Source organism: Nesoenas mayeri, assembly GCF_963082525.1.
Source record: "Nesoenas mayeri genome assembly, chromosome: 11".
Classification (NCBI taxonomy): Eukaryota; Metazoa; Chordata; class Aves; order Columbiformes; family Columbidae; genus Nesoenas; species Nesoenas mayeri.
Genome location: NC_137563.1, coordinates 2,164,752 through 2,417,942, shown reverse-complemented (window position 1 = coordinate 2,417,942; position 253,191 = coordinate 2,164,752). Strand labels below are relative to the sequence as shown.

Here is a 253,191-nt window from a genome sequence, read left to right as displayed (position 1 = left end):
CTGCATGTACAAGGCATAGCATGTTCATTCTTTTTTCAAAGCTCCTATAAATCTCACTGAAGCACATTAGCACACGTATCTGTTCGCTTCCATCAATAAAGCTGTTACAAATGACCCAAATGCTTCTCTCCTGCTACAGCTTCCATTTTCTGCTGCTGGGGCAGGCAGGCAGCGTTATTACTGCTGCGGTGTCACCAGATGGAGCTCTTACATATCTTCCTCATCGCTGAACAAACGCTCATTGTTCAAAAAACCTGATTTTTTTTTTTTTATTTTTTTTTTATTTTTTGGATGCTTGCTACAGGCAACTTTGGATTATTTAAACAGATTAAAGCGAGCCCTTGAAGCACAGCGGCTCCCTGAGCACGGGGCACCCCGAGGAAAGCCGCGTGTGTGCGGGCTTGGCGTCCTCCTCTGCTGTTCACCACCCAAAGGCCCAGTTCCCCTGCAGGGTTTCCTTGTGTGCAGCCCAGCCCGGGGTCTCACCCATGGGCACAGCTCCGCCAGCACGGGAGAGGACGGGGGCACAGGCTGTGGGGCAGCTGCTCTGTGAGGCCATAACTCCTGCCAACCACCTCAACCACGTAGCTGCTCTAAATGAGAGATGCCCGTGCCGTCCTGCCAGCTTTCATCAGTGCAGAGTCTGGGCAGGAACAACCCCAGGTTCCAGTATAAGTTGGGGAATGACCTGTTAGTGAGCAGCATAGGGGAAAGGGACCTGGGGGTCCTGGGGACAGCAGGGTGACCATGAGCCAGCACTGGGCCCTTGTGGCCAGGAAGCCAATGGTACCTGGGGTGGGTTAGAAGGGGGTGGTCAGTAGGTCAGAGAGGTTCTCCTGCCCCTCTGCTCTGCCCTGGGGAGACCACACCTGGAATCTTGTGTCCAGTTGTAGCCCCTCAGTTCCAGCAGGACAGGGAACTGCTGGAGAGAGTCCAGCGCAGGGCAACAAAGATGCTGAAGGGAGTGGAGCATCTCCCGTGTGAGGAAAGGCTGAGGGAGCTGGGGCTCTGGAGCTGGACAAGAGGACACTGAGGGGTGACTCATTCATGTTGACAGATATCTAAAGGGTGAGTGTCAGGAGGATGGAGCCAGGCTCTTCTCGGTGACAACCAATGACAAGGGGTAATGGGTTCAAACTGGAATACAAGAGGTTCCACTTAAATTTGAGAAGAAACTTCTTCCCGGTGAGGGTGTCAGAGCCTGGCTCAGGCTGCCCAGGGGGGTTGTGGAGTCTCCTTCTGTGCAGACATTCCAACCCGCCTGGACACCTTCCTGTGTAACCTCATCCGGGTGTTCCTGCTCCATGGGGGGATTGCACTGGGTGAGCTTTCCAGGTCCCTTCCAACCCCTGACACTCCGTGATTCTGTGACCATGTCGCAGACCTGAGAGCCCGGCCGCATGACGTCATCCTGCCGGCTGTCAGCTCGCGAGGGGAGATCTCTCCGGCCACGCCTCACGCGTTGCCAGGCAACTGCCACGTTCGCTACAAGATGGCGCCTACGCCACCTGCGCCAAACGTCCCCCCCACCCTCCCTGCGCGCGCACTCTGAACGCCACAAGGAGATCCCGCCCCTCCAGAAAACGGCCACAGCCATTGGTCGGCCGTTTAGCCAATCAGCTAGCCAGGCATGTTCCCGCTGCCATGCGCGCCGGCTTTCAAACAGTCAGCGGGGGAGGGTTTGCAGCGTAACCAAGCGCGACTGGGGCGGAGCGAGTGCGTCCCGCCCTTCACCTGCCTGCGCGGAGAGGCCTTGCTGCGGCCGCCGGTTGGCAGCCGCTGCTGTCAGTCAAGGCGGCGGGCGCAGAGTTCGGTTGTCACGCGGAAGAGCCGCGGGCGCGCCTTTGTTGTGCCCGGGAGAGGCGGGCAGCCGCGGCGTCCGGCGGCTCAGGTGAGTCCCGGTGCTCGGGACCGCGCTCTGTCTCCTCCTGCCCCGCGGAGGCCGAGGCGGAGGCGGCTCCGGCTGGAGGGGCTTTTCCCGGGTGCTCTGGGTAGCGGCCGCGATTGCTCCGCCGGGTGCAGCCCCGCGCTGCCGCTCTGAAAGGGCCGAGGCGGCCGCTGGCGAGCTCGGCCCGGCCTGTTTCCGGCTGGCCCGGTGACTGCCCGCCGGGGAAACGCGGCTGGGCCCTTTCGTCCTGTTGCCGCAGCTCGGGGGGTTGGGGACGGCGTTGAGAGGACGGGTGGTCGTTTGCAGCTGCTGCGAATTTGGGGTGAGGTGGCTGAGCTGCCTCAGCACCATCCTGTGAGAGGTGCTGTGGGCAGTCGCACTGGAACCTGGTGTTTTAATGGGTGCATAGAGACAGGTAGAGGTTCTTGGTAACTGTATTAGAGAGTTTCCTTGAATATCAGTGGGCAAGCAGGTCCTTTAAACAGAATGTTTGTGCACCCTCTGCCAGCTTGCAGGCAACACCAAGCTGAGTGGTGCAACTGACACACCTGAGGGACGAGAACCCACCCAGAGGGACCTGGACAAGCTCGAAGGGGGCTCATGTGAACCTCGTGGGGTTCAACAAAGCCAAATGCAAGGTTCTGCACCTGGGTTGGGCAACCCTGGTATCAGCACCGTTTGGGAGATGGAGTGTTTGAGAGCAGCCCTGCAGAGGAGGACTTAGGGGTACTGGCAACAAAGCTGATTAAGGGAGTGGAGCACCTCCCTTATGAGGAAAGGCTGAGGGAGCTGGGTCTCTTTCGTTTGGAGAAGAGGAGACTGAGGGGTGACCTTATTAATGCTTATAAATATATAAAGGGTGAGTGCCATGAGGATGGAGCCAGGCTCTTCTCGGTGGCAAACAATGATAGGACAAGGGGTAATGGGATCAAGCTGGAACACAAGAGGTTCCACTTAAATTTGAGAAGAAACTTCTCAGTGAGGGTGACAGAGCCTGGAACAGGCTACCCAGGGATGTTGCGGAGTCTCCTTCTCTGGAGACATTCAAACTCGCCTGGACATGTTCCTGTGCGACCTCACCTGGGTGTTCCTGCTCCAGCAGGGGGATTGGATTAGATGATCTTTTGAGGTCCCTTCCAATCCCAAACATACTCTGATACTGTGATATTGGGGGATGAAAAACTGGACACGAGCTGGCAATAGTGTGCTTGCAGCCCAGAAGGGCTGCATCAGAAGAAATGTGACCACCAGGTTGAAGGAGATGATTCTGCCCCTCTGCTCTGCTCTAATGAGGCACCACCTGCAGTGCTGTGTCCAGCTCTGGGATCCTCAGCACAGTAGAGACCTGGACCCGTTGGACTGAGCCTGGAGGAGGTCATGAAAATGATCGGAGGCTGGAACAGCTCTGCTGTGAGGTCAGGCTGAGAGAGTTGTGAGTTCAGCCTGGAAAAGAGAAGGCTCCAAGGAGACCTTATAGCAGCCTTTCAGTACTTAGAAGAGGCCTATGAGAAAGATGGGGACAGGCTTTTTAGTAGGGCCTGTTGCAATAGGACAAGGGGTAATGATTTTAAACTAAAAGAGGGGAGATTCAGGCTGGACATAAGGGAGACATTTTTTTTACAACGAGGATGGTACAACACTGGCCCAGGTTGCCAAGAGAGGTGGTGGATGAACCATCCCTGGAGACATCCCAGGCCGGGCTGGACGGGGCTCTGAGCAACCTGAGCTGGTGAAGATGTCCCTGCTCATGGCCGGGCAGTTGGATTAGATGAACTTTAAAGGTCCCTTCCAAACCAAGCTATTCTATGACAACAAAGTAAATGACACATTATGTCTTTTAACTTGGGGATAATGCTCTTGTAAAGCTAACTTTATACTGAGTGAAGATCTCAGCATGTGCTACACCTGTATGCTCAAAGAATGTGCCGTTCTGTAAAATCTTCGTCAGCCATTCTGGTTCATATCTGCCTGTCAGGAATATCCCTTCATCAGGGAATAACTTACCTTGCAACCACATGTGGGCCAGCACTTCTATACTGTAGCTCACTGTGAACTCACTGCTCAGAGGAGACAAGTCCATGGGAGTCTGAGTCTCTTCGTTAAGCAGTTACATTTGGAACTGACGTGATACTTTTCCTAGTTCCATGATAGTTTTCTTACTTTTCCTATCAGAGCCATTACCCAAATACGTGAGCAGCAGCATACTTTGAGTATTTAGTACAAAATATAGTTATTTTCTAGAAATAAATTAACCAAGACTTGAAAGTGGACATAACTATCAAAGTATATTATGTATTACATACAGTATTAGAACTAGAAGAAACTAATGTCTGGTTTTAAGTGAACTTCAGTAATTTCGTAATGTCAGCATATGAAAAGCCCAAATAGTCTGTATTAAGTACTAACTTCTTAGAAACAAATAGCATTGGCTATAGTGAGAAACAAAAGATCAAGTGAATTATACTGATAATCTGGAATGTTTGTTTCAAGAAACGTATTTTTGTGTGTGTATTTGGCTACTTGACTCAGGAAGTGAGGGTGGTACTTCTTGATTTCCTCCCTCTTTTACTCATATGTGATGTTTTCCTGTCTTGTGATAGGTTTTGCTGAATGCTCAGAAACATTGTTAGACAACAATGTCCCTTGACTTTGATAGTGGAGCTCTACAAACTCAACATGAAGATGAAGACTATGACCAAGAGGATTATGCAAGAGAACAAGAGGTGAAAAAGAGCAAATTATTTCATCTGAAGGCTTGTGTATCTACTCTCTTTCACTTGAGAATTTGGTTAGCTTAGGAAAAAAAAGAGGAACAATTATAATAATAACTTTAAAATTCCAATTATAAGTTACCTATTTAAGTCTCTAGAAAAATACATTCAAACATTTTGGGGTTGGGTTTTTTTGAGTTGAAATACTTCAGATGTTTCTGTTCTTGTTGTTTCATAACGAAAATTGGTAAAATGTGCAGAAAAATAGTTGTTCAACTTGGAAATATGCTGTTGCAAACACTGTAGGAAATCTGATGTGTATTCCAAAACTTTCTACCCAGATGAAGAATGTTGTGCTTGTGTAGGATAACAAGTAATGAATTAACTGTGGGGTTATTACAGTGTGTGAGATAGCGCATAAATGACATTCAAAATTCAGAGTGTGAGGGGAACATCCTGTTAACCCAGAGAAGAGAAGGCTCAGGGGGAAATCTCCTAAATGTGTATGAACACCTGAAGGGAGGATGTAGCGACAATGGAGCCAAGTTCTTTTTAGTGGTGCCCAGTGACAGGACAAGAGGCAACAACCACGAGCAAAGAACAAAGCAGCCTCTTTGGAATAAATTAGTAGTAATCCTTGTAGGTCGTACATGTTTGAACTGGGGCAAGGTGGGATTCACAAAACTGTACGTGGTGTAGATATTTCAGTGGGATGTGACTTTTAGTTTGCATTCTTTTGAAAAGCATATAATGAATGTGGTTTGTTCTGTTTCAGTTGCAACAGCTATTGACAGACCTTCCCCATGATATGCTGGAGGACAGTGGAGACCAGCTCTCCAGCTCTTCGGACTGTAGCATTCAGGAGACTGAGGAGCAGTAAGGCATTTTGCATCATTTTTTATGTTGTGCTTTTGAGAAGAGAGCAAAATCCCAGCTGCTGAGATGTGTAAAAGCAATCTAAGTAAAAGGGGAGCTGTAGTGCAGTTTGCAGTATGGTTTGTGTTCTATTGGAAACAAACTAGATGTGGCTTTATTTAATTATGAGATCATTTGTTTTATTTACTGAAGTTGTAAGTACAGAGTTAAGCTGCTTGTCTTTCTCTAGATCACATGAGCCTGGAAAGCATGATGGAAGGTGGAACAATCATCCATTGATAAGTGATCCTCAAAATGTAAGCTTATATGAGTATCGATATAATTAGTAGGAACTGCTTATTCATAAGATCATGCTAAATATTACTGAAATTCCTGAGAGAAATACTTTTCATGTAGGTGACATGTTTTGCTATTTGTTTGAAGTGTTTCTAACTCAAGTAAACCCAGAAAAAAGTGGGAGGAAATCTGAGTTTTGAGAGATGACTTTTAAACCTTGTATCAATTCATAGGGCTATGAGCAAGGACAAAATCTGTACCTTGAACAATTCTTATGTGACCAGCAAAATGATCATGTTGAAAAACATGGAAAGAATTGGAATGGTCTACAAGCTGATGAAGAGAAGAAACATTTATATGATGATAAAGAAGATTACTGTGGCCAGAATGGTCAAGAGGCTCCTGATGATCTGTATCTTGGTAGAGATGGGTTTAATGCTCCAAGCTGCTACCAACAGAATGTGTATCATCTTCCTGAAAACTTCAGGCCCTACACAAATGGCCATAAACCAGAATTTAACAATCAGCAAAGTAAAATAATAAGTTTTCCAGATGCTCCAAAGGAACACCTTAAGGTATTTCAGAAGCTGATGCATTTTTCTGTCTCTTTTGGAAAATTTTCACAGGTTTTAACTATTGGTAGTTAATATTTCTAAATGCTTTCGGTCCCTGGAGAGTTTAAACAATGATGGGAGACCTCTGTAGTCTATTTTGTATGTTAAAGCAACAAAGTGTTAAATAACTGGATTTCCATATGTGCATGTTGATGGCGTTTGTGTGGGGGTTTGGTGGTGGTGTGTGGTCCCCTCTTTTCCCCTCTTCTCAGCTAGGTAGAATTCCATGAAATAGAATGAATGTGATTCACTTAAGCGTGTGCTTACTCTATTGAAATTGACATTTCACCGCTTTCCTAAAGTGGAAGCTTTCACGAAAATTTCTGTCACACATAAATGGTGTGCTGGGTTGGAGCCTGAAAGTGAAGAGCTACTAGAGCTTTTCTTAATGTCAGTCTGTAAAATGAAAAACATTTTAAGTGAGCAAGACTACAGTTGTAGTTCTAATTTATTTCCTCTTATGTATACGTTGTCACAACAGCAATTTGTTGCATCTGATGCTGTCGGTGGTCAATTACCAGAATCTTACAAAGTGACTTATAAACCATACCAAAATGGCATTCATCAAAAAATTCCAGTAATGCAAGAAGGAACCAGAAGAAATGAAGTATTTGAAGATGTGCAACATGAATTCTTGGGCAATGATGAAAGTAAGTGTTTACTGTTTAGACTTGCAATAAGCATGTGTGAAAAGTCTGATGGAAATCAGCAACAGAAAACCTGTTAATTTTGGTATATTTTCAATAAGAGGGCAACTAAAAGTAGATATATGATCAGGTAATCTGAATCAAACATGGATTAAAAAATGATGCAATTTTGTGAACCAACAGTGAATTTGGCACTGTATCAAAATAGTATCTTGGGGCAGGAATTGTTTATGGCCATGACTTCCTTGGTTAGTTGACCGCACTGACTTGTCTGTGTGCTATTTGAAATCTGACAGATTCTTCAGAAAATATGCAGATTCTTCAACTTCAAGTTTTAAATAAAGCAAGAGAGAGACAACTGGAAGAACTTAATGAAAAGCTGGAAAAGAGTGCACAGCAGATTAGGTATTTGAATCATCAGCTTTCAATGGTCCAAGGTAAGATGGTTTTGTACGGATCTCTAATTCTTCCATTTTTATTCACATATAGCAAATTTTATTCTGAAACTTTGGTTTAAGTAGTGTCTCTGCAGGTATTGATCATATTTCTAAGTTTGATTTGGGATTATGTGGACCTAACTCTGTCCCTCAATGTTGTTTTAAAGAAAATTCTCTGGATTGGTGCCTCACTGCATAATTGTCTTAACTTTTACTGCATTCTCAAGACCACTGTTGTATTCCAGAGTCCCTGTGTGCCAAGTATTAAAAATGTTCAGGAAAGTGAGAAATTTGCCCAAGTAGTGCATTAAAACTGAAAGAAAAACCAAAAAAACCCCAAACCAAACCTCAACAGGAGAAATGCACATCTATTAAACTTGGGGTTTTTTTGTGCTGTTTGGTTTAACATGCTATTTCATGGGCTGTATGTGAGAGAAGCTCTTCCAAAAAGATCAAAGCTGTAGTAGAGACTGGTGGTTGTTTGGGTCTCCCCTTTCTTCTTATAGGAACAGACAAAAAGAAGAGTCATGGGTTTAGAGAATTAGAGAATATAATTTTTAGAATTCAAAAGAAGCAAAGGAGAGAAAAAACTTCAGCTGTCTTTTGAGGTCCCTTCCAGTCCCAAACATACTGTGATTTTGCTGTGTCTTGGCTGTTCCTCCAGGGGAAATATTTTGTTTCTCCCTTTAAATGGTATAAGGAATAATGGTAGTTCCTAGTGCTGACAGAATGGGGCTTGTTTCCAGTGGAGTTCTGAAGGTACAATATCTCAGAGTGCTTCCAGCTACCGGAGGGAGAAAGTTGTTACTGAATAGAGACTGGTTTTGTTCTGGCTTCTGCTTGTTGTCCACAGTATAAGACAGAGGGCTCCTAGTAAATGGGTCTGTAGAGCAGAGATACTGAACAGTGGTGTACTGTGAAGTTGTTGGGTGGCTGGCCATGTTTCTCACACAAGTATTATGTCTCTCTCTGAAGATGAAAAGGATGGTTTGGCTGTTAGTCTTCGCGAGGCTCAAAAACTCTATCAGAATGGAAAGGAACGGGAAGTGCATCTTGAAGGCCAAATAAAGGCCCTGGAAACTCAAATACAGACTCTTACTGCCAATGAGGAGCAGGTACTATAAATATCTTCTTATTGTAGAAGATCTCTGCAGTTCTATTTGTGGTGCATTAGTGTTAAACATAAATGCTAGTGTCTTGAAACACTGTTTGTGATCATTGCAGAAGCTGGATATATGATGAATGAATAGGATGCATTGGTGGAAGGTAGTTTGTATTTAAATCCAGCCATTATCTGAGCACTTTCAGCAAGCCTTGCGTAACAAAAACAAACAAAAAACCCAAACAAACAAACCCAAACTGAACTGACATACAGAAAATGGGAGCAAAAGTCAAATATATGTAACTGGGACCTATTCTACTACTGTTCCTACAGATACTGAAGCAATCCAAAGTGGCAGAGGTTGCCATGGAAAGTATGCAGAAGCAGCTGTTAGAACTACAAAGATCAGATGCCCTTCAGCGAGCCAGGGAACAACACGAGGCCATTATTTCAGCACTCAAGCAGAAGTATGAAAAGCAAATATTATCATTAGAGCAGAAACTTGATACTACAAAATCTGCACTCCGAGAACAGGTGAGGAATTATTTTAGGATGCCGAGCATTGTACTGGAGAGGCTGTAGAGCTCCCCTTGTTTTCTAAACTGTGCTGCTTGACTAATAATTCTAATAACTCCTCCTGCAAGCTACAAAGCAAATGGAAAGGAAATCCTACAGAAGTCTCAGTATTATGAAGCCTATGTGGTATGTTTTTATAAACATCTCCAGGCAGTTGTGAGCTGAAACTGCGAGTTTGTATGTAGCAGATGCAGAGGAAGCAGGAAAGCATTGCCTTAGTTTCTCTCCTGAGCTTTCATTCTGTGCACACTCCTTTTGAAAGAGTACCAGCAAATAAATCTAAGAACTAATTAAGAAATTATGTGGTATTTTTTGATGCAGAAAGCCCCTGCTTACTAAAGTCTATAATGAAGCTTCAGTCATAAAACGATAAGGATTTCTAACCACTGAACAGTCACTTTATTTCAGAAGTATGGATTTGAAAGGAGGGAGGGAGGGGAAAAAAGGATGGCTTTAAGATGGGGTTTGATATGGGTTGTGTCATATGGTTATAAAGCTTATTAAGATTATTCTACCTGAATTGTCATAAGAGTCCATTACATGATAAGAAATATTCTCTAATAGTCTAGGCAGGCCTTAATAAATTGTCCTCTTTTTTCACATAAAGGAAATAGAATTAAATTTCTTTAATTCTAGATCTGTAATTATTTTCTCAAATAGAAAATAAATGGGTTTTATGTTTGAAAAGGTAACTAGCGCTTGCTTGTAAACAAGAGTGTGCTGCCTAATTTGTCTCTTAGTACCACAGCAAAACTTAAACAGCTTTATCTCTACTGCAAAAGAAGCTTTTGTGGTATTAAGTTTGGGGTATATAGAGAGAGCTCCTGTTTTTGAGAGAAAATAGAAAAGTCAAAAGGCATAAAGACAAAGTACTGTGCCTCCCAGGTCTGTGTAGGTAAGTGGAAGCAATGGCATATGAAGGTCTCCTTTGTATATCATGTAAAAATAAAAAGTACAGTTCCTCTTTTATGAAGCGTTGGAAGTTGCTAGCTTGGCTTAAGCTCAGTTAAAATAAACTAAACTGAGTTACACTCAGGCTTAATATAAATAATGTGGAGGCTTGATTTTTCTGCGGTGGACTACTAGATGAGGCTAATTACAGGGGTTAATCTGATGTACTGAAAACTAACTGCTCTAGGAAATACAGAACCGTTCACATCCATGTATGTTTATGTGTGAGCATACTTACTGTCTCCTAGTGCAAACGTGGCTTTGAGGCTGTAGGAGATGACTTGTCAGCCAAGGACAGCGTTTGATCCATGGTTCATCTAGCTGGCCTTTGCCCCTTTACACCTGATTCTTTTTCTCCTGTGACTTGTATGCATTGACTCTTTCTGTATCTGAAACTCTCCTAGATGGCTAGATGTTTATAACATGAATAATCTCTCTTCCTAGAAAGAACTTTGCAAAAATCTAGAAGAGCATGTTAAGCAACTTCAAAAGATGCTGGAAGAAACCAAATGTGAAAAAACTGAAATAATAAATCGGCTGACAAGAAGCCTAGAAGAAAGCCAAAAGCAATGTGCAAATCTACTGCAAACAGGTCAGCCTTATACTCAAAATTTATCTTGCCTTGCAGAAGTGGCTCAATTTTTTAGAGTGAAAAAACTGTACACCCTTGTTCCTGTTGAAATGGAATCGATATCAAGCTGAATGTGTACTAGACCATTTCCTGTGCTGTGCATTAGTCAGATTTAAGTGAAGTTTAGTCAAGTCTAGAGTGGAGTTTAAAAACTAATAAAAATAAAATAAACACACACCCCAAACCAACAAACCAACCAACCAAAAAAACCCACCAGAATCCTGAACAAAAAATGATTAAACTATTTTTGTATGCATTTTGTGCTGCGTATGTGTAAACTCAGTTTTGGATTAAATAATGGCCTTTTGGAGCAAGCTGCTTATTTTTGTGTTAGGCATTTGACTTGAATTGCCATTTCAAATTCAGATCTCAAAAAGAATAGTTCTTGGAGAGTTATATCAGCAGGCATCACATGTGAAATATTCTGCTCTTCGTCTATTTGATTTGTGCCTACCTTTACACATTGAAATCTTTTAATAGTAATGTACGTCTTTTCATAGAATCCAAACTTCTTAACTACACAAAATGTCTGTCTTCTTGGATCCTAAATTTAAGAGCATGTTCTGTCTGAGAACTGTGGTAGTCTGCAAGAAAAATCTCTTTAAGAGAGTGCTAAATGTTAGGATAGAGGAGAATTAAAACTTTATTGGATCTGTATTATGTGGTGAATAAATAACAATAAATGTGATAAGATATTTAAAGACTACAATTGTCAGCTGAAGAAATGCCATGATTTTTCTCAGCTGTATTCATCAAATGCCTTAAAGTGGTAATAAATTGGCAAACTGATAAACCTTTCACGTGGGCATAAGGGAAGGTGCCCTGGTTTCCAAGATGGTCCTGTTCCTGCTGAACATCTGGCACAATCACACAATGTCATTTTCTGCTTCTAATGAGCTACAAGGAAAGAGAACATCTGCACATCTTGCTCCCCGTGGTATTTATTTTATAGCTATCATTAAGAATTCTCAAAAAACTAAGCCACAGTAATTCCCAAACTTTAAAACATACTGCAGTTTAAATTGGAGACCTGTAGTAACCTCCACCTGCTCAATTCAGGCAGAAATATTCCTGCCTTTGTTATTTGTATCTTTTATTAGTGAGATCGAGGAAATATAGAGAGAGTAATGCCTATTACCAGAATCAACATGATGATTTTTAACAGTGATTTCTTTCAGATTGCTTAGTCTTTCTTGCATATTTATGACTTGGTCTTTCTCTCCCTTTTCTTCCCGCAATAGGCTCGATGCAGGAGACAAATCAGTTGCGGTTTCAATTGCAACAAGCTCAGTCTGCGCACATGATAAGCAATAACATGAACAAGGCTTTGCAGGTTAATTAATTTTATTAAATATTTTACCACTTTGATTTTTAGGGGAATGGGCATTATAGCTCAGATGTTAGTCGTTTAAACTCTTTGTTGGGGAAACGAGCATGTTTCCTCAGTAAAGGACTACTTGCTACTTCATCTAGTGTTGCGTGCTTCTTTTTTAATTAAAACAGAGTTGGGCGTATGTATGATATACACATGTCTAACCTGATAATGGAAAAAGAAGAATGTAAATTCTATGTGTTGGGAATCTCTTAACTTAATTAAGCTATAGGAACAGTTGAAGATATTATATTCTAAAATTTCCCTTTTGCTCACAAAAGGGAATGCTAGAGAGCTCTCTGCAAAATATGAATGGAAGTCAGTGTTTCCAGTTCAGTTCATATATTTGACTTAAATGATCCTGGAAATCATTAATTCTAATAAGTAGGACTGTCTTCCCAGCTATGTACGTCTGTTATCATCCATTTTACTACACAAGGGCAGCAGGAAAGAAGTAAGAGCAAAAGAAATAATGCTTAACTTCATTTATGAACTGTAATAAGAACAATAGAATATACTGAACAACAGAAAATATTCTTTAACTAATTTGGAGTTGTAAGATAAGCTTTGCTAGATGTATCAAAAATTATAGTATAAATAAATCGAATGCTACATGATTCAAGTAAGTACCGCTAAAAACAACTAAATTTAGAAAGGAGAGCTCTATATATTTGTGTTCTTTGGAAGAGTTATCATAGGCCTAATGTGCTTGCTTGGAGTTTCCCTGCTCAGTGTAATGTTTTTTTTCTGTCACTTAAGGAAGAAGTAATGGAACTGAAGGAAGAAATAGCTTTGTATGAATCTGCTGCCAAGCTTGGAGTGTTTCTGAATGATGCAGGTGGAGAGCTGCATACAAACCTGAGTGATTCCTATGTAGACTTGGGAATTAAAAATATGTCTGGGAAGAAACCAAGGTTCTGCAGGTATTGAGTGATTCTTGTTAAAAGAAAAATCTAAAATCCTCAAGAAATTTAACAAGTGATGTGTAAAACTTGGTCTTACTGGATCAACCTTTAGTTTGATAGATATTTGAAATACTGCTTGTATTGTGAGCTAATCTGGGAAACAGGAAGCTGGACTAATGCCATAAATTGGATGCCTAATTGCTGCTTAATAAATCTTCAGATTTTATAGGATCTCTGTTGCTGTTCCTTGAATTGTATGGATTGTATGCATGGATACCATTTTCCTTAAAGATTCCCTTAAAGCTGTCTTTTTAAAGCAACCAGTTGAGTTGTCTCAAAATACCTCACATGTGAGAGTGAAGTTCTGGGGGAAACAGCTGAATGGACGAGTTTTCTGTACATTAATTACAACATAATGAAAAAGCGTATGGCATTTGTATTCATGTTCTCTCATTCTTTTTACTCCTTAGACATGTGTATTTCTGGTAGCATTAGTTGCTCTTTGCTACTGCTGGCTTTCAGATAAATGTGGTTTGTTGTGTCTTCCTTACTAGTGCAATACAGAACAGAGACATGGAAAAAGAGCTCTCTAAAGATGAAATTATTGTAGAATTAAAAGCTGAGCTGGAACGTTTATTGAGCAGTAATAAAATGAAGAGAAACCAGATTACTCAATTACAACATGATCTTAAAGATTGCCAGAAGACATCAGAGGAATACAAGCAGTTGTTGAAAGCAGAAAAAGCATCGAAAGAGTCAGAGGTTTGTTCTTTTACGCTTTTTTAAAAGTCAAGTTGCACTGGATTTTAGTGAACCAAATCAACATTTAAACTTTATGCAAACGGATCAAAGTTTTACTCACAGCTGTGTGCTCATAGCAACTAAGTAAATCTGTCTTTTGGTCTTAAGGAAAGTATTGTCACTCGATGATACCTTGGTTTGTATCTTTGAAAAACAAACTAGCCGAACTTGGGCAGCATGTGCCTTACTAGGTGAGGTCCGACATGACGGCTCACTAAATTAAAAGCACTTAATGGCCACTATGCTTTTTTTCAGAACTAAATTTCATTGAAGAAAGTAGGTTTTCTTTAGCCAAAAAGATCTTGTAATTTCTCTAAGAAAGCTGATAGTATCATTAGGTTATACAAATGGAACACTAAACACATTGCCTTCAGAGGGCCTTCACTATGTAACTTGATCAACAAGGAATCTCTTTATTGCATCTCTCTTCACCCATTATTAACTTCCCTCTATAAACTGATCAGACTTGTACCATCTGCTCTTGTAATCTTGTGACCTGGTTGTGGGGTAGGAATATAATATCCTTGAGAAGCGTGCGCTCTGTTGGGTGATAGTAGTCACTCAGCTTGCAAACAAGACATTGAGTGTGTGCTGCTGTAAACCTTGATACTATGAGTTCCAAGAATTCATCTAGAATAACAGTGATACTGTTATACCTTGCACTGCAGCAATTTCCTTTTTTTTTTTTCTTTTTTTCATTTTTTCTAAGTAAAACTTTATATTTGATAGCTTTAACTGTTTTTTTAAAAAGAGTCAACCTCTAGGTCATGTATATCATGAAAGATATCATCTTGATTTTGTTTTTCAGCCTGTCACAAATCTGAAGGATACTTCGGTGGCCAGTTCTTCAGTTTCGGATAATCTTAAGGAAGAAGTTCTAAGGCTCAGAAAGGCTAATGAGACTTTGCTACACGAAGTTGAGGTGAGACAGAGATGCTGCTTATCCCTACAAAAAAACCCTGTGCTAAAACTTGCAACTAAAACCAGTTCTTTACAACCCGCTTACTATAATACTTGACTCATTTGCCCAGAACCATGCTTCCACTATTGAAGAACTGAAGGAAAATGAAGAAAAACTGAAAAGCTTAAATCAAGATCTCTGTTGTCAAATGAGAAAGATGGTTCAGGATTTTGATCAGGATAAACAAGAAGCCATTAACAGGTAAGTCTGTTAATTCCGTCTAGTTCCATTCGTGAACTTTGAGTCTGCATGTATGATCTTGTACCAGCTCTCTGGTACAAGGGGAGCTCAACATTAGAAAGCTAGTTTCTTATTTAAAGAAAAGTTGAACCCTGTTTAAAAGCGGGGGGGAAAAAAAAAACTAGCACGTTTTTTCCTTTCTTGAAATCATAGGTGGGAAAGAACTTATCAGCAACATCATGAGGATACAAAAGCACATTTTGAGAAAGACCTGATGGAGAGATACGCTGCAGAAAAACAGCAGCTTATTCAAACTTATGAAGAGGTGATCTCGCAGTTAAAGTAAGACTTACCTTCATTTTTTTCCACTTTTACTGAAACTTTCGCATTTCTCGTCTGGCCCTCAGTGCTGGTTACACTTTTCGTAAAACAGACTTGCTGTCCTGGGGGTGTAAAGACTAATTGATTATAAATAATCTGTCCTGTGAAGGGCAAACATAGAGGAGCTGAACAGAGAGATGACTTCAGTGAAGGAATGTTACATTGGAGTCTGTGAGGAGAAGGACACCTTGGAAGCTACTTTGAGGCAGAAATTTGAGCAAGAGCAGCAGCTGAAGGAAGAGAAGGTACTAGTAGAAATACCTATCAACCATATCATTTCGGACTGTTTAAGATATAATATCCGTAAGCGTATTTAACTTTGTAATTGTTTGGGAAAGATATTTGGAAGAGATGCAGCTGTATCAGACCTGATAATATACGTGACCTATTACACAGTATCACAGTATGTTTGGGATTGGAAGGGACCTCAAAAGATCATCTAGTCCAATCCCCCTGCTGGAGCAGGAACGCCTAGGTGAGGTTGTACAGGAATGTGTCCAGGTGGGTCTTGAATGTCTCCAGAGAAGGAGACTCCACAACCCCCCTGGGCAGCCTGTTCCAGTGTCTGTCACCCTTACTGAGAAGAAGTTTTTTCTCAAATTTAAGTGGAACCTCTTGTGTTCCAGCTTGATCCCATTGCCCCTTGTCCAATCATTGTTTGCCAACGAGAAGAGCCTGGCTCCATCCTCATGGCACTCACCCTATTGGTTGTTAAATCAATGTGCTGTTGTGTCCTGGGGTTTAAAATATTGTAGAAGTAACCCTTTCCAATAGCTATTAATTTTTACATAGTCTGCTTTCATTATTTTGACTCTCGAGGACTGCTTGGTCAGCAGTGTGACATTTTACATTCTTGAGAAATTTTCCAAAAACTGAATGACAATACAAGCTTTCTTCTCCCTATGTAAAACTGATCTGAAAACACTGTGTTTTTGTCAGGTCGTAATTAATTTAGCCTATGTTGCTTAGAATCTTTGCTCCTCTGAAGAAATCTATATGAAATGACTAAATTAGATGAACTGTCTTGCTAAGGAAGTACAGTAAAGAGGTGCAGCTCAAAGGATGGTCAGAATAAAGCTGCTGCTTGATAAGAAGACTTACTTTAGAGCGATAGCCTATAATAACCTCTGATATCACACCTTAAGATTCCACTCTCAAAAGGAGGTGTTTTATCAGTCAGATCAGTGCACAGGCCCTAGAGAGTTAATCATGCTTCTTATGCATTCTCAGCACTTTGTACCAGAGCAGTTCATTATGCCTTGGAGTATACTTTGTTTTTCTGTTATTCCTAGCTCAAGAAACAGCTACTAGAAGAAAAAGAAGATTCTCTGAACCTTCTGAGGGCTGAGCTTGAACAGAAACACAGCAGTTCTATGTTAGCAGCAAAGAAGAAGTGGCTGGAAGAAAAAGAACGGCAGGTTGAAGAGGAAGTTGCATTAGCCAAAGTTCACTGGGAAAAGGAGGAAAAAGAGGTGCGGAACTTAGATCGTGGGTTTCTTTTGTTGTTGTTGGTTTGTTTATATTCGGAAGGAGAACTTGTATGGAGATAGACTAATGTATTGTTAGTCTGCCATTTGAAGTGGCTTTTAAGGATCTATAATTTTAGCAGCCTCTGAAGAAGTCAGTAGGTATTAAACATGCTTAAGATTTCGGGGGAAAAAAACCCGCCAAAAAACAAACCCACAAACCTAAACCTTGCAAAGTAATGTGCAGAATGTCCTGTATGTCACAGCTGGTAATATGCTGGAGTTTTCCACCCTGATCCCTGGGTGAGTGGTTACATTTCATTGTTTAATTCAGTTATCATATAGAAGTACTTTGTGTATCTTATTCCACAGAAAAAAACTGTGGTGGGGAAGAAAAACTAGCTCATTCTTTACCAAACTATGCTCTCTGACCATGGTTTTGCTTTTCTACTATTAGGGACGATTATTAGTTTAAACAGCTCTATTTGTTAAATACCAATTAAATTCTAGCTATTTTGACACCGGGAAGATTGTCTTAAAAATATTTCGTTCCTTAGAATAAAGAACAAGTCTTTGCAAAAATAGAAAGAGAATGGCAAAGAAGGCTGGAAGAAAGGACAAGAACTGCAGTTGAGTGTAATGACTGCAGCAGCCAAACGGACCGGGTGACAGTTGTGGATGAAGCTTCAACTAAAGAGTTAGAAGGGGTTGTTGAAGACCAGAGGCTGCAGGTCCAGATGGCTCTGAAAGAAAATATGACCTCTGAAGAGGCCTTAAAAGAATTTGAAATAGAACTGGAAAATAAATACTGTAAAAATCTTTCTAGCCAGGTAACCAATAATTGTTCTGTCTGTCCAGAGCCTGTGAAACTGCTGTATGCAACTAAGTCACCTAAAAAAGTGCCCCTTCCACTTTCTATTAAACTCAGTAGTTGATATCTGTCATATTAGAAATATATTTAGAAAAAAAGGTTCTGCAGAAGCTGTAGCATGTAGTTTGATGATTTTTTTTTTTAGCTGTTTATTTTTTGCACAGTTGAACGAGTTCTGCAGGACTTTTGAAAATAACCGAGCAAAACTGACTTAAAGTTTATCTCATTTTATTAAGAAAAATAAATTGAATAGTCACCATTTTGGTAACATTTTTTTTTGCATCAAGAAATGCATGAGATGCTGCTGGTCTGATTCTTTCCATTTCTGTAAATATAGGTAATCCAAACTGAAGTCTATTCTTTCACTCTTGCATGGCAGTAAGAATAAAAATGCATTCAGTGGTGGTGACTGAAGTAGGTTGTTTTTATCTGCTTGTAGGTAGAGGCAGCTTTAACCCAAGCTCGTGCCAAGTGGCTCCAAGAATTAACAGACCTCAAAGAGTACAAAGTAAATCTAAAGATAGAACAAGAAAAATGGGAAAAAGAACACAAAGAGACTACAGCAAAGCAGGTAGCCCAAAATACTTGTATATCTGTATTGATAAGCAGTTCAGTCTTCCAAATCGCATATGTTACTGAGGAATGAATACAGATGTAGGTGGGGAATCATTAAGGAAAGGTGTTTCTAGTGTACTCTGGTTCTGATCCATTTTTTTTGCCTATATAGGATTCTATTTAAAATAATCTAAAAATCATCTCCAATAGACTGATAATGACCCAGGGTTATATTTTGTGTATGTATATATTTATAATGACTCTTATGTGTTCACCAGTTAGCTCTAGTTCTCTCAGCTGCTGAAGAGAAATGGAAAAGAGAATATGAGAATACAGAGAAATCCGGACCAAGAATGAAAGAACTTGAAGAAAAGGTAATTTCTCTCAAGAAGGAATTGGAGCTGAAGAACGAAGAATTCCCTGCAGCTATCAAAGCAGAACTAGCAAAAGCTCGTGCTCAGTGGAACAAAGAAAAGCAAGAAGAAATCCTGCAGATACAAGAGCAAAATGAGCGAGATTACCGATCGTTCTTAGATGAGCATAGAAACAGAATTAAAGAGGTACTTGCGATAGCAAAGGAGGATCTTGCAAAGCAGAAGAATGACCTCTCCGTTCAGAAAGAGGCAGAAATGAAGATGTTACTAGACCAAAAGCAGCGGGAATGGGAGGCTCAGGAAAGACAGAAACTGCAGGATGCAATTAATCAGTATGAGGAGAAGAGCCTGGTTGAGCTTGAGTATTTGTTGAGTGAAATCCATGAGGAACTAGTCAAGGGCACACATAATAAGCCTTCTTGCAAGGACAAGGGTCTTGATGCTCCTGCTCAATTGAATCGCCAATGCAAAGACAAACTGAAGGCTTACTTACAGAAGGCCTACAGAACCACAGTTCACGCTATTCTGGAAAAGGAAGAGCGAGAATGGAAAGAGGTAATATTTCTGTGAATTGTAACTGCCAACCAGAAAAGGGAACTGAGAAGTTGTATGCATACCTGTATTCTCTCAATATAAAATATCTATGTAATCCTGAAAATCAGAGAAGCCAATATGTGAGTTCATTGATAGGAACCGTGTTTTAAAACTGTAAAAGAGGACTAAGTGTAGCATTAGCAAGTGAAAAGGGGAAGGATGGGTGCAGCTTTGACACCTTTGGTCTTTAAAAAAGAGAGAACCAGGTTAGGAGTATCATTCTTTAATGCCAAGATTCATAAATTAAGGAGATGAATCCACCATCTGAAGTTTGGGAGCCTGTTGAAAGCTCCTTGTGCCCTCTGAGGTGGGTTCTGTCATTAAGGCTCATCTTAGTTATTTTTTGTAGCTGTTTTTTTTCTTTGGGAAATTTGGCAGTTTGCGTTGGTGATTGGACAGTGATTGTGGATCATGTTACTTTTTTTTCCCCACTTGTGATGCAAATAACGATGAAAACAGGAAACCCTTTTTGCACATTATCCGTAGTATTTTGTATTGCTTAACTCTATTGTGGCTCTAGGAAATCCTTTTCAACATGTCTGCCCAAGTGAGGAAAGAGATCCTTCCCTCTTCTAGAGGAGTTTGAGGCAAAGTAGAATTCTGCACAAAAGCTTCTGTTTCTCTTCTTCTGGCAGATTTGACTTTTGCAATGCTTATGCTTGTAAGTTTTTTATTAAGGGGAGCATCCCAATGGAAATGCCATTTCCAGCCGGCGTTTGGCAGCTGGGGAGTTAGCCAAGAACAGGACAGAGAAAGAAGCTGTCTTGCTTTCAAGAAAAAGCAGGATGTGGGGGGAAATGAGTATGAAGTGATTTCTCGTTACAATATTATCCAGTTTTTTAGTGCTAATATGTTTCTATTCAGAAGTGATTTTTTTTCTTATCGTGAGTTATTTTCATGCTGGTAAAGAAAATCTAGGTTTTTATCCTATGCCTGATGCATCTTCTGTAACAGATATGTATGCCTCTTGGTGAACCATTTTTAATATGCCTTTGAACTTCAAAACATAGATGGGCTTGCACTACCTTGTCTAGTGAAGTCTTTGAATCTCTTAGTAATATCTTATGCTACCATAATAACAATAAAGGAGCTACATCCTTCCAGCTGCCTTTCCCATCCCCTACAACCCACATTTGTGCAGAAACTCTAAAGGCATCTAGTCCCTTTTCTGCTGGGTATGCTTTTTAAAAACCAAGTGAGTTTCAACTATTCAAAGACACTTTATAGTTCTGCAATGTTATGGACTACTGATGTTTCCAAAATAAAACTCAAGATAATGCTGTTTCAGTGAATTATGCTAAGAAGAAACTTCTAAATGCTAGAATACACATTTTCTTCCCAATTTGATTGCTATCAGCAATTCTACTGCAGGTTTCAAGCACCTGTGTTACAATTACTAAAACTACTTGGTGGCCAGGGTTGCTTGTTTTTATGCATGAATACTGTTTATCTACATTAAGTGTGGAACACTTTTTATTGCTAGGTGTTGGGTTTTCAGGAAGTGTTTTTCATTTGCAGAAATATGAAGAACTACTGAGTAATGTAAATAAAGCAGCATACTCTTGCCTGCAATGTGGTGAAGGAGTTACTGGGGACGTGGCAAGGCCTCCTCTGTGCAGTGTTGGACTCCAAGTGGAAGCACAAAGCGGGCTAAGGAGATGGCCACCTTTGCAGGAAACTGGAACAGACCAAGGTATTGGGTTTGTTTTTAACCTGGAAAATTGTGTATCATTAATTTAAACTTGTTAGTAGCAGTCTTTAACAGTCTGTCATATTGATGACTCTAATGTATAGCTAGTTAACTAGTGAATCTTTGGGTGATAGAGGAAGATGCAGTTCTTCTGACCGTAAGGTTATTTAATGTTGCAGTAGCTTGTACTATGCTAAAGTCACAAACTGTGTAAAAAATGCTACAGGTCTGCAGCTTACTTATTTAGTTCTAGACTTTGAGGTTTAATTTTATTAAATGCTAGTAGTTCTCTGCTCTTTAAAGCTGTGCTTCAGGAGTAAAGAAATAGCTGCCATATCTGCTCTAGATGTAAATATTCTTGGGGGGTTGTGCACATATGAACATGAATACTTTAGGCATATAACAGCTCATAAGCAAGTCCATATTGATCGTGATGAGCAGAGTATGGTCTGAAGTATATATTGTAAAAGGATAATACTAAACCAGAGCTTTGAAGATGGAATTATACCACTTGCTCTTGACATTAGCTAAAGATGAGAAATTCTACATTCATGTAACAGATATTGTGTCAAGAATTATGCTTCATCTGGCATGGTAGTGTTTCTGATTCTTTAGATTAAGAATGCAGTTGAAAAAATGCAAATCCTCAGGTGATGTTTTGCTTTTTTTCTTTCCCATTCCTGCCTTCCTTCCCCCCCATATATAGTTTAGTCCTGTAGCTTGTCCCAAAGCTGTCACATGTGCTATGGCAAAGCTGGAGGCAGCGTAGCTGGGGGAAAAACTTTATGGGAGGCACAGAAACCTCTCTGGGATTTTCTGTTTAGTTTGAGTTCTTATGCAACCAAAAAATATAAAGGAAGAAAATGCAAGAGAGTTTGGCTTTATGCCTATAGAGTGGCTGGAATTCCTTCAACACCAAAATAACAAGCCATCTATTAAACACAAAACAATACAAGCAGCGCAGCTCTTGTGTCTCTAGAGCTCCCTGCCCTGGCTATAGAGAGGAGCCACTGCTCTCCTGGAAGTAGCCCAGTCTTTGTGAATCTCTTAACTTAACCAGACTCAGCCGCATGTGGAGCTTCCCAGCTGGGTGAGTCTCCTTCAGTGAACTCCAAAGACTCTGCTGCCATTTGGGCTTTTTAAAAATGATAATAAAAAATCAACCTCCAAGTCTCATATCACTGACTGAAGAATCAAATCATCACTGATGGAAGTGAATTGAGGCTGTGAGGACTCAACAGATGCTGCTGCACCTTCTGTATAAGGGTTCCAGCCTCTTGTGATTATTTTAGACTAATATCTTACACGCTTTCCTAAGTAGAACACTGGAAATAGTAAGGTTGGTTAATTCCTTTTTTTTAGTCCCATGGTCAATGTGTAACTTCTAGCAATTACCATTGCAGGTCAGAAATATACAAAAAGGACCCTTGGTTCTCAGGAAGATTTTTGCTGTGCACAGTGCCAGGAGCTTGAAAAAAGAGAGATTGTGTGCCAGAACTTGAAAAGAGAGGTGGAGATAGCCTATAAACACCTTCAGCTTACTGTGAGGGAACATGCAGCTAAGTCAGAGCAAATCCAAGGTTAGGATTGTTAGTCACCTAAAGAAGAGTTTGAATGACTCCGCCTTGCTGGCTGCCTGAGTCTCTTTCGTCTGTTGCATCATATAGTTTTCAGTGGATGGAGTGGGTGTGTGTGCACACTTAAAAGAACAAACCAACCCCCCCCAACAAAACAAACACAAACCAACCTCTCCCCCATGATCCTAAGAAACTCCCCTACCCTCTCGGCTTTAAACATTACATATTGCTTTAATACTCATTCATGTGTGTCAGGAAAAGAATAGAGGAAAACTGAATGTTACAGGTGCTCTTTGAATATATGTATATGTGGATCCTGTTGCCTATGAGGGTTACACAGATAATGCACGCGTGTGCATGTACACACACATAAACGTATATAAGTCAAGGAGGTCTTTAGCCCTCTCCTTTGGGGCTGTATTGCTACTTTGCACACACTCATATCTGCATAGTGGGAGTATAGAGACCAGATTGGCCCCAAATGTTACTTGTTTCCTCTTGGCACCAGTAGTAGCAAACCACTGACCAGTTTTCCTGTGCCTTCCTGCATTAATAGCAGTAAACCTTGAAGTAGGATGTAAGTAGGCTTTACTTAGCCTATGCCTTTTAAATCAAGATGTCTTTTTTCCTTTGTGTCACTTTCAAATGAGAAATACAGGACAGATGACTGAGAGAAGGTCTCTGGTTTTAAATCTTTCTTTCCTGTGTGGTGATGGTCTCTACCAATGACGGATATGAAATATCCACTTTGTTTTTGGAAGAATCACTGAAAGGAGGCTTCTGCCTGTAGTATGGAAATAAGACTTTTCCGAAGCTATTCCTAGCGGAAAAAAAGATGGTGCGAAGTAACTTGGTTGAGATTCTGTTGTTGTAAGAGACTGCTGCTGATTCAGTAGTGGTGTAATCCAGTATTCTTGTTTAATACACACCCTACTGGCTGTGTGGTAGTGTTTTGTGATTGCCTTCTTTTTGCTGCCCAACATCTTTATTTTTGGCATTCTTAATATCCTTATCACTTCCTGCGGACAGACTGATAGTGCCTGCTGGTAAAACCTTTCTGAGACTTGGCCATCCATTTCGTCAATTGCAATATCATCTGACTTGATATTGATACCTGCATTTATTGTGGAGGCTGTTTTATCATGTACATCTGTTGTTCTTTCAGAATAACGTACTCTGTCCTTTATTACATTATTGAACTTGGTAGAAGTCTCTGGATGTAGTACATAGTAAAATCTGGGCTAATGAGGATGAAAAATCTTTGGCATATCAAACCCCTTTGCTATACCTGTAACTATTCCTGCAGCTGGGTCTCCCTGTATGGGCCTTGCGTGTAGGCTGTTCACTCAGAGAAAGTTGCATTCATTCATCTGTCTTTGATAGCAACAAGAATTCCTTTTGTCTAGATTTATTTCTGAGAGCATTTGTAGGAGGGATACCTGATCTGCTTTGTTCCTGTGCTCAAGAACCTTTTCTTTCTTACTTGAGCATAATGTTCCATATGGAGCGCAGTTCCCATTCAGTTGTTATCTGAGGAGCTCTATCCCCTTATTCAGCTGTACTGAAGTCAGCAGATCTTTGTTTTAAGGAGCAGAACAAAGAGAATGACGTTTTCTCTGAAGGAAGACAGTGGTGATTTGAATAAGAGGATCGTTCTCCCTGCAGTGTTTTAATCAGTTGAAGCTGCACACAGTAGTGTTTATTATAGGGCATTTATTTTAGGCTTTCCTTAGAGCATGGCAGGAATTGGACTTGCTGAAGGCTCTGGCTAAGGAGAGGTCTCAGACTGCATCCTGAGGGTCAGGAACTCTGCAGGATGGTTTGAGCATGGCTCGGTGGAACGTCACTGTGGCTATCATAAGCAGGTTTGGCAAACGGTCAGCTTGGGGAGAGCAGATGTGGGGTGGTAGGTTGTATCCAGTGACTAAATAGTTTTACTTGCCAAAGACAGTGGTTTGTATGTGTTGTGGTGGGTTTTTCATGTGTGTGGTGTTTGGTTTTGTTTTGGTTTTGTGTTCTTTTTTTTAAATGAAGTCTCAATTGCCTGCTCAGTGAGGAGGAATAAAGTGCTGTATGTTTTTAAGGGAAAGGTTTTCGCCAGCTTGCACATACATGAGCAAGGCCAGATGGCTTACTTTGCATAATAGCTTTTCTGTGCTCATTTGTTGACAACCATATAGCATGTAAACTTAACTAATAAATAGATTTTAACGTTCTTTAACTTTCAGGAGATGGCCCACATGTGGACTATCTGTATGCCATGATCAACAGTCTTGGTTATCAGCTTGAAGTCCTTTGCTTTGGGCTTTTTCAGCTCCACTGTCTTCTCATTCTCTGTGGTGGCTTCTCAGTACCATTGAGCAGAGTTCAACGTGCAAGTCCAGCCTTTCTCTGTAATACTGGTTTTTGGTCATTAAAAAAACTTGCAAACCAAAAATAAAAAAAACCAAACCAAACAACAACCAACAAGTTTTATCTTTTATTTCTCTGCCCCAAAGAAGGCACAGTTGCTAGCCCAATGTTAATAATTCTTTTCCTGTGTTATAACCCTTGTTATTTATTCTCTGCCCCCCTGTCCTGAGATACCAGGTATACATATAGAAAAAGAAGTTTTGCCTCCAGCACAGTGTTAGTAATGGCATATGAAGGCTTTAAGCTTATTTAATTACTGTAGGACATGACTTTTATATTCAGGCTTCACTGAAGTGTAGTGTGGTCGATTCCTATGTGCCTGTTAGTGTGACAGCTCTACACTTGCTGATGACTCTTTGTGACATTGAGCTCTTATACCAGAGACAGCAGTTTATATGTAATAACTTCTGTTGAACCCAGCTTGAATTTAGAGAAGTGCACTGAATGGTTCATGCTTTTGGTTTTTTTTTAATAGGAAATGAGAAGGCTTCAGAAGCTCTAATTGCAGAAAGCTCTCAGATGAAGACTAAACTGAAAGACCTGGGAACACCACCAAGGTATTTACAAATTTTAAACAAGGCAATTCTTTTTTTTGTAAGATATAAGCTGCTTTTCTGGTTCAGTATGACTTATGTGCATTTCAGGTCACTGTCAAAGGGAGGCGTCTCAAAACCTTGTCCATCCTGTGACTCTGTGAAAGGGCTGGAAGAAATGCGTGCTCAGTACATAAAAGCTGTGAGCAAGATTAAGTGTAAGTACTAAAGTCTTAGCTAAAAAGTTAGGAGAGCAAAATAATTTACTTTGTCACTTCCTTCTCCTTCAGCCAATTTGCACAGGAATCTGACAGCTAAATTGCATGAGAAGTAGATTTTTTCCTTCTTACTAGAGTGAATGTGAGAAATGGAATTGTCACCGTAATCTTAGAGAAGATTAATTGCTTTGTTGCACTCTGTCTTTTAAAGTGGTAAAATGTATATTGAGAACTGTTCTTGTTTCTTCAGCAAACAATCCACCTACCCTGCAGCTTCTCCTGAGGGAGAACCTGCTTTTCTCTTGTGCTTTATCTTGCCTTCTGGCTTAATCAGCAACTTTCTGGCTGAGGAGAGAGGGTTAATTGTAGCACCAGGTTGTCTGGAGTGCAGCAGGTCCTCAAACGCCAGCTGCGCTGCCACAAAGGATTCTTAGACCTGCATTTTACCAGCTAACGTTCCTCCCAAATCCCTGTGCATAGTGTTTTCTATTGCTGAAGATGCAGAATTGGACAACTCAGTTCCTGTATGTTGCTTCATATCAACCTGCTCTGGTCTTGAGGGGCATTTATCCAGTAGGCAACACTTGGCACAAGGATTTGAGTGGAATGTTGACAGGTAAATCCAGGCTTTTGCTGACTTGCACCAGGTCCGTCAGACATTCCCAGTTTGTGGCGTTTGGCTTTTTTTTTCCTTCTGGGGGAAAAGTGATACTAATGAAGTGTGTTTGTAGGTGATATGCTGCGTTATATCCGTGAAAGTAAGGAACGAGCCGCTGAAATGATCAAAGCGGAGGTTTTAAAAGAGCGCCAAGAAACTGCACGGAAAATGCGCAAATACTATTTGACGTGCCTTCAACAGCTTCTTACTGATAATGGGAAACATGAAGGGTAAGTTCAAGTACGTTTGGAAATTGCTGTTGGTTTTGAAAGAGGCGTGTAGATGTTAAACTGGTGTTTCAGTGTTGGAGCAAATGGTGTATGACCTGAAGTCTTGCGAGTCATACTGTTCTCACTGACATTACCTTGGAGGAAAAGGCAGAGTTGAAAAGGAGCTGCTCTTTAACTGTTTTTTTTTTGTGTGTTCTGCAATTCTTGGCAGAGCTGAAAAGAAAATAATGAATGCTGCCAGTAAGCTTGCTACAATGGCTAAAGGACTAGAAACGCCTCTTCGACATGTTCCCCAAAGCAAATCTACCCACCCAGGTACGTTGGGTTCTATAGTTGTTCTCTTACTGATCATAACTGGTGTAATGCATGCAGTAATGAAAATGCCGATGGAAAGTGAGTTCTATTTATTTACAAGCTCATTAATGGAGATGTAAATATAAGGTGCTTATTTTGACAGTGCTTACAATTCCTTTTTAAAAAAGCAAATAAAACCCCACAACAAACCCACAAACAAAAAACATAAAACAACAAACCAAACCAAACAGAACAACAACAACAAAAAAACAAACGAAAACCCAAAACAACCCCCCAAAAAACCACAAAAGAACCTAGTTTTTCTTCCAGCATTAACATTTCTGTTAATTAATCTATTTCCTTCCCTTCTCTCCTAGCTCTGCTATTAGATTCTGATCTACCGTGTGGAGCTGTGTGCTCAAAAAGAGATGGCATGCTTCAGACTAGGTCAAACCATACGGAAGGCAAATCATATGGCAAAAGCGTTATTGAAAAAGCCAATGCTAAAGTTGTACAGAGGTGTGTACCACTTGACTTGAGACAGCAGTTTGATGCAGTGCGGACTGAAACACGCCATATGCTTCATGAAACACAGACTTCAAATATTCAAAATGGAAATAATTCTAAAAATCGGAATGGTGCTTCAAGAGATGCTCTGTCAGAGCTTTTTCCGAAGGAAGATAGAAGAGGAGAAAAATGTGGCCCCACTGTAAATGTAGACAAAGAACTCTTGTGTGCTGCTAGTAATATAGCACCTTCGTCTGCTTTTCAGGTAACATTAGAAAATGTGCATGCACCCAGCTTTACAAATGGCCATACCACCCCTGGGCCAACTCATCACGTGCTTAAGAGCAAGAATGAAAGCGTGGTCTTGAAAGAGGATAAATCTATCCAGTCGTGTAGAAAATGGAAAAGTAAATCTAAAAGAGCTCGAGAATTTGGTTTTCAAGAAGCTCCAGAGAAGGATGAAGGGAGCGGCAGTGAATGGAGTTCTGTGAGCGGCAGCCTGCACCTGCATGGCAGCGATAGGCTTCTCGTGTACCCTGAACGAAAGGGCAGCGCTCACGTGCAGGCACAGCCTGCGTGCTGTCAAGAGTTTCCTCACATCACGTTACTTTCCCCTGCGGATGAAGGTGCTGTTACTTCTTGGACAGATGTTAGTAACGACAAGATTCTCAGCACAAAGAGCAGCACTAAAACTTCCAGTCGAGGCCAGCTGATGACAAACCCAGAGGATGCTTCATTCCTGACCTCCAACAAATCAAACTCGGTCACACAACTTGGTGTAGCACCAGGTTCAAAGGGAGGAAAATGCTGCAACAAATGCTCGGAAAAAAACAACGCGGGAACCCCGCTCTCTTCAGCAAGATAGTGGTTTTGATAGGTTTTTCTAACTTGAACCAATACCAGCGATTCCTCATTTGAAGGAAAAAAAGACAACTTGATATTTAAATAAAAGCATGAGGATTAGGGAAAACCTGTTCTGCTATGGCCGTTTCATGATCAACGTGACACAATTTGAGTGTTACGTGAAGCAATCCCATAAAGTTACTTGAAATATATTAATAGAGACTTTTGTTTACCTTTGTAATAACTTTCATAATTGTTTATAGTGTATTATATACAAATCTATTAAATAGAACCTATTTTTATATTGTTTAGCTTGCAGTGTGGTGTTTATCTAAAACAAACCTACTGTAACTTGTCATCTTTTTAAATGATTATGAAAATTCCTTCAGAGCTCAATGAGAGATGTTTTAGGATTTGTTTGAAGTTTTTTAATAGACTTTTCCATTTTGAAGGACCCCATTTAAGCCTCTACGTGCAACTCCATAATAAAAGCAAAAATACGTGCCTTTTTCATTAAATTATTGTAACAAATCAGATTTCAGCTATTCTTCTCTTTGATACAGCAAAAAATAGCTTGTACTGGGCAGGAGAAAGGTATAAATTAGAATACGTGTGTTTTGCAGATGTTCTTTAGCATAGGTTACCAACATCAATTGAAGATGTAGTGATGTTCCTCCTGATGCTTAGCTGCTGTTTTAAAGTCCTGCTCCCATTTGGAAGAGAACTAGAAAACGTGGTGGTGTTTAGGTTTGTTTTTTTCCTCTTAACATTTTGCTTTCCATGGGGTTGCGATTAATTTCTAGTGGTACTGTGAGCAAAAGAGGCATTTTGTTGCTTGATTTATTGACTTCTCTGTTGCTTACACAAGATATCACTGAATCATACTTGTTGCCATTAGCAGTGTGGTTATGGGCCAGCAATTCACATCAACAGTAATATGGAAGGCATAAACAAAAAGGTTTTGCTTGCTGTTATTCTGTGATATGAGAGGAAAAAAGGCCGAATATTCTCTCAAGGATGATGTATGTTCCTTCCACATGTAACAACACTGAACTGCTATAAGGATGCTCATTCGTTCTTTCAGAGTCAAACAGCACAGTCTAGTCTCGGAACTTTCAGTTTTATGAGGAAAATAGCATAAGATTCAACACAAATCTTCTGATGAAAAATGTGTTTAACTTCCTTTACAAAAACATCCTGCCTGTTTACATTTCAGGCCAGCTGGCAAGGCAGAACACATTACAGCTATTGGTACGCAGTGCTGGTTTGGGACTCAAGACTCATGAGAGGCTTCTGGGTTTCTTGGTGGCCTTTAATATCGCCCATAAACCCAAGCCCAGTTCCGCTCGTGAAGGTGAGGTTTGCCGGCAGCACTGCGAGCGAACTGAGGCCACAAGAGCCTGCTTGTGCCTAAACAAACATGGGCAGTGGTTAAGTTCAAGGGCCGAATTCCGAGCTCTTAGCTGAGGAAATAGCTGTGGCCTTGTCTGCAGGGGAAGGTTTTTACTGGTTGTCCTATAAGCCCCATGTGGAGGCTTTTCTTTTTTTCAGTGATGAGTGGCTTGTTTTGGTTCGCTTAAACATGTTCCCAATGGCACCATGTAAAAAAGAAGCACATTTAATCCTGTGTGAGACATATTTGTGATTAAACTGATACATCAGATTAATTAATTCCTTGGGCTAGTCCAGAAACCTTCCCCAGAAGAAGAAAGGCTGCGTCTGTACAAGAAAACACTGCAGGACATCCCTGACCATTTGGAAAGCAGCTGAGGACCCATCATCTCATTGGTGTGAACCCAATATAATTTTCCAAGTAATCCTTCACCTAAAGTAGACTCAAGAGCTTCTGCGTAGCTGCTTCCCAAAACGACATGCTCAGTGCTGATGTGCAAACTGCTTTTAAAATTCTTCTAAAATGTACCTTTTTACAGTATACTTACTTTATTTATTGCCTTGTTCAATGTTGTTTGTATGCTTAACTCTTCCTTTCACTTCTCTGTAGCTTTTAACAAATCTCCTGTGTTTAAAAGCCCAGTGGTTTCAGCGCAGAACAAAGTACTTAATGATCCTAGTCTTGCTAAAGCAATGAATAGCTGATGATTTTCTCATATTTAATTTAGAAGCTGGGGTCCCACACTAATGAGGAGGGATCTTCTGCATCACTGACTGCTCTGGAGAAAGCCAAGGGTGAAGCAGGTCCTGCTACAATGAGAAAACCAAGGGAGTTTTCTTCAGCAGGCTCTGTAGCCTGAAGTGAGAAAAGGTTCTCTTGTGGCTCTTTCTTATGGAGTGGGAAGATGTTATGCTGATGGCACAAAAGAGGGGGGGAAAACACCTTTCTAATCTCAGCTTGTATAAGGGAGAGCATTTAAATATGTGGACGTTATGTGCCCAGCTAGATTTGGTTGCTGTTTCCATTGTGTCATATCACATCACAGTACTGGGCAACTCCAGCGACCAAAATTGCAATGCATGGGAGAAGGTGGGTGTAGGTGAAATCCTTGCTCACCTAATGTTTATTGCGTGTCTTGTAGCACTGACAGCTCCAGGGAGCTCCAGAGCTGAGGAGATTGGAAGTCTTCCCTAATGAGGATCAAATGCAGGGGCCTGGAGGGCAAGCGGCAATCATTCCTTGGTGAGTACATTTTGAGGAACAAGGAGATATTTAGCCCAAGAATCAATAACTCCTAGTCAAAAGCATTCCTCAGCCCTCCTCCTTCTAACGTCAGTAGGAAAGAATGAGGCAATAACAGGCTAGCATAGGGGGTGGCAACTCCTGAAACTAGACAGCTGACAGCAGGCGGAAAGGGGGATGTAATGTTGCAATACATGTGGTTGGACTTGTATAGCTGAGCCAAGATTGTAACAGAGCCACTAAATGAATTTCTTCAAAAAGGTTTGCCATGTATTTGCACCCACTGGGTTATACTGCTGAGAGAACTTGCCTCTTGGAATCAAGAATTAACTACCTTTTTGATTCAGGTGATTCTTTGTTTTAATACTGCGTTTATGCTATAGGAGCCAGATCTAGTTTTATTGTAGTGATGTTGCAGTTTGGCACTATTTAGCTTAAACATTTTTAAACCACATCCTACCCCCATCCCCAAAAGTACTGCTACATTCTGCTCCTTTTTCTTGCTGTGTTTTTATTCTTTGTATTTTCTTTAGCAGGTGTAGTATATCTGTGCATTCCTGCTTAGAACAACCTCTCTGTAAAAATGCATCACTTTTTCATACTCATATATCAATACGATAGAAGCTATTTCCAAGATGACTTTTTCATACTGTGTTTAAATAGTAGTTAAAATTTACATTTTGTGTACATCTTAAACACCTTTTATATAGTTAACTATGCATGAGATGCTTATAGGCATACAGAACAGGAATGCACAGGAATTGTCGGTAACTCATGCATGTTTTGAGTAGTTAATACATGAATTATTGGTCTCAGGTTCTAGTGTTTTAGCTTATTCCCTTAGTGGCCTCTTTCAGATGGAATGAGCAACACCTGTAGCTATTGATGAAAAAAAATAAGCATAGGTCTTTCATAAACTAGATTTAAATGCCCAAATTCTTTATTTTTGCTGGACATATATGCATATCTGAAACCTTGTCGCCTATATCACAGCAAGCTGCTGTTCACAAGGTTAGGTGAGTAGCAATTGAGGCCATGAGAGGTTAGGTAGCTCGTTCAGAAAGTTAGGAAACCTGAACAGGGAATTAAGAACAAGGTCTTTAAACTCTCAGGCTAGTGCTTTAACCACTAAATTACCTTTTCTTTCTCCTTGATGGCTTTACTGTTCTTTCACACTTCTTAGATTTATCTTTTCTTCTAGTCTGGTTTATCCCCTTGGACTTTTTTTTTTAAATTCCCTTTGTGTTTATACTGGTCAGTTTTCTGTTCTTTGCTTTTGCACTTGGCCTCTCTTTCTTTTTCCTTTACCTAATTTTAATCTCAGACTTTTCACTTGACTTTGCATGGACTCTCTTTTTTTCACTTGGTTTGAGCTTCATGTAGTTTCAAGAGCTGTGTGTGGCTCCCCCATCTTGTTGAGCATTTGCTAGTGGGAAATAGATTCTTCCTTATGAATTTCTTCTCCAGACTGACAGGTACCATTTTTATTGTGTTATCTGCTTCATGATATTAATTATAATTTGCATAATATCTCAGGTCTTCTCCACCTTTACCCTTCCAAAAAGGTCATGCAGTCCTTTTTCCTGCTGCGAGGTAGAATAAGCTGTGCTGATGTTGGTCCTAAGGGATGTTTGTCCGGTGTCTTCTGAAAGATCTCCAATAATGGAGTATCTACAACCATTCAGACAAATCCTTTCCAGTATTATCCTTACTGCTGGAAGGCTGCCTCCCCATTCCCTTTCTTTCCTACCTGAATGTTTTTGCTGCAGTTTAAGCTCATCACTGCTTCTCCAATGTACCAAGTACATGGAATACAGCCTTTTTTTAATGTCGTGCTTAAAAACTACTATTTTCCTCCTCAGTTTCCTTTCACTTAAGTAACACCACTTCTTTCAACCTTTTTTGCATACATCAGCTTTTAAGATGTATAGGTGTGTTGCATGCAAACGTGGAGAGAGTCAAAGGACAAAAAATGGTCAACAGAAAAGAAATTAAACCACAGTCTTGGTCCTGCCATGCTTGATGGTTTTCAGACTCGTTGTGCTGATTGTCTGCTCTTCTGCAGAATGAATACATTCTTTGCCAAAACACCCTGTCTGTGATTGAGAAAGCCTTTCAAGACTGCTGTGATTAAATCCAACTTCAGTAAGTGTAAGCTGTGGATATGCAAGCAAGGAGAGCTCTGGCTTGTTGGCATTCCCCAGCTTTCCTTAACACCTTTCGAATTTCATATCTTGTTACCCCATTACCTCTTATTTTACTTTGTAGTCGGTGCTTTCCACTGGAGTTAGGAGATCTACTTACTACTGTATAGTGTCACTTTTCCCATAAAATCTCAAGCTGGGTATACTTCCCAGAAGTATTGAGATACACAGTCACATATATATATTTCAGTCATTCATCCTTAAAATTTGCTGTCAAAGCCATTCTTCTGCTGTTGGAACTCCGTTCTCATGTTTCCCTTTGTTCTGTGGGAGTTGCTAAGATTTCCCATTGAAATTTATTTTAAACGTTTGCTCTTTTGTGCAGATTCACTGCACAGTCTTGTCTCCCACAGTGTAGATGGGTTACAATGGAGACGATGGCAACCTGGCAGTGATACAGGAGCACATTACTTGCAGCTGTAGTGAGATTTCACCCAGCATTCTGATGCTGAATACTTCGCACTTCCAAATTAATCATGCTTCTGTCTCTGTTCTTGTTGCTTGGGTAAATATTTCACTGTTGGTTAGATTTGGGCAGTGATCTATGTGAGAACCGAGGTTCTTGTTTTCCTGCCTGTTGTACATGCTCACCTATCAGGCAAGCTTTCAAGCCTGCTGCCTCTTTCACACTTGATAAAATGAGTCTGTTTCTATCATGTAGCGTTGCTGCTTTGTAAATCTGAATACAAGTAAAGAAATTCATGTCTATTGCCAAATGTTCTGGCTGAATGCCATCCCTGGTGTTCTGGCTTCATCCAGATGACGAATGTTCCCTGTCAGCCTGCAGCCTAGTGAGAGGGGACAATGGCACAGAAATACTGTAATTATTTAATCAACTTTGCTTAGAATGTTAAGCAAATGCAATTCTTTAATACTCTGGCTTTACTATAGCTGTTAATTCACGTGCAAACGCAATTTGTACAGCAAAACCAAGTAGAGGAAACATTCACTTTTAAGTTACTTTACTCCCCTCTAGTGGTCTTATGCCATATATACTTTATATAACGCTTTTCATCACGATAGATTTAAGGAGAGTGTTAATATTGGGTAAAAAAAGCAAACCAAACCAACAAAACCAACAAGTCTACTGGTAACTTCTCCTCCTTTCTGCTCATCTTCACTTTCTATAGAGAAACTAGTTGAGTGACTTGGATTCTTGCCAATGCAACTCTAAATGGAACTGTTCTTTATATGTTGACTTTAATGAAAAGTCAAACTGAACCCATAGTTTTAAAATCAGCATGTACAGAAAAATCTTGGAGTTGTGTGCGAAGCATTTATGTGCCCTCAAACCTGTTTACAAGGGATGTTTCTGTCAAGGTCCCGGTGACTCAGCCTGCAGCCAAGGCTGCAGAAACACCAGCAGAACCCGGTCACATCTGTGGAGCTGTGTGTTTGTTCTGTGCGACGTGCCAGTTTCGGTGCGTGTCTAAGGCTGTTTGGGCCTGTGCAAGTTGTGGGACATATGGAGACTGTCATATGACTGGGTTCCTCCTTTAAGCTTGCCAGTTGGCCATTTTGTGTAGGATGTGGCTTCCACTAGCTGGAAAACAGATGAGGACCTACAGGATCAGAATGGAAACTTCTACTTTTCCAGTAATCCCCTGGTTCTTTGCTCAAGTTACGGATGTTGTAATCAACACTATACAGGTGTGCTGCACAGGCTTAATTTAGCAGTAGTTAATGGGTAAGTTCTTGGCTAAATTTTGCTTTGCTTCCTGGAGTCTGTACTTTAACGGTTGTGAAATGTCCTTGGAGAAGATTGGGTACCTCATAAGACACTTGTCTCCTCTCAATTTTCTGCTCAGAGAGTATATTAAGAAAAACAGAGACAGAGGATTCACTTTTCAAACTACCCACTTGTAAATTTTCAGATTTCCTCTAGAATGCCTTGGACCGATATTTGGAATAAAATAACGGGGAATAAGACGGGTATAGAGACAATAACGAAAATGTTGACGATTTTCCATTTGAAAATACAGTCCTCTTGAAATACTTCACAACATTTTGTTTGTCTTCATATTTAGTTATGGAAGAAAAATGGAGACATTCCAAGAATCAAAGCAGTTTAACACTATTTTGAGTGGAACCTTTTGTTTTAAAATGAGCCTTCATTTGTAAACTTTTGCAACTCTAAAAAGTCAAAATTGAAATGAAACAGTTTAGGAGATCCAATCCTGGCCTTTTTGCTGCATGATTTTTCTTTTGTGGAAAACTTAAGTATCCCGGTTTCCTTCCAAGCTGGAAGGAAACCAAATGTGAAAAGTAAAATCCTTCATAAAACGTAACTCCTGTCTTCCTGCAGTGCTCTTACAAGGGATTATTTGCCTGTGTCAGCGATGCGTGTTATAATAACCAATAGCTGGGGAAACTATTTCCTACGTTTCTCAAGATTGTTCCCTTTAGGTCATTAGCAGATAGTTCTAATAAACATGAGCTGAGCCAGTGGAGGTTTTGACTCTATTTATCACTGCAGATGTCTGAGCAGTCCCTGTGGGAAGTTATGACCAATTCATCAGACAGGGAGTTTAACTTTTTCTTAACTCTTCTCTTAACAGCAGTGTCAGCGGTCAAACGACATCAAAATCATTCACGTGAACACGTGTGGGAAGCAGGTAAAGTATGCAATGTTGAAATAAAATGGTCTGTACAGCTGTAAAAAGCACACGAGCAGGCAGCGGGTATGGAAGTTTCTTTACTCAAAGGAGCTGGCCCTGGGCAGAGAAGGATCTGAGGGTGCTTGGGGTCTCCTGCCTGGCACCTGGCAGCTCTGCAGGTGGACCTGCCTGCTCCCCCTTATTATCATTCTCACCCCTTGTTGTAGTTTTGGAAGAATGAGACTGTTGACAATGAAAATGGATCTTAAAAATGACTGTGCAAGTGCTTATATCCAAAAGCTGTAAAATCTAGTTACTGTAAATGGAAGTTCTGGAGTCATGCTAGAGATGTACTTACTGCACATGTTTCTGCCTTGCTGTCAGAGTGTTTTCAGCACTGCCACAGTTTGCCTAGACCTGGTGCCGAATGGCAATCGTTAATTGTCTGGCGCTTGCGTTCTGTGCTCCTAATGTAGTGCAGCAGGGCCACAGTCTCAGTTGGGGGTTCTGAGAGCTTCTGGAGTATGAACAACCCTATAAATTAAATCACCACACTGTCTGCTGAATGCTTTCTTGCAGAAGTGCTGGCAACTGTGCAACATATTTTGCTGATCATCTGAAGAACAGCAACTTGTACACCTGGCAGCTGTCAGACTGTTTTCCTGAAACAAGGCGGTGAGCTATCGCTCAGGAGTAGGATTGAACAGTGCAGACTCGGGTTTATAGCTGGGATTTACAGATTAACACACAGTTGTACTTCCCAGCATCTTCCTGGGCTCAATCCCTCCTGCATTCTGCATGAGTGGAAGAAGTTCCCTTCAGTCACAGTTAACAGAACACACAATTTGCTTCCAAATGTGTTAGAAGAGGTTTCTTCTCCAGGCTAGGATTTGATTAAGCACAGGGCTAACCCTTCTCATATCATGGGGTTTAGCCAGTGGCATAAATTACAATGTTTTCTTAAGTATTTAATTTTAATTTTTCCATTTTTTTCCCCTTGCAACTGGTATCATACAGTTTTTGAGCACAGGAAGAACAGCTTGTGAAACAAACCCATCAAAGCAGAGTAAGTAGTTACCAGGGTTGCTTAAGTCAATTTAACCCTAAAACACAGTTTATGATACCATTGGAGGGAGGAGGGAGAGGCGAAAACCAAAACACCCCCACAGGAAACGCTGTAAGATTTCAACTGCTGGGATGCCCTAGTAAAATCAACTTTTTCCAGGATTCCATGGGGAACGACCATTGTCAACACGTGCATATCAGTGATTCACTGAATTGATACAATGGTGTAGTTGTTTTCATAACACATTTAGGTCTTAATTTGTCACTTTTTAACATGTGTATTAGAGCGTGATACACATGCGAATTCTAAAGACTTATTTTTTACAAGTTGGAGTACATTCAAAAGCATTAATTTCTTGTTTCAGACAACACTGCCAAGATTTCTCTTTGTATTTTCACTGTGCAGGACTCTGAATATTCAGCAAGACTGCACAGATTTGTTGCTGTTTGTGACAAAAACTCAGGTAAGCAGCGGGCCTTGTGCATGCAGCAAGGAATGCAGAGGACTGCGTATTTTGAAAAGGAGAAAAGATCTTGTAGCCAATTGTATGGAAGGAATTATTTCCATTTCTCCATAATGAATCAGAATCCATGTTACGTTCTGTTTGCAGAAACTCCACCGCTCTAGCTTAGCTTAACTGATGGGATGGCATTCATCACACTGAAGTCAGGCCATGCTCTGAAGTCCACTGCAATAAGTGGAGGAGGGAAAAGAATTCTCTCAGGCTTTGGACTAGGCTTGTAGTGCCAAAGGAAGTTTCTCCAGATCACTGCAGTGCAGGGAAACTCTGTTTTCCCAATAGTTTATCATAAAATGCGTCCAGACTGGAGCCTCTGAAAGATTTCCTTATCTTGAGAAGGCAGCATGAATCTGCTTATTTACATCACCCACTGTTTCATCCATAAAATTAGACTTCCTCCTTCTTACTGATGAACAGGAGTGGGAAAAGTCAGCCTTATTATATATCCATCTATCTATTGATAGCTATAGATGTCCTTTTTCCCAAGCATCTCCTGCCCATGAGTATTTTTCCTTGGCTCTCCTTGCGGGTGTCAGATGACATTTCCTCTGCTGTTCAACCTCTGTTCTTATTCATCTGAAGTTGGGGGGCTTTTCATTTGTTTGTTTGTCTTATTGAAAGGAGTTCACACAGCTAAAAACGTTTTTCAACATTCTTATTTAAAATGTGTAAAGTGTCAAAACCTGGCTCTCTAAAAAAGAAACGTAGCAGACCGATCTCTTCTGAACTCCACCCCGTAATAGAAATTTTGGGTGGATCTGGTGTTGATAATTTGCGAACCACTTGGGATGTTCTAGAAACAGTATTTTTTTAAGCTTTTTTTTTTTTTTTTAACGTTAGAATTGCTTCCCCCATTTAAATTGAGCCACAGTATTTGGAACCTATTGGAACTTCTTACTCAACGAGCTTCCTTAACTTCACTTGGTTACTTGTAAAATGAATATGTTTTTGAATTAGCTGCAATTATTATTTCCTGTTTCCTTATAAAGAAGGGCAACCTGATTATTTGCATTATTTATATGCTTTATAGCTGTTTGTTTTAGGACACAATCAGCTTGATGGGAGTTGAGCCAATACATAAATGAGAAGGGGTTAATAACAAAACAAAATAATCTTAAAGCTAATAGGAGTTTCCTGTTGACTTCTGGGGGCTGAATATACCCAAGTAACAATATTGGAAGTGCAAGATGCAATATATTAAAGATATATGCATTATGAAATGGATCATGTTCTGTCTAGTGTTGTGTATAGAAGACCTTGTATCTGAGGGGCATTTTGAGGTGATGAAGACTGGCTGCTGAAACTTATCAAGCTGATAAAACAACCCTCCAGTGATCCTCAGAAAGTCAATTTTAATACTTTCAGCAGACGAGGGGGAAGGAAAAGAAAAATCCCCAAATGAGGAGAGGGTTCATTCAGCCTTAAGAAGCAACAGTTAAGGAGGATCTTACTGTTCTCTTTGGGATATTGAGGCTATAGAGCCTGGCTCTTCAGGGTGAGCAGTGGCAGGGGGAGAGGCAACAGGCACGTGTTCCAACAAAAGAAATTCCTACTAAGTATGAAGAAAAACTGAATTGCAACGAGGGTTGTAAAAGCACTGAGTAGGTTACCCTGGAAACACGAGTGTCTGTCCTTGGGGATATTCACAACTCAGCTGGGTAGGACCTGAACAGGGTGCTGGGCAGGGTACTAGACCAAATGACCTCCACAAGTCCCTTCCGACCTAAATTCATCATTGATTCTATGAGAGATGTATGCAATGCTCTCATAATGTTATTTCTCAAAGGAAGGGCCTTGCGAATGGAATGTAGTGGGTTCAGAGTCTAATCCCCGGTCTCTTATTACCTATTTTATTATTTTAACTGCATCATGGGGCAACTCCCTATCAACCAGGACATCTCATCGCTAGAGGAATACTGGGATGGAAAACAGAGGCAGAGCCACCCAATCCCTTGCTGACACAAGGTTTGAAGGAATGTGGGGCCTGATTCAGCTGTCTTTGTTCGAGTCAGTAGGGAGTTCTGCATAAATGAGAGCTACAAGAAGAGGCTCCTAGTTACTGATTTCCACCCACTTGGAACACACTAATTCTAATAAAAAGTTGTATCCGTTTTGCTCAACGTCTCAGACTCAAAGTTCACCCAGCAGTTGGCATTTCAGGCTAAGCCATGAGATTTATTTTACTTTGCTACTGAGCTTACAGGTGGGATTTAAGAGGTCATTGGAGAGAAATGTAAGATTGATGAAATGAGGCTTGCAACTGTTAATCTGGCAAAGTTCCCATTAAATTTGACAGTATTATAGCTGCCAGAAAGTAGTGTATGTATTTCCTTTTCTTGCACGAGAGCTGGATATGTTTTTTTAATATTTAAATCAAATAAACAATTGCTATTGTTAAACTTCAGGTTTTCTACCTGTACACATAGAATTAAATGTCAATATGTGTATTATATTAGACTGGGACTTTATAAATTCTTATTTTCCATTCCACTGTATTTTATTGGTATTTCTATTCAACACTGGCCTTACAAAAGATGGGTTGTGCTTCCCCTTCCTGGAGGACAGAATAGAAGTCACAGGTTTTCTTATGCTTTAGTTATCTTTCATTTAGTACCCCCATAATTAACTGTGGTTAATGTAATCTCATATGTCTTCAGTTATTAGAGATGTAGTATAACAGTTTCACTCTTATTAGATAAGGATTGATTTAAAATGAGACCTGGTTTTAGAAAAGAAAATAGCTATGCATGCGGTACAGAACTTTCCTAAAGTTGTACTGAAAAGGGGTATCTGAATTAGGGCATCTCTTGAGTTTCCTTGTGCTTTCTCTGTCACTGATACTGAAGAATCCAGGTGTTTTAGAGGAGTAGGAACATCTGTTTCGTGCAGATCTTAGTAAGGACAAATCCAATTAGTGTTTGACTTCTACAATTTTTGGTGGGGTGATATAAAAATGTGCCTCGTTCTTGTGAATTAAAGGGATCGTTTGGTTTAAACCAACATAAATTCTGTGCTACAACTATTCTATAGAGGCATAAATAGGAGAGACGTGTTCTGAATCTGTATAAAATGTGATAGATTTATGGTCATTTGGATACAACTGAGATAAAATGCTGGAATTTCCCCAGAAGCCCATAGGCCCCTAATGTTTCAACCAAGAGAGACTCTCTTTTAATTCTTATAATATTACAGAATTCTTACTCCAACACTTGGCACAGTATCACAAATTATGGTGTTAAATGCTAATGCAGGTTGGATTTCCTCCTCTATCATTAGAAACTCAGCTGACAGATGAAAACTTCAAACAAAACCATTTGGAAAAATGAAGTAAAAATCTGAAGTGAAATTTGTTCCCCAAAAGCTATAATTAATGGATCTCATAGCTAATTATCATAGTTTGTCTGACCAAACAGCATGAAGAAAAATGAGTGATAGCTTGGTTTGTTTTGAGTTGCCTAATATTTTTTTCTTTAAAAGATTTAAACCAATTAATTGGTTGTCTGGATGTAATTACTGTTTGTGCTTGTAGTTTACTTAAAAAAAAAATACACACACTAAAACTTTCCCACACTATTTGTTTTCATTGGCATAATCAAGGCTTGCTTTATTAAGAAATATGTAAGACAGACATACTTATTTTAGCTCACTTGGGTTGGAGTAAATTCACAGATCAAAAAGTACAATGACTGTGAAAGTTCACATACATTGAATTGAAGAAAACCTGATTGAAACGAATTCCCTACTCTATCACGGTACTTCCATGTGGTAAGATGTTTGTGTTCTGTTTGCAGCTGTTCAAAACAATTTAACTGTCTAAAGTATGGAAATTCTGATAAACATCCTATAGGAGGAGAGGGAAGAATGTGTAAGATGAAGAGGACCAGCTTGGTAAAGGCCAGGAAGGAGGGAGACTGGTACTTGGCATCATTGCTGCTGAACATAAAGATCATCGGCACTGAAAACTTCAGTTCAATGTTTCTATGCAAATCAAATAGCAGGACAAACAGGTATTTCTCTGACAATCAGTTACATTTTAATAATCTAGTCACTGTATCAAATGCTCCATGTACAGGGTGTTGATAAGCACAGGGAGGTGCGCTAAGGCACGGCCAGCCAGGTGTCTTGGTTTAAAGTGTATGTGTGTGTTGTATTGTAAATATTTAGGATCATTGTTTCCAAGCTGATACCTAACTGCAAAAGCTCATCTATCTTCTCTATAATTCCTGATATAATTAATTTACCTGTAATTATCCTCCCCTGCTTTTGGGCCCTGCCACCACAATCCACACCATCTGCATTGACATCTATAAGATCCTCAAAATCACCTGGAAGGATCAACATTGTGGAAAAATAGTTGCTTATGTGTTCTGCCAAATCCCTCTATGCGTGTAGCATTGATATTTTATGTCTCTTTTTTTGGTGACTTTTATTTCTGGGTTTGATTCTGGAGTTTGATCAAGGAGCTTCACCACTGAGCTTCTGGATTTTGGTCAATGTAAGAGTTGAACTTCTCGTTTGCCATGGGAGAGGCGGTGATCAACTGGATCATTAGAATTGCTGCTTTATTTTCTTGTGAGTGAAACTTTTGAGTGGATGGCCAGTGTTCTGGAGGCTATACTGGAATCTGTTTGTCTAGGTGTTCTTCAGAGTCCAAATGTTTGCAAAGGCTCTAGTGGCTGTGGCAAAGTATGTGGATGAGCCTTATTCGAAGCTCTATTTAAGTCTTTTGCTTGTGACTGTGTATTTTTCTAGTGGTTTGAGAGCCCAGGTGGGCACTATTTTAAAGTTGTCAACAACTTAAGTACCTCTAATACACAAGCATATTCTTCAAAATGCCACACCAGAAGTTGATGATGTGCTACATATTTCACTAGATTAATTAATGGACAGCCCACATATCATGTAACATGACTTCATATAGTGTAATCCACATTTCTGCAGCCATGCGAGATACCAAATAATACATCATGAAATGTCCTAGAAGATATGAGAAAATAATCCTATTAGCCTGTGACACAGACTAGATATTTTTCTGGTAGCTCATCAGAAAATTAAAGCAGTTGAAACAGAAAGTGTTGAAACCGAAAGAATGTTTGAGTAAATAGTAACCCAGAATTCCTTTCATAACTCCCTTTTGTTTACTGGTAAATCCTATCTTTGCGTTATAAACATAATTAGTACATATCTGACAGCATTTTTGGTAGTGGTTTGGTTTAAACATATTTACCTTCTATATTCACTGCATAAATGTTTTAATTTTGCTGTACATCTAGATGAGAGTGAAGGAAGAGAATTGCACATCAATGCACTGCATGTCCTGGATTTCTTAATAGCAGGGATGGTTACTGGCACCTTTATCCTGGTCTCTTTTTCTGAGCAAATTTTAATTTGCCCCTCCAAAAGAAATGCAAAATCCGTTACACAATTCTGTGTTGTATTTCCAACAAGCATAGGCATTAAAAAGAAAATCTTTACCTGCTTATGTGGCTGACAAACAAGAAAAACTGAATCCAATTCCTGCAACCATCCAGATAGATCAATACAAAATGTTGGTTTTGTATTTCTCTCAAAACTCTTAATTTCTTTTGCATTTATCAAACCCCTTAATTTCTAATTTTTATTATCAAACCCCTAATTTCTGCAAATCTGTAATGGCCTGCATGCGGAATTGAAGCTGAATCCCTGGATTCATTTTGCACAAGTTACTAGTGGTATAAAGTTGGTGTTGCTACTATCTTGGGCCTTATTCAGATACTCTGAAGAGCCACACTCTGAATCCCTTATTTGTTTCTTGTGCCAATATATCATAGTATTTCACGGCACATCTACATTTTACCTGTATTTTAAGTGTCCATCTGAAAGCTTTAATGTTAAACTGCTCAACAGTGACCTTGGAATGGCCAAAATCAAATGACTGTTGGTAGGCTACTGATGCTTGCAGAATCCACCACTTTCTTTGGTGATAAAAACAACCAAAATGCTCAGAATGCTGTTATTGTGGTGAGCACACACAAACAGAGCATTTCCTGTAACAGTTCAGATACATCTATCTACATTTGTATCTTTGTTGCTGTTGAAATGGGATAAGCCTGGTACCCAGCTACTTGACTGGAGTGTATAATCTAGGCTTGAGCTCTGACTGTTAACTGTCATCTTCCGCCTCTAATTATTTCAGTATTTGAAAGACAAGAAGTTTTAAGGCTGGTAGTAGTTTGCTCTTCTGCAGGATTTCTAAATTAGCAGAGAAGGTAATGGAGAAAACCCCAAGGCATAAGTAAAAACGGCAGGGCTTTTCCTTTCCCTTTCCGGGGTAAGGACAAGACATGTATTTGTTCTGGAGTTGGCTGTAGAGATTGAGGAGTGTGTACAGTAGAGCTCGGTGCGGTTAATTGCTATAAAGTGCAGAACCCATTCTGCAGTAGCCTCTAAGGTAAAGCCACCATCCTTGCTCTTTTTCCTTATAAGGGAAACAGATACTATATTTTTTTTTCTTAAGCTACTACACAGATGTAAAATGCTGCACCTCTAGGACAGACGCCTTTTCAGAGGGAGGGATAGGTATCCACTTCCTTCAGTTCCCCCCGAGTCCTGTGTTCCACACTTACTGCGCTGCTCAGCATTAAGACCGGCCCAGCCTCTAACGCTTCTGCCTCCGTGCGAGCCCCGGACCCGCCGGGTAACCTGAGCAGGCAGCCGCGGGAGGCGGCGGAGCCCCGGCCGGCCGGGCAGTGCCGCACGCTGCCTGCGCTCCGGGAGCCCGGGGCCGAGCATCCCGGCAGCCCGGGCCGGCAGCCTGCGCAGGTGACCCGCCGGGCTCGCCCAGGGCCTCTCGCTTCGGCGGCCGCCCGGGCTGTGCTGGGCGCCCCCGGGGTGGCGGGTCGGGGGTGGGGGGACATTTTTATTCACCTCTCTCTCGCGAGAAAGTGCTGCGCGGGCGATACTTGAAGGAGGGGGAGAGAGGAGGGGAAAAAGGAGGAGGAGGGAGGGGGCAGCTGGAGCCGCAGCTGGAGCAGCGGTGGGTGCAGCGGTCGCAGCTGGAACAGCAGCGGGAACGGCAGCCGGCGGCGGCGGCTCCAGCGGGTGCGCGCCCCTCGCAGCGGGCTTCTCCCGGGGCGGGCGGGCTGGGCAGGGGGCTCCCTGCCCGCGGCGCTCCCCGGCCGGGCACCGCGCTCCAGCCGCCGCATTTCGCCGCGGTGCCCGGCTCGGGGAGCCGGGGAGGGTTCATGCCGGGGAGACGCTTCCAGTCCGGGAGCGGTGGCGTCGGCCACGGGCTGTCCGCGGCGGGAGCGGGAGCCCCCGCGGATGCTGTTGGAGGGAAGGTAGAGTCCGGGCAGCCTTTCGCCATCCCCTGCAGCCGCCGCCTCCCGCGGCCGGGCGAGCGGCCGGGCTGGCCGGGGGCCGACGCCGCCGGGGCGCGGGGGCAGGCGGTGGGGGGCGCGGGGCGGCCGCGCCAGCTTTTCCTCGGTCCCTAACTCCCCTGCCTTCTCTCTTCTCCTCTCGCAGCTCGCCTTGGAGAGGCTGGTCGGAGACCGGGTGGCGGCGACCGGCGGACTTCGGCGGCGGAGAGGAGGCGGCGGCCGCTCGCAGCCCGGGGGCTCGGGGGACGCGATGTGGCGGGGGCGGCTGCTGGGGATCGCCCTGGGAGTTGCCGTGCTGTGGGCGTCCCAGGCGGGCGCCGCCGCCGCCGGGCACGCCGGGGGGGTGAGCGCCAAGGAGAGCCGGGCCAGCCGGGCCAAGAGGCGAGGGCAGGGCGGCGGTGGGCACGACGCACTCAAAGGGTAGGTGCGGGGCCGCGGTCCTGCGGTGCGGGGAGCGGGCGTGGGTCTGTCTGTAGTTGTGTGTGTGCATCTATTGCTCCTTGGCAGTGGGAGCTGGCGGGGATGGGAGAGTTCCCCGAGTCCCCTTGGGGCTCCCCCTGCCGAGGGGCAGGTTGGGCTGGGGGCGCCGGTCACGGCCCGCAGCATCCCGGGCTGGCTCCGGGGCAGGGGACGTGGGGTCCCACCGCCCTCCCGGGACTCCCCCGGCTGCCCGTGGGGCAGGGAACTGGGTCCCTTGCGTGCTGCAGCCTTGCTGTGCTTTTGGGTGGATGATGCTTTGTGAGGATGAGCCTCTAGCTCGGAGGTTGCTAATTCAGGTTCTAGGAAGGATATAGATAAAGGTAGACTGAGGGCTTGTGCATTCCTGCTGCGTCCCGTACTGCTGCTTTGCATAAAACAGAACAGTGGTGGGATCCAGAGACCACAGCATGCACTTTCAATTAGTTGTCCTCTCTCATCTCCACCTTAAACCTTTTGCAATATGTATGTTCTCTTTCACTCAAACGGACTGTCTTTACTTATCTGGTGTTTCTTGGGACCTGGGGACAGCAGGGGGAGAAGAATAGGGACATTTTTTGGTATCAGGGCTGTCTGGTACTATTATGAGTAAGCCCAAACATACAAGAATTTACCGTCATTATGAAACATTGTGATACACGCTTAGGAGGGTGGTTTTTTAGAGTAAATCAGTGTCAGACGAACTATTTTCTCATTTCTCATGGAACACCTTTTCAGTGCAAAAATAGTTGTTAAGTCAGCTGAAAGGCATTGCACATGTGTGCCGTGGAAAATGTTGTTCCCTGGAAAGGCGAAAAGAAGAAGAAGAGGTTCGTTTTTCAGGTGTTCCAATGTACCTTTTCAGCCATAGCCAGATTTTTCATTTATCATGCAGAGGGCAAATATGGCACAAATTACATGGACATAGTTATCCTTCAGTAAGGGATGCAATGTATTTTCTTTCTTTTCCTGGTTTCCTTAACAAAGAGCTATTACTACTTAATTTTTAGAGGCCTTGATAAATATATTTAATTTCTTGCTAACTTTCTCATAATTATATAGTACTTTTTTTTTTTTAATATTCAGATTTGCAATCTTGGCCCTTTCTTGTGCTTGTGTGGTTGGAAAAAGGTTTACGTTTTCACATCCCTATGCTGCAGAAATGGATGCAAGCTATCAGCATTGCTTTTAAATGATCTGATTTTGTAGGGGCAGGCTATTATTTCATTTCCTGATACCTTGTCACAAGAGAAATAGTTGCACGAAGTAGACCCCTTCCTGTGACAAAAGCTATTCCAGGAGGTGCGGAGGACAGATAACCAAGTATGTAGTACTAATTGCAAGCAAGAAAAGAAGTTAAGGAAAGCTATTTATCAGAAATAGCCTTTATTCTTCAGGATGTTTTAATAAACTTTCTCATTGTAGAACTCTGAGTTAATATCAAACTGACAGAGTTTTCTGATCAGAATATGCCATCGAGCACACGTGTGCTGACTGGATGGACTTGGTGGGAGTTAGAGGCACTTTAGCTGAGGATTAGATTTATTTGGTGACCATAACTGTTGCCCTAAAATTGTGTTGTTTAGGCAGTAATAGTAGTGCATCATATTTCAAGCATTAATTATTTTTGGAATCTAAAATGGCTTAGGGTAAGTATTTAGTTTTATGAGTTGATTCTTATGTTTAACTGAAGCTTTCAATTTCTTTACGTGCTTTGCAATGACCGTGTATTACCTGTCAGTCACATATCTATTTAGTAATTTGCTAATCTAGAGATAATGACAATATCGATTTTAGGTATTTTATATCTTGGTCAGTCATTTGGTATATTGCAAATCTGAATGTGTGCCCTTGGGAAGCAGGTTCTTAGCAAGAATATAGTAACTTGCCAGATGATCTTAGATACAGTCAAGACAAAACAAATAATTAGTTTGGCTGCTTGTTAGACCTTTTTCTGTAACTCTCATTTGAGGCTGAGTGTCGAGTGCTCGGATCGCTTGGAGCAGATTGTTAACACACGCTCATCTTGATCACTGTTGGGTGAATCCTGCTGGCTATTTCCAGTTTAGGAGTTATGAGCACTTCCTTAGGTGTGGTACCGTGCAATATGAATCAAAAGAGTTGTCATTTTAACAGGCAAGGTTGGAACTAATTCTTTGGAAAGCCAGATGGAAAACATATTTTTAATGTACAGGAACTGTATATACATTAAACAAGGAGAATTCACTGTTACTGAAGGACTAAAACAGTAAAAATACGATTTTACAAGATGACATACTATTTTTTAGCTTGTTCCTTGGTACAAATACATTTGGGAATCTGAGAGTTGTAATACAAATCATAACAGATGCTGGGAAACTTTATTTTCATGTTATTGTAGTTGACTAAGACTCTTTTTTCCCTTCCTTTTGCAGTGAACTCCTGCTCTGATCGCAGGAGCATGGGGAGACATTTTTAGAGAAAACCCTTTTCTACTTTTTGTGTGTTTGATTATAATGACTATTGAGAGTGTTTTAGCATTTAAAAGTACTGAGGTTAGTCTCTGTGTGCATACTGGTCTCGTACGGTGAAATGAAGAAGCCCCAGATCTCTTTCAATTCTCATGATTTTTCCCATTTAACATTCTTTACTGCAAGCTGTTGATTGCAGATGTTTGCTTTTGTCCTCCTGCCCTTTGCCTCGTTGTTTATACCAGTGAGCTGTCTGAACATATACAGTGATTCTAGAAGTATATTTGAACTTTGCTAATTTTAAAGCATTTGGAAACGTCTCCTATGTGCTCATTTTAAGACTTTCAGCTTGCTGCTCGTGTAGTTTGAATTGATCCAGCTATGAAGGCATCAGCAATGAAGCCCTTGGAGTGCCATCTATGTTTAGTCTAAGGCAACGTGTGTTTATGTGCTGGTGTTTGGTGCCTCTAGGTGATCAGAAAGCAATCAAAATAAAGGCAGTAATGATCTCAAACATAACCAGCTTCTCCCTTCATGGAAGGGTTGCTGGAATCCATTATGATTTAGCAAGTTAAACTAATAAGCTACTACTGAGACACTTTTATCCTCTGGAACCCCTAAACTTGAACACAAATGTTAATGTATTGAATTATAAGGCATCAAGCCATTATCCTGCTACCCCTTAAACACTTAAGGATGCAGTGTCAACTTCTGAAGAAATAAAACCTACAAAACTGGCCACGCATGGGAAGTTCTTTGTAAACAATATATACTTGAAGTCAACAATTTATATATGTTTCGGTCATTTGAATATAAAGTTAAAAAAAATTGCTGTTGATTTGATTGGTGATTGAATACAAGAAGTGTTGTGCTTAAGGATCTTAGAATTAATCAGAATTTCCTATTTTGCGATGGTGCCAGACAAAGGCCTCAGACTCTACAGAGGATCAGTCAATCTCTTCACAGCATAATGGCCAAATTAAGCAATTATTTGCCTAACAAAAAACTCCACAGAAATTTTAAAAGAACTAAAATTTCTTCAAGATAGCTGACTTGTGACGTGACTCTAATTAACACACTGATTAATACATTTATGCAAGAATTTTTTTAATGTCTTTGTTTTTCTTAAATTGAAATGATAGTGAATATTGCAGGACAGGATAGTTGGCTCCAAAATTATGCATAAAACTTGGATCAAAGCTATTCAACAGGGGATTGAGGTTTTTTGGACTAATTTCCTTTGGTCATCCCAAATGAAGTCCACAGGTTTACTGATATGCTTACTTGAGTAAACTCAGTTGGATTTGACCCTTTTCATGCATCACTGCTCCCTGAACTAAAACCAGTCTTATAATCTATAACATAATTCCAGTATTCAACTATATAATTAAGGCTTCTGGTTTTCGTTTTAAACCAATATTTACCACTAAAAGCCTGCTGAAGAAAAGCAGACTTTCCATACTGGTAAATATTGGTTTATGCGGAAAAACCTCAAGGATTTTTCTGGGCACGTTTGGCGCGCGCGCCTCAGGCCGGCTGCCGCTGCCGCCGCGCGTCGTGCCGCTCTGAGCAGGAGGCAGCCTCGAGACTCGGGGATAAACATCGTAATTGAAAATGCGTGCAAGTGGCTGTGATACCTGATGTGCTGGAGCACTCGCCAGGCGTCCCGGCAGCCCGACCGACCTCCTGGCACCCTCTGCCCTTACAGGGTAGAGCCGGTATGGAGGGTAAAGAGCTTTTGTGCCAGTGCATCCTAATGCAAAACCTAAAGTGCTTGGCAACTACACGTAGTGTTATTCTGCACCTCTATGAAGTTGTTTGCCAATGGCTGTGATATTTTTTTTTGTTGTTGTTATGATATTATCCTTGGAAATCTAGTTCTAGAGTGAAATGAGTTCATAGGTCTTGGCACTGCGTCTCATGTACATGTTTCCTTTCAGTAGGGCTGTATGATGCGATTTGGTGTAGGTGTGACTTTCTCTGGGGAGCAGGATGTGTGGATGGGGAGCAGGGAAAGCAGACAGAACCAAGTGAGGAGCCAGCACAGAGTCTGTTCTTTGTCCAGCAATAGCTGTTATTAACACTTGCTGAAGCACTAATATTGAAAGAAGGAATAACATTATTTTCAGTTCTGGTCATATACATGTCTTTACCTGGCTACCACAATAGGTTTTAGTTACATTTTTGAATATACTAGTTTAGATACTACGTGTAACTTCTTAAATGCATGTAATGAAAGCTGTCTGACAATAGTCTGCACTGGATTACTTTACCCAGAGCCAGTAGCAATGCAAAGCTACGCTGTTTGAAATTTGAATTAGACCGCCACCCTCCCTAAAACACATCAGAGAAATACTCTTTTCCTATTTGATGGTAGTAAGTCACAAATAGAGGAAAAAGGCTGCAATAAGCAGTATAGCAGTATTCTTGGCGCACTGTATGAAACACGGTTGTGTTGGAAATACTGTAAAATTGGCTTGTCAGGTTTCCCGTCACCAAGTACCACTTTGCCAAGGTGACACCTTGAAGGTCAGGAGGGCAGAGTTGGATGTAGTTCTTTCTTTTTCTTCCTCTCTTTTATTTCTGTGTTTACGTTGGTGTGCATAGCCCAGAGCTGTATCAGGCTGGCCTGCAGTGCTCACCCAGATGCTGCAGGAGGGGTCACAGCTGGGCTGTGATGGGCTTGTGCTTCGCCTACAGACTGAGTGGAGAATTTCACACTGGGTTTGCCACTTTGTGTCCCATCATAGGAAGGTACGTTGCTGCCATCCACCCTGAGGGCTCCTGTATAAGGCTGACCGTGGTTATGAATGAATGTCATGGATGGCACTTTGTTTCTTTTCTGGTGTTCCAGGTAATCATTTTCTTCCATTGATACATGACGGAACTATCTAATATTTTGTGTGGTGTTTCTGGAGACTTTCTGATCTGTTAGTGTTTAGTTGAACTTCTATTGAGGGGGAACAGGTGGTGTTAAGTCTTTAGAAACTGGGGGCATGAAGCGTTGGGGGAAGAACAGCAACCTGCACCTGGTTGAGTAGCTTGCAGGTGACAGTGCAGGTTTCCAGAGGGAATGGTTTGAAGGACAGGAGGCGGCTCCGGCACGTGGCTGGGATGCTGCCCACAGCTGCGCTTGCCTCAACCAAGAGCCCACTTAAGGTTCATAAAAGCAGACCTCTCCCCTCTTGTTAGCCAGCACAGGATACATTTTGTGTTCAGTGGTGGTTCCCCAAGTTTTTCCCCAGATTCAGTCTGATCTTGGTATGTTTGCCTTGTTAACTGGATAAGCTGCTCTATGTGCAACTCCGCACTGCTGTGCCAGAACCTTGGGGGTTATGCTGGGCTTGAGGATACAGACTTGCAGTAAGCATAGGGCTGCTCTCGGTTTATTTGGTAGCAATGGGAGGATCAGTGGGTTAGGGTTTGGCAAGGCCAGTCCATCTGTCTGCTTCATTTACAGTGATCCTTATTGAATAAAATTGCAGCTTCTGTTTTCCCGCATGCTTATTTTCCTCTCCTGTGCTGTGTTGTTCAGCAGTGCTGCTCACTTTGGACTGTCTTTCCCATTGTTGTTCATCTTCCATCATGCAAACTGGATTGTTTTTTATATATGAACTTCAATACAGGTTTTGACAAGGGTCACTTGAAATGTGTCAACGGACCCAGCGGCTTGTGGTTGTTAGAACAGCACTACCTAAAACGCAAGACCCAAACTATTTGGTGACATGAATCACCAGGAAGGTTTCCTCTTGATAGAGGTGGCACACATTGGCTAAAAGGAGGCCATCTCTACTTAAACAAGTCTTTAGGAGCTAGGGATCTTTGCGTACGTATGGATATAGTAAGAAATGAATCATTAGCTTTGTTGGTTTGCAGTGAGATCACCTTCCATCTTGTTCCTCTTCTTCATCTCCCTGCTGAACCCTGAAGACGAAGAGGATCTAGATGCATCTGTATCACTTCGGTCTTACTCCCCAGCCTCAGTAAATATTTTGGTAGAACGGAACAATTGTGGCGTGGACTGTTTCTGATTAGCCATCGCACTGTGCCGGAAAATACATTTGCAGCTCTTCAGTGTTGTGTTGTGGATGTCTCCTTTGGTTGTTTTCTCATCCGTTCTGACTCTCCCGCTTCGGTTTTATTTATTTATTTGTTTATTTATTTTTTAAGGATTTCGGACGTACCGAACAGCCTCATTTATGCTGAGGTTGATGTGCAGATAGAGACATGAGAAGAATCATTTTACTTTTTGGTGGCAGTTCAGTAAAGTTGGGTTCTTCTTTGGGAGGTACCTTGGGAGGTAAAACATAGCCTGTTAAATTAAAACCTGTGCCTTCTGATTTTGCTTATAGATCTTCACTGAAGTATGAAGGACTTCTAGCTTTTATCTGGAAGAATATTTTGAATGTTGACTTGCTGGAGAATCTGTTGTTTTCCTTTCTGCTCATTCTATGAAATGATTCATGACCATTACAGCCTCAGAAATACCAAATGAAAGCCTCAGTTCTTTTGTCTACAGACTTAATCATTTTCATCCTCTTTTTCAAGCTTCCCCCTCTCTCGTGTTTTGCTGGAGGATATCAGAATATCCCGTGATGCTCAGCTGAGGTTTCAAACTAAAATTTGTTTCCTTTCAGGAAGATTTTTTTTCCTATCTCTTTTATTCTTCTTTGTTTTTTTCCCTCTGATATTTCACCTTTTTCTCTTCCCTGTACACAGAGTTTATTACCAGTGCCTGCTAGGGACAGGGTGAACTGCAACAGTGGGATCCGTAGCAGCCGAGTTTTCGTGTTGCCTTATGATGAACATGCAGTGAATTGGTCTTTGAAAACACAGTTTCGCTGTCCCAGCAAGGAGTGACAGAGGGTGGGACACGGTGTGTTGTGAAGGGAGGAGGAGAAATGCTGCTCTCTCACCTAAAATAAATCTTCCAACAGCCTAAGGGAGAACACTTTAAACACAAGTTAATGGCATTGCTTAACACATAGGGGCATTAACTGAAAACTGTTGATATAAGTGGCAGGTTTGTGGGACTCCCTAAGCTTGCGTTTGCTCCTGGGTGGGGATGGTGGGTGGCACCAGCCTCTGGGGTAGCCTCGCCAAGGGGCTGCCCAGCTGTGGGGCTGGGCTGGCCAGCTGTGGGGCTGGGCTGGCCAGCTGTGGGGTTTGGCTGGCCAGCTGTGCGGTTTGGCTGGCCAGCTGTGGGGCTGGGCTGGCCAGCTGTGGGGCTGGGCTGGCCAGCTGTGGGGTTTGGCTGCCCAGCTGTGGGGTTTGGCTGGCCAGCTGTGGGGCTGGACTGGCCATCATGCCCAAGCCAGTCCTTGCTCTGCTGCTGGCCCGGCACACAGCACACGCTGGCCAAGGGGCTGAACTTGCCTGTCTGCTTTCTTTTGGGACAGTGTCTCAGGCCTCTGCCCCCACTGATGGCAGGTATATGGTGCGTGTGGGCAGAGATGTGGGAGGTGTAACCTGGTCTTTTCCCATTCCCCTGTTGGAAGTGATGTCTGGACAGCTATGTGTTGCCCATGCCCACAGTTACACATCTGTTTAGGGCTGCCAGGATAGACAGGCTATGGGCTTTTGGCCCTTGAATGCACCTTTCCACTCTTTTTTAAATTATTTTAAAGAAAGTACCTGCTGGATCCCTCCTCTTTCCCAGCTGTGCTCGTCTGGCCCAGCAGATAGTTTTTGTGGTGGCTCACTTGTACTTTACGTGTCTTGTACAGCCAAGTAGACTGGGTGTCACACTGGACCCACTGACATTCTCAAGTGGAACAGTGAGCAGAATACATGCTAGAAATGCATCTGTCCCTGGCTGTAAGTGAGAACAATGCCTGGCTGTCAGGTTACATGAGTTTGTCCCTGCAAAAGACACAGTCAGATTTTCAGAGCGAGTGCGGAAGAATTCACTTAATGTCAAATGCTGTTCTTGGATTGCTGTATTTAGCTGTCACAGTGTGGTGGAGGTTAGGGTTAGAAAAGTGTTCAGTGTTGCTGCAGGAAACTTGCATGTCGTTTTGAACTCTTGACTTGCACACAGGCCGTAGCCAAAGACACCCGTAGAGCTGCTCGGCATGTTATTTTCTTAGTTGAACTGAGCCAGGATTCTGGGGCAGCGGTATCCTTACTGTCAGAGTGAGAAATAGTTATCATATTAGGCTCTCTGCATGGCACAGACATCCAGGCTCACTTATTGCGTCGTAGAAGTGACGACTTTGGATGCAGTCCTTTATACGTAACAAACATATTTTGCTTAAAAATGCATGCTTATCCATTGTACCATAATAAAAACTAAATTTTGTTCTTGCTCTTAGAGTCTAGCATTGCTTCCCAGATTTTCCTTTTATACCATTAAAATAAACAGCTTCAAGAGTCCTCTCCAGTGAAAGATGGAAAAGGGCGCAGTGACTAAAAGATCCAAATTTCTAATATTTAGCGAAACAACAATGAAGCAATCTCCATTTAAAATACTTGGAAATGAGGCTTATACATGTTAAATGCAGACTCGCCTGTGTTTTTTGCTCTATCCCATCCACGTAGTTAAGATAGTTTGTGGACATGCTCATTGGAAGTGGTGGGGTCGAAGGACAACCAGGCTGCTTCACTGGGCTCTGATGTGCGGGATGGTCCGTGTCCGGGTGGCTTGGGGCAGCTCATCATCACCTGCTGTAGCTCTTACCTGCTGTGTCCCACTGGGAACTGGATCTTCCCTTCATGGTTGTGCTTTGCTTGCTGCTCGTTGGAGGAGGGAGTAGGTGCCAGCGCAGGAGCTGCTTTCGGTATCCACCTGTAATTTGTGCACCAGGCACCTGCCTTCTGCTGTCTGTGTGGGGAGGGACCTTGGGAGGCCGTATGGTCCAACCTCTGCTCAGAGCAGGGGCAACTTAAATCAGGTTGCTCGTGGCCGTGTCCCCTCAGGTTTGGAGTATCTCTAACAATGGAAATTCTTGATTCAGTGGGAAATTGTTTGAAATCTTGATTCAGTGAAGCTCCAGTGCAGTCAGCAGAGCTGGGCTGCTCCATGCTTTTAGCATTTACTCTGAGATGCTGAGAATTTGAGAGAGGCACGTAAAGCTGTTTTACAGCGAAATGTATAGGTCTGATTATGTGTCTCTGGAAAATGACTAATAAAGGCTATTCCTCTTCAGGTTCTGGAGCCTTAGCTACTATTTCTTAGTATATTGGTTAGATTCAGACTTAGACAGCCACATTTTTTAAGACCAGCCTACCATTTTTTCAGATGCAGTTTATCATCCTTTTTAACTGCCAGTGCGAGCATGGCAGCACCTCTCCAATTCTATATGGAAATGATGAGCAAATAATTCTGGGTACAGTTTTAGCAGGTACCAGTGTTACCCAGGTAAGAAGAAAATAGGCAAAGGCTTCTCTAAAAATAACTGTTGGCTGATCACGCTGCTTTAAATTGTATCTCTTCTGCCAGACAATTGGGTCCCTACATTAGGTTAAACATATGCTAGTTGCTGCAACCAAATAGTTAAAAGAAGTCCTTCATTAAACATTCCCTTGCAAGGAAGAATCCCTTGTGTTTTCCTAGGGAGAGGAAAAGTGAGTTGCGGGAAGGATGACAAACCCTCCCCGGTATCCCTGCATCTCAGTCCAGCTGGTGCTGGTGCTCAGCTGTCTCTCTCAGCCGCTCTCTGCCCACTCTGTCTGCTCTCTCCGTCTAATTCATTCAAGACCCACGCTGTGGGTTTGGTTCAGCCTGGGTTACACTAGCACTGGCCGGTGCATGGCGATGCTGCTGACAAAATTTCCTCCCGAGGCCTTACTCACAGCAATGCCAGAAACTCTTCCTCCCGTGGGAGCTGCAGATGGGCAATACTTTCTTCGGGAGAGGGCTGTAATTTCCTCGAGGGGTCGCGGGCAGGGCAGAGCGGGGATGCACAGAACTAGCACACCCCTGAGCAGGCTGCAGCGTGGGGCTCCGGCTGTGTCGCTGCTGGGGTCCTGGAGAGATCAGCTGTGGAGGGGTTTTGATAGATTAAGATCTGTTGCTGAATTAGTCAGGCTCAAAGGTATCTCAAGGCCGCTTCGAGAAGCTGAGAACAGACTCTGCTGTGAGAAAGAGGGGCGTTCCACAATCACCGGGGTCCTGGTGTGGCATGAATCATTGGACATATCATCAGTGAGACTCCAGCGCACGGACAGCCCACGATACTCATTTAACGAATCCATGCTTGGAGCGTGGACGCGTGATTAGAATATAGTTACGTATATAAGGAGACTTGTTTCTGTAATAAATGGCTTAGCGTGATTCACATTGAATCGACTTGTTTTGCTGAGTCCTTATCTCGCTCTTACAATCAGCCACAATGCTGGAGGTCCCCCCATTCCTGGGCTGGGTGATGTTCCCCACTACCAGCTTCACAAAGGGCTTTTGAACACCTCGCTCGTGTCTCTGGCTGCCCTGTACCCTCGCTGCCTGGTTTTATCTGATAAGAAGGCACTACCAAGCTTAGCGTGATTTGCTTCCCATCATTTTACATTTGCATGCCTGCTCCACAGGTCTGTCCCCAGTTGCTGCGTAATTGCATGCAATTCGAGAGAGCCAGGCAGCCACTTCTTGCTGAGACGGGGCACTGAAAGCAAGAGTAGCAAAGGATGGATGGAGCCAGTTGGTCCTTTCCGTGAGGCGATGTGGTGCGGCCCCATGGAGGAAGGAGAGCTTTCCTTTGAGAACGTGCGCTGCAGCCACAGCCGAGGAGGCGCAGCACGGGGCCGGGGCAGGAGCACGTCTGCCCATCTGAAGGAGCTCTTGCTGCAGCCCTGCTCCGCTCCATCCCCACGTGCGTAGAAAGGACAGACAAAGCTTTACTTCACCATGAGGATGAAGGTTCCGCGTGGCTGTTCCTGAGGATTATCTTTAGTTTGGTACATGCAGGTGCTGTCAGCCAGACCTGTCGCTCTCGAGCGTTAGCTATCAGAATTTCCAGATGAACTTTTTTCTTTCTGCTGTTCTAAGACTTTTCTAGTTGATGAGTAACTTCTTTTGATGATTATTCAACTCATTTTGCTACTGAATTTGTACTTGCATATCATTAATCATGGACTTAATTTGTTTATTTTGGACATCTTTGATGAAACTCTGGGCATCAGTCATACTGTCTCTCAGCACCATACTATTACGGGAATACTTCTATACTTTACAGTTCATAAGTGACTCTAAAATGAAGTGAAAGGCTTGTGTTTGTTAAATGGCAATGGGAATAGCTTTGTTCCCGAGATGATGCTCTTTCCTTCCTCTGGGCACCACAACTTGCTTGGGCTGTACTGAGGCATTTTTGCTTATTTTACCGTTACAAATTAGGTTTTATAACTGAACTGTGTTTGTAATGCTGTTCAGGAAAACAGTTTTATAAGAATATAAAATGCTTCTTTAGTATTCATAGCCTATAATATCAGCAGGAAAATATGCTCTATTAAACATAACAGTGGGTAGCAGTTTTAAGTACCGCATTAGAGGCTTTACAATTTGATTGATGGTTTCCACGATTTTACATGAGGTAAATTGTTATTCCTTGAATACACTATTGATTTGTTTATTTGTCGGGATTTTTTGCTGTATCGTTAGATCACTTCCTAAATATCAATTAATTCAACCTTCAAAATTAATTATTTGAAGAGAAAGTTTACGAATAGGCACAGGAACACTGCCTCCCCCTCAAAGAAGTAGCATTCAGACTTTGTGATAGGTTTCTTTTATAAGCTAGACTGCAGCTTTCTGGTGACGAAGTGTTCCACTGGAATATGCACTTGTCAGGCTCAGACTGTTCCATAGAAGTACAGTTTGATGACTTTTTCTTTTTCTTTTTAAAAGGCTAAGCATGCTGCATCTGAGTTATTAATAGAACTTATTGGGTGTAGAGCTGAGCCTACCCTGTGCGCAGCCTCAAGGCTTCCAGGGTCTCTCTGACTTCATGCTTGCTGGCACATCTACATTTTCCAGAGCCCCATTTTGGAAACAGATTTTTAAAATCGGGTTTCCCCATGGCACAAAAATCTGCTCCTGACTCTTAACTTGGACCAGATGGTCCCCAAAGCTGTGTACTTGCTGAGACTGAAATTCATCAGAGCACCTAAACGTCGCTTTATCGTCAGCCATTTATAGATTCTGACCAGCTGGGATCGGAAATGGTTGGTTTATGCCTGTAGGTTGTAACAGGTAGCAACAAACTCCTTCTGTCTGTCTTAATAAGTTCCATTATTTCCTCTGACTGGAGAAGGTGAAAAGCAATCTCACTTGTCTGCTTGCCAGTCTTACTTGGCAGATGATCGCGGAGCAACATTTGGCATTGATGAACGGGGAACTCGAGGAAAGTTACATGGATATAGCCCTGCAGGGAAGTAGCTGACATTACTAAAACTGAATACGTTGGAATTATATGAATAAGACTTTGAGTCTGTAACAGCAGTTGCAGGAAGGGAAAAGGGCCCTGCAACAAGTCCAATTGTGTTGCTCACATTCACCTCAGTTCCTACTTTGTAATTATCCAGAACCAATGGAAGGCTGTGGCAGTGTTTGCTCTGACTTAACTAGTTTCTAGCCAAGCTTTTAATGAGAAGACGAGTTGTCGCTGAAGTTGGTGTTATCAGAATACTTGAAATTGCATTAACAATGCAGATCCCTACATATAGAAGTCTTGTTAGTTAGAAAATCTTCATAAAGAAATGTTTATGTGTATCAAGATTGTTGCCTCAGCATATGAGGTAACTGTTGTTTACTTAGACATTGCAATACTAGGGATTGAGAACTTCATGAAAGACCAAGGACAAAATAATAATAGAAAACCCTTCCTAAAACAATAAACACTTTAAATCTGTTTCTAATCTGTATACGGTATTTTAATAAAGCAGTTTCTAGGATGTACTAGTTTATAGATAGCTCTAGTTGCATTTATCTATTGAGTAATTGCTCACAATGCTAATAGAGGTTGTAAAATTTTCCTCTGAAAAAGTTATGAAACCTAAACCAAAAGGAGGCACATATTCCCGTTTTTGAAGCTATTCTTACTACCTTTCGTGCATGGATAGATGCATTAAATCAATAGGACAAGTTAGATTTAAAAAAAATATATCTGGGAGGGGCATAGAACCATTTCAACTTCACCAACAGAATCATGATAGGAAAAGCGTCATGTCCTGTCAGCTTTCGTTGTGAACTCTAATGATATAGTTATTTGAAAGGGTCAATATGGATGAGAGAAATTGGTTGGAATGAAAAATTCCCACAGATCCATCATTTTAAGAAGTGCAGCAGGGCCTTTCTAATCATTTCACAGGACCCCGTCTCTCTACATGCGCCCACATCCATGATTTCTTTCATAGTAAGTCATTTTTGCTAATGAAGCGTTCACTTTTTTGGCTCATGTATTTGGCTAATGTCCCGTTTGGCATGTTTCATACATACATGATTTTGCTCATGGACAATACAGGGGAGCAGTACTAGTGCTTTAGTGTAGAGAAGAGAAAGCAACACAAAGCTTAAACTGATGATATAAAGAGCACTGAATTTCTTCTGTGTTTGCTAGTGATGATGGGTGTGATTTTGTATTTAACTGGGAGTTTTGCTCCAAAACCCTGTATGCTACTTTTCCAGATATGAAGTGATATGGGACAAGGTTTGCTTATTCTGTTCCTGTTGTTCAGATCGCACTGATTTGATTTCATATTTATAATGTAATCTTCAGTTTCTAAAAGTGAATGTTACCTAAAAACCCCAACAACGGTTCTGCTAAAAACATATAACAATTCTAGGTTTAATTATCGAAATGTATATTGCAATGATTTACTTTTTCCGTTTTTATGCTTCTGCTTTTAAAACATATTTCTGAGTAAAAATAAGCATTCATCCTGTTTTTTTCCAGGCCAAATGTGTGTGGATCACGTTACAATGCTTACTGTTGCCCTGGATGGAAAACTTTACCTGGTGGAAACCAATGCATAGTCCGTAAGTTAATCCAGTTGTGTGTTATGACTGAGGTTTATCTATGTCAGGCTATTTTTAATTGTGTACAAGAACCGAAATATGTTTCTGTATGGTTTCAATAGCAGCTGTACATAATTTCTTTACCATTTTAAATACATTAAGCTAATATACAAAGTTTTGTGGGCTACAATACAGTGATGTGATACCAGCATTTAACAAAGGATTAATCCCATCCACATGTTGTGTTTAAGTCTGGTGTAAAGGGATCCAAGGGGTGTGTGGACTTTCAGGAGCGAGTAGCCGTGGAATATGTTCATCTATTTAAGTAAATGGAAGGAGGCAACAGCATCGGGCCAGCAAGTACATTTTCTCTGCTTGTTTGGACCACATCCCTGAAATATGTGTGTAGGGATATAAATATATACATATATACATCCTAGTGCTGTATGCATATTCATGTGTAATGGTACAATGTACCAGAAATAATTATTAAAGGCACTTTGCTTCAGTCTGGTAAGACCCTCTGCAGAGATGCTGAGGCAGAGCATGGTCAGATGGGAATTGTTAGGCTTGTGGAGAAATAAAGGGAGCATTGTCATGGTGCCTCAGTGCCATCCTTCCTCCAAGAGCGGGCTGGCAACAATGGACCACAGTTTCACTTTTGCAAGGAAATCTCCCTACATCTAGTGTGGCCTGTGCATCTTCCCAGACCTTTCCACAGCAGCTTCTGAAGGGTTTTAGCTGTCCCCTATAGAGGTGTGGATCAACAGGACGAACTGCTTTAGAATCTGTTGTGTGCTGTTGAAGGAGTTTGGAGGTATTTGTTATGGTATTAATATTCAGTACGAATGCATATTTTCTATCAGGTGTTTTTTATGCGTTTGAGGTTTTTGAAGCATTTTTAAAGGCATTTATGTTTTCTTTACAGCAATCTGCAGACATTCCTGTGGGGATGGATTTTGCTCTAGACCAAACATGTGCACGTGCCCAAATGGTCAGATAGCCCCCTCCTGTGGCTCAAAATCAAGTAAGTATTTCTTCTGTGTCTCTGATACTACTCTTTTGAGTCTGTGAAGCTACTAAGGTATGTAAGATTGTTCAGTGGTCAATATTTAAGACAAATAACCTCTGAGTCACCAGATGTACTTTTAGCACAGGAAAGAAAGCGCAGTGTCCTATGATGAAAGTGAAGAATGACTCAGAGACTAGCTATTGGGGACACTCTTTTTTTTTTGCCAAATTAAAAGCAAATTGGTTTTATTGGAAGCTATATTCACTTGCCAGTTTGTAAAACTAATTCCAGTCTTCCTTGCTTTCTGGAAAATGCCTTATCTCTATTCAATGCTAGACATGCACGCATATACAGCACAAAAGTTGCAATGAGAGAGAGACAACTGTTAACAATTGGCTGAATTTGACTTCCTTTGTAATTCTGCTCTCATTTTGGAGCCAGACACTGCTGTATTTTACATACATAGGCCTACAAGTATTAGGGCATTTCCTTGCCAGGCTCAGTACGTATCTTCTGAATTTAATATCTCTGACCTTATTCAAGTGATACTTCTGTAGGTGCGAGAGGTACAGAGCTGGTCCAGGTTTTTCAGTGGAGGAGCTTTTCATCAGAAAAAAACCCAGATGCTTTGGAAATGAAGCTTTACAGAGTTGACTTTTCCTAGAAATTTTGGATTTCAGGTTTTTGAGCAAGGTTCCCCAGATCCAGAAAAAAAATAAGTAAAATTAAATTCATTCAGTGAACCAGATAGCTCAATGGCTGATCATGGGCAGAGCATCTGAGAAGGAGTAGGATTTTTCTTTGGATAGTAGCTCAGTTCACATCTGAAATGCGAGCTGTCATTCCACTGTAGCCTCATTTGAGTATGGTGCTTGTCTCTTAGAATGTAGAAGGTTTTGATTTTTGTATAAAACGTGAAGTTTCTGGGAAGAATTTTGGGGGAGATTGGTTCCCACATATGCCCGTAACTATCTGAACAACATCTTAACTGAAGTCAGTGGGGGATGCGCTCAGCTGAGATCTGTAATATTGTGCATAATGGTCACCCTTTTGATCCTGAGTATCTTTTCAGGCTCAGTGTGTGGTCTGCTGTGCCCCTGTGTTTTTACCTTGCCATTTTTCTGCTTTCCTAGTTGATAACAGTGTTCCCACATAGCTGACAACTTCAGTTTGTGGCTTTAGCATCCTTTTTGTGCAATAACTGTGGAAAAACAATAACAACTCTGGAATGTAGTGGAATGGCATGTACTCAAATGGTAAATATTGTTCTTTGTAGTTCAACCCCCTTCTCAGGCTCCTGTGATGTCTGTTAAGGAGAGGTCAGTGTGAGGAGGGTATGGAGAGTGCTGGGAGGAGGAAGGGTACAAAATGCCGCACAAATGTGTGTGTTGTGTTCCTGCCTCGGTTTGCAGCTACTGTTTTACCAGGTGCATACGCCTTAATCCTGTAAGCCACTAAAAGGAAAGTATGACCTTCTCCCAAGTCCCCTTCAGGGTACAGAGGAGAGATATATCCCTCCATCTGTTAGAAGTTTTGGCACCTTTGTAAAAGGCAGGAACGAGTGGGCCTTAGTATTACCTCATTTTTTTTCTGAGGCCACACTGAAGTATTTTATGAGTCAAGACTTGAAAGAAAAACAGAGTATGAGTAACATTACAGTTCTTCTTGTGATTCTTTTTTTGAAACGTTCTGCCATTGATCTCTGTAGTTTTAGCTGTTATTGGAGCCGCACAGATAAATGGCAGCGGAAGGACTTTACTACAGTTTTTAATCAAGCCACTTCTAAAGCCTAAATGACATCACTATTTTGGTTGTTGACAATTAGTTCTTCTGGGCATGAATATTCTGCTAATCATAATCTTTAATTGGTGCTGACATTATTTTCCTTACATTACTACGTAGGTTTACCCACTATTAAATGTTGCTTTTCTATATACAGTATAAGTATTAACACTTTACAAATAGACTTAGCAGCTGCTTAAAGAAAGATATTGTTTATAGTTTGTTTAATCAGTGCAATAATTTAAGATACATTTTGTGTGAGCGGTCACATCACCTTTATTTATAGAAACAAACCAATTCTAAAAGCGAAAGTGTCTTGAGTTGTAGAGAGAAAGGACTCCATTGCCTCTGTGCGCTCTTGTGTAATAATGTTTATGACCCAGCACCTCATTAGGACTCACAGAACATACACTTTCTGTAAGTCATTTGCTCTGTTGGCACTGTAGACGAAATCCATGAATACATATTTACACAGCAGACCACAATGACTCAGATCTGCTATTTAGGAAACAAAGTAAACATAAACAATACTGTTTGACATCAAAGGGTTACTGTCATCTCCCATTGGTAACAGTTAATATTTTGTCAGAATACGCATTCATGAAACCTTATTTTAATTACAAGTTTTAACAAATGAGAAAAACTGTTATTAGAACAATTTAAAAAATCAAAAGTGGATGATGCAAGTTTGTCACGTGGGAAATACAAATAACAAATATGAGTGAAAATACCGTGATTTCTCAGGATTAAATATATGCCCTTTGATATATGAGAGTGTTGTCTTTTGGATATTTTAAGCTATGTGTGTCTTCGGTACTTACGGAGTCGGTAGCGGGCACAGGTTTTATAGCACATACAACCATAGGCAGGAACCAAATTCACGGTGGCTCTTATTTACTGGTTGTCTGCTGGAATTAAATAATTAATGCAAATTGGAAAGCACGTGGATCGGAAAGCAAAACAAAGCCTTCAAGTTTGATTCTTATGCAGGTCAGTTTGGGGGCGTTTCTGGTTACGAGTCAGCTTTAGGAATCTGATTTGTGGTTGAAAAGAGCAACCGGTGGTTTTCTCAGCAGGGATTTTCGTGACATCGGTGAACTTGCTGGTTATTTCTATGTAATCAGTGAATTTTTGGGTATGCTTACAGTAGTCTTGCAGATAAGATTGCCGCATATGGAGGCCTCCCCCCGCTGGCTGTGGTGTGTGAGTGGCTCTGACATTACAGGTGCATGTGTGGGGACATGTCCCACACCCCGTGCTGCGCCAGCGCTGCCATGGCTGCTCCACTGCTGCCTCCCAAACCCGCTGGGCCGTGGCTTGGCCCTTGTCTGGTGGTGGTGCAGCCGTGCCCGGTTTGTGCTGCAGCCGTACCCTGCGATCCTGTTGTGTTGGAGCTGCTGCTCTGCCCCTGTGGGAGCAGGGGGTGAGTGAGGAGGAGGAGGGTCCCTCCTTATGCATCGAGCACCCTGTGCTGCCCCGAGGGTTGTGGATCAGGTGTGTTTCTGAGCTCAGCCACTTGGCTTTGTGTCCAGCCTGTTTTAGTCAGAATGGCTTGGGCTGGCCTAAACAGGGAATCACAGAATCCCAGAATGTGAGGGGTTGAAGGGCCCTGGAAAGCGCATCCAGTGCAGTCCCCCCATGGAGCAGGAACACCCAGATGAGGTTACACAGGAAGATGTCCAGGCGGGTTGGAATGTCTGCAGAGAAGGAGACTCCACAACCCCCCTGGGCAGCCTGGGCCAGGCTCTGCCACCCTCACCACGAAGAACTTTCTTCTCAAATTTAAGTGGAACCTCCTGTGTTCCGGTTTGAACCCATTACCCCTTGTCCTATCACTGGTTGTCACCGAGAAGAGCCTGGCTCCATCTTCCTGACACTCATCCTTTATATGTCTGTAAACATGAATGATTCTCCCCTCAGTGTCCTCTTGTCCAGCTCCAGAGCCCCAGCTCCCTCAGCCTTTCCTCACACGGGAGATGCTCCACTCCCTCCAGCATCTTGGTGGCTGCGCTGGACTCTCTCCAGCAGTTCCCTGTCCTGCTGGAACTGAGGGGCCACAACTGGACACAAGATTCCAGGTGTGGTCTCCCCAGGGCAGAGAAGGCGTTTGCTGAGGGGCTGTCTCTGCAGGAACGGAGCTGCAGCAGAGGCAGCGAGAGGCGTGAGGGCGCTGGGGGCGGCAGCTGGCAGGGACGAGTGTCTGTGCCCCCGGCAGGCTGGTGGCACCGCCTGGGTGGACAGTGGGAGTGCTGCGCTCCGCTGTCAGCAGCCGAGGTCTGGACTGTTCCCCAGGGACCGCGGTGCTGGGGGGGAAGGCTGGAGCCTGCGCCTTTGGCTTTGTGCCCGGGATCCCGCTCCTCGGGCTGCTGTGGGAGGTGTCTGTTCAACGGCAGGAAAACCTGGAGCTCAGACCCTTCTCTTATGTTCTGCTGCTCGCAGAGGTGATAAAAGGTCTTGAATTTTAAATGCTTCCAGAGTTTTCAAGGCTGCTGTGGGATTTCTCAGCACCCCGTTCAGGGCTGCAGGCTGGCGTCCCATCCCAGCGCTAGCTGCCATCTCTCTCCTGAGTCAGTCACTCGACAGAGAAAGCACGCTGAGCATCTGGGACGTGATGAGCCCGTCATTCCTTGTTTACAGCTCCTGGCAGGCAAAGCCCTGCGTCATGCACGGCCGGGCTGGGAGCGTTTCCTCGGCAGTGGCAGAGACAGGCGAGAGGCCCCGGGTGCCCGCGCCGGCCCCGCGGAGCCCTCGGCTTGAGGCGCTGGGTGAGCGGCTCCCCAGCTTTCCCACCTGCGGGCTGCAGACTCTTGATGTTCTTTAGCTTGGGACTGCACGGTACATGGCACGCGTGTTACGTTTTGGCTGCTCAGTGAGGCCCTGAACGTTTTGTGAGTGGTTTTGGTGTGATTAGTGCTCGTGGTGTGAAGCCTTAGCTCAGTTTTGCTAAGAATTAAGAAAGCTGGGAACTGTTACGCTTAAGCTTGCAGCTCGTTGTTTCACTTTGATAAACAATGTGGACGTTGCCCACACACAAAGCGTGTGTGGATGTGTCTGGTCTCGCTGGCTCTTTTGCAGGTTTATAAAGCTATGCTCCTGGAGTTATTCCTGTTTTGACTTCAGAAGTTTCCAGTGCAGACTGTTTACAAATTGGACCCAAAAGAGAACAATAATTGATTGAAAGTAATGATTTATTAATGTTGTTAACATTTCCTGTGCATGCCGAGGTAAGGCAAAGCTGTATGCGTTGATTTACCAGCATTATGGTAATTCCCGTGCTTTTTCCTTGAGTCTCTGTCAGTGTCATACCTTGGAACAGGTTATTTCATTTACTGGAATATTCCTGCTAACATTAGTGGAATTGTTGATATAGCTGAGAAAAGAGACTCTGGACCTGCATTACTCTGCTACTTTTCAAAAATGCAGTTTCAAAACCATCATCTGAGCTCCAGACAGCCTTTGTATGTTTTTCTATAAACTTTTGGAAGACTAATATTTCAGAATAGTCTGTATGATTTTGGAAATAGTATTTTCAACATTCCCTCAAAAGAGGGGAGAAAATTAATAATTGGTTTACTGACTGTGTGTCACTGATTTTGTTGCATGGCAATAAGGGAGGAAGCTCACTGATTTGAATGGCTCATTTAATAAAGATGACTGGGTGTCCCAGCAGTCTTCCCTAATGTTTTTAGTTTAAAAAAGAGGAAGAAATATTTTACCTTGGAAAAGTTCCTTTAGGAAGCAATGAGACAAATTATGGAAACTTGGTGTGTGTTTTGTGTAAAACCACTCCTTTTCCCAAAATGGGGAAATATACGTTACTTTTACTTGAACAAATAATATGAGAATCATCATATAAGCTACTGTTAACCTTTTTATCTCAACTGTAGTTCAAACTATTTAAATGGCTTTGGTCTTCATGTGGGAATGGAAATTAGCTCTTGGCATAGCTTGCTCTAATTGAAATCAGTTTGTGGTTTTTAAGTTCCTTCCCTGCTTGACAGATGATATCATTTCCTATGCTTTTTGTAATCCCCTCTGTTTTTCTAAGATTGTATAAAGCGAAGTTGAGCTACACATTTTAAAGTAACTACACACCTTTTTCTGACCTACTTAGGACATGGTCCAAAAATCTTCACCAGATATTCACTCTGTATTTGCAGACAGTTTTACTTTTTGTTGAGGAACGTTAGTATATTCTTGTTGCCTGAAGTACATCCAGAGTAGAACAAAGATGTATCATAACCATTAGACACATTAGAAATGTAAGACACAAGTCTTTACTTGCCTAATTTAAGAATTAAGAGTACCAGTGCTTTCAATGCTAGATGTTTTTAAACCCTTTTTCTGACTGCATGTTTAACTTCTGTTCTGTGGATTCATGTTGCTATAGAAGGCAAGACAGTTGAAGTTAATATTTCTGCTTGAAAACAAAAGTAAAATTCCATTCACATACTTGTGAACAGTAAAAAGCCAAATGATGCCCAGGGGCTTTGTGCAACAGGAGGAATTCCCTGGTTGGCATGGCACCTGTTAGCAACAGGCTTTGGCGGGAGGTTTTTCAGTCCTGAGCATTTCAGGTGTTGTAGGTATCCAGTGCTCCCAATCTACTAAAATGCTGATCTGACCGTAATCATGTCTGGGGAGGAGCCTTTCATGTGGTTCTTAAGAGAGAAGCCGTTTCCCAGCTGCTCAGTGTCAGGCAGCAGGACCTGTAAGGGGGACTTCAGTTTGTTGGGAGTCCTGCCTGCTTCTCTGCAGCTTGATATACTTTAAGTTGTTCCTAATCTCTAGTTGAAAATATTTAATTATAAAAAAAAAAAAAGTTAAAAATATATAATTATAAAAAAAAAGTTAAAAATATATAACTATACTGATTACTAGACAAATACTTCGGATTTATGCTCATATGTAATGCTTTTGATTTCAGTGAATAAGGGTGGTATCAAATCCTTGCACCGTGTCCTATATTCCTTAAGAACCATCATATTGTTTTCCGTATTGCCATTTTAAGCATGTATCCTAACATATGCATCCTTGGTTTCTAATACTGCTTTCTAGTTCATAGAATCAATCCTTAAACAAAGGAAAAACAGTTAAATGTTTCTGCCTGGTTTGGTTTAACTGAGGAAAACCTTTTCTCCTTTGCAGTACAACACTGTAACATCCGGTGCATGAATGGAGGGAGCTGCAGTGATGACCATTGCCTCTGTCAAAAGGGATATACAGGAACACACTGTGGACAGCGTAAGTACACTTTTATTAATATAGATACCATAATTCTGGGCTGTGTGGATTGGGCAGCCTTCAGCACTAAATTTCAGCTGATGTTCAGATTGGTTTTGATCAGGTACAGTGGAATTTTACAGGAAAACACATGACTTTGTAATGAATGCCGAGTGAATTCTTTCTGATGAGGACTATTAAAATAAACATCATGTGAATTCATAATAATTGGGTATAACCTGATCCTGTAGTTCTCACACTACCATAATTCCCGTGGACCTCCAGGGCTTTCCACTCACCAGAGCAATAGGCCATACATTTAGAATTTACATGGGATTCAGTTTTCATCTTTATAGACAAAATTAAGCTTTTTAATACAAAGCCTTGTTTTAATTTCAGGGGTTTGCTTCAGCTAGTATGTTTTAGGAATTTTGGTCATTTTGATGTTGTCGGTCGGCATTTTTTTATTTCCTCAAGCAATTCTGAGCCAACAACATTCCTGGATCCACTGCTTGAAATCTCTCCCAAAGTGACTCTGGTGATCTCTTGCTCTTCTTGGCTGGGATGCTGTGAAGAAACTCAAATAAGGAAGTAGACGCTGCCTTTTAACCGAGGCTGTCATGTTGCTATCTAGTGAACTATTAGTCTGACAGAGAAAATGTGTTTAGCTCGTTTAATGAAAACCTTTTGTGCTCTGTCAAAATCAATGGCACACTTTACATGAACTTCAGTGGGACCAGGAATTTACCCTAATAATCTGGAAGAGGATCACATGGTGAAAGGATTAAGAATTGTACTTCTGCCTTCTCTGTGAAATATCAAGTGGATAAAAGAGGATAAATGGAAACCTCCTTTGTACTGAAGTGAATGTGAAATGGAGCAAAGAATAACATTACTCGACGAGCATCAGATTGTATTTAACAGCCCCCTTTTCATGTGAATGCTGTATTTTCTGATTAATTTTGAGCGCAACTGCTTTTGGAGTATATTATGAGGAAAACTGGGTTCTGAATCTAGTGACAGCATTGTACAGGGGAGGAATATCTTGGATTGACTTAAAATAGATATTGATTACGTTTTGCCATCCTAGTTGATAGCATGACGTATTTAATATCAGCATACAGCCTTTTAATACAGGATTGTTTTTCTATTATGGTAGGGAAGCCAAATACATTTTGAAATGTGCTTCTGAACAGGGAACAACTTTGAGGATTTTGAGGTGAAATTTTCTTCTGCACCTTCTACCTTCAGTCTCTAGTATTTCAGTGTTTCTTTGTTGACAGTTTGAAAGAGATGTTCTTTTGAAGCTATGGAATTGTCTAGCAATCCCAAAGAGAGAAGCTGAGATTGTTACTGCGTTTATCTTACGATCCCTTGAAAAGATGAAGTCGTGATACTAATGAGGCCAAGATGTAGGAGGTAGATTCTGGAAAACAAAGCATCCTGTTCTGTTATGTTTACTGTTTTTACCAATTTACCTGAGCTTGTCAAGTACATACCTTCATGCCTTTCTGGAAATAGCTCAATAAAGATTACTTTTCCTTCCCCCTGATACAGCTGTCTGTGAAAACGGATGTCTGAATGGAGGGAGATGCGTGGCTCCGAACCGGTGTGCTTGCACATACGGCTTTACTGGCCCCCAGTGTGAAAGAGGTATGTGCCCTGACACAGTGGGAAAAAGTGACGTGCCAATTTGCTTAATAGTAACTTTAAAATACTTAAACAGTAATATGAAAGAAAATATTTTAAAAGTAATATTGTATTGCTGTCTATGAATAAGGTAAAATAGAAATAACGTCCTTGTAGAATGCAATGGAAGGAAGCTTTACCGCAAGGAAAACTCCAGTCTAAGAAAATGGTGGAGTTACTAGTTATCAAATAACACAAATTAAAATGATAACTTCCTAAATGCCATTTTTAATGAGAAAGAAAACTTTGACATTGGATTTTTTTTTTTAATATATGCCAGGTGTTGATTGATATGATTTTAATGGTTAGTTCTTCAGTTCACAGTAGGTTTACCAAGTGTCGTTTTCTTCTGCTGGGGCAAGCCCCGCAATTCTTTTAATATAAGAGGAGAGTTGCTCTTACTTATTCTAATCTATAGTTGAATCAATTGGATTAGGTTTTGTTAGTCTGAAGACTGAAAATAAATGTTAAATAGCATTTTTAGCAGTATTTGAGGTTCATAGGGATAGAGGCCAGGATGAAACACACATGCAACTGATTAAGGCCTTTCTTTTGTTTCGTTTTTTGCTATGAAAACAATCCAGTGAAAGAGGTGGCAAATCAAAAATATTGATAAGTCTCTTAATTCAAACTTCGATTTGGTTTCTTAAGTCATCAGAAAAGCTCCTTTTATCTCCAATGCATTCACTTACCAATGATAAGCAGCATCTTGCTTCTGCCTTTGTTGTGTTTTGTTTTGCCAGAGTTTATTCAATTCTTCTTTCCATTTTGTACAGGTTTATTGTTATCAATTTTAGCTTTTTATTTGTGTATCCATAGAGATAATCAGAGCTGTTTCCAGATGAAAACACAGCTATACCAACTGTCTTATCTGATATATGGATTTTTTTTCAGGGTCATTAAACCAATTTTATGGTTCATTTGAGCGAGATATAGTGAACAATGATTAGGTATAATCCTTCTGTTGAATTTTGTAATTTTAAAAATAAAACATTGTCATTTGTTAGAGCTATCGATTGATCTGTTTAGTTGGACGTTCATACGTGCGACTCATACAATAGGTTGCATTATGTATCTCTGAACCTGGGACAGAATAGACATTAAAATCTGATTTGGGGCTTGCAGGTATGGGATGTGCTTAGCACATGCAATTTCTGTCTGTGAGTGTGTCGGGTGTTCTCTACTGATGGTGCTGCACCTGGATTGATGCTTGGTTGGTTGGTTTTTCATATGGGCAGCATAGGTGGGTGATGCAGAACAAAGCATCCTAGGGGACTAAAGCCAGAGAGGACAGTAGGATGAAGTGGGTATTTCCTGCACTTTGTACAGCAGAAAAAAGTTGCGGTGTTAGTGCTGTGTGAAGTCTTGCCAGTTGTCCACTCAGATGTTGTAGAAGTAGTTCAAACTGATGGTGAAGTTATTCTGAAGATTAAAAAGTAGCTTAGTTCTGAATCTTGGGATCTCACTGATGGAGGGGAGTGAGCGAAATGGAAAATTAGGTTAAAAATCACAAGTTTTAAGAGAATAAAGGCTTTACAAGTAAAGAATGTACTGAACATTACTGCAAAGGCTTTGAATTTCAAGCTATGACTGCTCGTTCTCCGTGGGTGAAGGATTTGGGTCTTCAGTCTGGTGAAGTGCAAGTTCAGAAGAAGGTTGTTCAATGCTGCTTTTATGTTGCCTAATCTGGGACCAGTTTGACTCCAGCTCATTAGGGCAAGTTTGAAGGCTGAAGGCTGCTAACGGCTTCAGTCCTGTCCCTCGGGGCTCCTGCCTTGTGTTGGGTGGAGTGAGAAACTGGTGACACAGAGCCATGTGAGCCAAATCCTGCTGTCATGAAACCCCGTGCATGTTGCCGAGCACAACTGAGGTGGAAATCTGCAACTTATATGCCTCGTCCATAGGCACTTTTTACTTAGAACATGCATTTGGTTCTGTGGTTATCAATAAAAGAGAAAATAGACATTAATGAGCTGTAGTATTTCTGGCTAATGCTCACTGCAGTATCAAGGCCAAAGGATAGTCATATCTTCCTAGAAAACCTCTGAAATTTGGCTTCTTTCACAGAGATTTCCTGTAGCCTCTCTACCTAGCTGAGCTAATATGTTCCCCTCCTCTAAAAAGGGTGTGGTAGTTTTTGGTCCCAGAATCGCATTATGCCATCAGAAAAACTTTTTCTGAAGATAATGTTTCAAGTCTAAGCTAATGTTGGTCTCAGGCAGAATAAATTGCATTGTTCAGCACATGCACCTGTGTGGTCATTAGGGAGTTGGCTGGCTGCGTACGATTTTACACATCTGTCAACTAAGTAAGAGGTCCATGTTTTGAATCTAGCTTTGGAAAGTTATGTGGATTTGTGACACTCCCTGGTGGGCTTCTGATGTATATGTGGATGGATATTATCCAGTAAATGGACAAGATTCATGCCTTGTAGAGTAAAGCTATGTCTTTATTAGAAAGAAAAGTGAACAAAACAAAACCAAAGCATCTCTATGCATGGAGAGGGAACAAAAGGAAATTACTGAAGAGAAATAGTCTGTATCCCATTTCTGGGGAAAGCAGGAGAGGCAGATTGTTTTGAAAACACCATTTCTGGGTATAAATGTAATGTGAAGTGATATGGTTTTGTGGCCTGCACATTCTCCATCTGTTTGGCTGTGGTTTGACTTCTAGGTTATGCCATGCCACAAGCTAACAGTCATGTCAGTAATTTACTGCTGCGTTTCACGCAGTGCTTTTCTCTGCAAGTGTCGAGTAATAGTGACAGTCACAGAGTGTTTGTGGCACGTATGTCACAGACCAAAGAATATTCCAGCTTTTGCTGCATATGTCATAGCTTAAAACTGTCTTGAGTAAAACAATGTTGAGGCAACAAAATTCATGGGGGTTATTCCAACAATCTGATAGGGAAGACAATTAAAATGTTGCAGGTGGTTGTAGCAAAGTTAGAGCCAGTTTCTTACGTCCAGAGGCAAGTTGTGTACTTCTGTTTCTACTGTTCTTCTATACAGTTGGTCCATATTTGTAATACACATTAGCCTGATCGCTATTACCTCAGTAAATGCTGACCATATGGTTGTTAATGAAGATCTACAAGACTTCGGTGTAGGTCATTAACTTCATATACATCCGCAATTGAAGGGCTTTATCTGGTGAAAGACCTGCTGCTTCCACAGTGCAGCAAACTCCATCAACTTAGTGGCATGTGTATTTTTATATATTTATTCAGTCATTCTTTGGGAGGGTAGCAGCCCTGGACTGTTTTGGCACACAAATTGCTTTTTGTGTGTCTTAGAAATGTTAATGGTAGTATAAAATGCTATGAACATGAGCGGAAGGCATTTTTAGGTTCATTATTATCAATGGAGTGCCTCTTCATCTTCTGGGAGTATGTGCCGTGTCACTGGTGAGATGCACTTTGTCAGAGCTGGGTTGGTAACTGCAGCATGGTCAGAAGTGGTGTCCATGTCTCGTTAGTCCCTAAGCCGTTGTGTATCGTGTTTGGCAGCTTCCCGGGGCAGTTGAAGCCTCCTGGGTGTACTGGGCAGTGCACGCAGGTGTATCCTAAGTACAACAGACCTGACTTTTTGGTGGGATAACGTTCATCAAAAAGGTGAACTTGACATAAGCTAAACAGTAAAAGTGTAGTGGAGTTGGAAATGCTTCCTACAGCAATTTTAGACACTTTAAAAATACATAGTCCAGAAAGGAAAATATTTCATGGATATTGGCTCGGTTAAAATTTGAACTTCAGGGATTCCTTCTGGAAGGTGCTGAGTGCTCTGGCTGCAGTCCAGTGATGGGCTTCGACATGCGTTTAAATTCAAAGCTGAGATGTCAATATGCTTAAAGTTATTCAAGTGCTTAAGGGCCTTCCTGGATTTTGGCCCAAGCTTTCAGAATCAGTTAAGATCTGAGAGGTGCACTCAGCTTTTAGCGTATCGTTTAGTCGTATTGTTAGTGAAAAGAAATTGCAAGTAACAGAAAAAGAAGATGCAAGCGAAGCCATGGATGCCATCTTTACACAGTCTGACTTTTAATACTGAATAACTTGAGTGGGTTACAGATTCTGCAGTTTCTTTTAGAGTTGCTGAAGAGACTGAGAGCAGAGATTTAGCTTATGTTCCCCTGGGGATGATTCAGAACATCGACAGCTCTTTTTATTGTCTGTAAAAGAGCCTAGAGGATTTAGCTGGCTATGTGAGATGTCCGTGTTTGACTCATGTGAAAACATCCCTATGTCATACACGTTAGGAGAGTTCAGCGGAAAAAGTGGTGTTAGAAGCTCAGAGAGATCAGACAGGCTGATCAGATTGGGTAGAACTGTGTCCTCCAAACTTGTGCACAAAAGCTTTCTTCACTCTTTGTTTCTCTTCGGACATTTGGATGATTATACTTTAAGAGGGTGAATTCTATAGAATATAAAATTGTACATTGTTGTTATCATTGTATTGCAAAAATGCTATGAAATGTGCTTTTCTTTTGCTGTCTGGATCCGTTTAGAGGAACACAGTGGAAGCTCAGAATGTGTTACAGCCCTGTTTGTTTATTTGAATGCTTGTGACAACATCAGGGGCTCAATTCTGCCGCATTTTGGAGCTTTGCCACTCGCTTCGCATAGGAGCAGAATCGGGCCTGATGTAGTTCAAATATTAAAAGCGTACCATGTGTGTTTTGGTTTTTTTTTTCTCCGCACTCAGAATATGAGCGAATGATTGCTTTTTCTTCAAACAGAGTCCTTTCTGTACTGCTCTCTCCATGGCAGGAATTTTTGCATGATTTTTAATTATATTTGGCCATTATTAAAAGTTCCCAGAATTAATGCCATATGTAAAAATATCTTTCCCAGAGCCTCCCTCTGAAAGTGCAGCCGCTCAAAGTGGTCTAGAGTAGCGTAGTGCTGTGGATATGTTTTTTCTTTCAAAATATTACAACGGGTAGAATATTTTCACAAAGAGGACAGTGCACCCCTTAGTGTGCCCCGTCTCTGGTATTTAGTCTAAATGGAAAGTAAATAACAAAGTGTAGATAGCAGTAAAAGTATGTTCCCAAAGCCTTATGTTGCATTTAAAGTAGTATTGCAGCATATGGTAGCTGGCAAACATTTGAATAAACTTGATTTCTGTAGCTGTCTTCCAAGAAACACATCTGTTGACATAGACATGTAGTTTCTGCAGCCCTGTAACATGAATGCATGTACAGTATTATAGCAGCAAACTGAATGATGGCTGAGCTTGAAGGCCTGGAGTAAGGATTCTTGCACACCATTTCTTCCCTGAAAAACTACCAAAAAATGGCTTTGGGCTGAAGATAAATATATACAGTCATAGCGTGACGTTTAAATTTAATACATATTGCTACCCTTGACATCTTTCAGTTAAAAAACATGAATTCAGTATTGGTGTCTTGGATTATCTTTTCTATAAGAGAGATTGAGATAAATGGATGGGGAGGTTTTTTTCATTTTTAAAAGTGAAGCTGCAGCTCAATGGTCAAGTCAGTCTCTGCAGCGTTACTGGATGTGATTTAGGGTAGTTTAGGATATTTAGCAATATAATCGGCGGATCTCTGTATCAGAACTCATTACTAAGCTCAATCTGTTATTTAATGCCAAAAAGCATTTTTAGGATCTTGTGTATGTGAAGGCTTTTATCCATTGTTCTGCTCCTTGCAAATACACCCCATAGCCGGTCCTATGTTGCTTGCTCTATGCTTTGTGCATCTCAAAATATCACATAGCAAGTTTTAAAATGTTTCTTCAGATATATGCTTAAAGCTTAGTCAAGATCCATAAATGATTCAGTACATATGGGCTTAGGTCTCTTGTGAGATGTGAGGGCTCCAACTTTTGTACATGAAGCTGAACATTTACATTTTGTTCCAAATTGAGTTTTGATTTCAGTCAAACAAATCCAAAGTTTTCATTCAACTACTTGGCAGCCCGTTCTGTATTTCCATGCCTTCTTGATTGGCTGCTAAGGGCACTGACCTTTAGATGTGCAGTAAGGTATTATTTGGACTTGTTTGGTATTGATTCGATTTTAGTTGTACCGGTGGAGATGCATCCAAATTTAATCACATATTGAGGAGCCCATATTTTGGTATAAATGATAATACAAACATTTGAATGGCGTGGCTGCCTTGTTCTAATCTGTAAGATTTGATTCTTGCATGTAGGACACTGAAGGGCCTCATGTGAGAATCCCGGAGGTCGGTGTCCTGGTACTGCAGGCAGGTTTGGTGTTGAACCCGGTGCCCGTGTCCAGGTGTGTTGGCAGCCTGGGCACGCGTTCGCCGGGCAGGAAATTCAGTCTGCTCCCATTGCAGATGGACTGAATTTGCGCCGGCTTTGCTTGCTCCTGGTGCTCGCCATCTGCCTTGTCGTGTCTAAGAAATGAAGGGTGGAGGCTTGTGCTTTCATCAAGAGGTTCTGTTGAAGTTATATACACAAAGAGATGTCTCTGTTTGTTTGGTTCTGTGATATTGCATTAATACAGATAGGACTTTTATATACACAGTACAGACAGTTGAAAGATCTAACTTCCCCGGATGGCCTGTACTGCCAGATCTGTGCTCTGTGGAGCTCCAGGGAGAACTGGGAAGAATCTGCCTGATGTGTTGTATCACGAAAGTCAGATTTTTTTATGTGCGGAAAGACTGAGTCAGCTTTCATAGATTTTGGTTGTCATTGCAGCACAGCGTTGCGTTTGAGGCGTTCAGAATGAGTCTGCAAGCCACTGTTGCTCTCCTAGTACCACTGTGACATACCAATTTTCCTAATTTCCGCCATCTCCCAGCTCCTGGGTCACCACAAAATGCACAGAACACAAAACACCTGAGCACGACTCATTTCTCATGGAACTTTCCATAGAAAAGGTGCTTTCAAAACGGTGAGTCCTGGAGCTGAACGTGATATAAGGAACGTGTAAATGCAGCTCAGAACTTACCCAGCAGTGCCCACTTAGTCATTTATGGAGAAAAATGTTCCTTCTTCTCTGGGCTGTGATATATTTTGATATATAAGCAAGCATAGCTACCTGAAATTCTTCCATTTGTTACAGTGGTAACGAATGTTTTCCATGTGAATCACCCTGAAATTTTACATGAATATTTTCCATTTAACCTTTTATTTTTTTTTCTTATTGAGCTGGTAAGCTGAAAAATTTTGTTACAACAGAAAAAATTAAACTACCAGTATGTATGATACCTCAGTCACATTTGTGTTAGGAGCTTCATGTCGTCTTTGTTTCTGTAAAGTCATCTAAGGCTTTCATGATGGTCAGTTCTGACAAAGAAAAGAGAACCCCTTTTAAAACATCATAGATCACACCTAACGCAAGGACAAACTGACACGCATTTCCAAGTACAACAATACTTTTATGTGGGTCAGATGCAAAACGCTGATGAAAATGCATCCTAAGCAGAGGTGCTCAAAATGGTCAGTGCAGCTGTGTTCTCACGTGTAAGTCTCCTTGTGGCGTATTTGTAATAGACTTGATGAAATTTCTGTCAAATTTAAAGCTTTCCTAAAGTAAGCTGTTACATTTAGAAAGATATCACATATGCTATCTCAGTATGAAAGTTAAAAAGAATTGTAGGAAACAACTACCTTGGAGGAGCTGTAAGGATGGTCACATTCACACTTCCAACTGGCCTGGAGAAGTTTGTGAATAATGGCTGAGTGGTTTGGTTTGGTGTTTGTGTTGCTTTGTTTGCTTTGTTTGGTTGGTGTGTGTTTGTTTGTTTGTTTTTGGTGACAGCTTGTACAGTTTGGCGCTCGGTAGGAAAAGGAAAGAGGCCTAATAAGGTCTGAAAGGAAAGGACCCTGAAGAGAAAGATAACTCTCCAAATTGTGCTGTGCTGTAAAGCAGCGCCTGGCTTTGTACTCCTTATCCAGAAAAATATCAAAGCTGTACTCAATCCCACCATCTGTGTCATTGATGAAGATATTAAACAGTACTGGTCCCAGTACGGACCCCTGAGGGACACACCACACTAGTCTCTATGCTGGCATAATATGTCCAGACATCTTAGTTCAGTTGAGCCGTACAGTGACAGAATACTACTTGAGCTTGAAATGTTTATAAGAGGTAATAGTAAAACCAGCGAGCACTGAATTCTAATTGTCCTGCTGGGACGTGATGAAACCTTTATGAGAATCTCCATGTCCCGGTGGGACAGCATGGGTGGTAACTTGGAGAGATACATCAAACGGTAGTATGACAGTTTTACAGTCACATTAATACGGGCTTCAAAAAAACCACAGGGTCAAAAATGACTGCCAGACTGCAGACTTTCAAGGCTAAAAGATCTACCATTGAAATGGACAGTTAAAGAAGAGGTAGGTGATATATGGCCATGAAAGGAGAGCCAGTGTTAGATTACTTGGGCTCTGATAACTTTTAAGATAAGGTATAATTTAATGATGCAGATACTATCTCTGGAACTCAATTGCACCACATAGTGTGAATTATTCCAGTTACTTGATTCTTGAGGTGAATAGTAAAGGAGTAATAGGAGGACAATTTGAAGAACTGAAATGAGGAGGGGGTCATGTTTTAGTACTCTGGAATTGGGTAGATGTTTAGGGGCTCATAAAGAAAAAGCAAAAGAAGCAGGTGAGAGGCGAAGATAGGCGAGAAGTTGGCAGAGGGAACTTGGCCAAATAGCTTTCACGCATCGCAGGGAGGGAGCGTTGAAGGTGGTTGAAGTTTAGACTGCTGCTTGGGCAGGGGAGACCCAGCGGAGATGTGCATTCCATTCATCTGAATGACTCTTCTAGTAAAAACATTGTTAGACACAAGTGCAGGCCAGGAATGGCAAATGATGAATGACTTAGCAAGCTATCTTGCCGGGTACTTAATCTGGGTGGTTATCTAAATAATTTGAAATGCTTCTCTTGGCCTGCGCCAGGCTGGGCAAAATGAAGTGCCATGCATTAAACCTTGTGCTATTTCAGCTCTCAGGTCCCAGCAGGAGCCCAACAAGATATGGCTCCGTGAAAGGTGATACTATGTTAAACTAACAGTACAAGTTGTATCAAACTCGGTTCCAAATTAAATAAAAGATGTCGTGTTTTTAGAAGGCATTTTAAATCTAGCACTAGCACTTCAGTCACTTGCTGATGTCAGTGCAAAAAAAATGCTTTGTACAGCTGCTGACTGCAAGGAAGATGAGAGGTTAAATTGGGTTAGCGGAAATGAACGACGTGCGGTGGAAGAAGTATTGGTATCATAATGTTTACAGAATTTGTCATTAAATAACAGAAGTGTTTGAATTGGAGGGGCAATTAAAGTGTTCCTTTTTATAATTTTTCCCCATTTATGTGAAATTCAAATTATTTACAAAGGTGTACAAGGAAATACTGATTTTTCCCCTCTGGAAAAAGAAATGATGATGTCAAATCCATCTTAGTCTCTTACTGTTCAAGCCTTCTTAAGCTAGGGCCTGAGCCACCAGCGTCTATTAGAATAATTCTGCTATTCTTACTACAGTTGATTACAGTGCTCTGTTATAAAGGGTGGAGGCATTTGGTTGTTCTCCAAAGAAAGTGAGTAATAATTGACCTAATGTACAGAGCACATGAATAACATATTCTTTTGGTAAGAAATTTATGTTTTACAGGGTGTGCTAGAGTTCACATCCCTTTTTCACATCTTCCAAAAGATTTTAAAATACTCAGCTGCTCTATTAAATTTGTAATTCAACAAATACTCAAATACAAAGTATGCATTAGATAAAGCTCTTGAGTTGAATCCAAACATTGAAAAATCTTTTAATCTGCCTTGAAAACAGCTGTTTAGAATTTTGAGTAGAAATAACAACTTCCTTCAGCCTATGTTGTTGGTGTCTGCCTCAGTCTCAAGCTGGGAGGAATTTCTCTTTGTTACTCTGATGCAAAGTCTTGCTGCTGTTGCAATGATTTGGCTATTCCCAAAATATACCAGGAGTGGTATCCTGGTCCTGGTTGAAATAAATGGTAACGCTTCATTCAAATTCAGTATAATGGAGGAGAGACTTACTCAGAAGACTTGAGACAGTTTTCACAGCTACAAGAGCTCTTCTTGACATCTCCCGTGACCGAACGACCGCCACAGTTCTTTCTGTTTGTCTGCTGAAGGAATTCTTGATGTGAGAATGGTGATTTTTAAACAAATTAGATGGGTTTTGTGCATATGCACATGCAACTTCTATACCTCGTTCATAAATACATGGGTGATCTCATGAAAGGTTATGTAGTGACTCTGCATTAAATGCCACAAATGAAATTTCTAGGCAACCGCCCATTGCATCCAAGGAAATGCCAAAAGGGTTCAAGATGGCTAACATACAACAAACATCAAAAGCAGTAACCATTTGCCGCTTATTGTCAACTATTGCCAAAACCCTGCAGGGCATGGCTTCCATTTATTCTACAACTCTTCGTTTTGCTGTGTCCAGAGGGGAGATTACACATGCATTGCACACACATGCATTGCACACACATGCACGCATATTGGTTGTGTATTCAGACATTTGGGCTGTGTTTTAAACTCAGAGGCAGAATTCTGACATTGTTAGAGAAGCGAAGCCAGAATGAAACTCCTCAGGAACTGTGGAATTGATCCCAAACCTACTCATGTCAAAGGGAGGGATGCCCAAAGACCTGAGTGGCCTTTAAAGCTGGAGTCAGAGTTGACATGGTCAGATGTTGTCAGCCAGGTTTCAAGGTGTGCAAGGTCACACAATGCTGTTGATCAGTAATTGTGGATAAAAGTAAGAAGTGCTCAGAGGCATAAGCTACAAATATGAACCTGTTTTAGTAAAGTTATCTGTGGGTGTAGGGTATGGAAAATACCATTATATGGAATTGTATGTATTTAACAGCAATTTGGGATTTTGAGGTGCTGAGTAGGAAATATGCTAGTAAAGTAAATAGCAAGCAACACACACACAAATTGTTTCAGTTGTGTGGTGTAATATGCTTTTTACTTTTGGGCTTGTGTGATGAGAATATTGCGTGAAAGACTGCACGTTCATTTCTGAAGTGTTTCTTGAGTGCAAATGTGTTAATGTACATCAGTTATCACATAGAGAAGTTTGTGTATATGTGTTCCAATAGCCTCTGATGAAATATAAGTAGCCCTTTTAAATCCAAAGGAGATCTTTGCATTCATTTCAGCGAGTTTAAGTTATGCTCAAATTTAACCAGATGTGGAGAAGCTTTGTGCCTTCCTTTTTCCATGATATGTTGTCTTTGTGCTGGATTTTTTTGGCTGTGGTTTTTGTTGTTTATTTGATTTTTGTTTTCAAGTCATCAGTATTGTGTGTGGTTTGGCGCGGTGTGATGCTGATGCAGAGGTACCCTGTGCACATGGAGTACCCGGGATGCCAGGGACTGTCTACATCTCCTTCCGAGCATCAGGATTGCGGCCTGATGCTCACATGAAGAATAAGAAAGATCACTTTTGTGAACAGGGCTTGTGATCAGCTGTTTAAAAGCTGCTGATCCAATTTCAAGCTCTTAATGAAATGGAATGGTGTAAAGAAAGAGATCGGCACGCTGCCAGGCATGAGTTCCAATCCAGCGGTTATCTCATTTCAAACGGGTGGGCTAAATTATATTATCTTTATAATTTAGGCTTATAATATATTCACACACTAATAAAAAGTTGGTATGTAAAGGAAGTTTAACCACTGCAAGATTGTTTTATAAGACTAAACTATTTGATGCTCTAAAAATATTTTTCTAATGTGAGTGTTATTTATCACGAGTATAGTTGAAACCTGAAGCTTAATTATTAAAATAGATGTTCAGGCACTTTCCTGTCAAGAGTGATGTGGATAAAAGACATTATTTCTGGGAGAAATCTTATTTACCTTTTGGATATAGCACAAAATGCCTCTGCTAATCAGGAGGAAGTGTTCTGTTCCACTGCTGTCTTAATCTGTGAGCTTTCTACTGTTCTATGAGAATTTTTTTAAAGCCACCTAGAAGTTTTCCCACAGTGCTGGTTTACAAGCCACCGAAACTTTAGACATCACCCAGAACAGTGTGTTGTTCCATTAGCATTGCTGAGTGTGCTGCTCGTGTGTGTGGGTGACCACCTAGATTCCTAAATGTACCCGTTCTGTTAAAATGAAAAGAAAATATTGCGCGAATGTTTAAGTAGGAGGTTAAATTGGCACTGTAATTGCCAAACCTTGCAGGTTAGACAGGTGTCGGAGCTCCCAAGGAGGAACTTTAAACTCTACACACTTACCCCTCTGAACTTTTGGCTGCTCCTCAGCAGTTGGTGGGAGCTCCTTCCTACGTCCCTTCCTCTCTCTTACCAGCTGCAGGAACCCAAAGTGCTACCTGTCTTGTACCATTCTCTTGCACTCAGTCCCAAGCAGATGTTGACTTTTAATACCTAAAGTATCCTCCGTCTCAGCTGCAAATCTGCTTTTGGCTTGAGGAGGCTGGGGGAGTTGAGTTGGATGAGTCGCTTCCAAACGCCTCAATACTTCATTCGAAACCCAGTGAAGTTAAAAGGAAAATATACTCAAAGGTTTCAGCGGCGTGGATCAGATCCTATATCCAGAGGGGTACGGTGAGTATTGAGACCTTGCTTACACATGGGTTACCTCACTCCTGTTCTTTCTGTGAGTCCTGATTCCCTGACAGGACCCCCTCTTAACCTCAGCACCTGCTTCTTATGATGCTGAGTCGCCCCAGGAAGTCTTGCTGGGGAGATAAAAATGAACAAGATGGGTTAACAATCCGGTGACTCGGGAGCTTGTTCTTCTCAGAAATAATTTAAATCTCCCCTTTTACTGGTCATTTATTTTGGGTTTTTTTTGAAAGATGAATTTCAAATCTAAAGATGGGAACACAGTTGTTCAATTGTTCTTGCAGCATAAAAATACTTCGGAAGACAGCAAAAGTATTTACTATCTATTAGAAATCCTTTAGCTACAGTTTAAAATTTTTCCTTATTCAATGCACTTAGTTTTATTTCTTTTAGATGGATAGACAGGAGCTTCCTCATTTAATAGACAAGCAATATGTTGTCAGAGTTGGATTAGGCCATTCTTCTTGTGGTTTGTAACCCCCTTTTATCTCATAGCCTCATTTATCACTGGCCTGGTATTTGTTTTTCCTGATTTAGGATTATGACGTTGAACTATACAAATAATATCAGGGTACATAACTTGTACTTAATAAGCTTGAAAATATCAAAGTAGAAAAAGAAATCACCTCTACAGATGGCAGGAAAATGCCTTTTGGGAAAAGTGATGGTTAATATATGCAATTTGTGTACTCATTGTTTATTCATACTTGGTCACTCAGTGCTAGCTAGTGGCTGATATTTCAGAGTGCATAGCCGGCTGGGATCCTGTGGTCTGCTGTCAGTGAGGTGCTCATCACATTGCTGTGACATTCTTGGGCACCTTCTTGCTTCTCGGCGCGTGAAGGTGAGCGCTGCTGACGGCCTTTGCCCCTGCAGAGCGTGGCACTTGCCGCAGGTCGCCCCGCTGCCGGCCGCAGCCGGGACTGCTCCCGCTCTGCTCCGAACGTGGATTCCGCTCCTGGATGGCTTGGCCTGTCTGGCTGCTCTCTACTAGTTGGCTCTCTGGACCTCCTTTGTAACTAGTGAGTTGGCTGGACTGTCCTGGCAACCCTCCCTCTCCTGGTTGGCTGGCGAAGCTCTCGGGCTGGCCGGCCTTTTCCTTTCCTTCCCTTCCTTTCCCTTCCCCTCCTTTTCTCCCCTTTTCACACGTGGTGTCTGCTGGCTCCCACTGTTTATCTCTCCATGTCTCTGGGCCTCCCACTCGTTTGTTAGATTTGCTTTGATCCATCCCGTCTTTGCTGCCTTCCTGTTTTTCTTCCCTCTGCTCTTTTGCTGTTTTGGTTCTTTGTATCGTTTCCTTCACACTTGTTCCCTGAAGGCTTTCTGCTCTGGCTTTCCCCTACCTACAGGCAGCATTGCATCTTTTCCAGAGCTTGCTGTCTCCCTTTTGTCCTTCATCTGATATAGCAACCACAATATTTGAAATAGCTCCTAACAGAACATGATTAGTGTTATAGGTTGGAGAAACGCTTATGTTTATCACTTTTTTATTTCCTATGGGCGTTTCGTAGCTCCTTTATAAATCTAGTCTGTGCTTACGTAGAAATGTCTGTGATAAAATCGCAACTGAAGGACTTTGTCACGCTTCTGTCTCATCTTTCCCATAATTGTGGATTATCAAGTGTCTGCGTATTCTCTATAACTCGCTGTCATCTCCCTTAGGACTCTTAGAAATGTCACAACTCGCTGTTTTAATCCAGACGTCGCAATTATAACTATAGTCTCACAAACACTTAATTACGTTACAGTGGAATAAGTACTTCTGGGTGATCACAATGATGGGAAAGGAAGCGCAGGGAAAATTCATGGCAGTTGAACATTTGCTGCTGAAGACCCTGTGAGAGAAGGCAGAACATTCTGTGGCCATTCTCCCGCTTGTTTCAGTGTTTGTTCCAGAGTCCTTATTCAGACACAGTTCCTGCTGATGGTAGTTGAAGTTTTGTCTCGGAAGTAGAGAAAGAGATCTCAGTCATTAGATGCTATAGTATACCTCATGTCATCTATAGTTAAAAACCCCATGAATATCTATACTTTCTGTCCCTTTTTTTGTTCAAACCTATTTTCTGAGCACTTCTTTTGCTCTTTCCACATGGCAAATCTTTTCATTCTCCCTATTTATGGGGTACTGACTTGTTAATCAGTATTTAGAATATTAGGTACCCCATATATTTAGGGAGACCTTATTGCGGCCCTTTCAGTACTTAAAGGGGCCTATTTGAAAGATGGGGAGAGACTTTTTAGCAGGACCTGTTGTGACAGGACAAGGGCTAATATTTTTAAACTCAAAGAGGATATATTTAGACTAGATATAAGGAAGAAGTTTTTTACAATGAGGATGGTACAACACTGGCCCAGGTTGGCCAGAGAGGTGGTGGATGAACCATCCCTGGAGACATCCCAGGCCGGGCTGGACGGGGTCTGAGCAACCTGAGCTGGTGAAGATGTCCCTGCTCATGGACAGGGGTTGGACTAGAAGAGCTTTGGGGGTCCCTTCAACCCAAACTATTCAATGATTCTGTAATCTGTCCTTCTCTTAAGATTTTAAAAGTTTTTGGATTGCTTTTATACATGTATCCAGCATAGATCCATTTCTGCATAAAAAATAGTTCATAGCATCTATTGAGTTGGAAAATTAATTAGGCAACCTAATTGATTGTGCATGAGTTCCTCTGTGGAATGTGCTCTGCTGCTGTTGTACTCGCCCAGCACAGAAAATCTCAGGAGATAATTCCTCTGGTCTTTTACTAGAAACTGACAGTTAATTGAACATTATGAGAAAGAAAAAACCAAACCAAACAACAACACCCCCTGGACAAAAAAAAACAACAAAACCAAACTACCACAACTTGAAGGGTTTTAACACAAAAAAACATTACATGAAAGGTCTTTTATAACTTATTACAGTAATGCCAAGAGGCCTGAACTCAGCTTGAGGCTCTCTTTATCATTTGCAAAACACACAGGTCTGTGTCCCAAAGGCTGTGCAGTCTGAGGAGGAAAAAACCCCAACAGCATCCAGAAGTATTGGCAGCCCCATGTTACATGTGGGGAGCTCATATACAGGGAGATTAAGTCACTTGTGTAAGGGCGTACAGGGAGTCTGTAGTGGAGTCTGAAACTGAACCCAGGTCATCTCAGTCCCAGCCAAGTGTCTCAACCACAAGACTATCCCTCCTCTTCAGTATGTCAGTGTAGAAAGTAGGCCAAAAAGCAGTTTCCATCCTTTTACACACAGCATTTTGTAAGACTATGAAGTATTATGTACTAGACAGGCATCTGGATCAACAGCAGTTCCTGCAGATACTTTTATCTGTAAACAGAGGCAAAGCCTGAGAAGGCTTTGTAAATTTTACATAAATTGCTATTTTATCTATAAGTAGCATAGTTAAATCTATAAATACTATACTTAATTACGAGGCATTTGAATTATTTTTAAGAATGGAAAAAGTATTTAAAGGATTTCTGTGTTCTGTGGCTCTCTAATATGTTTTAGGTTCTGGTACTACTGGTGTCTCATGGTGCATTAGCAGTGATGTGTAGCTATGCCAGGCTAGGTAGTGTGTTACACCAGGTGGTGTCAACTGAGTAAGGGACGCTCAGGTTGTGTGACAGGCTCATGCACCTGTGTTACTCAAAGGTGAAATACTCCTGGGGTGAGACTTAGTGAGGCTTGCAGTCTGCTGACCTACATCTCCGTGATTCCTAATATGCTGAGTATTTACTTATCTTTTGGAGAATCTCTGTATAGCCAGATCACAACAAAAATTCTGCTTTCATCTTTTGTGCCCCAAATGGAAGACCAAAAAAAAGTGCAAGTATGGGCAGATATATGTGCGTGTGCATCCATCATCCTCCTTCAGCTGAGATCTCCCATTTTTGTATGAAATCAGCATTGCTTGGTTAATGTATACAAAGAACAGGCCTGAGCTGTTTGCTCCCCTCAGTGCCCTAGTTAGCTGTGCACAGACACCTGACTCAGTTGCTGAACCCCTGATTCCTTTCTCCCACATCCCCCAAATAAAAATTACCTATCTGGTTCTCATTAACTTATGTTCTGGAGCATCACTTTTATGAACTCCATTAATTGAAACCATTAATTCCAGATGTTCTGGGCCTATACACAGATAGGTTTCAGTGATTCTCATGGCAAAAATAAACAACCCACCTTTGAAGGACCACTGGGATTTATGCAGCATGAAGGTGAGAGAAACCTTGTTTTTCAAGCCAGAATCTCTAAAATAAGTAGTGAGAAATCATTCAAAACTGTGCGGTGATCAGTGTAATGAACTGTTCGGTACAGACTACACTTTCCAAGACTCTGATGCTATCCCCTGTGAGTACACACTTAGTAAAATACGATTGGAGTGTGTCACTTTTGGTTGAGCCAGCATGGCCTTGCTTTTGGAAAGAGGCCTGTGAAGCTGGGGGGATCTCTTTCTTCCCCTCGCCCCCCCAGTGCTGGCTGGATTCTGCGTGTGGGTGTGTGCATGCAAAGTCACAGCAGTGGGATTCCCCCACTGAATTGTCATTTTCTCATCATAGTCAATGAGCCTTCACTTGTAACCGGGACCTGGACTTCATGCTGGATGTCCATGTCTGGCCACCTACAAAACCAAGTCCTGTCTAATAGGGAGGAAGTGGAGACCTGTTATGATTTCAGTCTTGGAGCTTGAATGTTCATGTGCAAAGCACTCAGGCTGCTGACTTTCCCAGGTTTTAATGATTTGCCCCATGTGTGGATGCAAATGACACCTTAGGACTTGACATCCCCATCAACAAGTAGAAGAGATGTCAGTTTCCAGTACTGAGGTAAAACCAGATCTGCAACACCTGTTGCACTAAAATAATGTATACACAGCGAGTGTGGTGAGTAAAAAAGGCCAAAGGCATCAGCACAGATCCAGCTGAAAACTCGAGAAATGTTAAACAATATGCAGAGAATCTGAAGTTGCTCACGTTTTTAGCAAAAGCACAAAAAGTTTCCTGTGTTTGCCTAGAGTATTCATAGTAATTCAAAGACTTTCAGAAAGACTTGCAATTGTGTCAACCAATATCTTAAGTTAAAAAATGAAATAAAATGTGCTCTGTATTGCATCACTAATGGGAGAGTCAATAAAGACCTTTCACTCTTGCCTGCAGCTTGGAAGTGAGAACTTGACCCTGTGTTTGATAACTGTCTCTGGTTTCATATATTTTTATTTTTCTGTTTTAAGATATTATAATTTAGTTCTGTAGTCTCGCACTACTTGGGAAAATGAGGCTTTTTATGTGGTTTTAACAAAGAGTATTGAATTGACCATTGTCCTAAATAGTTTCCATAATCCTTAAAGATATGATAGAGGCAGAGGGTTGAATTAAATACTGATGTGTCTGATATTCATTGGCTCTTTGTGATAAATATAGAAGTCTAGAATTTCTGTGAGCATCTTAGATTTTCTGAAGATGAGTCACAGTCAGGAACAGAGCAATGTAATGCTTTAGTGAACATTACAGGAAAGTGTTCAAGAGAGAACCCTAGACCTGCTAAAACTTGTAAAAACCAAAGATGACCAGAAGAATAATAACTGAGAGGTAGGGTCCATAGTAACATCTCCAGAACTGCACAAAAAAGTAAGAGTAATGAAACACACACGTGTTAGCATCTCCTGTGCTTCATATTGGGGGGTATAGTATATATATTTAATAAAATTATATTTGCTTAATTGGAAACATTTGTGAGTCATAGTTCATTTGCAAAGAGGTGATTCCTACTTGTAGCAATAGGTATTGAATACATGAGGCAATTCCAGAATTACAGCATGTATTCTGTGATAAGTCAACATGAGATACCACCAGACTTATTCAGAGTTAAGTAGTGCATGCTATTACCATGTTTGTTTTTGGACCACAGTCTTAATGTAAATCCCATATACGTGGTTATGCACACTGAGTCAGGTTCTGGTCATGATTACACTGGTGTACACACAGAGTGATGCCACAGATTCACTGAGGAAGGAATGTGATCCTGTAACACAGAGGGTTGCATGGTATTTCAATTAAGTAGTTGATGTTTTCCATTATGCAGTTAGGGGTGAGATATTAGGGTCTGAAGCAATTTTTGCACGTTATTGACTTAAATTTTTAACCCTTTTTGAGTTAGGTTGTTTTGTTTTTTTGGGGGGGGGAGGTTATTGTGCAATCACAAAATTAAATCATTGTTAAAATATTTATGTGAAAATCAAAATACCGTATGATGTCATTGTTTTTCAGGGTTTTTTGTGTGTCTTTTTAGCTGGCTATTTACAACATACAATTTTTACAACCTCGCTGAAAAGGAACAGTATTAATTATTACAAAGTCTTCAGGCCAGTAGAGAAAAACAATCAGTATGTACATCGTACCAAATCTGTCAACACTGAAATCATATCACTAAAAATACATGTCTATGCGAAGTATTGTTGATTACCCTAATTACCTTGTGAAAATCATATCGCTAAAAATACATGTCTATGCGAAGTATTGTTGATTGCCCTAATTACCTTGTTAAAGACCTGCCAGGACTTCAGAAGTTCTGCGTTCTGTTAGAACCACAAAAGTTCTTTGGCTGTGTGTCATTGATAAGGTAGACTTACCGACACCCAAAACATCATTACTACATTGACTGCCTTCCCTTTAAGTGATCCCCACTGGAGGCAAGTGGACATCTCCCCATTCCTGTTGGATGTTCACTCTTTGGATTTAGCTGGAGCGGTGGAACTGGCTCCCTTCCTCCCTCTCACCTCCCCTTTTTATTTATAACCCGGCTGAGTTTCGTTCCAGTGCTCTGCAGTTGTATTGTGTTTCATGACGCTGCACAGGAACATTTATATTTTCGAAAAGAGAAAAAAAAAAAAGAAGGTTATTTCTAATGTGTTGTACCATTCCCTCTCCTTTTCCAATGTGAGCGCTCTGTCTTTAAATCCTGTGCGTTGCCTTGTCTGAAAGCATTTTCCATTTCTTTGGATGTTGGTCTGTTTAATATAGTGTAAGTCATTGGGATCTATTTTGCTTACACAGTTTGCAGTGCTTTTGGATAGTCTCAGTTATTTTATAGTCAGTGTCTTCTGGAGCCAAAGAGTAGAAATATACAGTGCTCGTCTACTAGCTTTGTCTTTACCTTGCTGTTTAATAGTTAATACTTTGTGGTATGTTAAGAGAGTTTCTATAACGTGGCACTTCTTTAAAAGTAGTAATAAACTTCAGCCAACTTGTTCTTTTGGAGTGAAACTTCCAGAGTTCTTCAATTGAATCCATTCTCCTTAATAATCATCTGGTCTTGACAATAAATATGTCACCAAAGTTAGTTACTTTTTTGCAAAATGAGAGATGGAAATCACCCCAGAATTTGATTTCGTTGTTGCTAGCCTAGGAAAGAGATTGGAAAATTTAAAATCTGCAAAGAAATGTTCCTTTGTAGCTCATAGAGCAAAGTAGGGTGGGTTAGAGTTTGTCAGGTAACTGATTATTCGGAGATGATAAGTTATTCTGCACTTAGCTGCATTGCTTACTGTTTTCTTCATCATGGAAAAGAATAAAATGTGGTAACAATTTTCTGTATTTGGACTGCTGCCGCACATAATTGGGAACAACAGAGCTAAAGCATTGATTTTGGTGAAATGCTTAGTCTGCGTGTTGGATTAAAATGTGTGCAACAAATCACTCCAATTCTATAATAATTTTTGAACTTTTTTTTTTATTTTATTTTATTACTGTAATGTTATTACTTTTCAGTTACAGACTTCAAGAACTGGGTCAGTTGCAAGGACAAAATTGGCATGAAAATAGTTGTATATTTATTCTTGAAAATGGGTTGCCAAAATACTTTTGAAAATGGTCAGCCTGGATTGTTCTGTATGTTAAATGCAACTGATAATGTTAGTCTCACGTGGTTAGTAAGCTGTTATTTAAAAGTCCTGTTCTTTAACCAGTATCCTAGGAAGACTAGATAATATTTGCTATAGATAGACATGTTAAACAGATCATCTGTGCAGAAATGGGTTTGTGAAACAGCTTACGGAATGGAAAATAAATTTAGGCTGAAGCGTGCCAGCAAGTCAATATATGAGAACAATTTGCAACAAGCAAAGGTGAGGAAGACATGCAGAAATGGGGTCATCAGAATCGTGAATTAGAGGATAATATTCCTGGGGCTGGAATATATGAGGCAGTAACTCACTTTTGTGGCTGACTAATGCAGAATAAAGAGTTGTGATACCAGTGGAAGTTATTTATTGCGAGCGTTAGATATGCTTCCATGGATGTTTTTTACTCTTGTTAAAATAACGAGAGGCAACTTGGAGCTGTAACCTGTGCGCAGCACAGCTGTGGTATTTTGAAACCTTGCTGCTGCCAGGTTTATACCCCTGCCAGGAGCAGCGCCTGGATGGTTGCACTCAGTCCCGGCTTCCAGTGACATCTTAGCACCAGCCGGTGTTAAATCTCAGCAGCTGGAGCTCGCGACTGCACCGTGTGCTGAGGCAGCTGGGAAAGGCTCTTGTTAGTTCGTCCAGCCATCCCCAGCACTGGAAGGGAGCAGACAGAAGTGCCATGGTGATAATTTCTTCCCATACCACAGCTAAACCTACCAAACCTCATTAGTAAGAAGTGTTAGACATCGTAGGAAGCTTTAAAATATTTACAAGGTTTTGTTTTCTTTCCTCCTGAATACCCTCTGATATCTTTGCCATGTACTTTCCAATGATGACACACTGGGACCTGACTGGGCTGAGTAATGGTGTCTGGCTGGGGGGAGGAGAGGACAGCGAGTGCTTAACAGTGAGTAATTATTTAAGGAAATGGCCCATGTGGAAAAGAGTGTTGTGATTGGATGCATTTATCAACTGGTGTTTTAGTGTCACCTGTGCACGGAGAATTATTGTGTCTGACTTTCTAAATGGTTGGAAGTCAGTTCATTGAGCTAACACGGAAATGTTGTGTTGTGTGTCTGGTCTCGATTCAGTCCATGAAGTGAGATGTGTCGCAGGGCCGTTAGAAAAGATGGAGGTCAATAATAGTTATCCCATGGCTTCCTGAGCATGGGCATTCACTTTTCTGACTTAAAAGCCACAAAGTCATGTGTGCAAAACATGGGTTTGTGATGATAACGTACAAGCAACTAGAAGGGACATTTTGCAAGTGAAGATGGAGCTACAAGGACATTGCCCATCACTGTTACACTGGTACAGTGACACACACCAGTTTGCATTAGTCTTTTGGGAAGCATATGTGTGTAAAGCATTCTGTTTGTTCTTTCTGTCCTTTTCAGGAGATTTTAGTATGTCTGACAATACCTAGAATCACTTTGAAGGCCATTCGGAAGTTAAGCGTGAAATGCTAAACCTTTGTATTCCGTGGCTCTGTGTGCTATGGTGGTGCTTATGGCCATGGTCAACTTGGTCATGCTGTGCTCTTGCGTTCTGGGACTCTCTGTCGTTCATGGAATTTTACTGCAAAAATTCTCATTTCAGGTACAGCAGATCCTACCTCTTAAAATGAAGCACATGGTGTTTTTCTCCGCCGTCTTTAAATGTATTGCTACCTTCTCTGAAGAGAGTAAAATAATGGAAGTACAGTGAAACACATAGTGCTGGAAGCTGTGGTTTTCCAGTAACAGTGTAGTTGTTGGTATAGTGAGAGGTATTGCATAGTTTCCAATCCTGGCAAGAAACGTGGCTTTCTTGAAAGAACGAAGTGGTTTATGGCAGATCCATGCTGCCATTGGGTCACCATTTATGTCAGATTTTAGATCAGGATATCTGATATACATTTCTTCCATTCCCGGTTTTTAAAATTAGGAGGAGTGATAGGAGTTTTGTGTAAGCACACCTGAATCAGCTTAGGTAAATATTATTATATGTGAATATTTTTACAATTAATTTAATTGTAATTGTAATGCTGAGCCATTCATGGCTCAGCAAAAGCTCATTTTTAAAAACACTGTATTTATCTCTGTTCCAAACCCATAATTTGCTTGCTGTCATTCTCATATCATACTTACTGGTGACATTTGAGTTGATACATACAGAGTTCCCTTCTCCCCCATTAACTTTTCCCATATGTAAGTGTCCAGTCACTGGACATTTTTGGAAACTCCTTTGGAAATCCCATCATCTGTTTTTCTAATCCTGAGCCTACTTTTTCTAATGTGAAAGTTGTGTTTAAGGCAAATTTCCCCCTCTATAACAGAGATGTGATATCTTTTCTTACATATAGCATTCTCAGCTTCTGCTACTCCAGGCCTGGGAGAGCTGAAAGCTCCATTTCTTGTACCGTTCCTTCACCTGACTGCATTTTAATTAGCCAGCATTTTTTTTTCTGCTTGTAACTGCATAGTTACTAGTTATTTCATTTAAAATTCCAGTCTGTATATTAAGAATGCCACTGAAAAACAGAATTGCTTCAATTGTTTTGCCATTAGAAACACTCATTTTGAGAAAAAAGAGTTGAAATTTGCGTGAAGTCATGTACCATCTTAAAATGATTCTGCTAGTTGAAACTCAGACCACCAGCCTTTTAGCCAGCGTTGTTCTTTGGGTGTGTGAGAGCATCTACAACTGGTGGCGATTCTCTTTTCCAGGGCTGGTGGGTCACACGTGAGCAGCACTGAGTGAGCTTTGCAGAGACGAGACTTTCTGCCTCGTGCAGTCTCACTTCCAGTGTTCCTGCTGCGAACAAACAGCAATCAACCCATCAAACAGCACAAACAAAAATGCTGCTGAGCAGGAAATTAGGTTGTAATAAAGATCAACTTCAAGGTACTTCACTTGCCTTAGAGCCCTTTCTGACCTTTCTTTATTTCTTTGTATGATAACGGAACATTCCGTTCTTTCCCTTCTCCCCTGTGCTAAAGAAAGGGAGGGTTGGCAGTGTGTTGCGGAGGGTGTTTTGGTTGCCCAGCACTCTTGGCTGGCTATGGGGGTTCATGCAGGATTTCCCCTGCACGCTGCTGACAGGCGGGAGGAATTTTGCCCCCTTCCAACACCCTTTTGGGTTTGCAGCATGAGGCGCCGTGTGAGCTGTGCGTGCTGTGTACTGGACACTGGAAAAGCAGCGCTTGGTTTATCATTACCCATCTCTTTATGATGGCAAGAGATGGCATTTTCCTCTTGATCACGGTAAGAAAAATACTAAGGTCTTATCCTTTGACCTTTGCGCCCATTCAGTTTCCATTTATTTTAACAAGGGTGTAAAAGTCTGTGAACCTCCCTAACAGGTGCTTATCAGTTTGTATAATCATGCTGTTCATTTGAAAATTCAAGAACTCTTTACAGGAGATTTATAAGGAATGGATCTTGGAGGAAAAAGCGAGCAGAATTTCATTCCGCATTCTTGCACTAGTTCCATTAGTTCAAATTTATTTTAAAACTGTATTTTTACATTAAAAACAATATTGTGCTTGAAAACAAACGGAGGTTAACATGCACTGAGGGCTCAAGCTGTGTGCCTGGTGTCAAAAGTCTTGCACTACCCTGGTGCTCGGAGTCTTTTTGGTGCTGTCCAGCATTACTTGGAGCAATTGTCATTATTCTTTGCTGTGCTTGGTTTTGATCAAAACCCACCAGTCCTACATGTTTCAGCAGCCTCTCTTGTGCTTTTATGAACACAAAGGATCCTTTGAGAAGATAACTCAAATTATTTGTGGCTGAAATAGGAGCAAGTTCTAGAACAAAATGCAGCTTGGTTCCTCCCTGCAGACGTGATAAGCTGGATTCTTGCATGGCGTAAACCGGCCTCATTTTATTACCCAAGATATATGAGCTTAGTAAAGTTCTACCGGTTCTGCCATCTTCTCAGTTGGCTGATGCTCCCTGTGGAATTATTCCTTATTGAAATAGCTAAGAAGTAGATGAAGAAGCAGATGAAGTTGTTAGGTAACCGTGACAAATGCTTTATTGAAGGTTGCATGCACACACTGAAATTTGCATTAGAAGTGACTTAAAACATTTGAGTTAACATCTGCATATCTTAAAAAAATCATTTCACTAAACCAATTTCAACATTTTCAGTTCAAATCAAGTTACCTCTGGGGAAAACAAACAAACAAAACCCAACCAACCAAAAAATACCCCAAACTAACTGTGTAATAGCTTTTCTGGCTATATTTTTCCCCTTCTTCACTTTTCAGCTCCTGACTGATCACTTGAGACCTTGTATTTGAGCTTTACTCATTGAAGTAGGTAGAGTAATCACAAATGACACTAATGTGTAAGGAAACTTCATTGTTACAGGAGAAAGGTTGGAGTTTCAAGCTCGTATCCCAAGTCTGTGCCTTGTAGTGTTGACCTTAGGGTTTACCGCATCGTCTGAACTCAGCATAATTTGTAAAACCAAACACCTTCTGGGAAAACAGTGCAACTCAAGGACATCTCTCTACTTGTGATACCTTTCTGCTTTCGTTTTGCCATTGTGTTGGTGGAATCTCATTCCCTTTTCCTTCTTGTAGCCCTGCGTCTTGTGTCAAAAACTCTTAAACTCACTATTGAAATGCTTGAATTTTAGAGCTCTTTTTATTAAGCCTCTGTATTAAAAAAATGGACTTGAAGTGTGGAATTCTGTGTGGCCATAGTTGGGTGTGTGCACCCAAATGATCATTTTCTTAGGCATTTTCTGACCTTTAGAATTTTCCATTAAAAATGCGCAAGAAAATCTTACTCAAAGATGGTATTTGAGCAAATCAAAGGAAAACTGTACTCAGCAGAAAACTCAGTATTTAGAATAAAATTCATCAAGGCAAAGGATTAGGGGAAAATAAAGTCTATAGTTCTCCGTACTAAAGTGCTGTGGACTTGGATAATAACAAATAGGAGCTGGATTTTCTTGAGCTTGAGTGCCTAGTTAACCTACATCTTATTAGGGAAACCTTGTGGAAAGATTTGCGTGATTAGAAAGTTAACTTCGTTGGGTTCACCATATTTCTAGGTCATATTAGCCACTGCTCAGTCATTTATAGCTTGAAAGCAAACAATTGTAAATGCTGACCCATTCATTTTCTACCACAAAATACAAGATGGGTAATACGCTGCTGTCTGACGCCCGCGTCCCGCTGCGACATGGAACAAAATTAGTCCTTTTAAAACCATCTATATATAAACGCCATAGGGACATTCTACAATGAGGGATTTCATTCTGAGAGATTTCCTGTTGCTGACACAAAAATTGTGGTGTTTCTAAAGGAACTGTCATCCGTTGTTGTAATATTGGGAGTTTTGTATCCAGTAGACAGCTCTCTTAGACCTCACTTTGTTCAAGGATGAAAAATCAGTCTTGGAACTAGATTTTTTTAATCGATAGGTATAATTGATCATGGCTTACTCCTATTCATTTGTGTGCTGAAGGGATAAGATAAAGCTGGTAATATTTGGTTTTGTACTCTGTGCTTCCAAAGCAGCTTTTCTACAATGAGAAATGAGAAGGACAACATTACAAAAATGCTTTAAAATGGCAAAAGAAATTGATAGTAGCTGTAGTGTAGAAAATTAATGTGGGAAGTAAAGGGACACAATGAGGAAGAGCAAGCCAAAAAAAGTTACAATAATGAAAAGGAATTAAGTAACCAAGAGTAAGAGAGATGTTATCAGAGATTCTGACCCATTTCATGCTGGGGAAGAGGTGGGACAAGGGTTCAGTAAATGCAGCTATATTATGTGGAGGGGATAGAAGAAAATTATTGCATTTCTACTATTTTAAATGGAAAAGAGGTGGTCTGGGTGATTATAGGCCTGTTAAACAGGCAAAAGATAGAGCAGCAATTATAAGGTATAGTACATAGTTAATGAAGCTTCAATAGTATTGAGTGTCATTTATTACAAGTTTATGAGAAATAGGCTTTCAAATTAATTTGATATCCTTTCTGAGAAGATCACAATTGATGAAGATAATAGTAACAATATTGTACAGCTTACATTAATTCTGTGAGCCATTTTATTTATTATATCAACAGGTGACTTGATTAATCAGGATTATAGTATATGGACATAGCATCCCTAGATTGGAATGAAGATTAGTTAAATGGTAGATTTCAAGGTGCACCTGCTGTGGGGAAATGGGGCAGATTAGAACTGCATCTGTTCTTACTTCTGCCTTATTTAACACAATTTATCAATGATTTAGTGGAAATGTAATAGTTAACAAAGTTTGGAAATGGCTCGAAAATTGGAGGAGTTGATAGTGTCAGGACTCTAAGTGTGGGGTATGTAGTGACCTGGGCTGATGAACCTGGTAGCCTTTTCAGTACAGGCAAATATCAGGTTCATGATTTGCTGGCTCTTCTTACAGGACGCTGAACTCTGTCCTGCTGCACCGTAACACAAAAACACTTAGGGTTGCTTGTGGAGAATGAAGCGGAGTATGCACCCCCGATGTACAAGAGACAGCAGGAGTCGGCAGTACAGCTGTTTAGTTGTTGCCCTTGGAGAGTGGAACAAAATAACGCCTACTAGTGTTTAATTAACATCTTAGTTTAATTGTGTCTGTTGGCTAAGTGGCCTGTCCCACCATGAACAAGTCGAAGCAGATGTGCCACACATGCCCTGCATTCAGCCGTACCCACAGATCTGCTATAGCGTGTGCCTGAGTAACAGCAAAAACTGTCCTCAAAAAACTTCCTGCAGTCTCTATTCTTTTCCCTTGAGGCTCATTTGAGAACAACACTTGTGGGAATAAACATCCTAACTCTTTTATCAGGATTATTTTAATTAATGCACTGAATATTTAAAACAAACTGATGAAAAGACCTCCCAAGCAGCAAAGGGGTCCTGCAGAATCTTAAGTATATAATACTCGTGGTAAAATAGTCACAATGTATTTATAGAGCTGCTTATTTTCAGTGGATTTGAACAAGAAGAAAACTTGAGAAAAATGGCCTGCAGAACACGGCTGAGTAAAATTGTTGGGCTGCTGGGCGTTTCATTTGCAGCAGACTTGCCTAAATGTGCTGTTGTTTTGCTTTATTATGATTGTTGTGCATTTTTATTGTGGCGCTGATTAGGTTTCCTGTCTTTGGCGCAGATTACAGAACCGGCCCTTGCTTTGCTTTGATAACCAACCAGATGTGCCAGGGCCAGCTCAGTGGAATAGTCTGCACAAAAACCCTGTGCTGCGCAACAGTTGGGAGAGCGTGGGGCCACCCCTGCGAGATGTGTCCTGCCCAGCCGCATCCCTGCCGCCGAGGCTTCATTCCAAACCATCGAACGGGGGCCTGTCAAGGTAAGTTAGCAGCAAAGCTTCCCCGAAAGCTGCTGAAATTGTTACTGGATTATTCTTAATTGAGTTATGCTGCTGTGAATAACCTGTCCTAAGCCATTCTCAGCTATATGTGTGAAGAATGGAAAAACGTTGTCAGATGCATTACTTCATGATTCAGTGAGTGCCTGATGTTCGAGTGAGTACATTAGTAACTTAGGTCATGTGAGAGCAGTCAGCATCTTAATGAATTTCTCACTGCCAGAGCCCTTTCCCTTGGTTCTGCAACGGTGTTTTTCTGAGTGAACCGCTCGATCGCTCCATGGAGGAATTGATGATGTTTCAAAAAGCACTCAAAACACTCAAAAATCAGGCTGTGGCAATACTGTTCCATTTATCTGGTGTGGGACTTTTTAGCTAAAATTTGTTGACTTTGGGTTCAACTTGGGTGTCTTATCTCTTGAGCTACACTGCATCGACCTGGAGAAAACTGTATTGTGCCATTTGAAATGCCCTATTATTTATTTTATATAATTTTGGAAATGAATTTGCATTTGTTTCAAATCGTAAAATCCACCCAGATGTTGCTTACTTCTTTTTGAGCATGCCTTACCATAGAAAGTCCTTACACTGCTTTTGGCTTTTATTCTAATACTTCCAGCTGTATAAATTCTTTTATTGTCTGGATGTCTGGCAGGAAACAGGAGAAAGTTAACAGGGGCAGCTATGTATTAAACTGATGTGGATTATAAATTCCCAGGACCATATCTTTTGGGCTAGTTTATTTCAATCTGTCTAACGTTTTCTAATAAGTTACAATATTTTTGAAAATAGGGGAGATAAAGATTACAAATCTACGAGTAATTTTATTTAAACATGAAATTCCTACGAAGGACTTCAAGGCATTCCATTGCATTAAAACATGGAGATATCCTCTGTCGGAGGCCAGATCTTGGTTGGTGCCTGCAGACAGGCATGATGAACTTCGAGATGGGCATGTTTGTGTATGTTGCATAATATGCGCATATTTTGACCTCGAGCATTCTGTTCCCCCCCTTTCACTGTAAAGGTCAGAACTAAACTGTACAAAATCTGTGAATTGAGGGTTCAGGACATTTCTGAAACCTTATGTGCATAAATATGTGGCCCACACCCCTGAACTCATGCCCCACCTAGTTATATTGTTTATGGGACAGAAAAGCTGCAGCGACCTCTCCAATGGGTTTGTGCGCTTCGGATTAAAGCTGCTTCTGCTCACTGCACATTTCATAGCATGCAGCTACATTTTCACTGATCTGTATGTGGTGCCAGCACAGTTTTGGCCCTGTATGTTTGACTTGTACTTTCCAGTTTTCCCTTCTCTTGTAATGTGTTCATAATCTCAACAGATCTGCCATGGAACCGCATATTAGCTTTATTTTTTGTGCAATTGTACTGAATCCAGTCCTTTTGAAATCAGATAACATCCATTCAGACTGAAGACATTTCAGGGATTTCACATCCATATTCAATCTCAATAAAGGAAAGCAGGTTAAATAAAATCCAGGTTCTCTGAAGAGAAAAAGGAACCGTTATTATTGTATGGAGAAGTCAGAAAAAATAAAACACAGGGGAGGGCAAGTTTATTTTAAAAAGTAAATACAATATCGCTGCCCACAGTTTGACTTTGTCTGTCTGGCCGAAAGAGAAATTAATATCACAGCTGAAGTTTTTAAAGTTACAAAGTTGGAAAGTGGAAGCCAGAAGGTGGGATTGTGAAACAGACGTCGTGACCAGGAGAACCACTGCTATCTTTTTAATGGTTTTTAAAGTCAGTACAGTGCCGTGCAGCCTGGCTGGTGGCTGTTAGTACAGCACAGCATATTGCTGTAGCTCTGCTCCCAGCAGCGGTGCCGAGGGCGCTGGGGTTGGGGTGGTTCTCTGTGCCCCCCCAGCATTAGCTCAATCACAGCCCCGCTCTGCCTCTGCTGCTGCCCCCCGGCCCGGGGGTGCCATTCGCTCCAAAGCGCCGTGCGATGGGGTACACGTCTGCCCCTTGGCCTTGCTCAGACTTCCTACTTGTGGCTCCCAGGGAAATTGCCTCTTGGCCTTTTGTACAGACAGAATACTTTGCTTTTCAGACTCCAAGACACATTACAGCTGGCTCTCTGCAATTTATAAAGGGAGATTTGAAGGCGTCATCTCCTTCAGCTTGTGTCCGTCCCTGTGTTGAAACTGATCCTAGTGTGAAGCCCAAGAATTCAAGAAATGGGGTTTTACCAGCAGGAGCTGGTGCTCCTTGGGGAAACGGGGGAAGCGCAGGTGTTTGGGGTGGAGAGTGGCGAGTTCTCTGTTTGCTCCCAAAGGAGCGGGAGCAGCAGACACGGGGCAGCCCTGGGGATGGTGAGCCAGACCTCCACTGTCTCCTATTGCAGTGCCACTCCTCCTCCTTAAGTCTCTTTTCTCTAGCTGTTACTAAGCTGTAGCAACACTTCTGCAGCTAAGTGATGACACACATGTTGTGCTAAAATAGCTGTGAGGCCAAAAACTGGGGGCTCTTGAAAATGTTTGTCTTGAGCTTCCTACCTAGCCTGCGACATTGTCTTTCTTGGTTCATTTTCCTGAGCGAAAAAATCGAAAGCAAAGAGAGAAATAAAGGGGAAAAAAAGCTTTCCAAGTTTACCAGTGTCTAAGCAGGTCATTAATAATTCTTCCTGAGACATGGCTATGAAACTCCTTGAATCAAATCCTAAACACGGTTTACAATCATTGGTGCTGATCTGCCTGCCTCTCCGTGAGATCCTGCATCTCTTGCCAATGGGCTCTGCGCTGTATGGGCTTGTCAAGACTTTCAGAGAGGGAAGTGGTTCTGGGTGCCCAGCTCCAGATACTTCAGAGGAACCTGGGTTTTGGCAGGTTGTGTTCTCTGCACACCATTCCCCAGATGTTTTGGAAAAACAAAGCAATAGCAGTAGGATGTTTAATGTCTGTAACAATAATAACCATGTGATTTCTTGCAGAAAATATTTAGAGTAGTGTACTTAATCATACTTTGCACGGAGTAATTACAAAATTAGTGTCTGTCTTCGCAAGCGAGTATCATAATATTATGATGGGTGAAGAATGGTTTTAGGCATATTTACTTTAATTTCTGTGTAGACAAATTATTATGGCTGTTCTTGAGAAATGAATTAAAAGTGGCTGTTTTTTCCTTGTTGTATGATAGATGTGGATGAATGCCAAGGCATCCCTGGGATCTGTCAAGGGGGAAATTGCATTAATACTGTTGGATCTTTTGAGTGCAAATGCCCAGCTGGACACAAGTTTAATGAAGTGACACAAAAATGTGATGGTAAGAACTTTTAGAACTTTCTTCCGAAAACGAAGAGGGAAAAGTCTTCTTTTTGGGGCCAGCTTTGTTTAGAGCTTTGTAACAAACTTTCCAGTTTCTTTTGCCTTGCATATGCAAATAGCATTCTTCACAATAAATACAAATAATGGTCTTTCTTCTTCTAAACCAGAGATCCTTCAATATTGACCCTGCAGTTTTTTCCAGCCTTTTATTCATGTAACATTTTACAGACATAAAGGTACATCTGAAACAAATTAAACAGTAAAACTAAAAATATTTTTAACCAATATGTTGCTTTAGAAATGCTTGAGGCACATGTTTCTATGTGGATCTTTTAACGAAAACGTGTATATGACTGGGAGGTTCAGCACATTTCCACCTACTCAGGCAAACTGTATTGAACACTAATGGGAGTTCAGCACTCTGAATGAAGATTGCGGGACTATGCTCTAAACTCATCCTTACAGCTGCAGATGTTAGAGAAGGACAAACATTTTACCTTTCTGTATTGATCATCTGATTTTGGAAGTCAAACAGGTGCTAGATATTAGTGTGGAAGTTTGCAGTGCATGATGATGGAATCTTGCTATCTTTTAACTGCGATTTGCTAGTGTTTTTTCTCTATAGTGTAATATTCAGGCATAGATGTCTCCTTTGCTCTAAGAGAATTTTGAATACATGAGGAACATAGTACTAAAATGTGTCACTTCCACAGTTTTGCTTAATTTTCTTTACTGTGAAGTCCAGATAATTTTCAAACTCTGACAACTGATTCTCAGTCATTAGACAAAAATTAAATGAAGCATCAAAGTTGGATAAGTGGTTAGTGATTTGGGAGTGCAGCTTTCAATATCATAAAGGTGTGAGACTGCGAGAGTAAGATGTTCATGCACCACCCTGTTTTGCATCAGGTACCTTTAAGGAAGCACTCACATTTTTTTAGTCATTTTGAAAGAAATATGACTTATTCTTTCAAAAGAAAAATCCCTGTTTCAAGCAAGACTTGATAATTTAATCACAGGTTAGGGAAGGCAATTTCAGAAGAGTTTGTGCACATCCTGTTTTCATGTTGACTGACAATGGTTTTGGCAGAAAGTGACCCAGCTTTGGGGTAGAACAACATTGCAAGTGTTTCCTTGTGTGGCTGAAGGACCAAGAACATGGTGAATAGGAAAGACGGAACTTGTGCCTTGTTAAGAATTAGTGCTTGAAAGACTGAAAACTGTGGGCTTGCATAGGCTGCATTGTATAAACATTCCTGTGGTATTTTTGATTGCTGAATCATGTAAAAACAAACAAACCAAACACCAAAAAACCCCGCAAAGAACAAAAAAACCCAACCAACCACCACATTCAGAGCCTGCACTTGGTAATAGTTGAGGGACTGGACCCAAAAACCTGCGATAACTTGGTTCTTTCCCAAATCCTGCCACAAATTTCCTGCCCCATCTTGTGGAATCTCTTTGGAGTTATTGCCTGGCTGCAAGATAAGATGAAGTTTCCTTTCCTCCGTTCCATACCTATACCTTTTTGAACCTCAACAGACAGAGACTTACTTTCAGTACATCTTCGTATTGCCTGTACGAAGCAATTTTAGTTAAAGATGTGTAGGTGTGAACACAGTTCGAGGAATTAAAAGTAGCATGTTTATACCAGTGGCATGAAATAGGGTAGTGATTCAACTGTTAAGAGCATAGTCACATAACAACAGAAAATCCTTTCTGCTTTTTTAAATTATGCCTTCAGGTTTTAAGTTCAAATCTCCAGTATATGAGAATGTATTTGCCTTACAGTAATTAACTGGGATTAATTTTAATAGATAATAATTGACATCTGATGAAGTACTCGGTTTAACTTCCTATCGAGCTAGCAGAACTTCTGGCAGCTATAATGTGTCCATGGTCACTGATATAGTAGAACTGGGAGGTGCCTGCTGAACTCCCAGTACTGTTTGTTCAGTGGGTCCCCATTAAGGTAAGATTATGGTTGAAATAATCAGGTGCAATTAGACAATGCAACAAGATGGGAAATGAGGTGTGTTGGCCTAAGTTCTCTTTACATGAGCATAGCTGGTGGCAAACTGTATTTTAAGTGTTACATTATTACACTGCTTCATATGACCATTCCTCTTCCAGTTGCATTAATGCTGAGGTAAATAGTTTTTTGTGGTGATTGGGGGGAGTCATTTTTCCTGGAGTGACATTTACATCTGCGAGTATGGTTACCTTTATTAAACTCGCATACTTAACAATGACAATATTGCTTATACGAATGTCAACACTAATATAAATAGTGAAATACTGTTTGTGTTAAGCTCAACCCTAAAATAAAGTGATGATTTTGCTTTTAAAAAGGTCGCTCTCTATATAAACAGTGGCAATACTGACTTTAAGATAAACATTGGTGAATTTGAGTCAGAAAAATGTTTGAATCTGATCCATTTACAATTGCATTTTTCTCTGTTAATTAAGGGCTCTATTCAGACCAAAATTCAATTTCCACATTTTTTGTCACTGAGACTTTTGCGACTCCTGTGGAGTATAATCCTGGAGCAGAAGCCAGCAGTCTCTTAGCAGTGCTCCCAGGGCACTGGGACTGGAGGCTTTGGCAACACCCTTGAAGTAGCACTGCACAAAAAGTCACTCCCCTCTCCCACACCCAGGCGAGGAATGTGACCCACATCACGACAGCTGGCAGGATGCTGGGGAGGAATGTGTGCGCGGGGGCCCGGGGCCCCGTGCCACTTGGGGTGGGTTATCCATGAGGTCTGGTTATCTGTATGCCGTCCCGGTCCCGCCACTCCTTTCGCGCCAAGGCGAGGGGTCACAAAGGCGTCAGAGCACCCAGTGCTTTAGCTAGGGGGAGACGACTTGATAATTTTTATATTATTTAATTTTTATATTGCTGTCTTCACAGGAGAAGTAGAACAGAGATCCTCTCTACTTGCTAAAATGCTCATTAACAGTCCTGTGGGACTTTGGGTGTTCCCCCATCTGTTGGGGCCAAATTCCAGTTTAGGCGTTACATTTAAATTCCTCCAATCATTTTTAATGACTACGATATTATTCACTCCTTGCCTTGGCGTGTTGGGTGGTGTTGCAGTATTTTGTCTCAGAAATTTTTGTGGTTGGTGAAATCATTATTCCAGCCATGTGTCTAACTGTTTGTAGATCTCTAGAGGAGAGCTTGCATAGAGTCCTGTGCTGCCGTGATTTCTGGCTCCATTCTCCCTGTTGGGAGAGCAACTGGTTGATTGTAGGTGGATGCGACAGGCAGTTATCATTGATCACTCTAGAGCAGGGGTGTCAAACTCATGTTCACTGGGGGTCACATCGGGAGGAGTAATTACATTCATACAGTCCTAAAATTACATTTGGCCCTTTGAAGGCAACCGCGAGGCTGCCATGGGCCCCAGTGAACATGAGTTTGACTCCCTTGCTCTATAGCATAACCTCCCTTTGTGTTCTGCTTGGCTGATTCTTCTGGTAGGTACCATGGGAAAAAGCGAGCTGGTTTTAAGCTCCGGGTTCCTAGAAGGTGAGAGCAGTGCTAAGTTGATACATCTGCATTGTTAAGAGAGCCACTGGAAACCAGGGGAGAAGTAACGGCACATCTCAGGCGGGCTAGTGATGGTAATTAAGGAGCAGCTGGGGCTGGCATAGGTTGTTATTCACATGACTGCAGATAACACAAACTCCCAGCTGAGGAAGAAACCACTCGAGTTCCCCCTGTTCATGTATGCAGCTATGGTCAGGTACAAGAAGCTATTTGTTAGGGTTTTTTCTGCAGAATTTGAAAATTTTTCTCCATTGGATCTATGATGATGATTTAGTAGGTGGATTGAGATTCGTTATCAAGGAAAATAATGATATAGACTTTTATTTTAAAATCGCTGACAAAAATCTATGGGGAATTATGGACATTGCCTGACTCCTGCAGTAGATGTTTCAGTTTCTGTCTAGAAATCTGTTGAAACTTCAGAATGTTCACTTGGTGGAGAAAGCCAGGAAAGGTCATTTTTGTTCCCTGCAGTCATCCTGCTTTAGCTATAATCCTGTCAGATTGCATTAGTTCAACAGTGCCTATCTGCTCCGAGCTTTTTTGTGAGGGATTTCTAGAAAACCCCGAATGCAGCAAGAAGGATGGGCAATTCAGTAGGTGCTGCAATTCCCTTGCAGTCCGTATTGAACCCTTGCATCAGTATGGTGCCAGGAGATGCTGGAAGTACCACGAGATATAACAATTAAGCTCCTGATCACTATGGTCATTACAGGCCCTATGCCAGTTCTCTTAGCTCTAGTGTGCAGAATTCAAACTGGAGGGGTTATGGTTTACTTACGGTTAGTAAATCTCTGCATTTCAGGATTTGCATCTGTCATTATTAAGCAGTAAAACAAACTCTCTGGCTTTTTGCACTTTACAGATACAGTATTTTCTTAGGTTCTGTTTCCCTGGTGTTTATAAGATGCCTGACAAAAGGTCCTGATTCAAAACTGCTGATTATGGCCCTAGTACCTACGTTAGGAGGGGTCTCAGACCACACTGAATTTGATCATTAATACTAATTATAAAGCGCCTGTTCTCGTGTCAGAACTGAGCTAACCTGCCCCTGCTTCTCTTTTTGCCTTGAAGATATTGATGAATGCAGCACTGTTCCCGGAATTTGCGACGGAGGAGAGTGTTCAAACACAGTGAGCAGTTACTTCTGCAAGTGTCCTCCCGGGTTTTATACAGCTCCCGATGGCTTAAAGTGCATAGGTGAGTAGAATCCTGTGAATAATAGGACGGTAGGTGTCATGAATGTTCATGAACATCCAAAATGGGTAACAGTGTCCCAGGAATGTATTTCAGCTTGTTATCTTGAACTCCTTCTTTTATATAGAAGTACACCATGTGCCTATATATGTATGTATGTGTTTCCTCTTTCCCTCTTCATTGTGACTTTTCCTTTCATTTTTCTTATTACAGATTTACTGCTATGCCTTAAAATAGGCAGAGTTTTTTTAATAGATCTTGATAGTCTTGCTCTCATTTGTCTTTGATTTAGTCCTTGTTCTATTCAGCAGCCATTTAGGAAAGTAAATATCCTTGATAAAGAAGACAATCACCTCAAACAACGATTTCAAGGGTTATGACCCTTAATGCAGATATTTTTCATTAAAGGAAGTAGTGCGATAAGCCGTGTGACATTTGTATCCAGTTTCATCATGATGATGATTTGGCAGGGCTGTTCTTTCAGCCTTTCACTGTGCCAGTGCAGAACCTGCCTTCCAAAGGCCAGAACAGGCACCAAAGGACTGTGGTAATTAAATGACTGCAACTGCGGTGCGCAAGCCATGAAAAAGTGCTGTTATCACATATTGCCTCTGGGAAGCGCACAGCCTGCTCTGAGGCAGCTCAACTATTCCATTCATTTTTTTTTCTCCTAATTTTTTACAAGTAATTTCTTTTTCAACTTGCAGTGCTGAATTTTGAGCAATTATTGTCATCTGAGAATCAAGCGGAAGGTTTATTTGCTCGATCTTGGCTTGTTTATTTAAAAGCTCATACATAGTGCCAGGACTTGGGTTCAAGAGAGCACCTTGTGTTTAACACCTTCGGGAGAAAATCATTTGAGAAAAGAAAACCAACTTCACAACAAAAGTACCAAATAATATGAACTTCCCCAAGAGATCTGGAAGTAGTTTGGGTTAGGATTAATTTTGAGTGGTGCCATTCTATTTCTACAGGTTGTAAGAAATGAACTATATTTCTTCCATTGTCAAGAATAGCATTTTGGGAGATTTGATCCATACTGTACACTTAAAATGCCAGGGGGAGTTGCTTTTATAGCTTCAGATAAATAGGTCCTAAATGATTGTGGATCATGAAATAATTGGTGGCTGTACTTACTATTTATGAAGGAGATTCACCTTTCTGTTCACGAAAAAGTTCTAGAGATGCACAACATGCTTTAAACTTTCCATAGCCACTGCTCACTCAGGACCGCCCGACATTCACACCCAGCTTATATTCCTGTGCTTTTCCAGCCTTTTTTATCCACTGTATTTGTAGGCTGAAATAGTGCAGCTAAAGAATGGGGTATTTAAATGATGACAGGCAGTGTTAAGTAATACACCAGACTGTCCGCCATCATTAACATTTTGGCTTTGTGTCCAAAGCAGAATGTGCTAAATGGGAAGCGCTATGAATTATCAGCAGATATTTCAGATTCGTGTCTAATATGGAGACTACGTACTTGCTGTAGTACCCAGAACAGAGCCCAAATCTGTATTTGAGCTGGGCAAAACGTGTAATCTTGATTTAATCACAACATGCTTGTCTCAAGTGAAAAGTGTTAGCTGAACGTGTCTATTCTGTTAGACATGAGGAAGCGCTTCTGAGAAATGTATCCCCCGTGGGACGGGAACTGAGCAGCCCCGAGCCAAGCACCCAAAGAACCACGAGTTCCATTACTACAAACCTTGAAAACTGGAATAGGCAAAGCAAAGATAATATCTCCTAGAGCTAAAGAGCAGAAACAAGAGCAGGACATCTCAAGCCAACTATGTGAAGAGTGCTGTGAAGAAAGATGCTAGGCCGTAATGCCAGCTGACATCAATTTGTTAGATCCCTTCCTTTCGCTTCCCTTCCCTTCCCTTCCCTTCCCTTCCCTTCCCTTCCCTTCCCTTCCCTTCCCTTCCCTTCCCTTCCCTTCCCTTCCCTTCCCTTCCCTTCCCTTCCCTTCCCTTCCCTTCCCTTCCCTTCCCTTCCCTTCCCTTCCCTTCCCTTCCCTTCCCTTCCTTCCCTCTTTCTCAGCACATTTTTCTGGAAAGTTATTTTCATAGCGATTTTTCGCCCCTTTAAAATACTATATTTTTAACTGAAAAATATTAAAATCTTAAAACCTGAAGCCGTAAAAAAGTTGTTTCCTGCTGGTTCTGCTGCTTTGCTGTGTTTTACCGTTTGGAACAGAAAATGACAGAAGAAATAAAAAAGAAAAAAACATCAGTTCTGGTTAGGAATGAAACTTACAGAAACTTAGAGGCTTTCTCTGAAAATGATGTGGCTTTTGGGTAAGCTTTTACACCTTGAGGTAGACAAAGATGTTTGCTGTGTCTTTACCTCTTTATGGCCCATTGTGTGCCTGCATGGATCCCATGGAGATGCTTTTTCCACTTCTGCCCATTAGTGCTTTTAAGTGTTTCAAAATGTGATACTGACCAAAACGGAGAAGGATGAGTTACAGAGGATGAGCACAGGGTTGTTAGGGGACTTCCTTCCTCATCATCCTCCCACCATCACACCAGCCGTCTGAATATCTCTCCCCTTCACATGAGGACCAAAATTATAACAGATGCTGCAGGGAACAGTTTGTATCACAGCTTTATTTCATTTTTTAAATGGTAGATTAAGGACTGTATGTGTTTGGCAGTTTAGTTGGGTACCAGAAGAAAATGGAGCACCACTAATAGAATTGAATAGATTATTTTTTTCCCTGTTTCAGATTTCTATTATATGATAACACGAGTGAACTAACTCAATTTTGGAAGCAAAGGCCAACTGCTTCTTTTAGCTGTACTGCCAGTAATATCCGTGGTCAGGCTTCCAGCTAATAAAAGGCAGAACCATCACAGACTCTCCCAACATATCACTATATATCAATTTCCTCAAAATAATAAGAAACTTCCCTGCTTTATTTTATATCCACTAGAATAGCCAATAAACTCAGGAAAGCACTGTTACTGGACAGATGAGTCCACCATGCCCTGGATAACAGAGATACTGTTTCTTTAGGGAATGGTGTCTGCTGTTGTAAGGTTATATCTGCAACCTTTTCCTCTACATTTTGACAGCAGGCGTTTGTGTACTTTAGAAACAAACTTGGTCTGGTGTGTTGTGCAGCATCAAATTACACCGCAGCTTACGTTGAGTTTGCCGTGATGTGACATATTGTGAAACAATTGTTCAGATTGGTTTTTTTTTTGAATTTTTGCTCTCGTCCACATTTTCTCTCCCTTCTCTAAGCTGGGGGATCTCTGTGCGATGTTGTGAGAGCTGAGTGTATGAAATCTGGGTACAGGACGTTCTTTGTACGGCACGTGCTCGCCCTTTTGAGACAGGAGGCCAGCACATCTCCATAAACAACGCGACGGCACCAGTCAAAGCTGTGTTGCTATTTCTTGCCTGCAAGCCTATATCTTGTCAAATCACTACATGCTTCAGCTGGGGAAGCCGTGACTAATGAAAAATGAATGAATGCTTTGAGAGCTGCAGTGCTGTGAGTTTATTACTCTACATCAGTGGCTTCCAAATAAAAGGTTCAATAGAATTCATCTGGTACTGTCTTTAATAGTATGGCACCGCAATTTTTCTTTGGGGGCACAGAAGCATATTTTATTATATACTGAATACATGTTTCTGTTCTATTTTTGCCTTCATTAATTCATTGCTGTTCCATATTTCACTTCAGCTTTCTCACAGGAGCTGTTACACCTGAATCCAAAGCGGCTCAAATATTATCTAGATTATTCTGGTTTTGGGTACCAGGAGAAAATGGAGGACCACTAATAGAATGGAATAGATTATTTTTTTCCCTGTTTCAGATTTCTATTATTAGCCTTTTGTTTTCTGATTGTTGTAACGTTGCAAGTGCCGTGTCTTTGATGGTGTAGTCATCCAAGGAAAACGGGACCTTTCCCTTTTGTGAAAGTCACATTTCTCACTGGCCTGATGATGACATATCCATTTCTTTCTCTCGGTAGATGTACGTCCTGGATACTGCTTCTCTACTCTGACCAACGGGCGCTGTGGCAATCAGCTCCCCCAGCCTCTGTCCAAAATGCAGTGTTGCTGTGACAGCGGCCGATGCTGGTCTGCAGGTGCCGCCGCTGCTCCTGAAATGTGCCCCATCAGATCCACCGGTATGAACCCACCTGTATTCTTAAGAGTGTGATTGAGCACTGAGTTAGGCAGTGATTTTCTTTTATCAGTAATGTTTTCATTAGAGAACTACAGAGAATGCTTGAGGCTGGAGGGCACCTTGGGGTATCATTTAGTCCAACCCTCTTGCTGAAAGCAGAGCCTCCTATGGCAGGTTGCTCCGGACCCCCAGGAGGCTAGGGCATGCAGACATAAAGAAAGCATTTTATCTGTTGCTGATGAATGTTTAGTAGCGTGCTTATTCTGACCGTACCTGATTCAGGTTTGGTTTGCAACATCCTCTTCAGGCTCAAGTATCTTCCTCCAGAGCCTTCTAATGGATCCCTATTCCCTCTTCCAGTTTCATTCTCATTGCACCACTGGGGTTTCCTTCCCCATAGGTCTAGCTTTCTGAGGTGCCATTTATTTCCTAAATTTTGGCACAGAACGTGATATCTGCCTGCTACCAAAATGTGCTGTACTTTATCGCCTCCCTGTGTATTGAGACCCCAGATAATGTGAGACTTGAGTTTAGAGAGGATGGTGAGCAGATTGTGAAACTAAGAGTGAGGGAGTGGAGGGAAGATGGTTTTGAGATTCTTTAATACCGGAGACCTAATGAAATGCTTTAGAAAGAAAGAATAAAAGAAGCTTAAGGATTGATGGGAGGAGCTCAAGGGAGCAGAGGAGCTCAGGGGAGGTGCAGGGTTTAGGGAGGAATGGGGATTGTAGCACTATAGCAGTGAAACTCCAAAGAAATTGTCAGAGGTCATGGATGGGAGGGCTTTATTATTCTTGTTTTTAATCCTTTGAGTGAAACTGCGTAGTACTGGAGCAGAGATCTATGATCAGAATTCTTGGAAGACTCTTTCTGGTTCTGTCACTATCTCATTAATAATATTTAAAGATGTTACGTGTCCAAGACTGGCTCGAATAATGCTAACAAAGTAGTATAATCTGTTGGTGCTCATCTGAAATAGGAAGACAAGGAGAAAGCTTTCAATCTTAACACAGTCCCTGTGTTCTTTACATACTTTCTAATTATTCATATCTAACTGGTGAATAAACTGGGTGGAAAAGTGAAGTAATTTGGCCAAGGCCGCAGACTGAGACGTGGTAGAGAAGGAGCTAAAACCAGGACTTCCTGAATCATAAATCCATGCAAGGTCTTTCAGATCATGGTTACATGCCACTTTTTCTTTTCTTCTTTTTAGAATGAGTATATAAATTGTGACTATAAATTCTACTTTTCAAAAGTGCTTTGAAATTCTTTAAAAGGCCTTACATGTATGTGAGGTATTGCTGTTGTTATTTAATCGAGTTCAGTTATTCCTTAATGTATCCTGAGAAAGCAAGATGAGGAATTTAGAGCTGTCAGTGGCCCAAAGTCTCTCTAACTTTGAAATGGAAATTTACTGCAATATAAAGTGGAGCACTAGATGCATAATGTAAGTAAGCGCTTGCATTTTCAATGTGGGCAGCAGATCCAGATGTTTCTATAAAACAGGCTGTTTATTGCTAGAAATTATACATGGAGATTAAAGTTGCAATAAAAAAAAAAGAAAGACTTGCACTGTATTTCTTTTCATAACATGGCAATAATCATTTATGTGGAATGACAGGGTTTACCATTGACACTATAAATCCTTTAAAAGTGGTATCTCAGGCATCCAGCCATGTGTGCATTCAATTCTCACCTCAGCAGTCTCTTCATGCTGCTAATTCCATTCAACCCATGGGCAGCCCCAAGGCTGGGACTTCTTTTGGCTTTGAGTAATTGGGTATTGCCAATATAGAGTAAAGAAGAAATACTGTTTCTTTCACAAAGACTAATTGGTGGGTTGTAGAGAATGTGTGATTGGAGAATTGACTATTAAAACATTTGCATATTGGAATTTGTGTGTGTACGTACACAGACGCTGTTTCTTCCGGCTGTCCCTGTTTTCTCACAGGTAGAACACTGTTTGAGCGTAGATTCAGTTTACATAGGAACAGGCAAACCAGAAAGCTAGAGGAAAAAATACTAATAAGCAGAATACAAGATATAATACGATAAAATCTTCTTGGGAATGATTGAAAGGAACAATAGAGAGAAATGCGGTGGCGCATGAAACAAACAGATCACCTAAGAGCATTAAAATAAATGCAAATCTCATAATCAGGAAAAGCAGAACTTCAGGCTACCACATTTATTTAACAAATCCTCTGTCGTTTGGGAAGAGCTTCTAATGTGTTTTACAGGTGGAAATAGAAGTGAGATTAAAGTGTTGAAGGCTGAAATATCCAGCTTAGTTCTCCCAACACCGAATTTATTTTTCAGTTCTCATTTTTTATATTGTTTCAGGAATTCTAGCATTTTGTTTTCGTTATATAATTCCTCTTCCCCGTTGTGCCACGAAGTTTCAAATTTTAAAGTTCAAAGATATTGTCTGCACAAATAGTTATTTGTATATCCACCAATTGTGGACATGAATTAGGTCAGCTGGAAATGTGGTCTTTAATTGTGATACTCCGTGTGCATTCTTTGGATCGCAAGTTCCAAACCCGCACTTCCCAAAGACAAAAGATTCGGGGGCAGGAGGAAAAGTGGGGCAGTAGGGCAGATGCCACTAATAGAGATAAACAATAGGAGAATGCAAAATAGACCATTTTTCCATCGCCTCGGGGAGGATGTACTCGGTGTGGATCTGAGTGGGTTTCTCTTTGTCTATACTCTGCAGACTGCACCTCATTTGGTTTCTGCTTTTATTGGCTAACTTCATTTTCACAGGGAAACAGCGTTAGTGTATTCTTTCTCTAATTGGTTTTGCCTCATTGCTTATATTTATATTTCTTTGTTTTGGGAGGTTAACATTTAAGAAATCCAGTTGAAACTGGGCTTTTTTCCCTGTTCAGTATTTTTCTAACTCTGTGGCGAGCTTTGTATTAAATTAACTTGGGATCAAGTCCAAAGGTCCTTCTCTAGGTAAACTTCTCACTGTGTTCATTAAAGATTTTGACAGAAAGAACACTAAGTAGGTTAAGATCGGGTCCCGGCCTCACTGTTCAGTTTTGTATCCAGAATGTCAGTTATGTTGTCTTTTTACTAACAGTTTTCCGATAAGTAGTATTGATATCCTCCTATGGATTAATGACTCGATTCATAGAACAAAGCTTTTTACTATGAAGGAAATATATAGGCACAGATTTTCCGGATTATTTCGAGTTTGTTATTGCTAATCTGAAACACTGCAAAAATGAGGAGAGTTGGATTGAATGGGAAGTCTAAACTAGCATTTGTGTTCTCACGTTTCAGACGAGTATCGCAAATTGTGCACAGTGGCCGCTCTGCTGCCTGCAAGACCTGATCTTCCTCCCGGCCGTCCTGACCTTCCTCCGGGTCGCCCCGACGTCGTCCCTCCACCGCTCCTTCCTGGGGTTTACCCTCCTCAGCAGCCAGAAATCGTCTATCCATCTCGGGTTCCACCGCCTCATGGTAAAAACGAAATAAATAATAAACTTTCCCTGCACTATTTGTCTTTGGTTTCTTTCAAAACGTGATTCTCAGGAGCAGTGTGCTCACTTCAGCTCTTGGTAGCTTGTGCTGACTTTATGTTGACCTATAGTCTCTGGATACCCTTCTAATCACAGCCTGGTTACCATGTATCTTACAGCAAGCATACCTCGTTGGTAGTGTTTTCCCTGCTAAGACAGGATTAAACATTGACATCGTCACTGTCTGTACTGAGACCTGTGTATAGTAGCATGACACTACTGTTATTTTAAGGCTGTTGTGAGCTTTGCTGCGTGTCAACGTTGAGGAACGTGAATAGCTCTTTGACTAGGTTGTGATAGTGATTTGAAGAGCCTGGCTGGGAGAAAGCAGCTTCTTTCAGGTTGTTTCAGGTTGTAGGAATTGCCCCGATAAAAGTACGAGTCTGCTGGACACTGAGGCTGACCCAACGTGAAGAAAGAACTTTTCCAGTGAAGCACATGGATAGGTTAGGTTTCTCTAGAGCAAGGAGGCCGCCAGAGCACAATACCCATGTATTCCTTATTCTGTCGCTTGCTGAGGGAATTTATTACATGCTCATATAGCCTGCAGTAGTTAAGTGCCACCTGAAATCGTTTGGCACAGCCACATACTGTTCTGCAAGTAAACACAGGCTCATTTTGTCCACGCTGTGTGCAGATGCAAGCAGGCTCTGCTTGCACTGGCACCAGCTGAAACTATTTAGTCTTGATTCAGCACCAAGCTGAGCTAATAAGCCTAAGAGGCAAAGTATGTTAACTGGGGCCTGACACTGCACTGACGTAGCTGCACAGCTTCTGGTCAGCCGGGAGCACAGACAGAGCCAGCTCACGTCTGCCTGCCAAAGACCGTATAGGCATATACCTTCCAAGGGGATCCCTGCCCTCCTCTTGCTCTTTTATCTATGGAAACGTTGATAACAAGCGGGCTGCCCACTCTTTGCTGCTGTGGGCTTTTAGCAGAGTCCTTGCAGCACCACGTTCCCGGTTTACCACTCGCTATGAGCAGTCTCTGGCCTCCTTTGTCCTGCAAAAGACCAAAACAGGATCAAACTTGCCACAATGAAAAAAATCAGTGGTTGCTAACTGTTTTCCGACAAATCTCTAAGGGTCTAAGTGCTGTCTTGCTCTCCCAATTCTGATTTTACTATGTAATTTACATTGTGATGCAAGGTAAACATTTACTTCTAATGGAAAATGCTGTACAAGTTGCAGATCACCAAAAATGATGATGATGAGCTATTAAAACATTTTTCCAACTCTTTTATTTCAGTGATCTTGCCGGTGAACTTCACCGACTATTGCCAGCTGTTCCGACATCTCTGCCTCAATGGGCGCTGTATTCCCACTCCTGGGAGCTACCGCTGCGAGTGCAACAAAGGATTCCAACTGGATGTTAGGGGAGAATGCATTGGTATGTGGTTTTTCTGCTGTAAATCACAGAGGGGAATTTTGTTTTAAAGGAAAAAAAATTGTTTTCCACACAATGTAATAACTCGACGTTCTTAAGTAAAATAACTCCCCTCCAAAAAAAAATCACCCAGTAAACAGACTTCCAAGAACTAATTGCTTTCAACTGCAAACTTATTTTTATAGCAGCTTTGCCTTTAAGACAGTATTTAACAAAGCTTGTACTTACCACAAAAATTATACAGAAGTAAGCATTTCTTCTTTTACTAACCTGTGCCTATAATGTGTTTATTAGTGATTGAAAAGAACCTCTTTAAATGCTACCAGCTCTTTGAGTATGCAAAGGACCTATTGTAAAAAACAAAAAAGCCCAACACAAACTGCAAAACAACAACCAACCAAACCCAAACAACAAACGACACCAAAAACCCCACCAAAAAAACCCCAGACCACAAAAAACCCATCAGCAATCATGATCTCTGCCTTAGGAAGATTTACAAGTCCTCTTTCAGCTCATCAGGAGTATCTTGTTGTGCTCTTGAGCCCTTTAATATTAGAACTCAGCCAGAGCTTGATAGTAGGAGCAAGGATTAGGTGTCACTTACATGCGAGATTTTGCTTCTGTCAAAATCTATGAGCCCAGTAGGGCTGGGAATTAAGGCCTTTACCTCTCACATGTGCAACACCCTGTCTGATTGAGTACTCCTTTCTCCCAGCCCCTCCTTAGCCAAGAACATCCGATCCTTTAATTGGGAATTTAGTGAGGTCTCCTTTCAGACTGAAGCGCACTATTTCTCCAGCTACACAACAATAAATAACCCTATGGACCTGAATACCTTTCAACCCATGTCTTCATAAAAATATATTGTCTGTGTTTTGCAGATGTTGATGAATGTGAGAAGAATCCGTGCATCAGCGGAGACTGTGTGAACACTCAGGGATCCTACATATGCCAGTGTCGTGTAGGCTATCAGAGCACGCCAACTAGAACAGAGTGCCGAGGTAAATGACGGTTTTACAGCCATGTCTGTACTGTTGTATACATACCAGGAGGGAAAAGAGTTTTTAAGCAAAATTTAACAGATGTGTTAAATATGAGGGTTTTTTAAAAAAATAAATCAGCTATGGCAGTAAAAGTGATTAACCCTCCTGAGCGCTCTGTTCACAGACTGGGTGCTGAAGAAAGACATTTTGTCTCATGTTGAAAGTATCTTGGCACCATTTGTGGCTTGGAAGTGGAAGAGGCTTTTTCTTTTTTAATTATTGAGACACCTTTTCTTTTGCTTGTTGAAATTCTCAAGAACAATGAAATATCCCTTTTTTGGAGCAACTCTTTACCTATAAAAGACTGTTAAAAGACTAAGAGAGGTGGGAGGAAAGATAAGCCTTCCAGTGAGTAAATACCGAGTGCAGTGCCCCTGTGTTGGCCCTGCTGCCTGTCAGAGAAAAAAATCAACACAAATTACAGAAATGAAAACTTAAATAAGGCAAGGAAAAGTAGTGAAGCACTGGAAGAGTCCATGTGGAAGCTGTAGAATCCCCATCATTGGTATTTTGAAGACCAGACTCAACAATAGTCCTGATGGTCTTCATCCTTTCTTCCTATGGGAGCGGAGCACAGGTAGCTCCTCAATGGTTGGCCCTCTCTCAGAGTTCTGTGGCTCCCAGCCCAGGACACAGTCCTATACAGTTTAGCCATAATGAGAGAAGAATTAATGACTACTTTGATATTCCATAAGAAACGAAGCTTCTAAATGAAACAGGATGTTTGAATGCTGAGTCTCAGCTTGTCTTCATGTTTTCTGCACTAAGGCGAGGTTTTCTTAAGCATGCATTCATTCTGAAGCAGAATTTCTAAAAAGAAAAGGAAGAAAACTATATTAGTGTGTGAGGTTTTTTTATTTTGATGTTTTAATTTTATTTTTAACTTCCCTTTGAGAATCAGAAAGGTATTTGTGGTACAGAAGCTTACTCCAATCCAGGAGGACATGCAGAGCCAGCACTGCACTGCATGTTTCTGGGAGTGTTTGACCTAAGTGCTGCCAAACAGCCATGTTGTGGAAGCATCTTCATAGTTGAGCTGACTAGTGGTGAAGGAGTGCTGAAGTGGAGGCTCAGTGGTGATGAATTTACTCATGAGTCATTTTTGTCACACGCTTTTAATTTGACTGATTCATTACACAAACACATGGTTGTCAGAAGCCCAGTAGCTTAATGGCATTAAAGTGTGGTCACTTAGCAGTTCCCTTGCAGTCTATGGGAACTGTGCTGGCTTGATAGGCACTTGAGAAAATGCTACAATGTGCAGAATCTTTGTTTTCTGAAGGAATTTTTACGACCAGTTTAGGGAAAAGAAAAAGGCTAGTGGGGTGCATTTGGCAAAATATGCCTCTAGCACTGGTGCCTGCCAAAATCAGCATTTGCTGTAAAATTCCTTCGCATGACTACTTTGTATGTTGAGGTTTTATGTTTTACATACACGAATGTGCCTGTGCTGCTATGCTTTTGCAAATGTATTCCTTACATCCATTCTTGAAGAATGAAGTCTCTGTAATGACCAGATGTTTATCTGTGCCTTGTTCTGACGTTCCAAGAGAGGGTATTTTCCTGTATGATGAGTCTGATGGGTGACATTGAACATCGCAAGTCTGTATTGCAAGCTACTAATTCAACTGGTGTTAGAATCGCTTAAAATTCTAGTAGGATTTTAGCTGATTTAATATGTTCATTGAATGTATAGATGAATAAGGTCACATAATCATGATCGTAACAAGGGCTTTTGAATTGCAGAAGAAGGGATGTAAAACGGACCTCAAAAAAAGGTGAAATTTTATGATGATGAGCTATGAGTGTGTTGGAGTCAAAGCTCTAATAGTTACGTGCTTACTATAATCTAGCTGACATTTCTGAGAGGAGGAGGTCAGCAATTGTGGACATTTCAGTAAGAGGGGAGCTTTGATTTTTGCAAGTTCCTCTGAAGGAGGGGCATGGAAATCAACAATGAAAGTTCATAATTTGACAATTAGAAATGTAACGGCAACTAGCGGTGGGGCTCTGGTCACTTGCATGTATGTAAAGAAAACCAAGGTTCTGTGTTCATTTTTTGCACCATGCTTTAGATAACACCAGGTGCATAAAAATACAAATCCTAATGAACTCTAAAAACTAAAAGGCCAGAAAAATCCTGAGATGCTGTAGCATTTCTGCCTGTCCTAAGGAAGAAAGCTGGCATAGCAGCTGAAACCAGGCTCAGGTGCAACCGTGTGCCGCAAAATTGGGGGGGGAAAGGACCAAGCAGAGAGAAAACTCGCTGTTACATGTTGCTGATGCTGGTTTATCGGTTGAGGGCAGGTTTCTCAAGCCTGCATGCTTTTGCTGAAGCCCAGAGGGCTGCAAGGTGCCGCTGCAGCGAGCTCTTGCTTGAGCAGCTCTTGCCTCTGTGGGCCTGGCTGCTTGCTTGCAAAACAGTTCTTTTCAAGGATTTCTTCTCAGCCTCCCAGTACCATGCTGCTAAGAGGGAAATATCGGTTCACAATTTCAAGGTGCATCAGTTCCCCCTCAGATAGGTGTGTAGAGAGCAGGGGCATTCGGGAGGACACGCTATGCTCTGCTTTGCTGCAAGCACAGCAATGCAGCTCTGCAGGGAGGGCACCCCCGGGAGACCTGGGGAGACAGTGTGGTTGCACCATAGACAGGTCTGCACGGGCCGGTTGAGATCTCTGAGCACAGTCCCCTGTGTGCAGGAATCTCTGGGAGATGGTCCAGGCCTTGATGGAGAACACTGAGCAATCTGAAAAATGTCTAGACAGTCTGTCTCAGCATCTCCTCTCCCCTCGTTTGGAGGAGAGGGAGAGCTGCCAGCCTCCTATGATATCACTATTCAGGTCCTCCGGAGCACTTGCCAAGCACCTCCTGCAGAGAGAGGGAAATGAGGAGCTGTTTCAAATATAAAATAAGCAGGAGAAATATCTTCTGAGGTGGGAAAGTCTTGAACTGTTATCTTACAAAGCAGCAGCAAAAGACAAGCTTCCCCCATCTTTCCTTCAGTACTCAGCTATTGTTAAGTTAAACTTCAGTAAGAATATTTTCACGATGAACAAAAATGAAAGAAAAACCCAACCCAACAGTTGAAAGGGTCTGATTCTTGTCTGAGCGAGCGGCAGGGTAGTGCTCACTGAAATGCTTCCACGGCAACTCGAAATTTCAAGCTGATGAACATTTTCCACCCCCCATAACGTTTGGTTATGGAAACCAAAATAAATCATTTCTCAGGTGAATCTGGTTTCCATGCAGGGTTAAAAACCTTGGGAAGGGGAAATGGGAAAAATTCCTCTGGACTATAACAAAGAAAAAAACCCCAAATGTGATTTTTCTTTTTGGTTGCCTTTCAGACATTGACGAATGTTTACAGAACGGTCGTATCTGTAATAACGGCCGATGCATAAATACAGATGGCAGTTTTCACTGTGTGTGTAATGCTGGCTTCCAAGTGGCAGCTGATGGGAAAAACTGTGAAGGTAAGACTTTTCTGAATTTACTCCGCAATTACAGTCGCAAGAGGTTATTCATGGCGGTGACAAAGAAAAGGATCCCTGGTGGGGGGGAAGGAGCAAGGAATCAAATTGCTAAATACCTTTTGCTGTGTATGGGAGGGCAAGTAAAGTGTCTTTTGCAGCCAGTTCTGGAGCCTTGGCTTGGCAATCCTCAACGGGATGTCTGTCCAGCAGGAGAAATAGCACATACCACTATCGCAAAATGCAGTTTCTTTGATGGGAGCGGTAGATTTTAAAACAGAGCACGAGTCACATGCTGCCTATTTTACTGTGTGTTTAACAGCATGCTTTATGGTATCTTACTAAGTGACTAGCAATGTGTTTTATGTAGATGCAGTCTGGTCTGACCCATAAAAACTGTTTTAAGAAAAATTTGTAAACATAATTGATGTGTTCCTACCTCCCAGACCTTTAGTAAAGGGGGGAAAAAGAAGAATGTTCTTTATCATGCTTCCCAAGGTCCTTGGGAGGGTTCCCAATGATCTATTAATACGTTAAAGGAATTTCAAGCACTGTTCTTAGAAACATTTTTGGCAGAATATTATCTCAGTGATTCAGCTCAAAGACTTAAAGCCAAAATTCCTGGTTGGGATAGATACACGATTTTTTTTTTTCAATCATAAATTATTTTAGTCTGACTTAGCCTGTAAGTAAAAAGAAAACACACCATGTCTAGAAGTGTAATTTCTCTCCAAGACAGCTACAATATTAAGGAAAATAGCATGATTCTGAATATATTGTAATGTCATTACGATCCAATGATTTTATGTGCTAGTAGTGATTCTGTTAATCCTTGGTAGAGACAGACATTTTAAGACTGGTTTTCCTGACTCTTTTTTAGATACAGTTTAGCACTATAAGCTGCTTTTAAAATATCTAATTATGGAACTATATTGACTAAATATATTTGGAAATGAATATATTTTGGAAAAAAACCCCTCGATTCTGATTTCTTCCTTTCCCACCAAATACCATGTGCTAATAGTAATAAGAACCAGGACATCGACAGTCTGGTAAAACATTTTTAATTCCATTGCATATGCTGCCAGAATGTCTGTTGCATTCACTTATGAAACCGTTTCATCTCTGGCACTGTAATGCATTGAGTTCTGTTCTTAGGAATACATGTGCATACACACTAATCAGTGGAGACCATGGCATTGTGCCATAACTTAATGTAACTACATATAGACCTTTAGATGAAACTGGTAAATAGTGCTGACTTTTTTTGAATCTAACATCCAAAAGTGGATGCGTTTGCACTAGGACAAAATAATGACTAAGATGATATAAAAGCTTATTCAAGCTTATTTTTGTGTAACTGTGCAGGGTTCAGAATAGTAGTGTCTGGGACCTCTATCTTTTCTCCTCTTGGAATCATTCATCCTATGCCATTAGGTCAGAGGGTGAATAACGCAAGTATGAAGCTGTGATTAGTAAGTGCCCCCCTACGAGACCTGTTACTCTGAATCCAGGGAAGGGGTAGGTTTTATTTTAAATGGAAAGTGCTGGTGGAAGTGCCCTCAGAACGTGTGCTTGAGCACAGTGCTGGGAAGTCTCCCCCGTCAGAAATCTTAGACTCATCCAATGGAAATTACAAGAGTTTTCACTCCAAATGCAAATGCCCACTTGTCTCCTTTCAGGTGTTCTTAGTAACGTAAACTTGTGTTTACCATTCCAAATGAGAGGCTGCTTCTAACCCAGCTTCTGTTTACATTGATTGCAAACACTCTTCAACTACATACCTTTCTCACTTTTTTTAGGGTTTTTACCAACTGGCAGTTTTTAAGCTGTCCTGTTTTTCATTCACTTTGCTCTTTTTGGATGCCTACCTTTATATCTTAATGATTCTCTATGAAAAAATGGAGTCATTGCTTTGACGCATCCTCTAGGATGGTGCAGTATGTTCTGTTGTATACTTCTGATTATCATATACCTCTGATAACAAATAAAGAACTAGGGCTTATCTTTTGGATATAACCAATTAGAGTTCTTTAACTTAAACATTATGAGCTTTACATCTATTATGTACATTTTCAGATATGGATGAATGCAGCATAAGGAACATGTGCCTCAATGGGATGTGCATCAATGAAGATGGCAGTTTTAAATGCATTTGCAAACCAGGGTTCCAGTTAGCATCTGATGGACGCTATTGCAGAGGTGAGCACAATCAATTACAGGTTCCCAAAGCTTGTGAGTCATGTCCCTCTGGTAGCTTTAGGAATTGTCTGATTTCCTTTCAGTGATCCTTGGGGACGAGAAATACTGGGCAGAGTTCTAGTCAGATATGCTTTTTTAATCAGCTAGAATGATTTGTCGTTGTGCAAGACAGTACTTGGTCCTCCCCAGTGTTGAGCAACTGCCCTAAGTAGCCAGTGGGAAATACTCTTTGTGCAAGGACTCTGTGATCTGACCTAGTTAAACTCCAGGATTTTGTCCGTGAGGTCTTCTGCAGTTTGGCTGCAGTATATCTCACTTTTTGTGTTTCACCTTTTGAAGGTTTGTGCCTTTGGCCATCCAAACATCCTGGCTTATTTCCTTTGGGTTTCTCCCATTCCTGCTTGGGATGGTGTTCCTACAGCACCTCCGAGGAGTGCCCAGCACCCTGTGTGACCCGAGTGCAGACATGAGCCCCACAGCAAGGTTGTCTTTTCCACTGGCTGCACTAGCTCAGCAATACCCACTGTGGGAGACACTGCAGCGTTCCAGTTGCTAGTTATGGCACTGGAGTTTCCATTCAGTCCTGTCAGGAACTGGAAGTTTTGTCTGTATAAATCTTCATGTTTCAACAAGTTTTACAGGCACAAAGCAGAAGTGGAAGTAAGGAATAAACAAGTGCTTGGCCAAGTTACTTAGAGTTTTGCTTTTGAAAAATTTAAAATCTTGGAATCAAGGCAGAAAAAGTGCTCGCTTACACTTCGGCAAATTTCAAAACATGTCACACTGGATTACACAGCAGCATCTTGATGTGGACCAATAACAAAACTAAATGTTTGAGAGTTACTGACGTGAAAGGTGAATTAATTTGGATCCTGTTTCTTCTTGAACACTGTATCAGTCTTAGATCCTAACTGTGCGGTGTCTAAACTTAGATTTTTAGATCTAAACCAGGCCAAAAATTCAATGAAACATCCAAAATTTCTCTCGCATTAGACAACTTTTGCACTAGGTATGCAGGACATTGCTATCCAGCCTTCAAGTGGGAGAATCATGCATTTCTAATGAGAGGTGACCCCATTCTTGTTTTGTAATAGGGCTGTTTTGATTGGGAGAATGAATTGTTCTTTAGTCTCTCAAATGAACAAATGTGGAGATCCATGCAAATGCCTCCTTAGCTTAACAGCCACTGGGTGTGTTTGCAGCCTTCACACACTTAGAGCAATCAGCTTTATTTGCGTTCTTACCTATTTTCCAAGCGGTAGGTGTGTGTCTGTGCTTTGCCAAAGCTTATTTGTCAGCTGATGGGTGTGTGGGACAGCAGTGAGACTTGGCCTCAGACTTGGAAGGGCAGAACTTGGTGCCCATCTGGCCTTGGCACATCAGCCAGTCGTGTTTGCAAAGGCTGCCGTGGCCATTGCAGGGATGTGACTCCCTGATGCAAGCTCAGCCCAAATGCTTCTCTTGATTTTTGCCTTAAGCATCTTTTTGTTGGGTTGCTGGCTTGGTTTTATTTGTTTGTTTGTTTTGTTTTGGGTTTTTGTTTTGTTTCGTTGGTTTGGTTTGGGTTTTTTTTACAGCAGACTGTGCACTGAAATACCATCCAAGAAGATGGTATGTAAATTGCTTCAGACTACTTAAAAACCATTGATACTCAACTTCACAGCCTCTGTTACATGTCTCCTGGCTAAACAGGAGTATGGATACAGCCAAAAAGGGGTTTCTGGCCCTAGAGAAACGTTACTTCTGTGCATCAAAGGGAGGATGTTTGAAAATTATCCAAAATTGCAGGCAACTCAACTGATTCCTACTGAAAGTTGGAACAGATCTTACAGTAAAATGAAGGATTTCTCCCACTGCTTTTCAACACTTACAGTAAGCCCTGTGCTCTATGAATGAGCATGCAAACATTCATTATGTGTTAAAATTGCTGTTGGGTTGAAATCAAACCAGATTTTGAGACCTTGACACCCAAATTACACTTTTTCCCAACTTCATATTTCTCTCCTTTCTTCTACTTGCCCAAAGTATCATGAAATAATTCCCAGGAATGTCGTGGCTAAAGAGAGCACGACTTTCTGGTAAATGTCTTTAGACACATTAATAAAAGTTTGAAAGATTGATCTTTAATAAGGTCTTTTCCTGTACATTTTAATGTTAATCTGTATCGAGTCCTTTCTGTAGACACCACATGTGCAGGGGAAATAACTGCTGTCCTACAGAATGGTTGGCCTTTGCAACACTCATTGTTCACACTGCATATCCTGACTTTGTTTGTGAAGGTGAATGCATTGAGACCTCACACAAGTTCAAACTCCAAGCTCATGCTTGCAAATGCTGTTAGTGCTCACGCATGTGGAGAACATGGGTATGTACCAACTGACGTTTCTGCGGCTAATTGGCGACCTGCCTAAACAATTTTGGGACAGAATTGAACACGTGTTTTTGCCAAACTCTTTAGGGGATCAACAAAGGAATATAAGAACTGCAGTGTGCGACGTTGCTCCTAGAAACATCTCATTCGATGTACTCTAAGATGCATTTGGAGCTATGAAGAATTTCTAACCCAAAGTTTGGGATACTGTAAATGATACTTAGTTCCATAAAACTGGAATTTAAGTATACGTAAAGGGCATATGCTTGGCTGTCTGGTAAAAAATTCCACTCAGGCCGTATGAAGTAACATGCCAAAAAAGAATGTTACACCATAGTCTTATGTATTCCCTGTAATACAAGACATTCTAAACTTATTCACCATTAGATTCTTTTGCTGATGATTTTTCAGAAATACTTACATCAGGCAGGCAGAGGATTAAAGTGTGATTCCTGTTCCATACATTGTTTCATCTTAGACCAAACGGGAGCTCCCCAAATTGAAAGCTACTGCAAGGCAACCTAAAGTGGCAGCTCAGAAGCCTGAGCAAGTTTTTCCTGGGTAAAATTAGAGGACTTAATATACCCAGCTGACACTACTGAGCAAGCTAAGTAGAAAAGGCAAAAACTCATTGGACATGGAGAATGAGCCCACCGTGTGGTTTTCCAGAACCAGGTTGAGGTATTCTGGCAAAAGTCAGAAAAATGAGTATTTTTGAAGTTGTCCAAATGGTGACTTTCGCCACGGAAGACAACGGAGTCCTGTCAAGGTTAGAAATTTGGACTTAAGGCCTGCAGGTGCAGATGATTTACCGCGTGGAATCTCAGCCCTGGTAAGAGCAGAGGAGATTGGACTAGATGATCTTTTGAGGTCTCTTCCAATCCCAAACATGCTGTGATACTGTGATCTTTACTGGAGCCACGTTCTCAGCTGATCGGTGCAATTCTGCGGGACCCACTTCACCTTTCTGTGAAACATCTACAACAGTATTTTCAAAGCATTTATAAGTAAGTCGGTGCAAAAGAAAACGGATTGCACATTTCAACTCTCGTTAGCTTACGAATAGCTTTTGAAAATTTACAGGAAAAGGAAACAAAAAGTAACTTTGCCTTTCTGTTTCTATAAGTAACCTTAAGAAAGGAAAGTTGTGGGGGTTGTTTTTGTTTTTAGGAGAGCTTGTATCTATCAAAGGAGTACAGTGTTGTCTAACAAAGTAACTGCCTACACTGTTAAATAGTATGGGCGTATTTTGAAGTCCCAACTCTGTTTTTACTTACACTGAGTAAGGGCTAAAAGTAGGAAAAGTGTTTAAGGTTTCTGAAACAGAACAAAAGATTGCAGGATGAAGTAGAAAGGAATCAAGCCTACATACTTAAATATAACTTCTATTTTAAAATGCAGCTTGAAAAAGGAATCTTGGATCATACAAGCCATGTGCTATGCCAAACAACACAAACTAAGTAAAACACAGAGGTGTTTCACTCTCAATTTGCCCTTTTAAGGTCAAAAAAAGGAAGTTGTCACACACACTGTCTCTTGGGTATATTATGGAGAGTTGTTACGATGCGATTATTTTATAAAGGTTGTACATACATCCAAACAATATTCTAAACTCTACTTTTCTTAATCACTTATAAAACAATGGCATGCTCTCTGTCTCTAGAGAATGATCTTACTATTGACAGGATACGCAGCCTTTAGAATTTAGTACTAATTTGATGTCCCTTTGTGATAGTCTAATATTATAAGGCTTCACTCAGTATTTCTTTGCTAAGGGCCTTATTGTTCAACGCACTATTGTTGGGCAAAGGTGGGAGCTTGTGCTCAGGGCTCAAATCATTAACAAGTTCCTGTCAAGGCTGGAGTGCAGTCTGTCCATTTAAAGTTTATAAAATGGGCTGTAATGAGCATCTGATAGGAAAAGCCGATTGTCATGCAGATCACCGGAGAGACACGACGTGGGGCAGGGGTGGCTGCGGACGGGCCGATGGACGTCCAAAATCTGAACCCCCAGCAGATGGAAGGGAAATTCTTTGATGGCCCCGTGAAGGGACCTCGTGTGAGGGTGAAAGATTCAATTTGCTATCTATTTAGACTCATTTCTTACAGGATAATCTGTTACCACAGAAAGGGGATGCGCTCTTAAACACTACAGAAGTCCTTTGTCTCAGCAGTCACAATTTTGTCCTTCCTCTGATTATGTTTTTGCCCTAATGACCTGTAAATCAGAATATGTTCCTCTTGGGAACAAGTTAGGAGAATGTAGCCCCTTTTTGCTTTCCAAGGACTGTGAAATTATTTTGTTCTGTTTATTTCTCCCGAATTGTGCATTTTCTTCCTCCATTTCCCAGAATGAATTAATCGTTATTCTTAATAAAACCTTTACTTGAACTAGTTTCCATTTACACTTGATATTTTTCTATAGGATACATTGAAAATAAGCTGCACAAGTGCAAGTTTCAGCCAGCCATTGAACACTGTGTAATTTAGTTCCTAATAAAGCTCATTCTGTTCTCCAACAGACATTGATGAGTGTGAGACAGCTGGAATATGCATGAACGGGCGCTGTGTGAACACTGATGGCTCTTTCAGATGTGAATGCTTCCCTGGCCTTGCAGTAGGACTGGACGGACGCGTGTGTGTCGGTAAGACAAGCTTCATGTGTGGCGAGTCACAATTAGCCAATGTTAAGGCACTCATGCTAGACGGATGGACAGACCAAGTGTAAATGTAGACGTTACCATTTTTATAATGGATTGGTGGGTGCTAGTTATGGTGGATACTAACAGCTCAGGGGTATTTACTACAATAGCCCGGTTTGCTCTTCTATCTTTTCCTTTGCATTTAAAGAGAAAAAAGTGTGTGTCAAATCACAAGGTCAGGTAGTCAGTACAGTGTGGTGCTGGTGGAGGTGAGCAGTGCTGCTGAGTAGCTGAGAATTTGCCCCATTTCTGTCAATGTAAAATTCTTCGTTTGTCACCGAGCTGAAAGATGTCATTACTCTTTCCCCGTCATTTAAAGTGGGGCGTATCAATTTTTCCACTTCTGCCAGTTTCTCTATGAGTGAAACACATTTGAGATCTTTGATTTTCAAATTCAAATGTGTCTGACAGCACTTATGGGCTAGTATTTAAAAAGTGAGAAATGTCACCCCAGGACCTGAAAACATCATCATTTTAAACCTTATCGCTGGAATATCATTACTGACTTTTTTTTGTTGTTGTTTTTTCCAAAAAAAAAGATTTTTTAAAATGACAGCATATTTTTTGATCTCTTCCCCATGCAAGTTTTTCTTTTCCTCCCATTCTGGCTTTTTTCAGGTATAAAGTGAAAACAAAAGCTTTAGGGTCACCTTAATGGGCCTAATCCAGTATTTGTACCAGTGGTGGTTTTAGCCTGGATGAAACAGAGACAACTAACAAGGTTGGGAGGGAGAGAAAATACTTCTTGTTAAAATCAAATGAGTTCTCTGAGTTTGAGAGTAAAGTAAACAGTGCTGAGATTTGTTGGATGTTTTGCTATATACTTGGTTCTCTCTCCTGGCACTGTTGCTGTCAAGTTACAAGTGAATAATGTCCCTGTCATATGACAGAGACTTTGTCCCTTTTCCCAATGGTGTCTTGCTAGTTCAAGGTAAAGTATTTGTTGTTCCCCTAGTACTTCACTAATGCATGTTAAGCCATTAAATGCAGTAACTCGTTTGTATGTCTGAACGCTTAGGAGCGTGAGGAAAAAGTATTTCCCGTGCTGAGCAGAGTGAGGGTATGGCTGGGTGAAAAGCATAAGGAAATGGTGAAAGATGTTTTGTTTTGACAGCTATTATACAGTGTTTATCACACCCGAGCTACGTTTAATACTTGTTGTAATTTATGACAGTTGGCTATGGCAGGATTAACAGCGATTTCTTGCCTCAGATACACATATGCGCAGCACATGCTATGGTGGCTACAAGAGGGGACAATGCGTGAGACCATTAACCGGCGCAGTTACAAAATCAGAGTGCTGTTGTGCCAGCACTGACTATGCCTTTGGGGAGCCCTGCCAGCCCTGCCCAGCGCAAAATTCAGGTACAGCATATTTACTGGTACATATTCAAATCTAAGCTTTATGTTGATAAACAATTTTTAGAAAGCTAAAGTACAGTTTAGTATAAACTGAACCAGAAGGGTTAAATTTTCCTATAACATTTGATATATTTTGAGCAATCTGCTGTTTTGCATGTTGGAAGAGTAAAGGAGAGAATTTTTTAAAGCAACAGTAAATGCCAATATCTGAGTCCAGAGTTGTTACATGCGTTAAACCAGATTTTCAAACAACAAACTATTTTGATAGATGTGGATAACAAAAAGTACCATTTTGACCTCAAGTTATTCATGGAAACCTCTTGAGTAATTCATGTATTCACATCCTTATGTACACCTGTCAGTCAGACGTTTGCTGCCTGAATTCTATAGCCTTCAAGGGATCTGGAATTGTTTGTAGACTAAGTAGCTTTTGGATAGTCAATGCAAAAACAAACATGCAGTGAAGCTGGTTGAGAATACCTGTTAACCTGCTGGTTATGATAATAGTGGAAGATGTGTTGCATGGGATTTTCCTTAAAGACGGCTAAATCCATAAATATTTATAATATTTATTATTTTTAGCAGTCTGATTATTTGGGCTGTTATTAAAGTGCAAATATATTGGAAGATGCTGATCTACATGGCAACAATTAATGCTGATCTGACCATCAGTTTATTCTTTTGATTATTCTGACCTCAAAAGAAGAACTTGAACCCAGCAGTGATTGAGATACTTTGATACTGTTGGTTGTTTTTAAAAAAGGCTCAGAGATTGTCGATCTGCTCTGAACTCCTGAAGACGTTCCTGCTAAAAGTTAAATATGGGGTAGATATATAGCAAAACCTTTTCTGGTTCCTGGTCACTTTGAACGTGCACCTTGCACAGGCACTTGGGCAAATGAGTTGTGGAGAATCTTGCTGTGTATATGTTACGGTTCGTTTGTGTAGGAGGGCCAGCATGAAGTTTATGTCTATTCCTAAATGCCTCAGTTCTGCATGTGAAGCTTTTCCTCATCCATCTTCGTGAGCAGATGCAGAGCCTGAATCTGCTAAAACATTTCACAGCTTCAGAACACTGTGAGGCTATTAATGCTTTTGAATAATTGCAGGGTATGTTATTTCATTTGAATAATTAATTGACATATTATATATGATGATGCTGAAAGCAATGAGGTAAGAAAGAATATTCCAGTAAGTACTTTAATATTTTTTCAGCTGAATACCAGGCCCTGTGCAGCAGCGGAACTGGCATGACGGCAGGAGGAAATGGTAAGATCACCTAATGTAATTAAACTATAGCAGCTCTGCCTAAAAGCTTGGATTTGTTAGACATACCAGTGGGATGACAGCAGGAAAGAATGGGAGGAAGGCTTATTGACATGACACATAACAATAATTTAGGATTAAATGAGCATTCAGAAAGGAAGAGTGTTCATTCTTTGGAGAATATATCTTTGGAGAGCGATGCCATCAGGAGATAATATCTATCTATAGATAGATATATCTTATCTACAGTTGCAAGTCTCTTAAATGTCTGTGCTCTAGAGATGGTCAGAATCAGTGTGAAAGGGATGCTTTTTTTCTCTTGAGTGTGAATATTTACGTGTGAATTCCCTCATCAGAACTACGTGGAGCAGCTATTGTTAGTGATATTGGAAATCTATCATTTTCTAGTTTGGAGAATTAAGCCCCACGACCCCTCAGCAACTGACTCTGTTTTCTTCGTTTTGTTTCTGTTTTTTGTCTTTGTGTAGATATTAATGAGTGCTTACTGGATACCGATCTCTGTCCAAATGGAAGGTGTGAGAATCTGCATGGAACATACAAATGTATTTGTAACCCTGGATATGAAGTGGATTCAACTGGGAAAAACTGCATTGGTATAAAACATCCCATTTTTACTTTTGAAGTTTGATGCTTGTTTTTATCCTCTTTTGCCTTTTTTTCCCCCCAGTGTTTCATCAGATCCACTACCTGCTTTTCTGATACATCGGGATGTTTCTGCTGAGCTCTTGTTTTAATTTCAGTGCTTTGCAATGCTCATAAAATCCTCCACTGTGAGGGACCGTTGCCATCAGTGACTTAAATCACTGGCAACCAGGCAATAAATATCCAGTTCAGTTAAGTCTGGTGAACATGTACTCTGCACTACCAGTGTTTCTGAAAATGAAAAGAATTCAGATCCAGCAATTGCAGAGCACCACAGGGGGGTCTAGGATCACTGCTGTGCTGGGTGCCTCCAAGAGCAGCAGATTTAAGTAAAACTCCCAACTGATCATAAGAAGATCAGCATCCCATGTGCTACAGAAGGCTTACATGGTTTCTCCCAGCTCTTACTTTGGGGATGATTGCCTTTCAAGTTTCAGACAGGGCTACTGGTTTAACTCTGTTAAGTGTACTGGCCAGACGCAGGAGAATTTCCTGTCATTGGAAGCAGCAGTGGAATCGGATGGCACGTGTGTCTCAGGGTAGGGCTGGTTTCCTGTGCTGTAAAAGTGAAAAAAAACCCAAAGCCAAATTCTTCATCACAGAAAAGGTGATACAAGTTGTTCTTGCTCCTTGGAGGTGTCCAGTGGGAGCACTGTAGCATGGGATGAAAAGAATTCAAATCAGTAGCAGTCCAAGTCACACTATCTTGGATGTTGAATAAAGCATCAGATGCCTACAAACTCCTGTTGCAAATTTTAATTCTGACAATTTTCTTGTTCTATTACATTATCCCATTGAAAGCCCATAACTTAAAACCCTTTAGATCCCTTTCTTCCACTCCTTCATTGGTGCATTGTTCCAAACCTCCTTGGCACATCTCATTAGAAATTTCTTCTGGTTTCCTGTTCAAATTTGTTTGTGATCCTTTTATCACTACTTGATGCTGTACTAACATTATCCTTTGACTTAGCACCCTGTCAGCACTTATCCCCAGAGTATTTATAGAGAATTATCATACCCTTTCTCAAGTTCGTGGGCTAAACTATCCAAATCCACACTTAAGAGAGCCTTCAGCCTCGTGTTGAGCACAACTGATCTGCCCAGTGGATGCAGCATTCTGATGAGGTCTGACCAGTGCATTGTATAGTGGTGCCAGTAATTCTCCATTGCCCCTAGGAAAAGCCTGCCTAAACTGGCTCTAGAGTGCATTAGTCATTTCTTAAATATATATCATCCTTTGGGATCAAAGTCAGTCTCTAACTGGGAGTTACATCCAGAGTTTCCATAGCCTTCAACTGATGTGTTCTGGTTTATAACATGTTATTGTTATTGGTCCCTAATTGCGAGGTTTTGAATGCTGGTGATTATATTTAATCCTATTTCTCTCATTCACATAGTCAAGATTAATTTAGTCTTGCATGATTATTGGAATTAACTTCCAGCTTAGTGTTGTCCACAGTTTTTGATCCCATTCAATTTTTATTTCTACATTGCAATTATTGTTTTATAGGATCCCTGAGAGGCATGGCTAATATCCTCTTTCCATCGTGATTACTCTACTTTTTAATATACCCTACTGTAATCTCCCCTTCAGCCAGCTCTGGAGCCACCTCAAACTTCTTAAATTCCTTCCTGTTATGTCCAGCTTACATAATAATTTTATTTGGGTTCTGTATTCTCTACTTAAAGGTAAATACCTTAAGTCATCTGTGATATCCCAGTCTAAACTATCCACTATCTTCTTTTTGAAAAAAAATAAGAGTCGATCTGTCTTTGATAAAATTCATGCTGTAATTCATCCCATTTTCCCATTTGTTTCTTTGGCTTTAATTATCCATGTCCCATTTCAGTGTCTGCCCATAGCTCATGGCATCCCTTCTCTTCTCTCCATCCATCTGCGAGTTTTCCAGCTGCTCCCCAGCCCACCCTGGTGCAGCCCACGTCCATGCTCCATCACAGCTGTTTCCCATTCTTCTGTAATGTTCCACCTGGCCCTCTCTCAATTTTTCTGAACTGCTGTGAAGCTTCCCACACGGTCTGTTTTATTCTGCAAATCTCCCTGCTTTTCCTGGGCCTTTCGCTGTTCCCAGCTGCTGCGCTTGACCCTCGAGTCTTCCCAACTTCTCTCAACACTTTCCGAGGCCTCGCTGATTGAGCCAGTTGTTCCTGTCTGCTCTTGGGGTCTCCTGCTCTTCACCTGCCACCTATGGCCCATTGCCACCTTCTTGCAACTCCTCTCTAATGACCACAGCTCTTCCAATGATTTCCTAAGGGCTCTTGAAATTTAGCGCTAGCATTTCTATTTAAATTTTTCACCTCTGAAGCAAGTGTAGACTCACATTGGCCTTGTTAACCGTAACATCTAAGACAGTTCAGAGCCAGCTTGGAAAAAATGGTGATTAAAAGACCAGGATGACCAGCAAAGCTTTCCAAACCAATCCTCTCCTCATTTCTTTTGGGGCTGCTGTGCATGGAATCAGAGACTGCATAGACCTATTCCACAGTATAAGTGTGATTCCCAACTTTATTTTGAACCATGGTGTGGCTGTCACAAATTATGGATATGTGTAGAAAGGAAGTACAAGCTCTTATAAAAGCAAACCAGCCCACTGGAGAACAAAGCTCAGGAAAAAGTCAACAAAAATATATAGAGAAAGTTTTTTTATTTTTATCTATTTAAAAAACAAAATTAAAATACTATTTTTTCTCTAGGTAATATTTGTGTGGTTTGAATGAATACCATTATTATTGTTTCCATTGTTTTAATGATAGTTTTCATGAAGAAGGAAGGTGCAGTAAGTAGGATCTTTACTGTTAGTCATTTGGAATGGTCATTTCCATTTGAAATCATTCCAAGCCTGTTGTCTACTAAAAGAATCTAGAAATCTTTTTAGTGTCTTTAAAAAACAGTGCAAGTCTTGTGTGAGTATTTTGTCTCTCTTTTTCTGCTCCCTTTGTCTCCTCTCTCCACATACACAAAATCTAATCAAATGTGGCTATTGGGAAGCAAATTCTGTCTTGGCTTCTATTTCAGGGATGTTTTCTTTCTTAAAGAGTTCTTGATTTTCATTGTAGACATTGATGAATGTGCGCTGAACATGCTGCTTTGTGACAACGGGCAATGCAGAAATACCCCTGGAAGTTTCACCTGCACCTGTCCGAAGGGATTTGTATACACTCCTGACCTAAAGACGTGTGAAGGTAACTGGTAACGCTCCATTTCACCCCAGTTTCATTCATTTGGATTGTTCTCACATTGTTCCAGGAATACTTTGAACCTTGATAAGGATATAATGTATAGAACTAAAAAAAACCAAACCAAAACAAACCCAAAAACCATAAAGAAACCCAAAAAAACAAACCAATAGAAATTATATGGGGAAGAAAAGGAATAAGGAGAGACAAGGCCAAAATGGAATAATGAGATAACCTCATGGAACAGCCTGTATTAGATCTGTAGTAGCACTCTCCACAGTGACTACTAACAGTGGGCCCGCACTGTGAGAAGAACCAAGTTTCACGAATTTGTTATCTGTGTGGAGGACAGAGCCAGACGGCTCCTAGTTTGGACCCTTTTTGAGCCACAGACAGGACGTGTATCAGATCATTTAAACAACACAGTCTATCCCCACAAAGCAGAGCAATAGCTGGATATCACTGAAAAACGAGATGCTGCTTCCAAGTTCAGTGTGTTAATGTTCCGATGTTTGGGTCTGTCTTTAGGACACAAGCGCCATTAGGCTGCTGTGAAGGGTTTCATAACACAAAAGCAGAATATCAGGAAAAGTGGTCAGGAGGAAAGCTTCTTCCTTGTTTTCCTAAGCTGAAAAAGGCCATGTGTAATGTTTTTACTGCTCCCCAGCACTAACAGCAGTGTGTTTCTCTTCTAGATATTGATGAGTGTGAATCCAACCCCTGTGTTAATGGGGTGTGCAAAAACACACCAGGCTCTTTTGCTTGTGAATGTTCTCCTGAAAGCACTTTGGATACAACCAGAACCATCTGCATAGGTATTTATTCTTCTGAAGTCTTTACATTTGCTGGTGGAAAATGTCTAGTGACCTACAAATATTGTATTGTAAGCCACGTTTAGAAAATAATTAACTTGTGTAGATAAATTCAGTGGAAAACATTACAGAAATGATGTTAAGAAAGTGTTTGTTTTCACCATTACTGTGTGTACATAAAGTGTGACCAGCACTTGGGAGCCTGGTGTGCTTCCATGTCAAATTTGAAAGGTAGATGACATATTTTTTTGGTAACAAATATAGAAATGCTACGACTACTTCTTCAGGACTATGCTCAGCCACTTAATTCCCCCTGCAAGAGGGACAGATGTGTTCTCGTTGAGATCTGTGCTCTGGAAAGGCCAGTTTTCTGTTTGAGATGGAGCATGCGTAAGCTGTGTGCAGTCCAGAGCAGCTCAAGAGCAGCCTCAGACAATGCTGTGACTCACATACTCTATGGACTCACAATTTCTTCCCTTACCTGTTCTGGAGAGACAGTAGTTTATAGCTGTTGCCTCGTCAGTGAGGAAGACTGCGGAACCATAGCTCTGTCTGATCCTTGTGTATCTCCTGCCACTCCCTGTGTGGGAAGATCAGATATCCAGACTGAGGGATCTAATAAATTAATGGAAGAGCTAGAAGGGGTTCATGTCCACCCTGTTCTTCTGCATGTGCCTCTAGTCTGAGTCATAACAAATACAACGACTCAGATCTTGAATGGTGTTGAGATATTCCCTGTTACGGTTAATAAGAATAAACTGGGATTTGCAAGGGCTCTGTACTGGGATGGTTTCAGGCTATAGTCCAGCATAGAGAAGGATAAATTAAAAGCTTTTAAAATAAATACCGATCTAATGTGGTCAGTTATAATGAAAGGCTGATTTTTTTCACTGTTAAATTCAAGCGTGTTTGCAGATATATTGATGTATAATGCTAAACAATCTGCATGACAATACATTGAATTTTTTTATCAAACAGAAACTGTTAAGGGTACCTGTTGGCAGAACATAGTGGATGGAAGGTGTGAAATAAATATCAACGGAGCAACTCTGAAGTCGCAGTGCTGTTCGTCACTGGGGGCTGCTTGGGGAAGCCCGTGTACACCCTGTGAACGAGGTAACGCTCTTGGTTTTTCTCAGGAATCTAGAGATTTTCCTATTCTGAGGTCGGTCTGGATTATTGGCATAGAAGTTTGGGCACAGGCTGGACAAATAACTTTTTCTCTTATCAAGGATTCGTTCCTTATTTGGTCTGAAAATGAGAAATCTGAGAGGCAGCATGTAGCTATAGAAAGTTGGAACTTTGGATTTTATAGTAAACAAGTTTAAATTCTGAAGGGAAGGGACCACACCTACAGTCTGTAACTTGCAGCATTACTTTAGCATGGTTTGTCATAATTAGTGATCGAGAGTTCCTAATGATGTAGCAATAGATACACGTTCCCCAGAGCTCCTAAGAAAATGTTTGCAAGAAATGTATCTTTGGTGTGGTAATGGAGGGAGGAGAGGGAGTCGCCCTTGTTGTTATACTCTGTAGATTAACTGGTGACCTAAAGAATCCTAGAGCTGATGGGTTGAGATCTCTACATATTCACTTGATAATTAGACTGAACTGTGGGACGAGCTGGGAACCCAGGGATGAGCTGATGAATGCAGAAATGTGTGTGGGTTGTTATTTCTAGATGCTGAAAGCTGCTCGTTTGCTCAAATCTTTAGTTAAATTCCTCCTGTATATCTTAGCAGAATTCATCCTCATCCATCCGTGCTAAATAGGGCTGTAATGTGCTGGGATCAACTTAAATGAATTAATTGATTTGAATGAACCAGGAATCATAAAACCACTTTTGGATTAGCTAGCTAAAACACATGGGAAGCAAAAGAGGATAATGGCTGGCACTCTGTATAGTTTATGTAGGTGCCCCATGTTATCTCTTTATTATTTCAGCAAATACTGAGATGCTGTCTAAATACTCAGACTTCTCATAGCAATAAACTCCAGACAATATTTCACATGATCAGTTTTGCACAATAAGTTAATAGTGAGTTTTGGACTGTAGCATTCTAAAAGTTCACTTTTGTTTGTTTTACAGACCCAATATGTCAAAAGGGATATTCAAGAATAAGAGGAACATTGTGTGAAGGTATTTATTGTTGCCTTAACATAAATCAGAGCTTGAATGAAGAAATGCCAGTGTTTTGATTTAAGTGGTTAATTTAACACAGAGGAACACTATGCCAGATTCCTGCCTCGTGTAGTTCCATTGACTTCATTACAGTTATGTCAGGGATGAATTTGGTTTCAGGTTGTTTAACGTTCCTACATATTTACAGTTTATCTCAAAGTACACACTTGCAATTATAGTGTGTATCAGTATAAGAAGATGGTTCTCCTTATTATATATATATTATATATACTGTTAACTGGGTAACCTATTTGGGCAAATTATGCATCTTATATATGTTATAAACCATGGCATTACTGATACGATGGATACAAGCCATGACTATGCTTTAGAAAAAGAATGTTTAAAGACTATATTTCACATGAAAGTGGTTTGTGGTTTTGTTTGTTTGTTTGTTTTTAACCTTGACTTTCTTCCATGCAGCATTATCTGAAATCAGACCTATTCCAAAGCATTGTTTCATTGGCTTATTTTAAATACAAAAAGCATCAGGACACAGTTAAGGTTGAAGATGTAAAAAATGTGCAGCTTTTTGCCTGGTGTGAGAATTGAAGGTCCCACCCTATTTCATCTTTATTTGAATTGATTTGAACCCCTGGCAAAGTGCTGCATATTTCCATAATATGCAGAAGCTCCGAGAGTCTCAAACTGCTGTGGGTCATCCTGACTGACAACATCTGACATGACACTGCGGTTAAAATATTCTTTAAAAATTACTCCCATATGTAGCTTCCATAAAGAAACATTGTTTTTTCCCTTAATAAAAAATAAAATAAAACAAAACAAAAAAAAGAAAGAGGAACACCCTCACACATATTCTTTGCTTTCCAAATGATGACTGAATATCTTGGCACGTCTGTGCTGCAGACCCACTGTACATAACTTATCTGACCTCAGCAACACTTTCTGGAGTGTGTAAGTGAAAGAAAAGGGGAAAGAAAAAAAAGTGGCCCCACCTATCTGTCTTCACAAGGAAAGTCTTAGAACATTTCAACACTGCTAGGATGGAAAGTTTATCCTTCCAAGATGTAGACATAACTGTTTTCAGCATTTCCTTTACCAGCACTTTGGAGTACATCTATTACATGCTTGAAACTTGCTCATTTCAGTGGGACCTGGAGAGCCCCAGGTTTTTCAGAGCAGTTTCCCCTGCTTTTAGTGTCCTGAAGCTGTATTTGGGTTTGAACCAATGTCAGCATTTTTCAAGACAGGGAAAGATCTCTAGGAAATTTACTGGCGAGTGAGAGACAGGACAAGGAAGTTTAGCTCCCAAAAGGTGATACTCAGTTCTCCCATACGCAGCCAATGTCAAATGAGTAATGGACCTTGTGCAAGCAAACAAACCGAGTTGGCAGCGTCGTTCCTCGAGTCTACGGGTGAGCCCTGGAGCTGTCAGCTGGAATACGGCTCATGGGCCATGACCTGTGTTTCAGTGGTTTCTAATAGTCCACTGATTTTACTTTCAGTCAGTGTGGGCCTTTTATTTATAATACCCCCTCCTTGATGTCCCCCCACGTTCATCCTCCACCCTGCTCCGTGTGGTCTGAGAGCTGCAGAATCTCTCCACACCAGGAGTTGTGCGTGGAAGTCCAGCACGTCCAGCCTACTCGCTTCTTTATTATACATGAGTGTTCAGCTATAGAATATCAGAGTGATTCTTTTCTCATTTCTTGTCCTTATCCCTTCCTGCCTTAAAAATTGTCACGCTTCATCTTCAGCCATATTAACGCTGGGGACTTTTCCTAAAGGCGGTTGTGAAGGACGAAGGACCCCACACCCAGATTACTAAACATTATTACTAAACATTTATTTATGATCAGGCCAAGTTAACACAGCTAATCAAGTTATCCTTACCCAAAAGTGCTAAATTTGCCACTTAAATATAGAAAGATAATCTTTACTTAATGAAGTCAAACTCTGTGTGGAGTCATAAGGAGTTTGTTTTCATCTATATAAAGTTACTAATTGCTGACAAGGGGCCAGATTTCATAGGGTCAGATTTCAACCGATGTTATAGTTTGCAGACATGCAGAGGTATGCCTGATAAGACGCAAACATCAAAAATACAAACATTTTTTTAAAGTTTCAAAATAGAGCATAACTTAATCTGGTTGGAATAATGCATAATCTCATTATGCACTTACCTTTTTCTTTCTTTGCCCATTTGCTTCAAAAATCTGGCCCACAGTGAGTATGAAAATGGATTATGCACTTCCTTTTTTTGTTACTTTTCAGGTTAATTTCAATATCTATGCAAATGGCATATAGCATCATGTATTATTTCTAATCACAGCATTTTTCTGTAATTAATTGGTTCTGGCTGACTTGCATAGAAATCCTAAATATTTGGAATTTTGTCAGGCCATACAAACTGCTGTGGTTTTACATTTTACCCTAAAAAACAAACATTAGAATGTTCGTATTTTTTTCTGATGTGTTCATGTGTAGCATGCTAGTGATTCCTTTTATTCACATTTTGTTTGGAAATAGATGTAAACGAATGTGAGGTGTTTCCTGGAGTCTGTACCAATGGGCAGTGTGTCAATACCTTGGGATCGTTTGTTTGCCAGTGCCCCAATGGAATGACTTTAGATGCTTCTGGACGAACGTGTCTTGGTAGGTATTAATTCCATTTACAGGTCTTCTAGTCAAGAGCAAATCTATGTGGTGAGCAATGTTTGCACTGCATGTTTTCTTACAAGTAAGGCAAATTATTTCTGGCCACATAAGCAATTTTCAAATGGAATCAATCAGGGACATGAACTTGGTTCAACTGGAATATGAACAGATTCCAATGGTAGCAGCTAAAGCCCATCACCATCTGCAAGCTGTTGAATATCATTGATTTAATTCCTTACAGATCATCTGTGCTCTTAGCACTCTCCACCAGCAGCTCCACTGAAATCACCGAGGTGGAAGAATGGTGGGGGGATCATTGTGGGCCAGGACTTGGTCATCTGGGGAGGGATGTGGTGTTGCTAGCACACCATACGCCCTAATGGAGGGAGCAACACAATATCCAACTTTTGTACGCTGTCCATCCAAAGCACCGTGGTCCCTTTATGATAATAAATTCCCAAGATTTGTCTGAGAACAAGGTGTAGCTCGTAGTAAATAAAAGGCCTTATGTAGTTATGGTAAGCTGGAATACTTAAAATCGTCTCTGATCCAAAATTTACTACAAGCGTTGAGCACCATTTTTCAGAATGGCGTTTTGGGCTTACTCAGCTCTTACCTATGGGGAACTAAACTTTCTCTTTCTCTCTCAACATGTTGTTCAATTGCCCAACAGACATTCGTTTGGAGAGTTGCTACCTGCAGCATGAAGACGAGCAATGCACGGCCCAGATCCCGGGCCGGCACCGGATGGACGCTTGCTGCTGCTCCGTGGGGGCAGCGTGGGGCTTCGACTGTGAGGAGTGTCCTCTGAAGGGATCACCCGAATATGAAGCTCTTTGTCCAAGAGGATCTGGGTTCTCTACAAAGATAGAGATAACTGGCAAACCTTTCTCGAAAGGTATGTGATCCATTTGTGATTTGTTGCCAGAAAATCCTGCTGGCTCTTCTTTTTACTCTTCCCTTGGACAGTTCACGTGAGTTTGAAGATTTCAGTGGTAGTCAGTCACTCCACTCACCTTAAGGCACATTTGTAAATCTGATTAGATTTCATGGAAATGAAAGCCAGAGTAAAACAAGATAATATAATCTGTGTCACAGGCCATTAAATCCATGTAATACTGCAGGTTCAAAATGCTAAATTTGTGTCTCTAGTAGACAGGTTAAATTGTGCCTGATTTTGCCTCCTGCGTTGCATCTAATGGCACATCTGGCTGATGGAATAGCTTTGAAAAGCTGGCACCTCATAGCGCAGGAACTGGAACAAACTGAGCAGTCAGCTTTGGATGCAGTGGAACAGCAATCCTTCCTACCCGTACAGGGTGCAACAATTTCAATTCTACTCTGGAGCCAGCAAGGGAGGGTGAATAATTTTGGGAATTTCTTGTGGAACTACTTGGAGTAGTAGAGAAAAATGTTTCTGGGGGGACAGCTCAAAGCAGCAGAATTTAATTTACTGTAAACCAACTCTTGTTTATGACTATTGTTGGTAAACTGCCAGCATTAAATTAAATTCCACGCAGTGACACCCTAGCATCATGTGCTGCAAGCCATCTTTCCAGGGTTACCAGTGAGGTTAAGCTGGACGATGTCAGAAGCACAAAAGGATATGAATATATTTATAAAGAAAGCCAGTTACCCCAAACCTAAAGATTTTGTCTGAAAGGAGGGGAAAATGTATATGAATGACAATTACTGTTGTTAGTTTCAGCCTTAGTTTTATGAACAGTTACTAAGCCATTAATTATCCATAAAGAAAAGTGACATGTGCTTTTACTTATGCTGGTTATATTTTCTGTGACTCATGTAAGTCACATTTTTTTCTCAGAAACCCGAAGACAGAGTGGTTTGGAAGCACCCTTTGCCCTTGTGGGTTGATCCTCTGGCCACTGAAATCTTACTGTTGACTTCTGTGAGCTGCAGATCAGATCCTGCAGGAAAAAGGGGAGAGTAATAGCATTTGGTGGCAGAAAGTGCTCTTGGGAGTTGCAGCGCAGACTGTCTCCATTGTCGTTTAGGTGGAAGCCAGTATCAGTTTATGTAGCGTGGTCTAGGATGAGTGCTGAAGCTGGCGTTATTCTTCTATGAGCTGTTTTTATATGAAGTGATAACATCATATGTCCTTACTGTTTCATTTTTAGATATCAATGAATGCAAAATGGTCCCCAGTCTTTGTACTCATGGAAAATGCAGAAATACCATTGGCAGTTTTAAGTGTAGATGTGACAGTGGATTTGCCCTGGATTCTGAAGAGAGGAATTGCACAGGTAAATTGCGTGGATGTATCTCTCGGAACTTTGATTTGCAAAGGAAAAACTGGACTCCCCTGAAAATACTGTGAATGTGTTTTGTGTTACAGATATTGATGAATGCCGCATCTCTCCTGATCTTTGTGGCCAAGGCATCTGTGTCAATACTCCTGGAGACTTTGAATGTGAATGTTTTGAAGGCTATGAAAGTGGATTTATGATGATGAAAAACTGCATGGGTATGTTTTTTATAGGCCATAGATGTGCAATAGTATGCTGTGTGCTAGTGTGCTATTCATAGGTTTGGTCTGGTTTTTCAAGGTTTCATTATGTCTGGGTTTAAGTCTCTCCCATTTTGTGAGTCTTACTAAAGCTCACTTTAACTTGATTTCCACCCCAAATGTGACTTCGCTGCTTTTGCAAGATGCCAAAGCATAAGTGAGCAAGTGTCAAGTTGTAGGATGTTAATTTATCCCCACAATCTCCGTTTTACTAAGTGGGATACTGTCTTGAACTTTGAAGTTAGAGTAGATGAAAATTTAGAAGCAGCCTTTTTTGATTTATTCATTTAAAAAGAATTGTTTTAACTGCACTGTGGTGTGAGGGATAACTCACTGCACTGTGATGTGAGGGATAACTCCAGAGCCGATGTAGCAGATGGTGCTGTGATGGGTAGCAGATAATGGTGATAGACAGGCTGCCGCTGTGGTGGTGCTGACTCCACACTGATATGAATTCCCTTCTCTCTGCAGACATCGATGAGTGTCAGCGCAACCCCCTTCTCTGCCGAGGTGGCACCTGCATCAACACAGAGGGAAGCTTTCGGTGCGACTGCCCTCCAGGCCATCAGATATCACCAAATATCTCTGCTTGTATAGGTGAGACATGCAGGCAAATTCACTGTTGTGCGCAGCTTTTGATACCGCTCTTGTGCTGCACGTGCATTTACAATGTTTGCTTTAGTATCATTTTAATTCAGACTTCAAACACACTCATTTTCTTTTGCAACAGACATTAATGAATGTGACCTAAGCACCAACCTGTGCAGAAATGGACATTGTGTCAACCTGATTGGAAAGTATCAGTGTGCTTGCAACCCTGGATATCAGTCCACGCCTGACAAGTTGTACTGTGTTGGTAAGGACAAAATCTACAGGGGATCTCTAGTGAATAGAGAAGATAAAACACGAAGAATTGTTTCATTTTTAGTACTTCTATAAAGGCATTTTAACTGTGATTCAAAAATCTAGTACAGCCTGTCAAAATAGTAGGCAAAAACCTCAAAATGTGCATATCCATTACTTGCCATGAATGAATGAATGAACTTATGGCAGCGTTACAGTTAACTGGATAATAGCTTATTTTTTCTAGTAAATCAATCATGATGCACAAAATAGCATAATATTTGAAATAGCCTAAGACTACAAGCTTCGATCATTAAAAGGGAATAGCTTGTTAAGTCCTGACTCCTATATTTGATTAAAAATTGTCATTCCTGGCAGATCATGGAGTAGAATCATGTGGTTCAATTTAATTTGATATGCAGTTGTCTCAAATGTAGGGCTTTTCCTGTAACTGTTTCCTAAAGCCCCATTTTATAAATGACATTTAGCTTAAATCATGTATTGTGTACTCGTTTATATGCATACATTTTATTGTGCTATGGAAAAATCCACTGGTTTTATTGTGCATCCTTTTATATGCATTTTATTGTGCCATGGGAGTCCAGGAAAAAACCATGGGCTTTAATTTTGCCTGGTAGATAATTTTTTCCCTTGATCTTTACAAAAACATCGTTGCCTTCGTGATACTGGGGTAGCCCAACAGTGGTATTTTTATATGTAGAAAAAGAACTGTATTCCTGTATTTGCAAACACTTGAATGTTCAAGGAGAGTGCAAATATCAGGCGTAGATTCTGGATTGATGCTATTCTGGAAGGGTGGCTCAAAGTATGTCCTTGAAAGGTGCTTTAAAGTAAAAGGTATTGTGGGTTTTAACTGTAGTTTTCTCCTTTTTAGATATCGATGAGTGCAGCATAATGAATGGTGGCTGTGAGAACTTCTGTACCAACTCGGAGGGCAGCTATGAATGTAGCTGTCAACAAGGCTTTGCACTCATGCCAGACCACAGGACATGCACTGGTGAGGGAGATTTTGGGAACGTTTCTGCTGGAAGGGTTTATTTCAGTAGTTTAAAAAGGAACCTTCTTTTTAAGATGAAAGCTGTCATAACAAATGCCCTGTAAAAACAGAAACAACACAATTAATGCATGGAAAGCGAATTTCTTTTTCTAAAGTAAACACCTCCAGAGTATCAGTATTGGACAACTGCAGATTGTATTACTTTGAAGGGAATCGATTCTTCAGGATTTCAGAAAGTGATTCTGAGTTTGGTAACAAAAAGCTGTAATGTTTTCAGTAGGTGATACATCTTCTCCCTTAAAATATTGTATTAGATCCAAATCCAAAATGTGTTGAAGTCAATGGAAAGAATCATTATAAACATAAGCCAAAATGCTCTTTATGGTTATATTGGAGAGATAATAGAAATACTAGAAAAGGAGCTGATCCCCCTGTTCTGTGGTTGTGTGGGATCTACTCCTAAGCAAGCAAGAAAATTCCTATTTTTAATTCTTTGTTTAGTCAAACGCATGTGTGCTGTACTACTTCAAAACCGAATGACTTTCAGACAAATTGGAATGTGAATAGTGTGAATCTTTCTTAGGAAACAGTCCTCTTGCCCTCTAAATGGGCTTTGTGAGAAAATTCTCAGAGCTCTAACAGCTGAGTGTTCTCCTTTGGGAGTCTGGGAGTCATAATCCCATTAAGTGAATTGTACTGGGTGATTTCCACATAGGTTACTGGAAAGATAATTAGACTCTACTCCTCTCTTAGTTCTTGCTGCACAACCACTGGCCGCTCAGGCATGTGAATGTTTGCCAGCTGTTTGCCAGTTCCATCCAAGAGTCCCTTGAAGAGCATGAGAAATACAACAGGGTTAATCCCTTGGAATAGAATTGCCTTTATAGTTGAACAAATAGGGAGTTTTCTATACCGAATTAATAGAGAAAGCTCACATTTAGAATTTGTAAATATTTATAGACCTCTGACCAGGGTCCCAATTACCCTGAGGCCACTCTCTACCATTCCAAAAGATAGAAGAGCCTTAAAGCATAGTTACACGCAGTTTGCACGCCCATCGCATCGTACACTGTCAGAAAGATGTAAAGTAGCCAGTCTTCAGTGAGCATCAGTTCTAGAAAAGACATGTTTGTACAGAAACTTGCCCAAACATTGGTGTTTGGGGCACTTTTTCAATGCAAAAATAAAACCAGTTGATCAAAATTGTGCCTCAGCCAAAATCTAAGCCTGAGTGAGAGGATTAGAGGGATGAGAGGGAAGGGAAGGTGGCGGGAGTAGGAGTCTCTGAGCCCCTTTTCTGTTTTCATCTTCTTGGCTTGACTGAGGACGCTGGGGCCAAATGACCCCAGTGTGTACTTGGACAGTCTTGGGGATCTCAAGTCTACTGGCTAGAAACAGTTCTGTGCTTTACTCCTGCTTGCCCTTAACCACTCAAAGACATCTCTAAATCCGAAACCAAAGTGGATTATTTAGAGCACCTTCCTGTGTATTAAACTAAAAAATTTGGAATAGAAAACTATCATCTTGCCATTCTCCAAATGAAAAAGGAAGGAAGCAATTGCCTTTGCTGTGGGGAGAGGATGGTTTCTTGGTGGTTTTGTCCACATGTGTCTGTAGAAGTTTGTAGTCAGGTCTTATCTGAGTGACGAAAAAAACCTCCATCTGATCTTAGTTGTGAATTTTTGCATCTACGTATCCAGCCTGGATCTGAAAAATAGCATTTCATTCGTAGGCCAGCCACCAAGAGCTATTAGCTATTCATTTTCATACTGTCCTCTAAGAAAGACTTGAATGTGATAGTGAACACATAAAAAGGTTTAAATAGCAGAAACACCAGACACCTTTGGATGTCAAGTCAAATTCCACTCAAGAAAATACCCAGAGATGTGATGGGTCACCTTCACCACCCTTTAGTATCTAAAAATACTACTTCCTTCCCTTGAATAAGCATTAATCACGTATATAAGTATGTGGTGAATATTCAAAATCTGCCAGCTGAAATTTTGCCTCTGCCCAAACTGAGTGAAAAATAAGAAAAAATGTGTTTTGTGACATTTTTTACTCATTGCACTGAGTATCTCCTTTTGCTATGTTAGGTGTTTGTGCATGGTACAAGATTTAGTAGAACTGTGACCTGAGTTTGTGAAACACCTATTTTACATTTTCAGTTTGCTCTCTGTGTGAACATGTCTTTTATCTTTAACATCACACAAAGCTAGAAGCCATTACCGAATATATTTCTTGATAATTGAGCTGGTAAGAATGCTGTTCAGTTCAGTAGTAGGTCAGGTTTGAATTGGTGAGGTTATGCATCAATAATCAGCTCAATTAGGAGAAACAACAGGTTCTTTGTCAGCTGATTTTCCCCCAACTGTGAAATCAGTACAGTGACAGGTTAGTAAATAAAGTTCTTTATTTCTGTCACTGTTATCCCCATCTCTAGAGCTTAATTTTGCATGTTAATTCAAATTCCACTCCAAATTAACATTTCCAGGCTAATGTCCATGCCAACATTATTTGCTTGTTAAGATGAACAGGAACTGGTCAGCCTTCTTCCTTGCAGAACTTGTGTATCCACACAAGCACTAGCTGCTGGAAATACAGAAGAATAATGAACATAATATTTTAAGTTAAAGTGAGTTCATTTTCTGCAGCTGCATAATTACTGCAATCCACAATAGACTGGCCTGATAATGAGTTACACCCTTTCTCTTGGAGGGGCTTCCTGAATCTTGTCCTTTTTGTGCTGATTTTTTTCCCATGGTGTCACTCGGCAGAGTTTCTGATTTTTGCTCTCGCTGGTCTCTGTTGGTGCTGACACAGGGAGATTCTGGGGATTTTTACAGGGAACACTAATATAACCCCAGGGACTCTGAAAGATTCCAGATCTTAGCATGGCTGCATTAATATAATAAAGCGTCTGCTTCTGCAGCCTGGCCCCAGTCAATGATGGCCAATTTCATTAACTGACAAAACAACTTAACATGCTAAAGAATGTAACTATATGGGCTGGGCTGGCCAGTCAGCTGAAACACTGAAAAAACCCGCAAAATCGTTTAGCGAAATAAATGTGCGTAGTGTAATTATTCCCGTCCTGAGTTCGACTCTGTGTTTCCAGGTTGTCACCACCCGTGAGACCTGTAGAGGTATTCTGCACGTACAATGGCTTTTTTAAGCTTGGTAAAGTCTGGTATTTTTGTCACTGAATTTGACTTCAGAGCTTCCATTGATTTCAACCGTGATGGATTGTATCCAAGAATCTCCAGTTGTATGTCGCCATGTGGTGTGATAAAGGTTCTGTGTATTTGTTTCATGTCAATGACTTTTCTACCTACAAAGTTGGTTCCTGTTCCCTTTGGAGTCAGACAGGAATATTTGCCTCTGACTTCAGCTGGAGACAAAGAGGTTCCACATCAGGACAATCTTGCAACCTACAGTTTAGTTATTTGCAAGGATTCAATCTTCATCATGTTTACCAAGGCATTAAAATGCTTTGCTTGCCATGATTATGGTGAGTTGCATTCCATAAAGGCAGCATATTTTAATGTAATTTTTCCCTGTAGACATTGATGAGTGTGAAGACAATCCTAACATCTGTGATGGAGGCCAGTGCACAAACATCCCAGGAGAATACAGGTGTCTTTGCTATGATGGATTCATGGCATCTGAAGACATGAAGACTTGCATAGGTAAGTGAAAGTACATATTTTCCAATCTGCATTAACTAGGGAAAAATCGTTTATTAAGGCATTAGTACTTCCAAGTAGACAGACAACGACATTTAAAGAGTATTGATTTTACACCCTAATTTTGGCCACCTGACCATAGGACACGCCCCATTACACAAGCTATGTTTATCAAATGCAGATGTAATCTCTGTATATCACTGTAGATTGGGATGCAAACGTGAAGATCTATAGCGTCATATCTTTGCATCCTCTTCCAGTGAGTTTTTTGAGCAGCTCAGATGAGAGTGCTCGCGGAAAGGAACTGCTGGTAGGTGACACCACAGAGGGTTTGTAGGAAGATAAATCACTAGTGCTGAATTAAACTTGTCCCTGAGACAAAACCATGTGCAAGTGTGGTACCTTGGTAGAACAGTCGTGAAACAATCTATTTCCAAAACCAAATTTTCACGTTTAAATAAAAAATCTGGAGTGTATTTGAGGAGAAACGTTTGTATAAAACTAGATAACATATGTATGCATGTGTGAATGTATGTACAAACACACACATACATATACATTGAAAGCATCAGTAAATAGTCATTCCTTGGGTAATGTGCTGAATCGTAGTCTCTGTCTTTAAGGAAAGATGGAATTAAAGGTATGTTAATACAGATATGGTAATATGGCAGTGTTAAACCAGGTCTCAAAATGTACACTAGCTCAGGAACAGCTAATCTAAGCAGTTTTCTCTTTGCATATGTAGGCCCATTTTTGCATCAAAACATCATAACTCGAGAGATTTTCCCAGTTACTTTCTAAGAATTTTATTGAATAAATCTTAATTTATTTATTTTTTTTAGATGTTAATGAGTGTGATCTGCATCCAAACATCTGTCTGAGTGGAACCTGTGAGAATACAAAAGGCTCTTTTATCTGTCATTGTGATATGGGATATTCAGGCAAGAAAGGCTCAACTGGTTGCACGGGTATGTTTTGAAGTTCAATTATTCACTCTTAGTTAAACTTCCGAGTCTGCCTGCCCTCTTCTCTAGTGTTTGGAACCTCCTCTCACTGTGATTCTTTTCGCTTATTTGTGCTAAATGTTGTGTCTCTTATCCATATTCCCTCTGCTTGTGTTCTGCTCAAGTTTGGTGGCACAGCGTTCAGCTTGATGCTGCTTCTGCTGAAACGAGTGACAAAATGTCCACTGGGAACAAAATTTGGCTTATTACTGCATGGCTGTTAGTCTAAGAGAACAGAAAATGCCCTTGCTTGTAACGTGATGGACTCCTGAGGACCTCAGTGCGTTTGGATTAGATAATTGTGTACTGTGCATCCAAATAAACAGGTATCTGTCCCAGGCATTATTTTGGCAAACACAGACGGCTTGAATTACGTCCTAAAATAATTCTTCAGTTCTTACAAAGTGACAACAATACAGCTACTCAACTACATTATATCAGCAAAATCAAAATTTGCATTATTTTGTGTATTGCCAACAAACAGAAACGAGATTCAAATATACAGGCTTTGAGGGCATGATACTAATAATCCTAGTGCTCGTGTCTCAAGCCAAGGTGTGGAGAGTCTTAGGCTTTGCCCAAATATAAATGCAAACATATGTTTAATATAATTTTTAACGTCGACTTAGTGTAAACACATTTCTGGCAATGTCTTTGAGACAAACTTTTATTCTTAGTCTGCCCTTATGGTATAGAGTTAATAATATACTTCTGGAAGTGACCCGAATATATGAAGCTGGTTTTTTTTACAGCTCACATAGAACAATCTGAGAGCTGGAGTTGTACTTTGCGTATTGGACCACGGACGAATAGTTGTGCATTAGTAACAGCTGCCTTTGACTTACATATGAACTGATCTGAATCCAAGAAATCCCTAATTGTACCCCGTAGACCAACAGTTCAATGTTCTTTGTTTCTGTGCTAAATTATATGAAGATCTTCAGTGCTCTAGACCTGAAAAACCCTCGTGCTGATCAGTTACACATGGTGCAGCGATCACTCCCAGCGTAATGAGGGATGGTCAGGAGCACTCAGGGAAGATGAAACAAAACTGATGACACAAAACTGGGAGGAGTGGCTGACACTGGAAGCTGTGCTGCCATCAGAGACCTGGACAGGCTGGAGAGCTGGGCAGGGAGAAATTTGATGAAATGTAACAAGAGCAAGTGTAGAGTCTTGAATCTGGGCAGGAACAACCCCAGGTTCCAGTATAAGTTGGGGAATGACCTGTTAGTGAGCAGCGTAGGGGAAAGGGACCTGGGGGTCCTGGGGAACAGCAGGATGAGCATGAGCCAGCACTGGGCCCTTGTGGCCAGGAAGCCAATGGTACCTGGGGTGGGTTAGAAGGGGGTGGTCAGTAGGTCAGAGAGGTTCTCCTGCCCCTCTGCTCTGCCCTGGGGAGACCACACCTGGAATCTTGTGTCCAGTTGTGGCCCCTCAGTTCCAGCAGGACAGGGAACTGCTGCAGAGAGTCCAGCGCAGGGCAACAAAGATGCTGAAGGGAGTGGAGCATCTCCCATGTGAGGAAAGGCTGAGGGAGCTGGGGCTCTGGAGCTGGACAAGAGGACACTGAGGGGTGACTCATTCATGGGGATCAATATGGAAAGGGTGAGTGTCAGGAGGATGGAGCCAGGCTCTTCTGGTGACAACCAGTGGTAGGACAAGGGGTAATGGGTTCAAACTGGAACACAGGAGGTTCCACTTAAAGATGAGAAGAAACTTCTCAGTGAGGGTGGCAGAGCCTGGCCCAGGCTGCCCAGGGGGTTGTGGAGTCTCCTTCTGTGCAGACATTCCAACCCGCCTGGACACCTTCCTGTGTAACCTCATCTGGGTGTTCCTGCTCCATGGGGGGATTGCACTGGATGAGCTTTCCAGGGCCCTTCCAACCCCTGACACTCTGGGATTCTGTGAAACAACCAGTAGAAAGCAAAAGACAGAGAAAGGTCATGGAGGCAGGGGAGGAATCTGAGGTATGCCTTCTGGGCAAGTGCCTGGAAATAGCCACCATTTTGGCATCATGTGATGCAGGGTAATGGCAAATGTCCCAAGCAATACATTTTGTTAATAGAGATGCAGGGAAATCCCTCCCTCCTGGTCCGGCCAAGTCCAGCCCTTTGGATGGAGACTGTCTGCCATGTGGGCTCTTCCCACCGCCTCGCACATCTTTACCGTTCCCTTAGCCCGTCCTCTGCTGCTTTGGACTGTGCGCCAGTGTCCCAGGGAGGATGACGCTCACCAGGAAAGGCACCAGGACGCCTTAATTACAACAGATGCTGTTGAGGAGCTCAGCAATTTGAAAGAGGACAGTGGTCTTAGAAAAAAAAAAAACATGTTAAGTATCAATTATGCTGATACAGCTGAGATGGGATGGTAATCAAGATTTAAATAAGAAAAGGGAGGAAGCAGAGCAGGAGCTTTCTAGGTTGGTTTAATGCTGAAGAAACTGTGTGGATACCTGCCCTGTTGTGACCACAGTGTGCAGATTCTCACATTCTGGTTTTTAAAAAGTCTGATTTACTGGTGGAAACCTTTGGATTTCCCACCTCATGTCTGCACAGTTTTAGAGGAGAGTGGGAGCTCCCAGGCTCGGGTACTGTAGACCATGAGAGTATCTATCAGGGCTTCTTCTGGAGGGACCTTGCCAATAGCACCTTCAAGTCAGGATTCAGCTCTTGTCTTAGAGACAGATCAAAAGCATCTACAGTTTTTAGGAACTCCCATGCAAAAAAATTAGAAAAATGTGTACAATGCTTTGAATGGGAGGTTCTCTGTTTCATGAGAACAACTAAATAACGTCCTCTGGGTTCCATTAAAATTTGTCTAAATATTTCAGTTCCCTTGTCATTACTGATTGTTTCCATTTTAACAAATAAACATGTTTTTTTTCTCTAATCATTTAACGGTATTCGGAATCCACCCACTGACTTACATTCCCATCCCACACAGATGTTAGTTCCCCCTCTCCTTGGTTCTCAGTAAGAATGTGGACAGAGTTTAGTAGCAAAAATATAATTAAAAAAAAAAAAATACAGAAATATACATTGTAGATGCAGGTTTTCTAGGCAGAGTGCATTGAATGGTTTAATTTCAATTCACAAGGCAACTTGTGGCAAGACAGAGCAGTTCATTTTAGATTCTTCTAGGCAGGCAATGGTATGTAGCCACTAGAGAGAAGATTGCAGATTTTCCCCTGTCCCAGTTCCAGCTTGCCTAGCTTTATGACAGATCTCTTGTCTCAGCATTTTCTGGCAATAAAGTATACATGTACTTGTGCAGAGACGAAATCCTGTATTGGCACTTGCATTTGTGTTTCGTGATACATCACCACTCTGGAGCACTGCCTGTAAATTTGCAATATTTCACTGTTGATGTAGAGCCATAGATTTACTCGCTCTGATATTTTCACAGAGGAACAAGTTCTTCTCTGACTCTCTTCCATCCATCCTTGCCAGTCGGGGCTGTGTGGACAAGACCTCCTGTTGGCTCCTGGTAGAGCTGCGCTTGCACAGGCATAGGGCACTGTTGACAAAGTCAAGCAGAATGAGGTGAACTTGGGGGCTGAAGTTGCCTGAGACGGTCATCAGATCACAACTAGGTGTGCTGGGTTCCTCCACAGCAGGAGCACTGAGACCAGGCTGACTGCCAGCGCCATGCTGGTGCCGTTTGGAGAAGGGCTATTGATGTTCAGCCTTGGTGTGGGGTGTGAGGTTAGAGAGCTGCTCTTGAGCATTACTTGCTATCACCCAGTAACGATGATGCTATTGGACAGAGTGCATACTGCATACTTGCACACCAACAGGAGTTAAATGCAGATAGCTTTGAAAATAAGTAAAATGTGTGATGAAGCCAGTGATGGTATTTTATATGCCTCAATCAGCTTTCATTTAAGTATCTTAAAACCTTTCCATACGTCAATGAAATAAGCTCTGCAGTGTCCCCTGTTAAGGTAGATGGTAGAAAAGATATTTTGCATTCCTTATTTGACCTTTACTCTAGCAAAAAGCATTGAAATCTATTGAATTTTTTTCCTGTAAAAAAAAGCTAAAAAGGATTTTGGGACTGACAATAAGTTATAGAGAGAAGGATGCCTGATATGCTGCAAAAAAGAGGTGAGCCCTGTCATTTGCCCTCAGAAACAGGTCCATAATGGTTTGTGACTTGTACAGCGTGCTTGCCTCTCTTCCCTGCCTTTGGCCTCTGGCCATTAATAATACATTGTGGTTCAGTTTTGATGGCAAAAGAGAGTTCTGGTATCATTGAAACAAATACATTTCCCCTTATGAATCTGGGAGCTGGCTGTGTCAGGCCAAATACCAGAAGATAATAATATTAAGATGCTGGCCACCAAATGGGGGTATTACAGAAGGAGTATACTGTGAGTAGGCGTCTGTCCAGCAATAACATGCTGCGCCCCAGGCTGATGATGTGAGGATGGATAACAGGCAAGAACCAAGCTGCCCCATGTGAAACTCCAAAGGTGCAGAGTGCTCAATAAACCCAATAGTGATTCCAAAAGAGAAAACAATCTTAGAGGTATAGAGATGAGAATAGGGGAATTTTTCCGTATATTTTCCTACTTGTGTAAGTGCTAAGTTGAAATTCAGTCCTCTGCCCCTGAAAAGCATTCGCTGTTACCTGCCTGCTGGCATGGGCAGTGACCCAGGAGGACATGCCTTGTGACTTCCACCACACTGACCCTGTGGGAATCGGGCCCAAGCTTGAAATACCAGCGAAACGTCAATGCAATAAAATGCACAGATATGCAGAGAGCACCAAAACAATTAAAAAATCAGAAAATGCTTCAGTGATTTGCATAATTTCTGACAAACAGTATTGACTTATAGGTGGAGACTGAATTGACTTCCCACTTCACTAGGAATTCTCATAGACTATTGAAACTACAATGAAACCTAACAGGAAACGTAAATGGCACACAGTATCTTGAGGATTTCACGTCCTATGAATGTGTGAGGTTTTGTGGTTATTGTTTACCCTCATTCTGTTCAAACGCAGGGGAATGACTTGAATGTTTCCAGAGTATAGGTGAGAATACTGGCCGAGTTGAATGATCCGCTTCCAGACTGCACAGAGATGTGCTGTGCACATACTGGCTAGTCAGTTCTTTCCTTTGGTTGCCACATGGTAAGCATAGCGCCAACACAACAGGTAAATATGACGCGTCTTTTTGCTGCATATCCACAGCCCTAAACATTTGTGCCTCTGTGATTAATGGGAGAGATGCTTTATTAATTGCCAAAGGCTTGAGAGAAAAAATATTTGTGCAGAGAAGAGAACTGAAGGAGCCAACAAAGCAGGGTGACTGACAGTTTGTTTCCCGAGAGTACTCGGGATTGTTATGATGTCAGATCTGCATATTATTTATCATGCATATTCTCATCTGTTGTAGGCAGACAACTCCCTTAGTATTAATGGGAGTTGTGCAATTACAAAGCTGAGAACATGTGTGCAGCAGGACTGGGGCACAGTGGGACTGGCTGAGGATGCAGTGTCAGTCTTGGATTGGAATGTCTTTATTTTCCTTGGCTTGTCACGGCCTCGTACTGGAGGCAGGAGGAGAAGGTCGATATAAATCAGTGACTCACCCCTTTACTCTTCAGTGAAAATCCCCCTGAAGTCAGTGGGAATAGGCCATCATTGTGTGAAACCCCGACTTGAGTCGTGTCCTCCTGTGTGCTCTTCGGGTCACGACACCTTTACTCAGCCTGAGTAATGCTTTTCTCTTCAAACAATTACATGAAAATAGTGGGAGTGTTTGAAGACTGTAGTACTGTTTGTACTGCCATGCAGACAGCACAATCTGAAATCTTGCTCTTATTATTTAGATTGAGTTAATTTTTCCCCTACAGAGCTCAACTTCTCCTTTTTGTTTCGTTCTGTGAAGCCATAATTCAATACTTATGGCAACATAAATCCAGATTAAGCTCCAGTATAAGCAGACATAAATTCCATTGATTTCACTGCCCCATTTACACAGGACCGTGTTTGGTCTGAGATCTCTTTCGCCTTGGAAATAATTGCAATGCAATAAATTCAGGCTTATGACTCAGCTGTGCAATGAAAGAAGAGAATAGGGATTATAGCAAACCAACATGAGTTAAATGCAGATAGCTTTGAAAATAAGTAAAATGTGTGATGAAGCCAGTGATGGTATTTTATATGCCTCAATCAACTTTCATTTAAGTATCTGAAAACCTTTCCATACGCCAATGAAATAAGCTCTGCAGTGTCCCCTGTTAAGGTAGGTGGTAGAAAAGATATTTTGCATTCCCTATTTGATCTTTACTCTAGCAAAGAGCATTGAAATCTATTGAATTTTTTTCCTGTAAAAAAAAAGCTGAAAAGGATTTGGGGATTTTGTTCAAAGTGAGTGGAATGGCATTTCAGTGGATGATCTCTCAGAAAGTTGATCCCATTCTAAATACCCTCATTTGGGTACAGATTTGTGCTCCCAACTTTCAGCCCTTGGGCTTCCAGGCTTCTTAGTGTGTGTGTGTCAAACAGCTGATGGAGGAGCAAGTGTCCATTGTGGCGGTGCTGCTGAGAGACGCCAACGGGACCTCTCGGGCGCAACACGGCACGGGATGGAGCCCACAGCCACTTTATGTCGAGCTGAAAATTTGGTTTAGATTGCCTTAAATTTGAGCCTGAGCATGACTTCATTGCAGTGTGGCTGTTGCATGCAAGTTTCTGTTTGTGTTTGCTGGTGGTTTAAAAAAGAATCTTGGCAGAAGCATCTCCAGTGATGATGTTTCTTGTGTTGTTTTGCTGTGCTCGGCAGGGTATAAGGAGACATGTTGTTTTTTTGTATGTTCTAAAGTACCAAATAATCAAATACAGCGCAATTTTAATGTTAGCAGTGGTTTAACAGTTTGGATTTTAAAATCATGTAAAGGTTAAAATATAAAGTGTTTGCCTGAGTTTTTTTATGTCAGTGTATACTGTAGCTGACCTCTCCAAATTCCTCCGAGTCTTTCCCTTCCGTCCAAGCCAAAATGAGTTGTTTTTTCTGACCACCCTTAAGATATTTGACAGACACTAGTTTCCTGTTTAGGGTGATGTTATCTCTATAAGAGCTTTTGCACATGCTAAAGACAAATATACTTTGACATTATCTGCTCCTGACCCTTTTTTTCAGTTTTAAAAAGTAAGTGTCCCCATTTGCATGTTTTCAGGCTTGTTGGTACAGTCAGCATTCATTAATATTAGATTCCAGCTCCAGCTGCTAGATTTAGATCTATATCTCGACTTTAGCATTCAGATTATGGGAATACTCATGTCTGGGGTTTTGATTCAGAACAATGCGTCATTTAGAGAGAAACCCAGAACAGTGAGATTGGAGGCAGTTCCACTACACAGGCTTAAAGAAAACAAGAACAAACCCAACAACAAAACACCCCCCCAAACAAACAAACCACCAACCAGCCAACAAAACCCCAAACCAACAAGAGGTATCTCTGGACTTGAGTATTTAATTGTAGGGTGACAAACATAAGTTGTCTGCTTCTCAGAGTTACATGTAGCCTTTGTGAAAAGGCAAAACACATGTACAGGGCATAGAGGAAGGACACAGAGCCCTTTGTCTAAAGAAGAGTGAGTAGAAAAAACTAAGAACAGGTTATGAAGAAAACTATTAAGATGGTACATTGACACTTTCCCCAATGGCGCCACTCTCTTGCCCTTTTTTAAAAGCTCATTGGTTTTAGAGCCAATGGTTGGGAAACTGAGGTCTGGTTTGAGGGCTGAGAACCCCAAAGGTTGATGCTTTTTCTTAAACGTCTTCTCGAGAGGGGTCTGAGCTGAATTTTTGTGTGTGCAATCATGCAGAGTTTGTGGGCTCTTTTCCCCTCCCATCCGCTATTGTACAGAATGAAGTTATTTGGTTACCACGACAGCAAAGGCACCTGTGCGGGCTGAACAAGTCGAAATAAATATTAAACAGCTTGATTTGAATTCTAGATAATTTACATCCTACATGGAAGTAAAGCACAGTTAGAGAGAGCTTGGTTACACAAAGCACTATAAAACCCGTAGCTCGGATGTGTAAGAAAATTCCTGCCAGTTTTGTTTTAGTTACCAGTAGTAATTTCTGAAAACTTTGCCTGTGAGTTTATACATTCTCCAAGTACTTACGTGGGGCATTAATTTTGTTTTATGACAAGGAAGAGTGGAGATTGGTTCATTTTATTTCTGTCTATATATTTTGACACTGCCAGAGAATGCCCAAGAATGAAAATAAGGTGAAAATAGCAAGTACTAAAGTAGAATGTGCTGGCATAAATGCATATATTGAAGATTGGATGACTTGCTGCCTGGTGTCTCCAAGGATGCTGACTTTTTTCCACTGTGTTAGGTTTCCTGAGTTCTTAATAAACTGCATGCTTGGTAACCTTTGCATCCATCAGCCATCACGTTAGATACAGTGATACAGCTCATCCTCCACTCCCACACAGTCTCTGGCAAAGCAGAACCCGTTGTCAGGGTAGCACAGGTTGCACCGGTCTTCATACCAGCTCTTAGTCATCAAGTTGGACGCGCAACCTGTTGTAAAGCTGCTTGATGAACATATATCCCAGGATGCTGAACACTTGCAGTCTTAGTCTCTATAGGTGCTAGTCCTCTTCTCCCCAAAGGCTGTGGGCCTGCGTTCTTTCTGAGTGCAGCAGTTAGAAAAAGAAGGAACTGTGGTGAAGTGCAGAAGCACAGCTTTATGTGCCTATCAGAAAAAGAGACAGTAGGGCAGCACGTTTGAAATATGCTACATGCTGCTTTGCTTTCCTTTGTCGTGATTTTACTTCTGCTTCATTTTTAAATGTCGCTTTATGAAGAAATGCGGGTTGGCTTTCATGTTCGCATTGTCTTTCTTGAGAAATTCCAGTATCACTTGTCTGGGTATGAGAAAGTCTGATCCATGAGCTCTTCAAACATCTCTGTGTTTTTGCAGATATCAATGAGTGTGAGATTGGAGCCCATAACTGCGACAGACACGCCGAATGTATCAACACAGCCGGAAGTTTCAAATGTAGCTGCAGAACTGGCTGGATTGGAGATGGTATCAAGTGCACAGGTGAGGGTCATATGCATTTCTGTTTATTTGTAAAATCAGACCAAATCTGGGTCATGTGTGTGGGTTTTATTGTGGAAGATTATTTAAAATAGAGCTTCTGTGCACCATACACTATTTATATTCATGGTGCATTTTTTGAACTATTTTTTTCTATTTTTTTTCTTATTTTAAAGATTTGGATGAGTGCTCCAATGGAACCCACAAGTGTAGCCCACATGCTGACTGCAAGAACACGATGGGCTCTTACCGCTGCCTGTGTAAAGAAGGTTATACTGGGGATGGCTTCACTTGCACAGGTGAGCTTGCTTAGGCGACAGTGCTGGGTGACCTCCTGTGGTCCTTTACAACCTAAGTTGCAAATCAAGACAATTAAGTCAAACAGTGTTCCCTGAAAATAAAACAAACAGTTTCAGAACAAATATGAGGCCTTGGTACTTATTTTAAAAATGTTCTTTAAGCTTTAATGATCGTTTGCTGCTACCCTTATCTACAGTCGTGCTGAATAAAGCTATAGCCAAATGGAAAGTTAGATGTATTCACGAGGTGTTCCTGTCTACATCTATGATTCAATACACAAAACCAGCTTTTAAACATTTGAAATTATTCTCTATTATGTCATCTTCCCTTGCCTTCTACTTCACCTAAGTTGCCATAGCTTGAAAGCAGTACTGTGTATTATACTTAGTCTAAAGCAGTCACTTTTTCCACTTGAAAAAATGCAACTTTTCATTGAGCTTTTCTTGTTCGTTGGAGTGAGTGGCAAAGTTATCCAAAAAATGCTTGATCATATAGCTTGTCTAGTTAGTAAACCAGTCCATTGGCTGCCCACCTGGGTATTTAAATGATAGGGCACATGCATTAAAATTGCTTCATAAAATGGGCTAAAAACATTGGTTCTTTCCACAAGTGAGTGGATGCTGTCTGCCCCTTCACTGCATCATCCCGCGAGATGCTGTTAGGACGCAGTGCTGACATGTAGAATGATGGAAGTAGCTGCTTCTGAAACCTCATTTTATAAACTGTAAATGTGATTATAAAACACTGCTAGAGAGATGTTTCCCACCCACACTTCAGTCTTGTGCTTTGGAGAACACATTAGCTCATGTAAGCTTAGTCACCAGGAGCCCTGCCATTGCACTAAGGGTTTCAGTGTTGCTGCTGATGCTACATGGAGGGGGTGACCCTGTTGGAAATACAGCCGTGTGATAGACAGCTGGTGCGAATCAACAGCACTCTATCAACTCCAGCAGGTTTTTATGGCATCTGAGAATCTGGCTCAGCAGCTTTAAGGCTGAATTTGAATCATTCCAAATTATAAATGGACCCTGGGATTCTGTTTAATTCTCTCCATATAATTTACTCTTGAAGCTGATTCAGCTTCCTTAGTGACCTTCATAACACAGTGCTTTTTCTTAATTTCCCATATGGTGATTTCCAGGAGTCTGTAAACTACATTTTTCAAATGGAGCACTTAGGGAGTTTCTGCGTTTGGTAGAATTTGGGTGTTTTTTTTAAATGTTAATACTTTATTATTCACGGATTCAGGAGGTGGCTGGGACTCAAACTAGGGCATGCAAGTCCTCTGTAATCTCTCTGCCAAAGCATGCAGCGCTCACTCTGGTAGGTGCCACCTTTGATTTGCCAGCCATGGACTTTCAGAAGCTCACGCTGCCATCCAGACTCTGTTGCAAGAAGGAGGGTGTTTTTGTGACATAGAAAACTTCAGCTGGAGCATAAGGGCCACAATCTATCTGCAGGGTAGCGTAGTCCTGTACAAGGCTGTTTTTCTCATCAGCTGTTAACCTGCAGTTTAGTGTTGATCAAGCTATTAATATTTTCACCTCAGTGCCACTTTTTGCCAGTGTTTCGTATGTTTGGCTGGAGGCTGCCTATTACCAGATGTTTGCTCATTGCACAGTAAACCTCTTTTCTCAATTGCCTCTAGGCTTTGCTGTAATAGAAACAATAACTATAATAAAATTCACGTGCTCATTCCGAGTCTAAATTTGACCCTGCGTACTGCATCCAGTTGTTATTCACTGTAGTTACTTTAGGAGTCCGTACCTTTTTCTGACTTCCCTTTTGATTAGAAGCTGTATTTTCAATGTGTAGGAAATACACTGAGCTGTTGTATGTAGTAGCCTCTGCACATAACTAGATTGCAGTTTATTCAGCAAGTGTCCAGGGCTAATAAAGTGATTAAAATCCTTAGAACACTGCGTGCTTCAGCTGAAACAAATGTTAGTGAGAAAACCGTGTTTACTGCAAACCTGCAATTTCTCTTCCTTTTACAGACCTCGATGAATGCTCAGAAAACCTGAATCTCTGTGAAAACGGTCAGTGCCTCAATGCCCCTGGAGGGTATCGCTGTGAATGCGATATGGGATTTTTGCCAAGTCCAGACGGGAAAGCATGTGAAGGTAATTCTCCGTAAGCTTTAAACAGCACTCAGCAAATTCTGCCTCAACAATTTGATGTTTGCAAAACGTTAGATTGAGTTGCAGTTGGTTGTATTGAGAAGATGCATGAAGATGGCCAATAGTTGCCTTTTTTTCAGTTTACACATTTTTTACGGGCCTCTTGGTGTTTGTCTACCTGTGGTACATAGAATAGTTTTTTGGAGCTTATGACATATTTATTGTGGGTCTTATTGGTGACCCAGGTGGGACTGTCAGCTGCCGTTTCATCTGGGTCAGTCTGTACCCAGTTCTTCATTTTATTCATAATAGCCAAACAGAAAAAGTTGCTTTGCTTTTGTGTATATGAAGCTGAAAAACACTGATTTCGTAGCTAATACCTTTGAAATCCTCAGTTAATGTAATGCTGATCAGTTCAGTCAAAAAGAAGCGGCCATATCATCTGACATAGTAATAACTCATAGTAACTGGTATGTGATGGAGTTCATAAGTACAACACTATAAATAGATTTTTTCCCCCTGAGAAGTGTTCTGTGTATTTTTTTTACTAATCTACCGAAAGAAATAATTTGAGAGTGAATTTGTCTGTAAACTAAACCAATATTAGGTTTCGTAATGTTTCATGAAACAATTTACTTTCAAATCTTTTAACTAACTTTAAATAGCTTATATGTAGAGCCTGGCTCCTGTTGCTAAAACAGACTTTCCTCGGTGTCTCAGATGTGTACACTGAAAGCAGTATTTTAAGGTCCTTTGTAAACAGACACTTTTAAATCGTATCAAATTGGTTGTTCTTCGTGCAGCGCATACGGCTTTCAGTGAATACTGAATCTGATGGAATGATTTGGACAAAAGGCATAAAAGTGAACTCCGCTTGCCAAACCTGAGAGCTGTCAAATGCAGAAACCTGAAGATGAACGTCGTGTTCATCTTTGGGCACAAACCTTCCCTTTGCTGGTGTCCAGCTTTCTGCTCATTCTGAGTCACCTGCAGTTTTTAAAGCATATCTCCTGCCATGTTGAATTTTGCTACGTGTCAGTTTACCCCACTAACAAGCTCAGATGGTTCCTGGCATAGCTTCCAGTGGAAAGAGCCTTTTGCCCCCCAAAAAGGTTGTGGATTAGGTTCCTTAGGCTCCAAACATAAATCTTGCATGGTATTTTTTCTACTCTTACATAGTATGCAGGAGCAGTTGGCTTCCAGATCCATTTCTGAACCTTTTGCAGTTCTTTGTATCTTAAAAAGATAAAGAAACCTCATACATTTCCCCTCCTGTTCCTCTATCAGATATTGATGAGTGCTCACTCCCCAACATCTGTGTCTATGGTACTTGTCATAACCTCCCTGGACTTTTCCGATGCGAGTGTGAAGTGGGCTACGAGTTGGACAGAAGTGGTGGTAACTGCACAGGTAAAGATCATTTTGAACAACATGCTTTTGAACTTTCTGTTGCGTTGCGGTCAGCTCCTTAGGAGATTCTTTTAAAAAGCTATACAAGTCAGACTGGATATAAGCAAATATAGGCTTCCCTACTGTATAACACAGGGTTCTGCTTCTCGCCTTTTCTACACTCCTCTTTCCCCTTCTTTGTCAACCTCGGATATCCCTTTGGCTTAAGAGAGAAGGGGAAAAGCAGAGCAGAGATAGTCCTTCTGTCTGTCCGCATCTCCCAGGTGGAGATGTGCTGTGCTTTGTAGTTTCCATTCATAGTCCTGGATGTTGAGCTATGACCTCGCTGTGTATTTTTCCCATAAGTATTTTTTTAGTACTTTGTGTGAGTTTTATTTCATAGATTGGTTTTCTGGGGAAAAAAATTCCCCCTCCTCCATGAAATGCTGAATTCATCTCAGACTACTGTTCTTCTAAAATGTGTATCCATTATTTAGAGCTTTCTGGAGATCGGTATCTCACAACTAATGGATTTGTGGTGGTCAGCCTGTGCTTGAGTATTTGCTTACCGTGCGCTGTCTTTTCTTGCAGATGTTAATGAATGTGCAGATCCCACAACCTGCATTAGTGGCACGTGTATCAATACTGCTGGTAGTTACACCTGTGAGTGCCCTCCGGATTTTGAGCTGAATCCCACCCGAGTTGGCTGCGTTGGTAAGGGACCGCTCCTTGTCTTATGTACAAGTGAAGTTGCACAGGGGGGCTGCAAGACTGAACTGCTTAGGAGTGAAGAGCATTGAGAGAAGTTTGGCTGAGTGCAGCTTTGTGACCAATGGAAATGCTCTTGTATTAAGCTCCAACTGCTTAGTAATCTTCCATTTTTTGGCTTTTCTTTGTTTAAGAGGGCAAATTCAAATGTATTTGAAGTTCCTAACATTTAGTAGATACTTTCATGCTTGTTAACCTCAAGGAGAGAAGAAAGCAATGGGTTTCTGGATCTGGAAGGGTGTACAAATGCAGGTGAAAATATGAATCAAAATGAGAAAAGGCCTGGCTAAACTGCCCTTGGTCATGCTGAATAAGTTCCCCACTTTGTGAGAAGTCCAACAAAGACAAGGAATGGGGCAACTGTCCCTATTTAAGTGCGAAAAGCAGGGCCCTCCTGGACAACCCAAGTTACTTTCTTTGGCTGTCCTACAAGCAATGAGAGCCATCCAAAGGGATCCCTCACCCTGAGATGATGCGTTGTGTTTTTGCCTCTTACAAGATATATTTGTTCTTATGTGCATTCTAAATAGACACACGATCCGGCAACTGTTACCTGGACATTAAAACGCGTGGAGATAACGGTGGCACCTTCTGCAGCAATGAGATTGGAGTGGGTGTTTCCAAGGCCTCCTGCTGCTGCTCCCTGGGCAAAGCTTGGGGAGTTCCCTGCGAGCATTGCCCGCTCGTCAACACAAGTAAGTCAGCTCTCCTGGGTTAAACACAGCGATCCAATGTATTTGAATACCAGTGTAGTCGTCTGTTGTGTGCATGCAGGGGACAGGTTTCCACTGGTCTTAACCAAAAACTTTACTGTCTTTCAAAAAAAGATTATTTTGTCGGAATATGACTATCCCTTCTGAGCAAGTTTGCGCTGACACAAAAAGCTACATTATGAAGTGAAACAGCAGTTGATGTTACAGAGTAAAACTAATCTTTATATCTGGTTACTTTGCTACTTTACATTTAAATTACCTGTAATAACCTGATTAACTTTCAAAAATAATTGTCCTGAAAATGTTTCTACTATTTTACATTCATAAATCTATTTCTGTTTTCAGCCGAATACAAGGTTCTTTGCCCTGGAGGGGAAGGATTCCGACCAAACCCTATAACAGTTATATTAGAAGGTAGTGTTCACATTTTACCATGTTTACATGTCTAAAATTATGAAAGTCTTCCGTGAGTGCTGTTTTTTATGGAAAAGCGTGAAATTTTGTGCTTTTGTTTGAACAGATATTGATGAATGTCAAGAGCTGCCTGGACTTTGCCAAGGAGGAAAATGTATTAATACATTTGGTAGTTTCCAGTGTCAGTGTCCATCAGGGTACTATTTGAACGAAGAGACTCGTGTGTGCGATGGTACGTAGCCTTCACTTAACTAAACTTCTGCTTTTATTCTTGGAAAACGATGGTAGATCAATATGCAGAATTAATCTGTCCTTGAAAAGGAACATAACCAGCCCAAGCAATGTACAACTTAAGAGTGGGGAAATTGGAACAAATTGAAGTTTTGCATTGAGAGAAAATTCCTTCTTGACTGCGTTGAAATATATGCAAATTTTTGGTTTTAATGATCAGATTTTGATCAAAAGCAGAAAACTCTATTATTTTTCTTTAGAATAAAATATAATTTATTAACCAGCTATAAAAAAAATCATTGGTTGGTAGTGGGTAATGAATAAACAATCGGATACAGAGCAGACTTGCCCTGTGAGTCTGCTGGGCTGGCTGTGGGGTGTCCATCCCTTTTTTCCTCTGCTTATTTTTGCTCCTGTTGATCTCAGTGTCCAACTGAAAACATTGCTGGTGCTGCAAAGCGTTTTCCTTCCCCTAGCACAGTCAGTAGTACGTATTGATCGCATTACATGCAACTGTCGGGTTGTACTGGATATAAAACTTTAGGCAACCCATGGAGTCCTTACATTTTGCATTGCCCAGGCTGTATTCAGCATTCCAGCCTGTTAATAATGCTGATATAGTGCCTATGGTGTGCCAAACACTGCAGAAATACAAAAGATTTAAGTTCTAAATTAAGGCTGAACTAAAGTGCTACATTCATATTGTGCTTACGTAGCTCAATAAATAGTCAAGAGGAAATTTACCTCTCTATTTTTCCTTACTGGTGTGTCAAAGATACTTTAAAATGGTAAGGCTAGTGAAATACTTTTGAACTTTTAGGAACTGGGGTGTTTTGGGGGCAGTGTTGTGTTTGGGTTTCGTTGCATTTTTTTAAGCAGAGGTTAAGATCTCTTGATGAAGTAAACATGACATCTTGTGTTGGGAAACTTGTTCACTTTCCCCAGTCAAACAGACCCGAACCATCCGATCAGTCTGGTTCAGCATCCTATTGAGATGGGTACTCGACAGAGAACAGCTTTGGGAATCAAGAATGGATGAGATCCTTAAATAATACTTTTGTGTAACAGGTGCATAAACCAAATTGCTGTCTCTGAGCTGCCTAGACATACCAGAGTTCCCATCTCTGCATCACAGCCGGGCTTTCCATGGCCACCCGTGGCACCGCTTCCTCCTCTGTGTGGCCTTCACGACAATGTCGCTCTGAGCCCCTTCAACTCCTCCACCAGCACCTTCTTGCCTTTGGCGTTAGAGACACTTTCATTCTCAGAAGCACAATGAGAAAACTTCTGTGGCCACTCACTGCCTTCTTGTTCTCTTCTAGATGTGAATGAGTGTGATACACCTGGCATTTGTGGACCTGGCACGTGTTACAATACCGTTGGGAACTACACCTGCATCTGTCCTCCCGATTACATGCAAGTCAATGGAGGAAACAACTGCATGGGTATGGGTTATTGTGGGTATGGGTTATTGTGGGTTTGCTTGTGGGGTTTTTCTCTTTGTTTGGTGGGGTTTTTTTATCTTTGTGCTTTGGGCCAGGGCTTTACTGGGCACAATTTCTCTGAATTTAGTTATAAGAGAACTAACTAAGTGAAAGATAAAACTTCCTTCAATACTTTTATTAACTAAAGGAAGGCAGATCACTTTTAATACAGATCTTTCGGTACCCCATCAGAATTTCCCCTTTAATTTGATATATTCTGTGTTCATCCCTTCCAAGTTCCACTTCAGCTTTAAGAGCTTCTGCATGCGAAACGCTACTAAAATTGCTCAGACGTCACAGAGTGAAGTCACAAGCTGTGTACAGTTCTTAGGGGGAACCAGAAACAAGTGCATGTTTTTCAGTGTTGGGCAAAAAGCCAATGTTAAGTCCTTTGAGCCTGATCAGCCTTAGAGTGTGTTAGTTGCTCTTGAATATTTGTATTGCAAACACTTTTTCTTACTTTTAGAGTAATCTTCTAGGGACAAGCTGTTCTGTAGTATCCTACAGTGCTGCGGCATCTACTTGGCAGGGGTCTGAAAGGTACATATTTGCAGGAGGTATCTGCTAAACCCTTCAGGCGGTTGCTAATTCATTGGCCTGGGTTTTTCTTCATTTTCATAGATATGAGAAGAAGTCTGTGTTACAGAAACTACTATGCTGACAATCAAACCTGTGATGGCGAGCTGCTCTTTAATATGACCAAGAAAATGTGCTGCTGTTCCTACAACATCGGACGTGCATGGAATAAGCCTTGTGAACAGTGTCCTATCCCAAGCACTGGTACGTTTCTGCATTGCAGAGCTATTTGAAAGCCTTGGTAACGTCGTAATTACCGTTAGCGCATGTAAGACTGTTAGAGACGCTGTGTCTTTGCTGTTGTGTGTCTAAAATGCAGAGATTAGTTACTTTTTGGCCTGGAGGTGGTCAGCACTAGTCACAATGAAGGCAGATATGGGGTGGTTTGCATTCATGCTGCTGGGACATGCCTCCTTTGAGCCAGTTTCCCTGTCTGGGAGACTTCATACTCTAGATTGGTTAATCTCTCTGTTTGCAAATGCTTGTTGATCTAGTGTTGAAGCACTGACCAAGGTTTTATTGCCATTGCTCCAACAAACAGGGTCTGTGCTGTGCCCCCGCCTGCTGGTTGCCACAAAGGACCTTTGTGGTAGCCATAGGTTTACAGAGGTACCTTGCTCTCCTCTGACAATGATCTGTGTCAAGCAGCTAAATGTACAACATTGGAGTTTCTGGGCTAATTATATGGGTATACAGGACTTCTCCACGCTGAGTAAGACTCTGCAGAGTTGAGCACAGGAAGTCGCAATCTGATTCGAGGTCATTGCTTCAAGAACAAACTTCCTAGACGCTTACTTGAATAACTTCCAGCTTACAGTTAAGGTTTCTAAAGTCAGATCTGGACTTACGTGCAAAAATTGTAATGCACAGAGATGAAGACATGCAAAGCAAAGGCAGCATGTGATCCCAAGCCCTCCACATCTTTTTATTTGCTAATTTCAATGGCCTTTGAATGAGAACCCAAGGGCATACTAAGCACATCACCTGGTGAGCTTGGGGAAGGGTCTGCATGCCTCTGCGTGCCCTGTACAAGCTGGAAGAGTAGAATAATTTTCTTGGGCAAAGGGTGTAATGAATTTTTAACTGTTGATTAACTCCAAATACTACAATTGTTCCTTTGTTTTCCTGTTGCAGATGAATTCTCCACACTCTGTGGAAGTCAAAGACCTGGCTTCTTTATTGACATTTATACAGGATTACCAGTTGGTGAGTTGTAATTTCTGTTTTGAACTGAATTCCTTGCTACCTCTGGGTGGAATAATGACTGAACAATGTGGTGGAGTTCAACCCTCGATTTAAGTCTGAGCCTGCAAACTTTCTGCCTAGCTCCTCCTAGCTGGCACCAATGATAATTGCTGCTTGTAATCAAGGCAACAGAAAGCTCCAAAGAAACTGTAATCAGGCCTACATGAGCAGGGCACAGATACCGAGAATAAGACATCTGGGAGTAAGGCCAACCAGCATTTGGTCTGAGAGGAATTATGTCTTTGCTTCAAACTAAAGCAGAGATTTAATCTACCATTTCACATCAGTCCCCCGTGTATTGGTTTGACACAAAAATCCTTTTTTCTGCTCAGCTGGAATATTTATCACATATGTTATTCTGTGTAACATTTGAATCATGAGTAACAAATTGCAAAACAAAAAGAGAGAGAGAATGAGGAATTCTAAGACAGGGAGTTGAGTAAATCCCTAATGGGACTCACTTTTGTTTTTATTCACACAAAAATGCAAATAAGAAGCAGATATAGGGAACAGTCAGGGGCTTTAGCATTGAGCTGTTGCTGTGATGCAGTGTTGAGCTACTTAGATGGAAATATTTCTAGTAAAGCGAGGAATGTAATCTTTAAAGAAGTCACAGAAATGTACGGAGTTTATTATTTGGCACATTGTTTCTTAGAAGCAAAGTTCCCGCGTTAGCCCAGTCCTCTGTGTACCCTGTCATAATACAGTCCTTACATGATGTTACTCTTCTCTTTGGATTAAAGTTCTATGTGTTTACTCCAGGTGATTGTAGACAGAAGTAGTAACTCTATTTTAACTCATTCCTTCTATAATCAGAGAATTCAGAGTTACAGAATCCAATGTAGGAAATGAAGGGTTTGATCCAGCAGCAAAATTAAAGAAAAACCAACAAACATCTGATGGAAACTCAAGATAGCTGACAGTTTCCCACCGTATACTCTGTCTTGTGTAGATCAGCGCATGTGGCGATGTTCTTCTAAATGGAGAGGCTTTGGAGGAGTCTTCGAGTTCTTTCGTGTTGTCAGAATATACAAAATGTGTAACTTAAGGACCAAATACACAAGACACATAGTTGTAATAGCAGCTGGATTTTTTTTCTGCCAAAACCAGTTACTCAACCCAGGTGTCTATAGAGCACTGGCAAACCCTGGCTTAATCTAATTAGTAGAGTGTTTGCAACACTTCAGATGTTACCTGGCATTGGCACTTTCAAACTGTTACATAAAAACATGAAAGTCTTTTCAGATTAGCAAGGGCAACACAGGGCAAAACTAATTCTGACAAGTGTTTGCATTCAATCGTGCTTTTCTGTATTAAACCACAGTCAGTTACGTTCTCCTTGGCTTTCCCCAATAACTCTGCTGTAGCACCGTGTGTTCATCAGGGCTGTAGATGGGAGCGGGAAGGATGTGCTGCCCTCTGCGCCCTGGCTGGCAGGATAGATCTGCGCTACAGTGAAGGGAACCTGAGGTGATAGGAAACATCTCCATTTCCATGGTTTGGAATGATTCACTGTCTATTGCCATTGGGAGCATTCTGATGCTCACGTTATACATTTGATAATTCTCTTAAGGATGAATGCATAAGGACACACTCTGTAGCAGATTTCATGAAGTGCCGTTTACAAGTATTTTTAAAAAATTCTTCTTGCAGATATTGATGAATGCAGAGAGATTCCTGGCGTGTGTGAAAACGGGATCTGTATAAACATGGTTGGCAGCTTCCGATGCGAGTGTCCTGTGGGCTTCTTCTACAACGACAAGCTGCTGATCTGCGAAGGTAGAGTCCTGATCCCACTCGGAGAAATGGGGTTTCACCAGCTGGCAATGAAAACACTGGGAAATCTGATATACTAGCAAGTCATCCTTAATGGGGGAAAATACTGATATCAGCGTAACAAGTCTGTGTTAATTCAGACATTTTGAATTATTTTGCACAGAAAATACCAGATTTTTCCATCAGACATCCAAGAGCTCGGAGGAACATGAGTCAGCAGCCATGGGAAGAAACATTGTTTTGCAGATTGGACAGTAAAGCCAAGAAAAGAGCAGTAGTCTTGAGTCAGATCATTATTTTTTTAATTCCAAGATATTTTTTCTAACAGAACAAAGATTTCTGTAAATAATATAAACACATGATCATTTTTTTCCATTTTCAACATTTCCTCGCATTGTATTAGTCAGTTTAATGGAGCAACTGAAGACAGCAGTGTGAATTGGTGCCGTTGTCCGGTGTGGGCTGGGACTGCTGACAGCATGGGTGCTGCGAACAACGCATCGAGAGCTTTGAGAAGCATCTTCTGTTTGCTGCTTCTAACTGAAACACAGTTACATTTCTAGGGAAATAAAGTTCACTTTTTGCAGCAGCTTAAGTAAGGAAAGTTGGTCAAATTTGCCTAAAATTTTGTGGTGGTGTTTACATTGAAAGCTGCTAATATCCAACGGGGATCTTGATGCTCTGTTATGGTCAAGGGAGATCCTTATAGTGGAGATGTCCAGTGGAGATCTATGCTGGCCTAACAGCTCACGTATTCTGATTGCAGTACGAAGACTGGAATCCACTCAAGTGTTGCAACAGGCCTTTCATGGGCCCTCCGACACCTTGAGAAAACCATTATATAAATTTGCTAAATAGGAATGAATTTTACAAATGGAGCAGTAGGGAGATACCTAAATGTGACCAAATATCTACTTTCATGGATATATTTGTTTTTTCAGAACTAGAAAGAAATTCCTATATTTGAGTAAGGTAATACTCTTTAAAAACAAAGTGGTTTTGACGTCTTCCTAGCGCCAGTTTACCATAACTATCAAATTCTCTTTTTGTATTGACAGATATTGATGAATGCCAAAATGGACCAGTGTGTCAGCAAAATGCAGAATGTGTCAACACAGCCGGTAGCTACCGATGTGACTGCAAACCTGGCTACAGGTTCACGTCAACAGGCCGCTGCACTGGTGAGCGCTTCTGGCTTGTTTGCACGAGATTTTCAAAGAAGTCTAAAAAAGCGTATCTGCTCTTCAGGAAGGTGGTATAGCAGGAAATCTTCTGGGCTCCAAGAACCCTCCTCTTAAAGCCTTTTAGGTCATCCTATGAACACTTGGGTAATTCCCGGAAGACTAGTGGGCCCATCCCATAGAGGCATAAATGAGAGTTAATCACCTGAGTAGGTGTTTGTCTTCCACTTTATCCCACCAACCACAAGACTGATAGATTCTCTACCTTTGACTAACTATTTTCTGACACTAAAAATTCAGTTGCGGGCCTGACAGGGACCTTCCTCTACATAAATTCTTTGATTTTCTTTATAATTTGCTAGATATGTTTTAGCAATTTGCCGCTTGTATTTTTACAAATAACTCACTGCTTGCTGGGGTCTCTGCGGATAAATTAGACTTCACCTGCTAGACCATATGTATGCAATAACTAACTTTAAAAGCTTATTGTTTATGTAGATTTAAACACGTCCCTGAACTTTATCTTTAAATGCTCACTGAATGGAACTGCCATGCTCTAATCTATTTGCTTTTTCTTGTAATACTGTAGTACAGAGTGCCATTCGTGTTATCTTGATTACTTGAAGAATTGTAGAGATTTTAAAAGACTGTTGTGAGCCAAGCAGCTGTAAATATTACATACATTTCTGAACGAAATAATAATTACAACGGAAACTGGGAACATTTTCCTTGGGTTTTCACTGCTGAGCACTTGAGTTTTAGGAAGTGTACCTTTCCCTTCACTTGAGTTTTTCATTGTTTCATGTGGCCCTTGAGGGAAAAGGGTGTAGGGGCAAGCAGAACACTCCTATGAGAACCAAAACTTTGTTTTGTTAAGCTATACAGGGGCACATGTAAATATTCAATATGTTCCTAATGTAATTGTTGTTGTTATGGGTTCGTTAAAGCAGTACAGGAAGAGCCAGGGAAGGTTCTGATACGGGTTACAATGCCCAACGTGAATTGGCACAAACACTAATACTTCCCTGTATTTTGCTCTGATATTATATTTAGCGAAAATAAAGTTACACAATTTGAGTCAAAAGAAAAGTGGTTGATAACTAATTTGATCCAGCAAAGGAAGGAAATTCTCAACCGCTCTGCTGAGAGCAGAGAGTTCTTGAGCTCCTTGCAGTGTTGGATCAGTCACGCTACTGCATGGAAAATGATCACTCCCAATAGTTCATAAGCTATTGAATCTAAACTGATGTATCACAGCTACTAGTACTGAGAGTACTACATTTATCTTACTATCAAAATAGCGTTCTTCTGGGGCAATTTATTTGTGGTATAATTATTATTTTTTGGTATAAACTCATTTTTGGCACTTAAGACAATTCTCCCTCTCAGTTTTTTAGAAAGTTATAATGTTTACCCTAGTAGAAGTGACATTTCCCTGGAGCTTCAATTCACTATTCATTTGCCCACAGAGCAGCAAAGAGAGTGATAGTTTTTCTTTCATCTCTACTCTCCTGAGCTGCGAAGATTAGGAGTTCTGAAGACAGCATGTTATCCATCCTTTCTGCCTCCTTTAGACTCTAATTAGCAGCAGTATCATTAATAGCATTGGGAGAGCTTGGTCCTCAGTGAACGGCTGTCCAAAGTTACTCATGGCCCCAGGTGATACCCAGTAATCCTGGGTATGGGGACTACCAGGATTGTCCACATGCCAAGTAGAATGTGGCAGGAAAACAAGATTTAGTGCATGAAGTTATTTGCAGTTAGGAACAACTTGACTCAGTTTTGCAATGAACTGGGTATGTTTTTTTACGAATCTGCATCTGTGTTGCTTAGATTGCATGGAACAGAAAATTACTGAACAATAACTGTAATTGACTGTGGTACAAGCTTATGGCAGCACCTCAGTTCTCATATTTCAGAGCTGCAGCAGACAGAACACCAGGAAGCGTATTGAATCAAACCACCTCTTGTTGGACACCAGATCAGCATAAGACTTCATTCGATTCGTGCTTCTGATTTGTCGCAGAAGAAAATGTCCTGGACAGCAAACACTTTGTTCTTTAATACCTTATTTCATTTACTTTTGATAGAATGCTGGATTCTGCCCGCAAGCACTCGTACCAAGTATCAGGAAGCAGGGAGCTGTTGCACTAGTGTGACAGATGCCCCGCTGTTGTAAGGCAGCAGCAAATCCCCATCTCTCTCGCAGAATTATGCAGTTACGTGTTTGCTGCTGTTGGCAAAATATTTTCTGATCCCATAGAGCAGTGTCTCCTTGCTGTTTGAGCTTTGCTTTACAGAGTCATCACCTTGCATGAGGCATGGATGCTGCAACATATACGTATACATGTACCAACTTTATCTCAGCACAATGGGTAGATAAATCTGTAATGCATTTGAGCTCTCTGTGAGCTTAGTGGGAAAACCGAGGGATTCTTCTCCCTTTCCATTTTGTATGATTTCTGTGAGTTAATCAAGCAATTTGTGCTGTGATCAAACATAGCTAAAAACAAGTAGTTTCTTTCATGGGAAGGATACAAACTGTGATTTATATGGGACTTTCATATCTACTGCAGTCAATGTACGGCACTGAGAAATCTCCATATACGATTTCACATCATTAATTCTACTTTTTAAAGCCAAGGCAATATGTTTTCCCTCCAGCAAGAATTTGTGTGTAGTTAGTATCGTTTTAGGCTATATTTTTTTCAGCTCCACAAATGTTGGACATGGTAATTTCCAAGCAAATAGCCTCTTTTCTGAGATTTACTTAGTAATGCTTTTGTCATTAATAAATTAAAAATACTGTTTTTAATTAGAGCCATGCCCTGGATTCTAACTATCGCATTTGCTGCTAATACGTATTTCCAGCCGTGTAGCTTACAGGCCTCAACTTCCACTGCTCTCTGTTTTCAGATCGGAATGAATGTCAAGAAATTCCCAATATCTGCAGCCACGGGCAGTGTATTGACACTGTTGGCAGTTTCTACTGCATTTGTCACAATGGATTCAAGACCAATGATGACAGAACGATGTGTGTAGGCAAGTATATAAAATTAAGCTGCACTTAGGCTTTTATTAAAGTAGTTGTTAAGTCTCTCCCCTCTGTCATAAGGAGGTGCATTAAAAGAACTGAGATTGCAAGCCACTTACCACCAAGCAAAGGTGCAAAACCACCGTATCTATCAATTAGAGGTGACAGGAAACTGATAATGATTGAAGAACATCTCATTACCGTAGAGTGGACCTTTAAAAATACATATCCTGTCTAATGAAAAATGGTCAATTCTTCTTAGAATTTTCCCAAGCATCTTGTCTCATTTATACCTTCAGGCAAGAAATTTAATAGATGAATATTGCAATGCAGCAATTGCATACAACTTACTTGTTAACAGAGTAAATGAAGAGATTTCTTGCCAGAAAAGCGCCCTTTTCAGAAACAGAATCATCCTCATAAATAGGGAGACTCTTTATTTAACCCATTCATAGCTGTTAGTGTAGAGCCTGTTGTCCGAGCAAGATGGGGAGATTTCAGAATGCTTATGACTAAAGATAGCTTAGACTTCCTTTGGGAATGCTGAGATAAGAGCCACAGTAGGATAAATAGTTGTTGGACCCTTGATTATTTTTGTATATGTTAATATCAGGTATATAAACCTATGTAAAATCTTCTTTGGGGGAGATACAACAGTCTTTTTCCCTTCTATTTGCTCTGCTGGCCATGGATTGTTCTCTTGCCTGTGGGATCACTGCAGCCTTTCCTTTCCCCATCAGTGATTAAAATTCTTGCTGCTTGTTTTTTTCTCCTTTGTAGATATTAACGAGTGTGAGAGAGACGCCTGTGGCAACGGAACCTGCAGAAACACCATTGGCTCTTTCAACTGCCGCTGCAATTTGGGGTTCATCCTGTCACACAACAATGACTGCATAGGTGAGGAGTGTTGAGACCATTTGTGTGTTTCTAAGACTTTCTACATGTGATCAAAGTCCCATTAGTTCCATCTTCTCTATTGACTTAGAATCACACCTTGCATGGTCTGCGTGATTAAAGACAAAACCCAATTCCTTCAGTTTGAAAAGGCCTCTTTTATTATGCACTCCTCACTTTTCTGTAGCCACTTAAACGTTTGCATGTGATATATGCCACTCCTTTTAATACTCCTTTTTAATTCAACAATTTTTCAACATAGATCAATAGTGGTATTTTCCCCTCGCTCTTGAAATGGGATTATTTATGTATTATCAGTTACTGCGCTGATCTAGTGGAAAAAGAGATCTCACCTCCCCAGTTTCACTTGTTGCAGGTGTTTCTTGTATATCTTTCAATGTTATTTTTCTTAGATGTGGACGAGTGTGCAAGTGGAAATGGAATGCTCTGCAGGAACGGCCAGTGCGTGAACACCATCGGGTCCTTCCAGTGCCTTTGCAATGAAGGCTATGAGGTGGCTCTGGATGGAAGGACTTGTGTTGGTGAGTGCTTGCTTTCGGGGTAGAAAAAAGGTGCAGCAAACCTCGGGGACCTATTCCTAGTGAAAGAAGAAGAGGTCAGAGACAGCTGACACACCGTTATCATTGTACCTAGCAGAAGAAAACAATGACTACCTGGAAAGCTCCACCATCAGTTTGATGGAATCACAATTAAAGCAGCCTCAGCTGTAGGTTTATTGAGATAACAGCAATGATCTCAAATAAATTGTCTATTTTTTCTTTTAGATGTCAATGAGTGTGCACTGGATCCTGGAAAATGCTCGCCGGGCACGTGTCAGAACTTGGACGGGTCGTTCAGATGCATCTGTCCTCCTGGATATGTCCTGCAGAATGACAGATGTGAAGGTGGGTACAGAACAACCCTTCTTCTGTCCCTTGCCCAGCTGCTCCCAGTTGTTACCACTTTCTTCTGCATCTAAACATGAGTAATGTTTAGTCTTTGTGGCAGTGTACAGTCCTGAACTGTGGCCACTGGCAAGTCACTCCCCAGAAAACGCCTCACCAGCTTTTGTTTGAAACAGATCAACCTTATCTGATCCCAAGAAAAATCTAATTCCAGGCTGTTTGGCTGGTGGTTCATTGCTGAAATTTGCCCACTGCGTGAGGATTTGGAAACTGACCCTAGATTTTGCACCTGGATTTCTTGTTCCTTTCTCCGTCTATTCCTTTTTGTTTGACCTTTTTCTTTTTCCAATCTGCTAGATATCGGTGATGATGTAAGGTTACATTTTATAGAGTACAGCTGCCAGTGTAGACATCTTTATTTCTCATCTCCTTAATTACTTCTCTTACAGACATTGATGAGTGTGTGGAACAGCCAGAAATCTGTGCCCTGGGCACATGCAGCAACACTGCAGGCAGTTTCAAGTGTCTGTGTCCAGAAGGCTTTGTGTTGTCTTCCACAGGAAGGCGATGCCAAGGTAAGTTCATTCCTATTTTCTGGCCTTTCAGAATTTGTTTTCTGTTTTATAAAAACCTTATTAGCTGCCTGTTTCTAATATAACAAGGAGACTCTGGACTCAAACAGTGTTTTTCATAAGGAAAGCATGATAATTCTGTAGTTGGGGCCAGGTTCTGTCCTGCCCTAACATCTGTTTGTCATTAAAGAGAACATTGCAATAAAAGGGGTGAAGATAATGTTAAATGCACCAGGTTAAGTGAGGAAATTATGTTGCCCTGCAGCCCTTTCATGCACCCGTGGAAGAAATGTCGAGGCTACCTGGACTCTACATGTGTCTGATGTGAAGGTGGAGCATGACCACAGGCAGGAGACTACGGCAGTGCTGCTAAAGGCAGCGTTTCCAGGAATAAGGCTGTTCTTAGCGCTTACCAAATTCACCCTCACACTTGTTATATGCTATTCCTCTCCACAAATGTGTGGGTGGAAAAAAAATCGATGGAAAAATATCGCAAGCAGTGCTGTGTGGACAATGAGAACGCATCTACTTAGAAAAGTCTGAAGCATCTTTTGGCTTCTAGATTACCACATAAACTGTTCAGAGCCTAAGCACGGGCAGAGATCAGATGCTAAAAGCTGAAGGTCTAGTGATGAAAATCCATAGGTTAGTTTATTTTGTGGGTAAAGAACAAGCACAGCAAATTAGGGAGTGAGTTATTTTAAAGACTTAGGAAGTTATTAAATAGATACATCATTAAATGTCCTACACACGGTGTGCGCAGTGGGAACCACTCATGAGTAAGACCTTTATAAGGACCTGTGTAGTTATGCTTGGCACAGCACAGTGATGCTTGTTGACACCATAGTGAGCTCTTTGCTTCACAGTGGGCTAAATGAAACTGTGGTTTTGGTAAAAATGAATCCAACCTGCAGTAAATGTTCATCCAAGTCTCCAAACCACCATGCACTTTGGCACAGTTACTTCACTCAACTTCAAGAAAGCAGCACGCTGTTTTAGCTGTGCTTTTGTCGCTTGTGTAAATGAGGTTTTGTCAGATTGAGGGTCTTGTTCTCTTCAGGTAAGGAAAAATCACAAAAAAAACCCAAAAAACAAATGAGAAAGAAATATGCAGCCTAATCTTCTCCTTTATGAAAATAGACCGCTCTTTCATACATCTCAGAGGAAAATTCACCCTTGTGTGAATGAACTTGAAGTGGGATTCTCTGCGTCCCCTGGAGAAGACTGGTTTTGTGGGGTTTGGGATTTTTTTTTGGTTGGTTGTTTTTTGTTTTGTTTTCCAAGTATCTCAGGCCAAACAAAGTTTTGTTTCAAACTTCCCATTACCGAGGACTTTTGTAAAGTCTGGACATTGCCCAGTAGTGATGCTGCAGCCAGAAAACTGGCTGAGCAGCTGCTTCCAGCGCTGCCCCGTTGCTGTCCCGCCGCCAAGGGGACGGTGAGCTCCGCTCCGCTCCAGCATCCCGCTCCCGCAGCTTAACGGAGTCAAATGTGCTGCCACTGGGCCAGTTTTCTTTGGGAAGAGTGAGAAAGCAAAGTGCTATGGAAGGTTGCCTCTCATTTTAACACTACACTGTATTATTGATGCAAGTTGATTGGAATCTCTTGACTCAAGTGATTCTTACTAATAATGGATCATAAATAAAGTAAGCCGATATTCAGTTTTTACAAGGAGAAGTGATGATAAGAGGGGAGTACAGCCCTTCCATCTACCTTTCTTATTCCTTGACTGCAGTAGGACACTATCCCCCAGCTTTCCTTCCCTGGGGCAGGGAGCTCCCTTCTCTCTTCAGATCTTCCCCAGTCAGAGCCACAATGGTCCTTGTTGATAGACTGGGATGGCATTTGGGTGTTTGGTTGTGGGGGCTTCCTGTAATATTGCAATTAACACCTCTGAGCGAAAACTATGCCGCAGTCACCCTAACTGCTCATAACGTTTTTTTTCTCTCTGTGCAGATCTGAGAGTAAGTTACTGCTTTACCAAATTTGAAGATGGAAAATGCTCTGTGCCGAAGTCCCGAAACCACTCCAAACAAGAGTGTTGCTGCGCCCTGAAGGGACAGGGATGGGGCGACCCCTGTGAGCTCTGCCCAGAGGAAGCAGATGGTGCGTTACTGACTTGCCTTACTGTCACAATAACCTCTTGGAACTGAAAGATGATTGGGATTCATATAAGAAGGAATTAGGAAATCTTTTTTTTCCAGATTTTTTGACCCTAACAATTGTGATTGCTCTCTGTAAAGTAGGTTCCGTTGCAGTCTCTAAAAAATACTCCTCATATAGTCCAACCTCAAGCGTATTCCTTGGTTGCTGACAGGTTTGTTAGTATGATTAGGTGGTATTTTGCTCTGGACATGTCACATACAGAAAGTGGAAAGTAATAAGTAAGTCCTTGATAGGCTCTGCATGGAAATACAGACAAACAGAATTCATCTAATTGTAAGTAAGTGTAGGAAGGGGCAGCATAAACATGAAATCTAATTTATTTAAAATAACAACAGCAGAAAAACAGTTGAACTAGATCCACATCTAAATCACCCTGTTACATTTTGTGACAGCATTTTGTTATTAAAATAATCTAAATCTGCAGTCTTGTTAACATGAAGACTTGCAAAAATAGCAGGGAATGACAAAACTCAGGCCCTGATGAAGGAAACGCTCCCTGGACTGCTGCAGAAATGCTTCCCTTGGTCAGTATCCTTTGTCAGACTGAGTAACTGGGCATCAAGCAAGTCAACAGACCTTTGTACCATCGTGGTGCAATTTGCTGAACAGATTTAATTCACGCTGACAAATGTGGTTAACAGCATTACTGGTTTCAGCAATACGTTAATACAGTTCGTTTCATTAATAAGTCATGTAGATGTTGTGCAGACAGTCCTCACAAAAGCCAAGGGAAGAAAAGAGAATCAGATGTGCCAGTTGCAATATTCCTCCCAGGCTTATTGCCTGAGCGTGTTTCATTCCACTGCCCTGGAGCATTTGAACCAAAGTTGGTTGGAAAAGCATGGTATACATAGCAGCACATATATTTTTCACAGTCCATACTTTTCCAAGAGGGTGCTATCAAGGCCATTTTTCTCGTATTTTAAAAAAGAAACAGTTTAAAGATATGTGAGTCTGCGAAGAGTGAGCATACACCTTTTACATGAAAGTAAGATTAAATTATAAGTTCATACATCTACATACTACTTCAGATGGACATGAACATGAGGTGGATGAGCTGGTATCAGTGGATCCTTGTGTAGTTCTTGAGTGATGCTGTTTGTCTAGATAGAATTTAATGTATGGTTTTATTTTTACAGAGGCGTTCAGACAGATTTGTCCGTTTGGAATTGGCATCCTTGTTGGACCTGGTGACGCAAGACTGGGTAAGAGCCTGCCCTGCACGGTGCTCTTGTTGCACCAGGGTGCCGTTTTCCACCCATAAGCCATTTGCCCTTTCAATTGAGAATAACACCTTTGCAACTATACCCAAAAGCCATTAATACTGGAAACATCTATAAGTTTTTTTTCAATTATTCGTACTGATTTTTAATTCAAGCTTGAATATCTCATTTATCACACATTAAGCTTATTATAGAGTAGCCTATTTGGCTTTTTAATTTATGCTGAGCAGACTCGCTAGGAAACTTATGTAGGATTTAGAGAGTGGATCACATAGCATACCTGTCTTTTCTTATATAACATATGTAGCCTGTTTACAGTAAATGGTTTTAATCCTCCAGAAGTGCAAACCACAGTTTCCCACATCCCTTCAGCACATTCTGTTCTCTCCCAAGACAAACAGCACTTCAGCCTTATGGGCAAAAGGGTTCATTTAAGGAGCTCTGGATGACTACTGCTTTTCATATCTACTTGTCTCCCTGTAGGTTTTTTATCTGACGTTTAGAATCAATTTCTGCATTTTGAAAGCTGGTCTGCATGACAAATTGTGCCCTCATCCTAATATATCAAAATATAGTATCAAAATATATCAAATACTAGTATTTTTTTGTGATCTCAGGAATATAACAACACTTGTTCTTTGAGAGAAAACTAAAAGCACATGAAGTAAAATGCACTTACTTGTTTGTATTTCTGGTGTAGATGTGGATGAGTGCCTAGATCCAGATAACTGTAAATTTGGGCAGTGTATCAACACAGATGGGTCTTTCCGCTGTGAGTGTCCATATGGTTACATCCTAGAAGGAGCTCAGTGTGTGGGTAAGTAAAGCTGTTTCATCTTCCATTTTAAAGAATCTCCTGAATATTCTAACACTGTGGAGTCTCCATCACCACTGGTGCTTAGAACCTGCCAGGGCAGGGCCTGAGCAATCTCCTCCAAGTTGTGTTTGACCCATTTAACCTCCAGCCATCCCAAATTATGCTGGGAGTCTGGGACTCTAATTCAGTAAACCTGAGTTCTTGGATTTTGGTTGTACAATCAACAATGCAGATTTTATACCTTTTTGGGTGAGTATAACCACGTATTCTTGCCTTAACTGTTTGCAGATACTGATGAATGTGCTGTCGGAAACCCGTGTGGAAATGGAACTTGCAGGAATGTGGTGGGAGGCTTTGAATGCACCTGCGTTGAGGGATTTGAGCCTGGACCGATGATGACCTGCGAAGGTGAGACTCCCGTGTGTTAAGGACTGTCATTGTAGTTGTGTGCTCGAACAGTTCCTGACTTCAGACACAACTGGGGACAGTAAAGGAGCTTAAAAAGAAATACATGGACGTTTGGAACAATGCGTCTTTATCTGAAACAGAAAAATAGGTTCCTCCTTCCTGTATCCACCTGAACCATGGTGTGCTTTTCTGACTGTTGGGTGGACAGGCTTGCGGGTGGTGTCTGCTACGGGACATCCCACAGAGGAGCGTGTTGGGGCATGTTCTCTTCAGAACACCCCCAGAAATGCTGCTTATTGCATGTATGGGACAACCCGTGAGTGAAGAGAGACACTGTGGGTGATGAAAATAGAAAATGGACTGCTGGGGTTTGTTCGGGAAGAAACAGGGAACAAACCAGAAAAGGTGAACACAGTACAAGACAATTACCATGGTACCCCTAGGTTGAGTATTTTTCATGCTTTGGTCTCTCATTTCAAATATAAAAATGTGAAAATACACAAAGAATGGAGGAGTCAGGAATGGAGGAGTGTTGCAGAAGAGCCACAGAACATTAATTAGCCTGGAATTTTTCAGCGTGGAAAATGTGGTTGAAGAGATATATAATTTAAATTTATAAATCCACAAGTGGTAAGGGTACCAAAAATAGAGGGAACATGTTAGACCAACCAAAGCAAACATTTTTATATGCATAATACTTAAGTTGTGGAACTCTTTGCTGCTGTGAGGCCACAAGTATAAATTGACCCAGAAAGGGATTGTACAAATTTGTGTGCTAATCCATCAGTGGAAATTAAGCTTGATAGTTTGGTTGTGGCTTTTGGCTGTGGAGGCCCTTGAACTGAGAGCCTGTATCAGAGGAATGATCTCTGCATACATGGTATGGGCTTTTTTAATACTCGTCTCCTCCTGTTACAACCAGAGAGGGGAGAATGTCTTAGGACATTCTGACACTCTCTTCTGACCTGGCACAGCTGTTCTTAAACTATCTGCCACAATCTATTTGTTTGCAAGGCCGTACAAAAGAATGCTTCCATTTTTGCATCAGCTTGCATTAGTTTTATATACAGCTAGAGCTTCATTCACTTCCCTGTGGAATTTGGGTGAAAGCTCAAATTGCAGAGGAGGAGTTAGGGGAGTGCATGAACATCACTCTATAGCAGTAATTACTCAAGTAGCCCCGAGCGTATGTAAATGCACTTCAGAATAATGTTTCTAGTAAGGATATTGTTTTATGGAATTCAGTTTACAAAGAAGCTGAAGAAGTGCATCTAGAATTTAAAAATAACCAGTCATAAAACCAGTCTAGATGTGGAATAGGCACAGTTTTAACTGAGACAGTATTTTGGCAGCACGAATCTGGATCTTGTTTCCATTGGCTGCTTGCCATTAAAGATATTGAAACTTCAGGTAGCTATGCAAACATCCTGATGTGTCTGGTGCCCGCTCCTGTGCACAAATGCAGAATGAGTAGAACCGTGGGTCCCCAACTGTTAAAATACAGCCCTTAGTACAGTGGGATCTGTGATATTGCCTGTACCTAAAACCTGTGCGTGCTTCACTCTCCCTGTGGTCTTTGCTGCTCCAAATCCAGATGTCAACGAGTGCATTCAGAACCCCCTGCTCTGCGCTTTCCGCTGCGTGAACACTTTTGGATCCTATGAATGCAAGTGCCCTGCAGGGTACGTTCTGCGAGAGGACCGGAGGATGTGCCGAGGTAAAGCTCCTGCCAGATTCACAGTTACGAGATAATGATTTCAAGTTCCTGCAGGGGTAGGGCTCTGACTCACTGCCCTGTTGGGCCAGAGTTTTAATCCTAGGAAGTAACTGAGTCAGAGGGAATTTTGGATGAAATTCTATGATTTGCATTATGCAATTGATTGCATTAGCCCTGTCCTGCCCATAAACTTATACATCTGCATAAAGTGAGGTCATATCAGATGGTATGGTTTTGTCTTGCCCTGAAAATGGGCATTTGGGAGAAAGCAATTTGCTCTAGGCTAGTGTATCTTACGGTTAGTTTAGCACAATAATAGTATGCATAGAGTTTGATTACAATTAAAATTCCAAAGTCAAGATTTACTACAGTGAATTTCCAGGGTTGTCTGTATAATGAAGTCTAAACCTTGTGTTTTAGATCAGAATGAGTGTGAAGAAGGAATTCATGACTGTGACTCAAAACAGATGGAGTGCAAAAACCTCATTGGCACCTATATGTGTATCTGTGGACCAGGTTATCAGCGCAGACCAGACGGGGAAGGCTGCATAGGTAAGTGACACCAAATTGTTGACGCGCTTGAAACACACAGTTCTTCAGCAGAGCTGAAAATTTTGGGTTTAACAAAGTGTTAAGGAACTCAGGGGAAGAATTACACGACTACCTGTGTAATGGATCTACTGGTGCTACATATTCTTTGCTGTTCAGCTGTGCACATGTGGGCAGTGAGTAAATGTGGATGTGGCTGTCTTTACAGTCAGTTTGTGCTGCTGCTGAATCGCTCTGAGTGAGGAAAGCAGAGAACTGAGCTCATTGCTGTAAGCTTGGTTTTCTCTATTAGCATGAATCTGTAGATCTTAATAATTTAAAAATTTTGGATGCCATTCAGAAGTGCAGATGTAACCATGAAGAATTTTGAAAACCGGTGAGGAATGTATTGCAGAGAAAATACAGTAACAAAATACATAATGTTGTGAGCTAGATGGTCATCTTCCCTCCACAAGTTTAACCAGGCAAATGCACAGCTGAAGAACTCCATACAAGTGTCTCTAACCTCCATTAATCCAGCAATGGACTTGATTTTTGTCATCTCATTTCAAAAACACAGATGAGAATGAGTGTCAGACCAAACCTGGGATCTGCGAGAACGGCCGCTGTGTAAACACCGTGGGAAGTTACAGATGTGAATGCAATGAGGGATTCACTGTCAGTGACACCCAGAACGAATGCCTTGGTAAGGTGCACATTAACACCCTAACGAACTATCATTTGATAGGAATTGTGGTTGAAATGTATAGTGAGAAAACGTGCTCTTGAACTCCACACACCTTTGGGAAGGAGCCTTTGTAAGTAGGTGCCCTCTTGCAAGTTCTTTCTTCCCGTGCTGCCAAACGGCTGCGTCAGCCGGTGCGGCTGCACTGATGTGCTGTGAAAGCCGACTGTTGGGTGCTTTCAGCCGAGAATCACTCTGCCTTTTCTTTGGTCCTCATTTTCAACCAGTCCTTTTTCTCTGGGTTCAGACAGAAACATATTTTTTAATAAGCATAGTTTAACTTGTCTTCCACCTTTTGCTAAATTTCCTGTCTTCTTTGTTTCCCTTAGATGTCGTGCTCTCTTTCTTACTGCTGGTAGTCTTTCACTCTCAGTTCCACAGTCCCAGGGTGAAGTATGCCCTTTCTTTTATATTTCTGACTAAATTCCTAATATCTCATGACCCTCTGGAGGTCGTCACCATTAGAATTCTCTGCGATGCATAATTTGCCTTCCAGACAACAGAGAGGGCTACTGCTTCACTGAAGTCTTACAAAGTATGTGTCAGATCGGATCAAGCAACAGGAACTCTGTCACCAAGTCTGAATGCTGCTGTGACGGCGGCCGAGGCTGGGGGCAGAACTGCGAGGTCTGCCCCTTCCCAGGCACCGTGGCCTTCAAGAAGCTTTGCCCTCATGGCCGAGGATACATGTCTAACGGAGCAGGTACTGCCTTCTCTATTAAGGCTCTCTTGCACAATTCCAAATTCAGCGATAAATGATAAACTCCATTTTTTGCATGTTTGAACACTGTGAGGTCCTAAATATTTTGGGTATCAGTTGCAATTTTCCATCAGTTTTCATGTTGAGAGAGTACAGTCCTTTGGGAGGAGGGTGCGTAGCCAAAGGCCCTGGGTCATGAGGGATCCATCCCAACTTGGCAGATATTTATTTTGCATGCTGGTTGATTGACACGCACTCAAATAGGAATTTGCATTCTCACATTTGAGTGTGTTGTAAATTAGATTAAGAGTTATTTGTGTATGTGAAAGCCAAGGCATGTTTGATTTATGGAGGCTAATGTATGATCAGCTCTGGTTGTTCGCTTCTACTTCTTCATTCCATTTGAAAGTTCTTATATTAATCTTTCATTCCATATTTCTCTATTTAAGATTTCTTTTTAACCTGTGGAATATTGTAATATTTTATGTAACTTTTTAATGTAGGGTGTGGGTTTTTTTCATGTCAGGTCACAAGAATCTGTTGAAGCTGTGTAAAATCGGTTCTTGTTCTGTTGTCAACTAACTCTCATTTAATTGCAGATATTGATGAGTGCAAGGTGATTCATGACGTCTGCCGTAACGGGGAATGCATCAATGAGGCCGGATCTTATCGTTGTCATTGCAACCTTGGCTATACTACAGATATAACTGGCACTCTTTGCATAGGTAGGTTCTTCATTATGGTGTGTCTATATAGAGGAAGTTTATTTCTAAGAGATTACTTGAGAAAGGAAATACAAAGATTTTGACAAATGAGAAAAGGAAATGTCACTGTTAGAATGCTTTGGGGATTTTGATTTCCTTCTGATGCCTCCTGAGCATTTTGAAAAACATCACAAATCATGATCATCACCACTGAGGTATCTGGTTTTGCTTCTTCTAGATCTGAATGAATGTAATGAGTCCCCCAAACCTTGCAACTTCATCTGCAAGAACACGGAGGGAAGCTTCCAGTGTTCCTGCCCGAAAGGGTACATCCTGCAAGAAGACGGGAGAAGCTGCAAAGGTAAAAATCAAGAATTTACTGTGTAAACTCTGTGTTTCAGAGGCAAATACCACTCCAAGGACATTTAAATTATGTAAATCTGCTTCTCCTTGATACATGTATTTCCACTAGAGACAGTGGAGGTGGCCTGTGTGGGATGGAGCTGGTGTTTCTGTTAGTTCTTTGATAATCTAGGTGAAGAGTAGATCCATGGGAATTTTCGCAGGCTGATGGCAGCTGATCTTAAAAGACTTCCTAACCAATAGTATATTCAATTGGTCTTATTTGGGTAAGCAGGTTGGTTTAAGCTGTATTTTTCAGTGCTAAGTGTATCTTAACGGACGCAAAGATGAGTACAGTTTGCAATGCGTTGTCCAGCATCAATAGAGTTTTAACCTGGCACCTCTGCAGCAGCCGCAGTGAAGGACAGCAGTGCGGGAGAGATTTTGAAAGTTTATTATCATTTAATTTATTTCTGTATCTTGGTAGTGAAGACCTGACTGAAATCGTGCAAGTTAGAGCAGCAATTCTAGACTCTATTTCTTCTGGGGTAATAGCATGCTTCGGTGCAACACTGTTTTGCAATCTGCTGTTGCTTCTCATGAAGACAGTGACTTCCCAGTTATTGACTGCAGTGAGAGCGTTAATTATGTAATTGCATCATTCCAACAGTTGAGAGTGAGGTCTGTAATCCAGTGTTAGCATGGCCACCAGCGTACCTCCAGAGTCCCAGCTGTGGGGCTTCATATGAGAGGATCTGGAAGCCACTGTGGAAAGTGAGATGTAGATTCTAAAGCTTTATTTGATACGCTATTTATTGGTAATCAATTCTCTTCAAGTCCAGCTGAAGGGTCAGATCTTCCAGAGGGAGCCGAACTGAAAGATGTTTTCATGGTTTTTTTAGATCTCGATGAATGCGCAACAAAGCAGCACAACTGCCAGTTCCTTTGTGTCAACACTATTGGGGGTTTCACTTGTAAATGTCCTCCCGGATTCACTCAGCACCACACAGCCTGCATTGGTAAGTGACGTGGGGATGGGAGATGCAGATTTGCCATTTATTACTGACTCTTATTCCAGAAGCAAAGCAGCAAGGAGATGAAATCGGCTTCCTGAGAAACCAAATGGAAACATAAACCAGTTTCTCATCCCAGTCCTGCCAGAGGAGAAGATGTAAAGAGGCCATCCCTTCTACCTTTGTTTTCATAACCTCTGTCTTTGAATTTTGCACTTGCAAGAAGCAGACAGTGAAAACACCAGCTTGGAATCCTTGCCTTACCCTTTCCTACCCATTGAGAAAAATAATTATTATATTTCTGTTCCTGTAGTTCATTGCAGGACCCACATTAGAGATCATGTCAAGGCTTCTTGAAACAATAAGCATGACACACAGATTTCTGCAGTTGTCCTTTAACCACATACCCATTATGTCTGTGGAAATGTTAAACACTTCCTGCAAAACACTCTTTCTGCTTTGCAAGTTGGGTCCTGCTTGTGGCAGTCTGGTGGTGCTGTGGCATTGCTGTGAATTTGGGGGTGTTTGAAGACTGGAACATCACCCCCATAGCCTTGGTGAAGAAGAGGAGTGCCTTCCTATAGCTGCTGTTAGCGTTTTCAAATTAAAACGTAGGTAGCGTAAGCTCTCCTTCAGTAGTGCAAAGTGCAAAATGGAGAGGGCAGTAAGACAGCTACGTCGCTGGTGTTTCTTTACCTTTTGTCACAAACCATTCATTGTTGGCATTGCTAAACGGTCATCTTCACAACAAGAAAAAGTAACACTCAGGCTTTGGTTTCCTTCAGATAATAATGAATGTGCTACTGAAATCAACTTATGTGGAGCGAAGGGCATTTGCCAGAATACACCAGGAAGTTTTGTTTGTGAGTGTCAGCGTGGCTTCTCACTCGACCAAACCGGGCTTAGCTGTGAAGGTGGGTACAACACGGTGCATTTACCTGGGCCTTCGCTTGCTTTCCTTCATCTTCTCTTAGCCATACTGTCAGCCAAGGAGGGACCTATGGAGTAAGCATGTATAGACTGAAGGGAAGTGGGGTGTGGAAATTTAGCGCCAAGGCAGTATTTCTCTTCATGGACCTGAATCAATAGATACATTGCAGGATGCTAAAGAGCTGGACAGATATTTTCTGAGACTTCGCTTTAGCCTGGAATGTTTTAGTTTAAGCGTTGCAAGTTCATCAGACTTCTGTTGCATCCTCCATGGGTTTCTGAGGGACTCACCGAGGACAGGAAGCCTGGCATGTCCAAGGCGATCTGCTAAAGAGACAGCTCAAGGGCTGCAGACTTTATTCCTCTGGGTCCCTACAACCTCTAGAGACTTCTTCTGAGTTACAGTTTGATTTGCTCTGAAAGGAAATATCGTGGGATTCCTGGGCTGGATGCTTAGCTCAAAGCAAGGGACTGTGTGCTGTGGAGCTGGGTGCCTTAGGAAAGCCTTGGGGTCCCATATTCTAATGGCTTTATGCTGTCTGCTCCATAGGAGAATGCAAAACCACTGAAAATTGTGGCTGAATTTGAGCTTTCAGTGGTTTTCAGCCCTAAGTTACTTGCTGTGGAGCCAGAAATCTGAACCTGAAAGTTCTGAAGTGGTCTCGCAGCACTGGCCAGGTTGTTGGAAGATCCTGAAATATACCTCTATATATACAATATATGAATATATATGATTATTTGTAACATACTTCTTCAAATATAGTGTAATTTGATCTTCTCTCCCAAAACTCACCACGTGTCTCCCCTTTTTAGATGTTGATGAATGTGACGGAAACCACCGGTGTCAGCATGGCTGCCAAAATATAATTGGAGGATACAGGTGTAGCTGCCCACAAGGGTATCTCCAGCACTACCAATGGAACCAATGTGTTGGCAAGTCACATTTAAAACTCATACATTAAATGCGTGTTGCAGTTGTTAGCAGCAAGAAGTGAAGGGTGATGGTGCGGTTTGCCGTGATTTTCTTTCTTCACTATCTGAACTTTGGTTGTATCACAAGTCTCTGAGCCCTTGTAGATGGGGCTGCGAGTGCAGAGCATTGATGTTGGATATGACTTGAGCAGACAGACCTGGATCCTGTGCAGAAGTCACGGGAAAAGCCTCTGTACGGTTCAGCAGTGTAGCATGTAGCATATTCAAAGAAGAGAAGCAGGAATGTTTTTTCCTCCAGTGCAAGTTATGTGCCTTTTTAGTCACATTGAATGGGCTTCATACAAGCTGGTCTTGTGTGGATACCCAGAGATGTGTTGTTTGACCTCTCTGAGAACAAAGGGCTTCATAACTCTTTGTTTGGCTTTCTTTGCTTTCAGAAACATAAAAACGCCTTTGCTTGTTACCACTGTGGTGCTCTAGAGAGGTCTCTGCTTTTCATTTTGTTTACCAAACCTCCTGACATGTTATGCGGTCCTTGCTGTGACGTTAGCTTGCTCCTGCTCCAGTGCTCTGTGCCTGTAACGCACAAGAGAGGGGGCACAAACATGTGGGCTACCTTTAAAAAACTGGCCATTTACAGTAAACAAGCCTGAACTGACCTTGGACTCCTACAGCGCTGCACTGGGGAAGTTTGGAAAAGGGCTGGCTCAGAATGTGGTGGTCTCTTGTATCTACAGCTGCTTGTATTTTTACTTTACTACTTGTTCCTGTACCTTGCCTGTACCTCATATTTAAATGTGAGTGTGTAGGGAGGGATTTTCAGTGCCTGGAAAAGGTGCCAGAGCTTGATTCCTTACTCTTTCCCTTCAACATTGAATAGCATTATGAACATGGGATTACTAGACCAGATTGTTGGCTCTACAAAGTTTTATTCTTCTCAGTTGTTTCTGGAAGAACAACAAACAAACAAACAAACCCTAAAAAACAAATTGCCTCCTCTGCTTCTCTGCTCTCTTGAGCATGAGCTGATGTGGTGTGAAACATCATCTGCAGAGCAGCCCGAATGTTGCTCTGTTGTACGGTTGTAGTCATGTCCTCGCGACCGCTGCCCTTGCCAAGGGCCTTGCCTGTGTCTGGTGCGGCAGCAGGTTCAGCAGCCGTCAAGCACAACGCATTGGACTACACCTGGAGTAAAAGCTAACACGCTATGTTCTGCTTCTCTTCCAGATGAAAATGAATGTCTCAGTGCACACATTTGTGGAGGAGCATCTTGTCACAATACTTTGGGAAGCTATAAATGTATGTGCCCTACCGGATTTCAGTATGAACAGTTTAGTGGAGGTTGCCAAGATATCAATGAATGCGGTTCTTCACAAGCCCCATGCAGTTACGGTTGTTCAAATACTGAAGGTGGCTATGTCTGTGGATGTCCACCTGGTTACTTCAGAATAGGACAAGGGTAAGGGCTTCTCATTTTAAACTATCAGACTGTCCTGTCCAGAACCAGGGGGATTCACCAGTGAAAGGGGGACAGGATCTGGCGGTGCTCAAGAGCTGACTTTGGAGATGAGGGAGGGGAAAGGTAACCAAGGGAAGGGAACAACATGGTTTTAATGCTGAATGAATTTGGTGAAGGCTACCAGGTTAAATTGCCTCTTTTAAGCTTCTGCTTTGACCTCTCTCCTGCACACCCAAGCAGCTGGCCAAGTTCTCTGAGCTTGCTACTTCAGAGCTCACACCCCTCACTGTGATTTGTGGTGTATCACTTGTCTCCTTTAGGAAAAATAACAACACCCCCCCGCCAGCTCCAAAGGCAAATGATATTATACAAGTGGCTTCACCCACTGGTTGCAATAACAATTCTCTGTACTCTCATGTTCTTGTATGTTCCATATTCCTCTGTGTTCCAAATGCATATTTTTTTTAATGTCTGCTTTATCAAGAAAACCAGTTTCACTTTTCCCGGTGGGAGCGTTAGAGCTGTGCATCGTGGTGGAGCAAGCAACTCAAATGGAAAGCAGACCATGGCTTACATTTTAGAAGTGACCAAAAACTTGGGGCTACATGATGAAAGACCTCACTTTTCAGATTTTTCAGAAGTTTCTGAAAACTGGTCTCTTTTAACGTGTTCCAGATTGGATAACAGAAATGTTTTATACTGTTAAATATTGGCAGGTCTCTCTTAGGCAAAGCCTTGTGGAGCCAGGTTCCCACAATCGGACATTGCTGTATTGTGGTTCATGAGAATTTTGCCTGTTGACTTCAGCAGAAATTTTTCGTAGGAAATGAGTGCAACACAATTACTTTAATATTTGTATTCACAGTCCCCCAAATCCAGCTTTTGATAAGATCTGTGTCTCACTGGAATTCATTTTGAGTTTCTTCCTTCCTCAGACACTGTGTTTCTGGAGTGGGGCTGGGCAAAGGCCAAGGACAAGAGCTTTCACTCGGTGGAGAAGTAGATGACAACTCCCTCTCTCCAGAAGCTTGTTATGAATGTAAAATCAATGGCTATCCCAAGAGAGGAAGGAAACGCAGAAGCACTAATGAAACAGCAAGTGAAGCTGAGGTAATTGACCCGTTTGGGGGGAAAGGGTTTGTGGTTGTCTTGTGAAAGCCAGTCTCAGAAGGAGGTGTGCCAAGAGACAATCCCACGGGAAAAATGTCCACCCCACACAGAGCAGAGCAAGGAGCTGCTTTTGGAGGTCAAGTAGCCTGTGCAGGGCCTTTCTGAAGTTGTCCACTGTCCTTAGGCAAAGGCTAAGGACATGGCACCCTGCACACCTCCTGTCTGTCACATCAAACACTCAAATGCCCATCCAGCTGTCTAGAGTGAAGTCGTAAACTCTTTTTCTTCAGTGTGTTTCTGCACTCTCTGCGATCAGTGCTGGGTTTGTCTCAGAGGTGACGTACAGCTTCCCTTGTTTTCCAAATGAGAACGTTGCAGCGGCTGTGCTGTCTGAAATACTGTCATCCTGCCCCACGCACGGGGGGCTCGGGGAGCCCAGCTACCATCGCTCGGAGCTGCGGCGCGATGCTGCTTTTCCACCGGCCACCCTGGCTCCACACCTGAACCAAGCAAATCTTGCAAAGCAGAAAGCTCACCTAAATGACGTGCCTTCCCCACAGACCCTGCGCTCTTCTGCACATGGTGGTTCACGTCGGCTTGTGGTTCCCCTGACAGAGAGGAGGAACAAGCCTTTGCTGCTCTCTCTGGTCACGGGCTATAAGCACAGAGCGACTTTGTTTGCCAGGCAGTGGGACCCATGTGCAGAAACTGAGTGCATCTCAGGCTCCCGTTACCCTCACAGGGACAGTGACAACGACCGTACTTTATCCTGACAAGTCCTACGCCCATAATAGTGGATTTGACAGATAATATCACAAAAATCTCCTTTTAAAAATTATTTCATGCATAATGAATGAGCTAGGCAAGAAATACAGACACACAGGCACATGTTAAGCGCTCTCTGACAAAACCAACTAACATCGATTGTTCTTGTGCAGGATCAGCAAGAGCTTGAGCCGCCGATCAGTCTCGCCAGCTGGGACATCGAGAAAGCAGCAGTGTTCTCCATCAACATCTCGGATCTCAGTAACAAAGATCGCATCCTGGAACTGCTTCCTGCCCTCACAACACTGACAAACCATAACCGATATTTAATTGACTCCGGAAATGAAGACGGTTTCTTTAGAATCAATAAGAAAGATGGGATAAGTTACCTTCATTTCACAAAGAAGAAGCCAGTGCCTGGAAACTATTCATTACAAATCAGTAGTATTCCACTCTATAAAAAGAAGGAACTTAACCAGCTTGAAGAGAAACATGACAAAGACTACCTCAGTGGTGAGCTGGGAGATAACCTGAAAATGAAAATTCAGATATTGCTTCATTAATTCATCAACCAAAGACCAAATAATTAAACCAAAGATAGGTAGGTAGGACTGAATATTTCTCCCAATCAGATTCTCCATATCATAGGTACAATCTTACATGAGTACATTTGTATGAACGAGCACTATTATATTATTACATAAACAAGGTACAGGATGAATACCCTAGCTCAGAACAACCACTTCCTCAGGCTTTTAAGCGTAGCTCAGCTACCTTGATATGTTGAATCTTGAAAACTGGGACTTTGATCATTGGAAGTTGGCCACTGATGCTGAGCCGTGTCATCATTTCAGCAGAGGTACAAGAATGTGCTTGCAACCGATGGACAGCTCTATTTTTGTAATTCTTAAACTTCGCTTCTCCAACTACAACTTACTAGGTCAGCCATTTATGATATCCGTTTGGTGCTAGTAAATGTTCAACCTAGATTTATAAATGCACTGTAATATTTACACAACTTAGAAGCCAAAATTGCCATTATTCAGTCTAAATACTTCAATCAACCAAAGTTAGCTCAGTAGTTTATCTCAGTTATGCCTATAATACATTACATGTAAATTAAGTGTGTGTATACTGTAATCATGCTATTTTTATCAATGAAGCATTTGTAAACTAGATTAATAATACCCTTAATGTGAGGGTTTGTAATGGTGCTTATAAGACCAACTACTTGTTAACTGTATACACAAACCTGATGATAAAGTTTCTGTGACTTGCCGAAATGCACTGAGGTCAGTAGGGACCATTAAACATTCTCCAAAGTCAGACGACAATCAGTGCCATCCTACACCATGACATTATGTAACGTGTCAAGAGTGCCCATAGTCATTCATATCAACAAGGGTTCAATGTCATAAATGTCACAATAAAACAGTTTTTTTTTAGTTTATTCTGTGGCCTTGTATTCTTGCTCCAAGTGTGAAAAGCTGCATTCTTGTGCCTCAGGCATTGTCGGTAGGGCTGGTTGTGTATCTGTGCACAGGTGGTTTCTCCCTGCAGGTCCCATTCGGTCATTCTTCATGCAAAGGAAGAACAGAAGAACCACGGAAACCTGCCCAAACCTAAGCAGCAGTGGACCTCTGCCAAATGATGGTGTGGCTCCAGAAAGCAAGTGTTAGAACGTTTCCATTGACTTGACCTGCATAATCCTTTCAATAAGTAACTTTCACAGCCAAAACATGCAGAAGCGGATGTTAAATCATTACAGAGAAAATACATTTTATTGATTTGGAAATACTTTGCTAAAACTGCCTTAAGATATTCCATTCTTTTACCTCTACTTCAACAGCTATCGTCAAATAATCTAAGAGTGATAACCAAGGGATAATCCAATACCAAAAACCATCACAAGTTGTAGCCGGGTTTTAACATCAACTGAATTATTCAATGACGTGGGTGTTGTTGTATACGCAAGTGCTGTGTGTATCTTTGAGCAGCTACAGAACGTTGTACTGCGCTGTGGTGCTATAAAAATAAGCAAGTGTTGTTGCTGAAACTGCTGACTGGACAGCGCTGTAGTTGATAGGGGGAACACGCATTGTGCTAGAATAGCTTTGGAAGGGAAATGTACTGTAATAATTCACCCCAAATTGTATTATTTTCTGTAATTGGATTTCAGCTCTCTTTGATTTCTTCTGCGTAACAAACAGAACTATATAAAAAGGAGCTTGTGCACAGGGTTACTTTGATATTTTTAATAGACGGTGTCTGGATTTTATTTATTAGTGTGCCAAAATGGTGAACAGTGTATTTTTTCCACATGTTGCATAACTCTGGTGAAACATAATCGGCACTTTACAGCTGTAAGTGGCACTTATTGCAGCGGCTTGGCAGTGATTTTTAGTGCCAGCGTGCAAGACCATATGTTGTATAGTGAAGCGTACAGTCTATTTTCTCTCCAGCCCTTAAACACTGAGAGAAACTGAGAAGAATGAGTTCAGAAAGACCCGTCAGGACTCTGTAGAGTTGGTTTAGCATTTAAGCTGCTGTATAACACCTTATCATGCCAAAGGTGCCTTGATTGTTTTCCAGCGGGCTGTGTGTTGCCTGCACAGTTCTGCAAATCACCTTTGTTACGCTGCAGAAACAAGACATCTCGACAGCATCTCTTTTGGTGATTTAAAAACAGCAAGTCCGGTCTTGCTGTACTGATTTGCACATAAACCCCCATTCTCTTATGCAATTCTTCATGTCTCCCTGCAGCGGTGCCCTGTACCTGGTGTGTCATTTTTGCCTGTCAGTTTTAGTTGCTGTATGTGTACAATTATTTACATTTGTTTGAATTTCCGCAGTTTCCTTAGATACAGTGAACTACAAAGGTCGCATAATAATATTGCGCGAGACCCGCAATTAAAAAGTGGTTTGTAACCTACAGAGTGATTTAAAATAATTTCCTGTATTTGATTTGACAGTGGGATCCTGGAATGCCACTGGGCAGACCGAAGCAGAGGTCTTTCTGAATGTGTATCCTTTTGCAATTAAATGATATTTTTCAAATGCAAGGAAATGGCAAAATCTTTAATTTTTTGAAAGACCAGCGTGGCTTCCCTCCATTGCGGTTGCGCTTGTGACCCAGCATAGATGCATGCCCGGATAATAAATGTAATTTTTGGTCAACAGAGTTTAACAAAGATGGCTTGTTACTGTACATTTCAAACCATTCTCTTGTTGTGTGTTGTAACTATATCTTGTAAACTTGACAGCTGACGTGTATTTTGGCAGAGCATGCCTGTTTCCAGTCTCCCTTTTAAGCTGACTTTCAAAGGACCTGAAGTGTTTGCTTTCTTACGGCAGGTCCCAAAGGGTCGCGCTCAGGTTTTCTCTAAGATAAATGTTCTGCGCTGTGATTCAAGTTCAGCTTTGTGCTTTGGAAGAGCTAACGTGGTCAAGACTCCTCAGCACAGACAGGCCGGAGCTGTTTGGAGAGCAGGACACCACGGCTGTTGCCCGACAGCTGCCGGCGCCGTCCTGGGACCGAGTCTGGGCAGCACCGCGCCGGGTAAGTGCGGTACAGGGCAGCGTCAAACCCGCTGCGCGAGGCCAAGCCAGGGGGGTGGCGCTGGCATCACAAAAGCCTTCTCACTGCTTTTGAAAACATGTTTGCTGTGAGGCAGCTTGTAGGATTCCCCCTTTAAACTGAGGCTGGACTTGAACCGTTAGGTTCAGGAGTACCTCGTGGTGCTCATGTGGATCTGACGGCTTCCGCCAAGGCGCGCCAGGCTAGCAGCCTGCATTGCGCTGCAGTGCTGCTCCGTTCTCGGTAGGCACCGGGCAAGAAGGAGACGGCAGCTCTTCAACTTCACTGCTGTGCCAGAATATGCTGCATTTTCAGTGGTAGAGTGAAATTGAGCAGCTGCCGAGGCCAGGGCTGCCTGTGGAGCCACAGGAGCTGCGTACCCCCCAGTGCCCCCAGCTGCCCCGTGCCAGGCAGGACAGGAGCTGATGGGACAGACCAGCTTCCCAAAGCTGGGGTGACTGGGCCCAGGATTCTGCCTACTTCACCCTCACCTTTGAGCAAGTCTTCAAGCTCTTCTGCTTTGGTTGGCTTCACGCTTGCGGGAGTGGCCAGCAGCTAAGGCCAAGACATGATGTACAGCAGGGTAATCCAGTAAATCCAGGTTGGCGGTGTGCTTCCAGAGTATTTGCCTGGAGTAAGCCCTTGTGTTATCGCAGTCTTGGCAGAATAACGCTCAGCTACAACTCTTGTCTTCAGAAAATCCCAGAGCTTCTAGCTGCTGTCTGTGGCTCAGGCGTGCTGGGTGCCCGCAGGAACCCGTGCGGCCCCTGCGCGAGCTCCTGCGCTCACACATCTGTACAGAGGTGCCCTGCGTGCAAACTGCGCATCGGCAGCGCGGGTCCAGCGTCTCATTAACCGATCACGCTGGTTCTGGATGCTGCTAAAACTTAAGGACGGGCAGACAGCTCTAATTTGGGGCAAAACGTGCCATCATTTACACTAATGAAAGTACAAATGATTGCAGAGGTAGCAAGAGGGGGGGGAGAAAAGGGAAGAGGGGAGAACGCTGCAGTCATTCAGTGGCCCAAAATATCCCAATGGATGTGGCTTCTGCTTCGCTCGCAGATGCTGGTCCTGCACTAGCCCTGGTGCTCCTTGCAGGTCCCCATGCAGGCGCTGCAGCGGCCAGGAGCTGTCCCCGCAGAGGGGGACGTGCCAGCGCTGCTTTCGGAGCAGCAGAGGCACCGCGGGTGCCGAGAAGGTGAGGTGGTCCATGGCAGGATTCCATGGTGCTGCCACATGTGCGTCACCACGGAGAGACTTGGAGAGGAACACCTGGTCCCCCTGGAGCGGGCTGTGTGATTTGGTTCACCCCAAGATGAGACCATCTTCCTGGGCAGCAAAACCCTTGAAGATACCAGTGACTTCAGCTCTGACAAATTCCAACAATCTACTTCTGCTGTCCTTAAAACTCGCCAAGTATTTCACACCCTCGTAACAAATGCTTTTGAGGAATAACACGCCCAAGCCAGCTTCTCAATTATGAGCGTATACCATTGAGTTCAGCAGAGGAACCTTGAGGCCAGAGAGGTCACCAAAGTGTTTGTTTTTGTATTTCAGGCTCTGCTTTCTATTTCTCCCCTGCCCATGCATGGTGCAGGGATGGCAGGAAGCAGCTGTGGACACCAGGGCTGCCCGGCCAGCAGGACCGTGCTGGCAAAGCCGGGCTGCCCCACGTGTTGGTGCTGACCAGTCCAGCCTGTGCCGTTAGTGCACAGCTGAGTCCTCAGCCCACTAAAAATGTGGGTTTTTTCTGAAGAGTCTGACCAGAAAACTATCTTGGCCCTTCCAGGTCAAAGTGACACTGTGCTAAACCTTTGCTAACTACCCAGGAAGGGCTTTTTCTCCTTCCCTCACATGTGGTGGCAGCGGAGTCCCAGCCCTCGCCCTGGTTCAGCGCTCCTATCTGCAGGTTTGTTTGTTTATGAGCTTTTCTATGGCTCCCAGGGCTGTAGGATGTGAGTGCCTTGTAAACATGTGTGTCGAGCCTCGCTACACCCTTGTGAGGTCGGGATGTGTTTGTCATCCTTGTTTTACAGGGCAGGAACCAAGAACCAGATGTTTTGGGTTGGGAGAGCATGGATGCAATCGCTGTTCTGTCCGGAGCAGCCCCTGAAGTACTGAGGTGTCCCTGGAGAAGAGGACAAGGAGCCACATGGCTGTGACAACTCCAGCAGGCGCAAAGCTGTGGGAACTGCCCCTCTGTACTAAAACGTGTCCCAGACAGAGTTTGGCGGAGCCCCAGCTGCTCCCTGTGCTCTTCCAAAAGCTGCAGACAGGGCCCCACGCCCCAGCGCGCACCCCTGGGCTGGCTGTCCCTGGGGACACCCACACAGGACACTGCCCCTGCAGATGCAGCAGCACCAGCTACAAGAAAACAAAACAACCCCCCCCAAAAAGGACAGTTTTCTGCTGGAAAAACGATTTTTGGTTAAGTATCTGGGTTAGCCAGCTGTGTGGACATAATCAAAAGCGACAGTGCTGGTGAGCAGGACCTGGGCTGTGCCAGCTTCCCCAGCTCGTCTCTGAGGCTGCTGGATGAACCAGCCAGGAAAACCACTTAGTTTTCTTTGGAGCTCGATTCTTTATTCCTATCATTCCTGAGTGAGGTGCTTCAGGGTGATGCATTTTCTTTTCAGTCTGGGACAACCCAAGAGAAATGATTATTGTGAAGCAGCCCGTGTGGGACCGAGTTTGACTGTAGCTGTAGGGCAGCACATTACTCAGCTGCTAACTCGGACAGGTAGGAAAGCTGTCTGGTCTTTTTCACTTTGCAATGTGTGTGTGCTTGCAGCTCTCCATAAATGTGTTGTTATTGTAATCATCATAAATACTAGAGCCGTGAGAAATGTCTATAACCAAACCCAAACCAGGTGAAACTCCCCTGGTTTTGGGTTTCATTACAGACACAAGGCTCAGGCCAGGTTTATCGGGGTTCATGAACCTCTCTGTGAAGATGGGCTCAGTTTCAAGCAATCCCGGGCCAAGTTTTGAATAAATTTGGAACAAATTTTAGGCGAATAAAAGATGATTTATGATTTTAGGTTGAAACCGTACAAACTGTGGGCTTTTTGCTTGGTTTCCACCTGTAACCAGGAAACCTTGGCACTTTGGCTGAGTTTCACTTTGATTTCGAATTTTGACCGTTAAAACAAACCAAGCAAAGAGGTGAGTCCCAAAAACAAACCACACAGAAAGTGTTTCACAGGGTGGGAGCCCAGAGCCCCGCACCGCACTGAGCACCCAGCTGTGACGCTGCACCAGCAGCAGGGGTCCCCCCGCCCCAGGTGACACCTGCTTGTCCAGCATCACTCTGGCACGGCTTGTGCTGCCCCAGTAAATCCTCCAAATAATTAAGCCTTCCCCAAACTCTTAATTTGAAGTTGCATGTGCAACTTCCAAGCCTGGAGTGCGCTGACTTTAGGTTTGGCTTATCCCAAAAAGATCCATACTGTGTGTTGGCATTTTGAGGGGTAAATTCAGCTAGGGAATCTACAGAAGAATCTATACTGCGCTGAAACGTGGCTCACCTCCAAGCACAAAGTGGAGAAATCGGCTTTCTACTTGGACTGATGAGATTGAGAGTGATGTGGTGCTAGTTCTCCAGCCTAGAGGTGCCCAAAAGGGTTATGGGTCTGGGCAGCGGGTCTTGGGTCTTGCCAGTGCCAGCTCTGTCACAGCACGGATGCCTTAAAGATGGAAAAGAGCTGAAACTGCTTCTCATGTAGATTTCTTCAGATTCATTCAGGCACTTTAAAGGGATCTCCAGACATAAACTTGTCTTTTTAAATAAAAAAATCTATATCATCATTAAGGCCCTTGATCATGAGATTCTTTTTGCACCAAACATCAACTGTAGATGGAAAATATTTGAGCAGGAGCTGGCTTCAACTATGAGGCAAAATACCAACAGCTGAACTGCGAACGTAAGTGCTGAGTCCAGAGAAGAAGGTGATAGCACAAGCTGCTGCTGCTTTGGGAAACACGTGGTTGGAGGGACGGGCAGGAAGAGAGGAGGAAGGTGCCAGAGCAGAGCAGACGAGGAGTGTGAAGGGAACCGCGCTGTCAGTCTGTATTCACATCAGTGCAAAGCTGAAACAACAGGAAACTGGGAGAGAGGAGAAAGGGAATGAGCGATTCGGCAGCGCTGCCGCTGCGGAGCGGCTGCCCAGGAGACTCTTGGCGTGAATCAACAGCCATGTGCCCTGGCGGTAGCCAGCTCCACTGGGCTACCAGCCGTACTGCAAACCGTCCCCATCGGCTGACGCTCCTGAGCCAACCAGCACTGCAAGAATGACTGTAGAGCTGTCCACAGGATTGGGGAGAAGTTACCAAATAAACCAAACAGAAAAAAACCCAAGGCCCATCAAGATCAGATCATAATGAGACCTTAACAAGTATTGAGTGTAGATTAATAAGCCCTTACAGACAATTCCTCATACTGAATTAAAAAAAAAAAGGTAACTGACCAAGAAAGAATTTAACATATTTCCCATTCCAGGTGTTTAAATTGTACTTGCCAAAGGTATAAACCCCCTCCACTGAAAGTTTTTTTCTCTCAGCTTTCTGCCTTCACTTATCTGCCCCTGTAATAGATGTCCCTGTACTTTTTCAAGATCGCAATGTCCTCGCAGCACTGGGGAGAAGTAGCTGCAGCAAAGGATGTAAAGCTCTGAGATCCCATGTTAGAGGAGCTCTTACATCAAAGCACCACAGAGGCGAGACGCTGCCACATGTTAGACCAGCAGCTTTTTCTGCTCTTGGGGCACAAGTGTGGTGTGACACACCATGAGGCCAGACCTGGAGAATCCCGAGTGGAGACTCAGGCATGAGAGCTGCTGTAGGGCACAGCAAAGCTTGCAGGAGAGATGTGCAGAGGTCCTGAGGGGACCTGGTCTTTATCTTTAAATCACATATTGTGTCTGTGTTGCATGGATTAAGGCCACAAGCAGCACCCAGCAGTGAAAGGAAATGCATAAAGAAAAGGGTTGAAAAGTACCTGCTCTCAGAGCAAAGACAAGATGCTGTGCACCAAGAAGCAGAGCTGTATATCACATTTCAACTAAGCCAGCTCCATGTGAACTTGCCTGTTATACACTGGCCCCATAATTTGATTATGACATTATAGGAGACTTATTTTATTAAAGATGATGTTGTCACTCATATGTATGCCTACCATGCACTCCTACATCCCAAAATGTGCTGGGAACAAGAGTGTTTTCTGCTCTACAGTGACAGCACAGATAAAACCATGGGAGGAAATTGTGGGTCGCAACGTGACCACCAGGCCCATGTTGAAGGCCAAGTCTGGCAGGAGTTGCACAATCCTCTGGTGAAAAAGACCGATTATTTGTGTTGGGCTCATTTACGCTAACAAACAGTGCAGTCTTGAGTTCCCCACAGACCAGCCAGGAATTCACCCAAAAACCAGAGAACTGGTAAAGGATTTATGCAGGGGACACCTCCACCAGCCTCCAGAGCATGAAACACCTCATGTCCTGCATCATCTCTAACCAGGAGAAGCAGCTGAAGATTGTTCTTGCAGCACTAGACAGGAAGAGAGGGTGAAAGAGAAATCAGTGCTGGCTCCGGTGTCGGCTGAAGCCTCATCCAGGCAAAATCTGCAAGTAACCAAACTGCATTTGCTGTGAGTCTCAGCAGTGCCACCAGCCTGTCCCAGGCAGGCAGCAGCACACCCCTCAAATCTGCTGCAACAACACAGTCCTGAAACAATAACCAGTTGCTCTGCCACATGGAGCTGCTGTGATCTGTCCTGGAGTTGCTGCTTTATAGCACACGCTGGTTCAGCACAGTCACATGTGGATGATACTTGTCTGCTACTTGTGCAAAAGGAGTGATGTACTGAGGCTTTCGAACATGTGCTCCAGAGACACAGCTCACACGCAGAGATGGGCTACGTTACGTTAACACAGAAATGGCACTTTGAAGGCAACAGTAGTGTAAAGGCAACTGAAGTGCCTCCAGCTGCCAGAAAGAAAATGCATATTAATGCATACAATTCTGTTCTGTGTGGGAGTGGATCCTGATACTAGTTGTTACCCCTTTTTCTTTCCTTGGAAATGAGAAAAGGGAAAGCCAACAGTTATTTTGTGTCTTATCAGTCTAGACTTGTCCAGATCTGCTCTTCTTGGGTCGATACCTTTAGCAGCAAGGAGGTTTGGTGTTGGGTTGCTCTGTGTACGCTTCACTGCTCCAAAAGTATGTCAGCAAACTGATCTCTTGTGACCCAAGGTCCTGCTCAGAATAGCTGGATTATGTTTATAAAGTGAAATAAGGAAGATGATGGTTGATCAGAGTAATATAAACTATGGCATGGAAAATGCATTTTGAATGAAATGCACAGATAAATCATTTATCCTCACCAATACCCTCTCTATGTTTCTTATCCTGGTAATTGAGACCATGTGTTGTGCTGCAAACAATAACTATGGGAAATTACTCATGATTCTTCCTTCATAAACTTGGGAAATGAAAGTGATGGGAAGTATGATCATCTTATTTTTTTTTTTATGTTAACAGCTCTAAATTATTAGGGTGGGAAGAAAATGTCAATAGAACATAAAAGTGCTTTGTATAGTGTTCACATTTGCTCATACTTTCAAATCCACTGTGGCTTATTAGTTCATGGGAAAAATGACAAAAAGGAATAAAACCCAGAAAATGCATCCAGTATCAACATCTCGCCTCTATAGTAACAGAGAATTTGCAACTTGTGGCTAAAAAGTGACAATATTAGGAAATGTTTGTTGGGCAACCGTGGTGATTAACCCCTTCCTTCCCCCAGCGCCTTCCAGCTTCGCGTCAGCCTGACACATCCCTACACATTCAAGAGTGCCCGTTGCTCTCTGCTGCTCCTTGTATTAGAAGCCTGGACCTAGTGAGGCCCTTAACCTCTGTTTCAAGAGTTTATTGCTCAGCTGTAAAAATCCTCCTAGGGCTCAAACTTGACAGGAAAATGTCTCCGCCTGGGAGGAGTTTCTGTTCTGCGTTTGGTTTGAATTAGTTCAGCCCTTTTCCACTTGCAGTAGGACAATGGAGCAGGATTCCCTCTCTCTTCTTCTTTTTCTTTTTAAATAACGTGGCCATCTCGCCAGGGCAGAAGACGTGGCAGGCGGCACTCAAACCACGGCCTCTCTGCGGCTGCAGCACAGGGTCAGTGCTGGCTGCTGCAGCAGCCTCCCTGCCCCATAGCAGCCGGGCTTCATCCCTTTGCTTGCGTAGATGGTGGCTCAGATGGTGGCTTGTGCCACCTCCGCGCCGAGGCTGCTGAGGGCCAGCCTGGCCATTGTGCAAGCTGGGAAATTCCGCCCTTGCTGCTGTTGCTGGAGGGACCAGCTTGCTGCAAAGGCACAGCCACCTGGGCCACTCTTCCCTGGAGCTTGTGGCTTTTCCCAGAGCTGGATGGCGTGCGTGCCGGTCCTCCCGTGGTGGAGGCACAAGCCAGCCCCGCTTGGCCCTGGTAGCACCAGGCGGTAGGTTTCCCGGCTAACGGGCTTGGCGCAGGGAAGCTGCTCTCTGCAGACCCCGCCTGAGCCAGGGGATTCGCTTCTAGAAGCAAAAGTGCTCAGTCCATTACACTGTTGCATGGGCTGCCTGCAGGGCTGTGAAATCTATTATAACAGTCAACACTTTATGAATGAAGTCCGGCCCCACCAAAGTCAATGGCAAAACTCCCATTGATTTCTCTGGAACAAGTTTTTACCCCAAATCCTCAAAGTGCCCTTGGGATCTCACCCGTGCTCCGCACAGCCATCCACAGCTCCTGCGGGGGGAAGGAAAACAGAGAGCAGAGCAAAGCGCTGGTGTTCCCTCAGCTGAGCCGGGGTCCTGCCCAGACAGATGTGCCGAGATTATCACTTTGGCAATACCGACAGGCCGGGGTGTGAGATGATAGGTGTTGTGCAGCTGAAGGGGCTGACAGAGATACTTTGGCACAGAAACAGAGCTTTCTAGGCCAGCAGAGTTTTGCCCTGAGCTCTCAGAGGGCTGGAGCATAAGTAACAAACAAATAAGAACTTCTATGGATGGAGAGATGTCCCACCCGGCCGGGAGTGCCTTGACCCCGTGCAGTAATTCAGCGCCATCATCACTTCTTTCTGTGCATTTAATTGACTGAACAGCTACTTGATATTATCCAGAACCACTTATAAAATTAAATGTTATTAAACAAGGGCAGACTCCTAATACTTGCCAACACTTATTTCAATAACGATGCTACGCTTGCCACTCCACAGATCTGACCTGTCACGAGAACTCAAATGACCCGTATCTTACCATGTTCTATCCACCTATAAATTCAGGCAGGTTCATTAGCTGGACCTGGCATGCTATGTTATATTCTGTCCAACTCTTTTACAGCCATTTAATTTCTTCCTGCCCATCACTTACCCATCACCCCAGCTACATCTGACCCCTCGTGACAATGTTTTCCCATCTACCCGAGTAAATGAACAGGTAAGATCAGCATCTTATTCTAGAAAACAGAACTAAGGAAGCTAATGACTGTTATTGAACAGCTGTTTCACTGGTTTCTTCTTGTTTTGCCAGTTCTCCCATAGCTTACAGTTTGCTAAGCTGGCCAAAAGGTTCGCTCCATTTTTGTATTCAAGTAACTTTTTAACAGCTACTTTAGAGTCCTCCTCCCACCGATCACGTGAGCTCATCTATAAACTACACTGTGGGATATCTGATATACAGATCTCTTTCAACACTGACATTGGTGATGGAGTTCAAATCTGAAATAAGAGCAGCCTAACACCCTAAAGGCACGGCTTGTATGTGGATTTTTTTGATGTCTAATAAGAGCCAAGGTTCAGCTGCCACATGGACAGAGCATCGGTCGCAGCTCCTTCCTGTTCGCTGCAGTCTAATACAGGCGATGCTCATGCTGCATCCTTTCCTTTGGGTGGCAACTAATCCAGCCTCTTCACACCTGCCTTCCTGAAAGGCAGATATGAGCTCAACAGCTGTTAACGTGTTTATCGCTTGGCTTTGCGCTTTCACTAGGAGATGCTTAGGTACAGATACAGACAAAGCAACTGTGAGTATTAAAGGTAGCTCATGATTTATAGTCACCATGAAAAAGTTCAGCTGGACAGCACTTGACACAATTTCAATCAAAACTGTATGGGGGTTCCTTTCCACTCCTCCCTCTCATTATAGAAGCTAATTAGGAAAGTGTTTCTTATTTTTCTTTTATTCTTTAACCTAAGGTGCTGTAAATGCCTCTTTAAAAGGAAAGAAAAAGTCCTTCAATCACCTTGTGCTGTGATACCACAGAGGTTTTAACTTAGAGCCAAAGGCACATCAGGCTGGACTCTGAAAATTAATCTATTATTTTTATTTCTCCTTTGAATGCACAGAGTTTCTTTCTGCTTTTTACAGTCAATTCACAGGTTACTTGCTGACAAGTAACACATGGCATCAGAATTGCTGCTCTAACAAATGAAATGGTGCCCAAAAGCATGCCACCTGGCTTAGCACGTGAACTCCTTCGCCCTTCTTCATAGTACCTGGTCCCTTACGCTCAGAAGCAGCAGCAGCCATAAAGCCAGATTTCAAAAGGAATTCTTTTTTATAGATGCCGCTAAGATGAGTTGTAGTTGTAAAATGAAGAAAGTCATTCTAGATTGAAGCACTATAACCATAAAGATAAAATAACGTAGGGAATGCAACAGCTAGCTAGAGATATAACAGTGCTGGGACTAAGTTCTTCACTGATTACTATGCAAATCAAACACTAAGAGAGATTGCTGGTATTGTAATATCTAGAGAAGGATGATCTACTGTAAAACAACTTCCTAGCTTAGAGTTTATGGTTTAACATTTAGAAATCTCTTTCAGAAAGCAGATTGTTACACAGTGGATTAGTGACCCCAGCAGAAGGTGGGCAAACTTTCAATGAACTCTCCCTGCAAGTTTCTGATTAATGAATATGTTTTATTTTGCAGTCATTTGTCTGTTATATTCAGTGTGATACCTAAGGATTTTTTTAAAATATTGTAGTGCAAATCTTTCCCCATTGATACCAAAAAAATCTTTACATAACACTGGGAAATTGCATAAGCAAGAAATAGCTGTTAACAGCTGCAAATGTTTATGTAGCTCTCCTGTGCTAGAGAACACTGGCAATTAAAGGTAGTTAGCAGGAGACTGGCTGGTGTAAACATCTGCATCCAATAATTACTGTCTGTTCTTATTCCTCTGTTTTCTAGAGGATTTGTAGTATTGTTGAGCTGGTTTGGTAAAGAAAACATGATCAGTGTGTCTGGGATTTTGCGCTACTGAAGATGATGTAAGGAGGTCCTGTTTTCTTCTAGTCTAAGCTGTTATAGCTGGGGTGAAGTTTCCCTTTGCAGGTTATGAACCAGTTTGGTTGCTAAAAGAAATAAGCAACGAGTGACGTGAAGCCTGAGTTCAAGGAGCAATTCAAAAGACCCTTCTAGCTGAGGAAAAAAATCTGATTTTCTAAGACTGAAATAATTTCTCAGGGAAAGCTTCATTTGATCAGTGAGGCACGTGGGGGAAAAGGAATTGCTCTTGATCGCTGCTGCTTGGTTTATGGTCTGTAAACACCAAGTGAGAGGGAGTAATAGCCAACCTGAGAACTATATTCCTCAGTCACACTGAGGCAAACGATGCTCTGCAGTGCTGAGTCCCAGCTGCTCTCCTGTCCTTGGCCTGTTCCCCACAGCTGGGTATGAACACCAGTGGTATGAACTTCACCGACAGATTGCAGAGGGCCCTGATGTCCAGGTAGGTCACTGCAAGTTAAAGACTGCAGATTCCCTTTTCATTTTGTACTGTGCAAGGCTGCCAGATGGGGATTTAGTACTTATTTGTGAGCTGATAATTAAAGTGTTTGTGATATTAAAGGACAAATCACTCTGTGCTGGAAATGAAATACTCATGCTACAGCCTCCTGATCCTCAGTGAGTATTACATTAGTCAATCTGTGGCTAGCCCAGTAACTCGATAGCAGCGAGTTATGTGGTTATGTGGGAACTCTGGTTTTTGGAACAGGCATGTTCCCAAGCTCAGGCCCAGCACCGCCGGGGTGTGTCATCTGTGTGAGACACTTAGTGCAAAGAAAAAGCTGCAATGACACAGTCTCTAGTGCTTTCTGGAGGACAAAATATAGCAGCAGTATTACATTAAGGTAAGAATGGGAACAAACAGAACTATTTCTCCACCAAGAAATCTTCTCTGTAGTGAGAGATGATTGGTTGAACAGGCTTTCAGTTGATGCCATGTTCAATTACCGGTTATACTAATGACTTTTAGGTTTAGGCACGATAAGTCTGAGAGTGGATTTGTACTGACCATGTGTTCTGTCTGTACCTTCAACTCCATGCTTGAAAGTTTTACAGGACCCAGTACAGGTCACGGGGAAAGATTATTTCATTGTTGTGGGATAATGAGTGAAAGAAACTAACCCTGACTTGTGGTAGAAGCAAGTCTTAGTCCTGGTGTCTGCTTACACTTGTGCTGGGTTTAGTCTACTCCTGGATCAAGGGTAACTACCTGAATCTTAGCCCAATGTTCCCATGTCAGTTCAGACTGAAGAAAGGAGAGGGATGACACCTGAGGGCCTAAGACTAAAAATGTTACACTCTCTGTTCATTCACTCTAAAAATAGTTGTTAAATTCCAGTCTGAATGCCACTGATTTCAGCCATTTGTCTTGCACTGTACTTTTGAAAATCACAGCTACCTTCAGTACCTACATAACAGCCTAGTGCTTCCTCATGCTTTCTAATGCATTAAGACTTCAAATTTACTCTGGAAATCAGAGAGAGAACTGGATTGTGACAGAGCCAAGTAATAATCTGCTGAAATAGTAAGAAACATTCAGAAAGATCTGTTACAAAGTGCCAGATTCTGCTGTGCAGGTTGAGTTACTAAGTACCAGAGATGCTGGCCTGTGTAGATCCCTTACAGTTCAGCTTTCAGCTCCAGTCAAGGTTTCTCCACAGAGCCATTCTGCAGCAGATGGGAGGGTCTACGACACCTTTCTAAAACACACAGTGGGGTGCATTTGTGTGTGGGGGTCTCCCGAATTCCAAGAGATATAATGGCGTTGGGTTTTTTTATTTAATACAATAGCAAAAGAGATGGCTTTAATTTTATGCTTGTTGGTGTAAGTAAACACATGCATTTTGTAATAAGTGTTTGAGTTATTGTATGGCTGTATCCAAGGCTATCATATCAAACATGTCTTTCAGAGCCAGGAGTCTTGTCCAAGAACCCACCCAAAACTTTACTGTATGAGGTATGAAGCAATAATGGGACCCACTGATTCATCATTTCATGAAACCAGGAGTGCCCAGGATTGCCCAACAGAAGGTTACGTAGGGTCCTAATGAAGTGTTTCTCTTGCATAAAAGGGAACAGATGTAGCCAACCTCATGAGAAACAGAGCTGTGACCTGCTGTGAGATCCCACTGGGCAAAGTTTCTTCCAGATGTGAGAAGCTGTTCCAGCTGAGTCAGAATACTCCTCTGGTACCACCATGGCTCCGCAGGCTAGAATTCTAGATTCAGATCTAGGTTGCTGCAGGCTACATTCTCCCATGTCTCACTTAGTTACTGTATTGGCAAAATATCTTTAGACTTTGCAACCTGTTGGAAACCTGGCTGCTAGCTGAGGAGCACTGCTCTATGGACCAACAGAAACTGTTCACAAGCCGGTTCTGTCCCAGAGGCTAGTGGCGTATCTCACGTGGAGAATCAAGCCTTCTCGCTTTGCCCAGGTTCTGGATAACAAGAGAGATTGCAAATCTTCATGTTGTACTTTGAGGAATAACTGTAGTTGTGTTTGCCTTTGTCACTCCAGTGGCAACAGGGTAAAGCAGAAAGTCTGGTGTTTCAACTGAAGAATAGATGTGACAGAGTGGCTCTCGTGAGCTTGTACCAACCTTAACATAAGGATGTGCTGTAGTGAAGAGGAGGTAGGCTTCTGATGGTAACAGACCAGGTGAGAAATAGAGAAGAAATACTGACATGTGTTGCTGTCTGAAGGTTTCTAGATTAATTCCTGCATCTCCTAATGAACTAAAGTCTTCAGACTGGGCCAGACATAGAAATTTATAAATCCAAACGATATCTTGGGTAAACAGTACAATAAGTGGTTATCCACTGTATTTCTTCTGCTTTGAAGCAAGCAGCATGCTGACATCCATTGCAGTTACTATATATTGATGCAAGTGTTTCAGGGAATTCTGGTGTTAAAGGCCGGAATAAACCCAACTCGCATGATGGGGCATGTTCCCATTGGCATTCTTGTTGCCTGTCACCTCATAGTAGAGTTATTTGCTCAGTGGTGTTAGTTATTCTGAGTCCCAAACCAGATCTTTATTAAAGCTTCCAGGAAAGCAACACCAATGTGGATGTCAACAGGGCCTTCAGCATCAAAGCCACAGAATAAAATTATAGATGGAAAAGACCCGTTAGGTCATCTACTCAACCCATCAGCCAATGCAGGATTGTTCTCTGTGGTGTGCTTTTTCCCTTCTTTGTCTGCATCAAGCCAAAGGGGTTTCCACAGCTTCCCTGGGGAGACTACGACATAGCTGACTAGTTCTTGCCCTTAGGAATAACTTTGAGTCTGTGAAATAACAGAAGAATTCTAAATTTCATTTTGATGGAGAAAAGAAACTCTGAGAGAAGGACCCTGAGGCTATACTGTATCTCAGATGTAATTCTATATTAATCACTTCTTCTATACAGATCATATGAGGCTAACAGTGTGTCCCACCCCACAGCTGTCTCTTTCAGTAATTATTCCTTACACAGATTTTATCATTTTTCAGTAGTAAGTAGCGCACAAATGCTGAACAATTCTATTTCATTTGGCAAACGTTCCAAATTTGCCCTTACTAGTGTTTGAAGTGTTCTGCTGACTCTCGCTCCTTTTAATTGTGTTGAAGTTCTTTGGCAATTAGTGATCTGATGTCCCAGAAACCCATAAAAATTAATTGCAACATGTTTTCTTTAGGTGAACTGAAAACACTCAACAGATGTTTACTAAAAACAACTGCATTTATAGATAGAGGACTCTTGACAGCGATTGATTTAAGACTGCCAAATGTTTTCATTCTAATCCCTCAGGCATCCACTGCTGGTCAATCATAACTTTCTGACATCTTGATCTCTTCCAAGGAAATGCTTCTGGCCCAATATATGAATGCCCTGCTTGACCTTGGGCTGTATTGGTTTCACAGTTTTTAGCCACTGAAAATTGTATTTAGCATGCAGGATGACTTTAAAAATCTTAACTGTATAGCTATGGAAGGCCATGATTAGTATCGTTTTGTGACTGAGTCGTGTTTCGCACAATGAGCAAGGATTCAGAAGAAGCCTTTGTCTGACTGCCACTTTGGCTGTGAGGAAGGGGGGGATCTGAACACCCAACATGTCTTTGTTAGCAGTTGGATGTCATTTTCTTTTGTTTAGCATTTGTGCAGTGCTCTGTGTAATGCAGGAATATAAGACAGCTTTGCCAGCTACAGCACCAGACCTTAGGAACGTGCACAGGCCAGGGAGACCATGTAATGTACTTTATCTTTAGGGAGCAGCAGAAGAGGCAACTTAATAGACTTATGATGAAGTTGTAACAAAAGGGTTTTCCCTGGGCTATTGGCATGTGCTTTGAAGTGCTAAACCAGGAGTTTTGCTCTTAGGTCTAATTTTGGTTCTAATGCCTAATTTGTGAGCACTTTTCCTTTACATCAGTTAAACAGAGCTTAAATTATTTCTCTGCTGTTATGAGAAGTGAGCAAGTTTCACATGACTCGTTCAGCTATTTAACCATTCCTACCATTGCCTGCTAGCACACTGGGAAAATGAAAGTTTGTCAAAGCAGAAGGCAGAGATCAATGAGCAAAGGCATGAGAGGAAAAGATGCTATCCAGGGAGACCCTAAGGGATCATGAGTTAAGCCTTAGTTTTCTCCACATCTACTCTATTTGCACAGTCACAGTATTTGTAATAAACCTGTTTCATTCCTAACCTGGGTTAGTACCAACAACATAGTGTAAGGTTTAAGAATCTTACCACAGCCAGACAGCTCTGGTTTCAATGTTGCATTATTTTTGCTGGTTTGTGGCTCTAGAGGCACTGTGTGTCCTCCAACACTTCAAATATAATGGAAGCTGGAGGAGTAACCCCTTTGCTGGGCTTTATCAGTGCATGCCGTGCACCAGCCCAATGCTGGGATAAAGTTGACTCTTTCAAACAATTACAGCTGTGGCTTTGCCCAAGTGCCAGCCTGTTCCTCTCCTCATCCAACTGTTCTATTGTTTTGGCAGCTACTCAACATTTATTTGAACGATTGCAAATGAGCAATATTTTTTTCATTTAGCTTGTAGGAAGTTCTGGCATCAGGGATCACTTGCAGGCTTTAATATATACATAGCCGTGCCTTCAACACATGCTCTGAACAATTGAATAGCAAACTTCAGGAGCAGGTGACAGAGGTGGAGTCCAATTTGTTATTGTTGTTATTAATGTAAGTTCTCATAGTTTTAAAATCAACTTTATGAACAGAAAATAATGATGTAAAAATAATAAGGTAGGTCCTGTTGGCAAGAAGGTGCCCAAGAGCAGACAGGACTGGAAAATTCAGAATCCTGTTGTAGGAACCAAACTCCTCAAAAAGGCCTGAGCTGTGTTTTTCTGCTCAGTCCAGGCTGTCCCATAATTGCTAAGGATCTTGAAGGTCATCCAAATAAAAAGTAAATGCCAGCAGAGGCCACTTCTCCCACACCTGCTCAAGATACAATAGTGCAAGGTTGCCTGTTTTGACCGTAAGTCTTACTCAGCTGACACTTGGGAAAGTTATGAACAGCGGTCTGGAGGCTCTGTGCAGGTGACCCAGGGTGGGACACAACGTATGTCATGCTTTCATAAATGTGAAAACCTCTTTAAAGCTACTCATGAAGCTAGAAACTGATGATAACAAGATGTACAGTGCTGCACTTGGGTGAGGGATGATGTTCTGGCAAGAAATACCCACCCCTTGCTGCCTCCCTGGAGCAGCAGTTTGGCTTCTCATTTGGCAGCAGTCTTCTAAGCAGTAAGGTGGGTACAGTTTTGCCTTGAGAACTTTTATTAGTTTAAATGATGTGATTAATATTAAAATAAACAAACAAAACCAACCGGACAAAAAACTCCACCCTAAAAGCAAAAAAACTCACCAAGATGGTGAAGTGGGAGCTCTCAGTCCGTTCTGACTCAGCTGTCTCTTTTCTTCATATCCAGAGTAGTCAGTGAGTTCTCTGTTGCCGGATCCATGATTTCCTGCCATTGTCACAACTCCTTTTCCAGTTTTCTCACATTGCTGATGCCTAAAGAAAGTTGAGAAGAAAGGTAAGAACAGGATCGAAGACCTCCTCCTTTTCTTTGGCTGCTGCCAGTCTATGGATTGGCACGATACACTTTCATAGGATAGGATAGATGAAAAACCCAAAACCTCTTGCAGAACTTAAATGGCTTGAATTACCCATAAAGCTGACAGTTTGACTCACTGCCAGCAGTAATTTTTACATGGAAATGCACAAAAGCGAGACTGGTGATTCGCGTTTGCTGCTGCAAAAGCCTGACAAGTGGGGTTCCTTGCTGCTGTCCTGCACCCTGAGGAAGGTGCCAGTAATTTGGCAGTGACCGGAGTGCAAGCGAGTGCAAGCAGGAAGGTTGTGGTCAGGACTGAGGTGTGTTAGCAAGGCAGAACCGGATACTACACGCTGATGTGCTTGCTAGACATGGCACAATTAGCTGCAAAGGAAAGGGGAGGTTTTCTTCCAACTAGGACACATAGTTATTTTGTCTTGGACACTTGGAGACAACCTTTCAGACTAGGAATCCATAAACCACAAAATACTCATGTTAAAAGAATCTGGCCAAAGATTCTACACTCATGACTGTTTGTGTTTTTTTCTTTCTTTTTCCTTTTACAAAACTGAAACAAACAAATTCCTTTGCTGTAATCAATAGTAGCAAAATGATCACTTTCTTCAGTTCAAGGATATCAGCTTTAAATATTAAGGCTACAAGCAATATTAATGGATACAAAACTTATTTCTGTTACAAAATTTGCTACACAAATGTTTCCTAAAAAGCCAATGATTAATATTACATTTTTTGTGACATAATGAAAAAAACATCAAAGTCTAAGGGGAAAAAAGTGTGCATACACAGCTCACATATGTTTATTTAAGCATATTTTGCATATTAAGATACAGTAGTTACTTTCTGGATGAGGGGTCTCAAATTATAACATTAACCTGTCAGGTTTTCAGACTTGGCAGGGTAAAAGGCTTTCTTGCTGTGTTCTGACAGAGTGAGGGAAAAGCATCACTTCAGTGGTAAAGAGCTAAATAACCACACAGTTAACGGAGGAAAGGTTTAGGAAAGTAATGACGTTAATTCACTTCAGACCCGATCCCGCACCCTTTAAGCATGCACTGACATTCTTTGCCCAGTGGCAGACCCAAATTTACACTTTGCAGCATCACATCCTTACTGAGGTGGAGATTGCCAAAGAGCTGTTAGAGTGGGAAGTGCCATGTGTGCCAGGTCCAGAAACCAGTAAGGCAGGACAGGCTGCCCTATATTTTCAGACTTTTGGTACCTTACGTAAGTAGGTGCAAAATACTTCTTTTTTCCTATTCTTTTTTTTCTGGTTCTTTTCTTTGCAAGTGCAGTCATGTGCAATCAGGTGGAATAAGCGTGCTGATAATTTTCCTTCAGAAATGGTAATGGTTAGCGATGCGGACTCTTTTCTTTTTAGGCAGAAAGCATGAGGCGCTGAAGCAAGCATTCACTTTTCTTGCACTTGAGGTCACAAATTTATGCAAGTCAAAAATGTTGGGCCTGCCAAAAACATCATGCTACACTCCACCAAATAAAAGGACACTGTTATTCTTACAAGGAAAGGTTTGACAGGACAGGAAATAGGCAGGGTCATAGAAGTTTACTTAATACTGAAACTTAGTTAACTATCTTTAAGCCAAAATACAATGATAGGTATTTAAAAAAAATTAGAAGCAGGCAGGGAGGGAAGACAAATATAAGAACACTAGACTGTGCTGTTACAGGAGTAGCAACCAATACAGAAACTAGGGAGCCTTAATAGAAATTCACATAATTCAGGTTACTAAATGTCACCTGCCTTTACTGGGTTAATATGTATTAAATAGGTTTTAATTTATGTCCTGAACTTGCAGCCAGAAGCATCTGATTTGGAGAATCCAATGTAAAGTTTACCAAACTATACACTACTTTCGTTAGAACGCAATCCTTAAGTAGACTGCATTCCACTTCAAGGAGCTGGAGGAAGGGGGAGTAAGAAGAGAGTGAATATGAAAGATAGGAAAAATGTTGCTGTTCATTACAATTTTCCATTTTTTGTTGAAACGCAGCAGGAGAGCAAAGCCACAGGCTTCTCTAATGCTCTTGCATGCCAGGAGGGATTATGCAAACACTGCAACCACCCAAATCTTATTTAAATTACAGTCATTGTTCCCCCTTTAATGGTTATACTTTTGCCTGCTTTCACTCAAATATTGCTGCATCTTGCTTTCCGCCAACACAGTCCCAATGGGAGTCATCAACTCTTAATTATAGATGAACAGACCTTTGAAAAATACCTCTGGAAAGAAGTGGAAAAGAAAGCAAACTTTAAGTGCCATCTAGTGGCCGATCAACTAAAAAGCGTTAAAAAGATCAAAAAAATTCTTAACATGCCACAGAGTAATGTCAGTGTAGCTGAACTGAAGCAGCAGCACTTAAATTCACAGCCACTAAAGGCCAGGTTAATACTTTGGGGAAGCAAGAAAAGGACTAAAGATCAATGGTATCATTACCATAATTTAAGATTTCTGTCTGTACGTGGAGAGTTCAAAGGACAGGAGTTGTCTGGTGATCACCTGCTCCTTCAAGACCCTCGTCAGTTTATCAGTTTCTGCCTTGGTGAGGAAATCCAAGTTGTCCTATGTATTTCAGTCCAAATTAGAAAATAGAACCCTTTCAGATTTCAGAATAGAACCCAAACCATGGGGTTGAAACTGGAGCCAAGCATCTGAATGCCAAAGGTAGTATTCTCCTCCAAATTCAGCTGGGGTTGAAGGCCAGATTTTATCTATCTCTGCTTGTAAAAAGTCGAATCAATTTCTAAAGAAAGGAGGCAATTTGTTAGTTTGTAATGTCCTTTTCCTTTCCCTGCGGGCAAAAAGCCATTTTCTGCTCTAGACTGTCATCTATAACAACAAATTATTTTCCATTATAAGAGCTCCACGTTTTCTTTACATAGAGGACATTCCACAAGATCATTCCTGAAGATTTAGGTAGCTCCTCATGGAGATATGTCCCTTCTACAACAGCAGTTGACAGGCTAAACTTAAATAGATCTGTCTGAATCTACCTGTTCAGTGACAACTGAGAGCAGCCCAACATAATTTTTATTGAATGTAATTTTCATTCTTCTGCAAATAGCATTATACTTTGGGCTTGCTTTGGAGATTTACATCTCTTCAGTTTCATAGCTATAGCGAGCCCTGGGGATCACACCTCAGCGACAGGTTCTGGAGACATGAATTTGTCTAGATAGAAGACCTATGCCTGTTAGTGTCTAAATTCCCATGAGGTTCCTTGGTCAAGCATGTTGTTCAGTCAACAGCACATTTAGCTAGTTTGTCACTGAATTACAAAAATGCTTTGCAAGTAGTTAATTTAGGCAGAAGGACAGATCTCAGATAAAGTAATGAACATGATCAATGTGTTTCTGAGTCCTCTCTTCATTTTGCTAATATAAACATTTTGAAACATGATGATTTTTGCTTAAGACAGGCTCAAATGTGCTAATTATAGCTAAAAATATACCATTATAAAGAGGGAAATTTAAACCTTGCTGAAGAAGTGCCAGTCTACCTTCTTTGCGTGGCTTATAGGGAAAGAAAACAGATGCTGCTCTGTGCCTTCTGTGTATGTTCGCCAGATACCAAGATAAAATACTTTTGTAGCACAGGTGGTAACAATGGAAAAAGGGAATATTAAAATAATTTGGAGGATATTACTTTGCATATTAATGACCTTGTGGAATGTTTTTTAAGGCGAGAAGCAATGTAGGCAGCACAGTTTGAAGCTGCAAGTAGTAAATTCTGTTATTAGAATTCCCTGCTCACTACCAATACAGAAAGTTCCTAGGGGTTTCGGTAAGGGCCCTGGTCTGCAATAGCGAGTATCAGCATCAGAGCTTTCAGTACGTAGGTCTGTAACTCTTGTTGCCTGCTGGTGTGGTTTAACCCAGGGGGCAGCTGAACACCACCCAACCGTTCACTCACCGCCTCCCCGGGTGGGATGGGAGAATCAGAGCAAAAATGTAAACCTTGTGGGTTAATAAAGACAGTTTAATAGGACAGAAAGGGAAAATAGAAGAATATGTAAAACAAGTGATGCATAATGCAATTGCTCACCACCCATCAATCGATACTCAGCCAGTTCCTGAGCAGCGGTTGGCCCTCCCTCCAGTTTATATGCTGAGATGATGTCATATGGTATGGAGTATCCCTCTGGCCAGTTTGGGTCAGCTGTCCTGGCTGTGTCCCCTCCCAGCTCCCTGTGCACCTCCTTGCTGGCAAAGTGTGGGAGGCCAAAGAGTCCTTGACTTAGTATAAGCACTACTTTGCAACAACTAAACCATCGGTGTGTTATCAACATTATTCTCCTACTCAAACCAAACCACAGCACTACACCAGCCACTAGGAAGAAAATTAACTCTATTCCGGTTGAAACCAGGACACCTGGTTAGAAGTAGTTGTCTTCTGTAGACTTGCTACTCATCTAGAAGAAACACCCCAACACTATAGAAGGAATTATCAGAATTTGTTACTCTAGTGCAATGGTTTGCACAGGGAGGTAGAGGTGAGCTTGAAAGCATTTGGGTTGCTTCAGAGTCAGACCCTTCCACAGTCCTACTGGGACAAAGCCTTGCAGTAACCTTAAACTCATGACATGCTTCTCTAGATAAGTATTGAGAAACAATGAAAAGGAACTCAATTATACCCACTTTCAAAATAACTGACCCTTTTTTGCTAATGACACTTTTAGATAATGGTCTGTATGTTGACAACTTACAGCAGGCATGGATTTGTAAATATGTGTCTTCCTCATGCATCTGACACAGCGCTTTTTCTAGCAAATACTATTCCCTAGCTCAGAATCTCCATTCAAAAATGGAAATTAGATGAGTTTTCAACAGGTACAGAAAATGATAGGTATCAACAGAACATTTTTCTTGTAGCTTGCTGTTCCAAGAGATCACCTTCTAGTATCTTTCCAACAGGACTTGCCTCAGTGTATCCCCTGCTGGTTTTTTGCTTTGGGGGGTGGGGACAGCAGAAAAGCAGCAAGCTTGCTCCCAACTTACAGTCCAGCAAAAAGAAACAGCTTTACATAAAAGGATTATAGTTATTTTAAGATCTTCAAATAGTGTTTGGTAATTGAATTGCCTTTTTGAAATGGAAGAAACTTAGTGTTGAGATCAGCTTTTCCAATGAATTTAACACTTCATTGGTATCATGTGCTTCTTGCTTCCAATAGGCTTTTGTGTGCTCAGCCTGCTTCTATACAGTCTGGGTATACAGATATAAGTACAGATGTAAGTACAGTGTTGTGATAAGAGCGTGGGGAGGGGAAAAAAAAGACTGATAAGCAAGTAATGCACATGGAAGGAACGACTTGTGCCCTAGTGAAAGATGAATGTACTTATTGTTTCAGCACGACCAAGTCAATGTAATGACTACCATATGGTTGAAGGAATCTTAATGCTGTCTTATTACACTTTATCTTCCAACTCCTCAGGGAAGAAGGCGGGGGTAAAATGTATAAAATCTGCAGTATTTTTGGCCTCTTTCACCAGAAATGGTTAGCCCTAGACAATGACATGAAACTAATACCAACAGCGTTATTATGATGTGAGAATACCAAGGAGAAGAATCCTGGGAACATCTCAGCCTACAAAAGGCCCTTCTCTTGTGTCCATGTTCTTTCACCTGAAAGCTTTTGAGTCACTTCAAAGGTTCTCACATGTAAAAAAAAGTAATGGGGTTCAGGACAGGGTCCAGAAGAGTTCTATGTCAGCTGGTCAAAATAGAACTGACAAAAACAATTCATGCACTGCTTGAATAATTCAGAATCTTTCTTCCATACAGTAACTTAATGAATTTGTCAACAAATATTTCAGCAATGTATTCCATACCATTTATTTACTACGTAGAAGTTATTTCCACGTGAGTTCTATTATTTAGCTCAAACACTGTCTTGCCTGCTCTTTTAACAGAGATGAAAAATTGGCTGTGGATCAGCTAAGGATCAAAGACAGAACTTTAGCTTTGAACAGAAACACAAGTATTTTGGCAGGTTGCAGAAGATGCAATATTTAATATCTTTGTCTTACTCCAATTTAGGGATCAGAGTGGGAAGTCACTTCAATACTTGGATTACCACTGATTTCGTATGAAATAGGCTCTCAGCATGACATACTGAGCTACATGGAAGATAACTTTCAGAATATTAACACAAACTGGCAAGGGAACAATCAGCCATTTCTGTTCAGGTCAGTAAAATAAAATCAAATAATTAAGTTACTTTTAAATTTATTAGAATATAATCAGCACATAAACAGTGAATTCTTATTCCTGAGGGCTGAACATCTAAAAAGAAAAAATAATCCATCAACTAATCAATGAAATGAGTCATGTACTTTCGCCCATAATGCAGATGAATTCGTTGCCTGTAAAAAGAGAAAGGAGGACAGATACAGAAAACTGAATAAAACTTGCAGTTTTTTCTCATGTATTCTAAAATCTCCCTTCTAATGAAAATTTAGAAATAGCAAAACAACAACAAAAAAGCATATTCAAATCATTTTCAGTTCTTTCCAGTAGAACCAAAGCCACCTTCGCCACGTTCTGTATCATCTAGAGCCTGAAAGACATCAATTATAAGTTGGTTTAGTGTCTTGCCTTTTGTTTCTACACAACAGATACTGCATATCAAAGAGAAAGGTATATTTGCTCATAACAATAGCTATAACTGAGAAACTAAACCAAAACAATTTAAAGAGACATTTTAGAATACCATTTGTACAAGTTTAAACAAATCCCACATTGTGAGAAATCTGTTTCTAGTGTATACTGAAGAGTTTCTCAAGTATCTCTTAATGCTGAAAACTACCCCCCAAAAAATCCATGTAAATGCAGGCAAAGCATCAAGTTTTTTATTCAGGTAGCAATGTTACTATGCAGTTTTAACACTGTAAGTAGTTTTAAAGCAGGGTATTTATTCCAGAAATTTCAGCTTATATACAACTATCTTAAACTATTAATTACTAAAAACAGCACAAACATTGTCTTTTGGCAACTTACTTCTACTTCTTCTAGCTCAGGATAACAAATGCGTTCACAGATGAGCTGGGCAATCCTATCCCCTTTTTTAACTGCAATTAAGTTAAAATATTAGTAGTTCCTTCAAAAGCCTGTGAACAATCAATATAAAGTTTAGACAACCCTCATTCAAGAGTATCAGAATGCACTGAATTGTAAACATTTATTTGGAACTTAGGTAAGAAGATGTTAATAGTCCCAGAAAAAAATACAGGCTGATAAACTTGTGCTTAGTCCTTTTAAGGCCAAGTTTCAGCAGCAGTACCAGCTCAAGGCATTTCCCCTCACTCCTGCTGCCATACGGTGTCATGCATAAATACTGCAATGTGTTAATATGTAAGAAGAAAAATGTTATCAGCTAATTCTAACTCTTTGGGGACTTCCAAGAAAAATTAGTTTCTCATTTTGAGTCAGATGGCTGAAAATAGGCCCTGCTAAGCTTAACACTTACCTTCAAAAGTCTCCTTGCCAAAATTGAAGAGAACCACACCAACATTTCCCCTGTAATCCTCATCAATGACACCAGCTGTCGTAAGAAAGAATTAAGAGGCATATCCAGTTAATAAATGTTGTCAGTATATTAAATAATGCTGATTCACATTAGTAGACCTGCTGAAGCGGGTCCAGAGGAGGCCATAAAAATGACCAGAGGGATGAAACTCCTCTCCTGTGAGGAAAGGCTGACAGTTGGGGTGTTCAGCCTGGGGAAGAGAAGGCTCTGGGGAGACCTTATTGCAGCCTTTCAGTACTTAGAAGGGGCCAATAAGAAAGACGGGGACAGACTTTTTAGCAGGGCCTGTAGCGACAGGACAAGGGCTAATAGTTTTAAACTAAAAGAGGGGAGATTTAGACTACATATAAGGAAGAAACCTTTTTCCAATGAGTGCTGAGAGCCTGGCCCAGGTTGGCCAGAGAGGTGGTGGATGCCCCATCCCTGAAAACATTCAAGGCCAGGCTGGACGTGGCTCTGAGCAACATGAGCTGGGTGAAGATGTCCCTACTTGTGGCGGGGGGGTGGAATAGATGACCTGTAAAGGTCCCTTCCAATCCAAACCATTCTATGAGTTGCTTTGTTTTTTACAATAGTGGATACCGAGTCCATGCTACGTAGATGCACTACAAAGAGAGATTCAAAAAACCTGCAATGGCAGCACAAATAATTTTAAGCACCACTCGAGTTCTGCAGTCAGTTGCCCATTAATTTGGTGTATTTCTTCACATGAGTCAATCAGGCTTGAGAGGTGAAAGTCAGAATTCATATTGGGTACATAAATTTTTGTAGATATGTTCATATATGCTTATAAAAAGATCATTAGACCTTTGGATAAATTCTTAATTTGACAAACTATTCTCAAGTATTTCTGTACAGCTAAGACAACATTTTTCTAGAGCATTTGCTGGGACAGATATTGCTATGCATTAGAGATTGATAACGGAATTTGCTAATTTAACATAACAGGGGCTATTTTTATTTCTATTATAATACGGTATTCTGCTCTGATATAACACAATACTCAAAACTTATTACTACAGATTACTCATTCTATTTAAATTGAGATTATGCTTTATACATATAAAATGTACCAACTGAAGTAGTATGGTTAGATTTATACATGCAAGAAACTCTTGCATGTCACACTTTTGCTGGAATTATCTCAAGAAAATTTATAGAACAGAATCACTGGGGCTACTTAAAGTCATTCTAAATTAACTTCTCTGCCTTCACATATCTGACAGAAAGCAAGTTTATTTCTACATAATGAAAAAATTGTCTGTACTGATTTACAGTGCATCTAGTCAAACAACTTTCCTGGCCTTTAAACAATGGCATTAGCACAAATTGTGTAGAGAATACAGGAACAGGAACATAAAGGGAAATATAATCCAGGAAGACCTGATCTTCTCTATAGGGACACAAACTCACTCTATGTGACCAGGTGTACTGGCAAAACACATTATTTGAATTCTGTTATTCCAGAACAGCAAGTTGCAATAATTATACACATTGCTGAGCACTAAGGCACTTTTCTAAATTATGTGTATTAAATGGAAATAATCCAAGTCATTTTAGGAAAAATCATGCACTGCAATTGGCAGTCTGACATTCTGTCTTACTCTGTCAGAAGTTTGGCATGTCACTTGTTGGGAAAGCATTCACACCTTGCAGATGTGAATTCTGAACATGAACATCTTGCATGATCCCCATTTTTCCCTGACCCTTAGGACTTCTGGCAAGGTATTTTTACTTAAATAGATAATGCCCTCATAATGACAAAAGTACTTCTGCAAGACAAGTTAAATTATGTAACAATTGTTTTGGTGTTTTTTGTTTGGTTGGTTTTGTTTCTTGAGTCCTCTTCTAACTGTCAATAATAGTTTTTACTCATGCTTTGTCAACTGTCAGCTTTTTATAAACCTGAAAATAGGTCATCCTGCTAAGCACTTCTGGTATTTCCTAGTTTAACTTTCAAATTAAAAAGACTGTTACAGACCACATATACTTTTTCATATTAAAAATTTGTTTTAGAAGTGTTGTTTTAAAGAACCATGCTATAGTAGATATAGTAGACCATGTATACTACGGAGAGTCATAGGGGTGTAGAGAATCTTTCATTCCCATCTTAGTGCTCTTTTGTGTGTTGCCCAGCAACACTTAAAAGACTTAAAACCCTCAGAGTAACAGACACGCAAGAATCAATTCTTATTTAAGATGAAGTCTGAATGACACAAAGCTGGCACAGACACTCCCCTTTAATCTTGATGTCAGAGCTGTATCACAGGCACAGCCAGACTTTGAAATGCCGTAAGGACACAGAATAAAATAGTGCTGCAGAAGCTCTTAATTATACTTGGAATTGCTTTGCTTTTTGGCTGCCTTGGCATCAGAAAGATGCAAGAATCACCCTTCCTCACCTCTAGAGCTGAGCCTATAAGCATGTGAAGGCTGAGTACCACCGTTCCAAGTAGTGTCTCTTGTTTAACGTTGCAGGGGATAAGGTAGAACCAAACAACAAACCAGCAACAAAAACATACACCAAAAAAAACCTAGAGAAGAGGAAAAGGCCTCAACTCTTCAGCACACTGTTCTCGTCAACTTCCATTATGGCTCACATTATAATGTGCTTGCAAAAAATGTGCTCTTGGCCACGCAGCACTTTTGAACATATCCATTAGATTCATCTTCTTCATGTCATTACATCAGAAATGTAGTTTTTGGTTCTTTTGCCACAATCTCTTGCCAGAAAAAGAAGAATTGCTTGGGGCTTCAGGAGGCAGAAAACATCTTATTTAACTTAGAACTGTATTCTTGTACAATTAGAATAATGTAATACACATTTAGCGCTGGTTGAATTGCTGTGATTACGGCTGTGCTCAGAATAACTCCACAATAATGTTAGCGGTGAGAACTTCTGTGCAATGTAGATGTCATTTTATAACACAATACTCAGAGAATCTGCCTGTGCTCTTATCAGCCCCACAGTAAAACTGGAATTGAACTTTGAACATCATTTACTTCATGTTGCAGTTATAGAGATATGGGAAAAGGATAGTGCGGCTTTCATGAAGGCTTCTGATTATAGATATGCCTATAATAATTGTTTTTGGAGAGGTATCTGTGAATTTCTAATCAAAACAGAAGAAAAGCTCAAAATACTTTTAAAAAAACCCACCTTGTTCAAAACAAATCTGTTGCTAGTACTGAACAACAAAACCCCACAACTGTAAAGACTTGTACAAAGTGGGATTTTGGTTTTATTTCTGTTTCAAAAGACTTTCAATTTTTAAGCAAAATAATGCGTAAAGCTATGAGTTTAAATTTTATGTGTTTTACTTGAGTTGTTACATTTTCATCAGTCAGCGTAAACTAAAGCTCTTTTCATCCTAATAAGCAATTTTCTGTAAGTGAAGAACTACCGACAGTAATGGTGTATTCCTGTGCTTTCTATCATTCTTTTTGAATATCACTACTACATATTCTCTGCATAAAAGAATATCTGTATGTTATTGATTTAATTCATTCAGATTTTACACTGGACTGAAAAGAAACACACAGAGACGTTTACTCAAAATGGAGGAAGCAGAAAGTAAAAAGTCATCTTTAAAGCCTAATCCAAAAATACAACTTCAATGCCAGGCATTGCCTACAAAAGTGCCATACGATTATTATTTTCAAAAATCAGTAATATTTTTATAATTCAGCAAGCTTTAAAATAATTACAATGCACTGGCTCTTGGAGGTATTTCCCAGTTATCTCCTTTTGCCAGCCTACCAGTGAAGCTAGCATTATTTATTTAAACATATTACAATGTGAAATTAAGGCACTTCTGCAATCAAGATTTTATTATAAGGAACAAAAATCTTACCACCAACATCTATGAAGTGCTTTGCTGCTAAACCAGAACGTGGTGCTGGAAAACAAGAATTTTTTTCATAAGTATAATAATGTCCTTATTTTAAAACTCTTACACAATATTTATAGCTTAGATAGTGTGTTTGCACAGAGTCATGGCAGCAAGAACTGTGTTCACAGTCTTTCTAAAATAAACATGACTTTACAGGAACTACTGTAAGTGTTAACGTATATATTAAACAAAATAACAGCTGCAAAGGGCTACAATACAATTGCAATCTTTAGCGCTATGAACATACAATTGTTTAGACTACCAGTTGAAGAGTAGGTTTCTCCAAGGAAGGTGGCTGAAGCAGACAACTACTATCTAATCTTGGTTTATTTTTGGCCATGTGAGGCCACTGCTTCAGAATAATCTCAAAAAACTATTAGGTCAATCCATTTAAGTTACAATGGAAAGCAATATTTGGCAAGCCATTCACTAAGAAATGTTATACACAGATAAATTAAATGATGTGCAGGGGGTTTTTTTCTACTTACCTCACCCTACTTTGATGAGGTGCTAAAATGTTTTATTTTAAAAATTTTGGCTGAGATAAGAGAAATGCACTTGCAGTCTCCTTATAGCTGAAAGGACATGGCAAACTCTGACCCTGCTCTTCCACTGGAGTACCTATTGCTTTTTTTACTATAAGAAGTGACACATAACTCAGAAAATAAATGCATAAAACATAATAAAATATTTTGTACAGGTTCTCTCAAGTATTCTGTCACAGAAAGTAGTCAAATTCTTCTAGACTAGTACTCTTACTTTAGGGTTAACTTTTAAACATCCAGGAGTATATTTGCTGTATGTCCATTACCTATTAGTATTTGTGATTTGAAATCTGAAACTGCAGAGAAATCATGAACTATTGCATAGCCTATAAAGTGGTATACAAAACTTTACTAACAGTATTTTTGTCATTTGACATACACCAAACCTCAAATGTACTTCACAAGACACTTCTGTTACAAAGCTTAATAAATCACAAAGCCACATGACACCTCTTATGTACAGGCTAATTCTGAAAGCTTTAGGCAGAATCTAAATGTGAAGATGGCATCAAACCTGTTCTGTAATGATTCTGCAGCATTTTTATAACCTGTTTACTTACCTACTCGGCCATAGCATCCTGAAGGAAGTGCAATTTGAATGTCTGTTTTCACGACAGCCTTTTCCATGGGTGGTATCACACAGTCATAGGCACTATATTAAAGAAAGAAAAACTAACTTATATAGAAAATTTTGAACATTTTCTTCTCCATAACTTCAGAACCTTCTGAAACTACCCAACTGGAGGCTTAATGAAAGGCAGTGGTAACCATACCACAGCGAGACTGTTCTACTTATTTAAGGCAAGCATGTCTTGGCCTTGACGAAGAATTTATTTTTAAGCACTGGGATGCACGGAAAGGTTTTTTTTAACGAAATAAGACTTTTTTGAGGAGTACAGTGCACCACTGGAACAAGAAAAAACCAAACCCAGTAAGACAAAAGGAATACAAAGGAACAGTGTCAAGTGTAGCTGGGCAAAGCTTCAGGAAGGAAGTCAGATAAGTGAAGGCAGAAAAAGACAGGCCGGTTATTCTGATACTCAAAAAGGGAACCTAGAAGAGGTTGGAGTTCAGATATAACTAGTGATTGTATTTAATCACCGAAGCACTATGCAAACAACCACAAGCTTAGTTCCTGAACACAGTGAAAATATGCCCCAGCTTCCTCTGGCGGGCAGCACCCACCAGCCAAGAGGAAAGCAGAAAGCCATGACTGCTGCAGGGGCGGCCCACGTGTGCTAGGGTTTGCTTCAAAAGGAAGACACCAAGACAACGCTGGTGCAAACCAGCAGTTCAGGCTGATGTGTCAAGCCTGACCTTTGACCAAAAGCTGCATCAATGCTGGTGCTGCAGCATGACTGGACCACAGACATCTGGAAATGGAGAGAGATGGAGGAGCAAGGGAGCTAATGAACAGGCCAGCTCTGGCCTCCCCTTCTGCACACCCAGGAGGCTTCCTCAGGAGGGACCCACCGAGCGCCCCGTAGCGCCTCTGCCTGAGAGGACACGGGCCAGGTCGTGCCGTGCGCTCCTCCCCTGCGTGGGGCACCCTCACCTGTACAGATCGTAGCCTGCAGCCCGGGCAGAGCCCTTGGAGGGGGCGAAGGCGTTCTCGGAGAGCTTAGTGAAGCGGAGCAGCTCGGTGGGCTCCTCGGGCACCGAGCCTTTTTGCCTCTTGCTGGGGGACGGCTGCAAGACGACGTCGGAGGCAGGCATCGCTGTGCGGGGACGGGAAGGCAGAGAGAGCGGCTGTGGGAGGCGGTGGGGGGGGGCGGTGCGGGGGTGGGAATGGAGAAGCCCGCGAAAATCGGCCTGACCCACTGAAGGTGGAAAGAGAGGGGGGAAATTGCTCCATCCCCGGCCTCTCTCTGTGCGGTGCGCCCACGCCACCCCTCGCCGGTGAGAATGGCCTCGCCCGGCTCCTCCTCAGCGCCCAACTCCCTGGGCCTCGCCGAGGGGCCCTTTGCGGTGCTGCTTCCCGGCCGGGTGTCGGGACGCCCGGTAGTCCCCCCCCTGGCCGCGGCCGAGCCGGGCCGCAGTGCGCCTGGGCCGTGTATGGTCCCCCCGATGTCCCCGCCGCCCCCTTACTGCGCCCGTGGGGGTGCAGGAGCCGCCTGAGGCCCCGGGCCAGCATAACGCTGTCGCCGTGTGGGGGCCGTGCCACCGTGAGGCCGCCCGGCGCTCCCCGCCGCTGTCCGGCGGTAGCAGGCTGGTGGGGCGCAGGCGGAGCGCAGCGGCGCCCCCTTCTCGCCCTGCCCGGGGTGTACCTGCCATGCGAGGCCGCTCAGCCCCTCCGCCAGCGGGCCGGCGCCGGGCGCCTCCGCGGGAGCCGGCGGTGGCGGTGCCGGGGAGCGGCGGGCGGACCTCGCGGGGCGCGCAGTGTTGCCGGGGGACGCGATTGCGGCTGCACGGGCGGCGGGCGGGGCCGAGGCCCACCGGGGGAGGGGGGTCGGAGCGCTGGGGGAGCCCGGCTGTTACGGCTGCTCGGAGGGGCCGCCTCCTCCCCCCCGCCCCGCCCCTGTCCATCCATCCATCCATCCATCCGTCCATCCGTCCGTCCGTCCGTCCGTTTCCCAGTCGCGCAGCAGACATGCCTGTTCTGCCTTCCACCCTGCTGCAAATAACCTTCCTTCAGAAGCTGTCAGGCAATGACAAATATTTGCCTTCTGAAAGGGAAGCAACTGCTTCCCCTGCTTGTCGAGGTTGTAGATAGGCAAACCTGTCAATGCTCCACTTGTTCTGTTTTCCCATCTCAGAGCAGAATAATTGTATGACTTGGCCATCTCTGATTTTAGTATTCACTGCCCTCTTTTGCCACCCTGTCTATAAAAGCTTTCCCTCAGTTTCCCCGTAGCTGTCAGTGCAGTGGGCTAAGGCTGCCCACTGGGCTCATGGTTGCAAAACTTGGGCTTGACCACTCTGATGGATGTAATTTTCTTTATGCAAAATAGCTGCAGACTGTTCTGTTTGCCGGTCCAAATTTTGTCAAATAACTCTGTGACTTTTGGGGTTTTTTTACAGATCAAAGTGTATGTGACTGTCTCCTTGCTATGTAACAGTTTTTACATGTGGCCAGATGGCAGTGAAACCATTGCTACACATTGCAGTCCAGCTATGAAAAATATTTTGAACAATATCCAAATCAGAGGTTTCTTTTATTGCTGTACAGCACTTCCAGTCTTAATAGTATGCACTGTTTGAATGAGAATATGTATGTATCACAGACCTATGTGAAAAAGCTACTCAGAGTATTTAATAACTTCTGATATAAGCTATCTGGAAATTGAAGTTATAAGAATTTAAGTTGTATCTAATGAATATCTAGTTATAAATGGTTACTTCTACAATCAGAACTTTATAGAGGTTGCAAATGTGTCCTGCACTATTGTGAAAAGGACTAATTTTGTGAATGGCCTGGCTTGGTGAGGCAGGCTGGGTTCCACACTAGCTCTAAGGTAGGCTGAAAGTCCATGAATAATAGATAGGAGGACTCATCCAAACATACTATAAAGGAGAAAGATCTCAACCCAGTGACACTTTTTTCCCCCTGATCGTTACAAAAAACCCTGTGCTTAGAGTCTGAGCAAGTTTGCCTTGGTCCTGGGAATACGCTGTTTGCTCTGTAGGTGTCACTGCCTCAACATTCCTGCATTCCTGATGGCTGATTTGTGCTGCTCTTCATTGCACATTTCCTCCTGACTTTCAAAAACAGTAGTGAGATAAACTGAAATTATCTGCCTTTTACCTAGATTGAGAGTAGGAGTGGAGAGTATTTTGTTGTACACAGAAAGAAACACAGAGCTTCTTTCAGGGGTAATAATCCATAAAATTCTCCCCACTGAAGGTTTGCTGTTAAAATGAGCATTTTTATTAGAAGAAAATTGTGGCTTTCAAAGAGAGATGCCCCACCCCAGCCTCCCTTAGAACAGCTGTCTCTCTCACAGTGATTAAGGTTTGTAATTTAAAAGGCTGATGTGAGGGTGTTCATGTATAATTAACCTCTACTTTTGATTGTGTGCTTTGCTGTACAGTGTGGGGGGCTGTGGAATTTTGCCATTGCTTTTTACTCTGTTCCAGAACAACCTTAATGCCTTATTTTGTTTGAAGCTGAATTTCCTCTGATGAAATTCCAGCAATGGCATGACTGTGGGTTATCACTCTTGTTATTTGTGGAGAATGTGAGCTGAAAGTTGTTCTATTTGTTGTTGCGCTTGCACAGCTACATTTCTCGTTTTTCCTAGCAGAGCGAAGGCCAGTGTGAGGTGTTACCACGCAGCCTCAATGGGCTACGCACCTGCCAAGGGGCCGTGCCAGCCAAGTACCAGAACAAGTAGATGTTTGAACAATGACATATGCCGAGCTGCATTGTTACAAACCCTTTTCCTCACCTGTAACTTGAGCGCCGAGTTACTCATTTGGCAAACAGCTGCAGTACTTTAAGGGTTTATTGACAGAAGTTACAGTAGGGTCGGACTGTGGAGTGATCCTCAGTCACTTTGTTGGGGTCCAGTGACCGTCAAATAACTTGAGTGGGACACTGAACTTGCAAGTTGAAAAGGCTGAGGTTTGCTCCAATTCTGTCCTCCCAGCCTTGCTGGTGAGCTGGGCACCTCAGAGGGAGGTGACAAACAGATGTGGGGAGTTAGATGAGTCAGCAACAGCTAAAATTCAATAGCTCTTTGCCCCGTATCTACAACTTCAGGGTGAATTCATGTTAATTATTGCCATGTCTTTTACTTGTAAACTACACATCAGTTGCTGAAACTGCTTTTGCTTTACAGAACGTGTGGAATTGTAGAAAAAGAGGGAAAATATGAGAAATTTCCAGGTTTCCTGAGAATGAAGGGCAGCTTGTCATACTTTGCCTAACCAGGAAGGCTTTTGGGAGGACTTTTCAAAGATGTAATGAAAATTGCAGAAGTTTAAGACTGGGGAAATTTGCTATGCAAGTGGCAGGAGCTTTGTACTTTGTGATTATGATGATTAAGCAGAGAACTCCTTTGAGTGTGAAATACAGTAGTGTGCTTTTTGCACAATGTGGCTTTTGCAGTTGCAGCTGTTTATCTTTAGAATGGGATGCCTTTTTGGTTAGGTAGATTTTCTACTTGTGCTATTGAGTTATTGATTTAAAAATAAAATAAACAAACATATAAAACTGCCCCAAACTAATCTCTGTTGGGGACTGAAAATCTAATGAAAGCTGCTTCGGAAGAATGTTGTTCTGGAGTGATACATGGGGACACCTGTTATGGTTCCTAAGCACTATGCCCTAGGGCTATGTGATCAAGATGGATGGATAACTTGCCTGTGGTTGTCAAAAGATTTAAGGAAAATGTATTCTCTGACCTATGGTGAAATGCCTTCTGCGATACCTGTTGGAGCTCCACTAACATTAGGAGGGAAAAGTAAGTTTCACTGATGAGAGGAGAGGTAGTGGATCATTTTAACAGGCCCTTAGGCACAAGCTTAGCTGTGCAGGATGCCTAGACATTTGAAGAAGACTCTTCAATTCTTCAAAGAAGAATTCTTTCTTCTTGCTTATAGCAACGGTATTTTCACACTTTAATGCCCTTGGTCACCTTATCTGTGCTTGCTTTTGTTGTGGCTGATCAAATCAAGCCTAGATTAGATAAACCTGCAGAGCTGGTAGTGTGATATAAGCTCAAAATGTGCTAGATGGCTTTAGAGCCCTCTTTGAGAGATGTCAAATTTGTAATTAGAATTCAGTTATTAACATGGTGATTAAAATTCAGCAGTTGTTTTATGCATAATGTATGTAAAAGAGGAAATGTCTGTTACTGAGTAGGAAAAGAGGTAGGTGGACTAGCAAAATTTTGCAATTGAGGTTGCAATTTAAGGGAGTCCATAATTAGCGTGCTCACTGGATTTGTCATGCACACACTTCAGAAATCATGGTGAGGAACAAGAAATAGAAGCTCCTAGGAAACTGCTGTGTTGAAATTACTTCTGAATTTGTAGAAATAACACTTTCAGGTAAACACTGTTGTGTCCAGAGTTTGTGCTGCTCATCCCGTAACGTTGTTGTGTGGATACATAATCTAATTAATCACTGCATCTAGGCAAGGAGTTTTACAGGGATGTGTGTGTTAATACTTAATCTTTGATGGTTGTTCATTTAGAATCCTACCTCTTGGTATTTATTGTTGTAATGCCCACAGTGATGTGTTTGTGAGAGTGAATTGTGAATAGTATTGGAAGTGCCATTGCTTGTGTTGCACTCCTTCCCTTTTTGGATCTGCTTAGGTCTCTCAATTCAATTTGAGTTGATGTTCCCTGTAGACTGAGAATTACAGTACTTGGGAATATTTAGCAAAGAATCCTCACTCATGTAAGTAGCTGAAGGTCCCAATGCAGGTGTGTAATTCTCCCAGGAAAGGCCTAAGTGGAGCCTCTGTAAAAGCTCCTTTTCTTCCCATTGACTGGGTATCACATGCAGATTATACCTGTTTGGTGTCTAACGTGAGGCTAAAAGGGTGGTGGCCATTGCAATTCTACAAAGGTGGAAGGACCTGACATCATGTAACAAGCTCCTGTCTCAGTGCTAACGCTATAAAAGGTGAGAATCATCTCCCTGTTTTGCAGGTGCAGAGTGTGGTGTTTGGTTTGCTCAGGGCTGTGCAGGAAGCCTGGTATATCTAGGAAACTCGTATATCTCTGTCACGCAGTTAAGCTGCAAAATGATCCTTCAACCGGGTTGTAAATGTGTAAGAAGGAGCGAAGGAAGAACATTATGAGAAAATATCAGTATTTCACATCTTGCCTTCAATAGGTGGAGAAAATAAACCATGGATTATTGGGCTACATTACCATGTTCTGCTGAATTGCTGCTGTTGAACTTGGAAAAATATGAATATCCAATATTTGTCATTTTTGGAGATGGAGTGCTAGATCCTCCGCAAGTGAAATTCTAATAATTCAAGTGAAGATGGAATGTGAGGCCTCCTTTAAAATAACCATTTTGCGAAATTCAGGGTTCCCTGGCTTTCCTGGGGTGTAGATTTTGGTTCATCTCTGCAAAGGAGTTGCAGGACTACAGTAATTAAGTTAGCTGCACTCCTTAATGGTCTTTGGTTTAAATAATGCTTACACACAGGATATAGCTTTCTCCATTAAAAATAAAAGCCGCTTCTATTGACAGCTGAAATTATGAAGTACTATAATGTTGCAGAAGAGATAACAGAAAAACTACACACCTTAATGGGTTTCCTTTATTTCAAGTTGATACATAATTAATATTATTTAGAAAGTCTAAAAATAAGAGAAATATTTTACATAAATCAAAAAATAAGGCATTCAACTCAACTTATGGAATTTATTTGGTTTTCTAATCACATAAATCACTGTACATATTATCCTAAAGTATAATGTCAGATTGTATTAACCTGTAACATTAGTATCAAAAATTGTCAGAATATTTAGTATTTCACTAATTTATTTGTGAAATTTACCACATTTAATTCATGCAATCATACACTCCATTCTATATTAGAGCTTGAAAATCGATTATCAAGTCTTGTCATATAGAGTCCATATTTTTATATATGTAACTTGTTTGTCAGTAAATTAGAAGCATTTGAGTTAATATAAATTAGCACAACAATTTAGGTAAAAGGATCTACTGTTGGTATAGCTCTTAATTTGGCAATATGGTAACTAAACAGCATCACAAGTATTCTACTTGCGTTTTATGGGGTGTGTCAAAAAGATGGACCCAATTTGAAATCACTGCATCTCTGCAACCACGAACGATCAGCTCTTATCTTACCATTTGTAAAGTTTTGTGTGATTGTAACATATTTGATCCATCTTCTTGAAACACCCTCTATATATCAGTTTATGACTTTGACCTGCTGGATACCATACAGGTTTTTTTTCCTGCCTCCCAAGCTGGTGCATTTGATTGTAATCCTCCTATATGTGCATTAGCAACTATGACAGTGCAATTTGAAAAACTTATTGATAGATTTAATGCTTTTTGTACTGTAGCAATTAATTTTGGCTTTCTGGGATAAATATCAAAAGCATTTTCAATGCCTTACAAAATTAATGGAATATTTTCTGTCTTATGTGATACATATATATATATATATATATACGCATATATGTGCATATGCGTGTATATTTATATATATAGGTAGATTTTCCTTCTTTTGTCTCTGCTGGAGAGTAACACCAGCAAAGACCATTTACATTTTTTGTCTAATTCTTCACTGTGTTGCTTTAGATTTTTGAAAACAATTCTGTCAATTATTGAAGTTTAGATCTGTGTTAGATAAGCGTGTCTTTAATAGCTATATTAAAAATGCACGTGTTGAAATCAAGCAAGGGATATTGTAGGCACTGATGTTTTCCTACGAATAGAAAGTCAGTACATTTTTGTGGTTGCCCCTGACCATTAAGACTGGAGGAAGGTTCTTGGAGAGGATTTCTAGCCAAGCCATATACAGGTAATCAGACACTGCTCCTTTTCTTGCCACTGGGAGGCTCCTGTTTAGACAGAGAGAAAATCAAATTGGTGTTATAAAGACAGGAGTAGCTCTGATAAGATGTATCTCACTAAATATTAAGTAGAAAACATCAATTGTTCATACACAACTCTGAGTGTTCATAATTAGACTACATGACTATTTTAGTCTTATAAAGCACAAAGCTACCGTTAGGCCTTAATCTTGCAAACTCTTAGTTGGCTGCTTAGTGCCATTAATACAGCCAATTGTACTGTAACGTGGACTGTTTGTGATTATAACATAAAACTGGTAAAGCAGCATTTTCAGGGCCATAAGACCCACACGTAATGTGTTTTTTAAAAAGGATAAAAATACAATGCATGCACAGTTTTGTGTTCCATCCACTTGTTTTCTGATCTTTAATTTTTAAATTGTGGGTAAGTTTATGGTAAACGTTAGCTGATCACCCCTTTTTTGGGACTAAACTAGTAGAGCTAAAGAGGTTTATTTCTGCATCACAAATACTAAGTAATGTATTGAAGCTGTGTATAAAATGTGATTGACTAAAAATTGATTCTGAAAATGGCTTTTAAAATTTTTATTAGTGGACTCTTGATGCAATTGCATCATTTTCACTCAGTTTCACGGAGCTCGAAGTCCGTCTCGGCTAACAACTCCACTAATTACGTGCAAATGAAAAGAATCCTGTTAGTAGTTGGGGGAAAAGAAACGAAAATGTGTATTTTCTGCAGGGGAGTAAGCGGGTGTAACACCACGCAGATGTGGATGTGAGGATTACATTTTTGACACATTTTCATGAGTAGAACGTTGTTTTAAGATATGACCGCTAAGATATAACTACTAGGGAATATTCATATTCAGTGTAGTCCCAGAGAACCATCAGTCCAGATGCAAGTCCTTCAAAGGGTACTTAAAAGATTATTTTCCCCCTCAATGAATTAACAAGACTGTTTCTGTCCAGGATCCCTTTACACAAGAGATTATCTCTAAGTTAGAACCAAGATCTTGCCACTCACAGGACAATGAGGTGAGCTGCCCTTGAATGTTCCTGTAAGAGTTCATTCAGACGAACTTGGCGGTAACTCTGATTAAAACAAAACAGGGAAATAAAAAAATCAGTTAGGTAAGTGATCCTCAATTCTGGTGCATTATGGAATACCACACTACCCACTGGATTTTCTACTGTTGCTTTGGCAACACTGCAAGCCAGGTGTGCTCTGTGGCCCGCTGATGGAGATGGCAAAATATGAGGCAAAGCCTTGATTCTTGATTTATGTGGTTACCTGGAGGGTAACCTCTTAAACACCATGAGTCTGGAGTAAGACCTGGCTGCTTTATGTATTGTGTATATGTACGGACTTCTGCAAATTGCATAAATGGCCGCTACTTTGAGATTCAGCCAAGGTTACTTTGTGGTCAGCCTCGGTCTCTCAAGGTTTTTATAGCTTAACACAAGACATAGGGAACAAGAGACCAGGGCAGGTTTGTGTACGGGGAGATTGCAGAATGGGAGATATCTTAACTGGGCTTGTAAATTATTCTCTCTTTCCCTGGAGAATGTAAAAAACTAGTTTTTCTCCATTCAGACCTTAAATTTTCCTTCTCTACAGAAATTCTGCTGTTCTTTCACATGCTAGATAAGTAAGAATCCTCATAATTTAGCCAGTTGTTATCTCAGGAGAGTCATCCTATAACATCACCCTGTGCTGCCAGGTTTTTTCTCTCTTGAATTATAAATATGTTCTAATGTCCTCCATAAAATTCTCAGAAGATAAAGGACTTGTCTTTCCAGCTGTGGAAGCTAAACTTTTTGTTGCTCTTCTTATTTTATAGACAGATTTGGCACTTTCATATTGCTGACTACTTTCAACCTATGGGATTTTTTTCCTGGGCAAGGTCAAGCTTAAGCATGTATTTTTTTCCTGTTGTATCCTCACTGTTTCTGCATGCATGCGTGTATATCTGGGATTGTATTCCTTTTATCTTTTATACAGAGATATTCTAAGGGCTCTGCTCCTAAGTTTTGATGATTTATGCTGAGAGTACTTCAAAAGTTTGCTGCCCACAGCTGACTACCATAACTGGTGATCAAGTCTATAAAAAGGGTAATACAGTGAGCAGTCAGTCTGCTTCCCAGCTGCCGCGGTCAGTAGTATAGTGTGTTATCTTAAATCACCATTGATTTCAGCTTATGTTAATGTGTCAGCCTGTGACCTCTGGCAGCTCTGAGCTCAGGCTCACAATCCTTGCTCCGCTGAGGAAGTTACTAGCACCATAAAGTGGAGATAACTAAACTCTCAGTGCACTCAGGTTAATCCAACAGGAACCATAAATAAAATTGCTGGATTAATTCTCTGCGAGTTACAGGAGGACTTGTCTCCTGAGCGTGGAAGAGTTTGTAGTGTCCTTTTGACACTGGCCTGATGAAGCCTGGCCATTTAGTGCCAAAAAGGTGTGTTCCAGCAAAATTAAAGAGCAGCCCAGGCTCTGATTCGCCCAGTGGATCAGCCAACATCAGCATCAGAGAGCCCCTCAGCTGTGGGAAAGCTCCTGCAGCGTGGGCAGATGAGTCTTCACACTGCCATTGAGGTAAGAATCCGTGTTAAATTTTGCCTTTGCAAAAATTCCTAGGTAGAGTCTGCATTCAGTTCTGAATTTCTCAAAGTGGTGAATATTTGGAACTGTGCTCTTTTGAAGAGGTTCAAGCCCTAAAACAGTGGAGCTATTTAATGAACCGCTCAGCTCAGGCTCAGCACAGTGCTGTGTGGCTTTGGGTTCAGGGGTGGTTTTCATCCGTCTGGCTCTGATGTGGGCAGAGCTTCTCATCAGCCTGCAAAGTACTGTGTACATGTGCCAAGGTCTTAGGGAATGCTGAATAATGCAATCCTAACACACCTCCGCAGTGTTTACAATATAAATCCAATTTGTAAATATCAAATACAGGTTTGGGTTTGTATGTGTCATGTTGCTAATTCCATATCTGGTGCTTCACATTTTCATGCTAATCGCTTCAAAAATCTGGAGTGTAAGAAAAGCTTCTGTCATAAAAAGGTAGGCAAGGCTTTACCTTCTCCTTGAATGCTTCCAGCTCTGTATCTGTAATTTTCCATGGAGTCTCCCGCTTTAATTTCTCCGCAGTTGTTATATCTTTGCAGCTTTCATGGAGGCGATATGGTTCAATCATCTCTTCAAAGAATTTCCAGCTGAAACAGGAATTACAAAGGAGGCCTTGCTGCAGGGTATGAACTCACTAACTTATTTCATAGACACTGTGTATTGCAGACCCCACTGACTGTAATTGGAGCTGAAAAATGTGCAAAATCTTTTAGCTATTCTTTGCTACATTGTGCCCCAAGTTACTTCTGTGCCCCTTCAATATGTCGGGGTTATTTGAGGATAATTAAAAGGTTATTTGAGGATCATTAAACACTGCATTGGCCTATTGTAGTTGCAGAGAATTTTCTGCATTTTCCTGGTTGTAGCAAAAGCACCGAAATAAGTTCTACAGTGACTCCGAACTGCAGTATAGTGGTTAATAATGTTAACAATGAATATGGGTCTCCTAATAATTACTGAGCTTTTATTATTGTTTTAGCATTAACTGGAGCTATCACCTGGCTGATACAGTTTTACTGTTACAGTTTTAATGAAATGGAGAAACAGATGATATAAATCTCTTGTGGCGAGGGGCTGAGGGAAATGCTGTAGGTTTTCTCGCTATGTGTGGGCTCAGATTTGTGTTAATTTCCCAACTTTTCCACAGATGTCCTCTCTCAATTTCAGCTTGTTTCTTGAAGCTTTTGACTGTCGTCATCTGGAGAAACTTATCCTTCTGTACTTCCCTGCTTGCCCCTTTATTGAAAGTTTCTATCACCCCACGGAGACCTCAGGGAGTTTCTTTTATATGAATGTGTGTCTCTGTGAGCACTTTCTGCTGCCAGGCCTCCCTGTGAAGCGAAATAGGAGGTTGCCCTTTGCTTATATGGCCAGGAAGTCGAGAGATGGGTTGAAGGCCATGACATGCAGCATTTAATGTTGCTAAGTTGCCAAAGAGTTTGTCAACATGCTTAGTGTCTGTTTCAGTATATAAAACAGCGATAATCCTCTTATTATTAGTGAAATAAATGGGATGCCAGCTGGGAGAGAGATGGAGTGGTCTAGCAAGTGTCTGGCACGACATTCACTTGTTCTGTTCATAGAGTTCTGATGCAGTAACTATATTTGGTTTTGATGTTAGTGCCAGATATTAATTCTTTCTGTTAGCTTTTATTTATGTAAAAAATCAGTGCATAGTACTGGGAAAAAAAAGAGAAGTATTCTGCACAGTTCTTTATATAATTACAAACTATTTACTGAGAGATCAAGAGGGCACTGATAAGTGACTTTAGCTATGTAATAATAAAATCTTTATGTTCCTTAATTGTATTTCCCAAGTCAAACTCTCCCATGAACGGCAGAAACTCTGGTGAGTTGAATATTGCTTTTGCAAAGTTCTGTGTGTGTGGAGAAATGGGACGCAGAAGGATGAAGAGACTAACCTGAGATTGCACTTGCACTCAGAGGGAAGGCTTTGGGTGAACAAGAGCCCTTTGCCTATGAAATAGCCATGGACCTGTCAAGAGGGGAGTACGGCTGGGGTGGAAGAGGGCGTAGCAGGGTGAGAGCATGTTTAGAGGATCTTTAAGACCAAGAGCAATGTTGTGAATTGAGTTAGGATTCAGTTATTCCATTAATTCTGTAGATAAGGTAATTTTTAACAGCATCGAACCTTCATTATATTTGAGTGATAGGGGAGTATTATAACCTTGTCCTCACCGGAAAGGAGAAGTATGCTTACGTTTGGGCACAAAAATGTTGAGTTTATGAATTCATGGTAGAATGCAGAAGGCTGACTTGGCAGAGATGGTGAGTTTATGGGAGAACTGTGACTGACTGAATAATACGATGAAGTGAAGTCTATGCCAACCTAAATAGATATGAAAAGCCACCATAAAATGTCTGTTAAATTTAGTGGCTCATAAGTATGGTGTCTAATTAGTCCTTATTAAAATTGAGTCTTATCATTACAACATACAGAAAAAGGCTGCTTTAGTTTTGACCCTCTGAGTGTGACTGTTAAAACACTATTTCCTTTTTTCTTGCTCTACTTACATGCAAAATGATTGCAATAAAGCGACAGCGTTATCCTTTGTGGTGTGTATGTTGGGTTTTTTAATGCTCAACATAAAAGAAAGAAGCTCCTGATTAAGGCCTGCAGCTAAATAATGGATTTTGGTAATGCTTCTTACCTCTCTTTGTTGGGCTTTATATTGATATCACAAATGATATTAATATCAGCAAATTTTATTCTGAATTTGCTTAGAAGTGAAGCCATCCTGAAAACAAAACAGAGAACATTTTATCACTGTATTTCTGAGTGCCTTGCATCAAAGAGCACTCATAAATGAGTTGAGATGTCAAACGCAGTTGTCTCATTATCTTTAACTATATGACAAATTACTTTAAATGCTTTAGTGTTTCACTTCCCAATTACAGTACTAGATTGATGTGATTGCTGTAGTATAATTCATTTAACTGATGATCAATGAAATTCACAAAAACTGGAAATGAATCGCAGACAGAGGGAGGGCGTTTACATTTGGGGGAAAAAATGGTACTCTAAGTATTTGCAAAGGCTTGAACTATAAAGGAAAAATATTCAAAATACAGGAGGATATATTCTCTAATACTTAGAGAAGGCTTCTGTTATTATATTATCATCACAATTCTATGTGTGGAGTATGTATAACACTGGTAGTATGTATGTTGGTATGAAAATTTGGTCCAGAAGGTTGACATGCAATGCTTGAAAAGTCTTTTTCACTTCTAAATTTATATTGATCTACTCACATGTTGTCTTTAGATATTTTCATAAAAGAAAATACTTTGCTTTTTTTGCCCCAGGTTCCAGCAGGAATAGTTTATAGCTTTGTGTGTGTTTGTGCTGTGGTTAGTGGCTTGTAAGTATGGTGTCTAATTAGTCCTTATTAAAATTGAGTCTTATCATTACAACATAAAGAAAAAGGTCAGTTAGGCCTTTGGTTAAACTGTGGTTGACAACCTGTATCTTTTATATATATATTTTTCCTCACTTTTGCTGGGCTCTTTTTTTGGGTATGTAAGCTTTGGAATTTGAAAAGGTCAGAAAGTTCCTAGGAGCAAACCATGATAGAAATACATATTTGCTCATGACCTCAGAATTTACTTGTTCTTTTTTTATATAATAAGAACATACTGCTTATATAAATCTTGATGTCCCTTGGGGCAATCCTTGTTTTGAGTGCCAAAAAGAGCCACGTCTGGGCTTCTGTGTGGGGATTTTAATATTTGGGGAATTACAGGTTAGCAAAAGTCCAGGGAAACTTAATTTCTGAATTTGAAATATAATCAATGAAATTACACTTGAAGTTGTATTGGATCTACCTAGGGAATGCATTAGCCACCCTGCCTTTGGATTGGTCTCATTGAAGGCTTCTGTGTGTGGTGGGTAGAATATGCTGTTGAGGAAAGCTTGTGTTTAGGTAGAAAAACATACACATATTGTTTTCCTGGAGCCACACTAGGGCATTGTCAGCTGTACTGACCGTGCTGTTCACTCTGGCTTTTGTAGGACAAGCAGCGTATACAGTGCCAGAACTGCCTCTGCAAAGAGCTGCCGTGGTTTGACAAACTCCATTTGATGGCAAAGCCTCCTCATCCTCACAATGAAACTGGGTGGCTGGAGTGTCTGGATCCAGGAGTGGTTGGGGTCCTGAAGAGCCAAGTTTGGACAGACTCTGGGCAGGGAGCAGAGAACATGTCCCTGTGGGTCCTTGAGTAGCTGTAAGGCTTTTTTTAAACTCGATAATAATAGTTTGTACAAACACTTGTGAATCTTGTTAACTTTAGGGTAATCCTTACAGCTGACAACCACAGTGGAGTAAAGTTTGCTTTATGTGAAAGCAGAAGCTAAAGAGACCATCCGTGTGGTAGCTGTCATTCAGATGCACTGTTGTGATCCTAGTGATGCTGGCTGAATTGTAACTCCTGTCCTTGCATCAATCTCACTTGTTTTCCACTGGAGTTTTGGTTGGCTATGTGGTTTTTAACTCACTACATGGTGCTGCTGCTCTTAGTTGAGCTGTTACTGCTGGTAACACGGCTGTGCCTCCAGTGTGTGAAGTGCTTTGGAAGGAAAGGTCCTATATACAGTGATGATGAAAATAAGTTTCTATTAGTACCTCTCATTTGCTTGAAGGCCAGTGATGATTATGAAAGCTAGTCTTTTTAAAACAAGCTAAGTCAAATCAATTTGGTACTGAAGTTGATGAACTTACTCTTTAACTTCTTTACATTTTACCACAGTTAAACACATCTGTCTTTGGTATTTGCATATGAGAAGCTTCATATGCAATTTCACCGGGCTATCTCATGTAAATCCTATAAAGCTAATTATATTCTCATTACAGAGTGCAAAGTACTCTTCTTAGAGAAGGGAATATGAGCTACTAATGGGAAAAATTGCCTGATGTGACTTTCCTTTGTTAATCACCATTTACACTGAGCCTTGAGACCTATGCCATAAGCTCAAGACCTTCCTATCAAGTACATGATTTTTTTCATGCTGCCCACAGTAAAACAAACCAGTTGTACTGAGAAATTCCCAGCTTCCTGCTGGGTGTCCATTATATTCAGCATCAATTCAAACTCTTTAAACAGTGAGACAAATATACTTACACTAGTTTTTCTTCTTCAATCCTGTTGACCTTTCCTCCAGTGAAGATCCTTAATTTGCAATTTTTCCACTTCTTCCTCATAGTTAGAATGTAAGGGATTAGGATTGTTAGACCTGGAAAAACATGTATAAAATTGCGAGAAGATCAGGTTAGTGCATCGTGTGCTAAAAATGCCATCCTTCGCTTTGGCAGTGGTGCACATAAGTTAATCTTAAAACATTTAAGAAATGGCAGAAAATTGACTATGTAATCTTTAAAAGAAAAGAGTTTTGTGCATGTTCCCAAGTCTGTTTTTTATATTTGGTAACAGAGAAGTCTCTGTCCCTGCGGTTCCGACTGGAATTCCTTACCTCCATCATCGAACAGCCACCAAATGTCAATTGTACCTTTTCCTTGCTTCTTTTTAAATTGAGTGCTGGCTTCTAGCAGCTTCTGATTGAATTCTCCCACATGCATTGACTGTATTGTGTTAATGGTGCTCTCTGTAATGAGAGAGAAAAAACATGGAAGGATTTCTGACAAGTGAGGCAACGAGTAGCTTTAGGGAGCCAAGCGGAGAGAAAGCTTCAGGAAAATGGACTGTTTCTGACATCATTTTTATACTTTAAATCTGAAAAAAATTACAGCACAGCTGCTGTGGACTTTTAATATACCAATACACACAGGAACCAAAGCTTGTGTAATACTTTGTCACTAGATTATAACACCTTGAAAAGGGTTATCAGATTATTTGTTCCTTGGATCTTTTTAGTTAACCTAAAATTCACTGGGGCCTCAAAAAGCGATTGTGAAATATCTGGCAGGTTTTAGAAGTAAATGGCATCATTTTGCATCATTTACAAGCTCGACTGTCGGCTGTAAAATGCGGAGCTCCCTGAAATGCACTGTAATGGGGGACAAAGAGCTGCCAGAGTACAGCGGCAGCACAGGTGAGGCTAAGAATGGGAGGCAGAAAACATGAGCACACATGGCAGCTTCCCTGGGCTTGGGAGGGTGGTGGTTAATTGAAAATAAACTTGGATTCTTGCTGTTTGCTTGGCTGGCTTTAAAAGGTACAGTCTTGCCTAGGTACGAACAATATCTTCTCTCATTCCATCTTTTGAAGCCTGTGGCTTTATTACTGCTTCTCTTTCAATGATTTCAAAGAGACTGTGTCAGAGCGGTATTTTAAATGGAGCGGACAGGCATCTTTAGAGGTTTTACTCTGATCTGCCGGGTTCTGAAAACGCTTTGTTTGGTTTTCTGTATTTCTATATTGTGGACAGGATAGTTCTAAAGCAGTTATTGGCTTTCCTCTACAGTTCTAGCATCTATGCTGGAAGGTGCAACAGCTCTGGGGAGGATGAATGTCTAAGCAAAACGGAGAGGCAGGGATATTTATTAACATCATCTGTCTCATATATAGAGCCAAAGTGGGTAATATGTATTTCCTTTATGCCTTTCTGAACTAAATCGAAAAGGGTAGTTGAAACAGAGGTGCACATTCGTGTGGTATTTGTTATAAAAATATGGTCTACTGAAGCCTGCAAAATGAACTTGAGGTCTGCCAAGGAAAGAATAACGACATTTTATGTTTTCAGTCTGTAGATCTTCTTGGTACCCGTGGGAGTTGCGCGCACAGCCAGATGTAATAGTCTCGGCAGGTGAAAATCCTGAAAATACTTGTGTGCCTACCCCTGTGGCTTCAGCTGGGTCATTATCATTACAGCCTAGCAATTGTGAAATGAGACCTCTAATTCTGCTTGTATTTCTGTATCATTTGACTATATCTTGAAATGTAATTTGGGTTTCATCACCTATGCATTGAAGTTATGTGTTTATTAGTTATCTGACAGCATGATGTATATGTACTTTGAGTATTTTTACCACCTTCATTTGTGCATTTTTATGAAATTATGCTTAGGGTACATAGCAGTAGTGTTATTTTTACCTGGTTTTCAGCTGTTTGTGTGTGTATGTTGAGTAAAGTGAGGTTGTTTGTTACCTGAATATTGTGCATATGTTCTTGTTTTCTTTAAGGAGAGAAAGGTCTCTGTTTAATAACTGAAACTACCCTATTAAAAACCAAAACAAAATAACTCACCTCAACATATTCTATATTCCTCAAACTTTTAATAGCCATGTGCTATTTTTGACAAATAGAAATCAACAGAAGGTGAGCTGAGAAACTCATGAGGGAAAAACAATTGGTTGTGTTGTATGAAGCAGCATGTCCTACCAGCAGAGGACACTCGCTCTACTCTGCATTGCAAGGTTGTGGCCACCAGCGCAGGTTTGCACAGGGCAGGTCCTGTCCAGGAGTGTGACGCAGGGGTTTTGGCCAGTTGGTGAAGATGTGGTGCGTTCAAGAGTTGAGAAGAAGCTATTGATTTGGAACTTACCCTTTTTTGTTTCATGTTTCGAGATATTGAGCGTGCCGGCTTTTCGGAAGAATCCACAGATGCCGCTTTTTCCTTCCTCAAAATCATTTTCTTTAATGGTAGCTTCCAGTGCCAATCTCTCCTGCTCCAGCTTCTCTAATTCCTCTTTATATTGGGAAAAGTAAGGGAACTGGTAACACATCACTTTCTGGTTTAATTTAAATCACTTACTGAAATAGTGGCAGTGATAAAATTGCTGTTGTGGTACTTTGTACACAATGGAAAGCTGCTGGGCAGAAAAACCTCTTTTAGAATGTGTTTTCCTTGCAAGCCAACAAGGAGGAGGAAGCTGAATTCACCTCTGGAAGCCCAACCTTAGGACGCTCATGCCTACAGCAGTGGTGTGTGGTGAAGTGCTGCTCAGCTGCTCGCAGGTTTAGTCTTCCAGTTCAAATTCACTAATATAGTTACATGAAATACTACTTATTGAGTTATGTTTGTGGGTTTCTTTGGCTGGTTTCTTTCCCCAAGAATTTGAAAACACATTAGGAAAGCTGTTTTCCTAAAGTAAGAAAGCTGATGTATGTCGTTCTAGCCCTTCTAAGAACAAGGTCACATGGCTTTGGACTTTCTCAGAAATAGGTAAGGATCCTGAATAAGTGATGAGTTTCTATGTGGAAATATTTTTAATGTTTTAATTTTTTCAGTATTTGCTGCCAAGATGTAAGCTTTAGCTCACAGTTCTGTAAATTCAGCAATATAAAAGAACAATTTTGTCTTAGCAGTATTGCACTTGCTGAGAAAAAGGTATTGCTTGTTATTGTAGAATATGTTATGGTGAGACACTAATTAGTATGATAGAGGCATTTGCCTGCAGAAAGCTTTTTTCATAAGGAAAACTTCTATTTGAGTAATACATAGACTAACAGTGAGGTAAATTCATTTAAGATAATGTGTTTAACAACACCCCAAGCCCTCACTAGCTAGACATTATTACGTCTGTTGGCACTCTCAGTTGCCAACAGAAAATAATAAACTTTCTTTTAGCTTAGGATCCATGACAGCCACGTGCTTCTGATTATTAGACATGATGATAGTCACTAACTTAATGGTTACCCAAAATGAACATTTCGGTTTCTCTGTCAAACAGAATACAATGATGTCTTTTTTTCCACTACATAGACTTTGTATCTGCTTCAAAACTATCTGTATATTTGAGGGGTTTCATTTTTTTCACCTTGTGTTCCTAATTCTTTCTGATTCCCGTGTCTCAACGCTTGGAGAACACGCGCTAGTTTGTAAGAATGCAAAGTTTGTAATTTCACTGTAATGACTGTGTCTTCTGAGCAGTTTCTGACTTAGAGCAAGCAAAGACAGGCAGACGTCTTTGTGCTGTCAACAGGGAAGAGGGAGAAAAAAGAAGCATGATTAGTCTGGAATGTTTTGCTTAACTCCCCGTAGTTTTGCCCGGTAGCTCTCCATGCACACCAAGCTGCCAGGGTCTGCTGGGTCAGTATTCATCTGCTCTTGTTTCTTAAATGAGAAGAAGCTGGAGGCAGATTTACAGCAGGCGGCAGCAAAGAGTCACCAGCCTTCTCATGCCTGCCTGTTCCTTCTCGGTAGGTTTTATCTAATTTATTTATAACACAAAGTATTTACCTGCTGGGGAAGACAAGGATGCTAAGAGTCATGTCCAGGTTTAGGCTGTACCTGTCTGCTCAACTTACAAGAAGTGAGAAAATTATCATATTGAAAACCTAGAGAATTGTGCTGCTGGGGTTTTATTTGGAGTCATTCCCTCCCTAGAGTACCAGAGGAACCAGTAAGACCTCTGTGTCCTAAGGAAGAGAAGGAAGAATAAAGGCCACCATTGCCTGTGGCTCTTGGAAGCCCATCATGTGGGTGCAGCTGCCTGCACGCCCTGTCTCCCTCTACCCTTTCCACCCAGGTGGCATGTCTCCCCAAATGCTTGTGGGGTGGTGGGAAGTTTTCCCTTTTCCCCCGAGATATGCAGCACTAACTTAAGGAACAAAAAGTAGAACCGATGTTTCCTGTGGGTTCCAGATTTTCGCATGGGTGGGAACTTTGTGTGCCCCAGTTACACAGAGGTGGCACCAGAACTGCAGCTTCCCGAGTCCTGCCGGTCCCAGAGACCTCAGGTAGGCTGAGGGAGGAAGATGTGCCAGGAGCAGAAGGAAACATGCCACAGAGCGACTGGTTGCTGTGGCTGTATGTGATTTTACTGCTTTAGTCTGTGCGGGTGCTGGAAGTGCTTTGGGAGTTGAGTTCTCTGGTGTGCAGGGTCCCTCCATGTGGGAGGTTTGGCCTCCTTCTCTCACTGCTGGGGCTTCAGCAAGGATTTCGGGCACAACTGACACTGCAGAAGCCTGGAGAAACTGTAGAAGTCTGGAGAAACTGTAGAAGTCACACGTATAGGAACTATTCTAGAAACAAGATAGTGACTCTAAGGCTATTGGTGGTATTTCTTGTGCTTAGCATGTAACCAACATAGACATTCAACATAGACATTCAGGTGTTGAGTCACCACATACCTTGAACCTGGAGGACCTGAGATATATCAAATCCTTGGCTAATTCTGACAATAATCATGCCGAGCTCAAAATCAAAGGCATCACTGAAAAGAAAGAAAGAAAAAGAAGAATGAGTTTCCTTTCACATCATACATGTCAAAGAGGAAAGCTACTCTGAGCAGATCAGTAGAAGTGTTAGTGCTCACAGGGAGGTGTTACAGCCGTGTACTAGGCTGCTCTGGGTAAAATTGCAGAAGGAATTACCCAAGATTAAATAAAGTACTATCAAATTTCTTCCCTCTTTTTAAAAAGGGGTATTATTGGGCGTGGGAGAAGATGGGCTATTCCTGCAATGGGTCTTTTTGACAACACTTTTGAGGAACTAGGTTACCACTAGGTCATATTTTTCTCTCTTCTCTGAGGAAATAACAAATATGTGGTGGGTTTTGTTGTTCTTTAACTTGCTTCAGCTTTACAGGTGGATTTTGAGCAAGAATCTATGAGAAGCCTGATTCTAAAGGATTGTTTCCTAGCTGAATCCCAACCCACAGAGCTGCTGAGCCTTAGGCACACATGAGATTTGAAGCAAAGCTCTTCCTCTGTCTCCCAGGCTTACAAGAAGAATTCCATGATGTTCTCTTATTCCCTAAGTAGGTACATTAGAGATGTTTTTCTCAGAGCTCCTGCCCACTAAAAATGGAAAATACAGTTCTGCAAAAGCACTGCTGACAGCGCTGCGGCTTCCTTATGTAGCATTGTCAAGCCGTATCAGCTCTGATGGTACCAGGTGTTTGCTAAGCAGATCTTGCTAGTTGTGTGAAGCCAGGAACCTTTATAATGGCCAAAACTTCTGTTAGAGAGCTAGCACATGCAAACCCATATTTGCAGGTATTTGCTTGCGTTGTTTCTATAGGTCAAATTCTGTGTGGAAATGCCATGTTAATCTAGTGTGAGAGGAGAAAAAAGGAGATGCTGAACTGTGACTTACTGTATAACACCCACATAGTTTTCAACTTGTGTGGCAGTGGCATTTCTCCAGTCCTTCTTAAATCCAATCACCAAGGTATTCGGCTTCATTCTACCCAAGCCTGAGGCCTAACAATATTAAAACACTGCTTGAGAAGGTACACACGCATGCTTTTACCGTAAATGAAAAGTAATGGCGAAAGATAACTGAAGTAATGTTCTGGAGACACTTACAACTAGATTGCATTTCATAAATGTCCTTCATGCTCATACCCATGCAGAAAGCAGAAAGATTAGCTCTAAATCATTCCAACTATAAATGATTTTAGATGACAGAAATGTAGTTTTGCTAAATTAGCATTCATTTGCATTTCTTCTGACATGCTCTCATTAAAACGGTTCAATAACTTGGAATCAAGAGAGTTCAAGCACTGTTTGCATGCTCATTTTAACATAATAGCATAAAGCTTTTATCAGATTTGGAATACTTAATAGATGAACTGGGTCTGAAGTCTCTTAAAACACCTCAGATATGCAGAGAAGGCATATCCTCGTAAGCATAATTTTTTGCCTTGAAGTTAGAAACTCTTGCTGTTCTGTTTGCCGTGTTCTTTCCAAAAGATTATCCAAAATTAGCTGAGCATGCTTTATAGATAAAATTACAGTTTATAAACAGGAAGAACAAATGGTTTGTCAAGACATTAGATTGCCTGAAAAAAATGAGCCTGGATGCTAAAACCCAAACAAGTAAGAGTTGTCAGATATAGATCCAGCTAACTTGATTTTATAGAAATGTAGATATTCAGTGTATTAGGAGCCTTCAGGAGAAGACCTATAAATATACCAGCTTGTCAAATTGTTACGCCTGCCAATTTTTACTACTCGCAAAAAGAAAGTAGATAAAACCCCTTGCAACCTTGGTGGGGATTTTGAGTAGCACTGATACATCTGCGGTATTTACATTGAAATGAGTAATTGGTTGACAAAGCAATGCAGATGTCCTTAGATTACAGCGGTGGTGACATGGTTATCCTTCTATTTGCTGGGGAGGAGCTGTTTGTGGTCCAGCGCTTGACTTTGGCAATAGTGTTCAAGTAGTAATGGAAAGGAGGAGATCATCAGACTGTAACAGTTCTCAAACGCATCAGAAGCATCTCCTACTGAGACAATGCATAAACCCAAGATGAAGCGTCCTTGTGAGACTTCGACAGAGCAAAGGGATCTTTATTAATAACATTTCATCTTGCTCAATTGTACTGTCCATTCAGCGAGCGTACAAAGAGCCCTAGTAGGCTACCAGCGGGTGACTGCTACCCAGGAGTATTTGAGTTGATTCCCTACTGTCTCAGTTTGCACTGATGTCTTTTCAGCAGTGTATTTTGTGCAAAGGATGTGAATTTTCTCTCAATTTTGCCTCAGTACCTGTATATTTAAATATTCATATATGTGAGAGAGAGGGAGTAGAGAAATATGAAATCAGTGCCTCTGTGCCTTCATTAAGCCCATTTTAAATGGACTGTTGAAAATGATCTGCTGTGTTCTTAGAGTAATAGAAAAATATTGCAGACTTTTATTTAAATGGATTTCTCTCCGTTTGCAGAAAATGTGTATTACACATTTTCAGTTTTCAATGAATGCAAAAATATTCTCAGATATTCAATGTTCTGTGTAATACCAAATGATAGAATTGATGTGTATCAAGTGTTGGCTGCATAGACATTCATATTTCCCTGTAGATGCCTCTCTTTTTTTATAGCCGTGTCTTGTTCATTTAAAAAAGTATGTCTGCCTAGTCTCATCGTTCTGTAGCCAAGGACTAGAGCTCTTTATGAAATAACCTGTAATACAAATACACGTACCCTCAGAATGCCCTTTCTGTTTATAACGTTATCCATATATACATAGGAGTTCTTAACAAGTAAACAGCAATGCTTTACATAAAAGGCTGCTTTGATCTAACACTCTCCTATGTGTTCTGTAAACAAAAAGCTTACTTGAAGTAGACTTTTGACTCCATCTCTGAAGCTGTCAGCTGCCACTGCTGCGTAAAAGGCTTTTCTTTTGTTCTTTGTGAGCCAGGCCTGCTTTTTTGCCATGCCACTGTTCATCTCCTTAACACACAGCTTGCGTGGTCCCTGCATGATACAATAAAATATTGTTAGGAAGGCTTTGTATTATACATCACACAGTGATATTGAAGGAGTTACCCAGTCTGCCGTGGGAGCACAGAGAGAGACTCGGAAAAAATACATTTCCAAAAAGGGTCCACAGAGATTCAGCCCTTTGAAAAGAACTGTGCTGCTAACATAATTCACACGCTGCTCAAGAGGGCTCAGGCTGTTAATGCTACTTAAATATAGTGATTCTGACAGAAAGAAGGACTACTCCAGATTGTAACATCTTAGAAAAATATCCTAGGTATGATGAAGCATCTCGGAGTGAATAAACCCCCTCCCTGACTTGACGATGTAAACAAGTCTCAGCAGATCTAAATATACATGGCTAAGCTCCTATCTACTACTAGTAAGGAGAGGAGAAACATCTTGCCGCTCTTCCCAGTCTGAGTACCTGAAGATAGTTCCACAACTGGCTTGCACAGTACGTGTCTGTGAGCCAAAGGGACAGTCCCACCCCTCTATCAGACGATAGAAGGTGTCTGCCTGTGTCCTGCCGTACCTGTCCTTCCTATCAGGGTTAGTTTGTGCAGTTGCAGAAGGACTCCAGTGAATTTGCAAGCTGAAGACTTACAAAAGTGTTTTTACATGAAGTCAGGGAGTAAAAGCAGAATAGCCCATTTGACTAGAAACTCAAACTGTTCCAAACAGTTACAGCTACAGCGGCTACAACCTCAAAGACAAATAACTTTAAAATATTCTTTATATTCAGTTGCCATATCTATTTTAAGTTTCTTGCTGCCCTTTGGGGAACAGGGATGGCAGATCTCCCTGGCATGATGTCTTAACATTTATTCATAGCTAGCAGCTAGCGGCTTTTGAGGCAAAGTATGATGGGCATTACATTGATGGCTAAGTAGTCTTGCTGTATTTGTTGTGATATATATTGCAGGCTGCTCTTCAACATAGTCTCTAGGGATTTTATCATCCATTTTTTACCACTATTTCACAAATCACAAAGGTTGTGTCACACTTATGTTGCCAACCAAATTAAGTTCAGCTTATGTTGCTAAAGAAATAATAATTTAAAAAAACCCCTGAAAATTGTTACACTAGCAAAATAGACTTGGTGTTTTGTGTAGAAAGGAATTAAATAGCATTAATGTGAGAGAAATGTGCCTAATAATTCAGAAAACTTGCTGCAACTCAAATTTAGGAAGCTTCATAGTCTCAGGATCTAGTTGGGATTGAGTCTACACTTACTGAATGCAGTGGGAAAGCCACCAGTAATTACAGTAGAGAGGAATTAGGACCATTCACGCTTTATAGATTCATTTCCTTTGGGAAGAATCACACGTAGATCTTCTGTACTCGCCTTCTGCAATCTGGCAGCATCAAATGAATTATTCCTGCCCTCCTGTAGAGGAATACATTATCTTGCCTGGACTGACTCTATTAGTTAGATTCCGCAGCCCCATTTGCTGCCATGAGCTGTTTTTTTCCTCTCAAAATTAAAAGGTCATTGTAACAGTTAAAATACATTTTTATCCTCTACACTACAAACCCATCTATTTTTTTCTGTCCTAATGAGAGACTAGATCATCATCCTTTAAGATACATCGTTTCCTATGTATTTATAACTAGAATTATACTTTGCTTCTCTCTAGATCTCAGAAGAGCATATTTATCCTCAAAATTAGCATTGTTACCGTTTTGGAGAAACCACTGCAAAGAGAGTGGAATCACTTGCCAAGCCAAACCCCAACACTGCAAATCAGTGACAGAGCTGAAAACAGAGCCTTGGTAACTTTACTCTTCTACTATAATCCTTCAGCGTTTGGGTTTTGTGTTTATTTTGTTGTTGTTGGTTTGTTTGTTTGGGGTGTTTTTTAAGCCTTGCTGTGTCCATTTAAAACGCCTTTGTCCATTACAACCCCCTGTGTCCATTACAACCCCTTTTGTTGTAATGCTTTATATTTTCAAACAATTTCTTGGTCCATCTACGGTGAACTCTGAAATGCATCTCAATGAGGCGTTTACCAGCAGGCTCAGTAGCAGCCGGTAGCTTTCTTGTCAAGACTGATGGCAAAATTCATTCTCGGTGCGAATCTCTTTCATGGTCTGCACAGGCGCCCGCCAGCGCCAACGGGAACATTGTGTGCCGAGTGAGAGAGGAATGTGTCATGGAGATCTGCAGCATCCACCGGTGCTAATTTTCAGATTTATATGAGTTGACCTTACCGTGTACACTTCACAACAGATGCACAGCCCGTTGTTCTTTGTGAAAGTATGTGTGATGTCTAGCAGAGCAGGCCTGATCATAGGAGCTCCTGTTAATGCTATGCACTGGGGTCTGTTGGGAGGAAAAGAAGAGATTGTATTTAGTTGGGTGATGTAGTTACTCACACTAAGCCGTTCTGCTATTCAGTGGAAATCTTACCTGAAGTTTTTCACGTGGTCTTCCACTGTAGTTAAAGCCAGCGCGCTGTCTAAGGCATTAATATAGTAAAGAGCCTGTGTAGAAGATCCCCAGTTTACTTCTGCATATAATAAAGATAAAGAATGCATATTAAATCATGGGCTTTTCCCTGTGTTCTATTGCAAAGGTCAGCGATCATGTTATCTATGAGCCAAAGCAGGGTGTATTCTCCCGTGCTTCACAGATACAGAGCTGCCATTCTTTGTCCTTCCTAACAGAAGAGGTCTTGCTTGTGTGATGCAAAATCAAGCATGCAAATAAGTTGTCTCATTCTTTATATAAAAACTGTAGGGAATGGCCTTCCTCTTTATTCTTATCTGTTCTATTAACTTTATATCCTTCTGGCATGTATAAAATGGACAGCCTTGTGTCATGTATTTGGTGCGGAATTGCAGGAAGTTCAAATTAAACCATTGAGAAGCAGCATTGCTAGATCCAATTGGCTCTATTCGACTATATAGATCAAAAATTGTTCTCCAAAACTGATTTTGTCATATACATATTTTCTTATTATTGTGCAGCTGTTTGAGTGGAGACAAATAAGAAACAGCTTTCTGCATTTTGAGGTCTACATGAATACAGATCAGGTCCTGTTATGCCAAGAAACAAAGCTAATACTTAGTGCAACTATGTGGAGGTTTGTGTGGAGGTCCTTTTATCTAAGGAATATTAGTCTTTTCTGAACCCTTCAGTTGCTGGTGCTGAACAAAAGTCGCTCTGTTAGACGGCAGGAGATAGATTTTATATAGTGTCTTTAGTGAATTTAAGCAAGCTTTAAGCTGCTACTTTGCAGCAAGGACACGGGCAATATACCAGGAAAGGGTAACAATCCTCAAATGCTTTTGAGAACTGTCTTGTGTATTCTCCTACAGCTGATGCTTCCAGGAAGAGAAGCACAGACCATCCCAGTGGGTGTGAGGACACACATCAGTGCAGCAATATACACAGAAAAGAATAATGCAGGCTTAGACCAGGTGTTGCTATCCCAAACTAGCTGCAATGGAAGCACGTCTTCTGCTGGGAAACGTGCCTCTTTTATTTGTATATGTTTTCTACTAGAGAAGTAATTGGGATGGTTAGCACTGAAATCTGGACCTGGTTTCATTTTGTCTTGGATATAAATAACGAGACTGTGCAGTCTCATACTGGTGCTGTGTTGTATTAGTGCACAGATTTCTGGGGACAGCTGCTGTGATTTGTTGAGCTACTAAGCAGTTTCTCCAGCAGTGAAGTGCACCCATCTTTCTTGATTTACTGAGGAATTGTAGGGGGTGATCAGTTCATAAGTAATTCAGCTCGCATTTTTGTTGTATAACGGGCAGCACGTTTATGTTTTGGGTGAAGAGCCCAGATGAGTGTGCTAGAGCACAGCAACATTCAGGTGAGGTTTTGTGTGTGGATGGAAAATTATGATGAGCGATACTCAAGTGAAAGCTCAAATGTAGCAAAGACTTAGTAGGAATAGACTGGTGTGATGGAATAATTACACAAAGCTCTGAGCCATACTTGAAGTGTTTGTTAAATGGGCAAAAATTCACCGGACTATCATCTTAATCTATACTATATAAAGTGGGATTTAATGGGATCCTCCAGACTTCCCTCTAAAGAAAGGTATCAGAGAAAAAGTAATGTCAAATTCTACAAGCAGAAATAATTCCTCTAAAATCCAGCCTGCCTGCATAATATGCACAAAATAATAGTGTTTTTTGGACTTACCTGGTTTCTTATATGTTACATAAATATATAGAAAGAGCTCAATGGCATAAGTGATGAGAGCTGCCCACCAGTTGATGACAAACATGACACCGCAGCACAACAGGGCTCCAAAAAGTGACACCCACATGTTATAATATCTGAATGCAGGTCTCCAACCTGTTTAAAGAGAATTGATGAAATTGGAAGAGCATAAAATATAGCGATCAAATGGTGATCCATTGATTTTGTGCATATGTAGCCCTGTGCAAGAAGGGGTGGAAGTGATAGGTGCAGCAGATACTTTCAGGTGTTGGTTGACTTAGATTTCTGTATGTATAGAGTATGGGGTCTTTACAAGCCTTTTACTACAAACCTTTTCCTTCTGCTTTGTCCAGCCTGTCTTTGAGTCACCATTCTGTTTATATATATATTTGCCAAATTAAAACTCACTGGTTCAGAACTGAAAATAGATTTTCCTGTAAATCCAGGTAATTGGTTTCTGTGTCCTTTTGATGCCTATACATAGAACTTATTATTGGGAGCAAAACACTTGCTGAGAGAAGAGTTTATCCCAATACTGTTTGTGCACCTGTCTTAAGCATCGAAATTGCCTGGCCTCACTGCAGAAAAATAAAATAATTTGCAATTGACTTTAAAAAGATATTATTCCTGCTGCTCTTCAGCTGCAGTACTGAATCCATCCCCTGCTGGCAATTAAAATGAGGCAAACAGTGAGCTTCCATGGTTTGCAGGTCTCTGCCAGATGTTCCATGGAGCAGGCTCTTTGGAGAGGTAAAAAACACGGACGGTACAAGGAGAGGCTGAGCAACCCTGTCTTGGCTCATCTCTGTAATGAGGGAATGGGAAGGTCTTGCTGTGCAGAAATTTCCTGTCCTGCAGTCTTGCAATTATTATGGTCTATCGCTGTGAATTGGCAGAAATTAGCTGGAGGAAATGAGGAAACAAAATAGCGGCAGTTTTGTCTGAAATGTCAAGTAGTGGCAGAGTCGAGTCAGATTCACGCACGTGAAGTCTGGAGAGGAAATTTTACTCAGCTCCAAGGCTGTGTAGAGCAGATCTGCATTTGTTCAGCTGTGCAGGTAATTAGCAGAAGTGCTCATCTTTTCTGCCCTCTGAACAAATGGCACCATGCAGATCTATAGGAAGGAAGTTGATGTAGGCATTTCTGTCACTACGCACTTTCTTCACACTGGAAATCAAGAAAGTATTCCTCGCTCCTTGGATTGAATAATTGATTCACAGCAGCAGGAAATTGTCTTTCCTTTGTGCCAAAACCAGTGTTGCTCAGCTGATTGACTTTAGTCCTGAAGATGTCACCCCTTTGTTCATGGAGATGATAGTTGTTCTGCTGTGGTGGTGCACCAGCCTGAAAGCCAATGTGTTCCTTTGCTGCACACATGTAGAGACGGGTCTCAAGTTACCCTTGAGCAGGACCCCGCTGCGCTTCACCCTACAATTCTGCCCCAAGCCGCTGCAGAGCTGTGCTGGTGCTGTTCGCTGGACCTGTTCTTGTTGTGCGTGTTCCCTTTCAGGCAGCAGCACTTCTAGCACAGTCACTTGACTGTAAACTTCACCGCAGATGTGGAGAAGGGCACTATACCTTGTTGACTTTATATGGCTAGAGTTGGCATAAGTATTTATCCACCCATGTTGTGTAATAGTGAGGGGAAAAAGACACCCCGAGGAGGAGATTTTCTGCTCCAGTGGGATCCACCAAAGTCTTTTTCATCCTGTACAACTGTAGGGAATGTGAAGGCTAGAGCCGTTATTTTTATCTTTTGGAGATAAATAAAATGTCATCATATTCAATGAGAGCAGTAAAACCTCAGGTCACATGGATTAGATATTTTACAGGTACTGCAGCTTACTCTGACATACAGTCAATAACTTGCAGAGATGGGGCTATGAAACCTCCATTTAAATCACTGGTGGGTGCAGACTCACCTGGAGATTTTGCGTATGAAGCATGAAAGCAGGAGAAGTTAATCAAAGCATATGAAGCCAGGAAGAAATTGGAGATGATGGGAGCAATGGTATTCAGTTCAGCTGCAAGACACACACACACAAGTCAGACGCAGGCACCAGTTTCCTAGATTGCTGGATAGCTTTTTCCTGATGACGCATTAAATCTGGACACCGTCTGAATTTGTCGCCCGTGGAGAGCTTGGGTATTTTCCTATGTTCTAATCTAGACCCGCCTTGATGTCCCTTCATTCATATTAAGTAGTGCCTGCTAATGTTGAATTTAATAATATGTGCTATGCAAGGTTATACTTGATACTCTGATTATATAGACTGGCTCTTAATGATGTAAATCTGATGTAAATTTCAAAATGTTAAATACGTAATTGAGAGAACACATGCGTTTTACAAAGGACTTATCATTAAAGTGTATTGGTTTGCTTTTTAAATGCTAACCTGAATTCTCTCTACTAAACTTCCCGTTTACTTAGTATCACACAGTTTTAATTTCAGATCTTGGAAAAACTGATTTAAAAATCCCCGCACCCCTCAATCTGGTAGCTGGGATTTTCTACCTGGGATTCGCTTTGGAGCTGACTGAGGGGAAGGCTTGGCAGAGTAGGCTCCCTAGTTATCTCAGAATTAGTTGTGTAATGATATACCAACCGATCAAAATGAAAGCCATGGCAATCACGAAAGTGAGAACATATCCCCTGATGGGCTCGTTGTTTTTTCCGTATCCTTTGGCAAAGAAGTGGAGCCCTTTGTAGATGTTGTCCTTGCAAAGAGCCTGGGAGACAAATCAGAACTTAATTCCATTAAGCGGTGCTTTCTTGCATCAGAAGTTCATTTTCTACGAGTGACAGCTTGCTAGGCATTTGCTAAGCAAAAATTGTCTTAGTATTTCAAATACATCTACTGCTATGGCATGCAAACATTCAAATAAGGTGATAAGCCAATGTCCTACTATATTATTATATAGTGGGAAAGTGGAATCACAGGCATTTAATACTTATTTAGTGCTTTAAAACAAAAAGATTAACCGAATAGCTAAACAGAGCCTAAACCGGAGGAAACTGCAGCACAAATCAGTGGCTTCGTGTAAGTTGTGCGGGTTATCGTTCTGTCCCATACCCTCTGTTGTGTTGTGTCCACGTTGCTGCTCCCTTTATATATAGTTTAATTTTACCTGGAAAACTTTGGGTGCACTGACAAGAGACGCCAGAGCTGATGACAGAGTAGCAGAAAAGATGCCGGCTGTGATGAGGGGACCGAAGCCAGACACCATGCTCATCACCTTTAGGATAAAAAAGGGAAAAAGATCTGTCAGGTTCACATTTTGACACCCTTTTTGATCACAGACCCATTCAAGTACCCTGTTTCTACATGTCTTTGCTTTTCACAGTTCTAAATTCAATATACTACAAACCAACTGTGAAGTAGCGAAATACTATTATTCCTGTTTTAGTAAAAAGCAACAGAGTTATAGCTAAATTTTATACAAGTGTGCAGCTGTCTACTCAGGCGGATGAGTACTCCGCGAGCTTTTCTCACCTCCTTTACTAACTGGTTGCTATAAGTAACAGGCTCTACTTGATGGGTAAATAGTCA

The 253,191-nt window shown here is 41.4% G+C and overlaps 4 protein-coding genes across 5 annotated transcripts in view; 2 read left to right on the top strand and 2 right to left on the bottom strand.

Moving 5' to 3' along the window:
• Nucleotides 1-4,503: 4,503 nt before the first annotated feature.
• On the top strand, nt 4,504-28,153 carry CEP152 (centrosomal protein 152; the record flags this gene model as incomplete). Its single annotated transcript, XM_080351198.1, has 27 exons — nt 4,504-4,611; nt 5,375-5,475; nt 5,705-5,771; nt 5,985-6,326; nt 6,847-7,015; nt 7,309-7,449; nt 8,425-8,564; nt 8,885-9,085; nt 10,523-10,670; nt 11,951-12,042; nt 12,841-13,004; nt 13,541-13,748; nt 14,596-14,709; nt 14,819-14,949; nt 15,142-15,270; nt 15,419-15,554; nt 16,602-16,781; nt 17,333-17,605; nt 18,086-18,217; nt 18,480-19,130; nt 20,688-20,862; nt 22,248-22,439; nt 25,324-25,405; nt 25,493-25,599; nt 26,331-26,487; nt 26,699-26,802; nt 27,159-28,153. Exons 1-27 carry the CDS (start codon nt 4,525-4,527, stop codon nt 28,151-28,153), a joined length of 5,418 nt encoding a protein of 1,805 aa, XP_080207324.1. The 5' UTR covers nt 4,504-4,524.
• A 16,223-nt stretch (nt 28,154-44,376) lies between these two features.
• FBN1 (fibrillin 1) lies at nt 44,377-189,786 on the top strand (the record flags this gene model as incomplete). Of its 2 annotated transcripts, XM_080351428.1 has the most annotated exons (66): nt 44,377-44,472; nt 44,657-44,931; nt 59,303-59,385; nt 60,293-60,391; nt 67,307-67,402; nt 68,939-69,034; nt 96,688-96,885; nt 100,067-100,192; nt 104,825-104,950; nt 108,937-109,095; nt 112,389-112,568; nt 113,877-114,017; nt 114,896-115,015; nt 118,405-118,530; nt 120,607-120,729; nt 125,623-125,745; nt 127,015-127,167; nt 128,380-128,433; nt 128,919-129,044; nt 132,169-132,294; nt 132,984-133,103; nt 134,079-134,216; nt 135,190-135,240; nt 137,773-137,898; nt 138,575-138,799; nt 140,040-140,165; nt 140,258-140,386; nt 140,900-141,025; nt 141,159-141,284; nt 142,167-142,289; nt 145,853-145,978; nt 146,818-146,943; nt 155,942-156,064; nt 156,238-156,360; nt 158,359-158,484; nt 159,769-159,891; nt 160,462-160,584; nt 161,169-161,333; nt 161,697-161,765; nt 161,872-161,997; nt 163,319-163,441; nt 164,102-164,260; nt 165,191-165,262; nt 166,955-167,080; nt 168,136-168,258; nt 171,175-171,300; nt 172,073-172,189; nt 172,600-172,728; nt 172,972-173,091; nt 173,541-173,666; nt 175,620-175,769; nt 176,969-177,034; nt 177,753-177,869; nt 178,158-178,277; nt 179,872-179,994; nt 180,415-180,546; nt 181,103-181,228; nt 181,764-181,970; nt 182,567-182,692; nt 182,910-183,032; nt 183,916-184,032; nt 184,812-184,940; nt 185,770-185,889; nt 187,117-187,348; nt 188,284-188,458; nt 189,397-189,786. In XM_080351428.1, the coding sequence occupies 66 exons, from the start codon at nt 44,377-44,379 to the stop codon at nt 189,784-189,786; spliced, it is 8,820 nt and encodes a 2,939-aa protein (XP_080207554.1). The 2 variants fall into 2 exon arrangements, with proteins under 2 accessions (XP_080207554.1, XP_080207555.1); XM_080351429.1 differs by lacking the exon at nt 44,377-44,472 and having other exon boundaries at nt 44,762-44,931; nt 189,403-189,786.
• Nucleotides 189,787-215,425: 25,639 nt separating this feature from the next.
• Nucleotides 215,426-223,591, bottom strand: DUT (deoxyuridine triphosphatase). Its single transcript, XM_080351165.1, has 7 exons — nt 223,477-223,591; nt 222,765-222,927; nt 221,770-221,861; nt 220,626-220,670; nt 216,712-216,786; nt 216,243-216,313; nt 215,426-215,802 (listed from the first exon to the last, which is right to left on the bottom strand). Exons 1-7 carry the CDS (start codon nt 223,481-223,483, stop codon nt 215,746-215,748), a joined length of 510 nt encoding a protein of 169 aa, XP_080207291.1. The 5' UTR covers nt 223,484-223,591; the 3' UTR covers nt 215,426-215,745.
• A 5,990-nt stretch (nt 223,592-229,581) lies between these two features.
• Nucleotides 229,582-253,191, bottom strand: part of SLC12A1 (solute carrier family 12 member 1) — a gene marked incomplete at both ends in the record, with an annotated part of 42,563 nt that continues 18,953 nt past the window's right edge. Inside the window, 16 exon segments of the mRNA XM_080351197.1 lie at nt 229,582-229,717; nt 230,715-230,782; nt 232,766-232,901; nt 234,987-235,073; nt 237,454-237,565; nt 237,803-237,934; nt 239,834-239,977; nt 242,365-242,447; nt 243,332-243,438; nt 245,304-245,444; nt 247,665-247,776; nt 247,864-247,963; nt 249,619-249,774; nt 251,563-251,664; nt 252,247-252,370; nt 252,770-252,877. Coding sequence (XP_080207323.1) covers nt 229,582-229,717; nt 230,715-230,782; nt 232,766-232,901; nt 234,987-235,073; nt 237,454-237,565; nt 237,803-237,934; nt 239,834-239,977; nt 242,365-242,447; nt 243,332-243,438; nt 245,304-245,444; nt 247,665-247,776; nt 247,864-247,963; nt 249,619-249,774; nt 251,563-251,664; nt 252,247-252,370; nt 252,770-252,877 — 1,848 coding nt within the window.

Bases quoted from the DNA above. Each gene is read 5' to 3' on its own strand.
- DUT (XM_080351165.1), bottom strand. The intron at 220,671-221,769 runs GTAAGTAAACAG...CTTGTTTTCCAG, and splicing joins AGGATGCTATGGCCGAGTAG to CACCACGTTCTGGTTTAGCA. The intron at 216,314-216,711 runs GTAAGTGTTAAG...ACTTAATTGCAG, and splicing joins TGGCAAGGAGACTTTTGAAG to TTAAAAAAGGGGATAGGATT.